At 40.7% G+C, this 288,358-nt stretch overlaps 5 protein-coding genes, 1 long non-coding RNA gene and 1 pseudogene across 14 annotated transcripts; 4 read left to right on the forward strand and 3 right to left on the reverse strand.

The window, feature by feature from the left end:
• The first annotated feature begins 15,661 nt into the window (after positions 1-15,661).
• On the forward strand, positions 15,662-16,606 carry LOC105870538 (olfactory receptor 13D1). Its single transcript, XM_076008427.1, has 2 exons — positions 15,662-16,196; positions 16,389-16,606. The coding sequence occupies exons 1-2, from the start codon at positions 15,662-15,664 to the stop codon at positions 16,604-16,606; spliced, it is 753 nt and encodes a 250-aa protein (XP_075864542.1).
• Positions 16,607-25,272: 8,666 nt separating this feature from the next.
• Positions 25,273-26,217, forward strand: LOC105870537 (olfactory receptor 13D1-like). Its single transcript, XM_076009228.1, has one exon. The coding sequence runs from the start codon at positions 25,273-25,275 to the stop codon at positions 26,215-26,217; it is 945 nt and encodes a 314-aa protein (XP_075865343.1).
• A 16,911-nt stretch (positions 26,218-43,128) lies between these two features.
• Positions 43,129-54,899, forward strand: LOC105855727 (protein NipSnap homolog 3A-like). Of its 4 annotated transcripts, none has more exons than XM_076008892.1 (7): positions 43,130-43,304; positions 47,051-47,653; positions 47,854-48,064; positions 50,060-50,218; positions 51,459-51,608; positions 54,406-54,492; positions 54,583-54,899. In XM_076008892.1, exons 3-7 carry the CDS (start codon positions 47,938-47,940, stop codon positions 54,657-54,659), a joined length of 600 nt encoding a protein of 199 aa, XP_075865007.1. In that variant the 5' UTR covers positions 43,130-43,304; positions 47,051-47,653; positions 47,854-47,937; the 3' UTR covers positions 54,660-54,899. The 4 variants fall into 4 exon arrangements, with proteins under 4 accessions (XP_012592280.1, XP_075865007.1, XP_012592282.1 ...); XM_012736828.3 differs by lacking the exon at positions 47,051-47,653 and adding an exon at positions 44,204-44,318 and having other exon boundaries at positions 43,218-43,304; XM_076008893.1 differs by lacking the exons at positions 43,130-43,304; positions 47,051-47,653 and adding exons at positions 44,250-44,318; positions 45,057-45,109.
• On the reverse strand, positions 54,734-65,716 carry LOC105855728 (uncharacterized). Of its 3 annotated transcripts, XR_001146757.3 has the most exons (7): positions 65,093-65,213; positions 59,097-63,529; positions 58,950-59,009; positions 58,292-58,516; positions 56,590-56,720; positions 55,315-55,417; positions 54,734-54,870 (listed from the first exon to the last, which is right to left on the reverse strand). It is a non-coding gene; the product is annotated as an uncharacterized LOC105855728 (long non-coding RNA). The 3 variants fall into 3 exon arrangements; XR_012922120.1 differs by lacking the exon at positions 65,093-65,213 and adding an exon at positions 65,393-65,716 and having other exon boundaries at positions 58,950-63,529; XR_012922119.1 differs by having other exon boundaries at positions 58,950-63,529.
• Positions 65,062-80,205, forward strand: LOC105855726 (protein NipSnap homolog 3A). The gene is made up of 6 exons (XM_012736825.3): positions 65,062-65,245; positions 70,335-70,545; positions 72,702-72,860; positions 75,175-75,324; positions 79,192-79,278; positions 79,369-80,205. The coding sequence occupies exons 1-6, from the start codon at positions 65,186-65,188 to the stop codon at positions 79,443-79,445; spliced, it is 744 nt and encodes a 247-aa protein (XP_012592279.1). The 5' UTR covers positions 65,062-65,185; the 3' UTR covers positions 79,446-80,205.
• Positions 80,206-86,764: 6,559 nt separating this feature from the next.
• Positions 86,765-213,298, reverse strand: ABCA1 (ATP binding cassette subfamily A member 1). 4 transcript variants are annotated; one of them, XM_012736820.3, is made up of 50 exons: positions 213,078-213,298; positions 193,220-193,377; positions 180,630-180,723; positions 176,437-176,578; positions 175,017-175,135; positions 158,215-158,336; positions 155,660-155,836; positions 146,871-146,963; positions 141,574-141,814; positions 139,220-139,359; positions 138,759-138,875; positions 135,058-135,255; positions 134,102-134,307; positions 133,323-133,499; positions 131,320-131,542; positions 129,344-129,565; positions 128,073-128,277; positions 126,876-126,989; positions 125,555-125,726; positions 124,414-124,545; positions 123,325-123,467; positions 122,986-123,123; positions 121,582-121,802; positions 120,167-120,245; positions 119,116-119,318; positions 117,947-117,995; positions 117,444-117,557; positions 116,242-116,390; positions 114,517-114,641; positions 113,165-113,263; positions 110,432-110,621; positions 109,476-109,570; positions 108,342-108,374; positions 107,093-107,198; positions 106,170-106,244; positions 105,494-105,663; positions 104,069-104,246; positions 101,628-101,743; positions 101,383-101,527; positions 99,753-99,876; positions 98,390-98,519; positions 98,005-98,125; positions 97,146-97,208; positions 96,398-96,504; positions 94,023-94,164; positions 93,505-93,639; positions 92,422-92,525; positions 91,740-91,832; positions 90,847-91,090; positions 86,765-90,202 (listed from the first exon to the last, which is right to left on the reverse strand). In XM_012736820.3, exons 2-50 carry the CDS (start codon positions 193,283-193,285, stop codon positions 90,062-90,064), a joined length of 6,792 nt encoding a protein of 2,263 aa, XP_012592274.2. In that variant the 5' UTR covers positions 193,286-193,377; positions 213,078-213,298; the 3' UTR covers positions 86,765-90,061. The 4 variants fall into 4 exon arrangements, with proteins under 4 accessions (XP_012592274.2, XP_012592277.2, XP_012592275.2 ...); XM_012736823.3 differs by lacking the exon at positions 120,167-120,245 and adding an exon at positions 120,273-120,345 and having other exon boundaries at positions 213,078-213,297; XM_012736821.3 differs by lacking the exon at positions 213,078-213,298 and adding an exon at positions 195,646-195,824.
• A 25,699-nt stretch (positions 213,299-238,997) lies between these two features.
• On the reverse strand, positions 238,998-239,905 carry LOC105855652 (small ribosomal subunit protein uS2-like; annotated as a pseudogene).
• Between the last annotated feature and the right edge of the window lie 48,453 nt (positions 239,906-288,358).

Genomic DNA, 288,358 nt, shown 5'->3' on the forward strand with positions numbered 1-288,358 from the left:
TTAATCAATATTAAATAAACAATAACCATATTTATAAAAAGGCAAAATATGTTGATAAAAATAGTACTAATAATGAACTATGGAGTTTGGCCTAAAAAGAGCATTTAATATAGTTTTTTTTTAAAGGAACCATGATCTTTCTATAATAAATGATACTGGATTTCATTTGCAATATGCATCAATGAATAAAATAGCAATGCCATCAACAAAGTAGAAGTCAGAAGATAATAGAATAGTATCTTCAAGCTGCTGAAGTGAAATAACTGCAAACTGTAAACCAGCTAAATTAATCTTTCAAGATTTAAGACAAATAATTTTTCATACAAAGAATAAGAAAGTTTACCACTCATAGAGCCTATTGAATGCACTATTAAAGAATGTATCTAAGGAAGAAAAAAATTCAACCTAGACTGAATTTAAAAAAAGTGGAATTAAAAAAAAGAAAAAAAAATAGTTAACAAAGAATTAATAAGTACATGAATAAATCTATAAAATTATTGCTTTGATTTTTAAAAAGCAATAAATTTGGGGACTTAAAAGTAGAGTTGTAGGCCGGGTGTGGTGGCTCACGCCTCTAATCCTAGCACTCTGGGATGCCGAGGCGGGCGGATTGCTCGAGGTCAGGAGTTCAAAACCAGCCTGAGCAAGAGCGAGGCCCTGTCTCTACTATAAATAGAAAGAAATTAATTGGCCAACTAATGCATACAGAAAAAATTAGCCAGGCATGGTGGCGCATGCCTGTAGTCCCAGCTACTCAGGAGGCTGAGGCAGGAGGATCGCTTGAGCCCAGAAGTTTGAGGTTGCTGTGAGCTAGGCTGATGCCATGGCACTCACTCTAGCCTGGGCAATAAAGCAAGACTCTGTCTCAAAAAAAAAAAAAAAAAAAAGTAGAGTTGTAAAATAAAATTCTAGAAGTAAATACATAAAAGATGTTTAGAGAAGTTGTTAATCAGAGGTAACTGTTATACCAATTGAAGATCCTTATGTTGATCAGGAAGCCTGCGGCGATATTAGTCAGGTTTAGGCTGTTTTATGCTAACAGTTAGGGTCTAGAAGACTTTGCTATTTGAACAAGCATCTTTAAAAATTAAGGGTTAGTACAAAAACAATAAGAATAAGATATCTAATTTTCAAACAAGTCAAGATAATAAAGAAAACTTCATCAATCTGCTATAAATCAGAAGAATTGAAAGAAAAGAAGCAAATAAAAAGACCATGGTAGATAGAAACAACTAATAAGAAAAATAAAACATATTCAAGCATAGTATTCATCATAATAGAAGTAATCAAGTTACACATACCAGTTAGAAGACAAGGATTCTCAGATTGACTTTTCTTTAATTGAGCCATATTCTTTTTACAAGAAAAACACCTAAAACTTGACAACGAGAGAGTGAAAATAATGGGGTAGAAAAAGACACACTAAACACCAACCAGAAGAAAGTTATTGCTTAGAATAGACAAAATAGGCCTTGAAGCAAAAATCATTATAGCCTAAAGATCAGAAAGAAAGAACAATCTTCAACTTATTTGTACAAAACACAACTTCAAAATAAAGAAAAAAATCTTTATAACTGCAAGACACAAATCTAAAATAAAAGTGGGTGATTTTAATACACACCTCTCTCAAACTGATAGGTAAAGCAAAATGAAAATAAAGGATTTGTATTCTACAATTAATAAAATTAATGTTAAAATATATACTATAACATAAAATATATAATATGCACTATCTATATAACTTTATATTCAAACACAGGAGAATACATATTTGTAAAACTGACTACTATTTGGGCCAGAAAGCAAGATGTAATACATATTGAACAATATCATTCAACCATATTTTCTTGCAATACAATTAGAAATAATAACAAAAATGTAACTCAAAATATATTTTACATTTATAAACTTTGAAACATGCTTCAAGAAATTCATTGGTTAGGGAAAAATCATGATGAAGTTATAAAGCATTTGGAACTAAATTATAATAAAATTACCATCAAAACTAGTTGATTCCGTTTAACTTTACTTCAGAAAGAAATTTATAGGCTTAATATACAATATTTAAATATTTATATATGAAAATAAGAAAATTTAAAATTAATTCACTAAGTATCCAATTCAAACACTAAAAAAAAAAATAAGGAACAGAAAAAAAAAAAAAAAAACCAAAGACAGGAAGTATTGAATCAGTTGCTTAAAAAATTGCCAGGCCAAAACAGTTTTCCTAGAAAATTCTAATACATTTTCAATAGCATAAAAATCTCTACTATCCTATCCAATGTGGTTCAGAAAATAGAAGAAGAGATCTTCTGGAACTAATATTTTGAAGCTGGTATAAAGCGAAACAACAACTGATAATGAACAATAAAAAGGGGGGGACATTATCCATTCTACTAGAAACATAAATACAAAAAAAATGTTAAATATAATATTAGCAAACATAATCCAGCAATATACAAAATAATAATTCCTAATGTCCAAGTAAAATGTATATCAGGGACACATGGAAATTTTAACATTAGAAAATAGGTTAATTTAATTTATAACAATATCAATTAAAGGAGAAAAGTCATGCCCATTTTAATAAATGAAAAAAAAGGATTTGATAAAATTCAATATGCATTTATAGTTTTTTAACAATATTAGCAAACTGGAACATAAAAGAACTTCTTTAACCTGATAAATGGTACCTATCAAAAACCCACAGCAAATCTTATAGTTGATGAAATATTAAACGTACTCCTTCTAATGTTCAAAGTGAGAAAAAAATGTCTGGCTGTGTCTGTTCTATGAACATTGGACTAGAGTTCAGTTTTAAAAAGAATAAGAAATAATATCTGTGAGGATTACAAAGGAAGAAATAAAATTATCATTATTTCAGACTTGTCTGTATAGAAAATGAAGGAAAGCTATAAACAAATTATCTATGAGAATAGTGGTTGTTGAACCAAAGATCCATATTAAAAAATCAATAGTTTATCTTAGATCAATCACCACTGGTATAAAATGTATTTTAAAAAATTCAATTCACAAAGCAACATATTAATATATGTCAAGTACCTATGAATAAATGTAATAAAAGGAGCAAAAGTACCTTATGAGGAAAGTTATAAATATTTATTAAAGAATAGAAAAGCAATCAAAGTAAACAAGGAGCAATATTTTGTACACAGGAAATTCAAAAATAAATAAATTAATTATCCTTAACATCCTCTCTAAATTAAATGCAATTCCAACAAAAGTCTAACAGTGAGACTTTTTCCCCATCTTTGGATATTGTCAAGTTGATACTAAAATTCGCATTGATAACAATAGATTTCTGTCTTATACTCTGTTACATATAAAACTGAGAAAAGTTCAATAGCCAAATTTATAAAGCAAAATTCTAAAATTTCTATAGAAAACTGTGGAAGAATATCTATGACATACAAGCGGGAAAAATGTTTATTAAGCCAAAAAACAAAAAGTAAGAGTAAAGAATAACAAACTCAGATGTCTTAAAATTAAAACTTCTGCATGATAAATGATACCATTTAGAAAGTTTAAATATTAGACATAATGGGAGAATTTATCTCTCATTTACACAGATACAGAAAAGGATTACAGTCTAGAATTGTTTTTAATTTTTTATTGCAGGATGTTTTTAAAGATACAATCCAACAAAAAAGAGGCAAATTGTGCAATGAAAAGGAACCCCAATATCAATAATATAAAAGATGATCACATCACAAGTAATCAGAGAAATAAAAAATTTTTGAAAGAAATTTTAAATAAGGCATTTCATACCTCCCAAAATAGTTAAATAGTCAAATATTAAAGTATGACATCACAAGTATTGACAAGAATATGGTGAAATGAAATGTAATTAATTGCCAATAGGAGTATGAGTTAATATTTTGGGGAACAAATAAGCAAAGCCGGTAAAGTCGATCTCACAATTTCACTTACAGGTATGTTCGCAAAGGAGGTGTTAGGTAGACAGGTATGATCTCCGGCTCTTCTCCGGACAGGGGTTCCCTGCTTTGGTGCTGTATCCAGCAATTGTTCCACCTGGGAAGAAGGATAAGGCTGGGCGCTCCATTTTGGTGTTTCTCCTCCCTTCATTTTATCTGGAGCAACTGCTGCACCCAGAGGAAGGAGGGAATGCTTTAACAATCTGGGAATTCCCCAGCCCAGGCGTGACAGGATTTAGAAAAGTGACCTTGAGTAACCTAAGGGTAATTATTTTCCCATTAGCTTGAATCTGCATTGTGGTTCACTTGCCACTGTCCCCAGCTTCCGGAGAGGGATCTCCTATATGCAGGTGGCATTTTGAGGGCACCTGTGGATCATTCGCTAACATCCCACACCTCCGGAGGGCCCTCTCCCTCCCCACACTGGGCAAATATAAGGAAACAATCTGAGAATTCAGAGAGAGGGAGGTCAAGCAGGCGAGTGAGCGAGCCAGTGAGTCAACCAGCCAGTCTCTCCCCACTCATGGAGACAGCAGACCCCGTTTTATTCTATCATAAAAAGCTGCTCCTGTGAAACTGCTTCCTGCCTGAAGCTATTCCGTGGCGTTGGCCCTGCTAGTGATTTTTCCAAGCAAGGAGTCAGAGGACCAGGATAATAGTCTAGACTTAACACTTTGGTGTGTCTGGTCATTCTTCAGCCAAGAGCACACCAAGAACCGAGGGCAGACTGCCACCCTGACAAAAGGACGAAGAAAAAGCTAGTCTATGCCACCATCTAGTGGCCTTCGAATATACTGGAAAATATGATTCCTTCAGCCGTGTTTACAAAGGACTCCTGAAAGTACCTGCAAAGGGATGCACCAACAATTTAAAACCATGTAGAGTTTATATGCAGTTACTGCCCTCACTGTACTGTGGGCTCACATCGGCTCCACCCATCCTGCTTCTTTCTGCATATTTGTATGAACTTAATCTCGCCAAAACCAACTAGAAATATCTCAGGCAGAGCGTTTCCTACGTTCACGCCATATAATTTCCACCACCCTTCAAACGATACAAAATGTCTTGAGAGGATTACAGAATGCTTCTCCAACCTGACCAGACAAGATCAGTAAAAATTTAAAAATTGGTCAGGATTAAGTACTGGCAAGAATGTGGTGAAATGGAAATGCATTGCATTATGCATCTCCATTTAACGTACAAATTTGGGGAATTAGTAAAGATAAATATATACCCCCAAATCAACAAATGAACAAAAATACTTTTATAATAAATGAAAAAGAAAAAAGTATAAAAATGGATGAATATATGTACAACATCTGACTTAGCAATTCCTTTCCTAAGTATATTCTCCAGAGCAGTGGTTCTTAACCCCAACGGATATCTATGAATAGAATTCAAGAGTCATAGTAACTTGGATGAGAAAAAATACACCTGGATTTTCATTAACCTCTATTGAAATTCAGCAGTTCTCAGAGCCAGATGGTTTTACATATGAGTTTACCAAACTGTCAAGGAACAGACAGTCCTCATGTTAGTTAGGGGGTTTTTTTGCAAAAAAAAAAAAAAAAAAAATAGGGAGAAATCTGCCCAATCTACTTATTTGTATTTCCTAGCCAGATAAAAACAATATAAGAAAACAAAGCGTTTGGCTTATTTCACTTATAACAAAGATGTGGAAATAAAATTTGGACCAACCCTCCTGCATATAACAAGATGAAGAGTTGCTCTTCAACACATATAAAGTTTCTGTTACAAAAGATGAATAAATTCTAGATATCTGTTGTACAACATAGTGCATAGTGTTAACCATGGTTTAACGATACTGAATTGTACACTTGGGAGTAGATCTCATATTACCATGTTAAATGCTTTTACCACAATAAATAAAAATTTATATACATACATACATGCATACATATATACATACACCTTCCTGAAGTGACCAAAAGTGGCCAAAGCATCCAGAAACTGGATGGGGGAAGTCAATATTTTCAAGAAGGAATGTCACTGGATGAGTTTTGTTTTTTGCGGTTTTAAGATAAGGGAAGGACTCAGTCAGCAACAGTAGAGGGTAACTAAAATTCAGGTAGACAATTTCAATCTTACTTACTTGAAGCAACAGAGGACAGAGTTTAGAAATTCAGAAGAGAAAACCAGAGAATGGGAGCCTCAAATTTCTGTGTAAACTCTGCCCAAATACTAGCTAGCTGAACTCTAAATTACACGTAAGTGGAGTTAAGGCTAAAGGATTTAAACAGAGATTTCAGTTGCTGCCCACCTCAAAGAAGACAAGGTTGAAATCTGAGTCCTGCTGAATTACAACCTGCTAAAACAAACATCAGTACTTGAGGCAAATTCCACTTTCCAAAAGTAACTTCGGAAATATTTTTACTGCAACATGCTCTTTTGGAACATTGCCAGTGCCTGAATCATCAAGAGTTAGAGCCTTTTTTTAGTGTTAGGAATAATGTGAAGAAAGAACCTTTGTATACACTGTTGGTGGGAGTGTAAAATGGTATAGTCACATTGGAAAAACAATCTGACAGTTTCACAAAAAGTTTAACATAGGTTAACCATTTGACCCAGCAATTCTACTCCTAGGTATATACCCAAGAGACATGAAAGCATAATGTCCACTCAAGGATTTGTACACAAATGTTCATAGCAGCATCATTCATAATAGCTCCAAAGGTCTATTAACTGATGAATGGATAAACAAAATGTGGTATATTCATGCAATTGAATATTACTTGGCCATATAAAGGAATGAAATACTGATACATGCTACAACATAGATAAATCTTGAAAGCATTATGCTGAGTGAAAGAAGACAGTCACAAAAGACTACACATTATATGATGCCATTTGTAGGAAATGCCCAGAATAGACAAATATATAGAAACAGAGAGAAAGCAAATGATTAGTTACTTAAACCTGGTAGGGGAAATGGGTAATGAGAATATTGGGGAGTGATAGCTAAGGGGTGGGGAGTTCCTTTTTGAGTGATGAAAATGTTTGAAAATTGTGGTGACATTTGCACAATTCTGAATCTATATAATAAAGCATTGGATTGCACACCTTAAATGAGTGAATTGTACAGTATATAAATTATATCTCATTAAAGTTATCTATATCTACATCAATTAAAAAATAATTAGAGTCTTTTTTTGTTTTTGTATAGCCCTACTACACTAAGTGGACATCAAATTTATTTGGTAGTATCAAAATTTAGCAAATGGCCTGGTACATATGTGGATCTTAAAAATGTGAAAAGAATTATGAATATTCTCCTAACTAAGGCCTACACAATTTCAGAGGTGCTAGAAGAATATAAGTGGATGGAATTAAAATATAAAACCTGGCAGTGGCATGACAGACTCAAAAGCCAGCAAGTACAGAAGGTAGGTGGAGTCAGAGGAGCCAGCTAGAAGCCATGGCAGGAGTGAGTGGTCCATTCCCCTGAGGCTGTGTATCCACAGCTTTGGTTACTATGCCCCTATGTCTACTGTATCCTCTAAGAAAACAGGTACATTATACTCATTTTACACTTTATAAAAAGGCATTATAAGAATTTCTGATAATGGATATTGGCCTTTACTCTTAGAGAAGATAAAGTGAAGAGAATCTCTGATCCCAGTCCTCCAATATTGTCATTACCCTCGAAAAGGCAAAGAAAAGTGAAAAATTTCTGAGAATCCAGCAGAAAACTATCTTGACTTGTTACATGTAAGTATTTGTCCTATTTTCCATTTAGAAATATTATGACATCCTATATAAATGCCTTAAAAAGAACATGGGAAAATACATACAACCCAAGGGGACTTCAAAAAGTTCATGGAAAAATGGAATTAAAAGATAAAAACAAAAAATAACACAAGCTCCATCAAGTTCAAAACACTTTTGTAAGTGATGATACTAGCCAATTAGTTCATCCCTAAACAACTGAGGGTCCTGAGAAATTAACCACGTCGATGCAGTCATTTTTACATTGTTAACTGAAGAAAAATGGGTGCCCTATACAGATTTTTTAAGATTAGGAAACAAAAAGAAGTCAGAAGGAGCCAAATCAGAACTGTAAGGTGAATGTCTAATGCTTTTCTTTTGAAACTCTTTACAAAATTGCCCTTGTTTAATGAGAGGAATAAGCAGGAGCATTGTCAAGGTGGAGAACGACTCTCTATTGAAGCTTTCCTGGGTGTTTTTCTGCAAAAGCTTTGGCTAAATTTTTCAAAACACTCTCATAATAAGCAGATGTTATTGTTATTTGGTCCTCCAGAAAGTCAACAAGCAAAATGCTTTGAGCATCCCCCCAAAAAACTGTTGCCATGACCTTTGCTTGACTGATCTGCCTTTGCTTTAAATGGACCAATTCCACCTCTTGGGAGCCACTGCTTCTGTTGTGTTTAGTCCTCAGGATTGTACTGGGAAAGCCATGGTCCATCTCCTGTTACAATTCTTCAAAGAAATGCTTCAGGATCTTGATCCCACTTATTGAAAATTTCCATTGAAAGCTCTGCTCTTATCTGCAGCTGATCTGGACAGCCAAAACCATCTGGACAACGGTTTTGGAACCCATTAAGTGGAAAGTTTGCTCAACTTTAATTTTTCAGTCAGAATTGTGTAAGCTGGACCAATTGAGATGTCTATGATGTCAGCTATTATTTCTTCTGTTATTCATTGGTCCTCTTCAATTAGGGCACAAACAAAATTAAGTTTTTCTTAGCAAACTGATATGATTGGCCTGCCACTGCAGGCTTTATCTTCAATATCTTCTTATCCCTCCTTGAAATGACTTATATATTTGTAAATTGCTGATTTCCTTGGGGAATAAACTCTTCATAAGCATCAATGATTTCACCAATTTTCCACCCAAGCTTTACCAACACTTCAATGTTTGTTCTGGCTTCAATTTTAGCAAAATCCATGTTATTCTGATAAGGGCTCTTTTCAAATTGCCTTATCCTTCTTCATGCTTCACATTAGATCCTGTTCAGATGTTATAACAAGTTAGTACAAGTTTATTTTGGAGCATAAAAATTTTGAAGTCCATGCATAGTTTTTTCATAATACATATTTTTCATGAACTTTTTGAAGGCCCCTCATATATTGTTAATTATAAAAAGTAGGTAATGAATCAAGAAATACACTGTGCTCTCAAGCATGTAAATGTAGCTTATGCATAAAAACATAAAATATTATTTATAAATGACTTTCATTTTCTCTTTTGGATTTTTCTGAATTTCTTGAATTTTCTATATTAAATATGTATTTTTATATAATCAGGGAATTAATAATTTGAAGAAGAAAGAAAATTACTGTTTAATAAGTTAGGTATAATCAGGTCTTTGAGACATGATTTTGAATGTATTTAAAAGTTACTACCTTCTACATTACTTAAGGATTCAACTTTAAATCACTTCTGGGATTACAGAGTCTCTTAAAAGAAAATAAAGGAGGATTTAAATTGGCTGCCAGAGCAACTGGCAGATCCTCTGGAAATATTAGGGCTCAGAGGAAGGAAAGTACTTATGCAACTCATTGATCTACTATTGGATACAAACGTATGGCATGACTTTCTGTTGAGACTGAAGGTTTTGTTGTTTATCTCTTCCATGACACCATTACACTAACAGTTGCTTGTAATGGTGGGGTTTTGGGCTGTGGGTTCTAGAATATGACTATAGCTTAAAGAAAGCTAAGAAGTCAACTGACTGAGGGGCAGCAGCTACAGAGACTTCAGTGTATGAACACAAGAAGTTAGTGAAACACTGATGAAAAAGAAGAAAGAATGCTTTCTTATTTCGAAAACTGAAGTCCTACTAAGTCATGGTATTTTATTGTAACCGGAGACGATGAGGATCCTATACAGATGCTTGAAAAGGGAGCATTAGGGCAAACTTGGAAAGAGGTATTTCCAGAAACAAAATGGTAAATGGGAACAGGGAATTATGGACAATTTATTTTATTTTAAGGTGCTGAATAAGACCATGAACAATATAAAGAATAAGTGGGTGAAGAAATACCATGGAGGTATATTATACATTTATATATTGAGCTGGACTCAACTGGTCCAGCTTACACAATTCTGACTGAATACACACACACACGCACACACAAACACACATATAGTCACTTCTTATCAGGGGAAATGAAGGCATATCAGCATAGGGAGTCAGCTTAAACTAACATATTTTGTGCACTCAGTCAGAGCCAAAAGTTTCAGATATGTTATGTTAATCCTCACAATCCTATAAATATGTACTGTTACTCCATTCTACAAGATGTATCATGCTTGGAAACACCAAGTGTTTTGTTCAAAGTTTGTATAGCTAATATGCCAAAGAGCCAAGAATGAAATCTATACTCTCCAGCTAAACACAATACTTCTCTTTACTTTATCAAAAGTCAAAAGGAACAAACAAGTACATGGATTGGGGCGCAGTAGGCTGCCAGAGACTCAGAGCTATATTGCATTCTGGCATAGCCCTATGGACTCAGAGCTATATTGCATTCTGGCATAGAGATGGTCGGAGCATGAAGACAATTGGGTGAATCAATCCCAGCAGTGAGCCCAGGGCTCACTGAAACTTCCAACAACAAAGAAACGTTCTTGGTTACTAAACAGAAATGTGAGTGAGAAAACCTAGAATAATTCTCAAAATCATGTGGGAAGAAGAGAAGATGCCTTACTCTAAACAGAGAACTATTGCTCATTATTAGTTCTGTTGGGGCTCGTGGTGTTATTTATTTGGACAAGCACTGGAGATCTAGCACCAGGAACATTGGATATTATAAAAAAAGTTGTTTTATAAACAGTAAGGGAAACTCAATGAAGCAGGAGATAGGATGCAATACTTAGTGCATTTAATTTCCTTCTGAGGAGAGTGAGGCATAGCCTGTGTCAAGAGTTTCTTTGGGTTAAAATCAGAAAATCTGTGTAAGTATATATGCTTTACCATTAAATTACTACTCTTTGCTATTGGTAAACATGGGAAGAAAGGTGAATATTTCATGATCCATAGTCCTCAAGCAGAGTGTGCTTTTCTTCTATAGGTGATACCCAACAATGAGCATCAATCTAAACACTTTGGAGAGATACAGACAAAAAACAGAGCACCAAGAAACTAAAACGTTACCTTTTTTGGAAGAAATAAAGAAGCTGAGGTAATAGTATTACCATTACTCCCATTCCCCATCCCCACCATGGGCATCCCCTCTGCCTTATCTTTTACTGTCGATACAGTTGGGTGCCTCGTAGTCCCATCTACGTGCCCACCTTGCCCACATTCTAAGTGGTGAGCTCCAGAATCCTACTGCAAGACTTGGGACTGTGTCAGTGTGTCTGCTCAGGATGGATATATTTGTGAAGCTGATTTCTTAAAGTCAGAACTTTAAATGGCATTAAATCAGTCTATGTCATAAATCAACAGAAAGCCCCTCTCCAATTTCCCTTTACAATAACTATTCCCACTCATGCTTGTGTTTTAGTGAAAACTGGGGCTAAAATTCTGAATTCTGCAAATTCTTGCTATTGTTTCTTTCAAAAGAAAATTTAAAATATTATTTATTTTTATAATTAGAAAATTAATATACATTCTTTAAAGATAATGAGGAAAAGCAAAGGAAACTAATGACCCCCCAAAATTCTACATTCCAGAGAAAACTAGTTAATATTTTGGTGAGGCTTCTTTCAGTCACATATATACAAAATTGTGATCATTTATATTGTTATAAGCATACTTTTTTAACATAACATTGCATCATGGGCACTTTTTTCATTTATTCTTCTCCAAGAGTACAATTTTTATTGGTTGTATAACATGTTAAGTTATTTCTTCTCATGTGTATATTATAACCCACCACCACAAACCAGAATTCCAGCAACCTGGAGGAAAAAATTGCAGCAACTATTTACATCGTGATTAAATTTTAAACATGACAGGACATGCATGCAATGCATTCATTTCCTTTATTCTATTCTATTGGTTGGATCATACTGGGAGAAAAAATGTTAACCAGTAATAGTACTAACACAAGCTTTGCCAACTTTAAGGGAAAAACTTCCAAAGTTTCACCATTTTGAATTATGCTGCAGAATGAATTGAGAGAGATGATATTTATCACCTCAATTATGTATCCTCCTATAGCTACATTACTCAGAGGTTTTACCAAGAGTGAATGATGTCATTTTCCCAAATGATCTTTGGCATCTTGTTAGATGACCATATGTTTTATTTTGGTTTTTGCCTATTTCTTTAGTATATTAATAATATGCTGATAGATTTTTAAATATTAACATGGAATTGTATCAATTCTTGAAATAAATTATGCCACTTCAGTAGACAGTTTAGATATACTTTATTATTTTTGCATATACCTTCATAAATAAGTGTGGAATAACAAAGCTATTTTTTTGCTAAAATCTTTTTATAAAATGTTCTGTAACTTTTTAATATTGAAATTTATTACACAGCACAAGAATTGTTTCTTGAAAGTATAAAATAACTATCATAAGCATTCTGCTTCCAGTGCCCATTTTGAAAGTCAAGATCTCAATTAGGATCCCTATTACCTAACATAGTATATGTGACATAGTTTGTGCTGAATAAATGAAAATTTCTATGAGAGAGGTAAGCACAGAGTGCTCCTGTGACAGCACATAGAAAGGGCATCCTCCTCACAATAGTAGGTGAAAAAGCTTTCCTAGAAAATGCAGTAGCTAAGTTAGGAGCAGCCCTTTTCAGCTTGAGAGACACCATGTACAAATGCATAAAGATGAAGGAGTGCAGTGTTAAGGGGAGACAGAAAGAAACTCAGCATGGTCATTGCAGAGCATGTGGGGTGTCAGTGGTGGCTCCAGGATTAGAAGGACCCAGGGGTGACAATGTGATTGCAGGGTGAGCTAGAGGACTTTACTTGAAGCGACATAGCAGCCCCATTTTATTTTTCCATAAATTGTATTCTTCTATTAGGATGTCTTCTGTGGGGAGGCTGAGGGAGATCATGGGAAAACAAAACCTCCCTAATAACTCCTCTCTTAACACCACAATGGGTGGAGAGATGGTATAAATAGGAGAAAGGTAACTGAAAAGGTTAAGATAGGCCCATATAATGGGTTGAGTGTTTTTGGTGAAGTTACTGTTTTCATTTCTCTTGTTTTGATCTAAATTCTGAAATATATCCTTCTTTACCTGGGATCTTTTCTGAACAGAAAGAAAGGTAGCCATTCTTCCTTCATCTTTTTCTCCTCAACATTCCCACCTCCCAGGATACAAGTGCTAACTTTAATGCTCTTTCTATAGCAGTTTGAATGTGTTTCTTCTCCACCTCTTCACTCCTTCCTCCTGTTTTTTACTTCAGAACAGCTGTGCTGGATCGAATTAAAATGGCTACCTTAGCTGACTCCTTTGTGGAAACAAGTCCACATGCCAATGTAAATAGAGGCAAGAAAAGAGGGTACAGGACAAAGGGAATATTTTCCAATATATTAACAATTTGTGTCATCATCTCTTTTTTAACCTCCCCCCCCCCCAAATCACTGTTTAGTACTCTCTGAGGAGAGGACAAAGGATATGGAAAGAAATGGAGAGGAAAGAACTTGCCTCTTCCTCTCCCTACTAGAGTGCTAAGAGGGCTGCCATCTGTGACTAGCCAAAGAGTAAGATTTCATCTTGTCTTCAAGGTTTCTGGATAGGAAAAGACCAAAGCAAAAGTGTGGTTGTGGGGTCAGAATAAGCTCAGTAAGAAATATTGTCCTTCTAAATGAGAGCCCAGTAAATACAGTTACTACAGCAATAGTATAAAAATGTATGAGACACAGCCCTTTATATAAGACATCTTGACACAATACGTAGCTATCTGAACACAATGCTTAGATGTATTAATACAATGAACATGAAACAAATGGAGCATAGTGAGTTTTCAATGATGTGGTGCTAATGGTACAAGTTTCTCAATTGGAACAATCAATTGGGCTAGAAAAGGCAGTTAATGCAAGAAGGATCATTAAAGACTCTAAACTATATGTAGATTTGCAAAATGAAGAGGGGGCTAGGGATTCTAAATATGTGATTGATAAAGGAAAAGGTGATTGTAAGGACTTTCGTATCATTATTCTTGATCATGCTACTTTGTATAATTGTGAAACCATCTTCTACACATAGGAAACTGAGCAGACAACATTCCAAAGGCTAAAGGAAAAAATAAATGATCCAGTCTTTAGAGTTCCACATCACATTGCATATGATTAGGATCACAAATAAGTGATGTTTGCTATCACAGTGTAACACAGCAGAAAATTCGTTTTTATAATCTCCTCTTGCTTATAATCTGTGTAGTAATGTATGACAGAGTACAGTGGTTAAGAGGGCTGGGTTTTGTATTTATTTCTCTGTATGACCTTGAGAAAGTTACTCAAACTTCTGTCTCTGTTTTCTACTTTGTAAAATGGGAATAGTACTACACTTGAGAAGGGAGAATCCCAGGCCCTAGAAAAAAGCTATATATGGTGAGGCCTAGACTCCTTAATCCCTGGAAGCTTCTAGAACAATCCTCCAGTGGTTCTCAGACTCATAACAGGTTTTTGAAAGAGAAGCAGTTAGATGATCCACTGGGACCAAAAATGTTCAGTCTGTCAATTGTGGTTTCAAATTTTAAACCCCTTACCTTTAGAAAGCAAAATCTTTTTTTCTCCTTTTGATACAGGTAAATCTAAACATTATACTATATAACTCAAAATGTATGTATATATAAATATATATTTAACATCACTATATATATAAAGTAAATATAGCCGGGCGCGGTGGCTCACGCCTGTAATCCTAGCACTCTGGGAGGCCGAGGCGGGCGGATTGCTCGAGGTTGGGAGTTCGAAACCATCCTGAGCGAGACCCCATCTCTACTAAAAATAGAAAGAAATTAATTGACCAACTAAAAATATATATACAAAAAATTAGCCGGGCATGGTGGCGCATGCCTGTAGTCCCAGCTACTCGGGAGGCTGAGGCAGCAGGATTACTTGAGCCCAGGAGTTTGAGGTTGCTGTGAGCTAGGCTGACACCACGGCACCACTCTAGCCTGGGCAACAAAAGTGAGACTCTGTCTCAAAAAAAAAAAAAAAAATTAAAAAAATTAAAAAAAAAAAAAAAAGTAAATATATATTAATATCATATATATGCCATGTTGGAAACATCTATTCTGGGCACATAACATTTTATCTAATTTAAATCTAATTATACCATAACAAACAGTTCTTGCTCCTTCCACATTTACTATGAACTATGTGAGACTCAGGCAAAGTTAAGCAACTTAACAAAGTTATATCCAGTTTAAGGGATATGGTGCTTGGTTTATATAATCTCTTAAATAGAAGACAGCTTAATTAAAAAAAAAACAGCTCTAATTTCAAAATATTTATCTAGATTTGAAAGTTATCTGTTTCTAAATTTTAACACTTCCCAGAACAATACCTGTAGTACTGGTAGCTTTGACTGTGCTGCTGTGTATTCCAAAAATGGAGGATTTCTCAATGCCTTTCTTAATCATCAATAAAATTAGCATAGCATCCCTGCCCTTTGGATTACAAGGAGTAACATGAGAATCAAACACAACATTGGAAGTAAAGCTGTAATGGAAATCTACATCAAATATTTAAATTTTACTGAATCATGTCCTTTCCTAAACCACACAGGTAACATGGACACATGGAGACAGGAAATTACTCTGAAGTGACTGAATTCTTTCTGGTGGGGCTTTCCCAATACCCAGAACTCCAGCTTTTTCTGTTTGTGCTCTGTCTCATCATGTATCTGATAATCCTCCTGGGAAATAGCCTCCTCATTATCATCATCATCTTGGATTCCCGTCTTCACACCCCCATGTACTTCTTCCTTGGAAACCTCTCATTCTTGGATATCTGTTACACATCATCATCCATTCCTCCAATGCTTCTTATGTTTATGTCTGAGAGAAAATCCATCTCTTTCATTGGTTGTGCTCTGCAAATGGCTGCTTCCCTTGGCTTGGGCTCCACGGAGTGTGTCCTCCTGGCTGTGATGGCCTATGACCGGTATGTGGCCATCTGCAACCCACTGAGGTATCCCATCATCATGAACAGGGTGTTATATGTGCAAATGGCTGCATGGTCTTGGATCATAGGCTGTCTGAATTCTCTAGTTCAAACAGTCCTGACAATGGTGTTGCCTTTCTGTGGAAATAACATCATCGATCATCTGACCTGTGAGATCCTGGCTCTTCTTAAACTCATATGTTCAGATATCTCCATGAATGTGTTCGTCATGACAGTGGCAAGTATTGTTTTACTGGTGATTCCTCTACTGTTAATTTTTGTCTCCTATGTGTTCATCCTCTCTTCCATCCTGAGAATTAATTCTGCTGAGGGAAGAAAGAAAGCCTTTTCTACCTGTTCAGCCCACCTGACTGTGGTCATCTTATTCTATGGTTCAGCTCTTTTTATGTACATGAAGCCCAAGTCAAAGTACACAAAAACATCTGATGAGATCATTGGGTTGTCTTATGGAGTGGTAACTCCAATGTTGAACCCCATCATCTACAGCCTGAGAAATAAGGAAGTAAAAGAATCTGTGAAGAAAATCCTCAGCAGACACTTTCATTTATTAAAACCATGAAAGAGCATAAGCCTGAGATATCCTCAAATAGGGGAAAAGATCTTATCTTTTGTATTTGGGTATTGCAGAACCTGTCATGAGAGCTTACCTGTTTGTAAAACCAAATATGAGATTCTCCTTCTTTTCAACATAGGGTATTTATGCCATGTAAACCTTAAATAGCATCTTATCTACTGGGTTTCCAGCTGTAAGGAAATATGCTAATTTGCCCACAAAATGTTATGATGCTTTTCATCAAGATGAATCCCTCTACCCCATAACCCCTCACATATTTCCTTCACTCTCACCTCTTTTCTCTATTTTATTCTGATTTCTTGCCCTCTCTATATATTCTTTTGTCAGTCCCAACCATCTGGATATAGGGGTAAGTATGGAACAAGCTTTGCAAATAAAAAAGGAGGGATGTCTATTCCTGTAGTCATAGTGATTGGTATAATGTAGCAAATGATCTGGGCCATGCCAATCAGACTCAATCCCAAGACTTAGTGTCAGAAAGAGACTCTCTTTCTGAAAGGGTCTCCTTATTGGTAGAATGTGGACTCAGGGCTTCCCATGAGCATCTTTGCCAATATGTGGGGAAGGCATGAGAATGAAAAGAGAGCTGAGATAGTGTGCCTGATGATGTCCCTTCAACTCCTGAATCCAACTATGGTTAAAGACGGATTTACCATTGTACATTTCATTAATGAGTCAAATTAGCATTTTATGACAAAACACAATCTGAGTTGGATGTTACCACTTCCAAGCAAATAAATCATAACAGATATATTTCCTTGCCTCACCTCCCCCTCCATACACTTGTATTTTTAAGGCAAATAAAATTATAAGGCATAAAATGTTGAGTAATTCCAAATTCACCAGGGTTTAAGAGTTCTCTTTACTTATAATAACTAAATTATAATAATCTAACCTCTGTTCTCCATTATTTTAGGCACCCCAGTCTTCTCTGCAATTATTTCTGAGGAGCATGTACATATTCCTAATTTTTTATTCTTGTATTTTTCATCAAAGTTATGTTATGGACTTTTTGCCATTTTTCTCTGTGTTTCAATGAATATGTTCATACTTTGGATCATTGCATTTTGCTTTTTTACATAACTTTTTTAGTATTTAATAGACATTGTAATTTGAAAGTTTATGGCTATTATGACTGTGTTACATATTAATACACATAACTAGTAATAAGCTTATTTAAGAAGAATTTCCTTAAAAGGTGTTGCATATCCAATTTTTTTCATTCTAAGCACCAGAACCATAATTGTAATAGACCAAGCAGGGTCCACTTAATTAAGTTACACAGAAAAATAATTCCTAGACTGTACTGAACTCAAACTTTGACAAAAAAATTAAAATAAATAATCTATTAATCTATAGTACAAAATAAAAAACAAACACCTTACCACGGTCTAAAGGTCGACCTATGTCTTCAACCTCATTACTGCCTTACCATGTCCATTAGACTCTAGTTCCACTGTCTTTTTGCTGTTTCTCAAAAATGCCAAAGCCTTTACACTTGCTATTCCTCTACCTGGGATACTCCTTCCCTAGATCTTGCTTCTGTCATTTCAAACAGGTCTTTGCACACATGTCTAATGTCTTTTCTTTAGAAAAGCCTTAACCTGCTTTTTTTTTCCCCCACAGCACTTCACTCCCTTAAACTGCTTTATATTTTATCTTTTGATGGTTTTATTGTCTATTTTGTCCACCAAAAGCTCATGAAGGCAGGGACTTTTCTTTGTTCATTGCTATATATCGCTGGTACATAGATCTACACTAGACAAATAATAATTAATAAATAGGGATTCGATGTAGAATAAATATATAAGACATTATATAAGGCATTATACATTTTACCCTGGAATATATCCATATATAAATTTCTTCCCTTTTCTGACTACATAACTGGTAGAAACCCTAAGCCAGTAATTAAAGGACTATATTCTATACATTCCCAAGCTACTCTCTTTTCTTTCCAGGTTCTCCTGAATCTTTTATGTGTTAACATGAGCTTTTTGTTCCATACTGTCTGTGCTGAAACAGGTCACTACTTCTTACAGGAATCTGATTTATCTTGAGAAAGTATAAATTAAACTATATGCATATAAATTGGAAAAACTGGAATAAAGGAATAAATTCCTAGACACATACAACCTACCAACATAGAACAGGAAGAAATGCAAAACCTGAATAAATCAATAACAAGTAACGAGTCAGACGCAGTAGTAAAGTCTCCCATCCAAGAAAAGTCCAGGACAAGATGCTTCACAGCTGCTGAATGCCAACAAGCATTCAAAGAAGAACTAATACCAATCTTTCATAAAATATTCCAAAAATAGGGAGAAGAGAATACTGCCAAACTCATTCTAAGAGGCCTGAAACACACTGATAACAAAACCAAACAGAGACACAACAAAAAAAGAAACCTATAGGCCAATATCTCTTTGCATAGATACAAAAATCCACAACGAAATACTAACAAACAAAATTCAACAGCACACTAAAAAGAGTTTTCATCATGATCAAGTGGGAGTCATCCCAGGGATGCAAGGATGGTTCAATATATGCAAATCAGTCATTGTGATGCATCACATCAACAGAATAAAATAAAAAAATAAATTGATTGTTTCAAGGGATGCTGAAAAAGTATTCAATAAAATTCAACATACCTACAAGATAAAAAAAATCTCAAAAAACTGGGTATAGAAAGAACTTACCTAAACATGATAAAAGCCATATGTGACAGACCCATAGCTAGTATCATACTGAATGGGGAAAAGCAGAAGCCCTTCCCTCTAAGACCTCAAACTAGACAAGGATGCCCACTTTCACCACTATTCTTCAACAGAGTACTGTAAGTACTAGCTAGACCAATCAGACAAGAGAATAAAGGGCATTGAATTGGAAAAGGCAGAAGTCAAATTCGTCTTGTAGTCAATATGATGGTATAGGTAGAGAAACCAAAAGTCTGCGTTAAAAAAACTATCAGAACTGGTAATCAAATTCAGTAAAGTTGCAGGATACAAAATCAACATACAAAAATCAGTAGCATTTCTATATGCCAACAGTAAACAATCTGAAAAATCAACCAAGAAAGTGATCCTATTTACAATGGATATCAATAAATACCTAGGAATAAACTTAAGCAAAGAAGTGAAAGATCTCTATAATGAAAACTGTAAAACATCAATGAAAGAAATTGAAGAGGACACACCAAAAAACAGAAAGATATTCCATGATCGTGGATTGGAAAAATAAATATATTTAAAATATCCAGGCTGGGCATGGTGGCTCAGGCCTGTAATTCTAGCAATCTGGGAGGCCCAGGAGGGCAGATTGCTCAAGGTCAGGAGTTCAAAACCAGCCTGAGCAAGAACCCGTCTCTACTAAAAATAGAAATAAATTAATTGACCAACTGAAAATATATATACAAAAAAACATTAGCTGGGCATGGTGGTGCATGCCTGTACTCCCAGCTACTCAGGAGGCTGAGGCAGAAGGATCATTTGAGCCCAGGAGTTCGAGGTTGCTGTGAGCTAGGCTGATGCCATGGCACTCACTCTAGCCTGGGCAACAAAGTGAGACTCTGTCTCAAAAAAACCAAATCCATACTATCCAAAGCAATCTACAGTTTCAGTGCAACCCCATCAAAAACCAATGTCATTCTTCACAGAAATAGAAAGAACGAATCAAGAATTTATATGGAACTTTAAAAGTTCCACAATAACCAAAGCCACCCTGAGCAAAAAGAACAAATCTAGAGAATTTCTGACAATGTGAATTGACTTTTACTCATAGGGAATAAGAGTAAAGATAATCTCTGATTCCAGTCCTCCAGTATTGACATTACTTTCAAAGGGCCAAAGAAAAGTAGAAAGTAACAAGAGTCCAGTGTGATATTATTTCACTTCCACCTGTTACTTGTGCTTTCTCGCTCTCTGTTTTCCATTTTAAAATATTATGACTTTCATTAAAATTGCCAAATAAAATAACATGAGAAAATACACACAACATATTATTAACAGTGGGTTATAAAACAGAAAATGCAGTGAGCTCTCGAGTTTTTACTATATGTAGTAAATACATAAAAATATGTCAAAATGTCAATGTTACTTATAATTTCAGTTATATCCAAAATCAAAAGTAATTTTTATTTCCTCCTTTTGGCTTTTCTGAATGTCCCAGATTTTCTACAATGAATATATATTATTTCTATAAGCAAGGAAAAATGAATTCCAAAAATAAAGAAAAATTGCTGTTTAGTAAGGTACAATTAAGTCTTAGAGACATTATCTTTTGTATATCTAAAAGTTACCATCTTCGTCAAAACCTAATGATTCAACTCTAAATCACCTGTGGGATTACAGAGTCTCTTGGAGGAAAACAAAAAGGATTTAAATTGGCTACCAGAGTCACTGGCTAGTCCTCTGAAAATGCTTAGCGCCCAGAGGTTAGAGAGTACTTGGGTGGCAGATTGATATACTACTGATTTAAACTTATGACATAGATCTATATTGGGGATGAAAACTTTATTGGTCTGTTCACCTCTCCACTACTAGCAGTCATCTGGAACTATGTGATATTTGCCTACAGGTTCAGCAGCATGACTATAGCTCAAAGAGAAAATAGCTAAGATTCAAACAAATCTACGGAGGAACAACCACACTGACCTTGGTACATAGGCAGAAAAAGATAGTGACACACTAGAGAATGGGAATACTGAGCAGAGATACCTGTGTTTCTGTCTAAAATGGCTTTCTTGTTTTGAAGACTGCAAGTCCAATAAGGACATGTTATCTATCGTATGTGGAAAGTTTGAAGATTCTACACTGCTACGGAAATGAGGTAGATTAGAGCAGTGTTGGGAAGACTTATTTTCAGAAAGGAGAGGGAATGTGGGAACTAGAAATTCTGAATGCTTTATTTGTAAAGTTTTGAATCAAGCAGTGAAAAAAATCATAGAAAATAAGAATTATTAGGTTGAAAGTATTTCCTTGGATACTTACGAACATCACTTTAAATTAGTTGTTTCTCCTTGCCATGGAAAATGAAATAAGAGCAGCCTACGAATTTATATTAAACTAACATATATATTATGCAATTGCACTGTGCCAAGATCTTTCAGATATGTATGTTAATTCTTATAACAACCCTACATAGTAGATATTATTGTCCCATTTTACATTATGCTCATATTAAATATCATGCTCAAGGTTTGTACAGCTAATAACCCACAGAGCCATGACTGAACTTGAAGTCCTTTGACTCTAAGACAACTGCTATTTCCATTAAAATATAGTACTTCTCCATAAAGATACCTTATTAGCAATAAAAATGAAGGGATAAGAGGACAGGATCACAGTAGATATCTGTGGCACACAGCTCTAAAAGTGATTAGAACATAGAGGATAGAATGGTCTAATCAATCAGAGAAATGGGCTATTGCCCAAATACAGGCTCCTAATAAATAAGAGCTTAAAACTTCAGCTGTGTTCCCAGCCACAAAGAATTTTACTTGGTGCCACACAGCAATGTTAGTGAAACACAGAATAAGTCTTAAGACTGTGTTTAAAAAAGGAGAAGATAACTGAATTCTAACTCACCCAATATTGCTTCTTATTAATACCAACTTTTTAGGGATCCTTGGGGGTCATTTATTTAAACAAGCATTGGGGATATGCTGTCAGATCTCTCATATTGTGAAACACAAAGGTGTTTTAAGAAGAGTAGGAAAAAATCTGGATGAAGCAGGTTATAGAATGAATATTTAGAGTTGAAAATTTCCTCCTGAAGAAACCTTCCGTGGTGAGTGTGCTATATCCTGTTTGAAAAGATTCCTTAAGTAAAATCAGGGAGTCTGGGTGAGCACTTAGGCTTTACAAACAAACTGCTACTCTCTCCCATTGGTAAGCATGGGGGGAAGAAGGGCAAATGCTTCATGAACATCCATAGTCCTCAAGTGGAGTTTGCTTTCTTTCCATATAATGCCCAGGGATGTGGACCAATCTATGACCAAGCCTTTGGGAAGAGATGAATAAAACCTGGAGAACAAAGAAACTGAAATTTTACATTTTTATGACAGAAAGGTAAAAACAGAGGTAACAGAAGCCATCGTTGTCTCTCTGTGCTCCCTCCTGCCCACCAGGCATCTCCTCTGTCTTTCTTTTCTTGTGTAGTACTGTTGGATGCTTTATAATGCATCCTATCTGCACTGCTAAGTTCAATCACATTCTAAATGGTGGGTTCTAGAATCCTTGTACAATAATTGAAGCTGTGTCAGTATGTCTGCTGCTGATGAATATATGTGTGAGATTGAGTGGTTGAAATAAGAATACCAAATGGCATTAAATTAGTCTATGTAATGTAAAACAACATAAAACCCTTCTCCAATTTTCTGTCCACTGACTATATTCTACGTAGCCAATGTTCTAGATGTCCTTTCCACTATTACCTTGCAAGGCAAATATTTAAATATCATTTATGATATTTACAATAAAATACAGGTTAAGAATTATTTTTAAAATATGGAGAAGATAACATTATTACTTCCCAAGTCCCATGTTTCAAAGAAAACCACAGTTAACCTTTGGTGTAGTTCCTTCAGGCACCTGTATACAAAATTGCAATCATTTATATTATTAAGAAACATTTTTGTGTCTAATAATATAACATGAGCATTGTTTCTTGTCTTTAACTCTTCTCTATGACTAAAATTTGCACTGGTGATATTACATGTGACATTGTATCTTCTCACTTTTATAGCATGAACATCACATACCAGAATGTCGGCACCCTAGAAGACAAAATTATAGCAACTCTTAAAGCATGATTGAATTTGAAATATGATAGTACATGTAATGTCATTTATTTCTATTTTTTATTCTATTGTTGGATCTTTCAAGGAAAATGTTAAATAATAATGCATTTTAAAATGACTTTCAGGAAAATACTTTCAGCATCTCACCATTTGGAGTTATGTTGACCACTAATTTTAGAAAAATTATATTTATCTTTTTAATGATTTATCCTCCCATGTCTAGATTACTAAGATTTCTATAAAGAAGAAACATGGATTCTATCAAATGCTTTTAGATTACAATGTATTTTATTTTTGGTACCTATTTGTTTCATGTATTGATAGATTTCCAAGCAATAACTTGGAATTCCATGTACTAATTAAAATAAATGACAACATTTTAGTATACATTTTCAATGCATTTGAATTCTTTGCATATGTATTCATAAATTGGATTGGTCATAGATTTATCCTCTCTTTGATAATTTTGGGTGAAAAGGCTATTTTAGTTTGATAAAATAATTTACAAAATGTTCTATAACATCTTTCCCATGGGAACACACTATATAACATATCAATTATTTGTTTCTTCCAAGCATAGAAATACTGTCAATAGTATTCTGGATCCAGTGTCCATTGTTAAAGACTGGTATTCACAATGGATCCCTACTATGCTTCACAGCATATATGGCAGAGTATGTGTTGAATAAATGAATAAATGAAGAATGCTATGAGAACAGAAAGCACACAGTAGGGGCATCCTACTCACACCTGGAGGTACGAATGTTTTCTTAGAAAGGATGATATGTAAGTTGGGAGAAGCTCTTCAGCTTAAGACAATAGCATGTACAAATGGATGAAAAAGGAAGAGTAGCACTGAGGGGTGGCTAAAAGAAACTCAGCATGGTCATTGCAGAGAATTGAGACTATCAGTAGTGGTTTCAGAATTTCTACATTACAGGGACCACACTCCCCCTTACAGTGTGCCCTGTTTCCATTACCTGTGGGTTTACTCCCCCACCCCATCTACCCTAACTCTCCCACCCCTGACCAGACGGGCAGCCAGTGAGTATTACTACCACATGAACACCTTAGTGTTGATCAATTAGTACCAGTTTGATGGTGCATACATCAATTATGGGCCCAAATGTCAATTCCCTTGCCCTAAAATTTAAGAAAAAAAAAAAACCAAATCAATTTTTTTCTGAGATAGTCAAGTAGACTTTAAAATTATAATGTGTAATATTTATGAATACATAAAATATCCTTAATATCATTACATTTGATATTGTATACCCCAATATATAATTTTACATGACATATTGGACCACCTACTATGCCTGCCACCTAATAAATGTTATCTAATTTAGTTCTCAAAATAAACTACCAAAGAGTTATAGCTTTTGCCCAGTTTTCTAGCTGATGCTAGTATCTTAGCTAGCTGAGACTCCAAAAAGTTAAGTAGCTTAAAATACTCATATTATACATAAGTGGATGGTGCCGAAACTATTTGATACTTTAAATTAGATCCAGTTTTATTAGAGTGAAGTTTTATTTTGAAATGTTCATTCATAGAGACATTCTTATGAATCTACAATTGAAAGTAATTTATCCCTAGATTTTATGTAATTGGAGGCCTGACACTTCCCAGCACAACTCCCAGCCATTGCTGTCTTGTAATACTAAGAAGTATTGACCTTTCATTACATTTTTCATCATTAGTAAAATTAATACAATATCCCTGATGTTGCTGATTTCAGGGGCTGTTCTAAGAATAAAACAAAATCACAAAAAGTTACTTAATAAATTCACATCAAAAATTCAAATCTCACTGACTATGTCCTTTTATAAACCCTGCAGGTGACATGAACACATGGAGACCGGAAATTACTCTGAAGTGACAGAATTCTTTCTGGTGGGGCTTTCCCAATACCCAGAGCTCCAGCTTCTTCTGTCTGTCCTCTGTCTCATCATGTACCTGATAATCCTCCTGGGAAATAGCCTCCTCATTATCATCATCAGCCTGGATTCTCGTCTTCACACCCCCATGTACTTCTTCCTTGGAAACCTCTCATTCTTGGATATCTGTTATACATCATCAACCGTTCCTCAAATGCTTGTTATGTTTATGTCTGGGAGAAAATCCATCTCCTTCATTGGCTGTGCTCTGCAAATGGTTATCTCTCTTGGCTTGGGCTGTACTGAGTGTGTCCTCCTGGCTGTGATGGCCTATGACCGGTATGTGGCCATCTGCAACCCACTGAGGTATCCCATCATCATGAACAGGGTGTTATATGTGCAAATGGCTGCATGGTCTTGGATCATAGGCTATCTGATCTCCTTAGTGCAAACAGTCTTGACAATGATATTGCCTTTCTGTGGCAATAATGTCATTGATCATCTGACCTGTGAGATCCTGGCTCTTCTTAAACTCATATGCTCAGATATTTCCATGAATGTGCTTATCATGGCAGTGGGAAGTATTGTTATATTGGTGATTCCTCTGTTGTTAATTTTTGTCTCCTATGTGTTCATCCTCTCTTCTATCCTGAGAATTAATTCTGCTGAAGGGAGGAAGAAAGCCTTTTCTACCTGTTCAGCCCACCTGACTGTGGTCATCTTATTCTATGGTTCAGCTCTTTTTATGTACACGAAGCCTAAGACAAAGTACACAAAAGTATCCGATGAAATCATTGCACTGTCTTACGGAGTAGTAACCCCAATGTTGAATCCCATCATCTACAGCCTAAGGAATAAGGAGGTAAAAGAAGCTATGAAGAAAGTCCTGAGCAGACAGTGGCATCTGTGGAAAATATGAAAGGCCTTGAAGCATGTTATATGCTCAACATGAGATCAGATCAGGTGTTTTGTATCACAGGTAAAAATCACAGAACCCAGTGTCAAGACAGTGTGCCTGCTAGTAATGCCAAATACAGGACTTCCATTCCTTTCAACATAGATTTCTCATGTAAACCTTCTAAGTAGTGTCTTATCTGCAGAGTTTCTAGCTCTGCTAATTGATCCCATATAAGGCATATGGCTTTTCATCAAAATAAATCTCCTCTCTCCTCTTTCCTCTCTTCTCTCTGCTATCTCCTTTCTCTTTTCTCTCTCTCTTTCTTCCATGTTTTTCTCTTCCTCTTCTCTCTTCCATTTCCTCCCCTGTCTTGTCAATTGCCCTCCTCCCTTCATCTACTTCCTTTCTCTTCCTTCCTTCTGACTTCTCATTCTCGATTATCAGTCATTTGAAGCTAACATTTATTGTTTTGTTGTCCAGCATCCCCCTCTTCTGGTAAAATAATACATCTTTTTCTTTCAACAGTTCAACAGCCCAGCCCTCTGAGTCCATGTGGTGCTGGGTAGGGCTAACCCAACTTTTGGGAAATAGTGGTGAGCACTAAACAAAGGCCTAGCCAATCAAAAAAGCAAACCCCTTTAGCCACAGTGATTCATTCAGTGTAGCAAGTCAGCTAAGTCAAGGTAATCAAACTCAATCTCACAATGCTGTCCCAGTTGAGGAAAGAGGCATCCTTTCTGCTAGGGTTGCTAAACTGATAGGATATAAGCCTGGAGCCAATATTTGCCAGTAAGCAGAGAAAGCCTAACCAAGAGGCAAAAGAGGAGTTTTGAGGAAAAGGGAGTGGATGTCTGATGCTGTCGTTTTAACTCTGATTCAGCTGTGTCTAAAGTCAGTTTCACAATTATTCTTTTTAATTATATGAGTCAATGAATTACCTTTTTATAAAAAACTAATTTCGAGTTGGATTTTCATCACAATCATAGTTCTAACTAAAGTATTCCTTTGCTGCCCCACTCATATTTTTGAGACAAAATCTTATGAGGATATATTATCTAAGTGGTCCCAGGTTCTCCAGACTTCAAGGGTTCTTCTTTCCTTTAATAACTAAATTATAAGAATCAAATTTCTATTCTGCATGCCTGCATGCATTTATGTTCCCAATAATTTCTGAGGAGTGTTTACATTTTTCTAGACTCTGGTTTTCATTTCGGCTCCAGACTATTGTTCTAAACTTCTCCACCACTCCCTTCTGATAATTTTGTGTGCTTCTGTATTATCGAAACTCTCAACAGTACATTTTTCCTACAGAGAACAAACATAAGTCTTCTAAACATACACATTCAAAAGTCCACAATATTTAACACCTTTACTTAGGCTTGAAAACAAGACAAAAGAACTATGATGCAGCAAGAAAAAGAAATAAACATTCAATTACTGCTGTTTGGGGTATTTACTAGCCATTCCCCTAAGTATGGGCCCTTTTAATTCCATTTTCCTCTTGAATCTCTATCCTGCTGCCAGGCTGATGATGTCTATTGTCAACGGTCTTCTTCCATAAGAATCAGGATTATTTCAATGGCCAGCAAACATTTGGAAAATGCTCAACATCACTAATCATGAGGAAAATGCCAATTAAAATTACAGTGAGATACTGTCTTACCCCTATTATAAAGGCATTATTAAAAAGTCAAAAAAGGATAGATGCTGGCGTGGATGCCGAGAGAAAGGAACACTTATACGCTGTTGGTGGGACTGCAGACTAGCACAACTTCTATGGAAAACAGTATGGAGATTCCTCAAAGAAATAAATGAGACCTACCATTCAATCCAGCAATCTCACTGCTGGGTATGTACCCAAAGGAAATGAAGTTATCTTATCAAAAAGACACCTGCACTCAAATGTTTATAGCAACACTGTTCACAATTGCAAGGGTGTGGCATCAACCTTAGTATCCTTCACTTCATGAGTGGATAAAAAAGTATGAGATACACACACACACACACACACACACACACATACATACTGTGGAGTACTACTCAGCCATAAAAAGGAATAAAATAATGTCATTTGCAGCAATGTGGAGGGAACTGGATACCAGTATCCTAAATAAAGTATCTCAGAAATGGAAAACCAAATATGTTATCACTAACATATGTTATCACTAATAAGTGGAATCTAACAGATGGGAACACAGACACAAAGCAATATAAAAGACATGAGAAACCAAAGAGTGGGGAGAATGAAAGGGTGTGTGTGGAATAAAAATTTACCTACTTGGTACAATGAAAACTATTCTGGCGATGGGCACACCAAAAGCCCTGACTTCGGCATTGTACAATATATCCATGTAATAAAAATACTATACCCCCTTAAAAAAACTATAATGTCTAAGATAAAAGAGTTAATGAAAAGCAAAGTAATTCAGCATATGTGAAAATGTAAAAGACTATGAATAAATGAAATAAAATAATATCTATATGGATTAAAAATGAAATAGAATTAAAATTCAGGATAATGACATGTAAATATGGAAGTGATTAATAGAGTAAATATGTTTTAAACACAATGTAAATGTGTTTAAGGTGCTTATTTAATAAAGTGTATATTATTAAATTAAAAAAAATACATTCCAGCCTTCAGAAATAAAATAACAATAGCTTTAACAAGGTATAAGAGGTTGTATAAACTTATCATGCTTGAAGTTAATGTGAAAAATGTGGAGAAAAATATAACAAGGGAACATTTGAAATTTGGACAGTGACGTTTAACCAAAATGACATGTGCATCTCTGAATGTAAATGCACAGCTGATTAATGCCTTGCCGGCTGCTGGCCATCCTGAGGTTTCATCACTTCACCATGCAGTGATGTGGTATTTCTTTGCCTTTGTAGTTTTTCTACTTGTAAATGCCAATAATGATTATTTGTAATTTCAGACACAAAGATGCTCAAAATCAATCAATAAATAACTATATCACATTAATGAGGCTTGACTCACTGGCACTGTACTAAGCCATTAGTACATTTTATGGGAGATTTTTTTTCTACTCTTAGAATTACAGAAAAGGAATTCATAAAATAATAGTGCACCAGCAATGATTCAGAAATACTAAAGTCCAATCCATAAGCACCTTGAGTGATATATTCTGTTTGTGAAAATATATCAAGAAGTACACTTAGAATTTGTTCATTTTCAATAAAAAGCCAAATGAAAAAAGAAAGAACACAATCCATTGCCTGCGTTTCATTATGAATATTAGAATTATCACTACAACCCTTATAAAAACTAGGATCCATGTGGTTTGTTCTTTTTTTTTAATTTTTATCTTTTGTGACTTTGAGACAGAGTCTCACTGTGTTGCCCCGGCTATAGTATCATGGCGTCAGCCTAGCTCACAGCAACCTCAAACTCCTGGCTCAGGCGATCCTCCTGCCTCAGCCTCTCAAGTAGCTGGGACTACAGGCATATGCCACCAGGCCCAGCTAATTTTTTCTATTTTTTAGTAGAGTCAGGGTCTCGCTCTTGCTCAGGCTGGTCTCGAACTCCTGAGCTCAAACGATCCACCCACCTCGGCCTCCCAAAGTGCTAGATTACAGGCGTGAGCCACTGTGCCCAGCTGATTTGGTTTGTTCTTAACAAAGAAAGAGTCCTGAAATCAAAAGTAAGTTTAACATCTATATTTGAATTTCTTAAAAACTCCAATACCACAGCAATGCTTAACTGAAAATTTCATTACATTACAGCTCACAGCTGCTCTGGAGCACGTCTTTCCACCGTTTCCTAATGTCCAGTCTTCCTACTGTTTCCACACTCTCCTTTTTCCCATCTTATCCTTCCTTGATTATAACAGCCTTTTTCAAAGAAAAAAATAGAGTCTGTGCTACTAGAGAAAGGAATTTGGAGAAAGATGGGTTTTGGAGGAATTGAGGAATCAGGCACCAAGTTAGGGAGAAAAGTTGTTACTTCTCCCAAGTTAAGAATTTTTGTTCTATTACATTATTTGTCAATAGCTTTTGTTTTCATCACATTTCACAAATGTCACCTTTTTATCATTTTATCAGCAGCTCCATAAAGAATTTGTTTCTTCCTCTTCTGTACATTTTATAATGTGGCTTTATTAAACTTCCTGTTATATTGTATTTTATTTATTTAATGTGGCATGGTTTAAAAAAATAAGGGCTCAGAAATCAGGGGAAAATGGGTATAGACTCTAACTCTATTGTTTACTAGGATTATGAACTTTAACCTATCAGAGTTTCCATTTCCTCTGACATAAAATGTGGAGTTTAGTCTCTAGCTCAGGGGATTTTTATGAGGACTGAATATAAAAAATGCAAAATGCCTTATTCAATACTTGTCTAATGGCATGCAAAAAAAAATATACACATTCCCTTCACCTTTCTCCATATATGTCTGTCTCTTCTAATAGACTGTGGGTTACCTGAGGGTAAGATATGAAAGTAATATTTATTTAAGCTTCCTTGGTACACAGAATAGGCATTTATTATAGATGTGTGTTGAATGAATGAATGATGTGTGATTGTTTTTCTTATGCTGAAGGTAAACAGCTTATTTGCCATTGCCTGAATAATCCTTGCAATTGCTCCCTCTGCATCTTTGCTGAAGCCATTCCCTCCATCTAAAATTGCCCTCCCTATAACCTATCTACAAAAATTTGAGGTGCCTCTCAAAAAAGTGTCCTTCGACTTAACATACAACAGCCTTCCTTATCATCCTGGCAACACTCTGCCTCTTCTTCCTGTAAGTTAAATTCCGATAGCAGCCAGGCGTGGTGGCTCATGCCTATAATCCTAGCACTGTGGGAGGCCAAGGCAGGAAGATCACTTTAGGTCAGGAGTTTAACAACAGCCTAAGCAAGAGCGAAACCCCATTTCTACTAAAAATAAAAAAAATTAGCCGGGCATGCGGTGCCCGACCTACCCCGCTACTAAAGAGGCTGAGGCAGGAGGATCGCTGGAGCCCAGGAGTTTGGGGTTACTGTGAGCTCTGCTGACACCACGGCACTCTAGCACTGTAGCCCCAGGCAACAGAGTGAGATTCTGTCAAAAAATAAATAAATAAATTCCTATAGCAAGCTATTTAGGCTTTGGGGTATTTATTATGGGAAGATTTATATACTCTGATTATGTACACAAAATATCTGTTGTTTTATTAAAAGATCACTAGGGACAGAGTCTGTGAGTAATTTGTCTTTGTTTTAATATCACAAATATTAACCGAGTCAATAGAGCTTCAATCAATAGATTCCTTGTATAATAGCATATTGCTTTTTTTGTATAGTCTATTTGTTTTTAAAGATAATTTTATTTTCATAGACTATGGGCAGCATCACTATGTTATATGTATTAAGTCATATATACAACTAAGACTAATCCTGGCTAAAATAATATTCCCTCTGTTGTATGTATGCTTTTGCTCATTCTGGGTATCAGAAGTTTAACTTTAATAGATTGGCAGAATTCACCTAACCCAATTATACATGGATATAATCCCTAAACTAGTTTTTAAACTTATAACTTGACAATGACCAAAATAAAATATTAATTTAGAGAATGATATATGTGTGTATGCATATATATCTCCAGCCCTGAGATCTCGTTTAATAAGCATTTTAAATATAACACGTCCAAAATAAAAACCTTGAATTTCCCATCCCCAAACTACTTCTCCAGTTTTCCCCATCTCAGGAAGTGGCAGCACCATACACCCACATCCAACCCACCAGTGAATTCATCAACTCTGCATTCAAAATTTACTCCAAGTCCATTGCTACTGCCTTAGTCCAAGCCACCATCATCTCATTTAGGTTACTTCAGTGGCTTTCCAAATCACATCCCTGATCCCACTTTTGTTCTCCTACCATCCTTTCTCTGCATAGCACCCACAATCTTGGTTTTAGAAGAGTACATACCGAAGTTATATAACAGTTGAAAACTAATCTATAGTATTTAAAAAATCAGAACAGTGGCTGCCTATGGGGAGGTGTAAAGCAGGTATCAACTGGGACAGGGATGAGGGAACTTTTCTGAGATTATGTCAATGTTCTATATCTTGTAGGTATTTGAGTGACACAGGTATGTATTCAACAAAACTCTATAGCACATTAATATCTGTGAATTTAATGTATGTAAATTTGAAGAAAAACTATAAGCAAATACTAAACTCTAGTTAATGATAAACATGCTGAAGTATTTAGGGGAAAGTATTATGTCTAGAATTTATTTTTTAATTTATTGTAATAGTTTATTTAATACAATATATCCAAAATATTATTGTTTTTATATTTGATATAAAATTATTAATGAAGTTTTTTTTTGGTACTACATCTTTGAAACTTACTCTATATTTTGAGTTTCAGCACATCTCAATTCAGACCAGCCATATTCCAGGTGTTCACTAGCCTCACGTGGCCAGTGGTTACCACATACAATTTACTTTAAAATGCATCCAAAAATGACATGGATTTAATGGATTGATTGATAGAGGAATAGATACATAGATATGAGATAAGCAAATCTACTAAAAGTAAAATGTTAATGGTAGACTCTCATTAGTGAGTATATAATGTTCAATGTCAAATTCTTTCAGTTTTGCTTTATTGTCGCGCCCGCCTCGCCAGCAAGGAAGACGCGGCAACCGGAGTTCTTCTGACAGTGCTTTAATGGGGTTCCCTTTAGACTTACATGATGCGGAAGACCCTGAGCGCAAGCTCTCACACACTTATATACTCTAAGGAAGGGGGGAAGTGATGGGGATAGGTTAAAAGCGCTCGAGGGTTATTACTGATAGGCCAAGCTAAGATCCTTCATATGCATACTTATAGAACGGGCCAGGACTTACTCTGCGCATGCGCTGAACTTGTTTACTACAGGCGGGCCACCGGAAATCGGCGCCATCTTGTAATGGTGTTGTCACCGCGCCCCACACTTTATGTTTGAAATTTTCCTACTACAGTGTTGAAAAAAACTATATAAAACCTGTCAGGAATACAGCTCTTGAATGAATGTTGTATCAGTGAATGAGGCAAGGGTAGAAATTGAATTAAAGATGGTACCATTATAAATTCTTTTGAACTTAATTTAGGAAAAAAGTTCTACTACTTTAAAAAGGCAAAACTTTTTAATAGGTTATTTACAACTCTTACAAGAGAGAAATAAAAAATAAATTTTAATAGTCCCTGTGAAACTTAATTTCCTATCCTGAACTCTTGTCAGGGTTTTAGCTGCTATTCCTGGGGGATGGGTGCAAGGGGAGGAGAAGGAAAGGAAAGAAAATAAATATGTCAGATTTACCAGAATCAGGTTCTAAGGTAATAAGAAAAAAGAAGATAGCAAGTTTCATTAGCAGGATGTGTTGTTTGTGATATCCCTTCGTGTGTTTTTGGCTATTTCTGAGGGAACTACTGATTCCCCAGGCATGTTAGATTGTTCAAACCTGAGAAAAAGAAATCTGGTTCCTCCTACAGTATTTATTCTGCAATTAATTTCACCTTTCTGATACAACTAAGGCTGTGAAGTTTTTTGATAATGTCATTCCTATATATCCAAATGATAATCTCTTATATATCTTGTAACATTTCTATTCTTAACACAACCAAATTGCTCATAATCACTCAGATTCCCCAAGGCCTGTTCTGATCTAGAAACTTAATAAAAATTAAGAAGTTAAAGTCATATTCAAACAATTAATCTGTAAGTTGGCTGGACTGTTTCTTTCCTATGCTATCTCACAGAAGATGTGGGGCAAAAAAATTATTATGAATGTGAAGCACTGTTGGTTAAGGACAACATAAGTGCACAGTGGTCACATTATAATAATGATTCAGGTTATTACCGAATACAAGTGTTAATAATCATGCTGTAATGCATAAGATTATTTAAAAATGGGGAATATATATTGTTCAATATACTGAATAATACTAGTAGTGGTGATGAAAGAACTACTGAGAATAAGTTGTATGCTTCTGAGCAAAAGGTTTAAATTTCAAACCATTTTCAAAGCCAGCAAAAATGCATATAACTCAGTGACAGAGTAACAAATGAAAGAAATTAATGAAGCAGATCAATCAGGACAATTAGATGTCAAAGACTATGTATCATATTGACCTTGGTTCAGAAGGAAATAATGTCTTCATTAGAAATACACACAAATCTAGAAATCTCTGTGTTTTAATGTCCTAAATCTTCTCATATGATAGATTAAAACTCAGCAACATAAGCCAAAAAACAAAACAAAACAAAATACTCCTGGGAACAGAAAAAGAAACAAATACCAAAATAATTTTAGATAAAAATCACAAGGTAAAACAGATTTTAAGAGAGTCCTTGTGCTGTGTGTTTCAGTTTTAAGCTAGGTTAGAAAATTTTACCACATTTTAAAACTAGTCATCTTACTGTATCAGTAAAATCATTAGAAGTTCTAAGAATGATTAAGCAGAAGTATATAGTGCGTACAAAACTGCATTATGCTTCACTAGGTAATGTGTAATGTCATATTATGACATTAGTATTTGCCTTAAATCTATTCTCTAAGAATAGATTTAAGGCAAATTGTGAAATACAGAATTTACTTGTTATTTTTACAATGTAAAGAGAAAAATGATAATCCCTAGACTAAGGTCCTCTACACAGATACTCCAGAAGATAACTTCCGTTTTTGTTCTTTTGCGTATGTGTCATTCAATCTAGATTTTGCAGCATGATTTTGCAGGCACACCTAAATTTCAAAATCTAAAACTTATAAAAAGTAGTTTTGAATGAATATTTCTAAATATGTAATAATATTTACAATGAGGTGAATTACTTTTAAAAGTTGATATAGAAGTATATAAGCATGTTTGTAAATAAGCAAACTATAATGGTAAATCAGTACCTAAAAGGAAACATGGAGTTGGCTTCCCACATAGAATATGTATTATACTTTTTTAAAAAAATGAAGCATAATCTTCTCTTAATAATGAATTATCTTATTATATTTTAATATATAATAGCATATTATATTTATTTTTCTCAAATGCTTCAAAATAAAAAATAGAGTTAAAATGTCATCCATTAGAATAGAGGCCCAAAGTCAATGGAATAGTATCTTCCAATTGTTCAAGCAAAATCACTGAAAATCTAGAATTCTATATCAAACTAAACCATCTTTCAGGAGAGAAGGCAAAATAAAACCATTTTTAGAAAGAATAAAAGAGCTTTGTTCCACTCAGACAAACCTAGAAAGAAAGAAATTTTCCCTAAATGAAAGGAATGGAATGGAAAAAAAAACTTTTCATAAAAAAACAATAAAATTGGTAAATATATGTGGGTAATTACAAACTGTCACAGGCTTTGTTAGAAAGAGGGAGAAAGGACCAGGGTGGGAAAGAGAGAGAAAGTGAGAGAGGGATTTGGAGACTTAAAATTAAGGTAAAAGTGAAATCTTAGATACAAATAAGATGGAAGATGTTGAGAGGGTTTAGAAATCAGAAATAAACATTTTAAGGTCCTTGTACTATTCAGGAGGATTACAGAGATGTTAAATAGAGATAGTGTTAAGTTAAATGCCCATCTTAAAAAATTGCAACGATACTGTGTGTGTATGTGTATGTGTGTGTATGTGTGTATAACTTTGTGCACAAATGTTTTTAAATCCAATGAAATGTTTATAAAACATTTGAGGATCCATTAGGAAAGGAAGCAAGTCTCAATGAATGTCAAAGCATCAATATCATTCAAATGACAATATATGGCCATTACGTAACACATTAGAAATTAATATTGAAAAGAGAAAACTCAAAAATGCTTTTAAATGTGGAAATTTTAAAACATACTTTTAAATAATTCACAGGTTAAAATGATCATGATAAAGATTCAAAATATTTGTAACTTAATGATAATACAATTACCATCAAAATTTATGAGATAAAGAAAGCTTACAGTTAAACACATACATCGAAAAATAAGAAAGACTGAAAATTAATGCACTAAAAATCCCAATCCAAAAATTAGAAAAAGAGGAAATGAAGAAATCCAAAGGCAGGTAAAAGACTAATCAGCAGTTTATCAGACTACCACAACAAAAACACAAATAATTCAATTTAAAAATGGGCAAAAGACTTAAATAGACATTTCTCTCCAAAGAAGATACACAAATGGCCAATAGGCACACCAAATGATGCTAAATCTACTAATCATTAGAGAAATACAATCAAGACCACAATGAAATACCACCTCATACTCATTAAAATGATTGCTATTAAAATAAAAGGATGTGGAGAAATTGAAACCCATGTCCACTGTTAGTGGGAATGTAAAATGGGATCGCCAATAGGGAAAAACAGTATAGCAGTTCCTCAAAACACTTAAAATAGAATTACCATGTGATATAGCAATTCTACTTGTGAGTATCTACCCAAAAGAACTGAAAGTAGGGTCTCGAGGAGACGTTTATACACCTATGTCCATAGCAGTGTTATTCACAATAGCTGAAACATGGAAGTGTCCACTGATGAATGAATAGACACATACAATGCAGTGTATATATACACAATGGAATATTATTCAGTTTTAAAAAGGAAGGGAATTCTGACATATGCTACAACATGGATGTTATGGGTATCTCAACTTAAACCCAAGGGGGAAAAAACAGCCATATTTAATAAGTAAAATCTAAAATAGCAAAAGGTTGAGAAATTCTTTTCCCATAAAATTTCTCCCCAATTCCAATTGCAAGGCACAGAGTTTATTCAAAGCAATAGACTTGCAAAGCCTATTATAGGAAGCAATTGTAATTATTGATGACAGGTTTTAAAATGTCATTGGCATTAAAATTCACTTTCCAGTGTAAAATATAAATAAAGCCAATTAATTTTTATACATAAAAATGATGCAATAGATATATATTAAATTCATATGTTTATGTTTTACTAATAACACTTTGTTTCATTATAGGAAAAAATTAAATAAATTTGTACTATATTTAAATATTGGTCTATTAACAAATCTTTACTTCTACTTCTTCTAATGTGGCTAGCAGCAAAGAGACTGATACAGAAATACCAAGACATGTTGACAACCTCAAGGAGAGATGCAGTGGGTTTTTTTTCTTTTTTCCTCCCTAAAGCATTTAATTCAATATTCAACACACACAGGTGATTAACAAATATTTATTGATAGGCATAGGTCTCTTTTTAAGGAAATTTGAATGAAAATTGATTTTTATTACCAATTACTTTTTTACTATTAATAATAAGGCAACCCGCAAACATTATGATAGTAACCTATCTTTACTAAAATTTTTTTCTCAATACATAATCCAGTATCTCTCTCTATCCTCCTTCCCTCTCTCTCTCTCTCTCTCTCTCTCACTCACTCACATACACACACGCACACACACAAACCCTGTAAGTTAACTCTACTCTAAATACCTATAGTTTGTTTTACAGGAACTCAAAAATAACAACAAAAATAGATATATGCACAAACTGACACCTAATAAAGGAAAAGGTAGTCTATACCACCCTCTAGTGGTCTCAGAACATAGCACTAAAAAAACCGAAAGTACTTAACCTAGGAATGTAGTACCAGAATATTAGCATCTAGAGCAGGTGTCCTCAAACTACGGCCTGCAGGCCACATGCAGGTGTTTTTGCCCATTTGTTTTTTTACTTCAAAATAAAATATGTGCAGGGTGCATAGGAATTTTTTCATAGTTTTTTTAAACTATAGTCCGGCCCTCCAATGGTCTGAGGGACAGTGAACTGGCCCCCTGTTTAAAAAGTTTGAAGACCCCTGATAGAGTTTACATGCATAGCTGCTGCCCTACTACTCACTTGGGCCAGCATAGGTTCTACCTCTCCTGCTTCCTTCTGCACATCTGCATGAGCCAGACCTTTGAAAAAACCAAGCAGGAACACCATTAAGTGGATTGTTTCCTCTGCCCGTTTCATATAATTCCCACCGCCCTTCATCTGATACCTATTTGTTAATATGAGGTATAAAAATGCATCTTCACACTCCTCATACCAATGGGCAATCATATAAAATTGATTATAAAAACCTTAGTCTAAAAGAGTATAAATTTATAGAACAGTTTGGCACTACTTAGTAAAGATGAATATGTACATATCTTATAACTCAGCAAGTCTATTCCTGAGTACATGCTAAGTACTTTTTGTAACCTGTAGTACACAGAGCCCAAAGAAGTCTGTTGAAAAAATTTAAAGGGTCTGGTAACTTGGATGTAAAAGAATTATATCTTTATTGTCATCAACTTCAGAGATTAAACATTTTCTTTTATTGTAAAGGTAGGCAACAAACCACAATATTATTAGCAGAACCTATGACTCCGTAGCATAGAAACTGTCATATTCTATTTACAGGTGTTGCAAATACATCAAAATTTCTTCTACATTTATTACTACTTCAAAATTATATCTCTTACATCCACCATTATATATTATTTAGTGCCCTAATAAAGAAGCAAATTCATTTCTTTTTGAAAATGTTGCCTTTATTTTTATTATTCTAGTTCAATTTTTTCATTTTAATGATTCTAGTTAAATTTTTTTCCTTTTATTTGTTTCTTTGTAATTTGTTTGCTTTGACATTATGCATGTGTTACACATTTTAAAACATTTGGGGTTCTACGGGCACACAGATTTCCAAAGGATTTTATAACACAAAAAGTGCTCAGAAAGCCTAACCTAGAGAAATTCTCCCAGAGGAAACCAGGAGATATCTACAAAGAAATTCAAATATCTTTTTCCATAATAGTCAAATGGACACATAAAAAACAATTAAGGTATATTCATATAACAGAGAGGTGAATTAATTACTGCAACTCATTAATGTGGGTGATTTTCAAAATCCTAAAGTTAAAGCTAAGAACCACATAACTAATAAAAAGCAGTCTGATTCCATTTAAAAATCAATCTAAAAGGTAAAACAAAGCAACATATTGTTTTAAACTTATATACAAATATAGTTAAAGTTTAAAGAAAATCAATGTAATAATTAAACACAAAATTCAGGATCATGATTAGTTGAGGGAGATGAGAGAGATAGTTCTACACTTCATATGAAACCAGAGAAGACCTCCTATAGCCAAAACAAACTTAAGCAAAAACAACAAATTGGAGGCATCAATTTACCAGACTTCAAGCTATACTACGAGGCTATAGTAACCAAAACAACAAACAGCACCTTAGTGGCACAAGAAAAGAGACATAGACCAATGGATCAGAACAGAGAACCTATATACAAAACCATCCTCATATTGCCATCTAGTCTTTGACAAAGCAGACGAAAATACACTGGGGAAAAAATTCCTATTCAATAAATGGAGCTGGGAAAATTGGATAGCCACATGTAGAAGACTGAAAAAAGATCAGCACCTCTCACCACTTAGAAAAAGCAACTTATGATGGATAACAAACTTAAACCTAAGGCATAAAACTATAAGGATTCTAGAAGAAATGGAAAAACTCTTATAGACATTGGCCTAGGGAAAGAATTTATAAAGAAGACCCAAAAGGCAATCACAGCAACAACAAGAATAAATAAATGGGACCTACTCAAATTAAAAAGCTTCTGCACAGCCAAGGACATAATCATTAGAGCAAATAGACAACCTACAGAAAGGGAGAAAATATTTGAATATTATATATCTGATAAAAGGCTAATAACTACAATATATAAAGAACTCAAGCAAAACAACAAGAAAAAAGCAAACAACCCTATTGAAAAGTGGGCAGAAGACATGAACAGAAACTTTTCAAAAGAAGAAAGACTAATGGCCAATAAACATATGAAAAAATGTTCAACATCTCTAATCATCAGGGAAATGCATATCAAAACCACAATGAGATTTCCCTTAACCAACTCCAGTGAGAATGGCTTTATCAAAAAGTTCCAAAACAACAAATGCTGGCATGGATGCAGAAAGATAGGGATACTCATACACTGTTGGTGGGACTGCAAACTAGTATAACCTCTGTGGAAAGTAATATGGCGATAACTCAAAGAACTAAAAGTAGAACTACCATTTGATCCAGCAATCCCACTACTGTGTATTTACTCAGAGAAAAAAACGACATTCCACAAAAAAGACATCTGTACTCAAATATTTATAGTAGCATAATTCACAATTGCAAAAATGTGGAAACAACCCAAGTGCCCATCAACACATGAGTGGATTAATAAAATGTGGTATGCGTATACCATGGAGTACTACTCAGCCATTAAAAAAACTGGTGAAGTAATACCTCTTCTATTAACCTCGATGAAACTGGAGACCATTCTTCTAAGTGAAGTATCACAAGAATGGAAAAACAAACACCATATATACCCACCACTAAATTAGAACCAATCAATCAACACTTATGTGAACATACCAAAATAAGATTCATTAAAAATCAAGCAGGTGTCAGGGGAGGGAATGAATAAATTGTAATGGCTACAGTGCACACTATTTGGATGATGGGCACACTTATAACTTTGACTCAAATGGTACAAAAGCAATTTATGTAACCAAAACATTTGTGCCCCCATAATATTCTGAAATAAAAAATAATAAATTTTTAAAAATAAAAATAAATGGTAAATTGGATGAGTTTTACAATCTGGCTTTGAACCCCAATTGTGCCACTTTTCAGCAATAAACCTAAGAAAAAATTCTATCCCTCTGAACTTCACCTTTCTCATTTATGAAATGGAGGGAAAGCTTAACTTACAGAATTTTGAGGATAATTAAAACCTGTGAGAAAGTGAATAGGAGAACATCTTAGGCACATACCACTTAATAATGTTTATCCATCCCTAAGTTTTAGCCATGAATTTTGCTCCTCACTGTATTTTCCTCTTAAAGATTCTCTTGGAAGTTCCATCCTTCTGCTGGATGCATGCAGGCAATAATGAGACTCTAAAGTATGCCAAAGCCACAGGGTAATAGAAGATTGGGTCCTTTATTCACCATATATAGAAGAGCTGCATGCCAAGTAGAAAAACCCACTTTGGATGCTTATAAAAAAATAAAATCCTACAGCGTCTGAGTCATAATACATTCTAATTTTGTTTTGCAAGAGCAATTTAGTCTATCCTGATTATTGAAACATACTACCAAATACTGAGTCCTGTAGCCTCCTTCCCTACTCAGGGATTTACCATGCATTTACCACACAGACAGGATACTGGAAATTTCCTCTCAGGGGAAACTGACTAGAGAAAGAGAAATAACTTGCAGATAATAACAGTTGGTGGGGGAGGGAGGGGTCTCAATGAAATAGCCAGGTCGGATCACCCTAGAGTGAGGCTCACTACTTGACAAGACCCAACCCATGCTCATAGAGCTTTTAACACTTTTTTATCTCACTCCAAAATATACTATTTTTAATGTAAACATTATTAGACATAGGAAGGGAACTGTATATGGGGGGAGTGGTGTGAACAGCCCAAAATCCTCATCTTACAAGTCAATAGACAGCAATCTATGTTACCTCCCTCCAGCACTTTCTATTCTCTGTATCCTACTATATTTTTCTTCAAACTATTTATTAATGCCTTCATACCATTTATTAATTTTCTATTAATTTTTTTACTAGTTTCCTTCAGCCTGTACTTTCCAAGAGGACAAAAACTTTGTCTTTTGCTTAATTCTGTACCCCAGTTTCTGGAAAAGTGCCTGGTGTACAGAAAAAAATTAGTAAATATTGGAAGAATGAGGAAATTAATTGTGAATTTCAGAGTAAAAAAAGTCTAAGAAAATAAATATAACCACATAGATCCAGCCCTGACACAAATGATTTGTTTAGTCCTGCATGGTTACAAATGGATGGGTCTCTTCTACAAAATCTGATGTACCTCGCCTGGAATTATAATTTTAAAAATCCTCTCTTCCTCTGAATGGATGACTCAAAAGCCCCTGCACAAGGCACAACCAATACAACAACAGGTGATAGTCCTGTAATAATCCCCTAGTCCTAATAATGTAAGCAATAGTACAATAATGTGTGCAATAATGTAGTTATGAGCAAGAATAATGTAAACAATATAATGTAGGTTAATGTAAATAAATAATGTAACCAATTAACTAGTTTTAATGCAAGGATTATTAAATGTTGGAAGGAAAAAGAATTTGGGGGAGTGGTATAAAAGACACATAAATCTTCATCTTCCATAGAAGGAATCCATAGATACTATCCATAACTGAAAAATCAAGAAATAGCAGAAAAGGCTGTCTCAAAATAATGAAACGGCCATTGGAAGAACGAGCTTGATGACACCTGTAAGGCGGATCGTTTGAGGTCTGGAGTTGGAGACCAGCCTGAGCAAGAGCGAGACCCCATCTCTACTAAAAATGGAAAGAAATTAGGAGGACAACTTAAAAAAAAAATGTTTAAAAATGATTAGCCGGGCATGGTGGCGCATGCCTGTAGTCCCAGCTACTCGGGAGGCTGAGGCAGAAGGATTGCTTGAGCCCAGGAGTTTGAGGTTGCTGTGTGCTGGGCTGACGCCACGGCACTCTAGCCCTAGCGACAAAGCGAGACCCTGTCTCAAAAAAGAAAAAAGAAAAAAAGAAACAGCTTGAAATGGTGGAGGTGGTTATTATTCTGAGGACCAATACTGAGGATTGGGAGAACTAGATCAGAGGGCTGCTGTTTTGCTTTTGAGGTTTAGAGGAACATGCAGAGTCCCCGCACTTTCACGAATTCTACCCAGCTGGACATTGCAGCGGGTGAGCTGGTGGGCGCGGAAAGGTGTAGCAGGACCGATCTCGGCACGCAGCTCATTCTATCGTCACCTGACACTGGGGCAAGAACGTTTGAGGAAACACAGGCGGACCGAGCGCCAGCGCCAAACACACAGACACCAGGCTGACTGGCCCCGCGCGAGGCGACGCGCCTCCCGGCCAGGGGTGGAGCCCACCCCGCCGACCCCGCCCCGGCCCGCTCCACAGTCGCCGCTCGCTTCCGAACGGGAAGCCCTGAGAGGAGAGTCTCAGAAAGGAAGCGGCTGGCGTCTTCCTCAGCGTTGCAAGCCGCGCCATGCTCGCCCTCCGGAGCGGCCTGGCTCGGGCGCTGGCGGCGCGGATGCTCGCGCCCCAGGTACGGGCCACGGGGGCGCACCCGCCCACTACCCGGGGCAGGGGCAGGGGCAGGGGCAGGGGCAGGGGCAGGGGCAGGGGCAGGGCGGGTGTCCGCAGGAAGCGCCGCGAGCCCAGACCTGAAGCATCCGCGGGGCCGCCCGGTTCTCGAGGGAGCCTCAGAGTCCTGAGGCGGGGACCCCGGGACGCGCGTGAGAAGGGCACTGTCAAGGCAAGGGTGCCCTGCCGAGGTCGCCTCCTGACCGCTCGCGGGCAGCCGCGGACAGAGGGCTTTTCTGGCCTGGATGCCGGGCGGCCCCGAGGCCACCCCTGAAGCGGTTTTGCAGCCCTGCGCCGTCGCGGCTGCCGCTCACCGAGCGCTGGCCACGTTGCCGCCTGGCGCAGTCCCGGCTCCTGTTGATTTGTGGCGTTACAGGCCACCGCCTCCTCCAGATTTCAGGTTCAACAGGGGAAAGGCCAACCTGCCGCTTGTAGCAGAACCGGCCTTCTCGCTTTGAAACGAAATACACAACTTGCCAGCTTTTTCTGGAGAAACTTGAGGCGGCGGCCCAGGGTCCCGGACCCTGCCCAGTCACCCTGCCCAGTCACCGAGCCTTGTCCGTCCGGTTGGTCCCCAAGCCAGGCAGGGTCCCGAGCCCTGGAGCCAACATGATAAACTCTCTTAACCTTCGATGATAAATGTACAAAACAGCTTACGATTCAGCCTTACCTGTCGCACATTGGCCTATTGATTTCTTTTCTTTGCGGTGTTTTGGCCTTTACTCCTTTCTCAAGGGAAAGGATGGGAAGGGGGTTAACCCATTCCAGAGGCAGACTTTCTGGTGAACACTAAAGAAGACAGTAATGTCCATTCACCCTGGATTAACAATGCAGTCTTTATCCTTCTGATTCTCTCTCCAGTGGGGCAGGGTCAAGCATTATCTCCTTACAGCGTTATTCTGAACTTTTAAATGTCTACCAGTTGTTCTAAGTGAATTGGAAGTCGTTGCTGGTAAGAATGAGACCTAAGTTGGAGGTAAGGGCGCCATGTGAAGCACTCATGATTTCTGTCCCAGCCCAGTTGCAGTCTTTCTGGGACAAAAATCTTTACCGCCCCCCACCCAGCCAGCCACTTGTCCCTTACTGCTGGTTCCTTACTGTATATTATTCCTAATAATACTGTATATTATTATTATATATTATAATATATAATAAAAATGTGTGCCTTTGGCCAAATAATTTGTCCTCCAAATACAAATTAATCGTATCAACCTGAAATGTAATTGTTACAAATGCCCCTTAGGCCCATTTTCTGATTTATGATATTTCTTAAACTATGGATACTAGGCAGTTTATTCTAATTGCATTCTGTTATTAGAGTTTGGTTTAAAAGCACAGAAAGAATGTCCGCTAACAACAGGGGCAGCTGCATTTGATTTTGGTGGTAAACATAGTTATTTAGGCAATAAGAATGTAACTCAGATGTGAATGGAATTAACTCAAGATAGATGATTATCATTAAGCCTTATTATGCACAGTTAAGTAAAATACATATACTGTTGTATTTTGTAAACAAAAATATATCAGAGAAAAGCCCACTGCTCTCTTTAGACATTACCAGGTAGTCAGTGTAAGCCCTAATTCGTCCATAGCTTTGTAGGGACCAAAGCTGCTTTTTAAAAAAATTTCATCATATTATGGGGGTACAGATATTGTTAAAGTTACATATATTGCCCTTGCCATCCCCCACACCCACCCCCACCCACCCCCTCAGGTCAGAAGTTCAAGCATGTCCATCCTCCAGGTGGTGCGCATCGCACTCATTATGTAAGTACACCCCCACTCCCTCGTCCCCCCTCCCACCTGCCTGACACCCGATAAAAGTTGGAGGTTTTTTTTGACATTTTGGTTACATTTTATATCTTTGCCTCTCCCTAGGAAGGGTTAGAGGTATGCCCTTCCCCTCCACAATGCTCACCACATCCCTAAGATGTGGGTCTACCTCCCCCCAGTCCCTGGTGAACACTACCACCATTTGAGCATTGTAGTTTTAGTCAGTACCAATTTGATGGCAAGTACATGTGGTGCCCATTTTCCTGATCTTGTGTGGCCTCACTTTGGATAATGGGCTTAAGCTTAATCCTGGATAGTATAAGTGGTGCTAGCTCCCTGTCATTTCTTAGAATTGAGTAATATTCCATTGTGAACATATACCAAATTTTAATTATCCACTCATGAACTGACAGGCACTTGGGTTGTTTCCATGTCCTTACAATAGTGAATTGTGCTGCCATAAACACTCAGGTGCAGATGTCTTTATAATAGAATGTCTTATGCTCTTTTGGGTAGATGCCTAACAATGCTGTTGCTGGGTTGAATGGTATTTCTATTTCTAGCTGCCAAAACTGCTTTAATAAATTATTCTGGTGTCAGCTTTAGAAAATGGACACATGCTAACTAAACTTACTTAAGATGGATTTGTACATGAGAATGCCAGTTAAGTTCAATCAGAAGATGAATTAGAAATTTATAGTGAATGTATGGCTATTTCAAAAGGAACTAATGATTCTTAAGGAATATTTCCATAAACTTGGTGTAACTGGAAGCATCAAATGCCCTTCTTTATAGTGCTTAATTAGAAACTAATTATGATTCATAAAATTCTGATTCTGAATTTTTTCCTTTTTCAGCTTTCATATAATCTATCACCATATTACAATGCAACTGGATAGGTCATAGCTTCTTATTATATTAGTTACATTCCATTCTTATTTTTGACCAGCAGTTTACTTCATTGAATTTAGGAAATGCTTTGACTTGAATAGCAATTTTCATTTTTTTAAGAACCTAATAGAGTGCTCTGCTAGTAAACATGGTTTTATTGTGCCTGCCAAAAGATGAGAACATTTTGCGAAGTTCTTTTTATATGTATAACTCTAACACATACACTGTTGACTGAAGATGGAATATTGGCAAAATAAGGGAAAACTGTTTATATTAGGTCATTAAATATGAAATGTCCAATTTCGAATCAAAAGTGTATTATATCTCAAACAAGAAGCAGTACAGTTAATCAAAGTATGAGCCTAAATTATCAACACAGTTTTGCCATCTAAACAGTAACTGTTTATGCCAGTAGCAAAGAAGCCTGGAGAGCAAGTGACGATGACCCAGCAAAAGGCATTTTCCACAGTTTGTTGAGAATTCAATCTTTTTCCTTGCAAGAAGTGTTCCAAAGCCGAGAAGAAATGGTAGTCATTGTGAGGTCTAGTGAATATGATGGATGACAGTTTCCAAGTCCAGCCTCTGTAGTATGAGCAGTGTTGTTTGTGTGACATGTGGTGGAGCATTGTCCTGCGAGAGAATTGGCCTACTTCTATTAACCAATCTCAGCTGCTTAATCACATCCCCATCATTTTGTACAGTTGGTTGCAGTAGATATCCACTGTAATCGATTGACCAGGTTTCATGAAGCTGTAGTGGATAATACCAGCACTCCACCAACAGACACCATTAGATTTTTTTGATGAATGTTTGGTTTTGGACTGTGTTTCAGAACTTCATCTTTATCCAACCATTGTGCTGATCGCTTGCAATTGTCAAAAAGAATCTATCTTTCATCACACATAACAGGGTGTAGAAATAGTTCACCTTTATGTTGTGACAGGAAAGAAAGGCAAGCTTGGAGACAATTTCTCTTCTGACGCTCATTTAATTTATGCATAACCCATCTATCCAGCTTCTTTACTTTACTTTGATTTGTTTCAGATGGTCCAATATTGTTGGAATAGTAACATCAAACCTCGCTGCTAATTCACACATAGGTTGAGAAATGGATTCGCTTCCACTACAGCTTTCAGCTCACCATTATCCACGTTGGTGTCAGGTCACCCATGTGGCTCATTTTCAAGATTAAAATCCCAGAATGGAACTTCTCAAACCATGATGTACTGTGTGCTCATTAGCCACAACCTTCCCCAAACATTCAATTGATATTCTGAGCTGTCTGCGCTGCATTCACTCCATGACAGAACTCATATTTGAAAATAACAGGAATTTTTGACTTATCCGTGATTTTACAAAAACTGCTCTAAAAAAAAACTTTGAAAGATAATCATAAGCCAAACCATGCCTTTGAAAGACTAAGGATGTACTTTCACAATAAAAACAAGAAGTGTCAAAGTGAAATGTCAGAGATATCAACTGTCAAACTTAATACTTAAGGAAATCGGACATTTCATACTTAATAACCTAATAAATTTATAAGAATCTTAATTGTAGTTCTTGGGTAAAGGAATATAATGAAGACTCCAGTGGCTTCTTATGAACAATTTTTCAAGAAAAAGTGACTACAGCCCTTGCTAGGAAACTGTAAGTATATATTCAGCATATTGAAGAGTCGTTATCTTTATTGACATCTCTATGTAAACAAATGTAGATGGAGAGTTGGTGAGAGAAGAACAAACACGGATGAGTCTACTGAGTGTACCTTGTATGCAACTCAGATTTGGTTGTAACATAATAAATCCTACCTTCCTCAAAATATTTAAATTTGCCTTATCTTTCTTCAGGTGTGCTCATCTTTTGCTACAGGCCCCAGACAAAATGATGGAATATTCTATGAATTTCGTACCTATTATTTTAAACCCTCAAAGATGAATGAGTTCCTGGAAAATTTTAAGAAAAATGTTCATCTTCGGACAGCTCACTCTGAATTGGTTGGATATTGGAGTGTAGAATTTGGAGGCAGAATGAATAAAGTGTTTCAGATTTGGAAGTATGGTATGAGTCATCCAGCTTAAGTGTTCAGTAAAGATTTTTCATTCTGTTAGATATTACGTGAGACTTAGTTCTTGGATCTATATTTCTGTGGATACATACAAGTCATTAATGAGTAAAACTTTTAGAAAGCAATACCTAAAAAGTAAATTCAATGATTACTTTTCCCAGTGGTACACCTCTAATAACTTCTTGCTTAAATTCTTGACATTTTTATAAATTGGAGAGTGTGGAGTCTCACATATAAAATCATAAAATTGTGAACTAGACTTTCATTCTCAGAAAAATTTTAGAATGGTTATATAGCTTATGAAAAATGTAAAAGCAGTGATTGTAAAGTCCAGGTTGGTTAAGATCGCAAATGGAAAAGAGAAATATCTTTTATTATTATTAAAGCTACTGCTGGATATCAGGGATTTTTGTTTTGTTTTCTTGAGACAGAGTCTTGCTCTGTCACCCAGGCTGTCACTCAGTGCAGTGGCATCATCATAGTTCACTGCAACCTCAAACTCCTGGACTCAAGTGATCTTGCTGCCTCATCCTCCCAAGTAGCTGGGACTACAGGCACATGCCCCCACACCCAGCTAATTTGTCTATTTTTACTCGAGATGGGTCTAACTCTTGCTCAGGCTGGTCTCCAACTCCTGGCCTCAAGCAGTCCTCCCACCTCGGCCTCCCAGAATGCTGGGATTACAGGTGTGAGCCACCATGCCCAGCCTGGGATATCAGTATGTTAATAGGAAAAATTAAACATTTAGGAGCTTTAGGAAAATGGAGGTTCATAGGGGATAATGGTTAACTTTTAAGCCTCACCTAACTCAGATTTAATAATTGTTATGTTTAGACACCACTTTTGTGTCATTTTTATACCCCACAGTTTCAAGGAATTCATTATCATATTGCTCTAGGTAGGCAAAGGAAAATGAATCAGAGCGCGTTCTTCCCATTTTGAAGCTGACCTATTCCTAGGTTTAGAAGAGGAAGGAGGACAAGTTACAAGAATCTCCAGAATGTTTGTAACTCCTGTGTCCACATAAGGACTTGATGATATCCAAAGAACTCTTAATAATTTCATTTAATGTTTGCTTTAGAGTTTTGCCCTATTGTAATAGAACAAGCCCCATTAAAACACAATTCATGTTTTAAATGTGGTACAAGTTGAATCATAGCCTATTATAAAACTAATAAAGTCCTGATATACCTCACTTAAATTGTACAATAAGTGTCATTCCTTGTCCCCAACAGAAACCATATAAAATTCTTTTACCATTAGTCTTGTGAGGTCCTAACAGTAAAAAAAGCACTGGGCCCATACATTGGTAAATGTATTAATATATACCTGTTTGGGTAAATTAGAAGAGAAATAAGTTGTAAAGAAAATGAATGAGTGACAGTAAGTAAGAGAATCAGTACTATTTCTTGGAAAGCTATTTGTTTAAAGAAGACGCTTTAAAAGTACATTTTAATTTCACTTGTATTAAATTTGATTCAAGGTGTGCCTTGACCTGTACCACCAGTACCACCACCTCCAAAGAAAAATAGTCTTTCTCTACACTAGCACTATAAATTAAATGCCTCAATTACATTAATAAGAATAGTCCATATATACTAAGTACTAACTAGATGCCAAACACTATTCTAAGCTCTTTCCATGTATTAATTCATTTAATCCTCATAACAACCCTGGAGGTAGATGTATTATCTCCATTCCACAGAAACTGAGGCACAGAACGATTCAATAACGTACTTTCTCACACAACTGCCTAAATAGTAGAGCCTAGAAAGCCTAGTATATTATGATTATTTGTCTGCATTTCTATTTCCCTTTTAGATCATCAGCACCTTGAGGGCAGACGTTACTTCTATTTATGTTGGTGTCTCCAAAGGCATAACAGTGTTCCCATATGGCACTAGTGAACATTTACTGATTTGAATGAAATCCAAATAGTATGGGTGATTTTAAGTTTAAAATTTTTATTTTTCTTACTTCTCCCATAGATAATTTTGCTCATCGAACTAAAGTTCGGCAAGCCTTGGCCAAAGATAAGAAATGGCAAGAACAATTCCTTATTCCAAATTTGGCTCTCATTGATAAACAAGAGAGTGAGATTACTTATCTGGTACCATGGAGCAAATTAGAAAAGCCTTCAAAACAAGGTAAGTCCTTCCTTTTTAGTCACTTTGAGTTTTAATGAATAAAATACTAAAGAGCTTAAGCAATAAAAACTAATAAAGTTCCACTAGAAAAAAATAAGGTTTATTCTTTGTTTTATATAGGAATATAGAATGATTATTGAAATAAAAATAAATTGGAGCTCTTAGCTAATCCTTAAAGAAATGAGCATTAGATAATTATTTTTCCAAATTGAGGTCTTACATATTCATAAAGCTTAGCTGTGTTACCAAAAACGTTGACACAGGAGAGGTTGAGAAGTTGTACATTGGGAATAGGGAACATGTGTGGGTTAAGTAAGGGATAATGTATGAAATTTTATCATAATTTTAAACTTTTAAATATAAAAGCATTTTCCACAAATTATAAATAATCTTAAATCATTAAGTACATCTTTGATTATAAAATTGAGGGAAACAGTTATTTCTCAGTTTAAAAATAAGATTTATCTTCTTGCTATTTTCACTTCTTGCTGACTTAAGCTATTATCTGAAACCAGTTTTAAACAAAAGTCAGATTAGAAAAACATAAGCTAATTTAAATTTTATTTCTCCCATTATTCCCAACTTTATAGTGTGTTTTAGATTATAAGAAATTTGAAAATTCTTATTTGGATCCTTATCCATTTAGATCTCCCCTTAGCACTGTCTAAATAAATTATAGTTTGCTTCTTGGACAGTGTCAAATCTTGGTTCTCTTCCTCTGTGTTGTTCATGATTTCCGGGTAACTTTTGCATGGTTTTCCTTTACTTCTCAAATCTACTTGTCCCCTAGTTTTTTTGTGTGTGTTTTTTTTTCTCTCCACTGGCCCTATAGTTCTGTCCAGAGGGTAAAATACTTTTCAAGCATTGACCTGGATATTTAGGAAAAATAAAACCATCTCTTTACATTTATTTTTTTTTTCCACTAAAATTCAGAAATATTACTCGAGGTCCATTGTTTGCTTTGTTGTTCCTGTTAGAAATGGAAATTTATAGGAGTAAATTATATAAAGAAAAAATTGAAAAAAAGAATGAAAATGTAGGAGATTGGAACCTTAAACATGGGTAAGGACTTTCTTTGCCCAAAAGCAAAGAAAAAGAATGCAAATAAATATGTCTGCACAACATGTATACATGTATGATCCTCCAAATCTGTATATATAGATAAGCCTTCTATTGACAAATATGATTAGAAATGGCTTGAATGCCTTCTGTAAAATAATTCTTTTTCTTCCTATTCTAGGAGTCTATGAACTGGCTACTTTTCATATGAAACCTGGTGGGCCAGCTCTGTGGGGTGAAGCATTTAAAAGGGCTGTTCACACTCATGTTAATCTAGGCTACATAAAACTAGTTGGTGTTTTCCACACAGAATATGGAGAACTTAATAGAGGTATAGTTTTTCCATTTCTTTTATGAAATTGTGATGTATATTGGTGACTTAATAAGTTCCTTGGGTGAGTTTGTCTTTCTCATTTAGAATATGTTTTATTAATTGCCAAATATTTAGTTTTATTTATAATTTTGAGGGTTGAGAAAACCCGTTATATATCTTATTTAGAATTTTAACACCTTATGCAGCCTTTTTTAAATGCTAAATTACTGTTTTCCCTAATATATCAAAATGATTAAATTTTAAAAACTAAAGGAACCTCAAGAAACAATCTATTCCTTTCATCATCTTTTTTTTCCCACTAAGTGTACTTTCATTGATTTTTTTAAATAGCATTACTTGGGGTAGGGAGATTATTTGACTAAAACAAATAATATATATTTTTTATAAATATTAAAGACCCCCTCATAAAAATTTACCCATGTTCTATTACTTAGAAAGATATATAGTATATATATGTATATATACTATGGTAAATTTACATATATAAATTTAATAAAATATATTTGGAGTATTTAATTTTATTTATTTTGTGAAGGGTATTTAACTTTTAAAGTTGTAAGATATTATGATCAGAATTAAGGTGTTTTTGTGAAAAATTCTGAAAAACACTGTGAAGTTTATCTGAAAGAATAAGTGACTAAGACTAGCTAATAAATACTTGGAAGACTCATAATATCCAGTTGCCCTCTTATCGTCTCCACTTCATATCCAACAGACATCTCAAACCTAATATACCCAAGGTTAAGCCCCTGATCTTTATGCAGAAATTCAGCTTCTAGTAATATATAAGAAAATAGGATATACAAATGTATGTTTAAATGGGAAAATGCATGGAGGAAAAACATTATGAAAATTACTAGATGCCTATCTCATACCCTATGCTAAATAAAATAAAATCAAGATGGATTGTAGATTTCAGTGAAAACAATTTAATTCATAGAATTGCTAAAACAAAAGCTTAATCTATTTAGTAATATGAATTGGAACTAGATTTCTAAGCCAAAAAGCAAATGAAGAAACTATGAAGGGGGAGGAATCAACTGATGATTTTATTATACAACGGCTCAAACTTTCTGCATGCCCTAAATCACCATAAATGAAATACAAAAGCAAAAAGAAAGATTTAAAAGTAGATACAGGCTGGGTGCGATGGCTCACGCCTTAATCCTAGCACTCTGGGAGGCCGAGGTGGGCAGATCGTTTGAGTTCAGGAGTTCAAAACCAACTTGAGCAAGAGCGAGACCCTGTCTCTACTATAAATAGAAATAAATTAATTGGCCAACTAATATATATAGAAAAAATTAGCCGGGCATGGTGGCACATGCCTGTAGTCCCAGCTACTTAGGAGGCTGAGGCAGGAGGATTGCTTGAGCCTAGGAGTTTGAGATTGCTATGAGCTAGGCTGATGCCATAGCACTCACTCTAGCCTGGGCAACAAAGTGAGACCCCCCCCCAAAAAAAAACACCAAAAAAAAAAAAAAAAACACATTAAAAGTAGATACAGATGGCTAAACACAGAAGATGCAGATTAAAAACGAAATGCCATTTTGTAACCTAATAAAGAACTCATATGGATATAGGATTATTAATAGATGTCAGGAAAAAATAAGTACTCATATACTGTGTAAGGTTCATATTAGCCTAATCTTTCCCCCCAAAATTTAGCAATATAAATAAAAAGCCTTAATTATTTTAATTGTCTTTGCCAGTATTATTTCTAGAAAATATGCATAGGTATATATGTGTGTAGGTATGTTTAGTTATACAGGAACAGAATTTAAAAGGATATAAAATATATAGTCATATTTGTATGAAGAGATTAATGGTTTTTTAAGTCTCTACATTTTTCTGTACTGAACATACATAACTTTTATAAGAAAAAACTACTTAAAATGTGTATACACACACTTTTGAATCTTAAATTCATTCTCAGTATGCTAGGAGAATTGGGAATATGCCAGCTATAAATCACTACATCATTTCTCTAGGACAATGTATAATACATGCACTATATATCTGTGTATACACATATACACACTTATGTATATATATGATATGCTGTTTGGTTCTCTCAATTTAAATAATTAGGAGTTGATATAAGGAAATAATCTGATATAGATTGCCTAGATTTGAATCCCAGTTCCACTACTTACTTTTTGATCATAGGTTAAGTGAACCTCACTCTGCCTTAGTTTCTTCATCCACTAAATGATGATAGTCATAACCTACCACCTAGATTATTATGAGGAATAAATGAGTTAATACATGAAAAATGCTTAAAACCAGGTCTGATACATAGTAATCACCCAATAAATGTTAGTAGTAGTTGTCATTGACATTGTTATTATAGATACACATGTAGGTGTGCTCAAATGAAATTTACGTCAACATTGTTTACATTAAGGAAATGTTTGAAACAATGTGGTTTGAACTTTTTTATGTAATACACATGTAATACAGAAATAGATATACATGTATATTATATATCATATATTAATAAGCATAAACATAAACATACATCAGAATACATACATATATATACAAATATGGCAAGAGATACACAAAATATAAGAATAGTTATTTCTGGGTGGTATAGGAATGATTCCTATTTTCTTTTTGTTTATCTGCATTTTCCTATATATTTAACACCTATTACATTGTAATTATTAAAAATTTATAAACAGTTATGTACAAAAACATTCTAGTATTTTAAATCTTTTTGATTCATTTTCCTATTATTTCTTATTCATTAATGCCGTATTTTTTGGAGTCTATTTGTGGTTTATTTCTGCAGTTCACGTTCTTTGGTGGAGCGAGAGTGCGGACAGTCGAGCAGCTGGGAGACATCTGTCCCATGAGGATCCCAGAGTTGTGGCAGCTGGTAAGCTATTTCACTAGGCATAGATTATTTTCAGAACAAATTTGATTCAGTTAATAACTCTGTATGCCTTCTTATGAACCTTTTTTCCAGTTCGGGAAAGTGTTAACTTCCTAGAATCTCAGCAGAATATGCTTCTGATTCCTACATCATTTTCACCATTGAAATAGTTTTCTACTGAAATACGAAACATTTCATTAACTGCTATCAGATGTGTTCTACTAATGGTGCTTAAATTCTCCCAAGAAGGTCTCATTTTTATTTGAAGGAAGTGGTATGTTGATATACTATGTCCCTTGCATTTTTGAAAGCTGTATGTGTCCTTTGTCACCTCCACTTCAGGAAATAGTTCTGTTCACTTTCCCCATGGCATTTTCATATCTGTCATACATTAAAAATATTTGTCACTACTTCAAGATCTTGACTCATTTATTTCAGAATATTTCTTCTCTTTTGACAACCCTTTGCTTCATAGCATTTTCTTGTATTCAAATAATGTTAAATTTTCATGCTTGTGATAATATTTTTAAATTATTAATATGTATTATCAACCTTTCAATATATCTGTTTTATTAAGATTTTGTACAGTAAAATTTATTTTGTAATACCAAATGAGATTCATGAAAATATTAAATATTTCTTTGCTATGGAAAAGTACATTATCATTTGTGTCATCTATATTAACTGTGGTTTTCACATTAGTTATTAGTCACTTATTTGGAAAATAATGGTATGTACTGGTATTAAAACCTCTGAAGACTCGTTTGCTTATGTGCTGAAATGTCAGCCAGCCATAGAGGGTCTCATGGCTAAAGTAGCACTCACCAGATTGGTTTTCCCTCCATATATTGGGTCCTGAAGCCAGGAAGGTGTCTTTGGTGAGGGTGTTGGAAAGTTCCTGGTGCCAATGTCCTTAGAAGCATCATCACTGGGGGTATATGAGAATCAGCAAGCTCAGTAATATATTCAAACCAGGAATTGGGAGGTTGAAAATTTTTTCTAAATAAAACACTTTATTAAAACACTTCCTGTATGTGCCGGGCTCTCAAAACCAAAATGAGTGGAACACAGAAACTACCCACAAGGCACTCAGACTCTGGCCATATATTTGGCATCAAGCTTCCTTTAACTTTTATATCACTGACATGCTTCCCCTATATATAACTCCATAAATCCTACAGGACTAAAGAAAACTCTTGCCTAACAAGATCCCGAAATCCCTGTGTCCCTATGTTTAAAGAACTGGATTGTTACAGAGTAGGAGTTACTTTAATCTAAAAAATAAAGACTAGCTAATATCCACAACTCAACAGATATAATTATAAGAATTATACTCTGTAGAAAATAAGAACATGAAGGTTCTATGCTTTGACAATGTATGGGAGCCCTGTGACTGAATTATAAAACTAGGCCAGGCGCGGTGGCTCACGCCTATAATCCTAGCACTCTGGGATGCTGAGGCAGGTGGATCCTTTGACCTCGGGAGGTCAAGACTAGCCTGAGCAAGAGCAAGACCCCATCTCTACTAAAAAAATAGAAATTAGCTGGACAACTAAAAATATATAGAAAAAATTAGCCGGGCATGGTGGTGCATGCTTGTAGTCCCAGCTACTCAGGAGACTGAGATTGGAGGATGGCTTAAGCCCAGGAGTTTGAGCTTGCTGTGAGCTAGGCTAATACCACAGCACTCATTCTAACCAGGGCAACAGAGTTAGACTGTCTCAAAAAATTAAAATAAAATAAAATGATAAATAAAAATAAAAACATAGCTCTAAAAATCCAAATATTTTATAACTTAATCATATAATTTAGCAAGGGCAGATCATTTTACCTAAAACACATATGGCTGTCCCTCACAACAACAGTATAAAGAGGAAAGGAGCTGAAATGCACAACAGAGGACTGGCCTAGTTCAGGATTAGTTCACCGATGTTCTCTGCATGCAGTATTAGTTTGCATAAGGACCTTAGCCACAGCTGATAAAATCTATTCCACTGTACAATTCTTGAGTTCTCAGGAATCATTGGCTCTCAGCATAGTAAACACCCTTGGTATGCTTCAACCCTCCTCTCTCCTAGGGCATGGAAGACAAGCACATACCTGAAAATATATACTGCTGGTTGTTACAGAGTAAAATCCACAGCTGAAGTTCCAAGCTTGGGTACTTGCCAAAGGGTGGCACAATCAGACTGAATACCAGGGCAATGCAGACAAACAAATGGCAGGACAGTCTATAACCAGGCAGTGATAGGAGAAAGAGATAGTAGAAATATAGCAAGTGTTAGAAAGAAAGCCAAGGGGCACATCCCAGTGAATTCCGCCAACCTCCCAGACCACCCAGCACAGGAATGAGAAATACAGGGCCCATAGCCGAGCTCTACCAATGCATTCTTGGCAGCTGGGAATTAATGGAGCCTGAGAACTAAACCTCTTCCATGACAGCATGATGGCAGAGGCTATGGCCACCTGGCAGAGGCACTAAGCTGGGCATTTCACAGAGTAAACAGTGATCACTTGTCAGGGTGACACAGAACGTTGGTTCCTGCTTCTTCCTCCTGAAGACTGAGACAATGACCCCCCCAGCTTGGCTCAGAGGAAGGCTGAGAGAATAAGGCCTGGACTATGAGCTAGAAAATCCCATTCCTGGTTCTGACTCTACTACCCTTGTGAAGTCACTTCCCCCTCTGGCCTGTTTTCTCATTTGTAATATGTTGACTGAGAATAGATAACCCACTCAGATCCCATACTCTGATAAAACCAACTCCACAGCAATGGCTCCAATCAGAGGCAACTGCAGCTGTTTTTTCCCATGACCACCTCAAAAAGTATAATTATCTTTCCTGAACTTCCTCAAACTTTCTTTCTCCCCATACCTACTCTGAAATAATGACTTGTGCATACTTTATAAGTAAACCCCAAATTCCTTCCTTCCATTTATTACTGAGAAATTATATTTTAAGAATTTAAAGATTCAAATGATATCCCTGGTTCTAAGTATTCTGCAGATTCAATGCAGAAAATTATCATTGAATGAATAATTCTATGAGATAATACTATAATGAAAATTATCTCTTTTTTACCATTCGTACTCTAAGTGGTAATATCATTTTTAGCCATCAACAAAGGTGACTGATGATCAGAGACACTAAATGACTTGCCCAATGTCACATAGTTAATAAGTATCAGAACTAGAATTTAAATCCAGGTCTATACACTCCAAACTCAGGCATTTTGCATATGCCACACAGTCTAAGACCCTTTTTCTATACTTCTTAATTTTATAGAGTGAAATATTTTTATCCCTCCTAACCAAGCAAGTTAGCATGCAAACACTAACTTGCAGGCAATAGTGTAATGAGTTTTCTTTGTCAGCCAATTATATTCTGATCTCCCTGGCTACCTTTTCTATCAGTTTACAAATAAACATCAGTTTAGAGAAAAATCGGTTTTCCAATAAGTTCATATGTTACGTACATCTGTCATAACCCCTCTCATGTTATGAAAGTTAAAAATAAAGCAAGTATTAATGTTAGTCCCCATGCTAAGCACTTACTCATTCTTATTGTCATGATAACCCTATGACATAGGTAGTATTGCTATTCTCATTTTGAAGTAAGGAGATTGAGGCACACAGAAGCAACCTGCCAGCAAATACATGAATGGCAAGAAGCAGAACTGGAATTGAATACATATAATCTGGCTCCAGCATCCGTATCATGACCACAATGTTATCTTCACTGGTCAGAAAGCCTGAAGGTCACCCATGAGGGTAGAGTCCCTGGCCTGGAACAGCACATCTCACCTGAGCAAAAAAATCCTTCCTAACTCCTTCTGGCACTCAGCAACCTCTTCCACAAAAGGGCTGCACACCTGTGTGTGAGTTCAGCCTTTCACATGATAGGAGCTGTTTATCCTGCTGGGCACGTCTGTCTCTATGGATTCTGTGAGAAGCCAACACTGAGGGTCACCTGTCATCTTAGGTATTTTTGACATCAACATGTTCCTCCCTCCAGCATCTTCATCACACCTTCCAATTAATAAGAAAAAAAATGAATACAATCAAAAATTGGGCAAAGACAGTAAACCAGGAGCTTAAAAAATGAAAATGATATGGCTTATAAAATTATAAAAAAAATGTTCCCTTTACAAAAAGTCAGAGAAATGTAATTTAAATCAAGATATTTCTCACCTATAAGGAAATAATAAAGTTTTACAGTATAAAAATTGACAAGAGTATGGAGAAAGGAAATTCCATTCACTGCTGGTAGATCTAGTGAAGTTGACTCAGTAATTCCACTTACAGGTGTGTGCAAGCAGATATGTACAAAGTTACTCACTGAAGCATTATTTATAAAATAAACATATAGAAACACTTAAATATCAATGGAGAAGGAACAAACAATTTATGACATACTCTTTTTTTACAGAGTAAGTAAAATGAATGAACCACTTCTACCTACTTTGTTACTTCTGGCAAGTACGTAGCCTCTTTGAATGTTGTTTCCTGTTTTTGTTTTAATCTGTAAAATGGAAATATCAGCTTCACAAAGTGAAATGAGAGTAAAAAAAGGATAAAATAAAAAGTATAATATACATATAGCACATACCTGATAAAAGACATATTGGAATGTGATAATTTCTTGTCTGTGAAACAGGTATCACATTGTCTTAGAGAAAGATATAGGAATGGGATATATGATTTGAGAATAACAGATGTTTATTTAAACTGTTAAAAATGATAGGGACAGCTAAGTAGAAAGAGGAAAGAAATAAATAAGGGTCTGAGTAAAGCTCTCATTTGTAAAGTAATCCTAAAACAAAGACACTAATAACTTGGATTGACCAACAGGCCCCATTCCAAGAAACGTAGTGACTCAGAAGCAACTGTTTTTCAATGAAAAACTATTATGAAATAGGAATTGTACTGAAGCAGCCTCTAAAGTTATGATTTTCACTAACTTTCATTTCAGTTTTTATTTTAAGTGGGAGGATCTACAAATGATTTCAGAGGAGAAGGAAAACCAGGTACTGTATTTTTTAATATATGATTTTTTACAAAAGTATGAGGAAAATAACTTTTAAAATGAAGCCTATTTCTAAGTAACACTAATAAGCTATATTGAAAAGTTAACTTACAATGTTTTTCAGAGGGAATTTTAATCTGTATAGTTCTGTGTACCCATAAACTATGTCTATCAACCTTCATAAAAGAGTGACATTTGAATTAATAAAGTATATTTGGGAAAATCCTAGGCAGTACCCTAAAGGACCTAATAAGGGGCAAAGGAGATAACAGGCCCCTCTTTTTTTAGACACAGGCTACATGTCCCTTGCATTAATGCTCCAAGCCCTGAATATACTATTGAGAATAAATGAAAGATAACAAATTATAAAGATTCTGTAAAAGCAATCAATGAGGGCCAAGTAAAGCTAAAACAGGTTAAGAAGTTAATTCCTCAGCTAACAGGGACAACTTATGGAGGTGAAGAGAAATACACATGAGAGCATTGGATAATGGGTGTTCATTTGAAAGAGAACCTCATGAAAAAAAGGTCACAAAGTACATAAATGCATAAAGCTATAAGGTGTCTCAGTTTATACCAAGGAGAGAAACCAGCCATATTTAATAAAGAAAATCTAAAATAAATAGCAAAAAGTCCAGAAATACTTTCCCCATAACATTTCTCTCCCAAATGGGAAGCACAGGGATTATTCAAAGACATAGACTTTCAAAGCTCATTTCAGGAAGTAACTGCATTTATTAATGACATGTTTTTAAATGTCATTGGCACTAAAATTCACTTTTTAATTCAAAACCTAAAGTAAGCCAATTCATTTATTATATCTAAAAAGGATGTAATGGATATATAATAAACTTTCATGTTTGTGTTTTAGTAATAATAGTTTCTTTTATTAATAAAAATAACAGTAAATAAAGTTGTGCCATATTTAAATATTGAGCTATTCATAAATCTTTGCTACTATTGATTCTAACAAGGATAGCAACATAAACATACACAGAAATTCAAGGCAAGTTTAAGAAGAGGGATGCAGTGGTTGTTTCTTTCCCTAAAGCATTTAATTCAATGTTCAATGCACACCAGGTGCTTAACACATACTCAGTAATATAAGAAGTTCTCTTTTTAAGAAAAACTGAAAGCTGATTTTGATTTTTATTACCAGTTACTTAATATAACCATAATAGAGCAACCCACAAACATTATAGTAGTAACTCGCCTTTACTGAACTTTTTTCTCCAATACATAGTCCATTATCACAAAACAAACCCAAAACTGTAAGTGAAGTTAACACCACTCTAAATACCTATTGCTTAAATTACAAGAACTCAAATAATAAAAAGACATATGCAGATGCCCCATGAAGGAAAAGCTAGTCTATGCCACCATCTAGTGGCCACAGAATGTAGCACTAGAAAAAGAAAGTGCTTAGCCAGGGATGTAATACCAGAATACAAACATCTAGAGTTTGCATGTACAGCAGCTGCCCTTCTTCTCATAGGCCAGCATAGGATCCACTTCTCCTCTTCCTTCTGCACTATTGCTTGAACTGACCTTTGGACAAAACCGAGCAGGAACACCATCAAGTAGATGATTCCCTTCTTCACTCATCAGATCAGACAAACAATAATGAAAAATTAGTAAAGAAAACCTCATACACTGCTATTAAGAGTATAAATTTCTGTAGAACAGTTTGGCACTATTTAATGAAAGTGAGTATATATATGTATGCATATATATATATACACTCATTTATATACTCATATATATACTAATATAATACTCATATATATACACATATATACATATATATATATATAATTTATGACCCAACAATTCCATTCCTGGGTATATACTCTAAAGTACTGGTTTGATCTTGAGGGACTCTATGGTTAGAATTCAGAAGGTCTGGTAACTTGGATGAGTAAAATTTATATCATTATTAGCACCAACTTCTAACTGAAATTAAGCATTTCCTTTGTTTATGAAGGTAGGTAACAAACCACAATATTATTAAGCAGGACCTGTGATTTTTTAGCAAATAAAAATCATAGATATTGTCAAATTTCATTTTTAGTTGTTAAAAATACATCAAAATTTCTTTTACCTTGATAACTACTTCAAAATTATTATACTCTTACACCTACCATTAGATTGTTATTTAATACCTTGTAAAGAAGTATGTCTATTTCTCTGCCAAGAATTTGCTTTTAGTAATCCTGAGCAAAAATAACAAAGCTGAAGGCATCATGCTAGACTTCAAAATACACTATAAAGCTATAGTAACCAAAGCAACATAGTACTGGCATAAAAACAGAAACAAACCAATGGAACATAACAGAAAACCCAGAAATTAATTGCTGTATCTACAGCCAACTGATTTTTGACAAAGGCACAAGAACATACAGAGAGGGTCAGTCTCTTCAATAAATGATGCTGGGAAAACTGGATATCCACATGCAGAAAAATGAAAATAGACCCTGTAACCTTATACAAAAATCAATTCAAAATGGATCTAAGACCTAATTGTAATACCTGACACTATAAAACAACTATAAGAAAACATAAGGGAAACACCTCAGGACATTGGTCTGGGGAAAGTTTTTATGAATAAGGCCTCAAAAAGCACAGGCAATAAAAGCAAAAATAAACAAATGGAATTATATAAACTAAAATCTTCTGCACAACAAAGGAAACAATCAACAGAGGGAAGACAACCTACAGAAAGGGAGAAGATATTTACAAACTATTCATCCTACAGGGATTAATATCCAGAATATACAAGAAATTCAAACATCTTAACAGCAAAAAAAAAAAAAAAAAAAAAAAAGATTAAAAAATGGGAAAATGGGCTGGGCATGGTGGCTCACACCTGTAACCCTCGCACTCTGGGAGGCTGAGAAAGGTGGATCATTTGAGCTCAGGAGTTGGAGACCAGTATGAGCAAGAACGAGACCCGTCTCTACTAAAAAATAGAAAGAAATTAGCTGGGCATGGTGATACATGCCTATAGTCCCAGCTACTCCAGAGGCTGAGACAGAAGGATCACTTGAGCCCAGGAGTTTGAGGTTGCTGTGAGGTAGGCTGACACCATGGCACTCTAGCCCGGGCAACAGAGTGAGACTCTGTCTTAAAAAAAAAAAAAAAGCCAATGATCTGAACATACAATTCTCAAAAGAAGACATACAGATAACCAACAAACATTAATATATGAAAAATATTCAGCAACACTGATCATCAGAGAAATGCAAATCAAGACCACAATGAGGTATCATCTCATTCTAGTTAGAATGGCTATTATCAAAAATATCAAAAAAAAAATATAACAAATACTGGCAAGGATGCAGAAAAGGGAGCTCTTATACACTGCTAGTGGGAATGTAAACTATTAAAGCCACTATGGAGAACAGAACAGTATGGAGGTTCCTCAGAAAACTACAGATAGAACTACCAAATGATCCAGCACTCCCATTACTAGGTATTTATCCAAAGGAAAGGAAATCACTATATTTAGAGACATCAACATCCCCATATTTATTGAAAGATTATTCACAAGAACCAAGGTATGGAATCCACCTAGGTGTCCGACAACAAATGAATGCATAAAGAAAATGTGGTATATGTACTCAAGCCATTACATCCATATTTCAGCAAGCAGAAATGAGGAAGGAAAAAAGGGAACAATCCCTCCTCTACCCATTTGAGATCAATTATAGGTCATTAAGGCACTGACACTTCCCACTTGCCAAGACTTAATTCAAGGCCACACCAAGCTACAAGAATTTTATTACTAATTTTTAAAAATGGAGGAGGTTGAGGTAGGCAAGAATAATGAGAAAAAGCTAGCAGTTTGCACAATATAGAATACATAGTATATATTCTACTATATTTTACTTCATAGTATTTATTAATTCCTGATACATTTTTTCTTTGTGTGTTCCCTCAGCCCGTATGTTCCAGAGGACAGGAACTCTGTCTTTTGTTCAATCCTGTATCCTGTACACCCGTCTCTGGAAAAGTGCCTGTAGCATAGAAAGAATTTAGTAAATATTAGTTCAATGAGTGAATAAATTATTAATTCCAGGGGAATCAAATAGTCTAAGAAAATATAGATCCAGTCCTGACCCAGTCTTACCTGGTTACAAATAGATATCCCTCAACTGGAAAAATTAAGTCATCTCTCTGGAATTATTAATTTTAAAAAGCCTTCCTTCCTCTGAATAGATGATTCAAAAGCCCTTCCACAAGTCACAACCAATACAACCACAGGTGATAGCCCTGTAATAATCCCCTAGTCCTAATTATGTAACCAATATTAATTAATGTGTGCAATGTAATTATTAGCAAAAATAAACATTAATATGATGTAGACTAATGTAAGTTAATGATGCAATCAATTATTTTTAATACAAACATTATTAGATTCTGGAAGAATTCTGAGGCATGGTATAAAAGAGACATAAATCCTCATCTTCTATAGAGGGAAGTCCATAGGTGCGTTCCATAACTGAAAAGTCTAGAAATAAAAAATGCTATTTAAAAATACTGAGCCGGGCGCGGTGGCTCACGCCTGTAATCCTAGCACTCTGGGAGGCCGAGGCAGGCAGATTGCTCGAGGTCAGGAGTTCGAAACCAGCCTGAGCAAGAGCGAGACCCCGTCTCTACTATAAATAGAAAGAAATTAATTGGCCAACTAATATATATAGAAAAAATTAGCCGGGCATGGTGGCGCATGCCTGTAGTCCCAGCCACTTGGGAGGCTGAGGCAGAAGGATTGCTTGAGCCCAGGAGTTTGAGGTTGCTGTGAGCTAGGCTGATGCCAAGGCACTCATTCTAGCCTAGGCAACAAAGCGAGACTCTGTCTCAAAAAAAAAATAAAAAATACTGAAACAGGCATTAGAAGAAACAGCTTGAAATGCTGAAGGTAGTTACTCTGGGGACCAATACTCCGGGATTGGGAGGACTAGATCAGAAGTCTGCTTTTTTGCTTTTAAAGTTTACACAACTATCTAGTTTCAAATTTTGTATGTTTAATTTTGACTTTTGCATATCAGGCTCGGTGCTGTCATTCCTCTGAGCTCGTAGACAATTTCATCTAAATCTTGATTAGGAACCTTCGGAGGTCACGCTGGGATGGTAATGGGGACAGAAAATACACTCAATGCAGAAAAGAGAAGGCTCATTGGTCTACAGATAAATGTCCATCACATTGTAAAGCCTAACCCTGGCAAAACCCTCCACGATTTTAAATGCAAAGCATTACACAAGCACGCCTCCAGGCTCCATCCTTCCTTCCTAATGGAGAACCACAAGCACAATCCCTACACTTTTACTAATTCTGCACAACTGGGCATTGGAGCGTATGAGGTGGTGAGCCCAGAATGGGGTAGCTGGCCCCACTTCAGCATTCAGCTCATTCTAATGTCACCTCTGACACTGGGGCAAGAACGTTCGAGGAAACACAGAGGGACCCAGGTTCAGCGGCAAAGGCAGACACCAGGCTGGCTGACCCCACGCGACGCGCCTCCCGGTCAGGGGCGGAGTCCACCCCGCCGACCCCGCCCCAGCCTGAGTCAACCAGTTACCCAGTCGCCACTCGCTTCCAGTTGGGAAGCCTTAAAAGGAGAGTTTCAGGAGGGACGCGGCTGGCTGCCTTTCTTAGAGCTCGAAGCCGCGCCATGCTCGCCCTCAGGAGCGGCCTGACTAGGACGCTGGCCGCGCGGACGCTCGCGCCCCAGGTACGAGCCGCCGGGTCACACTCGACCCCTAGCCCCTGGGGAGGGGCGGGGCGCCTGCAGGCGACTCGAAAGTCCTGCGCATGCGTGTTCTCCCCCCACCCCCGCGCGCTCGCCCTGCGCATGCGCCCCGGCGTCGTACGCCCAGACCTGGGGCTCTGCGCGGCTTCGGGTTCCAGTGCGAATCCCTGAGGCCTGTTCCGGGCATGCTGGGACGCGCGTGAGGAGAAAAGCGCTGCCTACGCAAGGGTGTCCTGCCGAGGTCGCCTCCTGACCCACTCGCAGGCAGCCGCGGACAGAGGGATTTTCTGGCCTGGAAGCCAGACGGCCCCAAGGACACCCCGGAAGCGGTTTTGTAGCCCGGCGCCGTCGCGGCTGCCGCTCACGGGGCGCTAAGTTGCCGCCTGGCGACGTCAGGGCTCCTGTTGACTTGTGGCTTTACAGGCCACCGCCCCTTCCAGATTTTAGGTTCTAGTGGGGAGAGGCCAACCAGCCACTTGCAGTAGAACCAGCCTCCCCCTTTGAAACGAAATACAAAACTTGCCAGCATTTTCTGGAGAAACTTGAGGCGGCGGCCCAGGGTCCCGGTGGGTCTGGACCCCACCCGCTCACCAAAGGCTCCTGGCGGTCTGTCCCCAAACCAGGCAGGGTCCGTACCCCTGGAGCCAACATAAGCTCTTAACCTTTGATGAGAAATGTACAAAACGGAGTTTGATTCAGCCTTACCTGTCGCACGTTGGCCTATTCTGTGAATCAACCCCAAAGATTTCTTTTCCTTGCAGTGTTTAGGCCTTTACTCCTTTCTCAAGAGACAACATAGGAAGGGGTTAACCTATTCCAGAGGCAGACATTCTGGTGAACACTAAAGAAAAGCCATTAGTGTCTGTTCACTCTAGATTAACAATGTAGTCTTTATACTTCTGAGTCTCAGGGAAGGAGCAAGGATTATTTCCGTACATTGTTATTATGAACTTTGAGATTTTTAAAAACGTCTACCAATTGTTCTCTTACAAGTTGAATTGGAAGTCGTTGCTGGTGAGAATGAGCCCCAACTTGGAGACAAGGGAGCCTGAAGCACTCATGATTTCTGTCCCAGCAGTTAATTTGTTGTGCAACAAAAATCTCAGCGCCCCCACCCAGCCACTCCTCTCTGCAGTTAACCTTTTCCTGAACTTCCTTATATTTCTTGAAAGATAATTAAAAATGTGTGCATTTGGCCACCTATTTGTGCTCTGAATGTTGTACATACCAGGATGAAATCACTTTGTCACACTCAGACAAAAATGGGGCTGGGAAGGAGGCTCAGGCTTACATGTCTAAGAAGTTTCTAAGGACTTTCTAAAAACCCAAGAAACCCTTTCACATCCTGCATGCGTCTCCTGCTTTCTTGAAGTTTATCACTAGACATTCTTTAGGACTGCAGTAGTTTGGATAAGATGCTCTTGAAAGAAGGCTTGCTCAATAATGACATCTCCACTAATGAACTGACAAGTCTGGTGTAGTGGCTGCTTTTCGCTCCTGAGCTCCATAGTGAAGGAATAAATAATCACTCAAAATACACAGTATTTAGAGAAGGGAAGAGGCCAAACTCTGAAGGAGAAAATTGCCTCCTCAGCTAAGTTCCTTCCTGTATTTATTTCCAAGGACACAGTGCAAGAGGTCAGGGTTGTTTGCTAATTTATCATCATACAAGTCAGCTGTTTTCAGCTGATCTTCGCACTCAGCAAACAAGCTGCTTTGGGCAGGTGTTTTCACCTGACCCTTCATTCACTCTGCTCACGTTCTTTCCATCTGGCCAGCCTTTCTTCTAGGCCCAGCCCCCACATATCCCCTTTTTTATTTAAAATTAGAGGAGTATGAGTAGGAGAAAGATGTAAGCTTCAGCCAGTGTCTTTTATGTAATAGCATTGGGAGGTAATCAATTGGTGGATTCATCCTAGAAAGTAAAAAACAAAGTGACAAGACCAAGCATGACCAGTTAATAGGTATTTCTGGGTGGTCATGGGAATGCACCATATTGTATTGTGTAAGTTGGTAACACACAGAGGAGGATTAGCGTTATGATAAGCTACTGACTCTGATATTAAGCTAGTCTGTTCCATATCCCTGCCAGGACCACGGCAGCAACCATACTCTTCCAGTCCATGTGGGGTCGTTGGTAGACAGAGGGATCTCTGAGTCCCACCATGTTAGGGGCTTAAACACAGTCATCCTCATGGTGTTACATGTTTGTCATGATGGGATCCCGTTGGCAGCGGCTGGAGGGAAAGACGTTTCATTTGTGGAACCTGGCTCATGATGTAGGCGAACTCGTCCTGAAGGGAATCACTCGGAACCTATACAAGTTTGAATATATCCTCTTCCCCATGTTAACTAAATTGCAATCAAAGGCCAACCTCTTAGAATTAACAACAGCTGGGGAAGGCCAGGTTGTTGCGGTCCCATCAGTATCACAATAGCATTAAGAGCTCTTAGGTCCTGTAGTAAACACCACTTATTGTTCTTTTAGGTATGACAAATACAGGAATTTTCCATGGGCTCAGGGAAGGTTCTGTGTGTCCCGCTTTAAGTTGGTCTTGGACAAGAGATTTAAAGTGTTTTAATTTATCCTGCTTAATGGGCCACTACTCTATCCAGATAGGTGAATTAGTAGTCCATTGTAAAGGTACAGGATGTACCTGAGCAGTGGCCCCTAATGAAAAAACTGAGTAGTTAGAAGATTCCATTGTTCTAGCAAATCTCATTCCCATAAAGATTGGCCCTCTCCTAGGCAATGAAGAAAAGCAGATGGTTTACCAGGGGAGGAAATAGAGACCCCTCTTTGAGAGGGGGAGGAGAAGGAGATAGCCTCTTCTGACGATCGGCAGAAGGCGATGGTGGAGAGAATGGCTCAGGATTCAGGAATTTTATGGCAGGGGACGCCAGCTCTTCCAGCAGAGTAGACAGTGGAGGAGGAGCGGGTTCTACTGGATTAGAACCCATAGGAACATGTAAGGGAGCTTGCGCTGTTCACACCAGGCTCCGTGTAGTTAACACTGCAAGGGGCACCAGAACCCCCTGCTTAAGATCCTTCTTAAAAATCTCCCCTACTTGCTCCCAGAGTTCTAAATCTAATGTGCCTTCATCTGGGAACCAGGGGGCAATGCTGTCTTACCGCACATGAGAGGCTTTTGGTTCAAGAGAACACTGGGCTGTCTTTAAGAGTGTTGCAAAGTGCGCAGATAAATTCGCTGATCTTTTGTCAGGTGCTGGCCCATATTAGAAATCCCCTTCTAAATTACAGGCGTTGGTCCCCTTCCCAAAGTAGCAGGCGGTACTATCCCTTACCAGGATGACTCCCCTTGTAGTCCAGATGACGAAAACACTCACTGGACACGCGGATTCGTGGCTCATGTTGGGGTCGCCACTTGTCGTGGCCACTTTTCACTCCTGAGCTTGGTAGCAAAGGAATGAATACTTACTCTAAACACATAGTGCTTAGAGAGAGAAGTAGAGAGGCCAACATCTGAAAGAGAAAATGGCCTCCTCAATTAACTTTCTTCCTGTGTTTATTTCCAAAGACGTGCAAAAGGTCAGGGTGGTTTGTTAATTTCTTTAACAACACCCATACAGGTCAGCTGTTCTCAGCTGACCTTGCACACAGCAAACAAGCAACTTCAGGCAGGCATTTTCGCCTGACCCTTCATTCACCTAGCTCACGTTCTTTCCATCTATCCATCCATCCTTTCTTCTTGGCCCAGCCCCTACACACTGGCTTTGAGCCTCTGGAACCAAGAATTGTTTCTAAGCAGCTTACAGGAACCTCTCACTTTTTGTTAATTAAAGCTTCCATTTACCCATCCCTCACCAGATGCACTGGTGGTTTTCTGGTCTGTTTGTGTTATAATCCTCATTCTCGAGTAAACTCAATGCATTTGAAGATAATTTTCTCTAATGTCTTTTTTTTAGTTTGACAATTTCAAATACAAATCCCTGAAAGTCAGCTTAAAAAACAATTGTTACAAATACCTCATTGGCTCATTTTCTGATGATATATTTGTTTTATTTGTAACATTTTTAAACTATAGATACTAAGCAGGGTTTTTTTTTAATTTTTCATATCATTCTGTTATTAGAGTTTGGTTAAATTGACCCAAAAAATAATGTCTGTCAAAAGAACAGGTGGCTGCAGTTACTTTTGGTGGGAAGAACTGATTTCCAATTAAACTTAGTAGTAGGACAATAGGAACATAAGTCATAGTGGACACAAATGGAATGAACTCAATTATAATTAAGATATTTTACACATAAATAAAATATGCAGACATTTATTTATATGTTGTAATCAAAAATATATCAGTGAAAGAAACCTATTAAAACTGTCCTAATAGATAATTCTGGTTAGTCAGCTTCAGGAAGTGACAACTAAACAAACCTACTTTAAGATGGATTTGCAACTGGAATGCCACGGGAGTGTGTGTGTATACATGTGTGTTAATACATTTATATTTGTATATACTTATATGTATACATGCACACAGACACACAAACTGAGAGGATAATTTCTGACAGGGCATCTTGCTACTGAAAGTTCAGTTCACTCAAGCTCAGAGAACCAAATTAGGACAGCAATTTACATTGTGAGAATACGACTATTACAAAGGGAACTCAAAGGATAAAGGGTTCTTAAAGGATATTTCCATCAATCTGCTATAATTGGGTGTAATAAATGTAATTAGAAACAGTGATTCAGACAATTCTGACTTGTTGATCTCGCCCTTTTTGAACATTCAGTCTCCCCCCATAATACAATGTGATTGGATAGGTCGTAGCTTCTTTTTAAATTAGTTACATTCCAGTCCTATTTTTGACCAGTGGTCTTCATCATTGGATTTAGGAAATACTTTGACCGGAATAGCCATTCCCATTCTTTTAGAAACTTGAAAAAGAAAAGTAGTTAATCTTTATTGACATCTATATATAAACAAATGTATGTAGAGGATTAGTAATAGAAGTACAAACTCAATAGAAGTACCAGACTCAGATTTGGTTGCTACATAATGTAATGAATTCTACCTTCCCAAAATATTTAAATTTGCTTTATTTTTTTCAGGTGTGCTCATCTTTTGCTACAGGCCCCAGACAATATGATGGAACATTCTATGAATTTCGTACTTATTACCTTAAACCTTCGAAAATGAATGAGTTCTTGGAAAATATTAAGAAAAACATTCACCTTCGGACAGCTCACTCTGAATTAGTTGGATTCTGGAATGTTGAATTTGGAGGCAGAATGAATAAATTGTTTCATATTTGGAAGTATGGTATGAGTCATCCAGCTTAAGTGTTCAGTACAGATTTTCATCCTGTTAGATATTACATGAGACTTCATTCTTGGATCTATATTACTATAGATACATATAGGTTAAGTAATATTTTTAAAAAACAATACCAAAAAAAATAAATTTAGTGATTATTCCTCCAATGGTATATCTCTAACAACCCCTTGCTTGAACTCTTATATTATTATACATGGGAAATGTGAAGTCTCATATATCAAATCATAAAATTGTGAACTAGACTTTAATTCTCAGAAAAATTTTAGCATGGTTTGTTATAAAGATGGTTTATGAAAAATTTATAACAGTGATTGCAAAAGTCCAAGTGGGTTAGGATTACAAATGGAAAGGAGAAGTATCTTTTCTTATTATTAAACCTATGGCCAGATATCAATATTTTAGCAGAAATAATTCAAACATTTAGGGGCTTTACGAAAATGGAGGTTTATAGGGGATGATGGTTAACTTTTAAGCTTTACCTAACTCTGAGTTTGGTAATTCTGTTATGTTTGAGACCACTTTTGTTTCATTTCTGTACCCCAAAGCTTCAAGGAATTCACTGTCATACTACTCTAGGAAGGCAAAGAAAAAGGAATCAGAAAGAGTTCTTCCCATGTTAAAGCTAACCTACCCCTCATATAGTAGAGGAAGCAAAACAAGCTATAAGAATTGCCAGAATGTTTGTTACACTAGTGTCTATTCTCAACCATCCACGTCAGGACTCAATAATATCTAAAGAACTTTTTTAATAATTTTAATAATTTTTTTAATAATTTCATTTAGTGTTTAGTGATAAGTGTCCAAAGTTAATAGTCATAAGTAACTTAATATGAAAACTGTTCATTGCATACTTAACGTGGCCTTTCTTTAGGTTTTCCCCTGTTCTAATAAAGCAAGCCCCATTAAAACATAATTTATGTTCTAGATATACCACAAGCTGAATCATGTCCCATTTAAAAAACTGCTAATAAAGCCCTATAACTCACTTCAGTTATTAGATAGGTGTTATTCCCTATTCCCAACATAAATCATATAAAACCCTTTTACCATTACTCTTATGTTAGTCTTAGGAGGCCCTAATAGTAAATATAGTGTAGTTGTGCCTGTGTATTCATAGGGGATTGGTTATAGGACCTCATCCTACTCCCACCCCCTCATTCCTCCACCCCACTACCTTGTGAATACCAAAATCAGCACAAGTCCTTTATATAAAATGGTGTAGTATTTGCATAGAGCCTACACACATCCTCCCATATACTTTATATCATCTCTACATTATTTATAATAACTAATGCAATGTATATGCTATGAAAATAGTTGTTATACTCTATTGTTTTTATTTTATTGTGTATTTTTTTAAATATTTTTAGCCCGATTAGGTAAATCTAGAGATGTACAACTCACAGATACAGAGAGCTGACTGTACTAGTCCCTTACGTTGGTAAATGCATGTATCTGTTTGGGTAACTTAGAGAAGAAATAAGTGGTAGGGAAAAAGAATGATTGACAATAAGGAAAAGAATCAGCATTATTTCTCTGGAAGCTGTTTGTTCAAAAGAGAACAAGATTACAAAATACATCTTAATTTCATTTATGTTAAATTTGATAAAAAGTGTATCTTGACCTGATCACCCACCACCACCACCAAGGAAAAATAGTCTTTCTCTAAGCTAGGAGTAAACATCAAATGCCTAAATTAATTAATAAGAATAGTTAACATATACTGAGTAGTGACTAATGTACTAAACACTGTTCTAAGGTCTTTTCATGTATTAATTCATTTAATCCTCACAACATCCTTGAAGGTAGGTATTATATTATCATCTCCATTTCACAGAATAAGAAATTCAGATATGGAAAGTTTCAGTAACTGACCTAATTTACACAACTGCCTCCTAAAGTGGTAAAGCCTGTAAAGCCATTATACGATATTAGAATTAGTTCTTTACATTTCTACTGCCCTTTTAGACCATGAGTAACTTATAGGCAGTTGCCACATCTATTTATGTTGGTATCTCCAGTGACAGAACACAGGGTTTTTATATGGCCTTGATGAATGTTTGTTGAATGGAATCCAAAGAAAATTATAGGTGATTTTAAATTGAAAATTTTTATTTTTCTTGATTCATTTCTTCCCACAGATAATTTTGCTCATCGAACTGAAGTTCGGAAAGCCATAGCCAAAGATAAGGAATGGCAGGAACAATTTATTATTCCAAATTGGCCTCTGATTGATGAACAAGAGTTTGAGATTACTTATCTGGTACCATGGTGCAAATTAGAAAAGCCTCCAAAAGAAGGTAAGTGCTTCTTCCTTCTTAGACTTTGAGTTTTAATGAGTAAAATACTAAAGATCCAATGCTATACAGACTAAAGTTCCACAGAAGAAAAATAAAATTCTTTGTTTTATGTATGACTGTATGGTGAATGTGGAAATAAAAATGAATTTGAGCTCTTTGCTTATCCTTAAAACAATGAACATCAAATAATGAAGTACTTTTCCAAATTGGAATCTGACTGACTCTTAAAGGTTAGCTGTGTTATTTAAAAAGTCAACATCGTCAGTAAAAGTGGAGAAGTAGGAATTAGGAACAAGGAAAACAGGTGTAGATAGATAAAGGGAAGTTTATGAAATTTTGTCATAGTTTTAAAATGTTATAAATTTTTAAATATACAAGTATTTTTTTCCACAATTTTTTCCAATTCAGCTGATCTTGAATCATTAAGTACATTTTTGCTTGTAAGACTGACTGTTTTGAGGAATAAATTAACTTAAACTCTTAAGCTATATTATTGTAGTTTAACTTATATACCTTCTTCTTTCTCATTTCTCGGCTTGAAAGTAATTCCTTAAGATTTGTCTTCTTGCTGATTTTACTTCTTGCTCACTTAAGGAAATAATTACCTCAAACCAGTTTTAAACACAGGTCAGATTAGAAAAGCATAGACTAATTTAAATTTTATTTTATTTCTCCCATAAACTCAATATTGTATTTTATTTTAAATTACTAGAGATTTGAAAAGCTTTATTTGGATCCTAATACACTTAAAATTCCCCTTAGCTTTCAGCACTATCTAAATAAAATAGTTGGCTTCTGAACAGTGTCAGATCTTAGTTCTCTTCCTCTATGTTGTTCATAATTCTTTACTAACTATACTTTTTCCTTTTTCTTACTCAAGAAATCTAATCTAATCTGATCTTGTCCCCTAGTTTCTTTCTCTCCCCCTACCCCATACTTCTGACCAGAAGTTATCAATAAAATGCTTTTCAAGCTTTTACCTGGATATTTAGGAACAATAAGACCACCTCCTTCAGGGTTTTCTTTTTTCCTCAAAGGCTCGGACATGACTTCAGGTCAACTGTTTGTTTGCTGTTCTAGTTAGAAATGAAATCCTCTAAGGGGAAATTATACAAAGAAAAAAGTATTCTCTCTAAAAATTGAAAAGAAGAGGGAAATGTAGGAGACCAGATAATACTGCTATTATTCATTTCTTTTTTAAAAGTGTAGACTTGGCATTCTACTAAGTGAAGTATCCCCAAAATGGGAAAACAAGCACCACATGTACTCACCATCAAATTGGTTTTAACTGATCAACACCTACTGTGTTTCCCCAAAAATAAGACCTACCCATAAAATAAACCCTAGCAGGATTTCTAAGCATTTGCGCAATATAAGCCCTACCCCGAAAATAAGACCTAAGGATGGGCGTGGCTACGCAGCGTATCTGCACAACCCATGCATTATGTCCTGGAGTGTTTAAAGAAGACAGCAGCCCTTCTCATCTGCCTCATGAAAGCTCTATTGCTCGACATGAGAGATTGGGGCCAATGGTTCTAAAGGAAATAGTCACAAGAAATTCAGGATGGAATTCGGGGTTTGGAGAGTTATGATGATGTTCCGGAAGAAGATGACTTAACTATATTTGAATAAATGTAGATTGTTGTACCATACTTAAAAAAAATAATACATCCCCTGAAAATAAGCCCTGGGGTGTCTTCTTGAGGAAAAATAAATATAAGACCCTGTCATGTTTTCAGGGAAACATGGTAAGTGAGCATATAGTAATAACATTCATCGGGTGTTGGGATGTGGGAGGGGGAGGAGGCGATAGGTATATTCACACCTAATGGGTGCAGTGTGCACCATCTGGGGGATGGACACACTTGAAGCTCTGACTCGGGTGGGGTAAGGGCAATATACGTAACCTAAACATTTGTACCCCCTGTAATATGCTGAAATAAAATTAAAAAAAAAAAAGTATAGACTTGGGCAGCTCAAAAATCATATTTCATTATAAAGTGTCAATATCTGTTTGATTAACAAATTTTACAGATTAAAAACATTTCAGAGGGTAGTTTATACATAGCTTCCAGTCCTTTTTCCTTCTTTTCTTTGTGATTAAGCTTAACAACTGACCCTTAAACATGGACAAGGACTTTTTAACCATCAAAGCAAGGAAAAAGAATGCAGAGAATTAATAAATATGACTACATAAATATGTATACGTGGGTTACCCTACAAATATGGTCAGCCTTCTGCTGGAAACAAACAAACCTGATTAAAAATTTCTTGATTATCTTTTGTAAAATAATTCTTTTTCTCTCTATTCTAGGAGTCTATGAACTGGCTATTTTTCAGATGAAACCTGGTGGGCCAGCTCTGTGGGGTGATGCATTTAAAAGGTCAATTAATGCCCATGTCAATCTAGGCTACACAAAACTAGTTGGTGTATTCCACACAGAATATGGAGAACTCAACAGAGGTATAGTTGCCCATTCCTTCTATCAACTTGAAGCGTGTATTGGTGATCTGTTACATTTCTTGGGTCAGTTTATCTCTCTTTTTCATTATGGTCCATTTTAATTTTTATTTCCAAACTTTTAGTTTTTTATAATTTTAAGGGTTGTAAAAACTGGTTTACATATTATTTTTTTAGAATATTAATACTTTATGGAGCCTTTTTCAAATGCTAAACTGCTTCTTTCTATCGATACATCAAAATTATAAAATTTTAAAACTAGAGGGATCCTGGAGAAATATTCTTTTTTCCTCTAAATATATTTTTATTGATTTTTAAAAAATAAGATTACTCAGGGTAGAGAGATTGTTTCCAAATTGAAATGTACTATATATTTTTTACAAATGCTAAAAACGTGGACAAGCCCAAAGAAAAAAAATAAACTCATTTTCCATTACTTCAATATAATACTGCTATCATTTTTGTCTTTGTTATATAATGACATAGGAATACAAAGAACAAAATGTTATTAGATATAAACAGGCTAGAAACAGTGCATATTCATGGTTGATAATGACTTCATAACACTCTAGCAAGTTAGATAGCATGTTAGATAGATGGAAACATAGCATAATATGTAGCATGATAGATTGGCTGAGTTTATTTAATAAAACACTGATTTGGGGCACTTAATTTTTTTTTTTTTTTTTTTTGAGACAGAGTCTCGCTTTGTTGCCCAGGCTAGAGTGAGTGCCGTGGCGTCAGCCTAGCTCACAGCAACCTCAAACTCCTGGGCTTGAGTGATCCTTCTGCCTCAGCCTCCCGGGTAGCTGGGACTACAGGCATGCGCCACCATGCCCGGCTAATTTTTTATATATATATATCAGTTGGCCAAATAATTTCTTTCTATTTATAGTAGAGACGGGGTCTCGCTCTTGCTCAGGCTGGTTTTGAACTCCTGACGTTGAGCAATCCGCCCGCCTCGGCCTCCCAAGAGCTAGGATTACAGGCGTGAGCCACAGCGCCCGGCCTAATTTTTAAATTTGAAATTAATTGCAGCGAGAATTTCAGAGGGTTTTTGGTGCAAATCTTAAAAAATGTCTTTAAAGTTCATCTGGAAGAATAAATGACTAAGAATACCTAATAAAATATTTGAAAGACTGTATATCCAATTGCCTCCTCAATTTCCCTATTTGAATGCTCAGTGGATATCTCAAACCTAACATATTCAAAGCTGAGTTCCTGATCTTTACCCAGATATTCAATCTCTAGTAATATATCTAAAGGAAATAATCAGAATATACAAAAAAGTATTTTCAAGTTGAAAATATATGATGAGAAAACTTATGAAAATTATTACATGTCTGTCTTATACCATATGCTTAATAAAATTTAAATGGATTATAGATTCAGTATAAAAATGAAATTGTAGAATTATTAAATGGATGAATTATTAGATGAATTAATAGATGAGTAATTCATTCATATAGATGAATTTATTTAATAATATGGATGGGAACTATATTTCTAAACTAAGAGTTATGAAGAAACTATGAAGAGAAAATAATTAATTGATAATTTTATTATGCAAAAGCTCAAATTTTCTACATACCCTAAATCCCCATAAATGAAATCCAAAAGAAAAAAAGAAAAAATGAAAACTTCCCCTAAGGTAGACTACAGATGGCTGCCAAATATATTTTTTTAAAAATCCAAATTAAAACAATAATGAGATAGGATTTTTTACCTTGCAAAGATATATAGTTAGGTAAGGGAAAAATTAAGTACTCATACACTGTGTATAGTTCATGTTGGTATAATTTTTCCTTCCAAAAATTTGGCAATATAAATAAAAACCTTAATTTTTTTGTCTTTGCCAATACTGCTTCTAGGAAATATGCATGGATGTATAAATATATATTAATACATATATCTAGTGATATAGTAAGGACATTTGAAAGGACATAAAATATATAGTAGTCATGTATGAATGATAAGATTAAAGGTTCTTTTAAAGTCTCTATTTTAATTTTCTATACTGGACATGTATAACTTTTATAAGAAAAAACTACTGAAAATGGTGTACACACACTTTTTAATCTTAAATTCATTCTCAGCATAGTAGAAGAGTGATAATCTGCTGAGTATAAATTGATACATCATTTCCGGGGCATAGTATCTATGTCTTTTTGTTTTATCAATTTAAATTTTAGGAGTTTATATTAAGGAAATAATCAGATCCAGACTGCCTGGGTTCAAATCCTGGCTTCATCACTTACTAACTTTGTAACCTTGAGTAAATTGCTTAGTCTTACTGCACCTTAGTTCCTCATTTAGAAATTTCTCTAACCTACCACATGGATTATTATGAAGACTAAGTGAGTGAATACTTGAAACATGCTTAAAACCAGGTCTGGCACATAGTAAGCACCCAACAGATGTTCGTAGTAGTCATCAGCATTGTTATTATTGTAGGTGTACATTTAGGTGCTGCTCTCATGAAGCTTAGGTCAACATTGTTTACAATAAGGAAACACTGGAAACAATGTGGTATGACCTTAGTTATATAACAAATGTACTTATAATACACAAGTATACATACATATACAAAATTATATCAATGTATCTTATATAAGCATAAATATATATGCTATGTGTATATCATAAATATATAAACATATATAAAAATATGTATATATAAATGTGGAAAAGATACACCCAAATAGACAAGTAGTTTTTTTCAGGGTGGTAAGATTAAAAATTTTTCTCCTTTTATTTATCTGCATTTTCTAAAATCTATATAGCTAACATGTAGTTAATTTTAATTAAAGAAAGCTTATAATTATGTATAAAATATTTATTTCAGTATCTTGTGGAATACTGCAATATTGCAAATAATCTAAATAACAATAAGGGGTTGATATAAAAAGTTGTTATGTTACATAGATAAGGAGGAATTCATATAGCCATTAAAATAAGTATCATTGACATAGAAAATTCTTATATTGTTGATTTTTTAAAAATCTGTTTCTGAGCATAATATATTGAAAGACCTTAATTTGGTTTATTCATTTTTTTAAAAAAAAAACCCACACCATATATATATATATATATATATTTTTTTTTTTTTTTTTTTTTTTTTTTTTTTTTGAGACAGAGTCTCACTTTGTTGCCCAGGCTAGAGTGCCATGGCATCAGCCTAGCTCACAGCAACCTCAAACTCCTGGGCTCAAGCGATCCTACTGCCTCAATCTCCCGAGTAGCTGGGACTACAGGCATGCACCACCATGCCCGGCTAATTTTTTGTATATATATTTTAAGTTAGTCAATTAATATCTTTCTATTTTTTTTTTTTTTTAGTAGAGACAGGGTCTTGCTTAGGCTGGTTTAGAACTCCTGACCTGGAGCAATCTGCCCGCCTTGGCCTCCCAGAGTGCTAGGATTACAGGCGTGCACCACTATGCCCGGTGCCATATATTATTAATAATGGAGGTTTTTCTAGGAAATTAAGATGATACTAATTTTAATGTTTTCTTTCTTTGTATCATCTAAATTTTCTACAGTTTACCCAATTTTTTATAATCTGCTTTTTAAAAAATAAAATAAAATAGGAAGTGATAGAACCTGGAACTAGTCATAATTGTGCCTTTAACTATGTTCCTTTATGTATCCTCTTCAGCCTTCTGTTTCCAGTTTGATTAATTAATTTATAAATTTCTCTCCCAAATCTCTGACCCCTCTGAAATCTTATCACTAACATATTTAGCTTTACCTTTTTGATGTCACTATTTTGATTTAAAGAAAAAGACAACATTTCTGATTTATTTTTCAGTATTTCTTATTTATTAATGCCGTATTTTTTTAGAAACTATTTTTGGTTTATTTCCGCAGTTTATGTTCTTTGGTGGAACGAGAGTGCGGACAGTCGAGCAGCTGGGCGACATCGGTCTCATGAGGATCCCAGAGTTGTGGCGGCTGGTAAGCTGTTTCACTAGGCACAGATTATTTTTAGAACAAATTTGATTCAGTCAATAACTCTATATGCCTTCTTATGAAATGTTTTTCCAGTTCGAGAAAGTGTGAACTACCTAGTGTCTCAGCAGAATATGCTTCTGATTCCTGTGTCATTTTCACCATTGAAATAGTTTTCTACTGAAATACCAAGCATTTCATTAACTGGCATGAGATGTGCTAATAGTGCCTAAATTCTCCCAAGAAGTTCTCACTTATATTTGAAGGAGGTGGTAAGTTCATTTGCTGTATTTCTTGCATTTTTGAAAGCTAAATCTGTCCTTTGTCACCACCACTTCAGGAAATAGTTCTGCTCATTTTCCCTGGGGCATTTCAGTATCTACTGTACATTAGAAATACTTGTCACTGTTTCATGATCTTGAATCTCTCTTCTGTATTTTGACAACCTTTTGCTTCATATTATAGTATTTTCTTATATTCAAATAATGGTTTTACATTTCCTTGCCTGACAATATTTTTAAATTATCTATATACAATATCTATCTGTTTATCATGTCTGTTTCTTCCTAGATTTAAAAGAAATTTTTGCGCATTAAAGTTTATTTTGTTATATCCAATGGGATTTATAGAAATATTAGATCAAGTATATTTCTTTACTTTTGAAAAGTACAATATCATATGTGTCATCTGTATTAATTATGGTTTTCACATTAATTATTAGTCACTCTAACTTAGAAAATAATGTAAGTAGGTCACAGCATTAAAAATCTACAGAAGAGTCATTGGTTTATATGCTGAAATGTGTTTATTTATAATTAATTTTACTAATTTTTACTTCATTTTGGATCACTAACAAAGATCTTGGGACATTTGTTTGAAAGAGATCTTTATGTTTATGGAAATGCTTGTCCTAATAAAAGCCTACATATCTATTCTGATTTTTTAATTTGCATTTTATATTTATATCCTCTTCTCCGGAGCTCTTATTGTGTTGCTTTAGGATAGTGACACAGTAATAATTTACCAACTTTATTGTGACCATTCAGTTACATCAAGAAAACAGCATGCTAGTAACCCCAGAAAGGAAGGTTTCTTTAGTACTGCCACAGATACTCTAGGGTTTTCCTTTAAACATCTTTCATTTCCATTTTACTTGATGCCTTTACATTCTAAAACTAGGTTTGGTATTCTAAGATCTCCTGGTAGTCTATATTTATAGCTATATTGTTTTTTATTTCTAAAACTTACCTATAAAATAGTAAATTATGAATTAGCTTTCCAAGGGAAATTTGGAAAACAGAAAGTACAGTTCTCGCTCATTTATCAGATCCCAAGGGATTGGTAGTTTATCTAGACTATTATATACTGTAAGATATTATACTTGTAAGAAAGGCAAGCAGTGGCAGAGGCATAAGCAAACCTATGCCTCCTCAGTAGTCTTTTCCATGCAGAGTACAAGGAATCCTAAGACATCTCACATGTATATGAAACAGTTGAGGACTCAGTATGTGCTTTACATACACATAAATTACCAATTTAAAAATGAAAACTGAACTAAATTAAAATCTAAAGGTTAAAAAATACTACGGAAGATAATTTAATATTTTGTTTCAGAATGTGATAGTATCTTAGGGTTATGAGCATCAGTTATCTGTGACATTAAAGGCTAAGGCGAGGGCTGGCATTTTGATCTCTTTGATAGATTTACTCAGAGTTATCTTACAGGCTTCCCTGGCTTGGGCCAAAAATAGGATTTCTTGGTTTAAATCATGTACCTTATTCTTCATACTTAGCTCCAAATGGATTTTGCCTTTTTCCAAAACTTAAGATGACAGGGATTTGCTTTCCAAGAGGTCTCATTTGAAGAGGAAAGTAATTTACATGTACAGGTTCCTATCATAGCATCCTATTTTTCTCTACTTTGTTCATCCTTCCATTCTCTTAAATGACTCTCAACACCTCCCCCCGTCTTCATTTCACTGATGACTTTTCCTTTTACATCACTGAGAAAATGAAAACATCACAAGAGGCTTGCCACAAGTTCCCACCCTTTATCCACCCACTTTTCTGCAGCCAAGCATATGTGCCGTACCCTCTCTCCTCTTACTGTGCATGAATGGTCCAGGTCCATGTGCCAAGCAAAGACACACCCCTCCACCTGGACACTCGCTGCCGAAGGTTGTGGCTCCAGCCCTTCTTCTCTCTGTCTCCTGAAGACACAGGTTTCCCTCTCAACGGGATCCTTCTCCTCAACATATAAATATGCTATTATTTTCCCCACCATCTTTTAAAAAAAGAATTTAAAAAACTTCTTACTTCATTTTTTTCCTTTACAATATGACTCAAAAGAGTAGTAGTCCATACTTCCTATCTCTGTTTTCTCATTATCTCATAAACATTCTCTAATCATCACACCAGCCAAACTGCTCTTGTCAAACTCACTTCCGGTCCTCATTTCACTTGACCTGTTAGCAATTGACCTCTCCTTTCTTCTGGAAACACATTCTTCATTTCTCAAAACAAGCTTTCTTTCCTCATTAACTCCCTAGTCTTTATCTCCTTGACCTCTGATGTTGGATGTCCCAGGGCTGATGCCTTGGACCTCTTCTTCTCTTTTCTATTTACACTCACTCCCTACATCATTTCCTCCAGGCTTGTGGCTTCAAATGCTATCCGTGTGCTGATAGCTCCCCCAGTCCACCCCTTGCCTCTGAATTCCAGGCTCATCGTATCCAACTGCATTCTCAGCATCTTCACCTGCATGTCTGTGAGAAATCTCACACCTCACATGTCCAAAACCGAGCTCTTGATCTTTACCCAGGAACTATCTCAAGTCATGGCAAGTCAGCTTTCTATTTGTTCAAGCGACAAACCTCAGAGTAATTCTTGCTGCCTCCTTTTCCTCTCACATCTCATTATGTATCTGTCATCAAATCCCAAATATCCAGAATTTGATCATGTCACATCCCTACAGCAACCATCCTGGCTCAAGTCAGTCAGTCATCTGGATTTGGGGGAAGGGTGGTTAATTCATCTCCTGCCCTTGCCTTCCTGACCCCATCCCAGTCTACTTTCAACACAGTAGCCAGAATAGTCTAAAACATATGACAGATCATATCACTCCTCTGCTCAACCCTCCCCCCATACCTTCCTACCCCATTCAGAGTAATTATCCAAGCCCTCACCTATGACAAGTCATTACATGATCTGCCCTCCTGTTATCTTTCGCCACATTTAGTCTTCTCCCTCAGCTCCAGACCTGTCCTAAGAGTCTTTTCTTTGAACTGCTAAACATGCTCTTACCTCTGGAGCTATTCCCCCTGCACTGAATGCTCTTCCCTAGATACACATGGGCCTGGATCATTTCCATACCTCCATGAGGTCTTTACCCACATGAGGCTTTCCAGGACAGCCCTATTTAAAATTGCAAGCCTCTCTCATAGTAGGCCCTATCTGCCATGGACTGAATGTTTTTGTTTCCTCAAAATTCATATGTTGAAGCCTTAATCTCCAATGTGATGGTACTTGGAGGCGGGCCCTTTGGGAGGTGATTAGGTTTAGATGAGGTCATGGCCATGAAGTCCCCATGATAGAATTGGTGACCTTATTGAAATGAAGAGTCCTACGTGCTCCACTCACATGCTCTCTTTTTCTCCTTCCCCTTTTCTGCACTACATTAGGAAACCAAAAAGAGAGCCCTCACTAGCAGCTTGATCTCAGACTTCTCAGTCTCTAGAACTACAGGAGAAATAAATGCTTGTTGTTCAAGCTACCCAGTCTATGATATTCTTGTTATAGCAACCTGAACTAAGATACCATCCCTCTTCCCTGCCTTAATTTTCTTTATGGCACTTACCACTATAATTAATGTTTTACTTATATATGGTTTGTTATTGTATGTCTCCTCCCACTAGAACTAAATTCCATGATAGCAATGGTTTTTGTTTTAATTATTGTAGTATCACCAGTGCCTGGCATATGGTAAGCCCTCACTAAGTATTTATTGATTGAATTAACATATGAGAAGTCTGAGTTTTAAGGGAAAAAAAGCCCTTCATTCCTCCACACCTCATATTGAGCCAACATTAGCAGTAGATTCATGATTACTATTGGAGGTGCCGCACTAACCCATTTGGAAAATATCCCTGGAAGACACAGTGAGTGACTCAGTACAAGTTCTGGCTGTGGGTGCCATCAAGAATAACACTTTTGCTATCATGGACTATGAAGGTATTTGAATTTTGTCTCCAGGAAGAGAAAACAGACATGCACCCTATCATGTCTGGTTCCACCCCTGCCACAAAACTCCCAAAGGATAAGCAAATGCCACTTGTAGACATTAGCTCTGGGCTTCATTCTCAGCATCAGCTCTTAACATACTGAGCAAAGCCTTGGAAGCTGACTAATGTGGCAGCTGAATTGGAGCACTTTCAGTTAGCAAAAGGGTGTGAACCTATAGTATGATGGAAGAATTGTTACACACTCATAACTTCTTTTACATAGGATGCTTTCTCTCTAAGCATCTTCTTTAAAGAAGTGCATTCCCCTAGGAGGAGAAAATGGTTTGTTTTCTTTAGTGACAGCTAGTTGGGTGAGGACCCTGAGATAAAGGGAGTTTGGGCATTTGACAGAATCAGCTTTTTGATGGCTGATTGAGGGAAATGGAAAATTTTGTATCATAGACTTATGCCTTGAAAAGGCAAGTGAGTGGTGGTCTTGAACCAGCCAGAATATTGTAAGGCTCCTGACAGAAGAGAGGCCCACAGAATTAAAGACAAAACAAAAAATGATCAGAAAGGAAAGGCAAAATCATGCCCAAGTGTAGGGCATGAATAATAACAGACAAGAATACAAATAAAAGTTTTGTAATCTAGCTATTGTCCTATTTTCTGCTTCCCTTCATATCAAAACTCCCATGAAGATTTGTGTATATCCGCCGTCTCCTTTTCTTTACCTCATTGTTCCCTAAATCCATTCCAGTTAGGTCTGCATCTTTGTCGGTCTGCTAAAATGACTATTATGAAGGTCATCGAGGACCTCTGTCTTAGCAGATTCGATGGCCATTCCTGCATTTGCCTTACTCATCCTCTCAGCAGTGTTGGACCTCATTGACAACTTCTGCCTTCCCGAAGCTCTTAATTCTCTGAGCTTCAACGTATGGCATCATACTCTTCAGATTTGCCTCTTCCTCAACTGGCCATCTCTCTGTTTTTCCTGTTGGCTTCTATTCCAAATGTCATAGGATCTCAGGCTCAAGAATGTTCTCTATCTTCACTCATCCTCAGTAAGCTTATTCAGTCCCATGGCTTAAATACCATACATATGTACACAGATGATTTACACATTTTTATCTTCTTTCCTATCATTGCCACTGAGCAACAGAGTGAAATACCAACTGCCTTTATAACATGACCATCTACCTAGTTCAGGTCACAAACTAGAAGTCACCTTGATTGCTCTTTTCCCCTCATGTACATGCAGCCTGCAGCAAGTCCTGCCGGCTCTATCTCCAGAGTAGATACTGAATGCTACTGTTCCTCCCTATCTGTTGCTACCACCCTAGTCCAAACCGCCATCAGCTCTTACTTAGCCTGCCTACTGTCCTTTCTTCCCAGTAGCCAGCATTCTTTCTGAAACACATTAGGCCACACCACGACCCTGTTTAAAAACTCTCCAGTGGTTTTTCATTGCGCTAACAATGAAATCCCAATACCACAAGGCTGGCAAGAACCTGGGGGATTTGGTCCCTGCCATCTCTCTAATTCTACCCCTACCATGCTTCCCCCTGCCCACTCTGCTCCAGGGACACTGTGGCAGACATTCCGTTTTACCCCTCAACTTGCCAACAGTTTTCCCCCTTGGGGCCTTTGCAATAGGTGCTCTTTCTCCCTGGAATATTCTTCCCACCCACCTTCGAATGTTGTTCCTGCTCATTTTATTTGGATCTGAGCATAACTATCATTCCTCAACTCCTCAGACAGGCCATCTCTGACTCCTCTCCAAGTTAACCCATTGCCATGTTTTATTTTCTTCTTAGCACTTATTGCTATCTTAATGCATTAGGTTGGTTTGTCCATACATCCACACATCTGTTGTTCTCCACTGAAATATAAATAAATTCATTAGAGCAGGAATTCTGTTTTCTTGAACATTGTGTCAAAGTGGCATACAATAAAGTTCAAAAAATGTTAATCTAATGTATGACGACACCAACGTGATTTTAACTGATACCTAACTTCAAAAAAAGAACCCTCTGCCACTTAGCTATCCCTGTACTTTGCACACGTTCCTCATCCCCTGAGCTACAATTTACCCATAGGTAAAATGGTACTGTTTTCCTTCTAGAGCAAGTATTAAGGATTACACAGTAAACACTTGAAAAGGATAGCTAATTTTCTCTTATACTTTTTCATACTTAATGTATACTTTAGCATTACAAAGGGTCCAGATTTTTTTGAATCTGGAAAAGTTCATATGCGCTTTTCCCTAGTAGAATAATGTTTTAGTCAAGACTCAAGAGTAACATACTTTCATCTAAATTACCTGCCTTTTCAGTTTTCAGTAAAGTTTTTTCTTCTCCCTTGATTGCCACTTTTCACAAAGAAACACAGTTTCTATCATTTAAATCACTATAATGTGAACTTCAAGTTAGGAGGATGAAGTTGTGATGCTGATGCTGAGTGGCCTCGTTCAAAGCTGGTATCCTCTGCACACCAAGTCCAGATCTGTGCCACCCAGAAATGGCTGCTCACTACACGTTGTCACGGCCATTCCCAAGAGGTCACAAATAGAGCCAGACTCATGTACTGCCTAAAAAGGACTGACAGGGGTTCTTCAAGTACCAAGATAAGCAGACATCTTTTTTGAGACTTTGACTTTTAATGAGCCATGAAAAATACATCCATATTGTCTCACCATAGCACTACTAAAATGTTGTCTGCACAGCACTTATTACAGGGCAAAGGGAGGACATCTCTGATATTAGTCTCAGTATCGCTTCTCTCCCCACATTTTCTACTTTTCCTGCATGTTCACCCTTTCCCCCACCCCCAGCACCTGGCCAGTATACTTGCCACACTGCGTCCTTATATTCTTGGTTGAATAAACAAAAGAGCAGCAAAGGATGCCTTTGTAGCCTCCCGCATATCAAGTGAACTTTTTTACTAAATAAGCTCAGGTACAGCGTATTGTCAGAGATCTCCATGCAGCTTCATAATCATTAAGCAGAATAAGTTTATCTAAAAACCTCTTACACTTAATAGCAGTTAGTGTCATAACTGACATGACATGAAAGTACAAAACACTTTTTTTTTTTTAAAGTAATCTCCATTCTCTTTTATGATTAACAGGACATTTGAGTCTTTTCTAAAATTTTTACTTTTGATCCAAATTTCCCCTCTGGAAACATTTCTTACTTTTGCAATGGCTTTATAACACTTTAACAGTAGATGGTGCCACAAATGCACGAAAGTAAATTGGTACAGACCAGGCCAACAGAACTGTCACAGCTTTATTTTGTGACTCAATACAACATAGAAATATGCCTTTTTAATACTTCATATAAAGTTATTGACAATACAAATTTTTTTTCTTTTTTCCTTTTAATGAAAATGATTTAACTTAGAAATCTATTGTGAAACTTTTGTCTGTTTTTGCAATTCTCAGATATTCCAGTGCAAAAATAGATCCCATTACAGACAGCATAAAGTGCTTGGAATGAAGGGCCAATGATAAAGAAAAAGCACAAAAACAGCTTCATCCTAGGGTATAAGGAAGGATAATAGCATACCTAATCCTATGGAAATATAAACATTCTATAAAAAGGGATGCAACAATTTTGGAAAGAATTAGAGCAATATTACTATGGTATTACATTATTACTAGTAAATAGTAACAAGAGAGTACAAATTAATATCTCAATATCAAAGTGGTTCAGTATGACACATGGCTCTTTGGAAAAAAATTTACCTGATATATACAACCATAAGAAAAAAACATAGAGAAATCCCTTTAGTCAATGATTACTATACAGTGAATGAATGATGTGCAACATTTAATAGTCACAAAGCATATGCTTTCAGTAAAGATAATGAAATACAGTAGTTTGAGGTTTGGTTGTTTTTAACAATGAATTGTGCTGGGTATTTATATCTAGAGAGCTTGTTAATTTCATTGTATTTTTCATATTCACAGTTGCTAATAAGTTTTCCAAGGTGTCCAAAAGCAGAAATCTTTGGACACTTCTACTGAGAATTTCTGAAACTTACATAGTTACATTTCCACAGGGAATATACAGAAATTTTACTTGATTGAGCATAGAGTTGGTAAAAATTTCCACCATAATTAGGTTTACACAGGAAAGCTTAAAAGATTACTAGTTGGATCGTCTAAAAAGGTAACACAATAATAATGAAGTTGATGTATACCTGTAGATTATTTCTAGCTTCAGAAGAGATCCTTTTAAATCTATAATGAAATGTATTTTTTTTTCAAAACAGTTAACAGTGCCTTTTGATTTTTTAAAATATGGCCTTGAAGTCAGAATAATTAAAGGAAGGAGTTGCTCGTGATTTAATATAATGAAAAATTAGAACAGTGAAATGGGAAAACCAACAAAAGTTTGATTTTGAAAAATATTAGACAAGGATAAACTATTCTATGAATTGTATATCTTTGAAGACAACATAAAATATAATGATCTCATTTCATTAGTCATTGTAAATGTGCCTTCATTACTTACCATTTTAGAAAATAATACTGACATTAATCTCTAAAACAGTCATTTTTTTCTTTTCAAGCAATAAGTTAATATAACATTTTGTAAATTTAGAACATATATAGATAGATTAACTTGAAATAGATCTGAAGTCTTATACCTTTAGAACTAGTATTTAAATTTTAGGAAAAGTGGAAATAATTAGCAATAATATTGAAAGATCACTTGAACTTGGCCAAACGGTAGTTCCTGTCATATTTTTGTTCGATCATAAGACTGATGCCATTATGTGTCAGTAAAATAATATTTTTAAAAAATGTTTATTAATTAAAAAATTATGACTGGGTTAGAAAGCCTGAAAAAATACTCCATGTAGAAACATTTGTTGTTTTTGCTTTTTTCATAAGTTAGTGATTGAAAAGATGAAAAATTTGAGATTGTCAGAGATTTAATGGGTGTCTAACATCTGCAAAGCCAGTTATTTGAATGTATGAAATGCCATAAAACACAAGTTGTCTTGTTCAGCAAGTTTCCAAGCTAGCTGTTTTCTCTGTGAAAGAATTCATTGTTTAGCCTTGTAAACCTTATACTTTCTTAGCTTTTTGCATTGCTGCTACTAGGAAAAAAAAAAGGCCACCCAATATTCTTTCAGTGGGCATCCATAATCAACAACAACAACAAAAATCCCACAATATTTGTAAAACCAGTTAGTGGAAACACATGGCACAGGAAATCTACTGAGACTTAATTTCTACCCCCCCATACATACATACATAGATACTCTTTCACCTACAGCACACACTTGAAAAATACTTGATTGATGAACTGAGATTAAGAGTACCCTAAATGATATTAAAGAAACTCAAATATAATGTCATGAGATTTTGACCATCCCATTGTTTTCTAGGCACTAGTCAGATGATCAAGCTACAATCTTATACAAGACAATAAAGCTAGTGAGGCAGTATAGCCATACTCTAGACCACAGGGTTCTAAAAAGAGGCCACTCTAATGATTTAGAAGTCACTGATAGAACTTAAAACTCCAAATAACATTGAAAGTACAAAGATTTTTGTCAAAATACAACTTCATCTTTTCATTTTCTAGATTAATTCAAAAAGCCAGAAATAATACTACACTTGTGTCAGATAACAAAGATCTCGAGATGCAGTGTACCGTGTTAGGACAGATGGACACAGGCTTCCCCAGGATTGAATGCGCCGTCCCTTTAATCCCATGCCCTGGCCTCAGCAGCTGGCAGCCCCAGCAGTCTGGCTGCTGCTTCTTGGCTTCTTACCAGGATCTAAGTATATTTAAAGAGTCTCAGACAAATGACCCTGTAGACCTAAAGCTCCAAGCAGGAGACAACATGACAGAGGAACCAGGTTTCCTGTTTCTAGAGACACCCATATTTTCCATGTTACCACCACCAGAGCAGCCCAAAGAAGGGATCAAAGCAGGACTAGCCACACATGGCACCGTTTTGTCACCTGATATTTAATGACATCGACAGACTCTGAGAAGAGCAGCGTTCACAAAAGTGTGTGTGACACACCACGGTATTCAGACTTTCTGAGCAACTTGGCACTAGGAATTCTGGCACACTCATTGCCAGCAATGGATGTGTCACCGGGAAACCAATCCCCTAGCATGGCATGGCTTAATGAATGAGGATGTGCATGCCTTTTGATTTTGATAATCACTGGCCATGATTATGTGATGAATTATTGTTGCAACCACAGTGAGAGTACACAGGAACAAAAAAGTACGATTTCAAACCCATATGTCCACTGGGTTCCATACTAGAGTTTCACATAGGTATAAGGTAATAAACTAAATTCAAGTCTTTTTCACTCGAGAGCCATATAAGACATAGGCTACAAAGGCACTGCCCCTGTAATGGAATTTTGTTTTCATTGCATTGAATTGCATTGCATTGAATAGTATCAGTACAGTATCCAGTTTACGTCTTCCCACAAGAACTTTCTGGCTCTTTCCTCTGGAACACTTCACTGGTGCAAAGGAAGGTCTAGTTCCTCCTTACTTTCAGCCACCTTGTATGAACCGGATTCTTCATACATAACTTTCTTTCACTTTCTCATCCTGCAGAAAAGATGTGAGAACTGCAACATCCACTACTGTCTGGTTTTTGTGTAATGACAGGTCCTTTAAGTGGTCATCATCACTTTGGTCCTTGGCAAAGTTCACAAATACCTGTTAAAAGAAAGATGGACCTTTATGAATAACTCTTGACCTGGTCTTTTATTATTCTACTTTCATTTTTCCTTCATTGAAATTAGGTCAAATAGGAGAATACAGAACTATATAAGTATTTTAACTAGAAAACTGTGTGTGAGGGAGGGAGGAATACTTGAAAATGCACAAATCATTTTAAAAATGACTTTTCATATTCCCCCACACATCACTGATTGCTCAGTCATCTACTTACTCTGGCACATATAGGCTTAATTAAAGGAAAGAGAGAAGACAACATTTACTAAATATCTATTAAGTGCCAAGATCTGTTTGGTAGTTTTTGTTTTTTGATTTAAATGGGATAAGGCACCTGGCAAAATGGTGTCCCATGACAGGTCCTCATGGGACAGTGGTAGTTATTATGGTGGTAGTTATTATGATTATTATTACCATAAATTCTCACAATAACCCAACAACATAGACAGCATCACCTCCCTTCTCAAGTTCAGAGAGGTCTGGTAAAAAGCACAGCTAGTAATATTAATAGTATATCAGGAGTTCAAGCATAGATAGTCTAAACTGCTCCTGGGCCCATGGCAGGGCTGGGTAGGCAGGAATCCTCACGCTGACAAGTAAATCTGTTTTTGGCACTCAAAGCTTACTTGGTCAAGTGTTGTCTGAGAAACAGAGTAGTCTTCTATGTGGAGTCGCTTTTTGCTCTGGGAGAGGATGCTGAATATCCTGGCCAGAGAAGATAATGAAGAGGGAAGCTGGTACTGCAGCATGTTCCGGTGTTTCTCTTTGAGGACACTTCCTGGAAAGGCAAGTCCGAAGAACTCCTGGACAGGCTTCAGGTCAGGGTTGGACCCTGCTATTCGTACAACTATTGTATAACCATCTCCAAACCTGAAAGCAGGGAAAAACAGCCAAATGAAAGATCCCCAGGAAATTTCTCAAAAGAATATTTAACCTTCAGAACCCAACTTATGCCATGAAAAAGGGAGGTCCCTGACAGACCCAGAAATCAGTTTTTGAGAGAAGGAATCAATTACCATCTACTGAAAACCTATTCTACATGAAGTGCCATGCCACATGCTATAATACGTGATCTTTAATCCTCACTTGGACCCATGAAGTCTGACAGATGTCACAGAGAAACCTGGGCCCAGAGAATTAGTCACTTGTATATGGCTTAAAGCTTGTTAGTGGTAGGGCCAGGATATGAACTCATTTGTGTTTGACACCAAAGCTTGTACTCTTACCCATACATTTTTTTCCATTTCATCTATATAACAAAGCCAGGAGGTAGAGATTCCTGGGAAACTGACTCTAACAGAGATTAAATAACTTTCCCAGGAGTCACACAACCAGTAGATGGTAAAGACCGAATTTGAATGCAGCTGCTGTTTGACTTCAAAGCCCTCATTCTTTCCACTAGATCATTTTGCTCAGTTTTATTTCCCTTTATTTTAGAGCCAGCTTTTATATACTCACAAAAGAATAAATATTAAGCTTTTTCACTAGGCACTATCCCCCAAAAAATTATCTCTGTTACCTATTTTTCAGATGTTGGACACTGCCAAGACACCTGAACCTTCCATTGACCATAATTGCCATCCTAGTGCAAAGAGCTTCACATTCTTCCATACTGTGGGAAAACAGAACAAGGTTTTAGAGAGATGCTCCTATAACCACTAGAACATTACCGTGACATTTCAGAGACACAGATTCCCAGCTTCCTAGGGAATCATGTCCTGTTACAAATACATATAGATACATGGGTGATGCTGTTTACTGCAGTGCTATTTACAATTGTGAACAATTTGGATGCAATTCAAATGTCTACAAAAAGGAGAACAGTTAAATAAATTAGGGTATATTCTAATGGAATACTATCTCTATATGAGAAATGATATAGAAATGATGACACATAAACTATAAGAAATGATGACACATAAAAATGTACTGACTGGGAATAAGGTTCACAATATATTGTTAAGTGAGAAAGGCAGTATTTTAAGCCTGCATTTTTGTTTGTAAAAGTACACACACATATATAAATTTGCTTAGGAAAACTCTACAAACATATATAGCCCAATGATAATAGTTCTCTTCAAGTGGTAAGAATTGTTTTAATCTTTGCTTTTCTGTATTATCTAATTTTTATAAAATGATCATGCATACTACTTGGAAAACTTAAAAATTCATGGTATAGAAGCCAAGGCTTTCCTACAGACCTATGAGATGTAAGCACTACTGATCTTCCCTCCTTGACAATACTTAGGGCACAGTTCCACAAGAATCGCCGGGCTTTGGGATCCATGCCTGTGGTGGGTTCATCCTGTGGTTAAAGTAAAATAAAATATTATTATTTGCTGGAGAAAAAAAAAGACATCTTTGTTTTTAAATGCAGAAGTGCTTTAGGAATAGCCTAAATTTTAACTCACCATACTAGTTATTTCTTGATGGACCAAAGAACCAGAGTAAGTTTCAAACTCCTTTGTAACAAGATCACTTTTATAAATGTCTCGTCAAAGTAGGAAACTCAAATATTCTGAGCACTTTTTAAATAAAATTACAAATTTCTCCAAATAACAGGAAAAGGAAAAAGCCATTTAGTTTCAATCACCTTTTCATGCCTGATAAGTATATATTTAAAAAACCTTTTTATCTGAAACCTCTGTTGAAGTCAGTATAAGGTTTGGGTAAAATTCCTTTTCTTTTTTATTCTAGCTGACTCCAGCCCACCACCATGTTATATTTATTGCACTTGCTAGTCTTACAGAAACAAATTCCAGATCCATATGGTCCAGATAACATCAAAACCTCAATCCAAGGCATCTTCCTGTAATAATACCAATGTTCTTCTCCGCTCCAGAAGAAAATGGGTCAAGGGCTACTGCACAGTCTGACCTTTCTTTCATCCATTTGTGTGTAAGAAACTATGATCTAGTTGCTACCATGGGGATTTTGAAGCTGTGTCTACTCTCTCTGTCTTCAGGGGATAAACACAGAGATAGAATGAATGTTCCAGAGAAAGATCAAATCCCACATCCAGCCTCAGTCACACTTTTGTTGGGGTTGTCTAAGCCAAAGAACCAGGTGCCTGAGATAGCTCTATCTGGGAGCACCCGAGGGCGTGGCAGAGCCACATCAGTGTATGCCAAGGGAGAAGCTTCCTTCTGCTTCTCCACGGCTGCTCCGTTGTGCCTGGTGAGGGACAAGCCTGTCGTCATGCCACAGCCCTGGAGATCCATACAGCACTTTGAAGCACTCATGTCTGCTATTCAGGCCAGAGCAACGGTTTTCCATCCACTCACCAGAAACACCACGGGAGGCCCACCGATCAAAGCCATGGCTGTTGAGAGCTTGCGCTTATTGCCTCCACTGTAGTTACCGGCGTATTTTTCTCCATACTTCACCAGGCCCAGTTTCCGAATTGCCCACTCACCCACCTAGAACAATAAAATGCACCTCGAATTTTGTCCGGTTCGGTAATTTTAGCACACTTCCTTACACTTAGATATGAAAGTTCTTTCAGGACTTCTATAACCATGACCTGGCAACTGGTGAGGTGCCAAAGGCAGGGAGAAGGGCCTCATGTGGCGGAGCAGCACCCTGTCTCTGCCCCCCAGCACATGCCTGCCCAGTCCTGCCCCCCACCCTCCACCACTGTGGGCTCCCACCCTGAAAGTAGGTGCAAGGAGCCAGCACTTCATACTGCTGCACTGATGAGGAAAAACGGCCCAAAGTCCATGTCATGTGTGGAAAAGTCATAAGGTATGTGTATTGTCAGGATGCCAAAGGGGGCGGGCTAGCTTTCCGGTGCCCACTGTACCTTGCCAACTTCTTTCTCTGGGACTCCTCTCAAAAGAGCAAAGAACTCCACGTGCTCTCTCCCCGTCAGCAGCTCTGTGATGGCATCAAACTGAGGGCAGTAGCCCATGTTCTGATGGACTTCGTGGATGTTTGATAAGATACTGCAAAGGACAATGAAACTAGTCAGATTTTAAGCATTTAGAGATACTGTGGTCAGACAACCTGGCCTACTGTGCCTACAAAGTATGCTTGCGCATAACATAGATACCAGTGTACCTGCTGCTACTTGAAGGAACAGTCTTTCCGTCCCCAGACTGCCAGCTCTTCCTGGCAGTCAGGGGTCCTGCCTGCCCAGTCCTTGCACCTGGCTCTGCCAACACTTCAGTCTGCAGGTTCAGTCCCATTTCTGAATTCCTGAGTCTGTGCTAACTGCAGCATATTCTTTACCATTCACCTGAGTCACACTGTCCTGGAGCTTTAATGCTAAGTCTCCAGCCTAGGCTTGACCCTGTGATGCAGTCATAAGTACCATGTGCCTTGTTGCTCCAAAGTCTCCTTCATGGCCATTTGAGCCCAGAGAAGAACCAGAAATCTTGGATGTGAGTTCTTTCTGCTGCCCATACATTGACTCAGTCATAGTGTGCATATTCCAGATCTCATGGTGCCACTGAACATCCAGTCTCGGCAGCCTTCTAGCTCTTAAGGGTTTTTTTCATCACAGACCCTCTGAGAATTTGGTGACAGAAAAAAATACACCTACAGAAACAATTTTATGTATGTTGGTGGGAATGGCTTTTAGGTTCTATGAAGCCAATCAAGTTAGGAATCTAGGATGTCAGAATTCAGTGTCCACATCCCAGTCAGATACTTCAGCCATGAACTTGGTCTTTTAGCAGCATTCATTCCTCTCTGCATATCTAATTAGTACCCCAGGGTCAGCCTATTCCAGAAATATAATCGAAGCACCCCTGGACAGTATGGTTGGCCCTCAGATATACTGCCCAATGCAGTTCTTACAACCAGTCCCTGCAACAACCCTTAGTTTGGGCCTATTGCTGCCATAGCTATACAGCCCAGTAGCTTTCTGCTAGTAACAAGCCTAGGGAAGCAGCTGTGCAGCCTGAGGCCTGCTGCTTCCAGAAATGTCTAGGGCTCCCTTATGTTGCTACTGAAAAAACTAATAAAAGACAAGGGAGGATATCAATGACTACATTAAGTTTTTTGCTCTTTTTAATTTTTGCTGCTATCCCGTATCCAGTATTTTCAAATTATGAGTCATCACTCCTTAGTGAGTTATGAAATAAATTTAGTGGGTCACAACCAGCACTTTTTTAATGACTCTGCCTAGAGTAGAATATGAAATATTAGAGTATACTACAAGTAGTAACAGTAGGTATTATTAATATTTTATGAAACTTTTATGTGTGTTTATGTGTCTGTGTGTATGCAGTGGATTGAGATTCCTACATGGGTCCTGGTCAGAAAAGTTTAAAAGCCACTGCCCTGTACCATCTCTCCATGTAAAAAGCTTAGACTCTGATTCAGGTGGGACAAAGGCAATACATGTAACCTAAACACTTGTACCCCCATAATATGCTGAAATTTTTTCAAAAGCCCAAAGAAGCCCCACATGTTTAGAGTATTGCTATACCCCCTAAAGACCAAATTGCTTAGTGACCTGTGCAATCTGAGAAATGGGCTAATGGCATCAATTGTATGCCCTTTAGAGAGGGCAATTTGACATGTATATATCCTTTTTCTTTATAGAAATTTTTCCTGAGGAAATAGTAAAAGATATATATAAGGACATATTTACATAGTAAAAAATGAAAACTAATAAATGTTCAATATTTACAAGAAATTAAATTATATGTACATGTACATAGGGGAATTTTATGTAACAATGTGAGTGAAATTCTGCATCTTAGAATATGTAACCCATTGGGAAATATTCATAATATACTCATTAATAGTAAAAACTAATCTTAAAATCTATATATAGTATAATCTCAATTTTATGGCATATTTATATAAGATAGATTTGGGGCGATGGAAAAGTTCTAAAACTGGATTGTGGTTATGGTTGCACAACTCTGTGAATTTACTAAAAAATTACTGAATTGTACTCTTAAAACAAGTAAATTATAGGGTATGTAAATTATACCTGAATAAAACTGTTGAAAGTATACAGTGAGACTGAAAGAAAATGTAAGTTTTGGTTATCTCTAGGTAGTGAAATTAGGGATGATTTTTATTATAAATGTTCTTCTTTATACTTTAAATTTTTATTAACTCTAAGTAGTACCATTGTAATCAGAAAAATAATAGTGTATTTGTTTAAATAATTGAAAAACAAAGTCTTTGCAGCAAAATACAGGCCACTTCTTTTCTCACCTATTTTTGTTAAGGAAAGCATCTCCTCTGGTAACAGTGGTATCTCCAGTTAACATCTTGAAGGTTGATGATTTCCCAGCCCCATTAACTCCCAGGAGTCCAAAGCACTGAAAAAATAAGATTGGGTAAGTTGTATAAGCAAACTACTAAAATCTGAATATGAATGACTCCTATAAGATAGCTACCTCAGCTTTGTTTTTATAATATGACCCTAAAACATCATTCTTAAATATCAGGGAAGAATCAAATATTTTCTTGGTTTTAAGACATCATAGATATATTTAAGTATATATCTTGCAATGGGACCATTTTATGTGTGGGCGTATTTGTAAATATTATTTAAGTTGTCAGGTTGAGGCCACAGTAATATGTGAAAAACCATTAAAGAAAGCCAACTAGTCAAATGACACTACCTACTCTGGCTAAAGAGCAAAAGAACAAAAACACAGGAATGAGAAAGGGGAGAATCTATTTTTTAAAATCTATTTGAATTTCATCATCATCCCGAATGGATCACAGAAGCACATTTTGAATGTGTATGCCTTTTCTTAAACTGCCTGGGATTATCCACAATCATTCTGTTTTAACGTATGGGTTCCCCATGCTCTCGATGACTGATTGCTCCACACAGGCATAAGTAGAGAAGCCTTTAAAAGCCACTTTCACCTTTTACAGACATTGTTGTTAGATTGGGTAGAGAGAGTATGAATTAATATGAACAAACACAACGTAGACAACATGTCTTTACCTCACCAGGAGGAATGCCAACGCAAATCCTGTCAACAGCAGGCTTCCTCTTCCTTCTATATATCTGCAACAAACAAAATGCAAAAATTCATGGGCCTCAGTGACTCACAGCTCTCCCAAGCAATGGTGGAAGAGGGGATTATAACCCATACACACCACAAAATAAGATTCATCAAAAAGACTAAGTCACATGTTTGATGTGCCAAGAGTCTTAGTCTACATCTGTGGCAACTGGCTTCTGACTGACTGAAGCTCAAAATAAAAGTGAATTTATTTTTTAATCTGTCTTTTAAAAAATGTATTGGTCATTAATAGCTATATAATTTTTCATTTACTTACATATAAACACATTATAGATATTTTAAAAATTAAATTGCACAGGGTAGAAATTTGCAATCAAAATATTGCAAATATTGTTCAGATTATAAAAAAAGTGAAATTTGGGGATCCCAGCATCTAAAGAAGGATGAAACAGACCCTCCTCCTGAATAATGGAGATATATCAGCTTTTTGGATTATGAAACTCAAAATCAACCATTTATTCTCCCTGTATCAGTTCTGACTAGATATATATAATTCGTATGTTTTAATAACTAACACATAAATGTAAGTGCACAAAACAAATATATTCAAGAATGGGAATTCACATTACACAAGTATTCCCTATAGAGTTTCTTTAATTAGGTTTCCATGGTGGGTTTTTTTTTTTTAATAAAATTAAACTGACAGAAGGTTGGTATAGATGCACATTTTAGGAAGCATGCTCTTTTCATTAAGCAAGCCAGCAAAATGCTAGTTTCCAGTATATAAAGCTGAGAAAACTGAAAACAAGCCTCTGTAACCTGTATTCACTGTCTCACCTTCGTCAACTCCTTGATTTCCAAAATGTCATTCTGGCCTCCACCGTCAAGAATTCTCTGTCTTTCCCGCCTCACATCTTCATCCTCATCATTCAGAGGAGGAAGCTTTGCATTTACTGGTCTTAGGGAGAACAAATTAAGAAGAATGAACTTTTCAAACTATTTTTGAGGGCAAAGATCCAGTCTCTAAAGCAGTCTTACAAACCTACTCGCCAGTTTCCTGGATGGGTGGGGCGGGGGCTTGGGGCAGGCCCTCATTAGGAAAATCAGTGTGATTATCTATTTTGAGTTCAGTTCAATCCAACCACCATTGGCAAGTGCTTCCCAGTGTACCTGTTCTGTAACCCCTAACCAGGTGCTCCATGAGTTCTGAGACAAAGCTTACCTGGGCCTGATGAAGAACCTGTACTGGATCAGAACAGTAATGAGGAAGAACACCACCCCTTCCACAGCCATGGCGAAGAGGTTTCGTCCCACCAAGTCCCAAGATAGTGGTGACACGAAGCGATTCTCCCCTGGTAGACACAATACAGAGATACAGTCAGAATAGAAGCATCAAAAACCATGTTCCTTCCTCATATTTGGGTCTGTCTTCCTAGAAATTCACCTGTCTCCCTATAAACACCAATGGCTACTACTCAGGACAAGAAGAAAAAAAATAACAAAGGAGTGATCACTTTCCAAGTGTGATTTAAGGAAACATACTATAACCCAGTATCAATCAGAATTTCAGAGCCAACAAACATTAGATTTGTAACTTCACTGAAGACAGCTAATATTTCTTTTTGAAAGAGACATACCAAAAATCCTTTTAAAAAAGGCAAACAATCCAGGGCAATTTTTAGGGTTAGTTTTTAATAAATTCTAAGCTTCCATAACAGGAAATATTAGAAAGCACTTTAAAAAGGTACCCCTGTTAACCAGGCATGCTGGTATGCAACTGTAGTCCTAGCTACTTGGGGGACTGAGGTGGGAGGATTGCTTGAGCCTAGGAGCTTGCGGTTACAGTAAGCTATGATCATGCTACTGCACTCCAGCCTAGATAACAGAGCAAGACCCTGTCTCTTAAAAAGAAAAAATCTCTTTCAGTAGCCATATAATGATATAATGTAACCTGGTGACTCAATTAAATCACCTGGTTTTATGTAGATATTCCTTAAATTCCTGATACATCTCCTTTGTACCCCAAAGTTGAAAAACTAACATGGCTGATCTGGCTATATTAGCCAGTGGATGAATGATGGCCATATGGCCACTGGAGAAATATTTCTAACTACTCTAAAGGTAGAAAGAGCTGCAATAAATTATCTTTTTATAAACTGTGTAAAAGACAATAATATGAGCTCAACTGCAGGGCCATGATTTGCCTAATAGGGTTTAAAAGTTTGCATCTTTCCTTCTGATTCTGTCTTCTAATTCCCAATGCTGTGGTTTGACTTTTCCAATGACTCTGGCAAACCCAACCAGTGGCATGAACCAGTGAGTCCAAGAAAATGCCAGCATTGTCCTTACCTCCAAAATTGCCCTCTCACTTATTTCAATGCTATAAGACGCACAGACAAACGTCTATGTCACAAGGCCCATGTCACAACCAGCTGTGTTGACATGAGCCCTATCAATGGGTAGGGAGAGCAAGGGACACCCTGTGCCTAGTCACCGGCCTCTTTCCAAAAACAAAGGCCAGGGTACGAAGCCCTATGCAAACTGTCATCTCCATTAAAGCACCCTGCAGCCACTGTGTCACTCACCAAACCTTTCCAGGGCATCAGCCATTGCCTGATTTTTCACCATGTCAATGAGCCCTCGTCCCAGGCAAAAATGTGGGAAAATCAAGAATACTGATTTCAGGATATCATTGATGTTATTCAGCTTCTAAAAAAAAAAATGGGAGGGAGACTAGATGTCATTCATGGTTTATATTAAGGATTTATCAAAGTCTAAAATATGAGAGAGAAGGAAAAATTTGATTCCCTCAGGACAAACTGAACCTTTGAATTCAGATGCAAATAAACAGCAGCATGCATAGCTGATGATATATAACATAATAAAATTCTATTCTTCAAAAAATTTGGAGTTATACTATGAATAGAGAGAAATAAAGGACAGAGTTTAGAAACAGGGCTATGTTTAATCAGAAGCAAATCCATAACCAAATATTTGCTTAGCATTTTAAAAGCAAATTGCTCGTGTCTGGGGCAATATTTGAGTTTCAGGATTTTGTTAGAATTTTTAAAATTCTTCTCAAATACATCAGAACTTATGATGATCCCAAAAGGCAGCAGTGGCCAAATACCCAGCAAATGAGCAAATGAGCAAGGTGCTATGTGCTGGATGCACTGTCCTAGGGCATGGGAAAGGCAAAAGTTAGCAAGAAACTCCACTCTGAGGAAGAGACGCATGTAAACAGGAAATTACTATATAACTGGGGGTGTGCTGTCCTCGAGGCATGAACTGGGGGCTCTGACAGCACAGGGAAAAGAGAAAGCACCTACCCTAAGTCAGGTATGAAAAGCTTCATACTTGAGCTAAATCTTGAAAGGTAAAGGAGATACTTCCAGACCCTGCGATAGAAGAAGGGCATTGCAAGCCAGGCCTACAGGACTATGGTGGGTATAAGGGACAAGTCAGCTGAACCATACAGGGCACTGGGAAAGGGTGTGGTGGGAACTGGCCAGAAAGGGCTGTGTACCTGTGAGGCCTTGTGTGCTACCATAAGGTGTCTGGACACAGGCAATGACAGCAGGAATGGAGAGGGAGCCTGTTTCAGACATCTCTTAAGAACTGCCCATGCGACATGTTGAATGTGGGAAATAAGCAATAGCAAAGCTAGGACGACTCTAAGAGAGCCAGCGTGGGCGACTGAGCGAATGCTAATGCCACTGAGTGTGACACAGACGGCAGGAGAAATACCAGGTTCTAAGGGGAAAGAGGATCAGGACACGTGCAATTTGGGGTAGGAAGACTGGAGTTCAAGGGAGCATTCAAGGCTAAAGGCACAGATCTGAAAGAGAACAATAAAAGACACAGAGAGAGGTGGCAGAAAAAGCCTCGGGATTGAACAGCATCGCCCAGAAGAGGTGTCTAAAGTGGAAAAGAAAGGTAACAGACAACTGAGGCTCGGGAAAAGCAACACTGAAACAAACAGAAAAAAGATAAAAGAACATGTCAGAAGGAACTGAAAAGCTTGACCAGAGAAATACAAGGCTCGGCAGGAGACAAAGGTGCTGCGCCTTCCCGGGAAGACAGAATCTGAAAAAGGACAGAGCGGTCAGCAGTGTCACCGCCACAGACAGATGAAATAAGATCACTATTAAACACTGTCCTCCGGCTCCCAGAGATGCTCATCCCAGCAGGGGGGGTCCTTTCTGCAGAACTCACATTGTTGGTGAAGAGCTCCAGCACAAAGGTGGCCACGCTGCCATTGATGCCAATGAAAAGGTTCACGCTGGTGAGCACCACGTAGGCTGTGCTGGGGATCTTGAACACGAAGGAGGCTGGGTACATAAGTGGCGTGATCGACCACCTGGTGAGGCACAAAGATAAATGTCCACAGGGAGTCCTTTGCCCTCCCTCTGACATTGTGCCTTACCCGCTGTGAGATTTCCCACTCGGGGGTGTCTTACCCGTACAGTAAAAGCAGAAGGGCTAGCACAGGCAGGTTGGTGGAGGACACATAGGACTTCTGCTGGAAGCAGATGAAGATGATAATGACCAGTGTGGCAGGGACCACATAATTGCACTAAAAGGGAAAACAAGGAAATAAAGTTCACCCCTAAGTCAAATACACAACACATCCCAAGTCCTCGACATCATTGGACAAGGAAGGGCAGATAAACATACTGGAGAGTAATTTTGAATTAATGAAGCCATATAAGCTATTAATCAAAATACTGGACAATCCATTTTGACAAGCATTTTACCCTCGGCTGATTTTATAAACTGCATGCCCTTTCTGTCTTTCCCAGCAGCTAAGCCAAGGTGTCACGCTCAGTAAACTTACTGAACGATGGACTCCTAGTCAGAGTAATTTCAATTTCACAGGCGGCAAATAAGCTTCCACTCTTCCTCTCGAAGATGATTGTGTCTGTTTCATCATTAATGTTATATTATGGTCTGACCGAGTTCAATCTCACATGTAATCTATTTATGAGGTAAGCGCTCATAAAATGAATGTCAGAATTGTTTCATCACACCGAGAATAACTTTAAAGTCTGTCCTGACAGTGCATCACGCAGTAAAATGCAGAAATAAAGACTTGACCATAGGATAATTATGAGAATTCATGGCTGGCAGAACAGAGCGCAGGCAGGGAGGTGACAGTGACTCTGTGAGCTGTTAGAAGAATTGCAGCTTCAGACCACAGGGCTCCGCCTCAGTCCCTCCTCTTTGATGTGTTTATCAACAACTTAGATGAAGATGGGCTAACCGCAAATTTCAGAGGCTCTAAAGCAGGGAGGGACAGATAATGCATAGGAAGATAAGCGAGGTCTCTGAGTTCAGGCCATGATCTTTCATCTCTGAATCCTCCTGGCATGGTCAGATAGTGAGCACTCATTCTGTGTTTACTGACTTGAATAATTATAGAATCAAGATAAAACAAAAACAAAACAAATGGACAGTAACAAGATGTAGTTTAACAGGGATACAAGCAAAGTTTAGGTTCAAGAAAAGTCAATTGCATTAGTAATAGAATGAAAGAGACCTGATTTAACAATCATTTGTGTGAAATGGTGGTTTTGTTCACCACGAGGTTGCCAGTAAGACAGTGTTACATTCCAAATGCAAACCCCTTGTGCTGCAGTAATAGGAGTATGGAATAAAGATCAACTCCCTCTAGACTCCGTAACTATTCAGACCACAGCCTGAACACAAGGTTAATTCTGGGCTTTCGCTTTTCAAAAGGGACATAAATATGAAGCATGGCCATAGGAGGACAATCAGATCAGAACAGTGACACGTCTAATCAGCACAGTCACTAATTGGTATAATCAGCACATACATCATCATCATCATCATCATCATCATCTCCACCATCTTCATTCACATTTGTACAGTGTTTTAGAGATCACAAAGCATGTTCTCATATGTCATCTAGTCTGGGGAAGACTTCAGTTAAACGAGAGCTTGAGAGTTCGCTTTAAATATCCGGGGGCCGCGCTGGGCCTGATGGCTCACACTTGTAACCCCAGCACTCTGGGAGGCTGAGGCGGGAGGATCACTTGAGGTCAGGATTTCGAGACCAGCCTGAGCAAGAGCAAGACCCTGTCTCTACTAAAAATAGGAAACAATTAGCCAGGTGTGGTGGTGCATGCCTGTAGGTCCCTAGCCATGCTTTACTAGGCAGGCTGAGGCAGGAGGATCGGTTGAGCCCAGGAATTTGAAGTTGCTGTGAGTTAGGCTGATGCTACGGCATTCTAACCCAGGCAACAGAGCTAGACTCTGTCTCAAAAAAATAAAATAAAATTTTATGTATATATATATCTGGGGGCTATCCAGTGGGAGAAGAATTAGATTTGCTCTGTGTGACTTATAATTAATGGAAGTTATAGGAAGATATATTTCAACTGCACTTTACAATACTTAGAACTTCAGAATTCTTTGAAGTCCTCCACATTGGTCCAAACAGAAGCATTATATTAGAGCTGGCACAAAAAAACATATTTGCAATGGATAGATATGTATAGAGTTTTCAAATGACAGATGGCTTTCCTAGAAAGGCGAAGAACATCCTGACTCTGGAGGTTAAAACCCACTGGAAAAGTTAGAGGCACTGACTTGGTGTTTGACTAAGGTCCTTCTGGCTCTCTGACTTTTCACTCAGGGGGAAGTGGTGCTGATTTAGTCAGTGTATACAAATTTTCCCTCTGTGCAACATTAGCTCTAGTACCCAATGCCGTGTCTGATGTCATGAAAGGGATCAACTGCCTCTTCCTTTTCCTTTTTCGTACGTCTTTAGGCGAGCTGTAACATTTCCTGGTGATAGCCGGGGATCTTTCTTCCCTGTCCATTCCAATCCATGGTCCTGATGGACATTTATAAGGAAACAGCAGGCCTATGTCCTTACCATGTCCCAGACAAAATTGGAGAGCCAATAGATGACAGGCTTCACTCCACAGATGAACTGCAGGTGCTTCGCTTTGCTGACCCGCTCCTGAATCAGGAACACGACAAAGCTGGCTGGGACGAAGGACATTGCAAAGATGACACAGATGGACACAAGGACGTCCACTGATGTGGTCATCCTGGAAAGAAAAAAGCAATGAGAATCTGAGGGGTCTCTGATGCAGCTGGGGCTCAATCAATGAGGACATGGAGACACACACACACACTCACACACCCGAAACACGACCCAGGGTTAAAACTTCTGTTCACCAGATACATTTCGTTCATGGTTGAGATGATAATTTTTAAGTAAGAAAAAGAAATTGACAATTCAAATGCAAAACTGATTTTACTGAGATCAAAGAGAGTCCACTGCCATAATAAAACTAATGAAGGAAGCCTGAGAGTGGCCTAATGGTATCACTTTGGTCCATTGTTATTGACCTTGTAAGAGCAATAAATTGTAAATTTTCATACACGAAAGACAAGTATGGCTAGAAAACTACATAAAAGCAGAAACACTAGTGTACAACTACTCAAATAAGTTAATTTTTTCTGGCTATAAACTTGAAAATAACTCCAGGTGGCATAGCAATCTAACATATACAAATATTCTATCAGATCCTTATAAGAAGAATGGTCTTAGAGGCCCATTACAAAGGGCCTTGATATCAAGATCCCAGTGTTCTATGTTGACATTCTATAGGAGTTAAGCAGAAACAATATCTGCCATGCTCCATGTACAGGAAAGGGATCTAACGTGTGTTGAATATCAACTCTGTTGGGTGCTAGGCTTGGCAATTTACATGAATTGCCTCATTTATCATCATATATATATATAAAAAGGATAGAGACCAGATTCAAACCCAGATCTCTATGATTCCAAATGATGCACACTTTAAACTAGCTCATAATTGGCTTTAAACCTCTCTCTCTCTCTCTCTCTCACATACACACAGCTTAATTCAGGAATTAAACACACAGGCTAATAAAAGCATATTGCACCAAGTTTAAAACACTGGTTTTAAAACAAATGAAACTAATTTTTTATTAAACATTTGTATTAATAGCAAGATAAAGTATTTTAGGATTTTATTAGCAATTTTTTAACTTACTTTATATGGATTCACTAAATGTAATGATTTTATAGGAATTCACTAAATGTAATGATTTTTATATATCAGTGCCATTTCTCTTTGCAGTTCAAGAAGCCCTGCCAGCCAATTGGTAAACTTATCTTTTCTGCCCAGAGTTTGGATCAACCCAGATGTACCATAACGTAACTGTCTCTGCAGCTGTTATGCCACAACCAGCGTCCTATTTCCTTCCCCTGCTCCAACCCCCTCTCCTCTCCCCACCCCAACCATTAAGACACAGCTACACTTACAGAGCCACCTCTGAGAGCTGCTGCTTGGTGAGGTTGAGGGGGTGATTGAAAGCAGTAATCCCATATCGGCTAGGATTCTCTCCCTTCTGCAGGCTGGCCCGGAGAATAGCATTGTTGATGACATTCAGGAAAGAGCTGATGGCATGCCAGCCCTTGTTATTGAACCACACCTGAAATAAAACATATCAGATACGAGGTAACGCCCTCAAACCCTGCTCACAAAGGTAGGTACACATGCACAAAACATTAACGTAAGCTTAAGAAATTCCAGCCACATACCAAGACAAAACAGAACATGGCAAAGTAATGACAGCACTCAGGGTACACTGACTGCTGACCGTGTGGCCAGGCACTGTGGTGAGGACCTTACATATCTTTAACTCACTTAGTTCTCACAATGGTTTAGAGATAGCCATGATTTACTGTCTCCATTTTATAGATGAGGGAACTGAGGCTCAGGTGAAGTAACTAAGTCAAGGGCACAGTGATTCACCTGGTATGATAGCAAAGCAAATTCTCTTAATTACTCTACCACACTGCCTTGCTGGCAGAGTTACAAGTTTGCTCTTTTCTGTTATGAATGCCCCTCTCAACTTTACCATGAGCTGAAAGTACTTCAGGGAACATAAGGATTACTGTCCACCAAGAAACTACTAGAACTCAGATGGTGGTTTACCTTGACATTATTTTTGGTGTCCAGTCCTGTCATAAACCTTCCCAAGTTGCTGAGAAATCGATCTGCAGAACTGTCCTGTGAACAACAGAAATATGGCTCAGTTGTGATTGTTCACACAGGTGAAGAGCAATAGTAAGTCTGGACAACAGGGCCACCCTGTGAAGAGCAATACCCCTACTACCTCGTCCACTGAAATTAAATCTGAAATTAATTAAGGAGCCTTACATAAAGGGTTCCTTAGAACCAAGTGACCAGAAATCTACAGCACTGATGCTGCCATGAGGCCACAAGTCTAGAAGGAGTCATGAAGAAATGATGTGACTCCAAGTCCCAAGAATCTAATGTCTGGCTATCACCACGTGGTGGGGCTTTGAAGGAGTATTTCCCTGACATCATCCTAGGAGCCACGACCACACTCCAGGTGCAAATGAGTCAGACGCACGGGCCTGCACCTCAAAACCAGAGCTGCAGTCTCTAGGACTCAGAGTCCACGTCATCCAACCCCCTGATTCTCACTTAAAAATGAGAAACTTGGGATACAGAGATTTGAAGTGAGCACTCATCAGGGCCTAAAGACCAGCCTGCTGGCTTATAAAGGAAAATGATTCATTTCCTGCTTAGCCAATGATTATTTCAGTAAAGTATATTTGAAGCCCAGTTTATTTACCCACTGGCTATATTTGTAAACTTAGTTGTTCTGAGAGCTTTTAAATCTCCGAATTTGTTTTTGATCTATACTTTCAAATATACACTGAGTAGTTCAGACTGGTCCAGCTCAGATCACTAAATGCCGATGACAGCTTTGCATTCAAACATGTGCAGAATAACGACCTGCTACGTGACCAGATTTACCTGCCAAATACTCCCATGTCCCAACAGCTCTGAGCACATTTTTCTGACACGTCTTATGACCGATACTGTACCTTGGCCAGTCTCAAGTGTTTCTTCACTTGTCTGATGGCATCATTAACTTCTTGACTTGGAGGAAGTCCTTGAGAATTACTGACACCCAGGGAAAACCCGCCATACCTAAAAAAAAAACAACAAAAGTCTGACATCAAAACCCAAACAGTGTGGTGTACAGTATGACTCCTCGGCAGCAGACACTGTGGAAGTGTGCATGAGCTTCATTGAGGCAAATTCCCATTCAATGTAGGGCCCAAGTTTGACTCTTTGACTTGGGGAAGTTACACATTGGCCTTTTCTATTGGATTCTGGCATTCTCTTAAATCCTGTGGTTCCTGCTCAGCAGGGAGGACTGGACCTGATGACACACATAGTTTGATGTCTGAACATTGAGGAAGAAATGGTCATTCCTCTCACAGATGCTCCTACTACCCTGGTGGTTCAGGCCTGAACTTGGATCTAGAGGCAAGCAGATGGGGGGTCAGTGCAGCTGTGAGGGACACTGCCCAGCAGAGGCCAGGTAGGACTTATAGGCAGGCCTTGGCTCTTTCCCAGCATGAGGGCCACTAGAGGGGCCTGCATCTGGTCTGCCCAGAGTTCCAGGGGTCCTGGGCCTTGGCAAAAAGGCAAGACGGAAAAATTGGGAATCAGTAACAGAGAATGTTTGGGGTCCCCTGTGGCAACCACATGAGCTATCTCAGTTTCCATGATACATAAATTGGCATCAAGGATTCTTCCCCAGTCCTACCTGTTCCTTCAAAACTCAGAAGGACAAATGGTTTGAAATACAGTGAAAATAGATGATGTTGATGCCTCTTATTTCCTCTAAGACCTTCTTAGTCCCATGATAAATGCCTAAAAAATTGTCTTTGAGTTGCTAAGAACCCTGGGGAATCTGGCTGAGGGAAGAGTGTAACTAGGATAGGTATTCCCCTCATAACATTGTACTTACTTGAAATCCCTAGAGAACCATAAGAGCTTTCTCAGTCTCCTCAAGGAAATCAGTCTGCCAAATATCTCAGAGGCCTCTGCAGTGGCCACTAGACACGGAGCAGAGATGTTCTAGGCAAAGCTACAAAGCAAGTCTAACCCAAATCTCTCTGTGCTTCTGCAGGGCCTTTGTCCGTTCCCCCCCCCACCCCCCGCTAGTGAGGCAGCACCCAAGACTGTGTGAATGACAAACAATGCCCAAACCAATGACTCAAAGCCATTCTCTTGAGCTAGAGGTCCAGGGAAAACTGAAAGCACAGGCGGAGATCAACTTACCTAAACTCATTCACCCACATCTTATTCTTTAAGCTGCAGAGTGTAAGACAAAGAAACCAAAAGTCAGTTCAAAGAAAGCATTGACCCTACTCCTGATGATGCAAAAGGAGTAAATATGTACCTGAGGGTAAAAGAAAGGGACAGAAATAACCCTATGATCACGCTGGTGTTACCGTGCTGTGCCAATGGGAAGGGCCCATGCATGTCTTTTCTTCTCTCCTTCCTAAAAACCCTTTTACTTATATGAGAGTCATACCCCAGATTTTAAAGCCACCATTTAGACCAAGATGTGACTGAACTAGAAGCTTTTTCAACTCAAAGTAATACTTCAGTTGTAGATGACATGTAGAAAGGTTATGCCTCTTTCTTGGAAACTTGTGGTCATTATCATTCCAGCACATCCTTGTCATTGAAAGTCACCAAGAACCCCTAACACAAAAAGCCAACTGAACGAACTGATGAGAAGGAAACCATCCTTCAATATCACGCTTTCAGCTAAGCATTTAATATCATGCTTCCATGCACAGGAAGCTGCAAGGCTATTCCAAGGTCATAGCCAAGGCAGGCTGCTAAGTCTTCCCACGACTCTCTACATGACCCCACATATACCATGGAGTCTACCCATGGGAGAATACCTAAGACAATTTACATATACGGATTCATTTAATCCTAACAAACTTACATGGGCAACATTAATATCACATCTTATTTTATTTATTTGTTTATTTTTTAGAGAGGGCCCAGGCTGGCCTGGAACTCCTGGCCTCAGCATCCCAAAGTACTGGATTACAGGTATAACCCACCACACCCGGCCTAATACCACATTTTATACACACTATGGCTTTAGAAGGATAACTGGTTGCCCTCATCAAGCAGCTAGTAAATGGCAGGATTTGAAATTGAATCCAGAGTTATTTTTATTCTAGACGAGGCTGCCTCAGCCTTTGAGATGACAACTAAATACTCACAATCCCTCTCATCATATCCTAGTTTGGGATAATATCCTAAGCTCCCCTTAGACACCATCAGGCCATAATCTGGCATTTCCTCCACTGCTCCAGTCTAGTGTGTATAAGACTTTAATTTCTCTAATCAGTAATGATAAAGCAGGGGCCAAATTTAGTAAATGATCACCTTTTCGCTATGATCTGCACATATGTCTTCACCAGATAATCCGAAATGTTTCTTCCTGTCAGGTTCTGAAGGGTGTCTTCAGTGTTCTGTTTTCTCTGTCATCACAAAAAAGCCAAGCACGTGAGTGTTTATAGACAAGAATTGGGGCAGAAAACAAATCAAGGCCAACAGTGACCATGCCCCTCTGGCATGTCCCACACTGGGACCAGAACCCTGACCACAGGGCCCAGGCACCGCCCTTCAGCCACCCAGCACCAACATCCAGCTCATCCTGCCCTTGGCACTTATGCCAAGCCAAGGCCTTCCCCAGGAATTTATTCTGAACATCTAAACAATAAACATTGAGATGTGGCTCTTCATAGTCCCAAGAGATTTTTAGTGAACAGCATCATTAACTATACCTAGTGAATTCTTTTGTTCATTGGAGTTATACTGGTGACTAGACTAGCTGTTAGTTTAAAGAGTAGTAACCAGGACTTCTCTTAGCTCTCACCCATTTAAAATAGCTTGCGCTCACCCTGCAACCTGATGGAGTAGCAGAGAGCCACCACGAGCAAGCCTCCTCCTGGAACTGCTCTCAGAAGAAAATGGCCCAGGACTCCTTCCCAAACTCACAATCTCAGAGAATGTCACAGCTGACCAGACCCACAGAAGGTTTCTTGTCCACCCTCCCAAATTCAGGGGTGAAGAAACGGGCCCAGGGAGTTAAAGTGGTCTGAAGAAGGCCACCAGCTTATTTGTAACAGAGCCAAGGCCGGAAGCCAGGCCTGTGACATCATCACTGTGGGACAGGCATAGGCACAACATGGAACATGCTTTTCCCCATGGCAAGAAGTAAGGCCTAGCCTGAAACAGACCTTCCTCACATGACATCTCATTCAGTCCCGCTCCCCAGCAGAAGCTCCCAGCCCACCCTGCATCCCCATCTGCTCAGTTCTACCCTGAGAGTGACTCACTTGAGGAGGAGGCAGCCCCCCTGCCCCTGCGGGACACACGGGCAGCATCTTCTTGATCTTGTCACTGCTGCACTGGCAGGTGGGTGAGGGGTTCTCCATCGTCCAGTTCCCATTTTGGAAGAGGTCCGTGATGGTCTGGGGAACTGAGGCAGTGGTCCACTCCTCCTCCCCTGCCAAGCAGGGCTTGTCTCTGCAAAAGGAAGACATCAAAAGGAGGGTCACCAGGGAGGGCCTGGCCTTTCCTGTTACCTCTCAAGCATAGGATTATTCTGTAACAGCTGCAAACACGTGTCTATTCCCTCATCATTTAGGAAGGATGACCTCATTTGACTGTCTGATCCCACAGCAGCTTTATATTATTTAATTTATATATTGTATTATAGATAAGGAAAACAGAATGCAAAGAGGCCCTAAATGCTCATATACTGAATTCCATTCAATCCAATCAACCAATATTTGTTCACACAACAAATATTCATTGAGCAACTACCATGTGGCAGACACCATTGTGCAGATTTGAAGGTCTAGTGTGAACAGGACAAAGTACTTGCCTTCATGGAGTTTGCACATCCACAGAGGAGTTAAACCAATAAACAGTTAAGCCATATAATCTTAGATGGCCCAAAATAAAGCAAAATAAAGGGAGGGTGACTGGGGAGAATGGACCTCCTGAAAAGATAATATTTCAGCCAAAACATAAACAATGACAGAGAACAAGCTAGGCAAAGATTTGGTGAGAAGAACATTCCAAGCAGAAGCAATGGAAAGTGCAGGTACAAAGAAGGGCCCTAGGAAGAAATGAGTTTGTATGTTTGAGGAACAGCAGAAAGACAGGGGAGGCTCCCCAGGTGTGATAAGCTAAGAGGAAGAGGGATGATAAATGAGGGGGAGGGGGAGGGAGAGGCCAGATGACGCAGGACTGGGAAGGAATCTGGGTCTTATGCTGAAAATCGAGTGGAGAGTAGCAGGATCCAATTTATGTGCTCAAGTGAGTAGAGAATTGGGAGGTGAATAGCGTGAGTGTGCTTGATACGTTAAGAGCTAGGTTGTCTGTAAACATCCCAGGGGACAAAACACAAGACCTTTATCCCAGACTTGAGCTCGGAATTACTGTGAGAACATCAGCAAGTCCCTTGCCCTCTCAGGGCTTATTTTTTCCCACTGACAAAATAAAAGTATAAATTCTAATAACCTACTTTCAAAATTCCAAAATTTAAAGTAGAGCCAGTCTTTATATTAATATTTATGTATTAAAAACTCAAACGAACAGTTTTTCAGACTGATCTCTGGTTCTCTCTTTAAAGCACCTTAAGTAAATGGAAAAGTCAAACCAAGACATGGTGGCTTTCCTAAAGCTTACACTCTAAAACCTTCAAAAGAGTATTGGCTGAGAAAAACCAAAATACTATGGAGAAGTTCCCCATCAAATGCCTTCATTTCTAGCCCCTTTTGCAAAACCCAAAATTTGAATTTCAGTAAGAGCTGCCAGGATGGAGCCTCTTCCTTCAGACTGTCTCCAACAGACGGCCAGTGGTGCTCAGACTCAAAGCTTCAACCCCTGATGGGAGGGGCCATGGCCCTTCTGTCTCTGCGGGCTGGCTCTCAGCCCAGTCCTGGATCCTGCAGATCTCCCTACAGTGGCATCCATACAGTTGAGCTGACCAGCAGTGAATCCAGGTAACTATAACATCATCCCATCTCATTCTTCTATCTTCCCTGTACAACCTTCATGTGGAAAACCAAAGGTCTTGTGAAATCTGGGCTGGCTGTATCTATGTCCTTATCCACCTTCGTCATCTGGTTATTTGGGAACCAATAGTGGCTGCCGGGATTAATCACCCATTAAGTACTAACTACTAAGTACTAACAAAGATTTAGTAACTACCCAATACTAATTAAGAACTAACAAGTACATAGTAACTATCCATTTAGAAATCTGCTCTAGAACCCTGTACAAAGAGGTGTCATGCTGACCACTGTCATTTGCAGAGTCAGCCATCTTCCCATTAAAACTGGGAATTCAAGTTTGCCTTTCTGCGATTCTCCAGCACCTTCCCAACTCTCCATAATTCCTCAGGGATCCCAGTGGCAAATTCTGCCTAAGCCTGGAAACGTGAACCCATCTCTGCCAGCCGCCAGCTCCCTCATGAGTGCCCCACTTCCCCACTGCCTTTTCTCACAACTATATGTTGACTTACCTTCCCCTACACACACCTAACAGTCATACAAGTATCTTACTAAATTTATTTATACACTACCTACTTTTTAAAAAAGGGTTTTCAAGGAAAGGATAATAAAAATATGAAACTCAAAAAGAAGGCAGTGTTCATTTTTATAAAAATATGTCATCTTTTCAGGCTGTGAAAGTAAAGAAGCTGATAAACAAACCTGCAAATTATGAGGCACTTAGGCACAGGAGTTGCGGGAAAGGAGAGATGGGAAAAGCATTTGATCAGCAAGTGTAAAGCACTATTTAAATTAAATATTAATGTTCTAAAGCGGTAAATAAACATCTGTAACGATTTGCTTTGCAGGATGTTAGAAGACTCTCCAAATATTTGTTCCTAGATGGTTTGATTAGGTTACTATATAGGCTTTTTTAATTAAAAAAAAAAGGTTCAAAGGGCAAATGATGATGGTCACAGTGTAGCATGCGGTTGATAAATGCAGTATATTAGACATCAAATCAGGCGATGAGCACAAGAAACCGTCTATGGTTAACATGGCACTCACGGGATTGGGTTTCCTTCCATACAGCGGGTCCCGAAGCCAGGGTCTTTGGTGAGGGCGTTCAAGAGTTCCTGGGTTCCCCTGTCCTCAGGTGCATCATTACTATGGGTACATGAGAGGCAATCAGCTCAGTAACTCATTAAAGCCAGAAATCAGGCAATAGAAAGGTTTTTCTAAATTAAGCATTTTATGAAGCACTTCCTATGCAATAGGCTCTTAGGAAAGAATAAAAACAAACAAACAAGAAAACCCCAGAAACCACCCACAAGGAGCGCAGACTCTGGCCATATATTTGGCATCAGGGTAATATAGAGCATTCCAAAGTGGAGCCTGCATAAATAGGTTGTATGTTTGTAGGTATGCGTAAGTGTGTGCACATATACATACACACATTTTACATATGCATCTTAATTTGAAGAAAAGAGACTCATTAAGTGTCAGCATTTCAAAAGCACCTTCACGGTTGTCCATTTGGCACAGACAAGCAGGATTTTCCACGAGAGGGTAGGCAGGTTTTACTGACTGAGTGTTTGCATGGACAACCGGAAAACACAAAAATAAGGAGCACAGGTCACAAACACATGCTGTGTTCTACAGCTGTGGGCAATAACAGGGTTGGCAGCTGGGAAAGGAAAGGATAAAGAAAACCTGAACTATGTAAGAAGAAAATATGGGGTTGGAGAAAAAGAGACTGATTCGCATTTATATATTTTCTTTCTTTTTTTTTTTAATGCTCCCCTTTTATATCACTGATACATCTCCCCCATCTACAAGTCTGCAAATCTTTCAGGACTGAAGAAAACTCCTGCCAAATAAGATCCAGAAATGCCTCTGTCCTTTTCTTTAAAGCACTGGATTGTTATGGAACAGAGGGTATTTATGTCTAAAGAACAAACACTAGCTAATATCCCAAACTTAAAAGAATAGAAAATAATTACATGAATTGTCCTTTGCAGAAAACAAGAACCTGGAGGTTCCATGCTTTGACAGTGTATGGAAGCCCTGTGCCTCAATTACAAAATTAAAACACAGCTCTTAAAAATCTAAATATTTAATCATAGATTTTAGCAAGATTAGGTTATTTTAACTAAAATGCATATGGCTGTTCCTGACCATAGAAATACAAAGAGGAGAGGGGCTGAAATGTACAATAGAGGACTAGCCTATTATTTCAGGGTTAGTTCACTGATGTTCTTTGCATGCAGTATTAGTTTGTGCAGGGGCCTTAGCCACAGCTGATAAAATCTGTTCCATTGTGTAATTCTTGAGTCCATTCCCTTGGCCCTCAGCATAGTAAACGCCCTTGGTCTGCTTGAATCCTCCTCTCTCCTAGGGCACAGAAGACAAGCACATACCTGACAAATGTGTACTGTTCGTTGTACATCCAGGGCTGAAGTTCCAGACTGGGGTACTTGCCAAAGGGTGGCACAATCAGGCTGAACACCAGGGCAATGCAGACAAACACAGCTGGCAGGACAATCTATAACCAAGCAGTGGAGGGGGAAAGAGGTGACAAGAAAATGGTGAGTGTTAGAAAGAAGGCCAAGGGGCAAGTCGCTCGGAGTCCAGCCAGCCTCCCAGACCAACAAGCACAGGAACGAGGAGTACAGGGCCCAAGGCTGCACTTCCCCAAGGCATTCTTGGCAGCTGGGAAGCAACTGAGCCTGAGAACTAAACCTCCCTGGCAGCACAAGGCCAGAGGCTATAGCCACCTGGCAGAGGCACTAAGCTGGAAACTTCACAGAATAAACAGGGATAACATGTCAGGGTGACACAGAACTTTGGTTCCTGCCTCCTCTTTCCCCTGAAGACTGAGAAAGACCACACTGTACCATGGACTGGACAGAAGTCCTGAATCCTGTCTCTACTACAAGTGTACCCATGTGAAGTCACTTTCCCCTCTGGCCTCCGTTTTCTCATTTTAGTCTGAGGCTGCGGACAGACGGCCCATTCAAATCCCATGCTCTGATAAAACCAACTCTACAGCCCTGCCTCCAATCAGAGGCAATCGCACCCACTGTCTCCTGTGATTGCCTAGGAAAGCATAATTATCCAAATCCTTCTTGAACCGCCTCAAACTTTCTACCATAACTTCTCTGAAAACAATGACTTGCACATACTGTATAAGTAAACCCAAAACTTCTTCCATTTATTGCAGAGAAATGTATCCTTAATAAACGTAAAGATTCATATGATGCCCTCGTTCTAATGTTCTGGGGTTTCAATGCAGAAAATGATCATTGAGTGAATAATTCTGTGGGCAAGTACTATAATGAGGATTATCTCTATTTTGTCATTATTTACATTGGTATTATCACTATTACCATCAACAAACAAGGTAACTGAGGATCAGAGAGACTAAGTAACTTGCCCAAGGTCACACAGCCAATAAGAAGCACAGTCAGAATGCAAATCCATGTCTGGGTGCTCCAAACTCCTGCTTTTAGCATTACCCACACAGTCTGTATGGAAGACACTCTGCAGACCCTCTCTCTGTATTTCTTGAATTTATAGAGTGAAATAATTTTAACCTTTCTAACCAAGCAATTTAGCATGCACACACTGACATGCAGGCAACAGGGTAACGAGTCTTCTCTGTTGGCCAATTATATTCTGATATCTCTATCTTTTCCATCACTTTGAGTTAAACATCAACTTAGAGAGAAATCATGTTCCCAATAAGCTCATAGATCCAGTGCATCTGGGCATAATATCTCTCATCTCAACAGCTGAAGATGCCCAACCAGTTTTGCTAAACTTTACCCTTTTTACACCCTCCTCTAAAATAAAAGTAATATACATACACCCGAAACTAGGTACTTACTAATGCCAGGCCCCATTCTAAGTACTTATTCATTTTTGTTCTCATAACAACCTATGTATTAGGTACTATTATTCTTCTCATTTTACAGATGAGGAGATTGAGGCACAGAGAAGTAACTTGCCAATAGATACGCAAGTAGCAAGAAGCAGAACTGGGATTCATATCTTGACCCCAATACTATCCTGCCCTCACTGGACAGAGAGCCCGCAGCCCACCCGCGAAGCCAGAGTCCCTGGCCAGAAACAGCACATCTCACCTGAGCAAAAAATCCTTTCCGACTCCGTCTGGCAATCAGTAGTCTCTTCCACAAAAGGGCCACAAACTGCTGCTGTGTGAGTTTCCAGCCCTTCACCTGGTAGGAGCCTTTGCTGTCCATCCCACTGAGAAAGTCCGTCTCTCTAGATTCTGTAAGAAGCCAACACCTGTTATCTTAGGTGTCTCTGACACCACCATGCTCTTTCCCCTGTTATCTTCAGCAACCATCTTGGAGGCTTGTGTTTTAAGCTAAAAGTATCTCAGAAGTAAAGGGCTTGCATGGCAAATCTATGTTTAAGGAAAAATTATGACTCAAAATGTCCAAAAGTAACACTTTATGCATTTTAGTTCTTGTCTGATAAGGACAGAAAAGGTGCCTTGATATGACTGAAGAGATGTTTTTATATATAACTGGGTGTTACAGCAAGACATTCTGATGAATCCAGTCATCAATTTCTTAATATTCTATGAAATAAGGCCATGTATGTAGGCTTTCATACTTGAGAACACACGATGGCAATTAGTTTCCCATCTATTAAATTTTTGGTAAAAAGTGGACACATTTCAATGTACAAAGTCAGGAAGAACATAAGAGCTACAGACTCACGCAATCAAGGAATGGGAGAACCAGAAAATTTTCTGTTCCTAAAAATGTTACAGAAATCCTTGCCTTAAACTAACAATTCCTCACTGAGATGCTCTGACACTTGACTAGTGTTTTCTTTCTGACCTCCCCTCTCCATTTCAGTCAAATGCACAAGGACACACTCATCCAAAATATCTAAGTGTTAGGGGATATAATTAACTCTGAAAGCAAATTCCCCTCTTGGATTCTTTCAAAATCATTCATCCATTCAATGAGTATTTATTCAACAATTAAATACCTGATATATACAAGAAACTGGGACCCTAAAAAAAATGTAATAAATAAATGGTTTCAGAGGATTGAGGTGCCATCTTTCTACATGTATGTTAAGAGGAAGATCTCAGCTAAGTAAGGGAAGTGATGAGAATGGGCTCTTTTCGGTTTGACCATATGCATAACACTGGAAATGGAAAAGTCACTTTTCTCATTTTCTCACTCTTCCCTTTGGAACCTGTAGGGATCTATCATCTTGGCTAAAGGCCATCAAAAGAGCTGAGAAGAACATAAGAGAGAAATTCATGTTCAAACAATGGAACACAGATCTTGTCCAAACAGACCTGGGTCTATGTCAGAATCATTTGGATCAATGGCATCATCTTCAGTGAATGGGCGGAGACAGCTCTGCCTGTCTCCGAAGGTCCGTCTGTTTCGTCTTGCTGGCAAGGTACCATCTGAAGGCAAAAGGAAGGAATCCCAATTTTATTTTATTTTTTTTTCCAGCATATTGCAGGGGTACAAATGTTTAGGTTACATATATTGCCTTTGCCCCACCTGAGTCAGAGCTTCAAGCATGTCCATCCTCTAGTGCGCACCGCACAAATTAGGGATGAATATACCCATCCACTCCTCCTTTCTCCCACCTGCCCAACACCCAATGAATGTTACTACTATTTTATTTTATTTGTAACAAAACAAACCTTTCCCATCTGAAATAATGTCTATACACAAAAAATGAGAATGCAACAGAACAATTCAAAGGGAAAGGTACCACACTGGTGAACTAAGACAGCCTGCAGGTGGCCCTATGCAAAGAGTGGGTAACCACCCTCAAGAGGATTACCTGAGGTCTCAGCATCCACCCCACTCTCTTCAGCCACTTTAAGGAATATCTGAAATACAAGAGCAGGAGAAAACATAAGCACCGACATTATGAGAGCAGCCATCACTGCCATGATTATTACATTATTGAATGGCATGTTAGCCCCTTAAGACAGAGAAAGTAGAAGCCACATTTATTAATAACACTTTGTCAGAGTCACTTGGGAAAGTTTTTGCCGTTTTTGCCAGAGAACATTTCCTCAATGGTGAGAGCTATCAATCCATACAATCACTTTCAAATTAAAGCTACAGCATTAGGACACTGCAAATGGAAGAAATTTGTTCTGAACCTACAGGGAATGAGTCAAGTGTCTTCTTTCAGATCTGTGGCCCCAAATCTTCAAGTAGTCTAGAACTGTGATAAGTTATCCAAGATAGAATGATCAGAAGGAAATGGATTCCCCATCACTAGAAATACTATGGCAGAGATTCAAACATCAGAGGAGAATCTGAGATCAATGATTTCCAAGCTCTGGTCTACAGACCACTTTGTAGGAAGCATGCAATAAAAGTATAGACTTCAAAGCCTTACCCCCAGAAATTCTGATTCAAAGGCCCTAAAGCCAAGCTTTAGAATTTTTATTGTCAGTAGTATCTCTATATGATTCTGCTGCACAGACATGCTTGGGACCACTGGGCCAGACAACTTTTATATCCCTTCCAGCTCTCAAGGTCTGTGCTGTATCTCTAAAAGGAGGCATTACCTGGGTAAAGAAAGTATGGCCTTTGAAGCCCCAAACCCCTGATTCTAAATCCTAGCTTAGCATCCCTGAGTGTCAATTTTTCCATTTTGTTGTGAAGATTAAATGAGGTTACAATGATGTTTTTTTAAAAAAGTACCAAGTTCAGTACCCAGCACAAGTAGATTATCCATAAATGTTGCCACTTCCTATGCATAAAAGCCCAGTTGACACATGGCCATGACACAGTCACACCAGGAAGCAATCCTAATACTACTTTCCTACTATCTCCCACTGTGATTTTCAGTGGTTAACTGGGGCCATTACTCATATTGTCAATGACCTAAAAACTCGATCAACTCCATGGTAAACCTGTTCCCAATATAGACTGCCTATCAGGCTTGAGGATTGCTGGCCCTGCTATATTCCAACAGTCAGCCACTTAACTTACTTCTTCCAGGGTAGTCTCTGAAATGCCGTAACTAGAGATGCCCAGGTCTGAGAGGCGGTCATCAATCTCATGGAAGAGTTCCACAAAGGCCCCCTCTTTAGCAGCTTCATACGGCAGCACGTAGGTCAGTTCATGCCCAATGTCTTCCACCAGCCGGGCTTCGGACACATGCTTCCTGATGAGGTTGGAGATAGCGGAGACATCTGCAGGGACCAGAGTGCGAAGATGGCTCAGTCAGCTCAGAGGCTCCACAGTAAGGGCTGGCCATCCCCCACTGTCTCCCTTTGCCTGCTGCTCTGAAGCCTGCTGCTCATACACTGCACACACTAAAGCCTATCCCAGATGCTTTAGTCACTCTACATGTCCATCTGTGGCCTGAGAGTCCCGGGGGGGGGGTGGGGGGAGGACTGTGTCTTATTCACTTTTGTACCAGCAAAGCCAGCACACTTTGGTAGTCAATGCAGCATGGATGGATGGATGGATGGATGGATGGATGGATGGATGGATGACTTTCTGAGGTTGAAAGCCTGGTGTCTATTGCCTAAACTGCAGGATTCTTCCATGGAAAACTTGATTCAAGGAATCTTAAAAGATTCTTCACCCTTCCATAAACTTTTAAACAAGGGTCCCCCTATTGATGTCAATAGAGAGTTAATCAAACAGTTCATGGAAGCATAAGTCTTCCTGGGAAACATCAGCTGTTAGGACTGGGCAGAGATGTCCAGGGTCAAGGCTTCTGTTCCATATATGCTGCTGGTGACACCAGCTTCCTATACACACCACCTGAAGAAAACCCAAGGCTCTCACCCTCCTTATATACTGAGCTCAAATCCCTCCCCACTGACTTGCCCTCAGCTCCTCATCCCTGGTGTACAATGTCCAGCCAGATCCACTCCCCTAAGGGATTTCCTGACCCAAATCATCTCAGCATCTGGGACACTGCCCTGCCAGCTCCCAACCCAAGCCCCAGGCTCCCAAGCAAGCATCAGGCCAACCCGCCACCAAGCTGCACCCGCTCCCACAGCCACCCAGCCCCAGCCCAGCAGCAAACCTTGAGTCAGCGCCACCAGCCTCTGCACCTCTCCTCCTCTGCCTCCACTCTGCCCAGCTGGGGGGAGCTCAGGCACCACCTGAATAAGAAACCCCAGAGTCCTTACCGATGGTCAGCGTGTCACTTTCATGGTCGCTGCCCAGGCCAGCATCAGAACTGCTCTGAGAAACACTGTCCTCCTGATGGCAAAGAAGGAGGTGAGAATGGGTCAGGGACCGAGCAAGGTACAGCCACCACCACCTTCGCCAGGGAGGGCTTCCAAGAAGCTCTACTGTGTGATAACTGAAGCAGAAAGCTTTTCCTGGGATGCACGCAACTGGAAGCCATGGCTTCAGAGGCCACTGTCTGACAGTGCATGCCGTGTGAACACCTGGCTTCCTGGGGCTGAGAGTTCAGGAAGCAGAGCTGTCACCAGAACTGAGGCCTGCCAATAAATGCTGCAACCAGGCATTTGCTAACCATCTCAGGCATGGGCTTTACCTGGCTACTTGTCTAGTTCAATGCTTCTCAAGCTCGAATGTGTGTTCGACCACCCAGGGACCTTGCTAAAATGCAGATTTTGATTCGGCAGGTCTGCGTTGGGCCCAGGTTGCTGCATTTCTAACAAGTTCCCAAGTGATGCTGCTGGAACTCAGAGCACACTTTAGTGAGGAGGCTCTAGTTAAAAGATAAATAAGCAGATAGGAGTGCAAGGTTGGGATGCAAGTGCCTTAGGCGCCCCTGGCTTCAACACACAAATAAGCCTCAGGCAGGTACTGCGGTACAGAGGAAATGTACCTGGTTGTTGGGCCTGGTCCCACCTCTAGTATTTACCTGCTGGTGACTGTGAATAAGCTACCAAATCCCTATGGCTCCTATCCCTACTGGGATAATAATTATAACACCTTCACCCCAGCGTTTCTCTGCACTTTAATTGAGATGACAGATGTAAAAAAAAAAAAAAAAAGTTTGTAAGTGGTAACAATGCTATAAAAAATTAACTATTACCATTATTTTCTTTTATGCCCAGAGTCTGTCTGGCATGGAATCAGTGCTTAATAAATATTTGCCGTTTTGTAGTTTAAAAGTTAAGGTCAGTAAGATTTAAAGGTAATGACCAGGAACGGCAGGTCATTTTGTAGCCAAGGCTCGCACCTCTTGACAAGTCTCTTTTCTTTGACATAATAAAGTCCTCTAAGGACCTTCTCCATCACTCACTGTGCCCCATTGAAAAAGGAAACGGGATTCAACAGAACTAGCACAAGTCTCCTGAGCTGTACGCGGTGAGGGATGATGTGACTGCAAAGGGGATCACGGACCAGGGAGATGGTGGCCTCCACGTGGCACAATGGGGTGGATGTGGACAAGCCATGCACAGCCAGCAAGTCCGGGCTGCCCCAACCCAGCACCAGCCCAGCACCGAGACTGCAGCTCACCTTTTTCAGGTATGACACTGTGCTGCTGCTATTTCTGCAGGAACTGAGGGAGGATTCCACATCTTTCTTGACCAGGGTCAGGTAGTAGCCTGTTCCCAGCTGGTTCTTCAGAAACAGGGAGGAGCCCACACAGCACAGCTTCCCATGGGAGATGATGGCAATCCTGTCCCCCAAGATGTCTGCTTCATCCATGTGGTGTGTGGAGAGGATGATGGTGCGGCCTGCCAGGCACAAACACAAGGACATGCGACAGGTGAGGCCTGTCACTTCTCACTGACCGCAGTGGCAGGGACTACAGAGCTATTAGCAGGGATGAACATGGGAGAGAGATCTGGAAAGACCTTCAACCATATGTGGCTGTGACCCCTAGAATGGGAAAGCTCTGGGGACAGCTACTGGATCCCCAGAGAAATCAGAACAGCAGCGTTTACTTGGGAACTTGCTATGTGCCAGGCATTAGGCTAGGTGGTTGATGTGCATTCTCATTTGACTTAATCCTCTGTGAGTTAGGCACCACTGTTATTATGGGCAAGGACACTGAGAAAGCAAAGTGGCTTTCCCAAGGTCTCAGGGCCAGCCAGACCTGGCGCCCAAGCCTGTGCTCCTCATCCTGCACAACACACCTCTAAGCACACTGCCCATCATGTTCCCGCGCCGCTCCCATTCCATTCATTTATTCATCCACACTTTCAACAAGCAAATTCAGTGCAACATGTTGGGGATGAAAAGATGGAGAAAGACACAGCCTCTGCTCTCAGGACTCTCAGTGTGTGAGTCTATGCCAGAGGGGGCACTGGGGGCAGTGGGGCACAGAAGAGGTGCTCTTTATCCCACTTATTTTCTTCCGCAGGCCCCTAAGTAATGAAGCAAAAGCTTCAGGCGTCTTGTAAGCCAGCTTCCCACCTCCATACCACGGGCGAGCACTGAGCTTTTTTTTTTGAGACAGAGTCTCACTCTGTTGCCTGGGCTAGAGTGCCATGGTGTCAGCCTAGCTCACAGCAACCTCCAACTCCTAGGCTCAAGTGCCTCAGCCTCCCGAGTAGCTGGGACTACAGGCATGTGCCACCATGCCTGGCTAATTTTTTTTTTTATATATTTTTAGCTTTCCAAGTAATTTCTTTCTATTTTTGGTAGAGACGGGGTCTCACTCTTGCTCAGGCTGGTTGCGAACTCCTGAGCTCAAACGATCCACTCGCCTCGGCCTCCCTGAGTGCTAGTGTTACAGGCGTGAGCCACTGCACCCGGCCAAGCACTGAGCTTTAAGGAAAGAAGTTCCTCATGTTCCTTGAGAAGCAGTCCTGTTGCCCTAATAAAAACAGCCAGGGGATACAGCCATGCTTCTTGAGAGCCCCTCTCTCTCCCCAAGTCCACGACCCACAGTAAGCCCTATATGCCAGGTGGTACCTTGTCGGTATTTCAGCAGCAGCTCCCAGATTCCCCTGCGGGAGTAGGGGTCCACACCAGCCGTGGGCTCATCCAGAATGACAACCTTGGATCCACCCACGAAGGCCAAGGCCACAGATAGCTTTCGCTGCATTCCACCTACAAGAAACAAAGAGACGGACTCTAGGACCAGCCCAAGACAGTGAGTGAAGGCAGAAGAGCTGGGGACACAGCCAAGGACAAGCTTCTGCGACCCACCCACCCAGCCCAGGACCCTGGGGCAGCTGCTGTTTTTCCTCTGTGTAGGTGTATTTGGAGGAGGAAGGGCAAGGGGACTGGCAAGGTAGCTCCAGGCCACACCTGACAGCTGGCTTGCTTTGCTTTTCAGCTTGCTGGGTGGCAAACCAACATCCAGAGCCATCTGTTCCATCTCTGCCTTCACGTGCTTCTCTGAGAGTCCCTTTAGGCGGGCATAGAACCAGATGTGCTCTTCAACAGTCAGCCTGGGGACAGAGGGGTAGGTCAGCTCTGGGCCCTGCAGGAAGCACCTACATAGTGTCTCCTGATCCAGAACATAAGATAATGGAACATTTTTCTTTTTCCTTTTTTTTTTAATGTTATCAATTTCTGAAAAATAATCTTCAGGATTCAAGGTAGAATAACAGTAAGCAACCACATGAGCTGCTCAGGAAATCAAAGCTGAAACGTGACATATCACTTCCGACCCATTCCCAGCAGGCCTGGCCACCATGCACCAGGCAGGTGCAACTGTAAATCTCAGGCCCCCAGGATGTGATCCTCAAAGGGCCCTCCCCACAGCCCCATCAACCAAGAAGTCCGCTCAGCATCAGACTGGAGCAGCCCCCCTGAACCTTAAAGGTCCTCAGACTCCGAGAGCAGGGAGGCATCTGGGGAGCATAAGAGCTCAAGCTGCTCATTTTAGATAAGAGTACTTGGGGTCCATAAATGAAGGGGAAAGGCCTTGCTCAAGGTTACGGAGCTCAGGTCTTTCTCTGTTCTAGCACAGGGGTTCCCTGGGGGCCCCATTGCTGATGAGACAACCTGAGTGGAGCAAATGTCTTGAGCAGGAAACACAAGGCCATCATGCCAGGGACCTGAGACACTAGCAGGTCTGGAAAGTCTATACCAGGCCTCAAGGAGGAAGGCGGTGGAGCAGAGGATGGGTTGAAAGGCCTTCCAGAATGACAGTAATGGAGAGCCCTGTCTCCCAAGCCCCCATCCACTGGCTGGACTGATGTAACATCTCCTACCCAACAATTCACCCCCTGCTTCTTCTAAAATTGAAGGACAACTGGGTTTCAATGTGTCCAGGAAAGCAAGCCTGACACCCGGAAAGGAAGTAAAATGCAACAGTCCCACTCCACACATGACTCCACAACACACGCATCAGAAAGGGACTGTTCTTCTCAATGTGCTGCTGGTACTCACATGTCAAACAGCACATTATGCTGGGGACAGACCCCCAGGTTCTGCCGGATGGTACTCATCTCAGAGCGAATGTCTTTCCCCAGGATGTAGGCAGTGCCCGAGGTGGGAGGGAACAACCCAGTCAGAATTGACCTGAGGACAAAAATTAAAAAGCACAGGAGTCAGGGCTGACACACCCTTAACTCTACATCGTTCATTCCAGGCTGCAGAGAGAACAGAGGGCACAAACCCACCCGCCTCCCATTCCTTTCTAATGGACCCTAATGGACCCCCACAAAGAAAAGAAGTCTTCGCTTTAGTAAATAACTAGGATTGGGCCTATGTGTTAGAAATGACAATTTTAGTATGAGTATTTTTAAAATGAAGTTTCCAATTTGCAATGGAAAGTGTACTTTAAAACATAAATCTTGTATGCCTAACATCATGTTCATGAAAAATGGACAAACCAAAACATACTATTCAAAGATAAAAATAACTTTTGTGTTAGGTGGTAGGATTTGAGTGATGTTCGAAAATTTTCTGCAATGCTCATAATATGCTGATTTTACATTTAAAAGAAAAGATAAAAACAAGAAAAGAGGACGCCCTCCAAAGACAGGCCCTTTGGAATGGCTGGAGAACCACACTGAAAGCCACTGAGGCTAGCTCTGGGGTTGTCTGGCCCTTGCTCCCTTCTGACACTACCTCTTGTAAGGTGCTGGAGGTCCCAGGGAAGGCCATCAAGCTGCCTGCCCAGCTGCTTCTCCCATGTGCATGGAGATATGTTTCTAAAACTCCCTCCAACCTATCTAATCTTTCTTTCCAGATTCTCATTTTCCAGTTTTGACCAAATGAGCTCCAAAGGAGACCCTTTCTCAGAGTTGCCATGGCCTCAGATTCTAAGATCACCACAGAACTCGTAGAAAATGCATGGGAAAGGTCATCAAAAGGCCCCAGTCTGTTTTTAAGCTAAAGAAATTATGTCTAGGACACTAGTACATAGAAAGCATTCCCATGATTAGATGATATCTGTACTCATCAACTTCTCACGTGCTCCTGCACTTGCTCCAGAGACCAGCACGGCTTCCTTAGGTGTGAATTTCTAACTACACTGCAGAACCTCCCTGCGGCTGACTCTGTGAGAGCCACACCCCATTCTTACATGGTGGTCGTCTTCCCTGCTCCGTTGTGGCCCAGGAAGGAGGTGATCTGGCCCTCATAAAAATTCAGTGCCAGGCCATCCACAGCCACCTTCATGCCATCCCGGTAAACTTTTACCAGGTTCTGAATGGACACGCCCAGCTTCAGGTGGGTAGGTTCCTCCTCCATGCAGACTGTGAGAAGAGAGAAGAGAGAAATGAGCACACAGGAAGTACTTACGAGTGGAGCGTGGAGGCACAGGGTGCTGTGCTTGTACTCTCAGAACTGTCTTCTCTCCATGGCCACCCTGGTTTCACACGCAGGCATGAGGCTATAAATATTTATTTAGGGCCTATTTGGGCTCTGGCATTGGTGATGGGAATGCAGTGATGACGGAGCATTCACAGTCCCTTGCGGGAGAAAGACTTGACAAGAAATCATAGGATGCTAAAAGCTGTTTTAAAAATACGTCTAAAAATGCCACGGAAATAGGAATTCTGCTGAGTGAAAAAAAAGTTTTCCTATTGTATGTTTCCATGTACATAACATTCCATAAATAACAGAACTGTAGAAATGGGGAACAGATCAGAGGTTGACAGGTGTCAGGAACTAAGGAAGAAGGGCGGTAGCCGTGGCTATTAAGGGGGAGCATGAGGGAGCTTTGTAGTGATGGGACAGTTCTGCAGCTTGACTGAGCTAGTGATTATGTGAATCTACATGTGTGATAAAACTGCACAGAGCTAAATACACACACAGATGAAGAGATCAGCAGAAGAGGGACCTATTATCGCCTTAGGAAGGAAGCCATACTGAGCACAAGGAACCTGAACAAAGATTCCAAAAGGAAGAGCCTTTGCTGAACTGGGGGCATCTCTACCAGCACTCAGGAGCCAAAGGAAGATTGGGGCTCTGGGTAATGAGGGGTGAGATCATTAAGAGGCACAGGCCAAGCTCCATGGTAGCCACTTGGTGTCAGCCTACACAGGCTCGTATGTGTAGAGGCAGCAAGGCTCTCCACAATCATGACTGCCTTTACCTCTTAGCTTGTTAGGATGGCCTGAAAAGTATGCATGGGGAAGGGCAGTAAAGGTGTAGAGAGCATGAGTCGCTTTTCTGGAAGCCGAGAAAACAAAGGAAATGTCCCTCAGGGGCCCAGATAATGACTCCCAATAAGTCAACAGCACTGGACAAAAATGGCATGAGAGAATCTAGAAAGGGGCAATGCATGTGCTTTCTCGGCCCCTGGAGTGGTTTAGAGTCTTACAAAGGGCAGGAGCCATCACTTGTCCCCAGTAGCGTGGGCAGCAATAATAGGTTAGGGAAGACAGGTCAGCAGCACTTACTTTCTGATACTCCCTTCTGGCTGGAGCCGGCGTGGCTCTTCTCCTCACTTTCCTCACCAAACCAGTAAGACTTAGTGCAGGGAAAGTACCAGGGCCTGGGAATTCCATACTGGCCTGAAAGCAAAGCACAAGTGTGAGCCAAGCTTTGCCCCATCCAAGTATTCGCCACACTTCCCAGCCAGATCCGTCCCCTCCTTGACACACACTTTGGAGAACAGATTGAAATGGAGGTGGGGAAAGAGGGAGCTCACACTGGCTGAAACCTACTATGTACAACGTACATTCTGCACCTCTCCAAGTCTTCCCTACAAGCCCAAGAGGCAGGTGCCATCCCCATTTTAGAGACAAGGAAACTGAGGGTTAAGTAGCCTACCCAAGATCACTCAGCCAGTAAGTTATGGACTCAGAACTTGAATCCAGACTCCATATGATGCAAAACTGCATATTCAATGAAGTCCAGGTAGGGGTAATAACTATTTCATGTAAACCTCCTTAGAGGAGATCAGAAGGTGAACCAAATAGACTTAAACCTTGCTTTCTCAGAATTTGATCTTATATGAAAGTATATCCCAAGGCCAGTTCATCTTGGACTTGGTCGAGAAGATTTATTAAGGAAAGCATCAAAATGAATTTGTACTGAATGCTAATTTAATCATATCACAGGCAGGCCTTATAACTAATATATTTTATTATTAACAACCTGTACTCAGGAGACAGACGCTCTCCCAGAGGCATCCCCTCTGGGGACACAGAAATACCAATGTTCCTGGGCCCACTGAGCTAGTGTGACCTAGCTGCATTCACCTCCAAGCCCCACCACTTACCAGCTCTGTGACCACAGGCACATAACTTCACTTCTTTGAGTCACAGTTCTCTCATTTGACAACTCCTGGTTATTACAGTAACTACCTCAGAGTAACCTTGTGAGGATCAAATGAATTGAAGCATATAAAACACTTTTCAGGGTGCCCTGGACACAGTTTTCAAGAAATGAGTGATATACAAATAGTGACAACTGTATTTTCACTATCGGCTGCCTCTCCTTGGACTGTTTATTTGCCGTGGATCTAAAGCCCCAGCTGCTTCCCAGGGAGCCCCACACCCTGCAGACATTCCAGCACAAATAAAGGAAATCTCGGCAGCTAGAAATCATACTTCTCTAGCAGGTGGCCAAAGCAGTGTGGAAGCTCAGTGTACCTGGAAAGACAGCCTCGATGTACCACGTCATCACCCCATAGAGGAAGCTGTCGAACAGCATCATGGAGACCGAAGTGGTGAGATTGAAGCCATCTTCCTCCACAGGGCTCTCAAACAGGTTGTCCCACTGCACCCCAATGCCCTGCTCCTCGAAAAGGGCAAAGTACTCACTGCCAAACCCGAAAGCCACAGGAGACAGCAGGCTCTGCAAGAAAGAGGCAGAAGTCATTTATCCATTTCTTTGTCTCTCTCATTTTTCATTTATCACTTCTAATGTAAATTATACCTGGAGAAATTCGAATTTGCAAAATGCATCAATTATACGATACGGAAGTAGTATTCACCTACAGAGTCCCTTTAGGGGAGTGGGCTCCCTTGGAGCATATTAAATGATTCCATTTGCAACCACTCATTATGCACACACATTTCAGAAAGGCGTGTAGGATGGAGTGTAAAAGTTTTAGAATTTTATGCTTCCAAAGATGCCCCAAGGCTCAGCAATCCTGCCCCACACACACACAAGTACACACATTCATCAAGGTTTTCTCAGGCTCCCTGCTCAGCGGAGGAAGGCTCAAGGTCAGAGGGGCCTGCCCGGAGCCGCCGGTGCGATGGGGCCCAGAATGAGCACCTGGAGGGTCCTGTGAGGGACTGTTAGCTTTCCTTATACATGCCCCAGGGGACAGCTGGCAGCTTGCTTTTACAGGGGGCTCACACACCCCTCAAGGCTTCTCCTACTCTGTACAAGGGAAGGAAGTGTCTGAGTCAGGGATCTGTGGGAAGATGGGGTACCTATCCTCAGTCTTGCTAAGTTCAAAAAATGTTACTCAAGCAAAACGCCATGCTAGACAAAAGGCAGATGGGTCCAGGAGTCACCTCTGACCCCCGAGGGCTTTCAGCTCTATCTGCGGCCTTGACTTTGCGGAGAGTTTGATAGGAGCTGGGAGATACAGGGCGGAGACGGCATCTATTGCCCAAAGCTGTTCCCCAATGCCAGTCAGGTTCAAGATTCAGCCTGACTCTCTGGAAAATTCCACTCAATTCAATTCAACCAGCGTCCACAGAGAAGACTAAAGGTAAACAGTTTCATACAACATCATCCCTGCCTCCCCACAGAGCTCAGAATCTAGAACTGAGGTTCAAGTCCCACTGGCAAGAGACTCTCATCTTCTGTTCCCTACTTGCTGCTTCTATTCGGGGACTCCAGAGGGCAGGTCTGATGCCTGGGATGGCTGTGGCCGCAGCTGCTGCAGAGGGGCAGAGGTACTCACTGCGAAGATCTTGAGTGTGAAGCCCACATAGTCCTGCCACGCCACGCACAGGACGTAGGGCAGGTACAGCGTGAAGTAGATGATGCCGCCACAGGCTGCTGCCAGGTTGGCTCTGGAGAACAGGGTGCTGATCAGGAAGCACTGCAGGATGGTCACCACGGCGAACACGGACAGGAAGATAAACACCACGCTGGGGTCGCTGTAGGGCAGCAGGTTTCCTAACTGGGAAGGAAGAGACCCATTAAACGTGCTGCCCCGACAAGCCTAAGCACTCAACTTGCACGATCTATGGGGAAGAGTCAGGGTTTTTTATACTTATCTTAGAGATAATGCACAGGAATAATGTTGCTCACTTTTCTGATGAGGAAACTGAGGCCTAGAGAAGAGAAACGACTTACCCAAGACTACACAGAAAAATCAGGGCCGAGCTAGGAGCAGAGTCCAGGGCTTTCTAGTCTGTATCAATGGACAGTTTTGCTCTTTTTTTCTCTGATCGGTGATACTAAATGGTTTCTCCTTTTATAAGGACTATGATTGTTGGCCCCAAGAAAGAGCTGTGGGATGATAATGTCCCACACAACTTTTCTTTCTACAAGCCAAGGAAAATGGCTCAGCAACCTTAATTTACGCCTTGATAACCGTGGCTTCTGCGTTCCTACGATCATCCGAACTCTTGTGGATGTGCTGAGCTTATCTCTGGTCATCAGGTATGTGTCCGCAGGACCCAATGGTATGCAATTGTCCCAAAGCAGCTGTCACCCACCAGCCACAGGTCCACACCCCTGCTACAGAGCTCGGCCCCTTGAGCATAGATATCAACTAGATATCCGAGCATGAGGGTGGAGTCTGCTTTTAGCAAGAACCACACTCAAATCCTGGCTCAGCCATCCTGCTGTGTAACCTCAGGGAAGTCCTGGGCCCTCCTTCACCTCATATCCTTGCATGGGAAATGGGCCATTTAGTGAGGATATAATAAGCAGCCCACGCGAGGTGCTTAAACAGTACTTGGCAATCAGTGAGTGCTCCTTGGCAACAGACGGTAGCTAGTATTAAACGTTAGTTGCTATCTCTTTGCACTCCCCTTTGCTTCAAAGACATTTGTTTTTACGTTATACATCCTTACACGAAATGCTTGTGGAGAAAGAAGATTGAGATATAAATACATTAATATGTGGGGCGGACACAGAACTGCACTGCCCAGAGTCTTCTGTAAGGGAGACCTTGTTTCCCGGCTGTCAGCACCTCTGGAATTGTCACAGCTGCAGAGAGCCGCCTGGCCCTGGGGTACACCCTTCCCAGGGGAGCCCACATTCATTCAGTGATTACTCAGGGTGCCTGGCGTAGGGGCTTGTCAGGGAGGGAGACCTTGGGGAAGCACAAAGGGCCAGACATTTCAGTTCCAACAACAACTCTGACAAACTGTATATTCCGAGTCCCCAAAGGGGTTGGCGCAGAGTCACAGCTCAACTCCCCGCTCTGCCAACCCTGCGTCCACCACGTCCCTTCTACAGGTGTTGATTCCTAACAAATGCCCACGCGTCAGACTCTGTTTCAGCCTCTGCTTCCGGACAATCTAACCTGTGACAATATATTAATGCATCCTTCTGATTACCACTTTTAGGAACTCAGGAAGCATCGCCACCCAATACATCTAAAAAAACGAACAGCTCTCAGATGCTGCCACGGACCAGTGCCAAGTAGACAGCATGGCGTGGCTGAGTGTGCTTACCTGAAAAGCGTGAGCCCTGGGTTCTAGTCCTGCTTAGCCGCTAAGCAGCTGGGTTGACCCTGGGCAAGTCGCCAACCCTCTCTGGGCCTCACTTTCCCCAACCAACTATAAAATTGAGGAAACTGCAGGAAATGCCACATATGACCCCTTCCTCCCAGAGTTTTGGCGTTTCCTCTCCTGCTCCCATAGCCCGTGTGGGGCTGTTTAGGGGTTCCCTGGCAGGAAAGAGCGAGGGAGGCCGCCTCACCTTCAGGATGACCACCAGCAGGCCAGCGCTCACGAGCAGAGGGATGAGGCTACTGATGAACCAGCTAAACCAGAGGATGCCGTTGTCCAGGCCCATGATGCGCATGGTCTCCTTCAGCCGCGCCTCCTTCTCGTACACGATGCCCTTGACGATCACCGCCACAGAGTAAATCCAGGCCAGCGTCATGAACAGGGGCATTGACCGGCTCATCACCCGCAGGAAGCTGGAGGTCCCGAGGAAGACAAGGGGAGAATGAAAGATGCGTGTGAGCAATGGTCACGGACCAAGGCCTCTTAGCCTGCATGCCAGAGGAAGCACCGCTTTTGGGCCCTTGGACCCTAAAATATAAGGGTCGCCAAATGGTCCATGAGCAGTGTGATGTAGTGATAAAACCTAGGCTAACGAGTCTTGCCAAGCGCCTTCCTGTGGGGGCTTGTTTTAGTAACTAGGTAACTGTGAGATGTAATTAAGTTAAAAGTGGCTTATTTTATTTTATTTATTTATTTAGAGACTGAGTCTCACTCTGTTGCCCAGCCTAGAGTGCCATGGCATCCGCCTAGCTCACAGCAACCTCAAACTCCTGGGCTCAAGCAATCCTCTTGCCTCAGCCTCCCAAGTAGCTGGGACTACAGGCATGCGCCACCATGCCCAGTGAATTTTTTCTATATATTTTTAGCTGTCTAAGTAATTTCTTTCTATTTTTTTAGTAGAGTCGGGGTCTTGCTCTTGCTCAGGCTGGTCTCGAACTCCTGACCTCAAACGATCCACCTGCTTTGGCCTCCCAGAGTGCTAGGATTACAGGCGTGAGCCACTGTGCCCGGCCAAGATGTTTTATTTTAAAGTACTAAAAACCAAAACAAGAAAACCAACTCTTTCTCTCACAAAACCTCAAGGACATCTCACTATTGACTTGCTTGGTTCAACTCTTATCACGGTGCAGAAATATGCTTCAGGCAGCTCTTGACACTACTATTTCAGATTCCAACTAGAATGGGAAATGCAGAGCTGCAAAGTAAAAGGGACATAGATTCTGGACCCTGAAACTTGAAGTCCAAGTCCCAGCTTTCCCACTTATGCACTTGCTACATGACAATAGGCAAAGGTTCTTAATGTCTCTGAACTCCCATGCCCTCATCTTAAGACATCCTTTCCAGAGTAAATCTTGGCTTAAGGGTCTTTGGAAAAGTCTTGGTTTGGAAAATTCTGGCTAATCATTTTGAGGGTGAAAAACACGATAATTCTGGTAACCTGGAAAAGCTAGAGATGTCCATTCGAGGAAATATGCTGTTCAGTGCAAAATGGAGAGCTAATACAAGCAGAGAAGTCATGTTCCTTCTATACTGTGATCCCTACATACACACACACACTCACACACCCTACCACCACCACTAACAACAGAGAATAAAAGAATTTCCAGAATTTGGAAGAGACATTGCATATTTCAGATGTCTGCAATAACTACACCTCTGCCCATTCTCTCTTATGAGACATTATTACATTCGAAGGCATAGTTCCCGCAATGAGAACTTGGCAGCTTAGTGACTAAGCACTAAAAGATTATCGAAAAAGTCTAAGATAATGAAGCTTTGTTCAGTTTTATTTGGATTGTTTCAAAATGTGGCTTACCGTTTAGGGAGAGGAAGCAGGCAAATTTACACAAAATCTACTTTGACAAGTCTAGACTGCTGTTTCTGCGTCTGGGGGTATGTGTGTCTACTCGCCTGCATGTGTTTGTCAGGACACATTTTTTAAATTGCAGATTGGGCAAAGTTTGACCAAAAGGTTAGGACGTAAAAAATAAAAGTGGTGCCAACTACGGACGAGAAAGGAGAAGGATCACTACTAGTATGTGTAGTGCATGTCTGTGACATGGCTGAAGGTGTTGACCCCTACATCGGGCACCTTGTTTCCAGATCATTCATACACACAAGCCTGCACATACACACTCCACCTGGCACAGTGTTAACTGATTAAACAAAGAGGGTGGCTCGCGAATAACTCACATGTCATCGACGTAGCAGGGGTAGGGCATCTGCTGCACATAGACACCAGTTTTCTTCTCGGCACCCGTCAGCACCCTGATGATTGCCTGCTCCACCACGTCCTGCAAGTAGGCGAAGCCCCCCCAGACGTACCGCATGTCTTCAAAGGGGTCAGCCCGAGGACCAGGGTCCCAGTACCTAAAACCAAGCCACCGGTGATCAGACATTCAGAACCAAACAGTAAAAGCATCCAATCACCCACCATCCCACTTCCTTTACCTACCACTATTTTTATTTTTGTATCTTGTTTTCTGGTCTCATTAGACATGTACACATATTTTTAAACAAATATAATCAGAATGAGCATACTACTTATTGGTTTGGTTTTTTACCCTCCATTGGCTACCTAACACTGCATTAAGTGGACGTACCAAAATTCACTTAATGATTCCTTTTTCATTGGTTGTTTGCCCTCTTTCATAAAAATGAGTAACACTAGCACAGAGAACCTGAAGTCTTTTTTTTTTTCTTTCTCTTTCTTTTTTCTATTGACTTAATTCCTTGGGATTAATTCCCTAGAGTGGAGATGCTGAGTGAAAAGATAGTGATTATCTTATGACCTTTGAAATCATGCCTTCCAGCAATGACTGTGCCAATCTCACCAAACTCATGCCACCAATTTAAGTTATTTTTTATTGAAATTTCTACCAAGTTACTAGTTAAAATGAAGTATCTCTCTAGTCATCATAGCTGTTCCTGACTTCCCCAGGACCAGGCTAGAGTGATGAGATGGGGCTTACCCGTCCTTGATTTTATTTGTCCTCTCCACATTGTCGATGTCCATTCGGATCTTGTACTTCACATGATGCGGCAGCTCCATGCTGCCTGGGGTAATTCCAGTGAACACGATCCCAGCCCAGAACTTCCTCTCATCCAGGAGCTCCATGGACTTGTTGATGAGCCGAACTTCTGTGGCTATGGGTTCGAGCTTGTTCAGATTGACACACTGGTGAGAGAACCGCCTTGGTGAGAACACAGGTGGCCAGGATAACAAGCAGTGACTTACACAGGTCCTACCCTAGGGGGCAAGTCCTGACTGCAGGATTGTCTATCCCTACTCTCGAATCCTCTCTAAAGCAGCTTTCCAATCTTCAACCAAGAATGGATCATTTTGGTTTTTAACTGAAATTTAAGAGAAATGCTGAAAGTATTTAGAGACAAGTTACCTGTGCTGATTTTTGTGGAGGGAAAGAGGTTGAAACAATGATTATATCTTATTTTCCTCTTTGTTTTCTCAGCAATTTTGAGTCATAGCAATGAACCCACCAACCTACCAGACCAAAAAACCTTTTATTCATCCCTATTATGTGATAAATTTTTAAGACTAAATTTTAATCTGTCCTGAATTAAATTTTAAATAAGTTTTATACATAATGCCTTTTAAAAGGAATGCTTTGGTGCAATTAGGCATTGGGATATCGTAACACAGGAAAACCTATAAGACAATGAATAGAAACACTCTTAGGTCAGTACAGAATAATGCTAGAGTTAGGTTTGTTTATATACTCATTTAACCATTCAACTAACATTTATTGAGCACCTTTTGTACACTAAGCCCCGTGTTAAGCTTGACAATACTGCTGTGAAGGAGACTGCACATTATTTCTAAACTTTCCTCCTGCCTGAAGCTTACTGGAACATCTCAGAGAAAGAAGCCACAAGCCTCTTCTAAATGACCCAGGTGGCAGGTCCTCACCTCCATGAAGCGGGATATAGTCTGGATGGCCTGGTTGGTCTCATTGAAAGCTTCTCTCCAGGTGTACACGGAGCCATTAGCAGACTGCACATCCTCTGGGTACTTGGCCAAAAATGCCACAATGTCTTGGACTGTCCAATCTAAGCCGTCCAACTGCTGTTCCCAAAAGCGGTCGTTGCCTCTGCTCTCCAACAGCGTCTGCCATTCCAACAAGCAAGGACAAGCAGTGAATATCAACCACACCTTGACAAGAACCATATAAAGCACAAAATCCTTTCACATATACTGCGTCTTGTTTTAATCTTCACAGAGAATTGTGAGGCAGATAAATGTCCCATTTTACAGGTGAGAAGACTGAGGTTGGAATAAAGAAAAAAGAATGTGATTTTAACCAAGGCTGAGTCATAATGCTAATAGGTGTGGAGCTATAGAGCTGAGACTCAAAGTCAGACCAGTCTACGTGCAGAATCCATGTGCTTTCCACTACACCAGACAGCTCGCTTAATACATTTAGTAACAAGAATAATCCTTACTCTGTATAGTTACTATGTTGAATAATTTATATGGCTTACCTCACACAACTCCATGAAGAGGGTACCTCTCATATGTCCCATTTTACAGGTGGGAAAACTGAGGTTCAGAGAATTAAGTCTCTAATACAAGGTCACGCAGCTAATAAGTAGCAAAGCCATGATACAAAGCATAGGCCCTCTGATTCCAGTGCACCTCCCCACTGCATTATACCGCCTTACTCTTTTAGTCCCAGTCTGAAGATCCCACATAAAAACCCTATCTCTAGACTTAACCTACTTTTTATGCTTAGTTTAGGAAAATAATGCTACTGGTTAACCAAGTAAAGTACAATCTTTTCCAGTTGCAGGATGTACGGGCCAGGATGCAAAGGTGGTCTATCTTCCGATTCTTGTGCCCTCATTGGTTGGTTCCTCACGTGGGCCAACATGAAAGAGAAGGATGAACTGATCTGCTGCTCCACTACCAGATCCAAAGGCCAGCACAGATGTTTCACCAGAAAAATGGCAGCTGCGAACTCAGCAGAAAGGAGAAGCAACTGCAACTCCTGCCACAGCTTCAAGAGAGAAGATGAAGCCCTGACTCTACCAAACTGGAGTCTCCGAGAGTCTGAAAACTGCTACTTTTTAAAATCAGTCTTATTTTCACTAACATTATAAAGCCTTTTCCCCCTTGTGGTTTCATTTAATTATTTTCATGGAAGCATCATGACTTTATAACTATAATTTCATTAATAATTCCTGTACTACTGAGCATTTAGTCTATTTCTAATTTCTCACAGTAACAATTAATACAGCAATAACACTATCTCTCATATGGTGACTTCTTTAAAATTATTTCCGTGGGATGCATCCCTGGGGGTGTGCAGAATGGAGGTACACAGGATAGCACATTTTTTATGGTTCTTGAAATTTTCATTCTAAATTGCTTTCTTGTAGGGAACAACAATTTATACTGTCATCAGTAAGATGTATCTATATTTTTGTTAATGTAACAGACATAAAAATCATACCTCACAAAAGTTCACAGAGGCAAGGGTTAGCAATACTGAAACCACTTTATTTGGACACTTGAACTGAACAAAGAAGATTAAGAGCAGAGGGAAGACGTGAGGCCTGCCCTACCTGGTGTGGATTCTGAGCAATACAGCCAGCAAGACCAGAGCAATGTGCCCAGTGAGATCGCTGACCACGTGGCCACACCAGGGTACCTGAGAGGACCAGGAGACCTAAGACTGCCCCTGGGAATACCAAGAGGAGCTCAGAAAAGAGAGCGAACTGGTATCAGAGGGTTGCATGACTCAACAGAGAGAGATGCCTCTGGATCCGTGGGGTGAAGCAATGGGTAAAGACAGAGTCAGAGACACGAGAAAGGTAAGAGCCACCCCAGCAGAAGCAGAAGTCTCAGCATCACCTCGTGTACCAGATGCCAGGCTGCAGGGGGTAAGCAGCCCATGCCATGCATATGGAGTTAAATAAGCAATCCTTAAGAAAGGGAAGAAAGCAGTTGGAGGAGGCTCCCTTTCTTCCACCCACAGGCTGACAACTCCCAGGTCTGCGTCTCCAGCCTGACCACCCTCCTGCACCGCAGACCCCAATAGCCATCGGGCTACTGGACATCCCCACCACCCACTCAGCTAGCCATCAAGAATCATCCTGGTGCCTCCTTCTCTTTCACTGCCCCACAACCAAGCAGGCACCAGGCCTCACCTCTTGCATTATGCCCTGGCCACCTGGAGAGCCTCCTCCCTGGTCTCTGCCTTCAGCCAACCCTCTTCCATCTTCAATTCATCTGTCCTATCAGAATAATGTATCTACATGTCCTCTTGCTAAAAACCCTTTCAGGGCCTCCACTCCCTATCATGCACCCTGGGTTCTCCCAGCTAGATTCATAATGAATACCACTAGCATGTTTGCAAGGGCCTTGTCCCCTAAGAACTGTAAGTAGTCAAAGCACCCAAGGCAAACTCTCAAGTCAAGAGTAGCGAAGCATCTATTTGCCCACAAATCAAAACTCACCGAGCCCCTTCAACAAGGCCCCTTATCATACTCTGAGACCCAGACAAAGAGAAAAAGTGCAACTAGTAGAAATGTAGATTCCAAGGAGAAGACCAGGAGGAAGGCCTGAGACCACACTTAGGTCTATGATGCTATCTGTGGCTAGATCACACAAACCCCTGATGGAAGAGGGACTGGAGCCCAACAGAGACCCACACTTGAAGGGCAGGAGCTGTCACTATTAGTCAGTGTAAATCCATACAAATTACTGTTCATGCTTTTCTCACCAAAGTCCCTTGTTTTTAAAGGCCCCAATTAGAGAATTCTGCATATGTATAACAGAACTAGTGCAGCAAAGGAAACTGGCTTCTCTATCACCAGAGTCTTCCTCCTCGGCAACCTGCCTCCCATGAGGTAAGGGGACAGTCCTAAAGTTCAGAAGAGTTCTCTCCAAGTAGGTGCAGCCTCTAAAACCCAGCCACCCATAGGATCAGTGAGGTTCAAGATGAGAAACCTGGCAAAATTCTCTCTTGCTTCTTCATGGCAGCAGAGACAAAAGGAAGAGGCCTCCCTTACGACAGAAATAGGAATTAGTTTAATGATTCTCTGACTCAGCCTGAAGCATGGAAGATGTGATTAAAATGCACTCAGGCTCAGGCAGAGGGGACATTCTGTTCTTGCTCAGACTGCTCCAAATTTGCATCCAACAGTCTTCAGAGTATTTATCCCTTTCAAGTGGCTCAGAAGCACGGCAGGCAGCTCGGCCCTCAGGCAGCACCTTGGGAACGGGGATCTCAGACCCGTCTACCTGTCAGATGCCACATTTGCTCCCACACCTCCTTCCAAGACCTCCTAAGACACAGGGAGGCTAAAGAAGATGCTGTGGCTAGCTCAGGGGCTGGAGCCAGAAATGAAAAAATAGGGTCCTGCAATCACCTAACTCTACTTCCAAACACCAGCCCTCACTAAGTTTGTAGAAAACTGACACGTGACTATGAGAGGCATTGATGCTCATATGCACAGTGTAATCTATGCACCATGCCCTGTACTTCCGGACAGGTGGCAGCCGTGGGGAAGCTTAAAGAATTCTCATCTCAGTCACTTCTGGGAAAGTGACCAGAAACTCACCCCTCCAGTGTCAAGCAGGCACATGGTAATCAGAGGGACACTCACCCGGACAAGATCCATTTCTTGACTCTTCTCCATGAAGGTCCAGATCTTGGGGCTGAGTTCTTCCCACATGCCTTCCAGATCATGGAACACAGACAGTTCCTGGAAGGTCTTATTCACCTGGAGTCAGGTGGGGATCCGGGGCCACAGGAAATGGGAGAGAGGCAGAGACAATGAGCAATTTAGCTGCACCCTGAAAATACCCCATTGCAGCTGCCCTGTGCCAGTCCCCCGCCCCCATCCCTAAGAAATGCCTATATGTAGCTATGATTCAAATACCCAGGGATGGGGTGCTGGCTCTAACTGTTAGTTCTGGTCTGGATCACACTTGAGGTTTTCACTGTTTGGGAGTCCCAGAAGAGCCATGGATACACTCAGCATACTTCAACTGAAGCCACCTTTATTTTTTTGCCTCTAAGTCTGAGAAGACTCTGGAGAGGGCGTCTTGGGCCGGGACAGCTTACCTCAGCCATAACCTGTCTTGTGACTGGAGTGTCAGGTGTATACAGGATCTTCCCAAGAAGCAGAGGCTTGAGAGCTTTCCAAATAATGCGGGAAAGAGGACTAGACTCCAAGTTCTTCATCAAATCATTGCAGTAAGGAGCTATAAAGGAGATGACAGACAAATATTCATATGCATGGTCATATACCAGTGGAAACTGACCAGGGCTTTGGAGCAGACAGACAGTCCTGGGTTCAAATCCCAGATACACCACTGAATAGCCATGTACTTGTCTGAGTCTCAGTTTGCTCCTCTGTAAAAGTAAAGTTCATAACATCTCTTTGGCAGACATGTGGAGAGGATTAACTGAGATATTATCTATAAAACCTCCAGAATAGATGCTTGATAAATAATCAGCTTATAATAACACTGATGATGGATTACTCACAACTGAGCTGATATAGAAAAATGTTTTTGCTATGCACATGCCTTCATAATTCCAGATTCACTCTCATGCCGGCCTCTCCACTCTGTTTTCACTGAAAACAAACATGACTTTTGGGGGGCAACCAGAGGGCTGAATTCAGACTTCAGTTTTCAACCAAAAACAAAAATTTTCTCTTTGATTGATTAGATCTCATCACTAGTATATTTACATTTAATGAAAACCCAAATCCAAAGTTATAACAGACAAATGTGCTTGATTATCAAGAAGGAAAGATCCCTGATTTTTTTGAATTTCATGTAGGACTCTTCAGGCTTTTTTAGGTACCAAGTATTCCCTATGTGCTGCAAAGATAATAGAATTTTTTTTAAGAGAGAAAGATTTGTTCACAATTATATCTGTTGTGCAAATGAAGGCGCCTTTGGGTCGACTTATAAGCTATTGGAGAGGAGGAGAAGATGGCATTTCATAAAGCTGCCTGCAATGCCACCCTCTTCAGGCTTATAAAGCAACTTGGAAATGTCTGGAGTGCTTCACTTCAGAGAAGAATAAAAGGTTCTTGTGTTACAGTAATGCACAAAAAGCTTCCTCACTCCGTGTCTGAAAGACACACCCGAAGCTGGAAACAGAGAAAGGTTCACCTGCATCGTGTTTTCAAGGAAAAGGATGCCATTGTCTAAAACTGTAACACTGGATCCCTGCTGCCACCAGGCACAGTACACACATCCCCACAAACTGCTTAAGTGAGGGGAGTGGATCTAGAGTTACGAGTTTCTGTAACACTGCCTTACAGCTAAGAATGGGAAACAAACAGCAGATCAAATGCCCTGGTGTGATGGAGTGTGATGGTACACACGCGCCACCATTAACAGGTACTTTAGACGCAGTGTGGTTCACCAGACCGAAAACGCCAGACAGATTTGGGCTTGCACCCTAGCGCTTGTGGATTAACTATGAGGTAGCTTTGACAAGCCACTTAACCTCCCTGAGCCTATGAAATGTGGGGTTATAGAACCTTCCTTGCAGGATTATCATGAGGGCAAAATGAGATAACTTAAAACAGAATGCACAGTATATAGGAAATTTTACCTAAATGTCAGCTGCTGTTGTTATCACTGTTACGTAGGTTTTTATTATAAAGCTTACTTCAATGGTAATAATAATAATAATAAAAAGATCAGCAAATCAACCTTTTTAAAAAAATCTTTTTCTAACTCTACTGAGTTATAATTGAGAAATAAAAACTGTATATATTTAAGGTATACAATCTGATATCTTGATATATTTATATATTATAAAATGATTACTACAACCAAGCTATTAATATATCTATCACCTCATAGTTACCTCTTTTTTTTTTTTACAGTGAGAGCACTTAAGATTCACTTAGCATATTTTAAGTATACTATACAGTATTACCAACTACAGTCACCACACTGTACATTAGCTCTCCAGAATTTATTCATCACGTATAACTGACACTTTAGACCTTTTGACCAACATCTCCCATTTCCCCTACCCCACAACCTTTGGCAGGCAAGCCCTATTCTACACTCTGCTTTTATGAGCTCAATTGTTTTTAGCTTCCACGTATAAGTGAGATCATGCAGGATTTGTCCTTCAGCCAGTGTCTCATCCTTAATTACTCTGGGAGCCACCTTCCCACCTCCCCCAGAAAACCAGGAGAGGAGCTTTCAATCATACGTTCAGTTCATAAACACTAGTGTGCACCGGAGACTGGCCAGGCTGCATTCAAAGAACCAGGGACAGCCAGCAGATTGCAAAAAGCCTCTCTGCTCCAGGAAGAGCTTGGTCGGGTGGGCAAACAGGCAAGGAGACGTCTAACACTGCTACCAAGGGAGGAGGTGACACAGGCAGAGTCCAGAACTAAGGCAGGGTTGGGACGGGGCTGGGCCAGCACAGACACTCACTAGTAGAGTTGTCATAGAAGGTGTCAGCATCTTCCTCAGTGCCGTTGCCTCCAAAGAGGGCCTTGTAGTTGTTGTCCTCATACCAGTTGAGGGACTTGATCTTCAGCCCCCCACCCTCGGGATGGCCACAGACGATGCGAGACACAGCCTGGTATATCTGGGTGGAGGAACTGGAGCTGTTCACGTTGGTCAGAAACATCACCTCCTGCCGCATGTCACTCCAGCTCCGCATGCTGAACAGCTGGCGTCGGGACGGGAGGAGAAGGCAAGGGAAGGGAGAAAAGGGCAGAGCAAGGGTTGGGGGCAAAAAAGAGAAAGAAACATCTTATTTCCTTGACCTCTCAAAAGCCACGTCCCAGAACTTATTTTGTCTGATGTCATCTCCAAGTCCTGCGACGACGGGCTTGCCAGAACCCAGCTATCCGGTTGGTGCTACAGGGACAAGCAGCATCAGCATGACCTGAGAGATTGCTCGAAATGCAGATTCTGAGGCCCCTCTGCAGACCTGTGCCCATTAAATGTTGGAGAAGCTCAGCCTCGAAGTCAGGAGAGCCCCCCGCGTGGGCTTTGTTCCACTGGGATTCTCTTCTGCCTTGTAGAAGAGAATGCTTTCTCTGAACAGTGACATCTGATTGTTCCCTTCCTTCCTCGCAGACTCACTTCTAAAATAATTCAAACTTCAGTGAGGAAATTGAGCAGCCCTCTCTCTCCCTTGGGAGCAAAGAGGTACTGTGTGTGACATCCTGGTCTCAGGAAAGTGTCAGGCAATGGAAAAAGTGTAAGGTGAGAGACCCGAGTCTCAGTCCCAGCTATGTCCCTCCCTCATGAGCTTACAGCCTTAAGTCACGTCACATCTCTGAGGGCCCAACTTCCCATCGAGATGATGAAGCTGAAACAGTGCGTGGTGAGGAGTAAATCGCAAGCTGCATGTGAGGGTGCCCTGCACATGACAGCCCCAGCAGGTGACTGTGAAGCCCCAGGCAGCCAGGGCTGCATCTGTGACTTACACTCAACAAGCGTCAACGATACGGACAGTGTTTTGTCTCGCATACAAATGTACTCCAGCGCCTTGTGGAGTTCTTGGCCCAATCACTATTATCAAATATTTATAGAGCACTTTGTATTTACACACATTTCACAATAAATCATTAATAAATCCCTGCATTCCTTGAATACCACTGTATGTTCTTACCACCTGGGACGACCGAGCCACGGACAGCCACGGGAACGGGTGGCGGGGCCTGCTCCCACCCTGGAAAACTCCATGTGCCCGTGTTCCTGGTTTTCTCCCACACAGCCTGCTGGTCCCTGTGAGTAACACGGTCCTGGACACTCTAGGTCCCAACCTGCCTTCTGCCTCCAGACGGAAACCAGGCTCTCCAGGGGAGGGTCAGATGTCACAAAGAGTTTTCTCTCCAGAGAGGGAGCATCTAGCACACACCACAAGAACACAACTCCACAAGAACACAACTGTGTGGACAGCTTTTCCTTAGTTAATCTTTTCATAATCTGTAAGGGGTATACAGACAGGTAGCCAGACCACCTTCTCTTTTGCTGGTTAATGCAACAGCCCTAGAGATTTTTAAACCATAGAGAGTAAAAGCCACTGACTTCTTTTTCCACAGGCTGCCTGTCCACCATCCTACCACACCCCAATCACAAAAACAAACTCCTACCCACGTAAAGCCAGCCCACTTTTGGACAGAAGCTCCATAAATCACTGAGTTACACTAGTGGTTCTTCCCAGCACCCGTCTTAGGGGCAAACTCCTACTCATTCTCCTACCCCTCAGCTCACGCTCCGGACTTCATCTGTGGCGAGCTCTCTGACTTCCGGGGAGGGGCGGCCCTTCGTCTTCCGGCCCACGAATGCGGGTGGTGACTGACAGCCATATGCTGAGTGAACGAAGCGGTAACTGGCTTGGTGCTTTCTCAATCCACTGCAATGGTCTTAGTCCTCCCGTGCTCCCCCTCCAGTCTCACCTCAATGCAACAACCAGAGTGTGAACAGTCCATGAACTCTAGGTCACATCATGCCCACCTCCGCTCCAAACCCTCCCCTGCTTCCCATCTCACCCAGAGCAAATCCAAAATCTGACGGGCCCTGCACGGTACTCATCTCCTTCTCTGAGCTCACCTCTGGCCCCACCTCGCACTTGCCCACTTTCTTCCGGTCACACCGACCTCCTCTCTAGTCTTTAAACACACTCCTTATGCGCACCCTAGTGTCAATGTCTTTGTACATGCTGCTCCCCCTGCTTGGAGTGCCCTCCCTCTCCACGGGCACGCTGTCACCTCTGTCAGGAACAACTGTTGCCTGAACAGAGAGGGCTTCCTGCTTCCCTAATCACTCCCTTTAAAACAGCACCCTATCACGCTCTATCTCCCTTACCCAGCTTTTTCTTCTTGCACATATCCCTGCTGTCACAGTATACATTGACCTGTTTATTTCTGTCCCTCATCCCACACGAGCCCCACAGGAACAGCGACATTAGCGTGTTCAGTGCCAAGTCCCCAACATCTAGCAATGCCAGGCACCTGGGCGGTGCTGGGCAGATATCTGATAAGCTGCCTGCCTGTCCTTCCTTCCCAATTGTCAGGGACACCTCCAGTCCCCATTTCCACCCAATTCCCAGGCCCTGCTAATACATTTTTTTTTCTCTTTCAAGGGTCTCTTTTCCATTCCAGTTACTATAAGCGTTCGTCACAAAGCACCAAGAACACGGGCTCTGGAGTCCAACAGTCCTGGGTTCAAATCCCATTTTTGGCAATTAACTCACTGAGTGTGGGAAAGTTGTCTAACTTTACTGACCCTCAGAGCCGTGTGTAAAATGGGCACAATAAGACCCAGTAACTGGCTTGGTGCTTTCTCAATCCACTGCAATGGTCTTAGTCCTCCCGTGCTCTTAAGACCCACCTCAGGTTTTGTCCTGTGGATTACACAGGGAAATGGGGTGAAGCTACCTGTACCAAATTGGGGGCTCCCTTTTACTTTTCCTTTCAAGGGTTGTGCTTTAATCAAAACAACCAACTTTCTCTCCAATACTGACCAAACAAGCAAGTGCATTTATTTGTCTTCTCCCATTTGTCTCACAGAAATGGCAAGTTAGACAATGAGTGACCCGTGATCAAAGTGACTTGAAGGTGTTCTATGGAGAGAAGTGGGTAGTCCTTGCTTGTCCTGGACCACGAGCAGGCAGGACACAAGAAGCAGCTGCCAAGAAAAATGTATATTGTTCAGCTGGAGAGTTTCTACCACATCAGCAACGGGGACATCATATGCTTTCAATTATTGTTTTACCCCAGACAAAAGGCAGGGCCAGTGATGTAAGAGAAAACAGCTGTAACCAAACCCTGAGTGCAGAGGCACTCAGGTTACAGTCTCTGCTTTACTTTCTCTAAGGTTGAAAATGCACAAGGGGGAGGAGGTCAGGGAGGGAATGTGCCAGGGCAGGGCACAGTAATGTCAGCTATCAGGGCCCTGGAGAAATAGCTCCACACAGTTTCTCTTTCTCTTTCTCTTCCTGGAAGAACTTCGGTTGGTCTAGCGTTTCCAAGTAGTAAAAGGCCACCAGCCTTCATAACCAGAGTAACAAATGACACGCTGGAGGACAGCTTCTCCTCCTGTAAAGGGACATGGAAGTCAAGTCTGCCTCTTCAGTCAGAGACTCACAAGCAGAATTAAAAGAAAGAAAACAGGACAGACAGAAAGAAATACCATAAAGTGCCAACTGTGTTTCATCTTGGTGTTTCCTGTATTTTCCAAATGTTTTGTACTTTCCACAGTGTACATGCAATACTTTTACTGTCAGAAAACAAAGTCAATTTCGATATTGAAAAGATGATGTCAGCACGAAAAAATGGTTAGATAGAACTCTAAAAATGAGTTAGATAGAAAACACCAAAAAATGAGTTAGAGGAGCGGCTAAAAATAAAGTTGGATCAAGTCTGAGAAAATTTCCCCGCAAATTATTATTTTCCCATGTCCTATACATTAAGGCATGCATTGCTGGTGACAACTGCCCCCTACCTCAGCTCCTTAAGCACGGGGGGCTCCAGCCAGTTCCTCCTTTCCAAGACTAATCTGAAACGAGGCTGGGAGACTGAGAGGCAGAGCACACTCTGGTTGGGACTCAGAGGAAAGGTTAACTGCTTTTGCAAGCACCTACAGACCCTCTGATCCCTTAAAGGACAAAGATTACACTGATACATTTGTCAAAATGTGGACCTAAAAAGTAAACTCAACTGAATATTCAATAAGAGACCATATTCCCCAAGTTGAACCTCAGAGACCAGATATTTACACAGGGAAGAGTTAGATTAGGGTCACCATGTTATTCCCTTCAGTTGGCAACTGTGTGTTTTGGGAAAATGATTGGCAACTATGTGTTTTGGGAAAATGATTGGCCTTGCTACTGAAGACACAATATGGATAAATTGCTGGTCAGACAAAAGTAGTGCATTAGGGGTGAGAGAAAGAATTCTCTCCTCTTTACAAATATGTGATTACCTAGGGCAAAGAGAAACAGTGGAGAAACTTCTAGAGTAGATACTGGGCCTTTAGCCATTAACTAAGTAGCTCTGAGACATCTATAAGTCTTGGTTTCTTCATCTCTAAAGTAAGGAGTGTTTTTACAATAAATGTACATAGATTAGGGTACATGCAATAATGTAATGCCTTCATACAATTTGTAAAGATTAATGTACTTGGGATATCCATCATCTTAAATAGTTGTCTTTTCTTTATGCTAGAACCATTCGAACTCTTCTGTTCTAACTATTTTGAAATATACAAGGGAGTATTGTGAACTATAGTCACCCTACTGATCTATCTAACACTAGGTCTTATTTTACCTATCGAGCAGTATATTTGTACCCATTAATTTCTCTTCCTCTTCTCCTCCTTATTTCCTTCTCAGCCTCTGGTAACCACCAATCCACTCTCTACCTTCATAAGATCCACTTTTTTAACTCCTTCATATAAGAGAACATGTGATACTTGTCTTTCTGTGCTTGGCTTATTTCACTTAACGTAATGAATGACCTCCAGTTCTATCCACGCTGCTGCAAATGACGGATTTCATTCTTTTTATGGCTGAATAATATTCCATTGTATATATATATCACATTATCCATTCATCCATTAATGGGATATCAAAACAGATCACTTATGCTTATAAAACTGATATTACATCTCATATGATATTCAAATCAAAAGGATTCTCTTGGCAAACTCAGAATTTAAAAAAATAATACAGTGGATGGTCCATTTTCTGCTGCTAGAAGGACACAACTTACCTCCTGGGCCAGAGCCCCGAGACTGTCCAGCAAAGTTTTTGTGGCTTCACTCAGCTCCCTGCTCAGGAAGGGCGATGTAGAGTTTAGTCCTATCTGGAAGAGAAAAAAGACTTTGTTCATGAGTTCAAATGTAAACGTGAACTCTCTACCGAAAATGAACAAGTTAATTAAAACTGTTCACAATCTTGAGTTTAAACAAGAAACCAGCTCCTAACCAAATTAAAAGACACAACAATTCTTCCAACTGTAAGTTTGCATTTTTTGTTTCCTCTAGACAAGAATTACTAATTCTTTGATGAATGGTTTAGGAATACATATTACTTAAAACTAATATGCAATCAATAAAAAATATCTTGGGGGGAGGGAGGGGAGTGTGTATGTGTCCAACACAACTCTGACCACAAATTCCCAAATCTGTCTATGATGATTCTGCAAAACAGGTAATAAGGGAATGGCCTTAAGGAAAAAGTTTGTGATGGCTCCTAAGAAAATGTAAAGTTTAAAGCTGTCAAATGCAGTTAAAAGAGGAATTCTTTCACTCTGTTCAAGTCAGCACTGTTTCCAACACTGGAAATTTAATGTAGAATACTTCTTTTTATGTCTAGATTTAATCCAGTTGTTGTTATATGCCCCCTAATTGCATAGCAAATATAAAAAAATAATTAGGCCCAGAAAAAAGATAAATGAGGGTGAAAAGCCTAAGCTAGAGAAGCTAACGAAGAAAAAAAACAAGGATACACAGTCTCTGAGGCCGAATTGCTATAGCTGAGGAGCAAATTTGGTCTAAGGTTTTATGCTTCCAAAGAGAAAAAGATATAGTGTCGATTTCATCATTCCTATTTGTCAAATAGAAAAAAAAATAACAAGGTCTTTAGGGAAAATCTGCCTTTCCTTCTTGTTTCTAGGGGCATTGTTTTATTCGATGTCCTATCAAACATCTCTGAAGTGTAGAGAAGTTTGGGCTATTTTGACATTTGTCATATCAGAGATTGCTGTGAAATTATAAGGTAGACTACACAGAAAATGTCTGGAAGGGGATGGGACTCACTGTCTCTGAGAAATAGCAGCCTGGGATATTTTCTTTTAAAAAAGAAATACTCCAAATGCAGAAGATTGAGAATCATCATGATCATCATAACATGCGAGCATAATCCTGAATGTGCATTTCTGAGGAAATCTGCCCGAAGGTTCTACGAAAGAACTCGTCCAGCCTGATTCATCAGCTCTCCCTGAATGGCTTTTATCCATCGGAGTCCCAGTATTCTCACACCAGCAGTCCTCGAAAGGACCTACGTGGTCTCCCTTAAATGCTGAACTCGAGTTAACAACCGTTCTTTCCATCGAGAGTAATTCATAAGCAAAAACAGTTGGAGTGTTTTGTTTTTATTTTCTCTCTTTGGCTTCACTTTATTAAATGTATTTTTTAATAGAGATAGAGTTTCTCATTGTCACCCAGGCTAGAGTACAGTGGCTTACCATCATAGCTTACAGCAGCCTGGAACTCCTGGGCTCAAGTGATCCCTCTGGCTCAGCCTCCCCAGTAGCTGGGACTACAGGCGTGTGCCACCACACCTGGCTAATTTTTCTTATTTTTGGTAGAGACAGAGGTCTCGCTATGTTGCCCAGGCTGGTCTCAAACTCCTGGCCTCAAGCAGTCCTCCTACCTCGGCATCCCAAAGTGCTAAGATTATGGGCATGAGCCACCCTGCCCAGCCTGGGTTCACTATAACTAACAGTTACTACGCTAGCAGTTGAACCTACAGAGAACCTGCAGTAAAGAAAACTATTACAAACTGAGAAGTCTTAATTGAAAGCTACAGGAGGTAAAGTGTTTTTGTGTTTTCCATGAGGCCTACAATATGACAGATATTCAGGATCATATACCCAAAACAAAGCAAGCCAGACAAAACAAAAATTGACAAATAATATACATTTAAAAATTTTTTTAATGTAATTAATTCCTTTCTTTTATAAAATTTGAATGGAAATAAGATTCTTATATTTCTACCATTCACCCTCCCCCACCAATCCTCTGGTCATAGGGATCTGGGATGGGACCTGCTGCCCCAGGCAGATGACTCAAATTCCCCATGCCTCCATGCTCTCAGTAGACAGCAGAGTTTAAAAGGCTGTGCACAGATCACAGAGTTTTCATGAACATCAAATTAGAGGACATGTACAAAGCCCCTTGCACGGTGCTTGGCACATAGTAAGTCCCCACAATTATCAACGATTTCAGCCCCTGCCTTTTTATTTCCTTCCCTGAAAGTTTACTGCCAAAACTGGAAGGCTTTTGTCTACAAACAGGACTTTCCAGTTCTTAAAAAGACAAACTTCCTCTGTTTCTTGGTGAGCTCTGGAACTTTACCTCCTGTGGGGATGTCCTCCTTCTGCTAGGCAGACAGCTAGAGCTATCAGCCCACAGCACTTCAGCCACATTCCACTGTGCCATTTCTAAAATTAAAAATACTCCTCACTACAGGGTTAATACACCCTCATCTTAATTCCTGAAGGCTTGGGATAAAACGCCTTGACTCCCCTATAACTCATTTCTTTTTCTCAGGATAATGCTAAGTGGATATATATTATGCATACTATATGTATAATATATTATGAATATATATGTATAATATAGTATATATGTCCATATACTATGTGTATGCATAGATGTATAAATTATATATACATATATATCTTACACACATTAAGTTGCCCCAAAGTTGACATTTAAATTGAAAAACCTGAAGAAAAACTCATTATCTCTATGTATGTATGTGTGTGTGTGTATATGTGTGTGTGTATATATATATACACACACACACGTATATACATGTTTTTATCTTAGTGTATATCCATGTGTACCTTCTATTTCCAGCAAGTTATGTTGATTTTACTTTTACAGCAGTGATATCATTTCTTTCCTAATTAAATTTATTTATCCAAAAGAAGTGAGCTTATCAAAAGAAAATACTAACTAAAATGGTACCTGGTGCACTTGAATACAACCAAAATCATGGCAGAAAGTCGTGAATGATCAGGTTTCACTCACAGGTGTGGTTTGGGGAGCTCCTGCATCACAACCACCTGTGGTGCTTGTTAAATATGCAGGTTCCCAGCCACCTGACACCTACTGAATCAGAAGCTAAGAGAGTGATCCAGGAACCCTCAAGGGATTCTCTTGCACACTGAACAAGAGAGCAACCAAGACACGGCACTGGGACAATGTTCGCAAAGCCTCTCTTCACGGTGCACTTTGCACACAGTGCTTGTGCATTCCATGTCTGGTCCCCACACGACCATCTGCTTCAGATGGGGGAGCAGTGAAGGGAGCCAGCCAGTTCGCCTGGCCCTGGCTAGGCTCCAAGATGGTGTTATATCAAGTAGGTACACTAGTTGCCAAGTGCAAAAGATGTTTCTAAAAACCCCAGACCCAAACACTGGTCCGTTGTCACCATTCCCAGTCATCTGTCCCCTGAAGGGTACAAATCAGTGAGCAGTTCTTCTTGTTCTTAGAATATGTCTTCTCCATCTGAATAAACTGGCATCTTCATAGGTAATAATTTTTCCTTCAGGTTTTTCAACTTAAATGACTTAACTCTGCAGCAAGCTTATTCTTCTTGTTTTAAAAGCTCCATAGTTCAGCAAAACTCCATGCGCAGAGCAGGCCAACTGCATGGCTATTTAACCCATGAATGTAGTTGAACCATGACATAAACGTAAGCACCTCGTTAAATCTGCTGTGGGTATCAGACCTTTACATAAACAGACACCAACTCTATACCATATTTTATGCCATGACTTTGTTGTCAGTAGTCTGTGTTTGGGGTTTATTTGCTTGTTTAACTGACTGATTTTGGTTTTGGTCTCTAACAGAAACATTGGCTGAACCTATCTATAAGTAATAAGGTAGAACACTAAATGCCATTATTAGGATCCTCTGTAAACTAGCCCTTTATTTGAGATTAAATACTCAGTATTCTTTAACAGTATTGGCAACCCATAGTCAATACAAACAAATTTCCATTTTTAAGGAAGTGCTGGTTAGAGTTGCACAAACAGGCAGGGATTGATACCACACAGGATTAAAAAGCACACCTAATTAAATTTAGCATCTAATTTAAGGTTTAGATAATCCAGATGTTTTGCTCAAGATTTCACTTTACTTTTCTGTGCTTGGGCATTATAAAACACAGAGAAGAGATGGATGCAAATCAGTAGGGAAAGGATGGGCCTCCCCAATAACTATTGCTGGGATAGCTGGCTATTCACATAAGAAAAAATAAATTTTCCATTTCACACCACTGAACAAAAATAAATTCTTGGTAGTTTATAAGCTAAAAGTAAAAATCAAAGTTTAAAACATATAGGAGAAAATATACTTAAGAATTTGAGGTAGGAAAGGATTTCTTAAGCAAAACAAAAAAACTCAAACCAAAATGGGAAAAAATAAATAAATCCAACTTTTAAAAGTAAAAACTGTACCTCAAAAGATACTATAAACAACCTGAAAAAAAAAAAAAAGCCAAAGACTAAAAGGATACATTTTTAAAACTTTAGTATCAAAATGGGATACTATGCAGCAGTTAAAATTAACCATTGCTCTGACAAAGGGCTATGGGGGAAAAAATTAACCACATGTTACATGTATCAACTTTGATAAACTTCAAAAATATAATGTTGAATGAAAAAGGAAAGTGGCAGGTCAATACATACATGTATGCAATGTGAACCCATGCAAGCCAATACTATCTATTGTTATTGACAGAATGTAGATATATGTACATAAAGCATAAAAACACATAACTCTGGATAGAAGTTGTCTCTGAGGAAAGAGCCAAGCATACACTGGTGACATCAGCTATACCTGCCATGTTTTATTCCTTGAATAGAATCTGAGGTTAGCATGGTAGAAGGATGGATGATGGTTCAAGAGTTTTCTCCATGTTACTCTCTGTACCTCTCTGTATGTTTGAATTATCTCATAATTCTCTTTTTAATTCAATGAAAGGTAACAGAGGAAGGACAGCTGGGCAGGAACAAAGGAAGGGTAAGGAATCTGTCTTGGCTTGAGTACATATCAGATCCAAAAGACAGATAACTTCCCTGAATAAAATTAAGCCCAGGAAATAATTCAGGCCTTGAAACTAGACCACAAAATATAGTCTGAGAATCACGTGTGTGCACCTACTATTAACTATGGTCTCCTGCTCATACTTACTTGACAAAGGCAGACAAAGCTTGTCAAATCATATTTCCAAAGAGCAATTCATGGCTTGGAGTTCCTACTATTATTTTTCCTAGACAAAAACATTATCTTGGCTATGAGCTCATACAGGTTTCCACTACACACAAAAGGCAATGATTTTCTTGCATGAAGGAAAGGGGGGAAAAGAGGGAAAATAAAAGCTTTAGTGAGGGACTGTACTTTCTGTGTTAAGCTAACAGGAATTCATGTATTATTCATATTTTTAGATCATAACTAATACCATGTCATTTGAGGAAGAACAGACAAACGCACACTGTATTACTCAAAAGCTCCCACCCACTTCTGCAAAATGTGTTAATCACAACCTAGCGACATTTCCTAAAAGCATGACATTCTAGGGCACTGGCCCAGAATGAAAAAGACCATGGTGCCCCATTCATCCTGGGGTCTAGCAAACGACTTCATTATATTCCTTCTATCCTCACTAGCTTAATAGTTAGGTCATGAACAACTGAAAAATAAAAAGGGCAGTAACCTGGCAAAGTCAATTTAACTTTAATTCTTATTCCAATTCAGTGTCTAGTACAGTTCTGTTTACATAACAACTAGGCACCCAGTAAATGTTTGTAGAAGAAAAACTAAAAGGGAGATGCACATGAGTGGGGCGAGAGACATGGACTGGGGTGGGTCTTGCTCCAAAGGCCATTCGAATTCACAGAAATACTCCGTGTTTTGTAATCACCTCATGAAGCCACTCAGCCCCTGCAGCCTTTCCATAGCTCCCCTTGCTCTAGGATGAGGTCCAATGTCCTCACACGGCTGGCAAAGGTTTGCCCCAGCCTCAGCTGACCTCTGCCCACCTCTGCAGCATCAGAGCTCACTATCTTGCCAGCAATTGTTTTCAACATATAATTTCTATTACTTGTGTCAATTAAACTATCAAATCCTATTTATGGAGCACCTGATGTATGCCAGACCCCATGGGAGGCTTTCCATATATATGACTAATAATCACAATAAAGGACTAACTATATTATCTGTGTAAAAGAGGAAAGTGAGGCTTACAGAGGCTAAATATCCAAGGTCAATGTGTAACATGCTGAGGCAATATTTGAACCCACATCCAGCTCACACATCCAGCCTGCCACACTTTCCCCACATTGTCAAAACACAATTAGCCAGAGGTCATCCCAGGAAAAAAGAGTCACAATACCCTTGGCTGAAAAACAAGGAAATACCCACACCAAAAAAAAAAAAAAAGAGGGAAAACATCTCAAAATATGTCTCTCCTGAAGATCCACATTTGGTAGAGAAATATATATTGACAGAGCTGTTTCTCTCCCCATGTTGTTGGGCCTGACATCTGGTTGCTGCTCCTGTTGCAGTTCTTGGCACAATTAACTACCCATATGCAATGTCATCACATGTCACATCCACCTACCATCACAAATGTGGAAACTGCAACCAAGTGGCTGGAGAAAAAAAATCTGCTTAATGCAAATCAAATATCAGTCCCAGTACTCCAATTAAGGCTCTGCTTAATTCGATAAATAAGAGTCACATTTCAAAATGTTTGGAAGTCATTTCATCCCAAAGGCATCCTCCAAAATCTTTACACAGAACAATCCCAGGCACTCACTATATTCTAATCCAAGAGCCTCATTTTCTGACTTCAGGGGCAGAACCTGAGATGCTCCACAAACCCAAGAGATGTGTAGGAAGCATGGGGTAGGCACCTCAGTCAACACCTGGGTGTGAACCAGCTGATCCACAAGGCACAGCCACAACACAACAGGATGAGATGTGATGTGGGTGACAGTTCTGAAGGTGCACTGCCATGCACTCCTCGTGGTGCTAGTCCTCCCAAACAGAGAGATATTTTCAGGATGAAACCTGAGCTGTTAATTGTCAGATGACGAGGGCTACACTGTCCTTCTACTCTGAGTGTAATTCAGACATCATGTGAGTGGAGGGATTTTAATGAGTTATGCACACAACAGGTATCTAATGAGTAAACAGAAGTGAAAAAGAATGAGTGTGTACCAGAATACATTACTGTGTCTTCTAAACACACCCATCTTTCCAAAATTTGAGTTGTTCTGATTGAGAAGGTGAGCATTTGTGTCTTGTAGTAAAGTAAAGCAACCCAAAACAGTCCAAAGAAATGGTTCTGTAATAACCTTTTGTACCATTTATAATAACCTTGACTTTCTATGTCTCACAATGCAAAAAGTACCAACAGGCAGCAAGTATCTGCACAAGTGAGCTTATCTAACTTTACAGGCCAGTTACTTAGGGTTACAAACATCCCCATGCATAAATATATTAATATCTTACTTGAAATTATAACACAGAAACATTAACCAAAAGAATCCCAGACTGCTGAACAGAGCACTTAGGATTTAAAAAAAAAAAAAAAAACCTGAAACAGAATTACTGAAACTTCTAGACTAAATCAAAAGCAGATCTTAAGCATTATGCCTAAGCCCTTCACACTAACCAACTTCGGTGCCCAGCACAGAGGCACCACACACAGTTCTCTATCAGCTTCATCTCAAGCAGCAGCTGCAGTATCACAGAGTCACACAGCACATAAGAACTTTATGGTCAGTCAAAAGTATAAACCCTAAGATGTGTTTTTAAAGTCACATGATACAAAATCTAGGCACGGGGTCCAGAAACCAAACATTCTCAGTAAGCCCTGTAAGAACCCAACTCACTCTAAAGAAATCATGCTGCACAAAGTCCAAAAGGATTACAATTTCATTGTATCATGATGAAGAATGTCTTTTTCCAGGTACATCCTTCCTCTAGGGCTCTTTCCCTGGTTTTAAGAGACCCTGACAAATCAGAGTGCTATGTGGGCAACAGAAGACCAGAATGCTGGGTGTTAAATGACACTGCTGGAGGGAACTTTCACTACAGCGCTCAGAAAACTCAGAGACATATTTGTTTTGGAACTTTATACAATACTCTGATCATCAAAATCCTCAGGCTCGCCTACATTCTTTGGTTAATAATGAATGGGTAGTCTCATGGAGTGCTTCTGTGAACTACTAACTCCTAGGCTGATCAAACTTTGTGGGATTATTTTTTTCTTTGAATGCAATTTTGTCATTAATGAAGCTAGTTACTGGGTGTGGTCCCAACCAATTCCAGGGTTTTCCGACTATGAAAGCCCACAATGTCTCCTTTCTGATGGGCTTTTAAACATGAGTAGATATCTATCTTCCCATCAATGGTTTCAAGGGCGTTTCTTTTGAAATCTTGGGAACGCTTCCTTCAGATGAACTCTTAAGAATTATAAAAAACATGAAAAAGTAGGTCTTTTCTGATTGAAACAGGCACAAGTGACTTTGGGCTTGAACTTGGCTACACTCAGTTCATTCTTCCCCCATTTACCCCTTGGGAGATGGCCCAAAAGTTTGAAAGAACACTTAGAATACCACTGAGCTAAATTTTATCACAAACTCTCATCCAGCCCTATTTTTCTACAAAAACAAAGCCATGTTGTCCAAGAAAAAAATCTCACATTCCAAAAGCATTAGAGCTTGACGTTTCTCCACAGAGCAAGTCTACTCACCACGACTGGCTTCAGGATGTCCACGTTGGAACGAAGCACGTGGTCTGCTGCATCCAGTTTCTCCCTTGGTAGACCACAAAGCTCGGAAACTTCTTGGTCACCAAGCTGAATCACTTCTCCTAATTTTGATCCACTGCACAGATTGGTCAAATGTAACTGGTAGCCTTGCACAACTACCTGGAAGCATTTCATGGAAAGAGAGAAACAAGCAAAACAGGATTACAAAGATGGGAAGCTGGGTCCTTGAAGCCTTTTGGGGAGCTTCACATCAATATAGCTTTGAAGATCTTAAAACAGGCAGCATTGCAGCAGTCCAATACATTGTTTCTCCTTGATACATTTCAAAGTGTATCAAGGCACAAAAGGCATAACCACAGGACCTTTCAAACCTGCATGTTGTGTTTGACAAGATACCTCTCACACTCTTGTTCCTCTTGCAAAAGGAAACCCTGAGTCCAGCTCTTTTTCTCAATAGTGGTACACATGATTCAGCAAATAGGAATCCAGAGTCTGAACTCCTGAAACCACTTTTATTAGAGGAAAAGCATCCTCATTATATTGAAATTTATATCTTAAACTGTGATTGGGCTGAATTCTGAAAAAGGTCTTTATGTTATTTATCTGTTGGTACAGATATTTTAACTGATGCACAGAACTATGCTAGTCTTTGAGCTCACTGATTCTTTCTTCTGCTTGATCAATTTTGTCATTGGGGCTCTCTATTACATTTTTTTTCTTGTATTGTATTTTTCAGATCCAAGATTTCTGTTTGATTCTTTTATTACTTTTCCAATCTTTGTTAAATTTCTCTGACACATTTCTGAATTATTTCTCTATATTTTTCTTTTTTGGAGTTTGCTGTGTTTCCTTAAAACAGCTGTTTTTGAATTCTTGGTCTGAGAGCTCATACATCTCTGTCTCTTTAGAGTCAGTCACTCACATCTTATTTTGTCCACTTGCAATTCGAAGTTCTTGCCCCAGAGCAGAGGGCTAGAAAGCCAGGCCTCTTGTCATCCCATCGATAGGCCAATGCTACATCATTCTCATCTATTCCCTTAGAGAACCCACTAGAGAGCCTCTCATTGGTCATCTTTCCTTTACTCAATTGCCTTTTAGGGCCTAAATAAACTGTGCTTCTTCATATATGGTCCTTACCAACAGACAGCAAGCTATGTAAGGAGAGAAGGCCTTGTTTATTCTGCTCATTTTGTATCCACAGTGCTGGAATATTTTATATAGACAGTAACTAGTTGTTGAATTAATGAATGAATGATGCAGACTCTTTATTATATCACTACTACTCCCCTGTTAAATTGATACAGCCTGACCTGCTTGCAGAACAACTTAATATGAGTAATGGACCAAAACCCTCTCAAAACCCATGCAGCTTTCTAAACACTACAGAGCATATGGCCTACCACGGCTTTCATTAAATTTTCACGTACTGCCAGATACTCAAGCACACTTCAGTTTTACTCCTTTCTTTAACTAGCCCTTGCTGCCAGACTGTCAGCCTACCTTTAGTATCTGTGTTTAAAAACACTGCCAACACAGAAACTCTAATTACCATGCAAGGACCCCCCCCCCCTCCATGCTTAGGATGCCCCTTATTTTAAACTGATCAGATGTGACAGATATGAAATTGGCAGGGGGCAATGGAAATTATGCTAAATGCAACTATTTTCAAAAAGCCTGCTGCCTTTGGCCCATTTCCCAACCACACAATTGGTAAACACAAGGCATATTTTCCTAGTTTCGGAAGGGTAAGCAGTAGGCACATTTTTCTAATTTTAAAAATTCTAGATCATGTGAAGCAAAAACCTTATTTGCAAGTATAAACATTTCCACTACTTCTGCTTATTGTAAAGACAAGCGAGTCTGTAGACATGAGACGAGGGAGAAAGCAGTTCCCCTTTCCGCCAGAGAATAAACTTGAGAAGCACCTCTGAAAAGTCAATAACCATGCAATCTGGGTCTGCTGCCCACCGCACAGGAGCTGTAGGATAAGTTCCTTAGCTCATTAGCCATGCCAGGGGAAGTCTTTTAAGACTCTAAGGCTAAAATTCTATATAAACACTAATATTACTTCCTGATTTTATACATTTTTAAAAAATTTTCCTTATATAGCTTCGTCTATCTTTAAAAAGAAGCAGTAAGTTTTTAAAATCTCCTGTCTTTAAACTTTATAGAGAGCACTGCTCCAAAGTAATAATCCTTACCCCTGGTTATTATCTCATAACTGGGAAATTCATTTCAGAAAAGTTTAACTCAAGTTAAAATGGAACCCTTTTAGGAGGAAGTCATCCCAAATGCCAATGGACAGGCAGGAAATCAATTTTATTTCAGCCAGCTGGCCCATGACGCCAGGTTGCACATTCCACTCTCCAGATGGATTGGTTACTCCAGCCTGAGCAGGGACATGAAATTTAGGTGGAGCTGAGCTAACTACCTCCTTCACCGCCATTACAAGGAGAGGGGGTTAGTCTTTTCTTTCCAGGTCCTTGAACAATGTCATTGCTATCAGCCCTGCTGAGAAAGCTGAAGGTGGCACTTACCTTGCGGAGACTGACACCAGCCTTCAGCATTTTGTCCACAGTAGTCCTTGGGAGAGAGAGGTTGTGATACAGGAACCCGGAGAAGGTTTCATTGTCCACCAGGAAATCCTGAAGCTTCAAGCCTATCAAGAAACAGTGTTTTATTTTTATTTAATAAGTAACTCCAAAAAAAAAAGAAAAAAAGCACAATGAGGCAGGTGGAGAAAAGTAGTATAATATTGAAGAGCACAAGGCATCAGCTTAATAAGCACATAAAGAAATGAGATGGGGGAGCATCACTTTTATCAGGAGAGGCATGAAAAGACTGCTTTCTGATACTAATAACATGTGGAGCCACACTCAGCGTGTGCTCCTAAACCCACACAGTGTGCCAGTGCTGTTATACACACACAGCCTTTCCCTGCTCTTCAAGCAAAGAGCCAAACCTTTGAAACAATTTTGCCCATCCCACCTGAGGCTTGTGACATTAATCCCACCACTCCTGTCTCCCCAGTGCCATCTCACACAGCTAAGACCGGAGAGACTGAAAGCCTTATTCCCACAAGCCACAGGGGCTGATCTGTTCATGCAGAGCCAGCAATGGTTCTCAAGCTCGAGTGTGCAACAGAATCACCTGATGGGCTTGTAAAAACACGGACTGCAGGACACCACCCCCAGAGTTTCTGATTCAGTGGGCCTGGCATGGGCCTGGCAACTCTGCATTTGTAACAAGCTCCAGGGAATGCTGATGCTACTCATCTTGGGATCACACCTTGAGAACCACTTTATAGTGCACTATGCATCTCCAAGTGCTTTCACAGACAGGGTCTCATTTAATTCCAAACATAAAATTGGAATTAAATATGTTTAATTCCAAACATAAAACATGTGATATGAAGCTCTAAAACTCAGGTCTGCCATGCTTTAGGGGAATACAAAAGCATACGTTTAAAAATCAGCCCTACTAAATGATTTGATTGCTAAAGAATTTCATATAGAATCTTTTTAAATGACAAGCCCTCTAGGTACAGTTAGAAAAGGCTTCAATCAGTGTAGTGAAACAGAAAAAGCACTTCTCAGAAATCCAGAATTTTAGTCCCTGGAGTTGGAGGCTGCGTCTGGTGTTATCACTTGGGTATTTCATATCACCTTTCTGAACTTCAGTTTCTTCATCTCCAAAATGAGAGGTTTCTGAGCCCAGATGCTTGCTAGGAGCCCTCCGACTCCAAAATACCATAGCTTTCCCGGACTTATTTCCTTTGATTGTCTACTTCTTCTCCTTCCACCCACCCTCCTAATAAACTAACTTCTTTCTTGCACTAAAGATAAAACCAGCTCATCATGACCACCAGGCCAGGCAGTCCCCATTCACAGAGCTGCGGCCCATGGGCCGGCCACTAACCAACCTCTAGGGGGCAAACTTTGCAAACCCAAGTCATTTACCTTAAGAGAAATAGAAGGCTGATTTGAGGCTGGGGCTCCAGCGAGAGGACCCTAATGGAATTAACCCAGGGAGCTAAGCAGGTCATGCGCAGAGATAAATTAACAGGAGGGGCCCTACAGCCCAACCAGATTCCCATCAATGCTGCATGATCCAGATGTATTCTGTGGTAAGCAAACTTCAGTCATATAGAGTTACAGAAAGAATAAATTAAGCAAGATTCATTCACATCTCTAGAGAAAGGATTCTCCACTACACCCATGTGGCTAGCTCCTTAGGCCTCATGAACCTACAAGCTGCTCCTAGACCCAGTGCCTGTCTGTTCTCAGGATCCGTGCTCCTGCAAACTGCCACCTGCCTGGCATGTCCCATCACATATGACATTACACTGTTACCATCAGGCTCATTTCCATAGTTGTCAAACCTCAGAGCACCTAAGATTCACGTAGGGAGCATGCTGAAATGCAGTTTCCTGGGCCTAATCCCCAGAGATTCTGAAATAGTGACTCTAGAACAAGGACCCATGGATCTACATTTTTAATAAGCATCCGTTGTACTACTAATGCAGGGGGCCTGGGGGCCATATTTGAAAGAACGTTGTTTTACTTGCATATTATTATCTCCATTAGACTATGCACATAGGATACGCAATGTATGTTTTATCATAATATCACCATTGCCCAGATCAGAGCCTGGCACAGAATTACGGTTCAGTGAATGAAAGCACAACCCTAAATACTAGGAGATAGATTGGGGCTGAGAAGATTCCAGAAGTATCTGAGCAGTAGCCCAGGAAATTTCCTTTCCTTCAACTAAGCAGGTCCAGGAAGAGCCCAGGGATATGAGGACCATCCCCGGGCCATACCCCAGGAGTAAACAGGACCTGTAAACAATAGAATTGTCTTCCTAGGGACAGAAAGTGGCATCCAGGGCGTCCCAGTACCCCTATGGTAGGTGTAAACAGGAGAGAAGGAAGGTAAGCTGGTGGCTTCAGTTGAGGCTGGTGGGAAAAGGCAGACACCAACTATTGTACAACAAGGAAAAAGCACCACAATGGGAGTCAGAAGCCTGACTCAGATATAGAAGGTATCAATGGGTAGAAACAGGTTCTATATCCATTTATTTGCCAGGTCATTTTGCCTAGTTGTGCCTCCACTGTCTTGCCTATAAAAGGAAGAGTCAAACAAGCCTCTGTGAACCCTTGACAGAAACAAGATATATATATATATATATATACCAGCCCTCACTGACGAGGGGAGCCACAAGTCCCTCCTGAGCAGAGCCAGTGCAGTACACAACACTGCACTAGGGAACTTCGAAACAGGCCCCTCATTCCCACGCAGGGCAGCGCGGGGAAGTGTGGAAGGCCAACGCAGGCTGCACTTGCAACAGGCTGAGGTCACCCAGCAACACCAGTGAGTGTGCTCCATGTGTTTATAAGGCTCTTCAGTATGTCAACAGGATTGGAGGATGAGAACAGCTGGATGTGATCAAACTCCAACCGCCTATCAGTGAATCCCCTGGATGAGACACAAGAATCAAACTGATTCAACATCAACAAGCCTTGGCAGCACACTTGCATGGCGTGGTAGGATTGCTGGGTGGGGAGGCAGGAGGGAGGACCAAAGAGCGCTGGCTACAAAGAACTTGCAGTCTGATCACATGGACATGCACACGTGTGGGCTTAGATCAGACAGCACCACCCATGTGGATGTAGTAAGGCAATCTGGTGCAGTACACGGGTTCTCCACCATGGCTGCCTATTAGACTCAGCCGCGAGCTTTACAAAACTCCCAAAGCCCAGGCCACGCCCTGGAACAATGAATCTGAACTGTTAGGGGTAAGACACAGGCATCAGAATTTTTTAAAACTGTCCCAGCAATTCTAGCCAAGTTTGAGAAACAATGGTGTGAGGAAAAGATCATGATTTGGGACCAGAAAAACCTAAATTTGATGCTGTACTCTGCTGTCAATTAGCTGTGTGACTGCGAGAAAGTCACTCTGCCTTGCTGAGCACAGTCTTCTTACCTATGAAGCGAAGATGACAGTAACCCCCTTCCCAAGACATGAGGACTAGAGTTACTCATCTTGATAGTTACTCAATAAAGGGAGACAATTTTTTTTTTTACTGAAAAGATTTTTTCACTCAACTTCACCAGTGTAGGACAATGCAGTATACACAAAGATGAGGACACAGTTGCTGTCAGCAAGGAACTTTCAGGGATGAGAAGGGAGATGAAGAGGAAAATCAATTCAAGAACACAGAAAGAGGAGTAAGAAAGCAAAAAAAGTCAGTGCATGAAAGCATTTGCCCAAGAAGAGGTTTATCTGCAAGTGCTTTGGGGAGAGATGAGGCTAGAGCTAAGTTCTAAAAAAGAATAGAAAGCCTAAAATCCCCAAAAGCCATGGGCTGGTGGGGAGAGGGTAAGACCTTCAATGGGGGCAATGACCAGGACATCCTACAGTCATAACACCATGCACATATTAGGATGTCAACAAACGTTTGTGAATGAATAAATAAGTGAACAAGCACATTAATAGAGAGGAGACTCCTCAAAACCTAAGATTTTGGTAGTAGGAAAGGAAAGGGTGGGTGGTTGTGAGGACAGAGTAGGATGGCTTTGTACCTGCTGGCAGGAAGATGGGTGGAGAAGCCAAGAATATTGAGAAAGCCAGATGTGTGAAACAGCCCTTCTCCCTCCTCTTACCCGATCTTTACTACTTAGCCCAGCAGTGACCTCCTCCAGGAAGCCTGCCTTGACCTTCCCACCCCCAAGCTGTGTTAGGTAGCCCTCTTCTGTGCCCAGACCACATACTATTTTTCCCTCGAGTACTACACAGATCAAGTTGCAGTTGTCTGTGTACACATCCTTCCCCCAGAACAGAAATGCCTCTGGGGCCAGGATTTGTACCTACAGAGACAGCAGTGCCTGGCACGGAGGAGGTACTCAGTAAATGCTGGAGGCAGGAATGAGTGAATGAACACAAATGAGTAAACAAAGTAATGACATGATGTGATCTGGGAAATTGCCAGTTGTGGAGAAGTAAATTCACCTTGCAGTGGGTTAGGGAAAAGATGGAGCAGGACGTGAATGTGAAACAAACCAGGTGGCGATGACACAAGAGTTCCCCTAAGCCCACTTGCTGCATCAGCCCAGGTCAAGAGCAGATGCAGGTAAGTGATGGCCAGGAGCACAGTAGAGAGGCTGAGTCAATTAAATGATGAAATGGAGATGACAGTGGCATCTACCTCACTGGGCTGAGCTAGGAGTTAAATGAGAAAATATCTCTGCAGATCCAGTATCATGCCTGGTAAGATGCTCATTGTTAGGAATGGCTGGTCTCATTAGCTTCACTGCTAATTTAACCCTAACGTATATTCAGAAGCAATAAGAACACAGGAGTGACTCTGCCAACTATGTGGAGATGTTGAGATCTAAGGGGTGCACATGTGTGTACGTGTGTGCATATGTACATGGCAATTACGTATTTGCCTGACTGAGTTCCTGAGTCAGAATCACTGAGTTCTTTCTGCTGATACTGTCTATAAGGTGAAGGAAAGGCTGAAGCTGACTGTCTATTCAAAACTTTATAAAAGAATAAATGAACCTGGCATTTTACAGAGAATCAACAGGTATAATGACATTTGTCAGTCACTGCAAGGGTAGGTGTAGGTAGAAGATGACCTGTAAGACCAGTCATTCCAGATATGGCAGGGAACACTTAGTGGACAGGACAGTCACTTAGTCATCTAACTTCGGCCAAATGAGTTAACATGGACCTGGATTTTACAATCTGTAAAATGTCTGGGTTGGAGAAGATGATCTCTGAGGTCTTCTTACTCATGATATTGAAAGGAATTAAGAGGTAAAACAAAATCACTGGATGTAGCATCAGAAGACCTAAATTCAAGTCCTGCTCTGCTGTTTTCCTGACCGTATATCCACAAACCTTACTTTTCGCCTTTTCTTAGTCTCTCTGGCCTCAGTTTCCTTGGATACTAAAGGAAGGCTTGGATACTAAAGTGAGGCTAATAATATTCACAGGTTGCTGAGCAAACCAAAGCTCAAGCATGTGAAAGTGCTCTTCCAGGGCAAGGAGCTGACTAGTTTCAATTATTCGCTCGGGTTATGGAGAAGGTATAACCACTGTCACAGGACATGGAGCTAGCTGCTTACTCAGTTCAACCTGGGTCCCTGCTGCCAGCAAGGAAAACTGAAAGTCACCACCCACCAGAAGCCCAAGAGAGCTTTCCTCCCACAATCTCACCAACACAGACCAAAAACCTTGACCTACTGAGCTCAGCGGCCTTGGTTTTGCCTGGAGGAGCATACTGGAGTGGCTCACCAATTTCCCAAGAGCTTTGCCGTGGGCACAGTAAGGCAGGACAAAAGAAAAAGAGAAAAAAATTCAAGAGCTTGGAATCCAAAAAGAAGGAAACAGGAGAAATGGCTGAAGAAGAGGGAGAGGAAATCCTTCCTTATGTCTTGCCACAGGTAGGCTTGGCCCCTAAGACCAAGCTGAGGAAAACACTCCCACAGGCAGGTAGGGGTGCGGCAGGGAGCGGCCTGCCCCAGGGGGTACTTTCCTGGCCACTTAGCAGCCTCCCTGCGCCTCCCTCCAGCCAGCAGGGGCTGTCGGCCAGAGCACCGGCCCATCCAAGTAGGGAGCAGAGGATGAGGGAGGCGGGAGGCAGGGGAAGGGAAGAAGGAGAAAGGAGGGGGGGGGCAGGAGGGAGCAGGGAACAGGGAGAGGAAAGGGGGAGGGAGGAAGGAGGGTGGCCAAGGAAGGCGGAGGAGGGAAGCCCTCCACATGAGCTGGCTGGGGTTACTCCCGGTCAGTGCCCTCCAGTCCCCAGCTCGGGTTTCAAGATCTCTACCGTCTCTTTTGCTCTACAAGAAAAGGACCCACAGCAATCAGCTGCTTTAGAAGTGGGTGGAGGAGGCAAAGGAAGAAAAAGGAGAAGTAGAGAAGAGATCACGTCAACAGCCTGGGACCACAGACTTTTAAACCGACCCCAGGATTAGCCAAGCTGTAGGGGAGGGAGAAAAAGGGGACAAACTCTAACTGGTGGATTTACTCAGCCTGAACTGAGCATCCAGACTTATAGCAGACCTTGAAATATTTCTCTGCTATAAAAGGGCTGATAACAAACACAGTCCCCTGTGTCCCAGGGCATTGTTATTGTTTGGCTTTGTTTTCCTGATGCTGGGGCTCCACTTTCCTCTTAAAGCACAGCTCCTGACTGTTCTCCCAGACAGCTGAGCCCTCTTTGGGAAAGCCTGTCGTTCAGTGCTTGGGAAGGGAGGGTAAGGCTGGTGACTCCTTAGAGCCGCTGACAGCAGATGGGGGTGTGGGGTGCACACAGCCTCAGGACCTCCTGCTGTTCACGTCCCACACCTGGGCTTCCCACCCCAGAAGTTTCCTTCTCTACCGTGAAGGCTTGGCTGAGGGACATACACGAAAGAGCTCAGGTTTTGGAATTAACCAGGCTCAAATCTCAGTTCCAGAATTTTCCAGTTATGTGGCCTTGGAAAAGTCACTTAGACTCTCTGAACCTCCATTTTTCCATAAATGGAGGTCTACCTTCCTAGGAGTGTGGGTTAAATAAGCACTAATGGGACACTAAGTGTGCATTAAGTACCCAGAATACTGATTTACACATAATCCAAGATAAAATACAAGTTGAACATGAAACATGTCCAAAGTAAATGTTGATAAAGTCATGGATGACAATCAGTGAAAAGTTCCCAAGAGAAATCAGAATATTTAAAGTTATGCCCCCTGAGCCCCAACAAACTTTTCTTCTTTTTTAGTGAGACACTCTCACTCTGTCACCTAGGATAGAGTGCAGTTGCATCATCGCAGTTCACCTCAACTTCAAACTCCTGGGCTCAGGTAATCCTCCTGCCTCAGCCTCCCAAGTAGCTGGGACTACAGACATGCGCCACCACATCGGGCTAACTTTTATGTTTTTGGTAGAGACAGGGGTCTCACTCTTGCTCAGGCTGGTCTCAAGCCCTCCTGCCTCGGCCTCCCAGACTGCTAGGATTGCAGGCGTGAGCCACCGTGCCCGGCCAATTCAACAAACTTTTAAATAGTTACTGTACCCAAAACACCAGTGCTGTCGTTCAAAAAGGTAATACTTTTCTTAGTGCACGTTGAAGGCAGGAGCCGGTAACAGAAGAGGTGCAGTGGTGCAGTGTGAAGACACACTCCCTGCCCCAGCCTTCCAAAAGGAGAAGGCCAGAGAGCTGGGTGGGCAGAGTGGTGAACTCCAACCCTCTGCCTCTCCAGAATCAGACATCAGTGAAATCAGGGGTAGAAAGAGACATCAATCCTCCTTCCCCAGATTCATCTCCTAAGGCAATAGTATACCTGCCATGATTTGAATGTTTGGGACCCCTCTCTAAATTTATGTATTGAAACTTAATCACAAATGTGATGGTATTAAGAGGTGAGGTGGGGCCTTTATGATTAAGTCATGAGGGCAGAGCTCTCATTGGTGTGATTAGGGCCCTTATAAGATGCTTGAGAGAGTGGAATTGTCCCCTCCCCTCCCTTCCACCAAGTGAGGACATGGCATTTGTCCCCTCCAGAGGATGTGGCAACAAGGTGCCACCTTGGAAACAGAGAGCATCCCTCAGCAGACACCAAACCTGCCAGACTTTGATCTTGGATTTCCTACCCTCCATAACAGTGAGAAATAAATTTCTATTGTGTATAAATTACCCAGTCTCAGCTATTTTGTTATAGCAGCACAAACAGAATAGAATAATACTCATGTCTTACCGAGAAGAGAGAGTGTGGGAGAGGTTGCTGGAATCCTCTGGAATAAGGACTGAGGTCAGCTGATAAGAACCTGAATGGTAACCAGACCCCAAAAGAGCCAGTGGTGTCGGAATAAGACAACATGGCATCAGAGTATGGCAGAAAAACACTGAGCCTTGGAGTCAGATAGACCTGGATTCAATTTACAGCTTTGCTCTGTGACCTTGGGCAATGAACATCACCCTTTCGAGCCTCAGTTTCCTCCTCCATGAAATGGAGATAATAATACCAACTTGCTAGTGCTGTTTGAAGCCTTGAATATAATACTATATTAAAAATGCAAAATGGCATGCTTACCTGGTGCAACTTAGTCTGTTGGACAGTGTCACTCTAAAATTGCCTTTTTGTGTCTCAATGCAACAGCTATAAGAGGGCCAAAAATTGGAAGCTTTCAATGAGAAACAAACTGGACTCTAAAAGTGCTCTTTGCCACCCACAGGGTAAATAAAACTTATACTGGAAAAGCAGCTGCCATGCAATGCTGTTCTTGATGTTAACAATTCAAAACTTTTTAAAGGCAGTCTGATATTTGTGGAGTACATGCTGTTCTGCAATTGAATGCAATTGTGTTTTTTTTATTCTTGTCTGGGTAAAGCTGACCTTTGATTTGATTTAGTTCAAGCAATATTTCAACACTGCAGTAAAGCATTGCACCCTCCTGATTACAGCCCCGCTGGGGCCAGGCCCCTGCCCTGGATGGAAACCAACAGCCGAGGCTCTGAGATCCAGCCTGGCTTTGACAGGTCTGGGAAAACTCATGGTAGGTAGAAAGGTTTCAAAATATGAAACTGCAAGGCCCCAAATCAAAACTTCTGACAAGTGCGCACAGCACGTGAATTGTAATCACCCAAAGATTTCAAAGAACTTCCACTTAGATGACATAAAGTTGACACATATGTCATCAGGTCTCCAAACAAGATGACACTAGGAGCCCACAAGAACAGAAAAACAGAAAACAAACCTTGGGGCTGCAACCTCCACTCCAGTGGCTGCCCAGAAGGGATGAGAGGGTTCAGAGAGGAAAGGAGAATTGGCAATGAGTCACAGGATGTTCTTTCTAGAGCCTTGGGAAACATTTCACCTGTGCCTTAAGCCAGGAAGTGGAGGAAGTCCGGCATTTCTCTCAGGAGCCCTCTTGTCTCCTTTCTCATCCCAGCCCATCCATGCCCAGTGCCCTGTGACCTGTGACCTCAGGGAAGTTTCTGGCTACCCACGGCTGCTCTCTTTAGGATTTAACAGCAGCAGAGCATAAAAAACTGGAGTTCTAGTTCTATTACTGCCCCTTGCTGACTGTGCTTTCTTAGGCAAGTTACTTAGCCTCTCTGAACTTCAGCTCCTTGATGTGCATAAAAAAAGGATAAAATCCCCTACATTATATGATGGCTGTAAAAATGCAGTGAACTAAGGGACAAGCCTGGTGCTTATTATGTGCCACACACTATACTAAATGCTTTGCCCTTATTAGTTCCTTTGCACAACAGTCTTGAAGGAGGTGATATTGTTAGCCCATTTTGAGGAGACTGAGGCACAGAGATATGATGGAATTATCCAAAGTCACACAGCTGGTAAGCAGGAGAGCTGGGATTTGAACCCAGATAGTCTGGCTGCCGAATCTGCTCTCTTGACACTAAATTGTACTGCCCTGGGAATATTTACAAGATGTGAATTTTACACCTCCTTCCCTCAACTCCCTGCCACAGCCAACTATTTTGCTAGGTCACCAAAGCCACCCTGTCCCTGGAGCTCATGTCATTTTGATTTTCAAAGATCAAAGCAGAATCAAAGGTCCATACAGTAAGTTCTCAGTATTACCAGTAATTCTGACAGCCAGAGATGCGTGACCCTTTTCCCTAAGCAAAGTCCAGCATAACCCCTCAGGCCTCATTTCCCAAAAGTCTTGGTCAGAGTCCACATCAGAAAGTCCAAACAAACCAGATTCGTACTATGAATGTGTAAGAAACAGTGGCCGAGCCACTGACCCCACACACAAGTCCCGCTGAGGGGAGACAGAAGCTCATGCCCAGAGTCAGGCTGGCGGGTCCCCACGGCTCTGCCCTAGTCTCTCCCCATCCTGTCCTGCTCAGACTCTTGATCTCAACAGTGTGGGAAAACCTCCAAAGTCACAGCTCCGGCCAGTGACAAAATGCCCAAAGTTCCTCCTTGTTCTTTCCTGGCAATGTCCTCCTAAGTTCGGAGGGCTCTACGTCCTGCAGAGAAGGCACTGCAAAAGCCCCTGACCCTGAGGCTGTGGAGACCAGCTGCAGGCCTAGTCCTCACTGGAGGAGGCTGAGACAAGGTACCCCAGGCTGTGGCAATGACTGTGCACTACCCAACTTGAAAGAGCTCCATTCTCATGGGGATGCCATTCACATGGACCACGGTGTACACGCACCCCAGAAATGTGACACTTGCCAGCCCTAGGTTCAGCCTGACAGCCATCCCTCAGCTGTCTCACTCACCTGTCCTGGCCAAATATAGCAGGTCCAGAAAATGATCTCCTGCAGGCCCACAGAGCACCCACTGGGCTTCTGTAGTTAATAGGCGTTGGTGTGGCTATAACTTGGGACAGCCCCAAATACCTGGAGAGCTCGGATCTTGGCTGAGGACCCATGCACATGGGAGACTGGCTATCTGGCTTCCAGCCACACCACAGAATCCACAGCCCTGTCCACACCACTTGGGTCATAGCACGGCTAAAAAAGATGGACAACTTCCACAGGACACCCCACACGCCTAGGAATTGCCCCCAGACCAGCATAAGCAATGGCAAGGCCGAGAGAGCAGCCATAGGGGATGTAGCAGTGGACAAGGGCCTAGCTAACTATGGAAATGGGGGGCAGAGGGGCATTGGGGGACTCCTTAGAGGGGATTAGGGATGGTCTACCCCAGGAAGGCAAGAGGCATCAGCCCCTGCAGATGCAATTCCCAACTGCCAGCCCAGTGGGAAGCCCTGACCACCACACAGAGGCACATGCTCAGGGTGGCCTCTATCCATGGTGCCACCCGGAGCTGAAGGAGAGTCTGTAGTCAAGAGTCCAGGACTTGGAAGAGGAGTAGGCATCGGGACAAGACAGATGTCTGAGTGGAAATGTTCAGCAAGAAGCCGTTAGGTATCACTAAGCAATGCATTTTAAGTCACTGAAAAGGAAATAAATGGTAAAGGCAAAGAAGACAGCAAAGGGGCACCTTATCCAGCCCAGCCCTGATTCTGAGCAGCACCAACCCCAACAGGGAGGCCTTAGCTGAGGCCAACTGTAGTCGTCCCACCTACAATGCCAGATTCACCAAATGGGCACTGGGGTGGCTTGGAGTGGGGAGTGAAGCAGGGGCTGAGGAAGGAAGTAGACTTCCTGTCCCCCTGTGCCCTGGCAAGAGCATGTGTAGCTTCATGAGACCTGCAGCTGACAGAATTGGGTCAGGGATAGGGGGATTTAAGAAAAAGAATTTTTTTTGAGAGAGATAGGATCTCATTCTGTTGCCTCAGCCAGAGTGCAGCAGCAACATAGCTCTCTGCAACCTAAAACACCTGGGCTTAAGCGATTCTCCTGCCTCAGCCTCCTGAGTAGCTGGGACTATAGGTGTGTGCCACCATGCCTAGCTAATTTTTCTATTTTTTTGTAGAGATGAGGTCTCAAACTCCTGGCCTCAAGTGATCCTCCCACCTTGGCCTCCCAGAGTGCCAGGATTACATCCAGCTGAAAAATAATATTCTTTTAAAATCCTACTTTTGCAAACTTTACAGATATATATCACTGTGTAAACACATTGCTAAGACTCCTCAGGGGGCTATGAAAGTGAAATGATTTTAGGATCCCAGGAAATAAACTTTAGGCCTCTGGGTTCATGGCTGTTCTTCCAGTGAAATTCTGGAAGGCAAACTATATGGAAGAAAGCCAAGACTGTGTTAAGTACTTTTGTCATTATTATTCATTTTTATCTCTGTTGACCTGGGCTCACACAAGGGAATCAACTCTATAATTGCATGTACTCACTTTTATTTTCTCTCACCTTCATTCCGCAAAGATCCACCAATGGCTTACCTAGTGCCCGTTACCATGCTGACGCTTGCTTAGGACAGAACCACGAACAAGGCCCCGTCCTGCCCTCATGGGGCTACAGACCAGTTAGTCTCAGGTAACCCCAATCCAAGGACTGACCAAGTTTCCAAGGTGGAGCATTTTTAGGTTGTTTTCCAAAGTCCCAATTTCAAAGCATGGAAACTTGAGGTGCAGAGAGGTTGAACAAATGGCCAAGACCAGCCCAGCAAGAACAGAAGGGGAAGCAAAGCAACTCAGATGCGTTCTGCCCCAACTGTGCGCCATGAGCTCCATATAGTTACCCAGAGGCATCCTTGGATTGAATGCTCAACGACCCACAGGGCAGCCAATCTCCACATTTCAGGTAAACTGAGACCCAGAAAGAATCAACCCTTGCCCCCGGTTCACACTACGTAAGGAACAAAGCCTGAATTTGTTCCCAAAATGAATCTTAATACAAAGCCCAAAACTCTTATTCTTATACCATGTTTTCCAATCTTCAGTCATTTATACACAGTTTCACAAGTTTTCTCATATTCACATAAAATGTTTCCTTTAAATTAACTTTTATTTTTTTTCCTCTGGAACATCCTCCTAAGAAATATCTATGAAACTGCAATTTTATATGGGTTAAAATTAAAGTTGTCATTCATGTACTGCCTGGAATCATCTGAGATAACACACAAACATCACTCAGAACACAGACGTCATTCTAGGGTTTCTGAGGATTTATCCAACTTTTACATTTCCTTTGAGTTGCAGTCATGATAGGGATTTAAGAAGAAGGAATGCTCCTCACAATGACTTCTGAGTATTAATGTAGCTACCACTCAACCTGTATACTCACACTCTGGCTTAAGAAAAACATAAAATGTTCAAAAAAATGCCAAGGATGAGAAAACTGGGTGAGGCAGCTCTGTAAGGCTTCCTTCTTGGATTTCTCATCAGGATGACTTCAAGGATAATTAGAAGATTTTGGGCATGACTTAATTCCTACAACCAGAGGTCTCTCCAGTTGGAAGACTATTAAAACAGCACAAGTGAGCACCGTAGAAAGAAAATGTTGTGAGCAGGAATTGAGCTGTGTTGTATTCCCAGAATACCCCTCCCATGGTTGTTGAAACAGTCACTTCCCCCTTCTGGATCGATTCTTCTCTAGAGTAGAAGTTCCATATGGACAGGGGTCATATTTGTTTTGTACACCTGTGTGTCTCAGCAGCTTAGAACCGTGGTTGGCACATGTGAGGTGTTCAATAAACACTGGTCCAATGACTAAAGCAATCAACCCATTTATCTAGGAATGGACTAAATGGTCTGTAATATCTCTTCCAGTGAGTGGAAATAAAATAATGTTCTAGCCCCACAAACCGTGAGACTAGAAGAGAGTCTTTAAGTAGAAAACCCCATATCCACAAAACATCTGTGGATAGTCCACAGGACTTAGCAGATGCAAGTTGAAAGAAAGAACAAGATAAACCCTCCAACAGCATTGCAGAAGCAGGAGCCCAGTGGCCCAGCACTGATAACCACAGAGGCTGGGAGATCTCTAAGAGCCTGAAGGGTGGTGTCCACAGGGGTCATTAATCTCTATTGGACTGGACAGATCTGAGCCTCCAGCCTCGGTCCCACGGTTATCAATGACTTGGATGAGAACAAAGAGAGTTATTTATCAAATTCCTAGAAGAAAGAATCAGCAGATATAATACACAGCGAAATCAGAATCTAAAATGGTTTGGGTAGGATGAGATGGTCTAGGGCGTCTAAAAATGTAAAATAAAAAAGAGACATTTCCACTTTAGTTAAAAAAGCCAATAGCACTATTAAGAAATGGAGAACAAGTAACTTTTAATTCTGTATATTTAAAAGAATCTGTGATGTTGGTTCACTGCACGTGGCATATGAGTCAAGAGGGTGACGTGAATGCCAAAAAGCCTAATGCAATCTGAGATTGCATTAACAGAAATATAGCGCTACAGAGCAAGGGAGGCAAAAGTCCCTTTCTCCTCTGTGCTAGAATACTTTTGTAATTTCCGGGAAATTTCAAGACGCACATAGACGCACTGAGACCCAATCAGAGAAGAGGCAGAAATTGAGAGGAAAAACATTCCCTAAGAGGAACAGGGGACATTTAGCCTAGAAAAATCACAGACTTCAGGAAAAGAGGTGAAAAACCATGAGAACTGTCTTCAAATATTTCAAAAGCAATAGAATTAGACTCATTCTCTGGAAAGTATAGCATGGTAACAAATATTTTCTGACAATTAGAGCTGTCAACACCCAGAATGAGCTACCTTATAAGAGGTTAGGTCCCTGCCCAGGGAGGTAAGTGTGTCAGTGCAGATAAACTTAAGTCAGTAAGTAGGATCTAAGATGATATACCCCAGCCTCAGATTCTCTCTGAAATTGACAGAGTGCTAATCAATATCAGCAAAAGGTTACAGATTTCCTGCAGGAAGAAGCAGCATTTCTATGTATTTCCTTCTAAACTGAAGCCTGGCTTTGTGTTGCAAAACAAGAAGGAATTTAAGAAATAGTTGCAAGGCAGAAAAGGGAGTATACTAGGTGAAGAAAGAGATGTGAAACAAGCACTGACTTGACACAGTCAAAATCAGAGGGACCTTTTCTCCTCAGAGCTGTGCACACAGGTGTGTGGTTTTTGGACACAGGTTTGACTTTTCTTCCCCACCTTAATGCATGTCTCCAGCTGGTCAAAGAAAATAGTGCTGTTTCTAAGGCAGCCTCCAGGAAGATCTGAAACTCTACCTGATAACTCTCTGCCATGAGCCAGTCTATTTCAATAGCCACACGCGTGAGAGGCAGATGAACAAGACAGGACACTCATAAAAGCTTCGCTGTCATAGATGAATAACGGCCCCTATGTACAGAGCATCTACTGTATGTACACTGCACTGGGTTTTTTACATTGCAAGTTAGCTAATATTTTGTAGCTGAGGATATGAAGGCTCAGAGAGGTTAAATGGCTTTGCTGAGATGTCACCACCCAAAATAATCCCAGTTCACATGCACTAAGTCCTTCCTATATGCCAAATACTGGTTAAGCAATGAAATGCTTTATCTCATTTATTCCTCATAATAATCTAGATAGGTTCTCCTATTATCCCCATTTCATAGATAAGAAAAGGAGGTTCAAAGGCTACTGACCAATCATTCACAAAGTCTCGCAACTACAAAGCAATATAGGCTGGCACTCTTTTCACTGCACCACACTGTGTCTCGGTGACAGAGGGTATACCCTGGGCTCTGTCCCTGGTCAACCAGGCAGGGGTTCTCCAGGAGATCAGGAAGGACTGAGGCTTTGATCAGTGGCTGCTACCTCTCTGTGTCCCTTACTGGAACAGACACTCGAGTGCAGGGCAACCAGATGGCCTGGACATGCAGCCAGGAGTGGCCCAACTGGGAGCTCCAGGCACGGTCACACCTCTCTCTGCTGTGCAGAGACACCTCCTCTGTGCCCCCCCTCCCAACACATCTGCACTTCCCTTTGTCATCAGACCCCACGTTGCTCATTGCCTCTTTTCCTGCCTGAGGAAAGAAAGCACAGTTCTGTCTGCCCAAGAAAAAGCTCCAATCTGAGTCTGGTTCAAACTCTAGCATTTTATACCATTCCTTCTTTTGCCAAATGGAGTAGCCTTTCAGCAAAGACCAGCCCACTCCATCCCTCACCAAACTGAACAAAAAGTACTTCCCTGGAGCAGTGGCTGTAGCTGGCCCATGACAAGGAGGAGTAATTTATTACTGACATTGTTTAGAACCACTGGTGCATGGTGATAATAAGAAGCACAACAACTTTTAGTCGGCCGCGTTACTTTTTCAAATTCTTTACAGACCATTTGCGCCATTATTGACTGCACCAGTGGACTGCTCACACCAGCCTCTGTCCCCTTGGCAGGCCACTGCCTGGGAGGTTGCTCAGCGACTTCGGCAGCCAATGTCTCAGTCAGCAAACCACCTCTCCTCAGACGCTTCCTCTATGGCATGCAATAAATTGCCTGGGTACTTACCACGTCACAGGTAAAGATTTCACTTTTAAAGATCAGAGTTCAAATGCCCATCAGACTAAATCAAATGACTAGGGCAAGATGAATCTTCTTTTTAGAAATAAATGCTTAACTTTCACTTATCCATATCAAGTTGCAACTTTAATTGCTTTTATAAGCACAGAAGTATCCCCTGTCTATAAATTTGTCCATTCACTGCAACCATATGGCCAACTCCAAAAAAATGCAGTTGTACCCTAAGGCCAAGCCTGTGCTGTGCCTCTCTGGGGATTTTTCCTCTGCCTCCCCAGAAGAGACTAGTACATCACTGTGGCAACCATTTCCCCTAGTTTTTTCTGCAACAGCTCCTTCAGAGGGGCCCCACAGCCCTGCCACAGAGGAGGAAAACCCCATAGGGAGGAACTAAAGGGAACACCTGGCCACCTGGGCCGCCCTCTCTCCCTGGTGCAGGTCCATTGTCAATTACAAACAAATGCACAGAAGGCTTTTGCTTACTTGAGGTGGAATTCTCAATCTGCTGCAATGTTCTCAGAACTTTGTGTATGTCCTTCATGCTGGTGTCTTTCTGGCTATATAAAAGAAGCCTCCGGGCATCTGAGAACAGGCGAGACACGCTGTAAAGGGTGCACAAAAAGCAGAAAAGCTCTAGTTAGGCCAGCTGCCTCTCCCACTTGAAGAAAATGACTGCCAGGTGCACATGCCCCAGCCTGGCTTCCAGGCGCCCCAGTTGCAGGCCCTGGCCCACGGCTCCCCACAACCCATGTCATGAATAACCTATGCTCCTAGCCAGCCACCCATTATCCCTGCTCCAAATGCCCTTCCCCATGCGTCTACACACCCAAATCTTACCACCCTTCAAGGCCTGGCCCATCAAACACACACACTTACATACACACACACACACACAATACATGCCCCGAGGACCGACTTAGCCACGGGGCAGAGTAGGCTCAGGGCCTGGGGCCCAGGATACTCCCAGGGGCACACAAAAATATTATAATTTCTTTTAAAATCAGAACCAAAAATTAATACAACAAAATGCATACATAAGGAATTTTGCCTAGATTATATTCATCTTTATACCAACATAGTCATAAAATGTAATTTTATCATTTTTTTATGGAAGAAGAGAACCAGGAAGGCTACAAAGTCTATGGTGCACAAAAATTATGTGGCCCGGCCTGCCCCAGCTGCAGCTCCCTCGGAATTGTGGAGACATATCCCACTATCCTTAGTCTATTCTAACTCACGTCATGGTCCTGTGCATTTGAAGAATCTTCAATGTCTCATTTGGCAGACATTTATTAAGCCTATACTTATGTGGGGTATTGAAGACAGCAGCCAAGAATAAAACACAATGAAAGCAGCATCCTGCCCTGCTCAAGGAGCTCACACCCAGGGAACAGAAAGACCTGCAGACGCTGTGGTCTGGAAGGGCAGCAACAGAGGTGGCCTGATGGAAAGAGGATAGCATTCTCCCAACCTTGGCTGTGTGCTCCTTGAGGGCAGGAGCCCTTCCAGCATGCATCTTTATACCCGCCTCTGCCCCTTGGCTCCTAGCACCAGCTGATTCAGACACGAAGGAAATGTCTGCTGCATGAGTAGACTGATTAACAGATGAGCCAATGTGCTGTGTCCCTCTCTCCCCTGCTTCCAGCCAGTGTTTGGAGGAACATCCCCAACCACACAGCTGTTGGCTACATACCACTGTTACTCCTAAAACCCACCAAAGTAAGGTTCCACTGTCTTGAATCCTGGTGGCAATTCTCCCTTCCTTCATTCTGCAGGCTTTATCACACAGCTTTTACAAAAGCAACTTCACTCAAATCCAGCCATTCGAAAATCCTCCAGAGAAGAAAGGAAGGAAAAATATTGGCTGACAAGTTTGGAGAAGAAAACCTGATCTGGTACTTACATGGATTTGTTAAAGTTGCCAACGACCCCAGGGGCCTCACCAGGAGTTGGGTAACGGAAACAGGGGTTGTTAGCATTGCAGATGATCCCCTGAACCCAGGGAAGGGTTCCTGCAGAGGGCATGGCTTTATTTGGAAAGTGGCCTGTTAAAATCAAGAATAAGAAAAAAACAGGGAGAAACATTAGTGTTTTAAAGTGATTCGGAGACTCTACCCGTACAATGCTTCATCCCAAATCTGTCCCATTCCACACATCCCAGATTCCTGCCTCCTCTGGACTCATTCAACCCAGAGTTGAAAACTTGGCATCAGATAGCAATTCTTAATGTACTTGACATCATCTGGAGAACAGAGTTCATGACACTAACCTTGGAGAAGTGACGAGAGGGGTCTAGACTGGACCATGCACAGAAACCTGGCTTGTAGCATGTGCTTGGTCACCATCAGTTCATCTGCCACCACCAGCCTCACCTCTAGAGACACAGGGAGTGCTAAAACAATTCCTTCACTCTCCAAGGAGGTAACTACAGTTCAGTGGCCGATAAAGGGCACTCAGGGACTCAGCAGGCAGGACTGGAAGTGAAACCCACATCTTCAGGATCCAATCCAAGCCCCTTCCTCACACCTGCAGCCTCCTTTCTAATCCAGCTCTTCTCAGTGCCCCTTGCTACTCTCCTTTCATTGGTTTTCCAAACGTCTGTTAGTTTCACCTCTTCTGTTAGCTCAAAAGATTCTCAAAGGCACCTAAACACATCTGGTATCAGATTTTATCTGTGAACCTTCATGTGTTTTGCTATTGTTCTGCCATTATTCAAAACAATGAGGCCCCGGCTGGGTGCGTGGCTCACATTTGTAATCCTAGCACTCTGGGAGGCTGAGGTGGGAGGATCGCTTGAGGTCAGGAGTTCAAGACCAGCCTGAGCAAGAGCGAGACCCTATCTCTACTCTACTAAAAACAGAAAAAATGAATTGGGCAACTAAAAATAGAAACAAAAAACTAGCCGGGCAGGGTGGTGCATGCCTATAGTCCGAGTTATTCGGGAGGCTGAGGCAGAAGGATCACTTGAGCCCAGGAGTTTGAGGTTGCTGTGAGCTAGGCTGACACCATGGCACTCTAGCCCAAGTGACAGAGTGAGACGCTGTCTCAAAAAATAAAGGAAAACGTACACAAAGAGGCCCCATCCACTAGGGCGTCTCCTTGCTCTCCTCTTCTTTCTTTATTATGAGCTTCTTCCAAACAGGATGACTGGGTATATTTGGGCTGGGTCCTAGGATTCAGTCTGGCACCATTTGGTCTGTGGCAGTCATTCGTGGGTGCTGTTTATGAGGATCGAGATAAGTGTGCCCCGGGCCAGGGGCTCTTAACCCACGGGCCTGTTCATGTTTGGACAGAAAGGCCATAGCCTTTCCTCGTATTCTCAGGGCTGCCTGTGACCCCAAAAGAGTTAACAGCCATGAAGAACCACAGCTCTCGGTGGTGAAGAGCAAGCAGCTCCCACAGCTTTGGGGTCAAGCCCATTGGGATTCCTGTCCAGTCCCTGCAACCTGCTACACGGCCAACTCACTGACCCCCTAACTCTCAGTGTTCTCATCCATAAAATGGTGATAAAAATATAGTCAACTGCACAGGGCTGTGGTGAGGACAACATGAGCTCTTACAGGCAAAGCACTTTTGCAGAGTGCCTGGCACAGGACAAAGGCTCATTGAATGGCCCTATATTTCAGGCACAAGGGTGGTAAGGCTACAGTAGTTCTCACTCTATTGTTGTCCAGCCAGAATATTCCTTCCATCCCACAGCTACCACCTTCCTCCAAAGTAGGGACCTTGTTTTACTCATCTTTCTATTTTCATGCAAATGTGCAGGCAGAGTCTTCCCCAGAAGTTAACCCAAAGCCATGTCTTGCTGCACTTTGCATTTCAGTATTGGGGCCCTTCTATCTTTTTCTTCTATCCATACCCCAACCAGAGGGGCAACATCCAAAGCAAGGATGTGACAAGATCTGATCTGCAGGGACTCTGGCTTATTGAACATTTACTCAGTTAATCTCCTTATCTCCCTGTTAATAGTTCAAGGAAAACCAAACAAGGCCTCTTGCCTAAGTCAGCTGTTCCTCATTCAGGGGATATTTATGTAACCCAACCAAATACTTGAAGGACCAAAAGATTCTCCCATTTCAATGCCAGGAGATGCTGGCACTGTGGACAGGGTGGTGTAGGTCAAAGGCAGCACAGAGCAGTGATGGTGAAGGTATTTTAGGCTATTCCTTGGTGGCAGAAGCAAAGGCTCTTCCTTGTATGTTGTGCCCATCTTATTTGCAAACAAAAGCAGGATGGGGAATAGCGCTGGGTACAGAGGATGACAATCAAATATCATAATAGACTCCCGTGACCCAGGAAGGTTATTACAACCTTGATCACTCTAATCTGAACTGGAAAGGATTTATGGGGAAGAATCTTATATCAGTCCTTTGTCCCCAGAGACAAGACACCTCTGCCAGCTCCACCTTAGCTTTCTACTCTGCCCTTCCAACTAAGTCCCTGGATGGTAATGAGAACAGAAGGTCAGGTTGCAAAAAGTGCCCAGATATACAGGAAAAAGGTCTTATCTGCCTCCTACACACACAGGAATTTCACAACATACCTGAAAATCCATGGTATGGAGTTACAGAAATCTAGATCAAAACCCAACAACTTGCCCAAGATCACAAACTCAGTGAGGGGGCAGAAGTAAGATTCAAACAAACCCCAATTTGTCTGAAGCCAAAGTCTAAGCTTTTTCCACTACACAATCTCGCCTGCTTGTGATCATTCCAGAAGGAAAATAGTCTACTGGATGAAAAAGCTGAGTCTGCTCTAAAACATGTACTCCAGTGGGGCTTGGAGTAATGTTTAAATAAAATCAAATATGCATTTGTTCATCAATCAACAAAATCTCCTTCGGGTTCCAAAAAAGAAAACAGAATTCCCTCACAGGTATATAAACTGAGTATAGATTTCATTTTATGCACCTTTCCTTTTTTGTGAAATCAGAAAATCACATCTAGGGGAGTGTTCTTGAGGTTGTGTATGTGTGCATGTTTAACTTGAAATGTATGATGGGTATTAGCAAATTAGCATGTGAATAACCGCTGCTACGTGCTGTAAGAAAGCCGCAACCCAACCAAGAAACACAATTAATGGGTGGCCCAGCCCATCGCTTTCCTGGAAAAACAGTATCCTGTAAGCCTATGAGTCTGGTGGCAGGGGTGGGCAGAGCTGCTTAGTGGCAGGAAAAATCACCAGGGCAGTGAATCTGGGGTCCCACCTAAACCTCCTCATAAATGTTGATCCCTTCAATTTGGACATTTCTTTAGTAGACAATCCATCCAATTGAGCCCAGTCATAAGAGAAAGACTGACGAGGATATTAACAGCAACAATAATTATATGAGGTAGGTTTACTATTCCCTTTTTGAAAAGAAGCCAAAGTCACTTGTCCAAGGTAATATGCCTAGTGAATGCCAAAGCCAGGATTTGAACCTGGATAACGCAACATCTAGAGCTTGTGTTCCTAGCCACTACTGTACTTTCTCTGCTCACTGTAAAGATCATCATCAAAACATGTGATTGAGAGTCAGCAACCTGAGTTTTATTTCATCTCTGTCACTCACTAGATGCGTGACCTTGGACAAGGCCCTGCACCTCTCTGAGCCCCAATTTACTTATCAAGAAAGGAAGCAAATGATAATAATAATAAAGTCTACTAGTCAATGTTTCTGTGAGAATCAAATAAAATCATATCAGTCAAACTGAGAAGTTCTACACAAATGCTGCTTAAAATTACGTGTTCCATAATTCACAATTGTGCAATGAGACATAATGCATATGGAAAAGACTGGGTGTTGAGCCATTGCCTTAAGGGTGCTTTTTAATCACTACTTTCTGAACTATCAGTAAGGTTATTTTATCTTCATCATTTAAAATGTGTGAAACAGATGTTGGCTATCGTTATAATTACTATTATCATCATTCATTAGCACTGAAAATAGTCTCCCGAGTTCACGCCTTCTCAGAAAACCAGAAACCTAGATTTTCTGTTCCAAATCATTTGTGGCATTTCCTAAAGAGACAATCTTTGGAATAGCCAAATTTAGCCCACGTTCATTGCCTAGATTTCCCCTGCGGATGGTCTCAGGAGGCATCCACGGTTACTCACATTCATGTTGTTCGTAGGGTGGGTAGCTCAGCCGAACAGAGATCAGGATCAGGAAGATAAATAGGGGCCAGGCCACTTCCAGCAGCAGCTGACACTGAGTAGAAATTAAAACAATACCATGAATTTAAAAAATAACATGGATGCTTAATGCCACTGGACTTCGGGAAATCCAAAGAAAACGTCCTTTCACAATTGATCAAACTTCTCTAGTCTCTCCCATCACCCTCTAGTCTTTAATAGCAATGACTTGTTTGCATTCTCGCCCTGTAACACACTGTTCCTTCCCCCTGTGCCTTCCTTAAGGGAAGCTGCTTCCCACCCTGCTTCCTCTGGCTCACTTGTACTCATTCTTCAAGACTCCATCAGGCATAATTTCCTTTAACCTCAGCCTGAGCTGAAAGCCCTTCTGCTGTGCTCCCACAGCAACCCATGCTCCTCCCCGTGGCATTTTCCTCAAGCCCTGAGACCATCTGTTTCTACCCCTGGCTTCCTCACCGCACTAAGCAGCGAAGGTAGGCACCTTTGCATTCCCAGCCTTAGCCCAGTGCCAGGTGTGTAATGACTGTTGTTGAAGGGAGAGGACCCAGGTAACATGCCGTGCTAAATACACACCACCCCACTCCTTAGACCGCACACAAAGTTGCTCCCTGTGGGGCTGAGGAGAAGATTTCAGAGGACAGTGGAAATTCACACGCAGTTCCACATTGACCTGTGGGCACCCAGGACCGGAAAGAGCTAGAAAAAGAGTGCGAAGTCCTTCCCCAGCCATCCAGGACTGGCTGCCATCTTCTCCAGTGAGTTAGAAGACCAAGCATGATCCTCTGCTTAAAACAATGAGCTTTCTCTCAAGGAGCACCCTGCCTTAATGAATTACCAGGTGCTACATCAGCAGAGGAACAAGATGGAAATCACTAGACATAATTTAATGGAACCAGTGGTGTTCGGACAACTAGTCACACTGCCTGAAGTCTCTTACTTCTCCCACTCCTTTCATTTCTAGATTCCAACATTCTAATTAGGAGGAACACCAACGAGCCTATAAAGAGTCATGGGGCCTTGTCTTTAAGAGCAAATTGTAACTGTGGCCTCAGAGTCACAAAGCCAAAGAACACAGTGGTATCAAATCTCTTTTTTTTTTCTAAAGCAGAAAGTTTTCTTGATCTTCAAGTCCATGTATTTTTATTGTGAAAAATTTGAAAATTAAAAAAATGCAGAAATATCTTTTAAAAAAGGTAAATATAAATCACTCTTAATCCTATCTCTCAAAGATAATTCCCAGTAAATCGAATTAACAATGGTTCTCTGGTAATATCCTTTGTCTTTTTTTATGCATACATAAGTAATATTTTTCTCTACAAAACTGAGATTATGGCCAGGTGTGGTGGCTCACTCCTGTAATCCTAGCTCTCTGGGAGGCCAAGGCGGGCAGATCGTTTGAGCTCAGGAGTTTGAAACCAACCTGAGCAAGAGCAAGACCTTGTCTCTACTATAAATAGAAAGAAATTAATTGGCCAACTAATATATATAGAAAAAATTAGCTGGGCATGGTGGTACGTGCCTGTAGTCCCAGCTACTCAGGAGGCTGAGGCAGAAGGACTGCTTGAGCCCAGGAGTTTGAGGTTGCTGTGAGCTAGGCTGATGCCACAGCACTCATTCTAGCCTGGGCAACAAAGCGAGACTCTGTCTCAAAAAAAAAAAAAAAACTGAGATTACACAGCATATATAATATTATATCCTGCTTTCTCATTTAACATCATACTGGGAGCACTTTCCCGGACATAAAATATTCTATTAAAATATGACTTTTAATGGGCACTGGATGTTTTACTCTATGACTGATCATAATTTAACCTTTCTGCTATTGCTGATGTTTCAGATTATTGGGGGATTTTTTTGTTTATTTGCTCTTTGATTTCTGATACTTTAAATAACCAGTTCTAATTTCCAAAGACTTTTAATATCATTCTACCTTAAACTCTTTTAAAGATCCTTTGGAAGGCAATATGTCAAGATAATAACAGGGGATGTACTAGGATGATAAGAACATAGGTAATGTTTTTAATATTTTCCTGTGTTTTCTAAATTTTCCATAATGAGCAAGTATTACTTCTCTCATGGAACAAAACATACACTGTTACCATAAAACTGTGAAGAATAATTTGTGTAGACAGAGCATGAGGAAGTAAAGAAAAAGGCAAATGGATCCCTCTCTGGAAGAAAGCATGCCTACAATGAGGTCCTCAAGAAAAAAGATGGGGCTGGCTGGGCTGGCTAATATTTCTGTAAATAATCCCAAAGAGTCAACATACACTGAAATCTCCAAGCTTGCAAATGACACTCAGCCTTTTCCTTCTTGTTTTTTTTTTTTTTTTAATTGAGAACATCTTTTGGTTCTGTAACATTTTTAAGTTGACATGTATGTATTTCAAAATATCATGTCGTACACCTTAAATATATATAATTTTTATTTTTCAATTATACCTCAATAAAAGTGGATGGGGTGGAGGGGAGAAATGCAATTTCCTTTCTGCCAAAGAACACAACCATGACTCTATGAAAACAAACTTCTCTACCAGCAGAGCTGGGACTCCCTCCTCTGAGCTCCCCAGGTTCTCTATGTCTTTATCAGCACTTGGCACAGCAGGGGCCCTATTTATCTATGCTTCTTCCCTAGGGTCACTCTCTTCTCACTGAGCCTGCCACATGATAAGCGCTTAAAAATGTTTGTTGAGTAAGGGAATAAAATAATGAACATGGAAACAGGAATCAGTTGAGCCCTTTGGGAAAGCAATTTGGCAATATGTATTCAAAAGTCATGTTTATCCCCTTTGCTCAAGTAATCTTCCCGGGAATTCGTCCTAGGGAACTAAATTTAAAATATCAAAAAGCAATATGCATGAAGTTATTCACTCATTGAAACATTATAATTGCCAAATATCGGAAACAACTTAATTGCTCAGCAATAGGGAAATGATTAAATTATGGTACATTGACTCGCCAATATATTATGCAGTCATTACAACAATGTTTATGAGACACAGACACTGTTAACCATATAACATTAAGTGAAAAAAGTAGAATGCAAAATCGTGTGCGTTCCAAGCTTGCAACTAAATAAAATCACTTACAAATATTAACAGAGACAGGAATAAAACTTTTTACAAATGGCACAACTGTAAATGAATTCAGAAAAGAATAATGAACTCAGGGAAAAAAACACAAAATAAAATGAAGAGTATGAGTAAGAAAAATAGTCATCAGCCGGGCGCGGTGGCTCACGCCTGTAATCCTAGCACTCTGGGAGGCTGAGGCGGGCGGATTGCTCGAGGTCAGGAGTTCGAAACCAGCCTGAGCAAGAGCGAGACCCCGTCTCTACTATAAATAGAAATAAATTAATTGGCCAACTAATATATATATAAAATTAGCCGGGCATGGTGGCGCATGCCTGTAGTCCCAGCTACTTGGGAGGCTGAGGCAGCAGGATTGCTTGAGCCAGGAGTTTGAGGTTGCTGTGAGCTAGGCTGACGCCACGGCACTCACTCTAGCCTGGGCAACAAGCGAGACTCTGTCTCAAAAAAAAAAAAAAAAAAAAAAAAAAAGAAAAATAGTCATCAACCTTCAAGCTCTGAAACTATCATTTGCATTTATTATTTCAGGAAAAATGGTAGCTACCATTTATTTAGAGCCCAATGTGTACTAGGCTCATTTTGTAAGAATTACTTCATTTAATCCTCAGAACAACCTGGTGATGTAGGAACCCTTATTGTATCCATTTTATATGCGGCAAGGGTAAGGCTCCAGGAAGGGTAAATCACACAGCTAGTCAGTGGCAGGGTTGAAATTAGCAGCCAGCTCTGTCCAATTCAGAGGGCCACATGAAATTCCATTTGACACAGCTGGTAGCTCAGGTAGGAAACGGCCCCTGTAAGGTGGCATGGTCTAAAAATATCAACAGTTTCCATGGAGGTAAGATGAACTCATAGCCTTTAGATTTATAATAGTTGCAGCCAATGCTAAGCACCTACTGTGTACTCAGGGAGTTTTGTATATCTCATCTCCAATATCTAATTCATAATAACCCCGAGAGGTAGGTTGTATCATTACCATTTTAGAAGCAAAGAAACTGAGGTTTGGAAAACTTATGAGCCATAAAAGACTGCACCAACATTTGAACCTAGAACTGCTGACCCCTAAATTTGTTCCTTTGTACCCGTGATGCTGCCTCTCACAAAGCTATGTTTGGGACATATATCTTTTAAGATATGCCACTTAAGTGAAACCTAACATTGGCCAGCCCTGTTGAGCACTGATCTGACCCAATGAATCAAGGCCTATGTTTAGATGTCTCTGCAGCCCCCACATCTAGGAGCCAGTAGGGCAGCAGATGTTGAGAAAATGTTGGTGGGCTGAAAAAAATGAAATGATCGTCCCCAAGACACTGACAGCAAAGGACATAAAGAAAATCTTAGAAACTACTTAGACAGCTGAAGCCAGTGGGTGCAAGCAGATCAGGGAAAGAGGTAAGAAAAAGAGTGCTAATAATAATAATGTCTAATACTTAAAAAGGTCTTACTTTGTCCCAGTGTTCTAAGTGCTTTATAAACATTAACTCATTTAATCTTCAAACCCTAATTAGTACTATTACTATACACATTTTACAGATCAGGAAACGGAGACTCAAAGAGTTAATAAATTGCCCAAAGACACAAGACTGGTAACTGGGTTCAAACCCAGTCTGACCCAAGGGCCCTTGCTCTTAGCCATTAAGCACCCAACCTCCTAATGCCCTCTGCACTCACTGACCAGAGAATGTAGACTCTTGATCTTTCAAAGTCCTTGCTGAGTGAGACACTAACATGAATGAATGACTGAATGAATGAAGAGATTACCTCCAAAGTTTACAATGCCCAAACCAGACAACTCATGAAAGAGAAAATTTAATTTATACCCTGGATCTCTAAAATTATTTCCATCATTGAACGAAGAACTCATGTTCCATACTCAGAGAATGTCCTAGGTGTTTCTTTTCTTAATAACCTCCCTCTAGAAACCTAACTTGACTTCTTCCAGGAATGCCATTCTGGCTACACTCAAGAACAAAACCAGATTTCTCCTCCCTCTCTAAGCTCAGCACATTTCCTAAACTTAGGCTGTCATCAATAGCTTGGAAATAAGGTTGATCCTTTACTATTATCAACTCCTATAGAAAATGCTTCTAAATCTTGCTTTGGTCCCTACATACTCCACTCCACACCACCTCCACCCCCACCATGAGGTAGTAGGAAGATAGAGAGGAACACCATTTTCAAAAGGTGTTTCTCAACAAAATCAAAGCTGCTCTGGAGAGCACCAAAGCATCACTATGCACTTCCCATGTTATTATTCCTCAGCTATAACACAGGGATAATATAAGCAAGCACCTCTAGGGCAAGTCTTCTCAATAGCAGCACTATCGACATTTCAAGCCAGATAATTGTTGTGGGGCCTCTCCTCGGAACTGCAGGATGTTTAGCAGCATCTCTGGCCTCTGCCTCTAGCTACCAGCAATACACACACCTCCAGGATGGTAAAAACTAAAAATGTCTCCAGACATGACCAAATGCCCCTGGAGTGTAGTAGGGAAAGAATTCCCCCTAGTTAAGAACCATTGTTCTAGAGTTTTATGAGGCTTAAATGTCATTTCATATAAAAGGCTTAACACAGAGTGCAACCCACCTTAAGGTGGCATTATCATCATCATCATCATCATCATGTTATCCAGTATGCATCAAACCATTTTTAAATAATCATTCAGAGCCGTGCCAAACTCACATACCACATATGTTCACTGTCCACTTCAGTATTCATCCCTGACTTTCGATGCTGGCTGCAGAAGTTCATATACCACAATGCGGTCTACAAATGCATTCAGCTACTTAGCCTGAGGATACAGTCATTGCGCTCTTAGGTGGGGGCAAGGCAAGGACCATGTTCAAAAAACACAGAAAACCAACAGAATAAAATCTGGCTATGGGCAAGAGTCTTCTGAATAATGATAGCCAAAATAATTCAGTTCATGCCAAAAAAAAAAAAAAAAAAGTCATCATTTCTTAGGATTCAGTTGAAAATAGTTGAGATTACAATGGAGCATGAAGAAAGAAACAAGAATAATAAATACCAGAAAGGAAGAGATGAAAATATTCTTTCTGTTCACAGCATGGTCAAAAATCTAAGAGAACCCACAAAATTAACTAGAAAGCAGCAAATGATTTGAAAATATGGGTGAATTAATCAGACCCAAGGTAAATTCTCCTAAATAATAGAGCTGCTATATGCTTGTGAAAGCCAGTTAAATTAATATAATGTGGGGAGGATAGAATAATACTACTTATAGCGAGAACAGACACATGAGCAAACAAAACAACTTAAGTATTAACTTAATGTCCAATATGTGCTTCTTATATAAAAGAAAACCGCAGAACTTTAGTAAGATAAATAAAGGAAGATGCCAATGGAACATTTAATATTCAAATTTCCCAAGCTAACTTCTATAAATTTAACACAATTTCACTTAAAATAGTGATGGAATACTTTTTAGAGCTCGGTAAGGTGGTAAGATTCAATGGAGAAAAGATATAGATGAAAACATTAAAGGATATTCTGAGAGGCAAAAAGAGAGTGGGAGACATTGAGCTCCCCCAGATACCAGAATGTTTCTCAAAGTAAGAGCACACTCTGGGCTCTATGAGCACCAAAATAAAAAATACTTATCAAACGACCAAATGAATAACTACAAAACAGCCCTTTACCCAGATAAGATCTTAACAAATGTCCCAAAAATAACTAGAAAAGGAATCACTATTAATAGAAGTTGCTGGAATGACATGATATGAATGTGAAGAAAAATTAATTTTAAACCTATGCCTGGCACCACACCCCTCAATTAGACCTGGGAAAACTATAAGTGAACTCTTAAAGATCAAATCAGAGAAAATGCTAGGAGAAGGGGAAACAATTTTTAAAAACCAAGTCTGTCCTCTCTGAACTATAAAGCCTTCTGCATCATGGTGGCTCTTTAAGTTGGTTGGATCCTTTGGAAGGACATCTGGTCATACACTTCAAGGGCCATTTCCTGTTGACCTTGTAATCCTACTCCTGAGATTTTTGGCCTAAGGAAATAATATAAAAGTACAAAAATACTGTATGTATGAAATCTTTATAGTAATTCATTCGTAACAGCAAACAGCAAACATTGGTAACAATCTCAATGTTGGCAATAGGGTTTGACCTTATGAAAAGTGTTGATGGATTAGAGCAAAGCCATCAGGAATGGCAATGGTATCATCCCATGGTAGATTTGAAGCCAAAAAATCTAGGATCTCCTCTTATTAACTTACTAACAATACTGTCTTCACCTGTGAAGCAGAAATTGTAATACAGACCTCTCAGAATTGCTGTGGGAAATGAACATAAAAATACTACTTCCAAAACTACAGAACACAGCCTACACATCAGGGATCATTATTATAAATAGTAAGATTACTTAGAAATATGGAAACATACACACCAAATGGAAGAAAAAAAAGAGTCTAAAATGGTATGTATATATGTAATGATTATAGTTAGTTCCCTGGACTGTCGTCATTCAAGTTCCCTCAGTGCCAAGAACCACAAGACTGATGCTCATGCCTGTGGCCCACCTACTTCAGCAACTCCTTCTGAACGTTAAATAAAATTCCACTGCCCTTCCCTAGCTGCAAGGCCTCATGTGATCTGGTCCTGTCTACTCTTAACTCCTCCCCAGGCAGCTGTCATCCACTCCATCAGTGCCACTGGCTTCTAGAAGTTCCTCAACCCAGGAACATGCACCCCAGTTTCTGGCTGGAATGGATGGCCCCAACTCTGAGCCTCTGATCTTCCCCGAGCTCACTGCTGCTTGAACTTAGGGCTCTCAGCTTAAACGTCATGACCTGCCACTCTAAATGAAGTCCGGATCCACATTTGCTAGGATTTAACACAGTACTATGGTATGTCTGGTTTCTTCTCCATAATCCTTATCACAGTTTATGATGATATTTTTACCTATGTGGTGATGTGTTTCCTATCTGCTTCCCGCGCTGAACTGCAAGCTCTCTGAGGGCAGGGATCGTGCCAGACTGGTTCACTACTATATACCCAGCACACTGTCCCACAAGTAACAGATGTTCAGTAAATCTTTACCCACATGTAATAATAAATGGCTATTTGTTTTCACTTTCTTCATTTTTATAGAAGGGAAAACTAAAGCTCAGGAGGAAAGGGTTTTCCTAAGCCACTGAGGTACACGGTGGCCAAGCCAGGATTAGAATCATGACTATTGCAGCTGGCCCAGGACTTAGGAAAGGAAAGAAATGTGTCAGGTCAAACTAGAAGTGGGGAAAGGATGCAAAGAAGGTTCCATCCACGCTGCAAAAACAAAAAAAAAAAAAAAAAAAAAAAAAAAAACGCTAATAAATGAGGAGTTTTAATTTTTTTCATAGCTTATTTCTCATCCTTAAAGAATATTCAAATAGTGGCACTCTAATTTATGCAAAAATTACAATTAGCTATTTTCCCAGCCACATGGCTAGGCAGATCTATTTGAGAAAATGAATAGCAAAGGCAAAAGAAAAGAAGCCATATGGCCACCCTCTCTTTGTCCCATCTGTTCCACAGGGACCTTGGCCTCTGGCTCAGCCTAAAACCAGAGGAGAATCCCGAAAACTCTGAAGTCCCTCCCCATTCCTGTCCCCAGCCCTGTTTGTGCTGAATGCCTACCACCCACACAAGTTAACTGTTACTTTGGACCCAAACTGAGCTTTGCACCCAACTTTCGCAACTCAATTCAATGTATTTTTTGCCCAACAGAAACAGTGGAAAACTAACTCACAGGGGCTGATGGGCCCCCATGAGTCTGCACAAAGGGGGCCCAGGAGAGGGATCCCTCAGAGTCACCAGCAGACAAGGACATAGGGTGAAAGGTCAATGCTCTCTTTCAACACAGTTGCTCTGGGGTATATTGCTCAGCCCTGGGCTTTTACATAGTCTTCCTCACTTCCCTGGCAGCAGCATACAGGCTTTTACATATTCTTTCTATTCTTCCTACAGCAGGGGAGCCTCCTCAAGACCTGCAAACTAATGGACCATTAACACATTTACAACTCATCCAGCACATTATTAAGCATTTCCCAAGTGCCAGGCTCTGTGCTGGGCTCCGAGGCCAAGTAGAATCTCAGGAGAAGGGACACAAGCAATGAATTTCCATGCACCATGGGCAAGAGCTATCTTGCAAGTCTGCTGACTCCTTCTCCTACCTAATGGGTAGGGCTGGTGCTGACTGTGTGAGCTAACAACATGGCACCAAAACCCCTAACAGGTTCCAATCCCTAAACGATACAATTTAGAAATGTAAGCCAGGTGAACTGGGAAGTAGCTACCAGTCAGAACTTAAGTATCAATGACATAAAACCTTCCATGCAGTTAAAGCAAAGCCTTCTAAAAAGGGCCAGCACCTGGAGATCAAGTCTAATGCTATTTTCATGAATGACCCACTCTGGACCCCTGTGCCCCTCTGAACCCCACTTCTGTCAACTGTACAAGGGGCAGGCCAGATCTTTCCCACTCTGATAATCAAAGCATCAGTGACCTGAAATAAACCACCTTTCTTTCTGATTCAGCAAAGTACACTTCCGTTAGAAATCAGGAAGGGCGGTAACTAAAACAGACTAGTAGCCTCGGTGTAGATGCTTTTAGCATCTAAAGCAGCACTTCTGTGTCAGGGTGTCCCTACTTCCGTGTGTCCCTACTTCCGTCTTCAACTCTGCTCCAAGGATCCAAGTTGTCCTTGACTAAGCTCACCTATCTCTCTAATCCTAACACTTTTAAACACATAAGCAAGATTGAGCAAGAAGCAAGAAGCTCAAGACTAGTGGAGACTGGCCCAGTCTGAATGACCCAACCCCACGCCCTGTGCCAGAACCCTGTGCTCCTGATTCCTTCCCTGGGTAAGCACAGAAAAGCTCTTCCCTGCCATTTCCTCCACCTCCAAGCTGGGCACTGTCGTGCAGCAGCAAAGAATTTGGGAGAAGGAAGAAAAGTCACTACGATGGGATGGAACAAGGCCTGACCTAAGTCTCCAAGATCTCAGCCTCTTGTCCCAGCTCACTTGCTGCTCACTTGCTCTCTTGCTGGTTGGATGATGTAGGAGAAATGCCTTCCCTGATTTTTGCCTCTCCTTTCTCATCTGCAAAATACAAGGTTTGAACTGGACCACCCCTGAGCCCCCTCTCACTGTCAAGATGGTACGATTCTTTCCACTACTCACTACTGGACACACAGCATGGCCAAACCATGGCAAAGACACTTTCCCACCAAGTGGGCCACTGCTCCCAAGCTGAGAAGGGGCAGGGGACCTGGACCACACAGTAGATAGGAAATGAGGATAAGGATGACCACAGAAGACAGGGCAACACCAGGACTTGGGAACAACCATGGGAGGCAGGGGAAAGGGAAGGAAGAAGTCAGAAACTTCAAGATTTGAGATGGACGATAGGAAAAACAATGCAAGGCAATTTGACATAGTAATTTAGAGTATTGACTCTGGATTGTGTAGATTTGAGCCCTTCCTATGCTCCTTACTAGCAGTGTGGACCTCAGACAAATTATGTAGCCTCTCTGTGCATCAAGTTCCCCAGGTATAACATGAGGAAACAGCAATATGTCATGTCACAAGGGCCTTAAAAAGAATAATCCAGTTAATAATCCTGAATAACTTAGTGCCTAGCACATAGAAGCTAGAATGAGCAAACACTCATTCCAAGTGTTTGCTTTTATTATATCACTATAACATCATATATTATATTTTACCATCATATATTATATTTTACTTTAGTAATAATAAATTACTAAAACAAATAGGATCCATCAATTCTAATCCCTGCTCTCTCACTCATAACCTTAGGATGTAGGTTCCTCATTTATAACATGAGAGGCTGAACAAAATCAGTGTTTGTCAAACTAGAATCTTTAACATGCTGTTGAGGGGTTATATCTGAGTTCTCTATGAGGATTTTAAACATTCTGTGTTTTCATTAGTATGGAAATCTAAACAAATTCTAATTAGCATATCTGGATTTTCTGAATGCTTACTTTAGAACCAAGTTCTGGCACAAGATTTCAAAGCCCAAGTTTCTATTTGTGTTTGTGATTGTGTTGGCACCAGTATAATTGTAGCAGGCTAATGAGGACAGAGCAGATGCAGATTTGATTTATGAATGATGAGACTGGACCAAATGAAAGCCAAACAGCATCAAATGAAGGTAGTTTAAGTAGAAAAATGGATAGAGAATTGAATCATCAACACATATTAATATAGACTGGCTAAACTGAAAAGGCTCAGCCTATAGCATTCACTACCATCGTCACCTTGCGATGTATAATTTGGTTTCAGCTAACCAACATCAGCTGTCTCACCACATTTACGGTGTTAATTGGAATTGTATTGATTTTGCAATTCTGTTTGCATTGAATTTGCAAGTATGTATGGGTCATATAGCTGTATAATAGCCTACACAGGGTTTATATCTACTTTTACATATGTGTATATTTAAGTAACATTATAATAAAAAGAAATTTAGTGAACACAAGGGTAACTTTGCCATTTTTGTTCTCTTAAATAAAGTCCAAGCATTATTCTAGTTTGAGGAAAACCGAATTAAATTCTCTCTAAGGTCCCTATCAGTTTGAGTTTCAGAAAAATAATCATTTAGGTTACAGACATGTTGAGCTTCATTAAGACAGCCAAGTGAGGACGCTGGCTTAGAATTCAGGAAAAAAGGCAGGATAGGAAAAGCATTTAGAAATGAACTACAGAGAGGAGCAGTTAAACCCAGAGATGGTATCTCTAAGGAAATGTGCAGCATGTTCAGAGAGAGAAAAGCAAACAGCTGATATCTGAGCTTCAGGGAGTTCACCCTGCTTCCCTTATATCCTTCTGTGGAAAAACACCATTCCCCTTTGCATTAAAGATGATCTTCTCTGGATTACCCAAAGCATTATTGGCCCATCTGGGAAGTATATGGCTTAGAACCTTCCACAGAAATAAAACAAGCCTCAGTTATTATATTCCTCCAGACCCGGAGTCAAAGCTGTAAGGAGCAAGTCCAGACAGACACCGAGAGATCCAGGCCTTGATCTCTAAGAGCCAGGCCATCATCTCACTTCACCCACAACTCCCAGAAACACAGGAGTCCATGAGGTGCTTCTGCAGAGCCATGTGGCTCCCAGGGCTGCAGCAAAAGGAAAAAGGAGGGTGGTCAGGGTAATTCTGTGCCGGGTTCCAGAAATCAGAACTCATATCCAGCACTAGCACAAACCAAAGCTAACCTTTCCTTCTGGTTGTAAATTCGCCCTCTATGATAAGCCACTGGGCCCTAACAGGACCACACAGTCCCGTGTCCACAAGAACCAGATGCATTCAATCCTTGTGTGAAAACCAAGAGAGCCCCCTTCCTGCCCTCCTCCAACCCCCAACTCAAAACCATGGAGAAAAGCATGGGAGAACCCACCACCACCCCTGAGAAACCCAGGCTTACTGTTTGTCTTCTTCTGAAAGTGAGGTTCTTCCACAGCAGCAACCTTAGCTGGGGCCAACAAGCCATGTCACCTCAGCCGGCACCCACAGCGTGTGGCTCAGGAGCCCTGGAAGGCAGTGGCCAGAGCTCACAGCAGGGATACTGTGGCTGGTCATTAACTGAAAGATAAAGCAGGAGGGAGATAGCTGTGAGTTATTACTGCAAAGCCATACGTCAATGAGGGCTGTCGCTCCAGCCTCTCGCCTGAGCCCTCCAACACCCAGGTCTGCGTCACGACTGCTCCCTCAATGGCTCGTGAGTTCCCGAATTCCAGCCTCTGGGTGCACCAGCAAACAGTGCTTCCAGAGGTTTTCTGGCAGTAGCCTGGGAGCTAATCATTAGGGTCTTGATCATTTTAGCTCCATGAGTGTGATCATTTGGGAATGAAAATGCACTTACGAAAACAGAGCAAGCACTCTTAGGTAGCCAAACCACAGAGAAGGGAAATGACACATTAGAATCCCAGAGACCTGCCTCCCTCCTCTAAGAAAGTGCCTCCCCTTACATAAAATGTCAGCAGCATTTGTAAATTTTGCCTCAAACCTAGAATGACGTCTGCTATTCCCTGAAATGCACTGCAGACTAACTTTTCATCAAGTTACAAAAGTGGGGTCCTTCAGATGATAAATGGCACCGTAGGTAAAGCAGTTTCCCCATCTGGAGAGCCACGGCATGCCTTAGATGGCTGTGAGCAAACACCAAGGAAACGCCACGGGCACCTGGCTCTCAGGTGATGAGGACAACCCTAGTGCTGTGTCTCTGTGGGAGGAAAACAACATCCCAGGGAGAAACAAGTCTGCTAAGGCTGGCTCAGCACGGCGTCTGCGAAACAGACGCGCTCCCACGGTAGGGACATATGCGCACTCTGGCTGTGCTCTGCCTGCACCTGAACACACGACCCACTGCTCCTTGCCGGGTGCCACATGTGCCTCCTTGGAGGACTTTTTGCTCTGCTGGAGCAAGAAGGGGTTCGCATGAACAGGGATACAACATTTCACGTTTCCCAGCTGCCCACCCAAGAGCTGTACTTATTTAATGCTGGAATAGCCCCAAGTAGTTATACTAAAATTAAAGCTGGGGCAGGAGGTAGAAAATGGAAAGTGGATGAAGGGAGGATACACAGGTGAAAGTTAGGCTCTGTTGGCACCTGACAGTCATGAACCCTCTGCAGAAACCAGAAACTTGCTTTACTTATAAAATGGCTCAGTTAATCACCACGGCCTCCAGTGGAATAGGCATAGGTGAGACACTAGGCATGAGAAACAAACAGCAGAAGGAGCTAAGAAGGTATTATAGTAACCACTGATGGATACAAAACCAAGTTCTGAACTAAAAAACTGTGAGTTCAAATGAGATCTTACTGCAAAGGTCTACCTACTAGAGTAGGATAGTACCATTTTGTCCCACCCCCACCCCCCATGAAGACTTGGATTTAAAAATTATAGAAAAGAAAAGAGATTGGAGAGAATTTGCAGTGTCTGACAAGAAGGACGACCTACCATTATGTATTCTAATTCATTCATTGACAATTCAATAAATCAGAAATTCCTCGGAGATATGCAAGCCTTAGGACCCATTTCTTTTCTTTATCATTGGCTCAGCAAACCTCTTGAAGGACACAGACCCCCAAGGTTTCTCACTCCGAAAAGAGGGAGAGTTAAACTGGCACCGTATCAGTTCGTCAAAAGGTGACAACTGGCATCGCAGCACTGACAGCTAGAACAGTGTTGTGAAACACATGCTTGTAATCCTAAATTGTGTTGTCAGTGGCTTAGAATAGGGCTTGCATTCCAGAAACACTGAAATAAATAATTAGCTAGATTTTTCACATACAAAAGCTGCTCTCCAGGGATCACTTAGTTGATTTAGAAGCTACATGAATGCTTTTCAGATCCCCAAGGTAACACTGAGGCTGAAATTATTAATTAAAAAAAGAAATTAGCAGAAAGAGCTCAGGCGTGAATTAGCCCCAGATCCCCAACCACGTGCCCTTGGCCAAGACTTTATGCTCTCTGAGCACCAATTTCCTCATTATAGAATGAGGATGACAATGCTTACTTTGTGTGATGTTTTAAGGATTAAATGATACAATACAAATAAGTCCCCAACACAATGCATGGCATGATGTAAGTATGAGTTCCCTTTTTCCCACATAGCTTTCTTCATTCCATCAGTACCCTCTAGCAAAGAAACGGTTATATCCTGGCCAAACAGGACATTCCATCATTTCTAGAAAATCCATTGTGGGTTTCTGGAACGGTGGGAGGGGAAAGCAGGAAGGATGAAATGTGAATAGCCTAGTGTTGGAATGCCCAGGGCCAGACCCAAGTCCAGAATTGCCTCCCCTAATCCCTGAGTGGAGAAGCTCATAGGAAGAGAAGACATACCTCCAAACAACATTCATGAGAAGAGAAGGGAAAGGCCAGGAGTTTTCTTGGAGAATATCTTCCTAAAAGCTGAATTTCTGGGTCTCCAAAAATGGGCTTTGAGCCAGGGACCCTCCAGAAAACACAGAGAGAATGTGAGCAAGAAGTAGCACAGAGCAGTTGCAGAAAGTTCTACTTTGGCTTTGCTGGGTGCAAACAGGCAACCTGCCTACCCCAATTCCTCCCACCCACCTTGGCATCGCCCTGGCCTCCTGCACAATCCGCTCCCCCCACCTCAGAACACAACGATCAATGCCGAGAGCACTCCGTCCCAAAGAGGAGGGTTTGGCAATGCCTGAGCCCTTCTGCTCAGGTAACTGAAGCCAAAGGGACATTTCCACATCAGTTTTCCAAGGAAGTGAACAAACAAACCAAATCCAAAAAAAGAAAAAAAAAAGGCAGTACTGTGTACTAGATTTCTCAATGTTTCAAAACGTAGCACACTCACTTCTGCCCTCATACATATTTCCAGTTACTGGCTGCAAAGGATCTCATTTCCCAATCATCGCCAGTCAATAGGCCACTCTCCTCCTGCTCTTGGATGACCACGACAGCCTCTTCTGAGGCCTCCATGCCTCCAAACTTGTCCCTCTCCCTTCTACTTGCTACAGAGCACCCAAAAGTATTCGATTAAACCAAATACCTGATGATGCCACTCCCCCACTTAAAACCTTCTGCCAGCTCCCCACCGCCGTGGAGATAGAGTCCAGTCCTCACCAAAGTTTACCTGGCCTCCCCGTTGGGACTCCAGTCTACTCTCTTGCCACTCCCCACCTGCCTAAGCAATGCCCTGGAGGAGAACTCACAGGCTCTGAATGTGCTGCACTTGTCTCCTACCACTGGGACTTCACTGCCGTGTTCCCTTGTCCTAAAACACTCCTCCACCTTAGGTCTCCACTTAGCTGTCAGGTCCTCCAGAGTCCTTTCCTGATCACCTCCCCTGCACTGACACGTGGGTTAGGAGCTCTGCCTAAGTGCTCCCAGGGGAGACCCTGCTTTCCCTTGTAGGGTTTCTCCCAGCTTCTGCATCAGGGCAGGGACCATTCCTGTTTCCAAAACTGTGCTGGCTTATGATAAGCACTCAGGGGACATTTCTTAATTAACTAGAGATAGACATGAGAAATAGGGTGTCAGAATGCAAGGGTGGTGGCACTCCTGGGCCTGTGGTAACTGATTCCTCAAGCCTGATTAATTGATTTAGGCAAAATGTCCCCAGAGAGGGCTCTGTGTTCAGCAGGCATCCGCCACACACTCCGGAGGGTCACAAAGGACTGCTGAGCTTCCTAGGTGACTCCTGGGGCATCCAGGAAAATGTGATTGAATCTAAGTCCACTTCCCATGGATAGCAGGGTCAGCTAAGAACTGAGCAGCCCTCCCAGGGCCAGCGGGCCACGAAATCAGCTTTCTGCCAATCCTCACGCTTGAGTCCTGGGGCATTCTCCCTGGGTCTCGTCATATCTCACCCTGGTGAATCGCCCCTTGCCAAAATTCAGTAATCTCCACATCCCAACCTTGTTTGTACTTGTATAGTAGGAGCCTGGTGGAAATAACTGTTCAAATCTCTGACCAATTTTCCTTAGAAATTTCCACTTCAAATGCCACTGATATTTTAAAGTTGTTAATATCTATAGAATACAACAGACTGCTAACACATAACCTTCCCAAATAAGCAAAAATGCTCCACACCCCTAGTTGAAGAAAATTGCAAATTAAAACAACAACTAATACAAACATCTTGGTTACATGAAATAAAAAATAAATAAATAAAACAACTAGATATCACTATATATCCACTAAATTAAAAAAAATTACAAAGTTCTGGTAAGTATATGAGGTCACTGGAACTCAATACACTGATTGTGGGAATGTACAATGTAAGAGCCAGTTTAGAAAACAGTTTGGCAATTTCTGGTAAAGTTATACATACACTTATGATATGGCCTAGCCATCTTCTCCGAGGTATTTACCCAAAAGAAACGAGAGCATATATCTACACAAAGACCTGTATGTGATTGGTCACAGAAGCCTCAGACAGAAAAGCCAAAAACTGGAAACAACCCAAATGCACATCACCTGGTGAATAAATTCAAATGAAATATGACTTAGCAATAGAAAGGAACCAACTACTGATACATGCAACAACACGGATGAATCTCGAAAGCCTTACACTATGAAAAATAAGCAGGACACAAAAGACTACATACTGTATGATTCCATTTATGTGACATTCTGGGAAAGATGACACAGAAGGGACATAAGTCAGTGCAGTGCCTGCCAGTGGTCATGGGTGGGGGAGAGGACAGACTACAGAGCAACATGGAAATAGTCTGTATCAGGGTAGTTACACACGTGTATACATTTGTCAAAACTCATCAAACTGTACATGTTTTGAAAGGGTAAATTTTACTATATGTAAATTATACATCGATAAATCTGACACATACAAAAAAATCTGCCTTCTATTATAATAATCAACATATACCACAAGTCAAACTATTACCTGAAAGACCCAAGAACTGCACAGTATAAAGCCTGATCATAGTGTGAACCCCTCAGAAGGGGAATAGTGAGTAGACAGTCATCATCACCTATTAATTCCACAAACAAGTGCAGCCTTAATTCTGCAGGGGTCCCATGAGCCACAACAGATATTTATTAAGGTCCTATGATGTACCAGGTGCTGTTTCAGACCCTGGAGATTCAGCAGTGAACAAGAGGCAAAGTTCCTGGGTTGCTGGGCATCTATTCTAGCAGAGGTGGAAAACAGACAAATAGCAGTGGGTTGCTAAAGTGGTGGGTGGTAGGAGTAAGGAAGAATAAGGCAGATTAAGGGGACAGAGAGGAAGAGGGAAGGAAGTCACTCCTTTCTGATGAAACATCTTTAGGATAGTAAAGTGAGAGAATGGACCCTATGCTACCCACAAATGGCTCGCTTAAGTGACAGCTGGGATTATAAATTCTTTTCACTTTTCCCTAAAACCAAAACCTGGAAATCCAGGCAGACTCCGCAGTGCTGACAAAAGAAAAAAAATATATATATATATGCATTCATAGGAAGGTAGGTGGAAAGGGGAAAATAATGACCCTAGTCAGCACCTAGCACCTGCTCCTCACCCCTTGCTCTTCAAAACATTGTGCCCCTTTGAACTTGACATGTACTTATCAAAGAGAGATGATAGAACAGAACTATAAAGAAGAGAGGAAGACACACCAAAAAGACAAGATAGAAGGATTTTTTTTCCCATTTGGCGCAGCCAAAAGAAAAACAGGAACATCTTTCCATGATAGCCCTCTACTCTTCTACAGTTTTAAATCTGTTTACAGAAACGTAGTGAGGGAAAAAGTGCACACATTTGCACAACTACTAGAAACTGTTTGCCTGTGCAGTAATGAAAGGGTGGGCTGGTCTTTCTCCTTCCTGCAAGAACACTGTCAGCAAGTGAGCTTTAGGGCTGGGCTCCCAGCTAAGGGCTAGAGTCAGCCCACAGGCATGTTCCAGAAGCAGGGACCACACCAGACTTCTCACTGGGACAGAGAAGTTGGTCCCTCTGGGCAAGAAAGGCCAGTCTTTCACAAGGCCATGCTCCATCTGATTGTTGTATTAGTAGATAAGAGTCCCATGGGAGAGCCACTTCCACCACACCCATGCTACAATCTTAGAGAAGCCGAGGCCCCAAAAAGCAAGTGACTTGCCTAGACTTAGAGCTGGCCCCTAGGTTTCTCAAGAAATAACTTTTTCAACAGCAGTTCTATGGTCCTTCCCACTAACCTATTTCTCCTACAAGTTTGTTTGTTCTTCTGAACACATTTCTCTTAAGAGTTCTACCCAATGACTTCACATACCCAGAATGTGCAGTCAGCAACTAATTTTCATCTTTCAAAAACAGTGGTTATAAGACAGCTATTTCTCCAAACTTAAAATAAATAAACTTCTTTCTTACATTAAAAAAAAAAATGAAAGAGGTCTGTGCGTGTGTGTGTGCACGTGTGTGTGTGTGTGTGTGTATGTGTGTGTTTTCTGCTTGGCTAGATAAATTTCCACAGTTACCAGAAGTGAGATGGAAGCTGAAATTTCTGATAACAGCGATCAGTATCTCTCTTGATGAAATTGCTTCTAGATGTCTTTTTCTTAATTGAGGCATAATGGGCACATAAAAATTATATATATATTCACAGTATCCTAGATGTCTTATATCACTAAACAGCTAGGCAGTAAACTGCAAGGCAAGAGGCAGACTTAACTATACCAGAAACGAACTGAAAATGTTTTGGTGCTAAGGCTCAACTGATTGCCTATTCATGAGATGTTGATGCAAATGCAAGAATCACAGATGTGACTCATGTGCCTCATCTCCAGAGAGATGTGCAGGGTCCTATAATGTTAGGATATGAAACTTACAAGCCCAACAGAGCATTCTTGCATTGGAAAGGGTCTGTTCTCTGATTGCCTCTCTGAGCGTATGTTACTGGATCCGTAGCAACAAGGAAGGAAAAGCCTAAAGAGGTCACCAAAGGCCAGAAAGACCTGGCTGCACCCGTGACTGAAGACAGCACGTGGCTGCTGTGGGAGTGCGAAGGGATTTTGAGTCATCCTATGATTTCTCCCAGGCTGACCCATCAGCTTTATGAAGCCCAAAGCTAATCTGACTGCCTGCGTTGAACTTTTCTGGCCTCCAGATGCTACTGGGCTCTCTATCCTTAAACGTATCCTTGCTAGTATCCCCTAAATTGCACCCCCTCACGCTCCCCAGCCATCCTGTAGACTACAACCCCAGTGAAGCTGCCCTGAGTTGGAAAGGCCCGCAAACGGCTCACAGGCTGCTACTCAGCCACCCCTGAAACTGTGTTCCTGCTTAACATTTTAATATTCAAATTTGAGAAGACAAAAGGGTGTAAAAAATCCTCTGAGGTAAAAGTCAAGGATGAAATGAAGTCATTCTATCATGCCTGAACAATTCTGGCATTCTAAAAGACAGCTCTGCCATCACACTGCTTATTTAAAAATATATAGATCCATTAAATTTTATCAGTTCGAACCATCTGTAACTTGGGGTGAGTTTTTTAAAAGTGCCAAATGTTTACTGGGCATTTGGACACTAAAAAAAAAAAAAAAAAAAAAAAAAAAAAATAAAAGTGCCAAATGCATCATCCATACTTGATTATTAGTAACAATAAGATTACAGACAACTGCACATCCCTCTTTCACCTTGGAATACATATCTACTTTCCTAGATAAAATTATTTGCTAATAGCTAATTTTCAAAATGAGAGCTATGAAATGAATACATAGAAAAAAATGAAAAGTCTGTGAATTCTATATAAATCTGTACCAAGTCTTTGAGAAGCATTATTTCCTCATGTTATCAACAATTCTATTTTAAAGGAGATCCTAAAGGTTTAAATCTATTTCTATCATGTCACTGATACTTAGACAACCAAAGATCCTAATTAACACCTTTAACATTCCAGTTGTCACTAGCTAAATGATCTCAGGACTTCTGAAACTCTCAACAGCCAGGATTTCTAAAAGCAGACCTGTCCTGTACCCAAGTCTTTGTTTCATCCCTGTAGAAATATGGAGAAATCCTAACAAAATGTTAGAGATGGCCTCCCTTTCCCTGCTGATGTCTGCTAAGCAAACATAGAACAACCTTCAAAAGAAGACTTCAGCAAACAATAGGACTATTTGTCTTTTCCCTGGTTGGGGGTATATAGCACATAGGAAAAAGAACCTTTCCCCTTGAAAAGATATCAGCCTGTCAACAATATTTATCATAGAAAAATAAATCACATTTTTTTCAACCACAATCATAATGCCAGAATAAAGGAAGCTGAAAGGAAGAGACTATTGAATTTATAAACACCCTGAGCTATAGAAACACAAGCAAGCAAGACTCCAACAGCCATATTTTATTTGTAGAAAAACTTGATTGTTTAACGTTCCTTGTTGTTATAGAAGGATTTTCCAAAAGAATTTTAGGAAAAATGGTTTAGTGACTGCATCAGAATTTTTTTTTTTTTTTTTTTTTTTTTGCTTACACCTCTGAAGGCTCAACATCTTCAGATGTTCAACTTTCTCCCAACTAAAAGGTTTATATCTATAAAAGTGCTCAAAGGATTTGGGGGACAAACCAAACTGTTTTTCCTTTCCTTTGGGCCTATTCTACTATTCAACAAACTTCCCAAATCCTTAACTCCTTTGTTTTCTTGAATTAACTGGTCCAGTAGGAAGAAGGGAGACTTTGGAGTCGGAGAAAGCCAGGTTTGAATTCTAACACTGCTACTCACCAGCTCTGGGACCCTAGGGACTCTTAGCCCCTCTATCCTCTCCATAAAATAGAGCTGATAACATATGTAAAACATTTATCCAGTTCCTGGAACAAAGTAAGTACACAGTAGCCATTATAATGATTATTGCTGCCAACTTCACAGAGTAAAGCTTTCATCTAGGGTGGGGCACAGAGTGGGTAGTTTATTAAAGCAATCTCTCTGCTCTCTTTGTCCACAGACAATACTATTTCCCTCAAGGGCCTTTCCAGGGCAAAGTGGAGCTCTCTCCAGTGCCCAGCTCATTGGGAGAATTGAAAAAGAGTTACCCTAGTATCCTAGTGCTACTTCTGACCATTGTTGTACTATAACAGCCCATTTTTGGAATCCCCACCAATCACTTAACTATTCTCTCCACAGCCCCATGCAAGTCAGCTCCTATTTCCACACTGCCACCTTCCTACAAGTCTTCAGTCCCTGTCTCAGTTTTCCTCTCCGTTTCCATTTCCTCCAGCCTCCATGTCAATTACACATTGGAAATCTGGACCTTATAATTCCTCCACCTTTTCAGCTCTACCTACAATCTTCCCTATGTACCACCAATTGATCAGGTAGTCCCTGCTAAACTGTAAGCTATGCACCACAAGCTACTATATCCCAACATTTACTTATTCTCCACCACTAAGCCCAGGATGACCTGGTGATCCATAAATATTTGCAGAATGAAGGTCTATGAAGTAAAACCTCCACCATAGTTAAAGTTAGTTAACGCAGATTCACTAAAGTAACAAATCAGCAATTTCACTGAAAGTAAAGGTTCGAGTAGCCCAAAACCATGACAAAATTTCCAGCTGTGTTCACAGAAACACAAGTTCAAATGCGAGTGCGTCTAATTTGATTTTCCTAAAAGCCTCTCTAAGACATTCAAATTCATTAACTTCATGTGACCAAGAGAGATTCTGCAACTGAGGCTCAGAACCCCTATAAACATGCCAGCTAACAAGGACACTTTCCCTAGGTGCTCAACCCAGAATACAACACTGTCAGCGTTAATCGGGAGCTTTGAACTCTAAACCCACAGGCTCAAGTCACGAACTCGCCCAATGAAGCCTATCAACAACCCCTGGATACAATTTTTCCACCTTAACACTTTATTCCCTTTACTTTTGCCAAACCAAGCTATCCAATCTCCAGGCTCTTGTCCAGTTTCAGTTTGGAGAGTATGTGACTGACACCTGCAGAACATCCTTTCACCAGCCAGCTCTGGAGGCAATCGTATGTCATGTGTCCGAGACACCTCTGTTTCTGCAGCCCAGGGAAGGCCAGCTAACTAAGCAAGTGAGAACTTAATCAGGGTTCCAGGGAAGGCACAGAATTTAAGTCTTGCCATGCAAATCATATAACTGAAATCCTTCTCTAGAATAACCAAAACAAACCACTTTGCTGGCTGCCTCACTAAATTAAGAGAAGAAAGAGGAATAAGATCACAAGTTTAAATCCATATACTTGTGACTCTGCAAAACAAAATCTTAAGGGTGTTAGGCTTTTTAGAAAAATACTGGCAAACTGAACTCTATTATTTGAGGTCTGGGAGGATCTTACCAAAGGAAACAGACCTGTTATTATTCCAATATTATCAAGAGGCTGAGTATTCCTTATAGAAAGTGCTACTGTCATTAAGATTTTCACTAATCAAATATTCTGCGTGCCAAAGAAAAAGGTGCTTAAGGAAAAATGGGACTAAATTATTGGGTGGCATTTCCGCTAGACTCCTTTTTTCAACTTAAAAAATTCACACAATCCAATCACCCCAAGCAGTGCTGTGCTAAGTGTCTGTAACAGGTGAGAGCCACCGGCCCCAAATGGAGCTACATGTGGGGACAGAGTGCCCTGATCCTCTCTGCAGGCTCCAGGGACACATCCACTACCCCTAATGGAAGCCACTGGAGCCAAGTGTCAGACAACCCTCCATCTGCTCCACAGAGGGGAAAGCCACGCTGTGATCACGTGAAATGTGACTGGAGTTGCAAACTGGAAAATGGCACTAGTTCCACTAAATTTGCAAATCCTGCAACAGGACTGAGAACTGAATAAACAATACTTGACCAAAGGCTTTATCCTGAACTCAAGGTCCTTACTACAATTAACATAATCCGTTAAAATAAAAGTTAAAAAACAAAACAACCCTGCCTTGAATCAAAATCAATTCTAACCAGCCAAAATTAGCATCAAGGTTTTATACTTCTGCATAAAGAAACAGTCTATAGGAAATTCTCAACGTTCAGTATTTCTGTAGAGATTTCTTTCTGATTCAAATTTACAACCAAAGAGCAATTTTTATTAATGAGAAAAAAAAATTACAATCGAAAAACCCTTTAAGATTCAAATTGGATCAATGGGATAAATAAATGAGACCAGTACAATATTTAAGGATTCAGTGTCCATTTCAAGCTGAAAAGGATAGACTTTTATAGACACAATTTCTTTTTTCTCTCCTCTAAAAGATACTGTAAAGATTACCCTAACTTCTGGTACAGTAGAAAAAAGCCTGAATTAAAGAAGTGATAAAGATATAGATTTCTGAGTCTAAGAAAACTGCCTGGGGCTTGGGTATCAGGTAGCCATGGAAAATACATCCAAAAGAGCATGAGAAACCATAAGCAAACCCCAACATCAAAACTATGTTGCTCTTCCTCACACAGTGCTGGCAGGGGTGCAAACTGGTACACTTTGCCCACTAAGATGAAAGTGCCATGCGACAGGAGGACAGACAGACACATTCCTTAAAGGTTGTGGGGAAAGTAGCACAAGAGAAACTCAGCCAGGTGAAAAAAGCCCAAACTCTGGGTCAGAAAGACTCGGATTTGAATCCCTAGTTCTGCCATTAGCCAAATATGGGAACCACAAACAAGTTATTTAACTTGTCTCTGTGTCGGGTGCATCGTCTGAAAAATGGGACCAATAATAGTCAACCTCAACACTTCCTTAAATATGGGAGAGTTAGATAAGATGAATTTAAGTGGCATTCAAAGGATTTTGGACAAGCACAGTATTAAACACTGAATCACATAATGGGAAGATTCTGTTCTTTTCTGTACTTTTTTAGCCTTTATACAATTTTTATTACATTAAGGAGAAAGTCATTGTTTAGTCTTCTCTTCGACATCTCCTGAAACACTTGCTCATTTCCCTTTTTAACAAAGTGAGAACAAGTTTTGGAGACAGGCAGAGAGGGCCTTTGGGAAGCAAGAGTTAAAGACAGACTGTAACAAAAGTAATTTGTTTTCATTCTATTACTTTTAAAATTACCTTCTGTTTATGATAGCCGATATTGGTTTTCAACTTATAGGACTAATATAAAGTTAAATTTTAAAAATATACTGATGATTACAAATATGTAAGTCAATTTAAATAACCTGAGCTAGCTGAACTGCTGCCTGTCTATAGGGTTACGGGGAAAACTAAATGACATGATGCATGGGGAGCCCGAGGCCACACTGTGCTCCATTACTCGAGGTCTGCCTGATGGGTACAATTTCAGCAGGTGAGGAATATAAGTAGAAGTACATTGTAAACAAAGGCAAATGTGAAAGAGGATGTAAGATTCCAGAACAATGAGGAGGCAAATAATAGCAGGAAGGAGTTCTTAGAGTAGAAGTCAGAGAAAGGACAGAAACCTATAGAGGGAGATTCATTTAACAGCTACTGAGCCATACTGTGTGCCAATCACTCTGATGAGAAAACCAGGTATACCTCTTACAATCCACGACAAAGCTGTCAAAATACATCAGAGTCTCATTTCAAAGAGCCCTGAATGACAAGCAAAAGAGACCATCATGGCAGAACCTTAAAGTCTTTTGACATTTGTTCGGCACCTAGTATTTTACATGGCACATGGTGTTTATTTGCTGAACAAATGATTTCAATTTAATAGCAGTGTTTGCATATTAGCAGATTTAATTTTGAAATATATATTTTGTTGTTGTTGTTAATATTGTATCTTCCTCTACCTTCCCTCTCACAATACCAGAGATCAGCCTCAGCTCAGCTAAGGTAAACCGTGCCATCTCCAAGGCCCTGTATCTGGGAGTGGAGAAGGGTCTGCAGGTCAGTCTCTGCTCCATTAGTCTGGGCCTTTCCAAGGAACGCTTCTGCTTGCATCAGCGTTGCCTTTATGTCAATCTTGGATCATCTAAATACCAGATCCAATCGATTTCAAACTGCCATCCCCCAAGGACTTGTTTCTTCAAGAAAATAAGCTTGGTTTGATTCCTGGCAAAAACAATTATTCTAAACCTGGCATCCTATAATATTTTGCAAAGCAAGAGTGAACAGGGATATGACACCCAAACATCTTCTCAGCAGCTCCTCCCGGTTCCCCACTCCTGACCAGAAACCTATTCCTCCTTTTTGTCCTTTCTTTTTCCTTCCAGTCCTTATCTCTTATGGTCTCTGAAACAGCAAATTCAGGACAATGCTTTAGAAAGCTTTATGTTTACCCCCAATGAGGGTCTTCCGAGATATTTTAAAATATCCTTATGAATTCAATTTTCTTCCAAGGATGGGCACTGGTGTTCTTTTCTTGGGAGATGAATGAGTCCTAGGAGTTGATGAGCTTTTCTTTTGATCACATATGGACTCAATAGGACTCCACTCTGAGAATCAAAATGTATATCCAAAATGGAGATGTCCAGGATGGAGAGTTCAAATGAACATTTTATTTCAGAGAGATTTTTCAAATGGTGAGTCAGAGGCGAGAACAGTACCTCACTTAATCATGTTTGCTCTATTTGAAACTTACTGAATTGAACCAACTCCTCCTTCCTTTGCATTTCAAATGAAAATCCCTTTCTGGTTCTATGATTCACATCTTCAACCACCCAAGACAGATAAATAGGAAATTCCAACAGCTTTCTCTCCTCTACCTTCCTCTCCCTCCCATCATCTTCCTTTCTTCCATCATTACTCTGATCAGGAATGCCTGATATACTCTCTGGATGTTTCTCCCCTGCCTCTCAAAATCCACATGGTAGGTCATACTGTGCCCAGCACGTCCCTCAGACCATATCTCTGGGTGGCTCTAATCAAAGGGTTCCCCTTTCTCCTAAACACAGACTGAGAGTTAGAGGACATAAAAGTTTGAAAAGCTCTTTAAAAGTCACATATTATGGACCAACAACCTAAATCTCAGAAAAGTAAAATGACTTTTCCAAGGTCACATGGCTCCTATGGGTTTGTGGGCATTCGTGAACACCCTGTAATTACACATAAAATTTGGAGTATATGTTTGCCAACTCCTAGGTTAGAAAAAAAAAAAAAAAAATTTGGAGTATATGAACCCATGTGTATTTTTTCTGAAGAGAGAGTCTCACTTTGTTGCCCAGGCTAGAGTGAGTGCTGTGGCATCAGCCTAGCTCACAGCAACCTCAAACTCCTGGGCTCAAGCAATCCTACTGCCTCAGCCTCCCAAGTAGCTGGGGCTACAGGCATGCTCCACCATGCCCAGCTAATTTTTTCTATATATATTAGTTGGCCAATTAATTTCTTTCTATTTATAGTAGAGACAAGGTCTCACTCTTGCTCAGGCTGGTTTCGAACTCCCAACTTCGAGCAATCCGCCCGCCTCGGCCTCCCAGAGTGCTAGGATTACAGGCGTGAGCCACCACCGAGCCCGGCCTATATTATATGTTTTACATTATACATAACACGAATCCCTCTTTTACAGATGAGGAAACTGAGGGAAAGAGAAATTTGGCAACTTGCCTAATATCAAATATCCATTGACAGGACCGGTGACAGTGGTCAGGACAACAGCAGTGGCAGAACCAGAATTCCAATATATGTTAATTGGACTCTGATATTCATGTTCTTTTTCACTAATATTTGCACCTACACTTCAAGATGTCCTAATACTAAAATGTTCTATTTACTTATTTAGGAAAAACTAAATAAATACTCTAAAGGTAGCCTCAAAGCAATCTTTTATAAATGGAGGAACTACTAGAAAATTATCCCTAAATACCAGTTATCAGAAAACATCTTGACTTCAGGACTAGCCAGATAAAATGCTTTAACTTCCAACTGCTTCTTGGAAGTTGGATTTGGCATAAAAAACACTGCAGAGTTTCAAACAAACAAACACACACACACACACACACAAAAGAATAGATTCAATGCATATAAGGTTATTTTGGGTTTTTTTAAAAGTACTTAAATTTATAAATTATTAGTTATCTCATTCTTACTAATAAAAATAAATTAATTACAAGTCAAAGTCTCCTTGAATGTGAAATGTCACAGACTACAGCATTTTTCTCAAAGCACAGCTGCCTAAAAAGCGGAAATGAAACTGGAAGAAACAGAATTGTTTGTTCTACAAAATGTGATCTAGCCTAAATAATGTAAGTATGCACTAAAAATTCTCAATCTATCATAAACCTAGCCTTAACTACAGTTATTTCTCATAAAATTTTATTTCTAATGTTTTTCCATGATTATCCTATTATCTTAAATAAAGTAGTCTTTTAGAATACAGGAAGCAAACATGAAGTTCCCATTCTCTTTGTGGGATTTGTTCAAGTCAGCATTTATTAAACTCCTTCTATATTAAAGGGGATCGATTAAGGCCTGGGGAGAATGAATCAAAGACCTCCCTCTAGAGAAGCATAGGCTCAAGAGGAAGACAAATAAATGTTAATTAGAATAAAAAACAACATTAAATACATGGCATGAAGAGTGCTGTAATCCAAGTCTTATGGGAGTGAAAGAGATAATTATTTTTAACTCAGTGTTGGGAGGGAGGAGTAGATGCAGGAGAGCTTCATGAGGATGGTAGCATTTAAATCATGTCTTAAAGTAGGTTTGCAAAAGCTAGAGAGTTTGTAACCAAAGTTTTGGTTTTTTTCCCAAAATAGAAAAAGACAGGATTTCAAACTTTGTTTTAGGAACCAAATCTGATGCCCTTTCATTGTCAGAATAAATGCTCTTTGCTTTAACACAGTTTATGGTCTTAACAGAATGCAGAGTAACTGAAGGCCCTATCTGAAAACAATTTAGCTAAGACTTTCATTCTCTGGCTTCACGTATTTCTAAAATGCGCCTCTCCATGTAAGAGGTACAGTCTTACAATGTACCATCTATGCAGACTACTTATTCAAGGAACTATTTTCAGGTGAATATACTCAATGAAATGAGAGAAACACCTTTTGCCTTTTGCTAGTACTTCAATGGTCAAAACTTTGATATTTTGACAAAGTATATATCCTGAGGTTGGTAAACTCAGGGAAGCCAAACTTCCTGGGATACAACTTCAGCTATTTACAAACTCCATAACCATTCACTTGTCTATACCTCAGTTTCCTCATCTATAAAGGCAGTAACAGTACCCATTTCAGGTGATTTTTGTGGGGATGAACTGAGTTTTTACATGTAAAATGCTTAAAACTATGTCCAGCATGTGGTAAGTCAACGGCAAATGTAATTATTTTTACCAAAAGGTGTTTTCTAAGGGTTTCTTTCTAATTTGCTACACCACTTAATAAGAAAAGCAGTTTCTCATCCTACTTCAGTTTTATAAAGCAGTCTCTGAAACTGTATTTATTTTTATCGAAATATACCTAAAGAAAAGGCTAAATTTGATCTCTAGACACTAATAGCATTAACAGAGAAAAAGCTTATTTCAAAAGGTCCGTAACACAATTACGGATAGGACAAGCAAGAATCATATCATATTATAACCAATAACAAATTTCACTCAAGTTGGGATTTACAGTTAAACAGTTTCCTTCCCTTTTTCTTTTGCTCCTATATTTTCACAGCCAAATACTTCCATTCCATTTTCTACAGATCACACAGGAAAACATCTTGAAATCACAAATCTACTCACAAATATTTGACTGAAGCAAGAGTATAGTTTTCATTTTAAACCAAGGGGAAAAAATTAGAGTTGAGTAAATTTTATTGTCTGTTCTTTCCATGATGTTGCAATCTCTATGCAACCAAGGTCTCAACAAGCTAAAGAGAATTTGGCTGGCCTACTCAAACCAACAAGGGAAATACGATACTGGCTGTAGATTCTGATAAGCACTATAGCAGATAAATATACGAATACAGTGCATCCTTGGAAAGCTCCCTGTCCGCAGCAGCTGAAATATACCAGCTCATTGCTTAGTGAGAGAGTTGAAGAGCTCTGGAGCTTACTCGCTGGGTTCAAATCTCAGGTATGTGGCCAGGGACAAATTAGTTAGCCTTTCAGTTCCTTAATTTGTAAAATATGGATAATAAATGAGTTTTCTGTGAAGATTAAATTAGTATTTGAAAAGGATTTCGAACAATACTTGGCACATAGTGCTATATAAGTGTTTATTAAACATTGTAATAATTTTGGCCACTCATGGTTATTTCCACACCCAGATGTGAAGATGGTCTCAGTTTTTAAAGTAGGCTCTTTCCCACAACAGTTAAATGAAACAAGCATTCAGAATGATCTTTCAACATTTGATGCTGGAGTAAATAACCTTAAGGAGCATTATAATTGTATAGTAAATAAAAATGTATTTGTGGCCAGGCACCATGGCTCACACCTGTAATCCTAGCACTCTCAGAGGCTGAGGCTGGAGGATTGCCTGAGCTCAGGAGTTTGAGACCAGCCTGAGCAAGAGTGAGACCCCCCCATCTCCACTAAAAATAGAAAAATTAGCCAGGTGTCATGGTAGGCACCTATAGTCCCAGCTACTCAGGAGACTGAGGCCAGAAGATCACTTGAGCTCAGGAGTTTGAGGTTGCAGTGAGCTATAATGATGCCACTGCACTCTACCTGGGGTGACAGAGTGAGACTCTGTCTCAAACAAAAAAAGGAAACTGAACCCCCCTCCTCACTTCCCCTTCATTTAAAAAATATATATACAGAAAAAATCAAAATGTATTTGGATTTAAGGATATTACAGAAATGCAAAACCACATGTATTTTGGTATTTCCTAGATATCCAAAAGGTTGATAGTTTAACCCTAAGGCAATGTCCATTTAACTATTTTAGCAAAGATCTTAATTTGCAGTCACTAAGAATATAGCCTGAGCATCCTTGATTTATGAGAGAGAAGATTTCCTTGGCCCCCCCAAAAAAATTTAAATGGAAAAATATTCCAACTTCTCTCAATATACACCAAGTACTACATAAGATAAGAAAAAGCTGAGTTGCTGAGTTTCATTCAGTGTCATTCATTTTTAGTAATGCCTGCACTGGGACTTCCTTGAGCAGAGTTTGAAAACAACCAAGCCCTGAACACTCTTTTCCAATCCTAGATTCATGCATTGTTTCACAGGAACTATAAATATTATCTCAGCCAAAATATGTCCAGGGTTCATTAAAGGCCTGTATTTAGATATCAAGAGAAATACTTATAAGGGTTGAGATTCCAAATGCTCATCTGCAGAGCAGACATGTCACAGGTGTCCACATCACCGTCAGATATGTCATTCTGGAACACCATGCCGGTGTTTTCAGAGGGACTCAGGAATTACTCTGACGACAGCAGCAATTCTTGTCCCTTTAAATGAACTGTCACCATCATGAAAGCGGGAGACCCTCTTCCCTGGTCCCTCTGATTCTACCGCTTGCTCTCAAGTAGATACTGATTAGCTCTGTGTATCCAATGTCTTCCCAAAAATCCCTATCATGAATTACTTTACTGGTTCATGGGAGCACTTAAGAAACAGGCCGACAGTGGAAACTTTGCACTTGAAAATTATTACACTATCTGTAGAGGTTGTACCCAGGAATATTCTCCATGCTTCCACACTTTATTTGATTTGGGAGAAGTTTCCCAAGAAAATGAAAGAACAGAAAGCCTCCATTATTTTTGTGTAGATAGGAGAAAAACAGGCTGAAATAGAAGGGGAGATGGGAAATTAAGTACTTTTTTAGTTTAAGTTTTGTTTGAAAAGATCAGCACCGGCCAACGCCCTGAGAACCTTTTGTAATTTAGCAATGGCCTGGGAAGTCGGGACAGGCTAACAAAAAAACAGCCAGACAGGCTTTAGCCTGAACTCCCAGGGTTTCTCCCCAGTCTGCAACCACCAGGTCTTCACCGGATTCACAGTCGGAGCCCGCCGCGACGACGCCTGGTAGAGCCCGGCCCCAGTCCCGCCACCAGGCCGATTCCTAGGTCACCCGGCCAGGAGGCGCTGCGGGCCAGTCTCCGGGGCCACCCACCGCCCGCGCCCGGCTCCCCGCCCCCACGGCGGAGCCCGGCCCCGCCGCGGAGCTGCGAGTTCTGCACCGCCCGCCGGGGTTACTCTCGGTCAAGCTGCTGCACCACCTTGCCCCAGCTTCCCCATCCGTGCTCGGCCCGCAGCTGCCCCAAGAGACGAGCAGCAAAGGGCAGGAGGATGGGAGGTGGAATGGGCACCCCAGCTCCGGGTCCCTGCACGCTCTCCTAAGTCTTCCGTTTCTAAAAGAACCAAAACCTCGTCCCCCCGGCTGCGCCAGGGTCACCAGCTCCAGAGAGCGGACGCAAACCGTAGGCAGGACCCCCAGGTCAAACAAAGCCCAAGGCCTCTAGCAAGCAATTGCACAACAGACCCGGTCTGGGACACCTCCTACTTGAGTTTTGGGGGAACAAGGATGCGCCGCTCCAGTCCCGGGGCGCCCGGAGCCGGTCCCCAGATCAGAGCCCATCTCAGACCAGCTCAAGACGGAGTGGGGACTCAGGGCTGGCATTTGTTCCAGTTGGGGCTGGCCGGCCCGCCACCACCAGAGGGGTTTCCAGCCGGCTCAAGCGCTTCGGAACAAAGGGAAGCGCTTCACGCCGGACCTGCCTCCCTCTCCACCCGGCAGCAGCGCCCTCGGCACGCCCGGGAACCCGCGACCTCACTGCGCCCGAGGTCTGCGCCTGGGTCTCCACGCCCAGAGATGCTCCCCGGCCTCCGCGCCGGGCGAACCCCGCGACCCCGGGCCGCCAGGGCCCTCCTCTCCAGGCCCTCCTCTCCCCACTGACGCCCCCCGCCCCACTGGCGCTGCGGGAGGTGGGGATGTGGGGGTCCCGACCAACGTGCCCGAAACAAGGCTTCCCCAATCCCCCTCGACCCCGAAACGAAACAATAACCCAGTCACTGGAGAGTCTCTTACCTGCTTTCCACTTTTGTGTTTGCGTCTCTTCCCCTCACCTCTTGACAAGCCCTTCCCGAGAAGGGGAGGGGGGAAAAAGTGAGAGAAAAAAACAGGGAGCGGAGCGCCCCGAGAACTGGCCCTGCGGCGCCCCCTCGCCCTGCCCACCCGCGCCCGGAGACAGCGGTGTCCACCCGGCCCGGCGGGTCCCGGCCCCTCTCAGTCTCTCTCGGAATTACCGGGTTTTTGCCGAGACTAGTTCCTTTTATAGATTCGGCTGCACTGAGCGCAGGGGTTACTATCGGTCAGAGCCTGCTCTCTGCCTCCTCCCCGCCCCCTTCCCGGCCTCTGTTTATGTAGTTCAGTCACTCAGCAGAAAGCACGTGGAGCCGCGGCCCGCCCCTTAAACGGGCGACGTCCGGCCGCTCCCCGCGGGGCTGGGGGCTGGGGGCTGGGGCTGGACGAGGCGCCCCCTGCCCCGCCGCCGCCTGCCAGCCGGCCGAGCGGGAAACGCCGGCTTGGGGCTGCGCCCGACTCCCCAGCCCGCCTTCCAGGCAGCCAAAGGCACTACTGCAAATCACTTTATCTAAACTCGCGCCTTATGGAATTTTTTTTTTTTTTTTTACTGTTAGTTTACTCAGTGGGAGGGATGCGGGGGAGAGTTTTCAAGGCTGAAACCCCTCAGGACGCCAACCCTTTTGTCTTTCTTTCCTTTCAAAGACCTAGGGTCGGGGGAAGGCGAACAGTGCTCTCAAGAACCTGCCGTTTTTGTTCCCCACTGCTAACCTAGAGATTCCCAGCCTGGACTCCCAGGTCCCTCCGAGGACAGGTGAAGAACATCTTGCTCCTTCGCTTCATAAATTGGGAGGAGAGAGACAGCAAACAAACAACAACAAACAGAACAATGTGAACTAGCCCCCCTTTTGTTTTCATTATATTGGTCAGCATCCCTGTGATAAATGCGCAGGGCTTGTATTTTAGTTTGTATAGATTTGCAAAGCGCAGCTAGAGAATCCCAGTGGTGTAAAATTATAAACCCATTCTGATTCTCCAGCTTCTCCCCTTGGCTTTTGCTTAGGCAGTCAGGACCAAGACCTCCCAAAACATTTGAGGGGCAGAGGCAAGAGTACAAATGGAAGCCCACAAACCAGATGTCTAAATATTTAGGTCTTAAATCAAGCCAATGTAAAATAAATGTTTCCCACCTTGACAAAGATACAGGTTCACAGCTGGACCTGGGTTTTGGCAAGAATGTGGAGTGAGAGAGCTGCCCCCAGCCCCCTTCTCTTCAGACCTCCAGCTCCATCCTATTCCAGACCTTCCACTGCCTGCATGTGGGCCCCAGCTGCACGAGCCCCCTCTACACTACAGTCAATAGGCCACCTCTGGGCCACACGCAAGCCCAGGTACACACACCAGTGGTCTTGTCGACACTCAGGAGGGATCCAGAGAAGAGGCCCAAGTAGACCCTGAAAGTGCATTTGAGGGCCTTAGGCAAGGAATTCTGGAGTGCCAGGTACTCAGAGCTCTGGGTGGCATGGCCACCCATGGAATGCTTGCCCTTGGGAAGGTATGAGGTTTGAGCAGGGCCAGAGCCAAGCCCAGGAAGGGAACCCTTTTGCCTCAAAGAACAACTCTGGTCAAGAGATTGTGTTCTGGGGTCAAACTTGACCCAACCACATACTGAGCAATTTAGGTAAAGTCCTTCTGCCTCTGTTTCTTTATCTTTAAAATGGAGAGAATATGTATGTTCTCCCTGCCTCACAGGGATTTTCTGAAAGTGAATTCTCTTGAAAACTTTGAGCTCCTTGGAAGACCGACACTATAAACAGAAAGAGTATTATTAGCTGACTATTAATGTCACTTTTGGGTGCCACTTATAGCCTCTAAAGTCTTTCCCATGCCAAACTTTTAAAACTCCAGGACTTGGAAAGAGATAAAAACAATCGCTCTCTCTGTGTGTAAACAAAGGCTCCTGGGAGGTGTTACCATTCCTAGTAATCTTAGGTGGTGATTAGGTCTCCCTGACCTTCCATCTCTTCCTTCCTCCTTACTCTGCCTATTACAGTGTTTAAAATCCCACCACCAAAATTCTTTTTGGAATTTTAAAGGATATGGTTCCGAAGAGCACCCTTATTAAGATAATCCCTTAGGTTGTTCTAATGGGGAATGGGCAACAGCAAGTTCCTCTACAAATAAGACAGCAATAGGTGCTGCAGAAGGTGGTGAGCCCAAGAAGTAAATGAAAGTCCTAGAGAGAGAACAGCCATTGATTCTAAACATATAAGTCTACGACCCCAAAACCAAACTTGATCATGTTTAAAACTAAACTGCAGTGTCAAGAATCCGCTGATCTCCACATTGAATACAGGAACACTCTGTCATGTTTGAAATAGGTTTGCTAGTCTTGTTAATTTCTACTGCTAGGAGAGCCCAAACCCCCAGAGGCTAAGTGATTAGGCCAGGGACATAAGACTGCCGACACCAAGACCACACTTAGCAAGTGTGACAGCTTCATGTGACAAAAATACTAAATTTCAAAAGTTAGACCCTAAGAGCTGTGCCCCCTTGAGAAAGAAGCTTGCGATATGAATTCTTTCCCCTCCAGCCCTTGAATATCACAGGTTGATTTGTTCCTGAGTATGCTTCGGTGAGCTGTTTCCCAGGTCTTTTGATGCCTGCTAACAACGACACCAAAACCCCAACCGTCTCCCCTAGGTGACCCCTCTCAAATAAGTAGGAATGCCCTTCTTTGTCGCTGTGGCTCTGGAGAAGCTGATGCCATAAATGTGGCCTGGCTTGAGGTGCTATTCTGAGATGACCCTGGCATCTTCCAGTTACAGAATCAACCTTCAGGCAGCTGTGGCCTTGGAGACCCTGCTGGAGGTCATGGAACTACAGAGAAGCTCAACTTTATCATTCCCTTGAGGCTTTTAAATTAAGGATTATCTGAAAAGCATTGCTTGGAGGTTGCTTTGCTATATATCTGTTAACTAGACAAATATGCATATACACATTGTCTAAAATATAAATGGTTTTTACCACACGTGAGTTTTTGGTTGGCATCACCACTGTTTGGTTCCTAGAAACTCTGAAAAAGTAGAGCATTGCAGAAAATCTATGAAAAATAAAAAAGAAAGTATTCTAAAATAATTTTTCAAGATCAGTTTATTTTGATCAGAAAGATATAATACCTGTAATCTTGGAGAATTTGTAAAGTATATAAGAAAGATGCCTCAAAAGATTTTAAAAAAGAAAATAGGTAAACCATCTTCCAAATAAGGAGAAACAAAAGGACCTGCAGTTCAAATTTGAGTCAGCTTAATTCCAATACATAGTTAGACACAGAAACAAATTATCAAGCAATCAGTGGCCAAATAAAAAAGTACAGGGGGCCGGGCGTGGTGGCTCATGCCTGTAATCCTAGCACTCTGGAAGGCTGAGGTGGGCAGATCGCTCAAGGTCAGGAGTTCAAAACCAGCCTGAGCGAGAGCAAGACCTCATCTCTACTATAAATAGAAAGAAATTAATTGGCCAACTAATATATATATAAAAAATTAGCCAGGCAGGGTGGCTCATGCCTGTAGTCCCAGCTACTCGGGAGGCTGAGGCAGGAGGATCGCTTGACCCCAGGAGTTTGAGGTTGCTGTGAGCTAGGCTGACACCACGGCACTCACTCTAGCCTGGGCAACAAAGTGAGACTCTGTCTCAAAAAAAAAATTACAAGAAACCACCGTTGTTTGTGGAATAGACTGTGTATTGCATAGGCTTTCTGTCAATTCAATTTAATTGGACCAATGTGATCTTCTCCTATATTAATGTGACTCCTGTTGACAGACCAGTGAGATTCAAAACCTTTATTGCTTCTGGACTTGACTAAGATGTTGGTTCTGCTTGTCATTGAGATCAGAGGTTAGCCTGGATTACAGATACTGTATATTCCCCTGATTGTCTAGTTGATTAGTGAGTTATAACTCTTTTTAAAAGCTACCCTTGCAAACTTCCTTCTTCCTACAAGCTATCCTTCCCTTAATGGCCAAACTACTGGAAAGATTTCATCTCTATCCTCTCCCTTGCATTAGCTTGTCAGCCCACTACAGTCAAATTTTCATTCTGACAGCTCTGAGTTTGTTCTGTCCAAATTCATTAAAAGACTGCCTTGGCCGGCGCGGAGGCTCACGCCTGTAATCCTAGCACTCTTGGGAGGCCGGGGTGGGTGGATCTTTTGAGCTCAGGAGTTCTAGACCAGCCTGCGCAAGAGGGAGGCCCCATCTCTACTAAAAAAAATTTGAAAGAAATTAGCTGGTCAACTAAAAATATATAGAAAAAATTAGCCAGGCATGGTGTCACATGTCCCAGCTACTCGGAAGGCTGAGGCAGGAGGATCACTTGAGCCCAGGAGTTTGAGGTTGCTGTGAGCTAGGCTGACGCCACAGCACTCTAGCCTGGGCAACAGAGTAGTAAGACTCTGTCTCAAAAAAAAAAAAAAAAAAAAAAAAAACTGCCTTAAAGGCGGGGGAGGAGGAGAGATGTGATTAATTTTTTTTATATAAAATATTTTTAATGTAGAAAAATACAGAGAAAAATAAATCAAGCTCAGAAAGATCGCTTAATTGGTAGTGCTGATGACCTCTTTTAAGTCCTTAGGCTATTTGATCTCTGGTATCTGACACTATTGACTGCACCTTCCTTCCTGAAACTAGTTCTTCTCTTGTATTTCATGAATCTGGTTCTTTTCTGGTTCTTCTGCCTCTAATCACTCTTTTTCTGACTTCTGTTTCTTTATAAATCTCCTAATACTGGCTTTCTCTTTTTATTTCAACAGGCTCCCTCACCAATGTTGTTCACCCATCTTGGATTCATTTACGCCCTGTATGGCCAGCACTCACCTCCTTGCCAAGCTATGGGACTATGCTCCCTAATGCGTAGTAAAATATCCAGCAGTGCCAGTGACCTGCTGGAGCCAGATCACATCAGCTCACACGACCTGATTGTGCATATTTCTTCCCACCTCCTCAGTTAGTGACTTCTACAAGCTAGCTTAAAATCAGCCAATGGTGTGAATATTTACACCGCTGGAAATCCCCAACATAAATCAAGGTTTCATTTGGTTTGATTTTTGTTTGGAAAGCCACTTGTTAACATTTACCAGCACAAAATTTAGCAGGACATTCTTCAAGTAAATCCAAAAGAAAAAAAAAAAATTCTTTATCTTCCCTTTAAATCTCCTTACTTCCATTTGCCTTTTTAGAACATTTCATTTAATGACCTCATCATCATCCAGACACTGACTATGGGAAATCATAGTCATCCTTGCTTATTTTTTTCATCTCTGTGTCTCTCTTTTTCTTCTCATTTCAAAAAGCCCTAAGGTCAAGTCAGTTATACCTCCCAATTATCTTGTAAGTCTATCCCTTCCTTCCCATCCCCACAGCCAGAGTCCAAGCCAAACATCTGGGCTTCTGTATTTGCAGCAATCTCCAATATTCCTGTCTCTAGTTTCTTCCCTTCCTATTTATCTTCCCCTACTACAATTGAATGGTTTTTCACTTGGAAAAAAACAAAACAAAACAAAAACTAAGCAAACCAACACAAAAACAAAACAATCTAATCATATCTTTTCCTCCTTAAAACTTTCTGTGCTGCTTCTCCTTTGCACACAAAGAAAAAATACCCTCAAAGTACCTGTAAAGCCTTTGAAAACATGCCTTTGAAAGGTCTTTGAGACCCCATTGTATGCTCTGCTTCCTCCTCCACCCTCTTCCAACCCCACTTCACTCCCACCCACCCCTGGGCCATGAACTTACCATGTCTCTCCTCAACTGCTTTCCCACTGCTTGGAAACCCTTCCTCTTAATTTCTCTCTGTCCTCCCTTGTGCTATTGTTCTAGAAGCTGGAGGCAAAAAGGATGGAAAAGAGAAGAGATACAGAGATCACCTCCCTCATTAGATGTAAAGTTGTGGGATAGAGAGCAGCCGAAGAAAAGAGAGAAAAAGAGATTTTTAAGTGTCCAAATTAATAGGCAGATGTAACCCCTAACACAGACCCATCAGCAAGTGTAACAACAGATTCACAAAGGGCAGTGACTACCCTTAAGTTTAGGAAGAAAATAATTGCACTCAAGGGATTAAAAGAAATCAAATGTTTTTTATAACAGAAGTAATGTATCTGCATTTCTTTCCTTATTCAGAGTACTTTTTGGACACTTAAGAATCCATATTCCTGGCTGTGATTTCTGGGATGAGGGACTGTTTTATTTCTTAGCCAGGAGCTTTCCTTCTCTCTGACATATTAACAAGAAAGTAAGTCATTAAAAAACAAAGAGACCTTAGGAAACGTTCCAGATTTCCTTTTCTATTGGGCCTCTATGGAGACAAGCCTCTTTTTCTCCTTCAGCATTTTGGGAACCAGTTTTTTAGGAGCGCATGATTTTCCCCTTGCTGTCCTCCTCAGTGGTCCCCCATTGTTTAAACTCATCCTTGCCCTGAACCCTTCACGGCTTCTGAAATCGTATGAACAGGACAAATATTTTTGCCTTCTCAAAGAGTACGTGTCCCATGTGTTTCCATGCTTCTGGTGACTCATGTCGTCCAGTGAAATCTGAGCAATTTCTTAGCTGGCACACTTGTCCCAGTATGTAAATGAGTGGGGAGTTGGCTCCATTTGGAGAGGCCTGGGCTTGCCACAGAGTTGACCCTAACGCTGGTTTCCTCTTGACAGGCTCTGGATTGGCTCTGTCACCCAGCAGAGTCCAGCAGGAAGCCCCCAGCGCCTTCTCTCCGCTGGGATTGCCAGCCCTGGATACGCGCCTCAATGAGAAGAGGAAGCTACACTAAGGGTGCAGTCCTAAGGCATATAAGGGAAATACAGTAGGAAGTTAAAGAGAGAAAAAGATGTAACAAGGCTCGTAAAAACTGAGGGAGCTAGAAGGTGCCAAGTGGCCCACCCTCTCACAGTCTGTCTAGCACCACATGTCGAGAGCCTTTGACTCATTAATTTTACTTGGAGGAATTTATCCTAGGGAAATATCCAAAAATATGGTCAAAAACTTATGTTCAAGAATTTTGTCACTGTATTATCTGTGAGTGAACATTTAAAAATTATTTAATCAACTAATAGCATGAACATTCTAAAATAAACTCTAGTAAATTCATATGATAGAATGTTATGCAGCCGTGAAAAATGGAAATAATGTTTTCAAAGAGCAGTGATACAGGAAACTGCTCGTGATAAATGTTAATCGGGGAAAAAAAGCAAAAGTTATAGTTACATGTGTATATAACTCATGTTTAGTAAAAAATAATTGTTAATAGATGGATAGTCCTTTTTCATAGAATATATATGCCCAGAAAAGACTAGAAAGAATCCCATCTAGGTGTTAACAGCAATTATCTGTGGATGGTGGGATTATGAGTCATTTTTTCCATATATGTCTTATATTTTTAAAAATTTCTAGGATAAACATATTCTACTTTTTAACTAAGTAAAATGATATGTAAAACAGAGTGTAGATAAGTAGTAGGAGGAAATATTTTACAAGTGCAAAAAAGCAAACCATAAACTACCAGATGGAAATAGCAAATCCTAACATATTTTAAAAGCATGTGTACATAGTAACAAAGGACAGAAGAGAATTTGGAGAGATAAAAATGCTAAGACAGCAAGTACTCTTGGGTTAGTAGGTTTATAAACTATAAAAGAAAATAGGCCGGGCACGGTGGCTCACGCCTGTAATCCCAGCCCTCTGGGAGGCCGAGGCGGGCAGATCGCTCAAGGTCAGGAGTTCAAAGCCAGCCCGAGCAAGAGCAAGACCCTGTCTCTACTATAAAAAAATAGAAAGAAATTAATTGGCCAGCTAAAACATATATAAAAAATTAGCCGGGCATGGTGGCACATGCCTGTAGCCCCAGCTACTCGGGAAGCTGAGGCAGGAGGATAGCTTGAGCCCAGGAGTTTGAGGTTGCTGTGAGCTAGGTTGATGCCATGGCACTCACTCTAGCCTGGGCAACAAAGCAAGACTCTGTCTCAAAAAAAAAAAAAGTAGAATTTTAAACCAATCCTAAGGGTTCACTACTAAGGGAAAGTGCTGTATGTTTAAACCTTCCTTCTCATCTGATTTGATTGATCCTTCCTGGCTGTGGAACATTGTGTGTCCTCTGGCATGCTGCTTCAGATTTCTGTGCCTCACCTTATTCGTCCGTCTGTCAAATGAAAGCAACATAGAAGCTACCTTATACAGGTATTAGATAAGTTAGTACATGTGAACTGCTTGGTACTGCACCTGACATGTAGTACATGCTCAATAAATGATAGCTGTTATTGTTAGTGCTCCTTATTATCATTACTCTTATTATTATCCCAAGCAATAATATAATCGTTCCTCAATGTCCAACAATAACCTAATAAATGTGACTCCTTTCCAAAACTCCAATTTATGGATTTTTAACTTGATATTTCCAATTAAATTAACCAGGATGAATTATTCACCAGCCTAGAGCTCAAATACGGTCATATCTCTTTTTAATTTTCTATTTAATCACCCAAATACCCACCTATCTATTAACAGGAAGTCCAGTATTTCTTTCATGAGATATCCCTCTTTCTCTTTCCCTCCTCCAGAAGTGCCTAAAAAACCCTGGGGTTCTAGAGAGATAAAGAGGCCAATCTGTTCACCATCAGGCTCCATATTTTTAGTGCCCAATTATGCTATCACGAGCACACAGCAGCACTGCTAAAGATTGGTCCCACCAAGTCCCATGTACTCTTGACCACTGCTGGAATTATGCCCAGGCTGGTCCCGATACAGGCACAGCCTTCATCAGTACCTGCCCTCAGTCTCCCAAAGTTCATGCGCTTAGTTAGTTTCTATCAGAGGTTGCACACCAGGGGCTACATCCAGCTCTCTGAAACGTGGTTTGGGCTGAAGAGTGTTGGTATTTTATTTGAAATAGTCAACAAGATTGGAAATGTTACTCAAAAATCTTTGTTTCTCACGTCTATTGAAAGGTGGCAAATCTGACCACAAAAGGTCTAGTCCCATATAGCAACAATTGGAGGGTACTGAAAAGGGGCTCTTTCTAGATGGAGCATGCTCTCTCCAGTTTGCCAAAGTCCTCACTAATCCCTCTTTTTCTTAGACAGTCTGCCTCACTCATTTGCACTATATGACTTAAACCTATAAGCTTCTGAGCTTGTATGCTCTTGGCCTACAAGGTATTTTTTTGGGGGGGTGCAGATGGAGTGAGAGGGGAGGCTGGCACTTGTGCATCCTGCACCCTGAAAATGTGTTGGAGAAGTGGCTGAGAATGCGAGTGTAGTAGGCAGTGACTTGCCTAAATCCAGAGGTCCTCAAACTTTTTAAACAGGGGGCCAGTTCACTGTCCCTCAGACCATTGGAAGGCCGGACTATAGTTTAAAAAAAACTATGAACAAATTCCTATGCACACTGCACATATCTTATTTTGAAGTAAAAAAACAAACGGGTAAAAACACCCGCATGTGGCCAACGGGCAGTAGTTTGAGGACGCCTGGTAAACCTTGGTGAGGTTAAATCTAGCTGAGAGCCCTTTTACAATACTGTACAACTAAATTCTCATTTCTGTGTCCATAGTAAGAATTGTGTGTTTCCTCGAAGATCGTAACCCTGAGTTTCTACTTTTGCCGGTCTGAGTTTGATTTTTTTTGTTGTTTACACGTTTATGATTATAACTGAGCACAACTTGAGTCGCGAAGCAATAAAAGGCATTACTACCTCTAATAAAAGCAACAGAAATCTCACCCTTCCCCAGTATCAAAGGCACAGTAAAATCAGCAGGAGAAGAGTCAAAGAGGTCAGAAGCAACACTCTCTTTGGGGAACTAAAAATGAGACCAAAGAACACATCCAAACCCATAAGAGCCCAAAGTTTGATCCAAGCCACTTTGTTTATTGAACTGAACCCTGGAGATAAACAAAGAAAGCAAGATGAAAAACAGTCAGCACTCCCCTGGGGGTATACAATAAGGCACACTTGGAGAAGAGATAGATCAGAGAAACATGTGGGCAGCTGAGGAAAATAAAGGTTTCCCAAATGAAGTGGGAGAGAAGAATTTTGAATGACCCAAGGTTCACTGAGATAATGGCAATTATTTCTTCTGCAGACAATTTGTCACCTTATATTTCTATGAAATGACCAGTATGTCATATAAAATGCAGTACAATGAAAACTAAATTTGAAGTTTCACACTTCGCTATCTTAAAACCATGCAAAGGCAAATAGAAATGTGATACTATGAGATTTCAAGGAAACTGTAGAGTCATAGTAATTTGATTCTAAAAACAGATGCTTGACAAGAAGTTATATTTAAATCAACCATCAATCTATCCAGACATAATTTCTAAATCTAATAATAAATAACCTTTCCATTTCATCCTTCCAATGACCATATGCATAGAATTATGCTTTACACTAAACAAGGTGCATTATTTGATTTTTAACCATATAAACACCTGGAGGTTATTTTCCTTCAGCCTGATAATTTACATTTTAAATATCAAAGAAAATGCCTCAAAAATGTGCAAGACTGTTTGTAACCCACACGTATTGAAGGGTGAAAAGTTAAGCAGTGGAAATAATATTGTTGGTCTCAGCAGTCTCAGAAATATGCAGCTTAAAAGCTCTCTTTTGTAGTATATTTTGGCAGGAAACTTTTGGGGGATACATGATATTTGAATAGATCTGTTTTGATTTGGGAAAATGTTAATGTGGTTTAAAATGCAAACTGTCGAACTTCACATGCATTTTTGTAAAAATGAAAATAAATTTTAAAAATATGAAAATAATACCTGCTCATAATCAAATGTCCAGACTATAACAAAAGTATAAAGTTAAAAGACTATGAAAAAGGTACAAAGAAGAAAGTGAGAATCATTATAAGTCTACTGCCCAGAGATGAGTTCTCTCTGGTATACCTTCTTCCAGAAATTATTTCTAAACAAGTACATGTCATATATGCTATTTGTAATCCATTATTCTCACTACTAATATATTATGAACACTTTTTCCATGTGAACAAATACAGATTTTTATCATATTTTAAATGAATATGTAATATTTACTGTACTTCTGTAATATAACTTAAACACAAATTCCTACATATAGACATTTTGTTTTTTTTGGATACATGGTCTCACTATGTTGCCCAGGCTAGGCTCAAACCATCCTCCTACCTCAGCCTCCTGTGGCTGGGACTACAGGTGCACACCACCACAGCCAGCTGACTGGCTGGTTTTATTTCCTTTTTTTGTAGTCATAAAAAAGTGCCACCATTATCATCTTTGCACACCTGCCCAACAATATAACAACTTTTTGCAAAAGTGAGATTGCTAAATAGTAGAGTAGATAAACTGTATATATTGATGCATGTAGCTAAATTGCCCTCCATAAAACTTGGCACCAATGTGTGCTTTCAGGAGCAGGGTATGAGAATGCCCAGGTTTGTTTGTTTGTTTTTAAATTATCATAGAGTAAAATGTCCTTGTTTTCTTTCGGTATACAGTTCCATGAATCCTAACGCATGTATAGATTTATGTTACTATGACCATAATCAGGATACAGATCAGTTTCATCTCCCAAAAACTCCCTTGCACTATCCCTTTGTAGTCACACCCTTCCTACACACTTAAACCTTTGGCAACAACTGATCTAGTCTCTGTCCCCATGATTTTGTCTTTTCAAGAAAATTCTTTATTTATTTATTTTTGAGACAGAGTCTTGCTTCGTTGCCCAGGTTAGAGTGAGTGCCATGGCGTCAGCCTAGCTCACAGCAACCTCAAACTCCTGGGCTCAAGCAATCCTACTGCCTCAGTCTCCCGAGTGGCTGGGACTACAGGCATGCACCACCATGCCTGGCTAATTTTTACTATATATATTAGTTGGCCAATTAATTTCTTTCTATTTATAGTAGAGACGGGGTCTCACTCTTGCTCAGGCTGGTTTTGAGCAATCCGCCTGCCTCGGCCTCCCAGAGTGCTAGGATTACAAGAATGTTATGTAAATGGAATCATATAGTCTGAAAACTTTAGAACTGGCTTGTTTCATTCTGCATAAAGCTTTTGAGATTCATCCACACTCTTGTATGCATCAATACTTCTGGTTGGTTCTTTTTATTATTATTGCTAAGTAGTATTCCATTCTATGAATGTCCTGCAGTTTATCCATTCACCCATTAAAGGACATTTTCCCCTAGTTGTTGGCAGTTATGAACAGAGCTTCTATAGACATTCACATACAAGGTTTTTTGTGTGTGAATATAAGTTTTCATTTCTCTAGCATAAATACCCAGAAGTGGGATTGCTGAGTCATATGGTAAGAGCATGTTTAACTTTACAAGAACCTGCCAAATTGTTCTCCAGGGGGGTTGTGCCATTTCGTATTCTCATTAGCAATATCTGAGAGTTCCAATTGCTCCTCATCCTTTTCAGCACTGGTATTTTCAGGATTTTTAAAATTTCAGCCATTATAATAAATATATATTGGTATGAATATGCCTAATCCTACATCCCTTTATCACATTCTTATCAGTCTTTAAATTATGTCCAATCTAACTTATCATTGTTTTTGATTTATATTTTGTTTGATTACTAGTAAGATTGAACATCTTTTCATGTTTACTGACTTTTTAAATCCAATGTTTATTCTTTTCTTATGTATTTGTTAAAGCTTTTGTTAAAGCAAATGTTTTAACTCCCTGACTTGTTACATATGTTGCAAACATTTTTCCCAGATTACCATCTTTTTGTTTTAATCTATGAATCTTTTCCTACAGAGCTTCTGGCTTTGATGTTTACAGATTCCTTCTCCATTTCAAGATAATGGAAATAGTCAACCGATTTTTTAAGCACTTGAATAAATTATTAAACATTCAACTTTATTAGTACCAGTCGCTGCCTTCGGCCCAGTTGGAAGAGAAGAGGCTCAGAAATGGATTAAGGGTCAGGGCAGTCAGCTGTACTCAATTGTTTGATAATGAAAACTTTTTTCAAAAAGTGTTTGCCGATCAGCAGGGATCATTTTATACAACCACATCAAAACGTTATGTAAAACATTCTGCTGAGATTTAAAGTAAAAACACAGAGATATCTCACGTAGGGAGATTGTTCTGATTCTTTGCTGGAAGGGAGGGGTTGGGGTGGGGAGAGACTCCTCCTGGTGAGACTTTGCTAAGAATTCCATCTCTTTGTCCCAAAGAGCAGAAAATGGCCTTTCTAAAAAGCCAGAGTTAATTACTAGAGGTCCTGATTTGGGCTCCATGCACTTCAAAGAACAGTTTTAGTGGGTGGATAACATCAATGCTGAACTAAGCAGAGGCTGCCATAAGTGTGATCTGCAGGATAAAGGTGGAGGCAGAGGGTTCCATGACTGAGATCAGTGTTAGGGAGAACCAGGGAAATGAACTACAGAAGAGAAGAGAAAAAAAATTAATATGCAAGAGAGTAAACAGCACAAGGGAAAAGAACCCTGCAAAGAAATACTGTGAGTGTAAGAAGGAGAAAAGATCAAAGAAGTTGAGGGCCCTGAGGCACTGACCCAGGTACCTTTGACTAGGTCAGCAACTGTTTAGGGAGAGATTAGAGCTATTTATGTCATAGGAAAGGCAAGATTTGTAATTAGTTGTAATTATAACTCTTGAGTACAATCAACTAATGGTTTCTCTATATGTTACAAATAAATTGTTCTCAATCTCCTCCCATGTTTAAAGACTCTGTTGAAAAACCTCAGATGTTCATTAGTTATGTCAAAAATCCCAAACTCCTGTCATATCCAGGATAGGGACAACAAGCAGAGCCTTTTTCAGGTTTTGTTGGCACACCTGCCTACCTCATAGAATGCAAAGGGAAGATTCCATGACTGGCCCTGAAAATAAGGGTGTTACCTGTGTGTATGCTATATCTTTAGAGTGGCTCCTTACTTCACATTTTTGTATCATCATCATCATCAAGTAATGAAATAGTCATAAAATGTCCATAATTTATGCAAACAAGCCAAAATAAGTGAAAGGATTGAGAAAATTATCAGAATAACCGGAGCCAAAAAGAAAGTTCTTTTCATGAGTTTGAAGACAGAATCTCTGACTCCCCATAATTATCTATCTGATGATGATAACAATTGCTTTAGGCATTTTTTTCAGTAAACATTCATGGGACACTGGCTAGGTGCCATATAGCATGCTAGACTTTACTGGTGCTTTCTGGTGATGCTGGTATAAACAAACCTACTGCACCGCCCATTGTATAAAAGTATAGCGCATACAGGTATGTATGGTTCAGAATACTTAATGATAATAAACGACTATACTACTGGTTTATGTATTTACTATACCATACTTTTTGTTGTTATTTTAGAGTGTATTCCCTCTACTTGTTTTTAAAAAGTTAACTGTAAAACAGTCTTGGGCAAGTCCTTCAGGAAGTAGTCCAGAAGAAGGCATTGTTGTCATAGGAGGTAACAGCTTAGAGGAGAAAGAGGACAAGAACTACAGCATTATATGAAGCAAGTTATGATGAAGGTATAAGCCAGGCATTGAAGAAGCACAAATGAGTGACTACTCAGCCTGAAAAATCTGAGAAAGTTTCAAAGAGGAGTTGACAGTTGAGCTGAGTCTCAAAAGCTGAGGATTTCTGCAAACTTAGAAGAGCTTTCCAGGGTGGATGTGTAAAGGCATAACAGCACAGGGAGTTGGGCAAAACAAGGAGTATTCAGGCAGTTGCTTTCTGTGGCTGGAGCCCATGAAAGTCACTCAGTGGGGAGTGGAGACATTGGAGCAGCAAGGCTGTCCAAGGCCAGCTCAAGAAGGGTGAGGAGCCAGGACACAGGGCTGGAATCACTGCAGCCCTTCCAATTTCATTTTAGCTTGAAATCTGCTTATAATCAAAGAGGTTCCTGCCTTCATTTGTCACATAAATGGAAACATCCTTGTTCTTGAGGCAGTAGAGTAGGTAAGTATAAACCCTCTGAAACCAAATGATCTGGTTTCAAATCCCAGCCTTTACCCTTGTGTAGCTGAGTGACTCTGGACAAGTTGTTTACCAGCTCTGTGCCCCAGTTTTCTCATTTATAAAGTGAGGATAATAATAGTACCTGCCCATAGTTTTATGGTAAGATTGATGAGTCCATAGTGTCAGGCATGGCAATTCCGTTGTGCAAACTCATAGATTGTACTGACACACACCTGGATGGTACAGCCTATTCCTCCTACACTACAAACCTATAGGGCATGTGACTGTACTGAATACTGTAGGCAATTGGAACACAGTGGTAAGCATTTGTGTATCTAAACATATCTAAACATTGAAAAGGTACAGGAGAAATATGGTATAAACGATCAAAAATGGTAACCTATATAAGGCACTTACTATGAATGGAGCTTGCAGGACTAGAAGTTACTCGGGTGAGTCAGTGAATGAGTGGTAAGTGAATGTGAAGCCATAGGACATTACTGTACATTACTATAGACTATTTTATAAACACTCTACACTTAGGCTACACTAAATTTATTAAAAATATTTTTCTAGGCCAGGCGGCACGGCTCACGCTTGTAATCCTAGCACTCTGGGAGGCCAAGGTGGGTGTATTGTTTGAGCTCAGGAGTTTGAGACCAGCCTGAGCAAGAGCGAGACCCTATCTCTACCAAAAATAGAAAAAAATATATTTTTATTTCTTTGATAATAAATTAACCTTAGCTGACTGTAACATTTTTACTTTATAAACTTTTTATTATAATTTTTTAAACTTTTTGTATCTCTTGTGATAACACTTAGCTTAAAGCAAACACAGTGTAAAACTATACAAAAATATTTTCCTTTCACTGTCCTTGATGCTAAAAAAAAGACAAAAATATTTTCTTTCTTTATATTCTTATGCTATAAGCCTTTTTCTATTTTAAATTTTTTTAATTTTTTAGTAATTTTTAAACTTTTTTGTTAAAAGCTAAGACACAAATACACACATTAGCCTAGGCCTACAGAGGGTCAGGGCCATCAATATCACTGTCTTCCACCTCTACATTTGGTCCCACTGGAAGGTCTTCAGGGGCAGTAACACACATGGAGTTATCACTTCTTATGTTAAGAATGCCTCCTTCTGGAATGCCCGCTGAAGGACCTGCCCAAGACTGTTTTACAGTGAACTTTTTTTTAATAAGTAGAAGGAATATACTCTAGAATAACAATAAAAAGTATGGTATAGTAAATACATAAACCGGTGACATGGTTGGTTATTTATTTATTTATTTTGAGACAGCGTCTCACTCTGTTGCCCGGGTTAGAGTGCCGTGCCATCAGCCTAGCTCACAGCAACCTCAAACTTCTGGGCTCAAGCAATCCTCCTCCCTCAGCCTCCCGAGTAGTTGGGACTACAGGCATGCGCCACCATGCCTAGCTAATTTTTCTATAAATTTTTAGTTGGCCAATTAATTTGTTTCTATTTTTAGTAGAGACGGGGTCTTGCTCTTGCCCGGGCTGGTTTCAAACTCCTGACCTTAAGCGATCTCCCACTCCCCCCACCCCCCACCCCATCCCCCACCTCATCCTCCCAGAGTGTTAGGATTAGAGGCATGAGCCACCGCGCCTGGCAGACATAGTTGTTTATCAAGCATTCTGAACCATACATACTTGTATGCATTATACTTTCATACAATGGGCAGTGCAGTAGGTTTGTTTATGCCAGCATCACCACAAACAGGTGAGTAATGTGTCCCGCTATGATGTTACAACACCTACGACATCACTAGGTGATAGGAATTTTTCAGCTCCATTACAGTGTTATGGGGCCACCGTTGTATTAATATATTCAGTTGTTCATTATGTGGCATGTGACCATGTATGTAGAAGTCCACAGCTGATAGCTATGTTCCAAGTCATAGCGGTCAACCAATAATAGATCTTATTGTTATCAGGTGGTATTAGCATATTCAGAAATTTAAAAATATGCTTTCAAGAGTTTCTTTCTCATCCTGTGATTTCCCACTGACCACTTTCCAATTAGGCCACAAGTGATATTTGTTTTCTTTTTACAGCCCTGGCCAACCCCTCGCGGACAACATCCTTCCTGAAAAATCACTTCTGAAGCAGAGCAAGCGCATTGCTATGGCCAGGCTGGTCTTCTGTGATTCCCGTCCAGCCGGCTGTGAACAGAAATGAATGTGTAGTTCACAGTCCGTTCGGCTATGCCACCCAGAGCACAGCCTGGGCAGGAACAGTCTCAGCCTGGGGCTCCTGAGTGGTCACACTGCTGAGGTGGACTTTCCATTCTAGAAAGCAGGACACCCCACTGGACGCACTCCATTTAACGTCCTGAAACAGCAATCTGCCAACTCTGTGGGGAGTAGAAATAATAAAAAGGTGTCAGTTATACAGCATGGGAGAGAAATCAGAGCCCAGGCAGGGAATAAGTAGACAGCTGCAAGGGACACTTTCAAGTTCCAGACTAACCACAGACAGGTGCGTTAGTTGCCAGTTTGGCAAACGGTGTTTTATGGTCAAATGTATGATCTAGAATGAATTCAACAAGGGTACAGTGGTTCCAGGGCAATAAAAATACCAGTTTAGGAGTTGTCTCTTGCACATTTAAGATAAAGTCCCAACATGGACAGTCATGCAAACGCTGTGACTAACGCTCCTCCTACAATGCCAGTGTCCGGCCATAACTAGCATTTCATGGTGATCCTGGGCCCACAGGCCACTTCGGGACTCAAAGGACAGGAGTCAAATAATGGGACTTTTTTAGGCCTTGGTGTCCAGTAGCACTTTTTGGTGAAAAAACTCTGGAAGTTACCTTAGTATTAAAAATAACCTTAGTTTTCATATTGCCCAATGAACACATATAAAAGATGAGGGAAACTGAGGCACTGAGAAGTCAAGTGTCTTGCCCAAGGTTACTGTCAGTGACAGAGGTAGAGCCAGGGATATTTGACTCCCAGGCTGTCTACAGGACAGGGCAATTAAGGTGTACAGATGCCGGCAAGTTGATAGCAAACACTGCATAGCTGAATAGCCCGGTTTCACCTGCCTGTGAATACATATCAGGTCACATTATTGAAATCTCCTAAACTTTGTCAGCTTTGTAGCCCCTACCTGCTCTTTCAGGAATTTATCCCCCTCCCAAAGGCATCCCTACCTGTGGTCTTCTGCTTTGTCTTGCTCAGTGACAGCCCCTTACAGAGGTGCAGACTCTCCGTTAGCCCAGCTGCCATGCCCTGCAGGTAGTGCAGCTCCTCTGGGTCTTGGGTGTCACTCCCTGGGGTGTCACTAAGTTCTGCATATTCTGCTGACCACTCTCTGAGCCAGATGAGCTCTGTGGTCTGGGGACCAGGGCTGGGGCTGAGGTGCAAAGGAGGGCACAGGGCATGCATCATGCACATGCCTTTGGCCACCGTGGCCCTGAAGCAGGGCTGTGTGTACTACAAGCCCCCCCAGTCTTTCAGGAACTCAGCTCCTCTGTTGTTTGTCCTGGTGCCATTCTCACAAGGACTCACAACCAGGACCTCAGCCATGAGACCTAAGTGAGGGAAAAGTTTGCAGTGACCGTCTAAACAATCCCTGCCTTGTTATCCTTCATAGTCTTTATCTCCCCTCATACCTCCTGAAACACCTCTGCACACACACACACACACACACACACACACACACACACACACATGCACAAAACAGCAGGAGCAACTACATCCAACACCTCCTTCCTCAGTCACCAAAAAACAAAAAGTGCACCCATGTGTGCTTGAACTTGCACAAGGAGGCCTTTGGAAGAAAGTAGTTGCCCAACCTTGAGCACCAGAAGTGTCTGAGTCCCAGCTCTGTCTCAGAGAAGATAATAAGCCTTACAGCTATTGGAATCATATCACAAACTGATGAGAAGCTTAAATAAATCACTGGTGTGCGTGTTGGGGCTGGGCGGGGCATCATTCCTAAGCAGTGCCTGACTTAGTTTGGGTCCCCTAGAAGCAGGGGCTGAAAAGGAATTGGGTGTAGGTGCTATATTTGAAAGGCCATCCCAGGATACACCAGCGAGGAAGTAGGAAGTGAGATAAGAAAAAAAGACACACCAATAAAGGATATTGCTATGGTCTGAATGTGTTCCCCCAATTTCACCTGTTGGTACCATAATCCCCATTGCAACAGTGTTGGGAGGTGGGGCCTTTTGGGAGATGTTTCGGTCATGAGGACTCCACCCTCATAAATGGAGCCCTTGTTCCTTCTGCCACGTGAGGACACAGTGTTCCTCCCCTCCGGAGGCTGCCGTCTTGGAAGCAGGGAGCAGCCCTCACCAGGCAACCGAAACTGCCAGCACCTTGGTCTTTAGCCTCCCAGTCTCCAGAACGCTGAAGAGTAAATGTCTGTTCTTTATAAATTACCTAGTCTCAGGTATCTTGCCATGGCACCCTGAATGGACTAAGACAGGTGTTAATAAGTAGGTTATTAACTGTGGGCTTCTTTGGCTCAGTCTTGCTGAGGACTCTCCCAGAAACTATGGGGAACTTGCCTAAGAACCAGAGCCAGGGCCAGGATGGAGTGAATGGGGCACCTAGGGAGCAAAATTTAAGGGGACATTCACTTTCAGGTTCAGCCAAGTTCAAGTCGTACAAAAGCGGAGTTAGCCCTGCTCATCTCCCACAGGAGGATGGGAAGGATGGAGCATTTATCTATGACTTCTGTCTCCCATGAGTTGAGAATTGTCCCTGCCCTGGGGGTGCTAATGCCCTTACACCTCTGCGTTGAGCCTGTTTGAGACCCTGCAACCTCCTCATGGTGCCAGAAAAACCCATAGGTAGAGAAAAACAGAGACGGGGTGCTTATAGTGGGAAGCTATCCATGCTCTGAAAACTGTTCATGACAGCTGCCAGTGAGTAGGGGTGGGAAGAAGTGAGAGAAACAGAAAGAGCACCAGCTGAATCTTCTGCCACCCTACAAGTGCCAAGTGTCTTGAATACTCATCAAAATTATGAAACTCATGTGCAGACCCCAGTATTGCTAAGTACTTGGGCCTCCTATAACTCAGTGTCTGAAAACTCAAAGCAGGTTGAAGCCAGAGACATGCTGAACTTGGAAGTGCAGAGTAAAAATGATAAGGCTATGATTTCATAAATATGAATCTTAGAGAATTAATAAGTCTTGATAATTTCCTTGGAAGAAAGAGAGGCCATATTTTATTCTAATTCCTACTTTTAAGGACTTTGGTACATGCAGTGGGTCTCACAGTGCACATACCTACCTTATGCAAAATTCTAAGAGGAAGAAATCCCTCTACCTACACTCTCTCTGTTCCTCTTTCAAATCAGACCTTGACCTCCACCATTTCAGGGAAAGAAAGGCTTAACAAAAATGCAAACAAAAAAAGCTAAGTTTTTTCTTTGAGCTTCTGAAAGCCTAGATGTAAGGGTGATTTAAATAGTTTTTCAATGGCAGTTTGATCATAACTATTTTTTCCCCATAGTTTTTCTTCAAATTCAACTGTAATACAGTGGGCTCTCAGTGAGTGAGTAAATTAAAAAAATTAATGAAGGAAATCATTGGAGCAGGGTGTTATAGTAGTGGATTAGTGTTAGAAAGAGATTTAGACATAAGGAAGAGTTGTGCAAGGTTAGAGTCTCAAATTTACAGCATTGAAACTAGACAAGAGGGAGCACTGGGAAAGAATTGGTGGTAGCAGAGGGGGGCTGTGATGTGCCTTATGTGTGAATTGATTATTGGAGTCTCTAAGTACAGAGTCATGTCTCTCTTGTGTTGGGTCATTCCGTGTTTCCCCAAAAACAACCTCCCTCTTTCTTGGTTTATTCTCTCTTTTCAATGGAGTAAATGCTTCAGTAGCTTCTCGAGAAAGATTACATTGGAAATAAATTTTTAAAGATCTTATACATCTTTATTCCACTCCAGTATTTTATTGGCAGTTTGAGTATAGCATTTAAGGTTGGAAAGCATTTTTCCTAAGAATTTCAAAAATATTACTTCACGGTTTTCTAACCTCTAGTGTTACTGTTGGGATGTTAGATGGTACTCCAGTTCTTAATGTTTTGTATGTGATTTGTTTCTTGGTCTTTCTCCTCTCAGTGAAAGATTTTAAGATCTTCTCTGTGGTCCAGTGTTTTGAAATTTCACAGCAGTGTGCCTGGGTTTGGGTCATTCTTCATTCATTGTGTTGGACATTCAGTGAGCCCTTTCACTCTGGAAACATGGACTTCAATTCCGGAATTCCGGACTTTTTCTTCTACTGTTTAATAATATCCTTTTTTATCTCCTTCTCCTTTTTCTTCCTCCTCTTCTTCCTCTCTCTTTTTTTTTTTTTGTTCAGTTCTTTTTTTTTGAATTTTCTTTTGTTCAGATTTGGACTTCTTGGATTGATCTTCCCATTTTCTTGCTTATTTTCTTTTCAGTTGATTTGTTTTTATCTCTTTTTGTTTGTTTCTTTTGGAGCTTCAATGAATAGACTGGTGGATTTCACTATCTGGTATTGGAGCTGGCCCTAGGGATTGCGTTTGGGGGGCACCAAATAAAGGTATCTATAGTTATTTTGGGGGGATAGACCAGTTTTTCTGAAAAAGAATTCTTTAATCTCCCATTTGGGGAGATATAAGCCTGGCAATTAACATTCTGAGAGCCTCTAATAAGAAGAGGGCTGCCAGTTGCTAGGGTGGGGTCAGAGTCATTCTCATCAGTTTATAGACTTGCAGTTAATCCCTCTCTCCTTATTCTGGGTGTTCTCAAGATTGGCACCTCTAGCCTCCTTGCAGGGTAGTGGGAGAGGTACTTCACCTGGGTTTTTATAATGAAGGGAGAATCTAATCATCTACAGTTCTTCATGCAGACTTTTCAACCAATCTTCCTCATATTTTCAGCCCCCCACCAATGCTTCATGTCTCTAATTCTTTTAGAGATTCTGCTACTCAAATCAGCTTCCTTCTTTTTCTTTTCTTTTTTTTTTTTTTTTTTTTTTTTGAGACAAAGTCTCACTTTGCTGCCCAGGCTAGGGTGAGTGCCGTGGCATCAGCCTAGCTCACAGCAACCTCAAACTCCTGGACTCAAGCAATCCTGCTGCCTCAGCCTCCCAAGTAGCTGGGACTACAGGCATGCGCCACCATGCCCAACTAAATTTTTTTCTCTATATATTAGTTGGCCAATTAATTTCTTTCTATTTATAGTAGAGACGGGGTCTCGATCTTGCTCAGGCTGGTTTTGAACTCCTGACCTCGAGCAATCCGCCCTCCTCAGCCTCCCAGAGAAGCTTCCTTCTTATTGGCTAGCCCCTCTATCAGCACCAGCCTTCACCTTTCTCTTCTGTAAGTCTGTTAGCTTTCATCCACCTATTTTCCATCTTCCAGAATTTCATTGACATCTTTCCCCTGCTGTCATCTTTTTCCCTGTGAATTTCTGCCTTTTTTATTTCACAGGTGTGTTAGCTTGGGCCCTTTAAGATGCCACGTGGCAGATGCCACGATTGGATTAGACACACAAGAGACTTATGTGGGGGGAGGGAGAGCAGGAAAGCCTTCTGACTGCAATGCAGTTTGGATGTCTATAGAAGAGGGAAGGGAGGAATGAGGATTGGGTAGGAAAGACTACATTGTGGCTCCAAGGAGAGTTGACCAAGCTAATGGGAAGCCTTCAAACCAAGGTTGCTAACTGGAGAAATCAATCCTGTGTTTCGCAGTAAGGGGCTTGCATTAGTATCCCCACCGTGCACCAGCAGAAACAGCCCACAAGAAGTTTGGCCCTGGAATAAATGCAGTGATGGATCTAGGCGGGTAGCAACTAAAGCCATTGGTGAGTCACGCTCCCTAGAGCAGGAGATCTGAAGAGCAGAATTCCACAACTGTCATTTTTGTGAGGTTCAGAAAGAGAATGGAGATAAATGTGTATGTTTAATCCAACTTGGGTAACAAGAACTCTGGTTTATTCTCAACAAGTATAACCTGCCCTCCACCCCTACAGTGACACTAAAATTGCTTGGGGCTTAGTTAGTGATGAATCTCTAGGTTACTAAACACAACTGCTACTGTTAATAAATAAAAGTTTTAATTATTAATAGCCACTCAGAGCAAAGTGCAAAGGGGAGAGAGGAAAAAATAAGAAAAGAGATAAGAAATTGGGAGGTAGTGGTATTGAAGAAGCAGGAAAGAGTTATATGCAAAGAGAAGAGAGAGAAGGAGAGAAAGGAAAGGAAATTTTGGAGAAAGAACAGAGATGGGTAAAAAAGGACTTTTCATCACGTTTTTCTAGGATGCAATTACCCCTCACCTTGTCACAAAACCTTAGGTAAAATTCCACATTATTAATTGATGACATTGGAGTTGATTTTGATAGTTATTTGGGACACCCATCACCCTGAGATTAACCTCAGAGAGGAGTGTCAGGGGAGAATAGAGGATGTCGAGGGTCCAGTTGTCTTAGTTACCCAAGAGCCACTTCACCCTTCTCTTCCTGAAACAATCTTTCCCTGGCTTCTATGATGCCACATTTCCTGGTTTTCTGGAGACTTTATTTTACCATCCATTTGGTGAGGTTCTCTCCTTCTTCCTCCTTTTTTAAATATTGGTGAAACTCAGGGGTTCTTCTTGGCTTTCAGTTCACTGTGTTCATCCAGATCTTCTACTGCCATCCACAAATTCAACATGCTGACAACTTTAAAATCCTTTTTCAAAGCTCATGCTTCCTATATGCGTTCTAAACACTTATATCCAACAGCCTATTGGACAGCTCCACTTGAATGTCCCCCAAACACTGCAAACTCAAAATAGGATCCATCCAGAATGCACAAATATGAGTCTGAGAACCAATTTATAAAATAAATTTATTTATTCTAGATAAAAGGAGCAGACTTAAAGACTGTATAAAATTTAAGAGCTGTGGATTACTAATCACGATCCCTAACCTCTTCCATAGCTTTTTAGTGCCTTTCTGTGCTTTCTTCAGTTAACATAAGCCATTGCGTTTTATCTCCCTTCCAAGAACATCACCTTCTGTAGTCTATACATAAAATCTTGGCTTCCATTCTTTTTTTTTTTTTTTTTTTTTTTTTGAGACAGGGTGTTGCTCTGTCGCCCTGGGTAGAGTACAGTGGAGTCATCATCATAGCTCACTGCAACCTCAAACTCCTGGGCTCATTGGCTTCCATTCTTTATTAAAGATGATTTCCCGTGAGTATATCAGTGGTTATTTTTGCATGTGCACTGGGAGAAGCTTTACAGATTAACACCACTTGTAAAGCTAGAAAAGCACCCTTTCTGTGCACTATTGACTCATGTTATCTTTATGTCACATCCAAAAGGCACCTTCTCTGGGGAGAACCACAATGTCCAGGTTTCATTCTGGCTGAGCCCCAGCCAGACAGTCATGGATCAGTTGGTTATTGAGTGCCTCTGTGGATGTCTGCGTGCTTCCTGACCACACCTATACACAGCTATAGAAATCCTGCAGATTTTAGATTTGTCTGAAAGCCTGACCAGAAAGAACAAGAAGTGTTGCTAATTGGAATTCACAAGGGTAGCTATTTAATGAATCAGTGCATCTCAGGAAAGGGAGTTACATATCCCTCCTCTGAAAAATATCTTTGGCAGAATTCAATCATTATTTATGACTCAGATTTAAGGATTCACTAAGAAGGGTTGGGATGGTTGTTTGCAGATGGAAGAAATAACACCGCTTCAGAGCCAAATGTTTAGCTCTTTTCCAACACCAATCAATATATAATTTGACTGCTATAGTTAGTGCTAATGCTTGTTCTTTGACAAGCTAGGGGAGGGTCCTACTTGAAAAAAGAAAAAAACATACATATACACACACTTATTCAGCTTATTAAGTTAATGAGATTCTTTTGTTTTCCATAATCAATCAGAAGCTCTGTTCTGGGTCCAATTAGTACATTATTTTAATTCCTTTCTCCATATTCAGCAAACATTTGGCGAGCCTGATTATGTCAGGCATTGTGTTAGATGCTTGAGAAACAAAAGTGAGTAGGACGAAGTTTTGCCCTCTAGGAGTTCGAAAAAACTCAACATCTGAGGGAAAATCTTAGGATGATTGCATCTTTCCTTACGTGGCATTTCAATAAACCACTGAATGAATAGATTTCACAGTCTTCGTAGACACATAATAGGTACATAACAAAAATATTTATTTAATTACACCAGGCAAATCACAGTATCTTTCGGCCACTATTTACTGTTCTCCTGTGTGAGCGTGGGGTGAGGCTGAATGCTTAGCAGAAGCAGTGCCCTTCCTTCAAGTCACTTCATATAAGGATAATGGACAAATAGGACAGAAGTGCAGCCGCTCTGCTTGAAGTGTGGAGTAGAGAATGACTCCAGACACCTTCACCTTCTGATTCAATCTCTCCTCTCACACACAGAAATCCCAAAGGAAGCTTTACAAATGCCCTGGGTTTCCATAGGCACTGTTGGAAAACGACTTGCTAAACAGATATCCAAAATTCCCTCCAGCTCTGAAAGTCTATGTAGATGATGTTTTATTTGTTTCCCTGATAAGTGAGTAACTCTAGGTTCATAATGCCTCAGTTTCTCAGTATGCCAACCTGCGGGCACAATGCCCCTCTAGACTGCGAGCTCCTTTTCTGTACAGACTGGGTTTATTCCACCTTGTATCTCCCATCCTAACTGCAAGGCCAGGCATGAAGTAAATGGCAAGAGTGAACATGGAATGATGAACAAATGTGCCTGAGAACAAGTAGGATCCCCCTGGGGGAAGCCACCCTGAGAGCTGTGGGAACAGGAATGTACACTCTGATCACCTCCTAGTTGCCTACTTTCCTAGACATGTACACACGTGCATACACATGCACACACATGAGCACATTCCTTATTCTGGGCAAGAGAATGAGATGTAGTGCAGAATATCCTGCCTCAGTCCCTATTCTTTTTGTTTGTTTGTTTGTTTTGTTTTTTAGAAACTCATGTTTATTTTCCGTCAACCTTATTTCCATCTTGTTTAAGAATTTGCGACCACTCAGTGGTTGTTCCTACCCACTCAGTGGCCTGAGCAGTGGCAGCTGCAGACCAGGCTTCCGTGGCAGGCTGAGCCAGTCTTGGCAGGCTCCGGTCTTCAGTGGGGACCTGCTGAATAGGCCCAGAGGCACCTACACTCCTGCAGCCCAGTCTGCAACCTCGGGGTGAGTAGCAGTGACCTCAGGAGCTGGAACTGTCCATTCACCCTGAAACTCCTCCTTGGTCACAGCTTTCTCAGCAGCCTGCTCTTCCTTTTCAATCTCTTCAGGATCTCTGTAGAAGTAGTGAGCAGGTGTGACCTCCCACAGCATTCACAGGAGATGATGCCACGCCTGTGGAGGACTTCCCGGGCCAGCACCCACCACACCAGACCCACTGAGTCAGCTCCCTTATCGTTGCATGGGACGGCGATGTCCACGCAACGCAGCGGAGAACCTGTGTTTCTTAGAGCAATGCTGGCCAGGTTAACATAAGACACCTGTGTGAGAGGCCGGTGGTCAGCCCTGGGGTCAGCAACCACCAGAAGGCGCGGCTCCCGGAACGCTGCCTGGATCTGGTTAGTGAAGGTTCCGGGAGTGACGCGGCTCCAGTGGCAATAGGAATGGCTCCAGTGGCAGCAGCAAACTTCAGCACAGCTCGCTGGCCATATTCCTGGAATATGACACTGACATCAGCAGGGTTGTCAATGGCAGCAATGGCACGAGCTGCAACAGAAGCTTCTCCCAGGTCCTCTTCAGCTTTATGATGTAGATGCCATCACTTTTCCTTTTGTAGATGTACTGTTCCATTTGGAAGTCAAGGTGGGTGCCACCTAAGTGGGTTCCTGCTGCAAGGAACTGGAGGACATCCTCCCCCTTCATTTGCAGGACATCAAGGGCTCCAGATGTTGTGAAAGTTTCCCTTTAAGTTACCGTCAGGAATCCAGAACACCGCCGTATGGGCCCTTCTCTGGGTAGCGTGGAAAGCCTGAGTCCCTATTCTTGCTAACTGTGTTCTGAGGCTCCTTCCTACAACATTGACTTAAGAAGCTGACCTATTCTTATCCCATCCTCCCTTTTTTCTCCAGCCTTTCCTCTTTCTCCCTCAGCTCAAAGTAGACACTCAGTGCATGTGGGTACCATTCCCTGTTCCTCACGTGGTGAGATCTGTAGACCATATCCACTCCGTCAGACTCCCCTGGTTCTGCTCCAACTGGTTAATATGTCTCCTAAAGTTGGACACGTGGTTCTAGAAAAAGTACTGATGGGGATGGCCAGTAAAAGTACAGTGGGCTGGGCATTTCCACCTGATGAAGATGCTATTCTTCTATCATTCAGCAATTGTTTCATACAACTAACTCACATTATATAGGAAATCCACTAAAGTGTCATCATCTTCTTTTCATGAACTAACAAGAAGCCAATTCTCCTCCCTCTTATACATTTGCGTTTTTTTTTTTAAATAACAGGCTTAAGATTTTACATTTGTCATCACTAAAAATCATTTGTTACCTTTGGATGTTGTTCTAGCCTGCTATTTTGTTTCTTTCTTTAAAAAAATTTGATTTTGATATTCATTATATTCAGTATCTCTCAAAATGTTGTGTAAAGGCATGTACAAATTTCACTCAAGGTACTGAAAAAACTGTGGAACAATTAAGAATCTTCTGATATGCTATTTTATACCTCCCTTGAGGTTGCACTTGGCCCATTAACCACTTTAACTAGCAACAGATCTATCTCTTTAACTTGCAGTTGAAGTTTTCTCCAACTTACCCTCAAGGAAACATTTTATCCTGACCGAAATTAAAATGCACTGATTTTTAAAAAATTTCTCTTTTCTGTCAGTGTCAACTCTATCATAAAAGGAAACAAGGTTAGTTCAGCATGGCTTGCTCTTAGTAAACCCATGCTGTTTCCTCTGCTATGTGTTTACAAACCATCTGTTCACCATCTGATGCCAGGGATTGAACATTAAACTCACCGGTTTTGAGAATTTACTTTTTCCTATCTTAAAAGTCAGAATTTATTGCATGAAGAACCCGAATTTGGTTTTGTTTTTATTAATAAAGCAAAAACAGATTTGGGCAAGACTTTGAGTATGACACATTTCACAAATAAAAATATACACTTAAGGCTTGTCAGGGCCCTGATTCTACCACAACTTGAGAGTTGAGTAAAGGTGGGGAGCTCACCCATATGTTGTCCCCCGGGTCACTGTGCTACCATATCTATCAACGTGTTTACGTGGTGTTTCTCTTGGTGCCCTTCACTGTTCCTATGTCTCATACTGGTGACAAGCACAAAGGAAGAGCCCAAACCAGCAGGTTTACACAGAGGTTTGATGCAAATGATTTAAAAATTGGTAAGAAAAGCAAGGTGATATACTGCAAAGAAAGCAACTTCACCAAGATAACACCAGCCAAACAGCAGCTATTCTAGTCCCGCATGGATGGACAATGAACACGACCTATGAAGATGGGCAGGCTGAAGCAGCCTATATTTTATTCCATCCTTATCCCAGAATGTGATGTTGGCAACTCCATAGTTCATGGGATGGAACAAAATATGCCCACATTCCCAAATATTTTGAAAAATGATAATCATAATAATAACCAAGGGAGATCCAAGGTAAAATCCAGCTCTTGTACCATTCATTTCCATATTTAATATGCTCCAGATCATGAAGACAAGAGCAGAAAGGATGATGGACAGTAAGGCAACTAACTCATACTGTAGCTAGAGCTGGCCTGTCTGCCTCACTAAGCAGGCAGTTGAAATTGTGTGTGCATCCAAACAAATCCACAAAAATTGGTTTTCCTTTGCATGCCCTGCAGTTTTATGTTTCAGGAATTTTATGTTCCCTCAGGTAGGAAACTGACCTTCACAAATGAGGAGCCTTAGAGTTTTTCTTCTAATTTTTATGCACCTAACTGAACTTCATCCTACATCCTTTTTGTCTGTTCTCATTCAGTAAAATTCTAATTGAACTCCATGAAATGAGTTTTCCTCTTTAGTTCAGATTATATTTATAAAATTGCTAGGAAAACACAGCATTGCCTCTCTCCCAGATGGAATATTACAAAGCAAATCTCCTCTGTACAGCCAAATTCACTGTTGTGCTCACACAGGAAACAACTGCAAAATGACCACCCCCAAAAGGTCTAAGCAATACAGAGCAGGGACAAAGAGAAAGAAAAACAAAAGTTGCTTTGATCAAGAAAAATATTTTGAGGAGCATCGGGAAGATTCGAGGTGTCTAGCATAGTAAATTTTACTTAATGAGAATACTCAGGGAATGGGGCTCTATTTTTTGCTGTTTTGTTTTTGTTTGTTTGCTTGCTTTCTTTTGTTTAAAATTCCCTAATTAAAAAGTTGTGCTGTTACTATATACTTTCATTTTCATGTTATTCTGGAAAAGGCAAAGCTAAAGGGATGGAGAATAGAACGGGGTTCTTTCAGGGGTTAAGGGTGAGAGGAAGGGTTGACAGCAAAGGGGCAGCACAAGGATAATTTTGGGGGTGATAAGAACTGTTTTGCATCTTAATTTTGAAGGCGGTTACATGACTATATGTATTTTCCAAAACCCGTGGAAGTTTACACTAAAAAGAGAGAATTTTTCTATAGCAAAGTTAAAGATAAATAAACAAATAAAATGAAAATTTAAGTTGCTGTGTGATATAGGAGGAAGACTACTAGACTAGTATTCAGGTGAGTGAAGGTGATTCCAGCCAGCTTGCCCTGCTTCCTAGCACCATATACAAAAGTTACTTTTGCTTTTATTCTTATTACTAGAAATCTTGCTAAAATTACTCTAGGATGTGTAACTGCCTTAGGAAGTAGAACATACGGGGGCGGGAGGGGGGAATGTCAACTGCCTTTCAAAGTCTTCATGACCTCTGTGTCACATTCTGGGACATAGAAGGCAACTACCAGTGTGGCACCACGGCCCTCCCCAGCTGAATGCTCTCTCTTCCCGGCCCTCCCCTGGCACTTTGCACCTCCACAAGCCATCATATTTTCATAGATTTTACCAAAGCCTAAATGCATTTATGTATTCATACATTTCATTATAAGTAAAATTAACAATCATGTTCTTAGATGCACTTAACGAGTTCGATAATCAAGGTCTTGAGAGAGCAACATATGGTTCTGTGATTGGATTCAGCAACATAAAGACATCTATACTGAGTTGTCCTCTTGTACATGTCCTCCGCAGTGCTTCGTCCGCACCTGTCCCCTGTAAACAGTTCTTGTGATAAAGCAGGTGTCACCAACAGTAAGTCAAGAGAAATTCTCTCTTTTTTTTTTTTGAGACAGAGTCTCGCTTTGTTGCCCAGACTAGAGTGAGTGCCATGGCGTCAGCCTAGCTCACAGCGACCTCAAACTCCTGGGCTCAAGCGATCCTCCTGCCTCAGCCTCCTGAGTAGCTGGGACTACAGGCATGCGCCACCATGCCTGGTTAATTTTTTCTATATGTATTAGTTAGCCAATTAATTTCTTTCTATTTATAGTAGAGATGGGGTCTCGCTCTTGCTCAGAGCTGGTTTTGAACTCCTGACCTTGAGCGATCCACCCGCCTCTCCCTCCCAGAGTGCTAGGATTATAGGCATGAGCCACCGCGCTCCACCAAGAGAAATTCTCTATTAAGAGTCATGCATTGTTGGGCTGGGTGCGGGGGCTCAGGCATGTAATCCTAGCACTCTGGGAGGCTGAAGTGGGAGGATTGCTCGAGGTCAGGAGTTTGAAACCAGCTCTGAGCAAGAGCGAGACCCTGTCTCTACTAAAAATAGAAAGAAATTAATTGGCTAACTAAAAACATATAGAAAAAATTAGCCGGGAATGGTGGTACATTCCTGTAGTTCCAGTTACTTGGTAGGCTGAGGCAGCAGGATTGCTTGAGTCCAGGAGTTTGAGGTCTCTGTGAGCTAGGCTGATGCGATGGCACTCACTCTAGCCCAGGCAACAGAGTGAGACTCTGTCTCAAAAAAGAAAAAAAAAAAAAAAAAAAAGATTGTCAATTATGATGCATTGAAGTGCTATTTTTTGTTTAAAAAATATTTCTTGTATGCTTTTCCAGGCTTAATGATTTATCCTTTGCATTTCTATATGATTAGTCACAGGGTATTTTTTTGCGTATCTCATTTCCAGTTCCTTTTCCCTTTCACCAGTGTTCTCTTATCTTTTGAGTTGGTCTCCTGGACTGATTGTTCTGTTTCATTAGCTTGTCTTATATGATGTTTTTTTTTAGGATTCAGTTAAACTTAAGCCATTTAAGCTTCTTATAAGTTTTGATTATGTAAACTAGTACACAATCACTGGATGGTAGCATATTGACTGACTACAGTTATCAAGCGGAAACTTAGCCCAGCAGACCCTTGGTGCAGTATGTCTATGCATTTTAAAGGTAGGTACGTAGGTAGGTAGATGGATAGATAGATAGCAGTATTTATTGCATTTCATTTGTTTCAGGTGATACCCAGGTTACAGAGTTTCTAGCAGAGACTGTGGACCTACACAAGATGGGAAAAAAGGCTTTGAGTCGTGAGTTATCCATGGTGCCTCCTTCTCCATCATCCTTCACTTCTTACTGGTTGTCATCTCTTTTCCCTTCCCTCACTTCTCTGCCCTACTCTGTCCCTGCCCCTTGAGTTGCTTCCACCCTCTCTGTTCCTGGACCATAGACACTGGTCTAAGAAACTTAACCATAGAAAGTACTGAGTAAATACTGGATGGATGGATGAATTAAAAGGAAGAAGGGAGGGAAGGAAGGAGGGGAGAGGAAAAATAGAAATAAGGGAAGAAGAAAAGGGAAGAAGGGAATAGTTCTTTTCGATGTCATGTGGACAGAGTATCTGGAAATCAGAAATGACCAGGCTGTGAAGCATTTAACTTCCCAGGTTATCTGGTTGGGAGAGTAGGCCAAAGGAATAAATTCTCCCCTCCCCAAAGGTTCCACTACCCATGTGGACAGTCAGCATTTGGTGACTGACAACACTTCACATCCCACCAACAAAAGATAGGGAAACAAAACTGATTTCTCACATGACCCTCTGGGAAGGTGGTGAGGCAGCAGCTGCCTTTTACTGACGGACTCCACCCCGATACACAGCTCCCTATATAGCACTCACACATATGGCTGCATATGTCATCTCGACCTTTAGTGACAATTGCCTGATTACCTGTTCTTTCAAATTAGAAAGCTCCACCACATCGCTTCTCTGAGAAACCTAAGTCATCCTCACCTGCCTGGGGGTCTGAAACCCCTAGAAAGCCATGCTGGCCAAAAGAGAGGCAGCCTGGGCTGTAAATTGATAAACTAAAGTAACAAGCTTTAAGACAGAAACACAGTCTTCAAACCATCACTCTCTTTTTTGGTAGAAATGGAACTCCTCACATTAAAACTGTTTTGATCATAGTTCTGTGAACTAAGAATTTGTTTTCCAAACTGCTGCTATTTATTCCAGTGGTATGATACTAGAACTTGATCATGTTTATACAGGTGAGTGTTTTTGGCCTTACTTCATATGGGAGTAAGCCCCATAAAATGAATTCAAGTGTGTGTGGGTGGGTGTTATTAGCTGCTGATACTGTCTTGGCGACTTTCTGGTTGCTGGAGCTCTACACTGTGGTCTAAACATGGACAATGTTTTCCTTCCCTGGGTGCAACACAATTGAAATAGGCTGTATCTGGCTTTTTGCATCACAGAAAGCCTTGTTTTTAAACCAGTTGAGAAGGTAAAAAGCCATTTGCCCATGGCCAAAAATTTAGTGTACTTTCTCTGAAGACAGAGAAACTCTTTCTTAACCCCTTAGCCAAAGCATGTAGTGAATGTCCCCTGCATGGGGGGCTACAGTCCTGCGCTCAAACAGTTCTGACAATCTGGAGGTTATAAAAGAGTGGCCAAAGAGATAGGGTGGCCAAAGAGAAGAATGAAAAGCCCATACAACTGGAATGGTGGGCTCTATCAAGCAAGGATAGTGTCTTTTGAAAACATATTTATTAAGCGCTCAGTAGAGTACTATGCAAATGTGGGTGCCTAATTAATAAGCGTTGCTGATACATGGAAAAATCCTTCCAAGTCATACACATTACTTGAGAATCCAGGAGGACCTGTGATTCAAGGTATAAAGTTGAAGGTGGTAACAAGTCAACAAGTTCTATATGCTCTTATTATATATATATATATAAAAACAGGTACATTTTTCAATAGTCAATTATGATAGTGACAGTGTGCTTCCAAAATAATAAGAAAACAAGGGTTAAAACTTTTCAACAGAATTGGATTTCATCATTAAATATCTTTAATAAAGCAAAATATAATATGTTCTTTACATATAGATCTCTTGCTATTTCAATCCTTTAAAAGTGACATTAAAAAACACCTTTCAAAAACTGAAAACTAATTCAGGGGGAGAAGAGACCCACATGTAAGAATTTGGATCAATTATGAAAATGAGCTGCTATCTAGAACTCCAATAGATTAACCTGCCCATTTTGATTGGAAGATGCCCACAGAGAGATGAGGCGTTTACTGCTTAAAATGTCATCTTCTATCTGCATCCACCATAGACCAGTAGAGAGTCATGCTCTCAGCCTGCACCTGTCCCACTCCTGGGGTAAGGGATCTTGGTCCAATTTAGGCTTCTTAGTGTCAGCTAACCATGCTGTCTCCATTCGTCCCTCTGTGTTGCAGGACTGTAGAGACAGAAAGCTGGGCAGATGGCCATCAGCAGGACCTTTACATGCCTTAGTCTTCTGTGCCAAAGAGACCCTGTAGAGAGTGATGGCTCTCATTGGATTGAATTATAAGGGAAAACTCAGAAAGTTATATGAAAATGTAAGGATACCTGTAGTTCTCCAAACAGATCTGTCAGTCTTTTTTCTTTTCTTTCTTTTTTTTTAATGAACAATTTCAAGAAATAAATAAATAAAATTTTATAGACACATTTGAAGTTCCCCCAAATTTTATTTCCTTCCTTTCTCCTGAATTTGATACTTATTAATCCCTTATGTCTTATACTTTCTCTACATATGAAATTGTCCATAGTCAATAATTCATATTGTTTTGTATGTTCTAAACTTTATATAAGTGGTATCACCCTTAAATTGTACACATCATTCTGTAACTTGCTCTTCTTGCACAAATTATACATGTTGATAATGCAGTTCTCATTCTTTCATTTTCACTGCTTTATAGTGTTCCATTGGATGAATTGGTCCGGCGGTCCCCAATCTTTTTAGCATCGAGGACCAATTTCATGGAAGACAATTTTTCCATGACCTGGGTGGCGGCTGGGGGATGGTTTGGGGACGATTAAAGCACATTACGTTTATTGTGCAGTCAAACCTCTCTGCTAATAATAATCTGAATTTGCAGCCACTCCCTGGTGCTACCATCATGGCCTCAGCTCCACCTCAAATCATCAGGTATTAAATTCTCATAAGGAGCGCTCAACCTAGATTCCTCACATGTGCAGGGTTCATGGTCCTATGATAATCTAATGCTACTGTTGATCTGACGGGAGGCAGAGCTAATGCAGTGATGGAAGCAATGGGGAGCAGTTGTAAATACAGATGAAGGTTTGCTTGCTTATCTCCTGTTGTGCTCCTGGTTCCTGACAGGCCACAGATCAGTACCCATCTGTGGCCTGAGGATTGAGGACCACAGAATTAGTCAACTACCCACTCTTCTCCTGAAGGACATTTTTATTGTTTTCCATTTTTGGCTATCATCACCATGGCTGCTATGAAAAAATTTCTGACATATCCCTTTACGCATATGTAGAAGAGCTTCTGTAGAGTATATGCCCAGAGTGAACTTGCTTTGTAATCTTGACTTTCATTTACACTGCCAAACTGAACCAATTATGCTAACATCAACAGCAGCTGAGAGATTCTGTTGCTCAACATCTTTGACAATACAGTATTATTGGTCTTTTTAATTTTTCCAATCAGATAAGTGTGAAACAACATCTTGTTGTTTTAATTAGTATTTTCCCTGATTACCAGTGAGGTTGAGTATCTTCTCACTATCTATCAACCATTCGATTTTCCTCTTCTGGAAACTGCCAAGTTATATCTTGGTTCATTTTATATTGTATCATCACAATGTATCATTTGTCTTTATTTGATTGATTTGTAGTGTTAAAATTCCTGAATACTAATCCTTTGTCTCTCTTTGAGTTGTAAATGTCCTTCCAGTCTGTGCCTTGTTTTTTCACTTGAGTTTTTCTTTTTTTTGTTTTTGAGACAGAGTCTTACTCTGTTGCCCAGGCTAGAGTGCCATGGTGTCAGCCTAGCTCACAGCAACCTCAAACTCCTGGGCTCAAGCAATCCTGCTGCCTCAGCCTCAGAGACTACAGGCATGCACCACCATGCCCGGCTAATTGTTTCTATATATTTTAGTTGGCCAATGGGGTCTTGCTCTCTTGCTTAGGCTGGTTTCAAACTCCTGACCTTGAGCAATCCTCCAGCCTCGGCTTTCCAGAGTGCTAGGATTACAGGCGTGAGCCACTGTGCCTGGCCAAGTTTTTATTTTCTAATGTACAGAAGTTTTGTTTGTTTGCATGCTTGTTTGTTTTTAATGTAGTCAGATTCACCTATCTTTTCCTTTATACTTTGAACTTTATATGTCTGGTTTAAGAAATTCTTCCCTAGACCAAGGTCATAAAGGTCTATCTATAGGAGAACATCTAAAAGTTTTAAAGTTTTGCTTTTCACATTTAAGTCTCTAATTCTACTAGAGATAAATATCAATTTTCTTTCATGTGTTTAACCAATTATTCCAAATACCATTTATTGCACAGTCAGTTCATCTTCTCCCAATGATCTAATACATTCTTTTTTTTTTTTTTTTTTTTTTTGAGACAGGGTCTCGCTTTGTTGCCCAGGCTAGAGTGAGTGCTGTGGCGTCAGCCTAGCTCAGCAACCTCAAACTCCTGGGCTCAAACAATCCTGCTGCCTCAGTCTCCTGAATAGCTGGGACTACAGGCATGCACCACCATGCCTGGCTAATTTTTTCTATATATATTAGTTGGCCAATTAATTTCTTTCTATTTATAGTAGAGACGGGGTCTTGCTCTTGCTCAGGCTGGTTTTGAACTCCTGACCTGGAGCAATCCACCCGCCTCGGCCTCCCAGAGTGCTAGGATTACAGGCGTGAGCCACCGCGCCCGGCCCTAATAAGTTCTGATATATGCACAGGTTCTGTTCTGTTCTCTATTTGCTTGTCCCAGGAATAACACCACATTGTCTTATTACTACAGTGTTACAAGATAGCTTGATATTTAATAGGGCAAACCCTTGTTACCTAGTAGGACACTCATTTTATTCTTTAAAAAAATGTCATTCATGAACCATTGATCTTCCATATAAGTTTGAGAATAAACTTGTCAAGATACAAACATACACAACAGTTTTGACAATTTGATTTCTGTTGGATTAAATGTATAGATTTGAGGGGAATTGATAACTTTATAAAGTAGAGTCCTCGCATCCATGAACATGACATATCCTTTTATTTATTTAAATGTTTTCTTAATGATTGTCATTAAGTTTTATACTTTCCTCCAAAAAGCTCTTGCACATCTTTTTTTTTTTACTCCTGTAAGTGGTTTCTCTTTTTGAATTAATAATGTTTGTCCTTTGTTGGTGGTGATAGAAATAAAATTGATTATTGTATAATTGTACTTTTTTCCATCTGTCCTCTCCTAAAAATGTCAATAATTTGTCTAAGTTCTCCTGAAATTTTCTTGTATACAATACTATTATCTTGTATCTTATGCTTTCTTGTCTTACTGAGCTATTTAGGACTTGATAAATTAAATGTTTGATAGAACAGTTAGTAGCCAGAAAACTTGTTCTGTTTGTGACTGTAAAGCGAACATTTGAGTATTTTAGAAAAATCTAAAAATTAACAAATATCATGACTATTGCTTTCTCTCCTATTTAATATTTCAGAATGTATGGGGGGTTTGTTCAGAGCACAATAGCAGCCCTAATCATCTCTAAAATCACTATACATCAACTACTATTTTCATTTTTCAGTATGCCTGTTACTGTGCTGTTCCACACAAAGAACAAAATAAAAATTATACATCTTGTTAATTTTTAGCAAAGTTGGCCAATTTCTTTTGATTCACAAATGCCACACTAAATAGAGTGAATGAATACATAGGCATAAAACTCAGCAGGCTGAAGCCAAGAAGTACAAAAAAAATTTTAAAAACCCAACTCTAAAAGATTCTGCATTCAAGCTCTGAATTGACTCCCTTTCAGGCTCTTAAAATTTATTTATTTGCAAAAAAACAAAAGTAGTTCATTGTTAGCATGAGGAGGTTGTTAATAGTGAATGTAAGAAATCACAGTAACCACTCAGTTCAAGAAACCCACTATAGTCTTGGGGACCAATGGCACTTTCTAGAAGGTGGCTATCCCTCATACTATCTAAGAACTGCCATTTTTTTTTTACTCTAAGCAAGAGGCAAAGAGTAGAGGTTTTAAATCTCACCCCTCTGTGTCCCAGTCAAAGATTAGGTTACAATTTAAAAAAATTTTTTTTTTTTTTTGAGACAGAGTCTCACTCTCTTGCCCAGGCTGGAGTGCCGTGGCATCAGCTTAGCTCACAGCAACCTCAAACTCCTGGGCTTAAGGGATCCTCCTCCCTTAGCCTCCTGAATAGCTGGGACTACAGGCATGCACCACCACACAGGGCTAATTTTTTCTATTTTTAGTAGGAACAGCCTCTCACTCTTGCCCAGGCTGGTCTCGAACTCCTGACCTCAAGTGATCCTCCCGCCTAGGACTCCCAAGGTGCTAGAATTACAGACGTGAGCCACTGGGCCCGGCCTAAAACATAGTTTTAAACCTGCACGTTAAAAACAAGTCTCAAGTGTGCTACATTTTCAAGGCACTTCCTTACAACATTCAGAAGTTGGAAAAGTAAAGTACAAAATTTATCAAATCAACAGTTTTTTGCTTTTTCAGGATGATTCACTGCAGGATTTCTTGAAACAGATTCCCTTCTTATTTATTATGTTGAGTCTTTAGAGAAAATAAATGATACTCAACATCAGCCACTGACACCTGCAAGCTAGAAAAAAAATGTAAAGTTGCTTTGACATGGTAGGGAAAATAATTCATTTTACAGAAATTTAACATACAGCTTATTTTTCAGGTTCTCACTTGCTAAATCAAGAATTCAGTGAAGTAGAAGCAACAAGCTGCTGAACCTGAGAGAAGCCTCTAAACGTGCTCAGAAATTGTGCTGTGCTGTTGCTAGTTCAGGTACAACAGGCAGGGACAGAAAGGACACCACAGTCCCCACGCTTCCCCTGCAGACCACAACTGGCTCAGGCTCGCGCACAGTGGGCCAAGGCCAAGCAGCTCTCGCCGCTTTAAGCCGTGGCGGCTTTTGGGCCCCGCCCACAAGAAGGCGGAGCCAGCGCGGTGACTACTGGGAGTTGTAGTCTTAGGCCAGGCCCAAGCTCTTCTGGACTTGTTTCCTTCTGTCCCAACCATTGCCCGGCAGCCTAAGGACTCAGAGGCTGCTGTGGATTGAGCACCAGGCGCTGCCAGAGATGGAAAGAGAGATGTCTCCTTTAATCCGAGGATCCGAGTGCCGCCGATGGGTGTTGGCGGCAGAGCAAGCTGTGCGCATGCGCGGGCGGGGGGCTGGGGGCCTGTCCACATCAACTCTCCCCGCAGGGGCTGGGGGCTTAGGCTGGGCGGGCCGTGCGGGTTTGTGACACCACGGCTTGCAGGCTGCGGCTGTTAGCGCAGGGATTTAAGAGGGGTGGGGGAGGGCGTGTCAATAATCAGGAGTTTTTCTCGCTGCCCCATCCTGCTTTTCGGGACCCTTGCACCACTTACTTTTTCCCAACGTGCAGAATCGCAGCTTTCCCCACCCCCACCCCCGTCCCTCTGTGCGAAGCCTTTCCCTGCTGTGTTGTGAAATCCGTTAGAGCTTCTCAGCCAAGGCCTTTTAGCCCGCCTGGAATTCAAGCTGCCACCTCCTTGCCAAATCCAGGTCATGCGAAGCAGCAAAAGGCTTGAGGCACGGGCCCTACAAAGCAGTACCCTTGCCAGTGCTCCTAAATTTGTGTTACCCTGCCTTCCTCTTTCCCTGCAAAGCTGGGACCAGCTAGGAGGTAGTTTAGGTAGATAGATAGATCCATTGATTATACGTTCTTAAGTCTGCAAAGGGCTTTCATGGCTTCCTTTGGCATCGTTATACAAAAGGACAAGTGAGAGCACATGAATGTAGCCAGTGGCAGAGCCCCAGGACAGAAACCTACAGGAGTTGTTAAGGCTACTGCTTTTCCCATTGCGCAGATGTCTCAGAAAGAGCTGGAGGAGGTGACCACCTGCACCTGATGTTAGCTGTCTTTCCAAACAGTTGGGCCCTGGCTCACTACAGCCACTCCTAAATTAGTGAGCAGTTGCCCTTCAGTGAGGGGCGCTTCAACAAGCCCAGAGGATTTTGCCTAGGGCAATGTGGTTTAAGATCAAGCACATATTATGGGCTGGGCTCGGGCAAGATGTACATCAGATCTTATCGTAAAAGGCGCCCCTCCCCCCCTCAAAAGACCAGACTGTACTGTAAAGCACTCTGTATTTCCCTTCCCAGAGGAAATTAGTCACACTGTTGTGTGATTGCTTGTTTGTCTGCCTTTCTGGAGAGAATGCAGCACTGTTTTGTTCACCATTGTATTTTCAGTGCTAACATGTGGTCGCCTCTTAATAAATGTCAAATGGACAAATAATGAAACGCCTGAATCCAGTCTCTGCCCTTGAGCTCTGTGCCCAACATCTGTTGGGAGAAGTAGAGATGAAAACAGAGGTACAGGTTTATACAAAGCTTGGGAACAGGAAGGAAGAAGCACACAACTGGCTGGAGAGGTCTCAGGAGCCTGCACGGAGAAGGCAGTCTCTGCTAACAAGGAGTCTCTGCTAAGCTTTGGAATTGTCCCTCTTGTATCAGCAGATAAGAAGTAACCACACCAAAGCCTCCACATGAGCTTTGCCTGGAAGGGAATGGGGCTGTGATTATTTAAGAGCCGACCAGAGCAGGGACACAGATGCTGCCTGCTCTAGGTGGTCATCTGGAGAAGCTGCACTTTCCAGGGACCCTGGCTTTCTTCAAATATCTTTGGAATGCTCTTGGTGGAAATGCCTTTTGAGCCTACACCACATTCTTTTGGACCTCCTCAGCCCTGGAACATCTCGTTCCTTTGGGGATTTGATAGTTGGGAACAGCCAGGAATCATCTGGATGCAGGTCTGGAGGACAAGGACAATGATCATGCTGCTTAACAGTTGCTGTTGAAATTTGGGAGAAGGTGTTTGCATGTCAACATAGGGCAGCAGTTCTCAACCTGGAGTGTGGAAGTTTTGAGTGTCTATGTTCTTTCCTGAGGGATCATGTCCTTAGCTTTTATCAGATTCCCCAAGGGCTTCGTGATTCAAAAAGGATTAACAACCACTGCTATAGCCTTGGGAGATCATTTCTTCTATTGCTTGTAAACTGGCTCTGAAGAAAAATCATTTGTTAGGAGAGCAGAGGACAGGTTTCAGCTTTGTCTATAATTTGATATGTGGTCTCAGTGAGCTCCAAAGCTCCCAGAGCCTCATTGTCCCCACATACAAAGTGGAAGGTAGAGGTGGGTGGGTGGTATCTATGATCCTGTCTTGCTCTGACTGTGGCTCCATGTAATTCTGACAGAGGAATTTCAGAACTGTTCTTTAAAAATAGTGGAATCCCTGGACAAGGCATGTAATGCAAACTTCCCAGGTAATGCAAATGACAGCCCTCATTTGGATATATCTCAGCGTGCTTGTTAGAAGTCAGCCTTCTGTTGTCAGAACCAGGAATCTGGTGACATTCAACAGGCCAGATCAGAGAGGAAAGGCAGAGGCTCAGAAACCAGCAAGATTTGCTTAGAGTAGTGCAAATGCATGGGGAAGGTCTTGACAAGCAGAGGGAGCCCAGGAAGTGGGAAGAGTGTGCTAGAGTGTCATACTGCTGGGGGCAGGAACCAGCCGGACAGGCAGTAGAGGATGCCAGAAACAAGGATTCTGCCTTACAAGTGAAGGTTCTGGTAGAGGACTCAATCTCCAGAAAGGCCAATTGGAGCAAACAGAATTCAAGCAAGAGAACCATTTGGCTGGGAGTACATCCCAAGCCAGGAGCCCCATTCTAGGAACTGGGGTACTGGGTGACCGAGACTAGGTCAGAAGCCATGGTCCTCAGGATTGGTTCCAGAGCCTGCAGCTAAAGACTCTGACTCCAGCTGTGGGCATTGGAGACCCTGCAGGCCATCTAGAGTCAGGGAAAAGCTGAGGAGCTCATCATTGAGTCACTGAGAGTCACTACCAGCTGTAGGTTCATTCTTCCTTCCCTCCCTCCCTTCCCCCTTCCCTACTTCCCTTCATTTTTCCCTCCCGTCTTCCCTTTCTTCCTTTCTGTTTTTTCTTCCTTCCTGCCTTCATGTTCCACAGGGGGAAGAGAATTTCTACATCTCTGTCCCAAAAGGCAGAAGTATGAAGGAACTTCTGCACCTGGAGGGAAGTCAAGACTGGCCCGACTGGTGACTTTGCCCTTCCTCTTCACTCTTGTGTCCTGTAAGGGGCCAGCCTGTCCACAGGTCACTTGCATGCTGTTCTGCCCTGTGGTGAGCATGGCTAAGCAGGTTTTGCCATGCACGGGGAAAAGCCAGTGTTTTTTTTTTAGGGTAAGCAAAGATCAGGAAGGGCATTTCAGAAAACCCATTTGGCTACAAGTCAAGCCACACTGTCCAGATCAGCTTTGCCAATAAATAAAGCTGATATTTTGATCTCTCTTGATCTGCTTCCTGGTCTCATTTCTCAGTTGGTTCCAAAGTCAGGAATATTCCGTTTTGGTTTCCCCAGCCCCCAGCACAGGGCAGAAGGCCTTGGTGTGGTTCAGGCTAGTAGGAGGAACTGGGCCTGGTGGTCACATCTGCACTGGAACCTGGGGCTCTTTGTGTCACAGGACCCTCAAGTCATCTAGCAGCCACTATTGACCTGGAGGCCTTAAAAACAAGTTTGTACTTGTAACTTCATAATGCTCTGAATACCCCCGAAGACTCACCCTTGAAGTAGAGAAAGAGATGGATGAAAGATACCCCGCTATAGTGGGCAGAGTTAGGGCTGGACACATAGCCTTCACTGAGATTAGATACCTAAGAAAAGCTGCTTCCATAAACTCTCACTACTCCCTGATTCGTGGGCTTTTTGCCTCTTTGTTTGACTCAAGCAGTTTATTCTTTGTGAAATTCCCTCCCTTCGTTATTTTCACCTACAAAATCCAAGAAGAACCATCTCCCTGACGAATGCTGTTTCTACTTAATTGAATGTTTTTATCTTCTTGTCTCCTAACAATCTTAAGACTCTGAGCCACCTGCTCCATTGTGAACCCTTCCCTGATGTTCCCTCCACACCCCCTGCGCTCAGTCATTCACCCAGTCACCACTGCTCCACATTCCATTCTTACAGCTGCAGGGCTTAACAGCTCTCCACCAACTGGCCTCTATCTCCAACGCATCTCTAATCTTGCTGCTTCTTCCAGCCACGTTAGACAACCTACCTTAGATACTATATATCAAAAGTTTTTCTTTATACACCTATCTCCTGAACTAGACTATAGGTTTTGGTTTTGTTTTTATTTTAATCACAGGGATCTTTTATTCTTTTCACCCTTTAACTTGGGACTTAATAGACATCCGGTCAATGTTGAATACATTAATGAATTAATGAATCATACAGTTTGTTTACATGTGTGTCCCTCCCACATGTCCCTCCCAATAAATGCTTTATTATTAAGTGTTTGAGGTTGGGAATATCAGCTCATTTATATCTGATTCCAAATAGCTAGCTTAGTGCCTGGTATATAGCAGGCACCCAATAAATATTTTTCTTTGGATGAATACCTGCATGAGTGAATAAAGCCTTTTGTAATATCTCCAACCTGATATATCCTTTTCCTCCTTTGAAACCTCAAGCACCTTCCTTGTGTTTGTCCTGTGGCATTTTCTTTAGCTTGTACTTATCTCATTATCTAAACCCTATACTCAATGGTCGGCTCCTCAAGGCAGGAAGTTGGGCCTTACTTCCCTTGGTGTCCCCTGAGGGTCTGCCACAGTGCTGGGCATATATCAGGTGCTCAAAGTTGAATTTTTCAGAGAAAGATGAAGGTATCCTTCATTCAGAGCCCCTGTCCCAGCAATGAGATGCCCACGTACATGAGCTACACATACTGAATCTCTTAGCACACCACTTTGCCTCATGCAAAGGTTGCCAACTCCTGGGGGGTGGGAAAGCAGGTTGAAAGCATCACATTATTTCATATTTGTGTGAGCTGTAGTGTTTTGCACTGGTCGATGCCCAGTCAATATAATTTTCAAATAGATAGAGGATATGAAGCCCATCAAGAATGGATGAGCTCAGATAACAAAAGTACAGCAGGAAGATGAAAATCCCATCAGCCCATAAGAAGAAATGGAAAGGCAACTCAGTACTTTCCCCTTCAGGGTAATAGCTTAAAAATAACTCAAAAACTTGTTTCTCTCCACAAAAGACTGAGTGCAAACGTGTGCTTTTCAACTTAAAAATGTTAAGGTCCCTCTAATTTGGCCATAGCTATCCGTAAATTGAGAAGAACAGTTAGAATCTCTTAACAGTTGTGGGGGTTTTTCATCCGTTTGCTTTCTGCCTGGGCAAGCATTCACTCCACTTCCCTCCTCTCTTTCTTTTTCTGTTTCCTTTCCTTTATTTTTCTTTCCTTCCTTTAGCACATCTTTACTGACCTAGGTACTCAATCCTCTAAGTGCTTTGTACTCACAATTTCTCTTAACCTCATGACAACTCTGTGATGTAGGTATTAGTGTCTTCACTTAAGACGTGACAACACCAGGCCTCAGATTCAAGAAGCTGTCTAAGGCCCACAGCCAGTAAGTGCTGGGATTGCATTTGAACTAGGTTCACAAACTTCAAAGCTTGTGCATTGTTGATTAATTCCTGCATCATGATGCCGCACTGTACAGATCAGTAGCTCTTCTCTCAGGTGATATACAGGTAGGAAGACAGATGGTGGGTCAGAGTTCAGCAAAGGATAGCCCTGGGGCACAGAGAAGGTCGTCTATGTGGGAGGGGGGGTGTAGGATAGGCAATGGCTTCCCAGGAAAAGGGTCACTCAGATTGAGATCTGAAGGGTAGTAAATGGATCAAGATGAGAACGTCTTGGGGACAGAGGGACAGCAAGCGCAAAGGCCTGGGGGGTGGGAAGTAGCCCAACACATTCAGGGAACTGTGAGTATTTCTTTGGGTAAAAATCGTAGTCATTCTGTTTTCAGATTTTTTTTTTCTAGAGCTCACAATAACTAATTGTCTTCATTTTTGTCCAAAACTGCTGACGTGGATGAGTGAGGGGTCATTGAAATGAATTAGGGTTTTCATGTTGCTTTCAAATGCTCCTGAGGGGACCAGTGCACTCTGACGTCCAAATAACAAAGTGAAGGGGCCAGTGCCACATGCCCTGTGCCCTGCTGTTCTACTGAACTCAGGATCCTTTAGGGACCCAAAGAGTCCAAAATGTGACGGCTCATGTTATGCTTTTTAAAAATGGAATTATCGGCCGGGCGCGGTGGCTCACGCCTGTAATCCTAGCTCTCTGGGAGGCCGAGGCGGGCGGATTGCTCGAGGTCGGGAGTTCAAAACCAGCCTGAGCAAGAGCGAGACCCCGTCTCTACTATAAATAGAAAGAAACTAATTGGCCAACTAATATATATAGAAAAAATTAGCCGGGCATGGTGGTGCATGCCTGTAGTCCCAGCTACTTGGGAGGCTGAGACAGAAGGATCGCTTGAGCCCAGGAGTCTGAGGTTGCTGTGAGCTAGGCTGACGCCACGGCACTCACTCTAGCCTAGGCAACAAAGTGAGACTCTGTCTCAAAAAAAAAAAAAAAAAAAAAAAAAAAAAAAAAAAAAAAAAATGGAATTATCATTTATCACTTCCACAGGATAAATAAGTATAAATCATTTTATGATATCAGTTCATGAAATCTGAAGTCAATTTAAAAAAAAAGATTTCACCAGTCAACCCTAAACACCCAAACTATATTAAGATCTAAGGAAGGTGGTTGGTCCGGGGAATCCATTATACTATCCTCTCTAATTTTGCATAAGTATGAACAATTCCATAATAGTTTCTTTTTAATTTTTTTTTTTTTTTTTTTTTTTGAGGCAGCGTCTCACTTTGTTGCCCAGGCTAGAGTGAGTACCGTGGCGTCAGCCTAGCTCACAGCAACCTCAATCTCCTGGGCTCAGCTATCCTACTGCCTCAGCTTCCTGAGTAGCTGGGACTACAGGCATGCGCCACCATGCCCGGCTAATTTTTTGTATATATATATATGTTTTTAGTTGGTCAATTAATTTCTTTCTATTTTTGGTAGAGACGAGGTCTCGCTCAGGCTGGTTTCGAACTCCTGACCTTGAGCAATCCGCCCGCCTCCGCCTCCCAAAGTGCTAGGATTACAGGCGTGAGCAACCACGCCCGGCTCTTTTTAATTTTTAATAGACTTTTTTTAGGGCAGTTTTAGGTGTACCAAAATTAAACAGAAAGTACAGAGAGTTCTCGTGTGCCCCCTGCCCCACTGTCGGCATCCGGGACTGTAAAGAGTTGTGTTTTTCTTCAAACATAGGTTTTCAATCAGATATAAATTACAGACGCTTTGCTTATCTAACAGATATATAGTGAGAATTTCACCATTTGTCTGGAATTTGGGGGCCATAGAATGAGCAAAACAGACATGGTCCCTGGCCTTTTGTTATTTATAGTCTAGGGGAAAGATATCCATTAAAGAAACAATTCCTGGAAAACCAGTTACAAACTGTAATGAGGGAAAGCAGAAGGTGCTACGAGTGTGTACGCTAGGATTGCTCCTGAGTGTAGGTGGTCAGGAAAGGCTTTCCCAAAGAAAATCAACAGGTAAACTGAGATCTGAAGGATAAGTAGGAATCAACCAGGCAAGCACGGCAGGGGAAAGTGTTTTAGGCAAACGAAATAGCACGTGCAAAGAGTTGAGGTAAGAAGGAGTCTAGCATATTTGGGGAGCTCGAAGTTGATAGGCAAGGCCAGAGAGGTGAGGCTGGAGGGTCAGGTGGAGGCCAGAGCACATGGATGCTGCAGGCCACATTCAAGTGTTGTCTTTGTCCTTACCCAGCGTGATGGGCAACTGTGGGTGGGTTTCACATAGGAGGTGACATGATTGGATTTTGTTTTATTTTTTTATTTATTTTATTTTTTTTTTGAGACAGAGTCTCACTTTGTTGCCCAGGCTAGAGTGAGTGCCATGGCGTCAGCCTAGCTCACAGCAACCTCAAACTCCTGGGCTCAAGTGATCCTTCTGCTTCAGCCTTCTGAGTAGCTGGGACTACAGGCATGAGCCACCATGCCTGGCTAATTTTTTCTATATATATTAGTTGGCCAATTAATTTCTTTCTATTTATAGTAGAGACCGGGTCTCGCTCTTGCTCAGAGCTGGATTTGAACTCCTGACCTTGAGCAATCCTCCTGCCTCGACCTCCCAGAGTGCTGGGATTACAGGCATGAGCCACCGCGCCCGGCCTGGATTGTGTTTTAAAACAATGGCCCTGACTGCATGGTGAGGACTGGAAAGGAACAGAATAAGAGTAGAACAGCGAGACTCATTGGAAAACTATGGGAATAAGCCCCAGAAATGACAGTAGTGTAAAGAAGTGGTCACAGGAGAAAGGCAGAGAAACGGGGTGAGTACCAAAATAATTTATGAGGTGCAATCAACAAAACTTGGTGTTTGCTTTAAAAAAAATAGAAGAGCACTGGGTTTCTAGCCTTTCAGAATTGAATATATCATGGTGCATTTGCTGAGATAGGAGTAGGGGTGATGGGAAGATCTGGAATTTACAAGGGCTTTGTAGCTGCTGTTGATTTTCAAATAACTCCCCTGTGCTGGGCACCATCCCAGGTAATTCACAATCAGTACCACAGAAGCCCTCTTTCTTATCTGATCCAATAGGGACTGGCATAGTCCTGGTCCCCATGCTACCGTAGCTCAAAGAAAAATTTTATTTACTGTCCTCTGTTATGATTTCAAGTGCACATTGTTTATTACCTAGGTACAACCTATTGACACATGGATATCTGAAGCTCTAAGTGTTGTTTCCAACTTCCCTCCCAATTATTTTTTCATGTGATTCACTGGGCAACTCCCACACCATTTTTTTTCTCTCTCTCTGCACTGTACCTACACTATGGTAACAGGTTTAACAGGTTTATCTGGGCATCTATCCCTTCCCCATCCATGGTCAGTTTAAAGTCCTCATCCTCCTGATTAGGTCAGGTGGCCACTGGACAAGCATGTTCTCAAACCATACATGGTGGAATGCATCTTCTTTGAGCCATTATCCCAAGTCCTCCATTCCATTGAGCATTATGGCTGTATTCCTTCCTGGCCTCGCTTTCCTACCTAAGGCACTGCAGTAATTTGCCTGGCTCAGTCCCCAAATTCTCACTTTACACTTCAAAGCCCTTATCAGAGTAGATTATGGCATCATTTCCATCTTTATTCTCTATTTCTCGGAGGCCCTCCTGTTATTGGTTCTCTTTAGTAGCAACCAAGTGTGTATAGGGTGTTGTCCCATTTAATCCCCACAACACCTCTCCCGCGTTCCTTTCCCCATGCCTGGCAGATAATACTCATCTAAATATTTGTTGAATTAAGTAATGAACTGTGCTGCCGGGGGAAAGCAAATAATGCCTTATTTAGAGAGAGATCAGACCTTGATTTCTGATTTTTAAAGATGAATTTTTTTTAAAAAAAGTTTCAAAGTATTACAGGGGTACATGTGTTTTGGGTTACAAGGATTGCTTTTGTAATGCTTGAGTCAGGGTTATAAGTATGCCTGTCACCCAGATAGTGTTCATTGTACCCGTTATGTAGGTTTTCACCCATCCCCTCCTCCCCACTCCCCCTGCTTGATTTCCATTGAGTTTTACTTCCTTCTATGCACATGTGTGCTCATCAGCTAGTTCCAAGTTAATAGTGAGTACATATGGTGTTTGTTTTTCTATTCCTTAGATACTTCACTTAGGATAATGGTCTCCAGTTCCATCCAAATTGTTGCAAAAGGCATTAAGTCATCTTTCTTCATAGCCGAGTAGTATTCTATGGCATACATATACCACATTTTGTTAATCCACTCATGAATTTATGGGCATTTGGGTTGATTCCACATCTTTGCTATTGTCAGTTGTGCTGCAATAAACATTTGAGTGCAGGTGTCTTTTTGATAAAGTGACTTCTTTTTCTTTGGTTAAAGATGAACTTTAATAGTTTTCAAGATTTTTTTCATAAGTAACAGCCCATCTATAAACTTTTGATACTAATTTGTAAGTATTACTTTATTTATAATATGATAGTTGATTCTGTATGAATAACTATATACTCTTAAGTATGAACCTGATACTCTCAAGTGAATTATTATTTAGAGGGAAAATTATATCAAAATACTATAAAATGGTAACAATTAAAAATGAAAAATTAAAATTATTTATTATCTAATGGTGTCTCCAAAACACAAATCCAGATTTTTAGCTTTCATTGCACATTGAATATAGCTAGATGACTATTTTTATAATACTTTAATGCCTCTTCTAGAGCTGCATAGGACAGCATATTTTAGTCTAAATGGTGCCATATTATTGTTTTGTACATTTTGGTAGTACTTTATCTTTACAAAATGCATGACAATCATATTCATTAGTATTTTTGCAAAGCCCTCCTGTGAGGTAGCTCAGCAATACTGAAGCCAAGCATAAAAATAAGTATGCACTTATCAGGAAAATGCTGATAGAATCCAAATGAAATGTCAATGAACAATAATGCACACATTCAAAATAGTAGTTTCTTTAGATACATTTCAGCAGACCTCTCAAAACCTCTTTCTGTATCATTTGTATTTTCAGACTTAGAAATGAACCCTAATTTCAAGGAAATAAGTGATTATTATATTAGATCTTACATTCAATGTTAGGGCTTATGTTATTATTTAAAACTCAGGCAGGCCAGGCGTGGTGGCTCACACCTGTAATCCTATCACTTTGAGAGGCTGAGGTGACAGAGGATTGCTTGAGACCAGGAGTTGGAGACAAGCCTCAGCAAAGACCCCGTCTCTATGAAAAATAGAAATATTAGCCAGGCATGGTGGCACATGCCTGTAGTCCCAGTTACTCTGGAGGCTGAGGAAGGAGGATCATTTGAGCCCAGGAGTTCAAGGTTGCAGTGAGCTATGATGATGCTACTGCATCTAGCCAGGGCAACAAAGCAAGACGCTGTCTGAAAAAAACAAAACACAACAAAAGACTTTAGTACACAAAGTCAAAGTTTATGAAGACAAATATTTAAATCAGTATTTCTCATATGATAAATCACTTGCATTTGTCACCACAGAAACGTTTTGAAAGTCAGATTAGAGGAGAAATTAGATTTTCTTGTGGCAGAGAATCAGAATCATTCAACTAAATGGATTTGGGATGGCCTCAAATTGCCTAGAATTACCATGTTAAAGACCGAATTTTAGATAATTAATTGGCCCAAACCACTTACCTATCATTACTTATATGCAAACCAGCACAGTCCAAGAACCTGTTCCAATGAAAGAGAATGCCCCAGTCCATAAAGGACTCAAAGAAAGATAGAGGCAAACATAGACAGATAAATGAAGTGAATTCTTTGTATCAGTTAAGAATTGTATTTGGCTGCACTGAAGAAAAAGCTGATCACAAAGGCTTAAGGGGACACAAGCTTCTTTCTTTCATGTGACCAGAGCCTTGGAGGTGGGCTGGTCTGGAGGCTTCGGTGACGCCATCAAGTACTCAGGTTCTCCCTGTGTTGTGGGCTGAATTGTGTCGGCCTCTTCCAAAGTCATATGTCGAAGTCCCAGGACTTCAGAATGTGACTGTATCTAGAGATAGAGCCTTTAAAGTGGTAATTAAGTTATTAATAAAATGAAGCTGTCAGGGTGGGTCCTAATCCAATCAGACTGGCGTCCCTATAAGAAGAGGAGACTTGGACACAGAGAGAGACACCAAGGGACAGTTTGCAAAAAGGAAAGATCGTGTGGGGACACTGTGAAGAGGTGGCCATGTGCAAGGAACCACATCTGACCACATGTCAATCTGGGACTTCCAGCCTTCAGAACTGTAAGTCATTTAAGCCATCCAGTACTTTATTAAAGCAGCCCTAACAAACGAATACATCTTGTCTTTTTGCTTCAACAGACTTCACACGTGGCCTCAGTTTCATGATTCAATGTGGGGGCTCTACCTCTAGCCTTCCATCTTTGCTTCAGACAAAAAGAAGAAAAATGCTAAGAAGGAAAGGGATGGCTCAGATATCAGGAAAGCAAGACTTTTTGCAGACTTCCACAGAGCTTCAGTGGCAGAGCTGAATTACAGGCTCCTCCACTCCATGCCCACCCCTGCCCAGCAGTGTGGGAGATGTGGAGCAATGTGTGTTTCTTTAACAAAACACAACAGAACAGAACAAAAAGCTAGGCGTATTGTCATCCTGAACAAAACTAAATCTCTGGCAAAAATGAAAAGAGGACAAAGGAATACTAGGTAGGCAACCAGCAATATCTACCATACTGGTTATAGAGACACATGAATGAATGTATAGTGCAAGAAAGAACATGTGATTTGTGACTAGACCAATTAAAGGAAGAAGAGCTGTGGCTAGGAGCAAAGGACCCAGACCCCATAATACTGGCTTCAGATTCTGCTTCTTCTATTTTCTTGCTGGTTGACTTTGAGCAATCCATTTTATGTTTTTTAGCCTCTATTTACTTTCCTGGAAAATAGGGACAATAAGGCTTTCCCTGCGTCTGTGTCCTCTCTCAAGATTGTTATAAGATTTCAAAGTGGAATCATATATTTAAATGCCTTGTATAATTGTGATGAAGGTGGCAAACTTCATGTAGAGTATATTTAAATTTCTCCCAACTGTGCACAGGAACTACACTCTAGAAAATTCATTCCAGCATTCTTTGTAATAGCCAAAATTTGGGAAAAAACTAAATATCCATCAATAGAAGAATAAAGTTGGGATTATTCATAGTGTGCACTACCTTACAACAGTTAAAATAAGTAAAATTTGACAAAACTAGGTGGTAGATACTAAGGTATTTGTTATGCTACTCATTTTGTTTTTCAATATGATTGAAAGTTCATAATTTTATAAATTAGCAAAAACCAAAAAGCTACGGGCGGTGGTTCTCAATATTTGGTCCACAAGCCACCTGTATCAGAATCACTCAAGATCAATGTTAAAATGCAAATTCCTGGGCCCCTGTCCCGGTCCTAGGACCAGAGAGACTCTAGTCTGAATTTCAAACCAGGCTACCAGGTGAGTCCTAGAGGACCATTGAGGGTTTGGAGAAAAGAGTTTAGTGGAAAACAGAAAATGATAAAACCTCTAGGCTGGGGAAATGACCCACGCACAGCCTGGGGGAGAGCTGGAACCATCATACCCCCCAGAGGTGAGGGTGGAACATTCGAGCTGCCTCCACTCAACACAGAATCAGAGGAGAGTCCATTAGTGAGCAGCATCTATTAGTATTAAACTGTGAGAAATGGAGGGCCCCAAACATCAGTGGTTTCAGTGAGAAAGCTTCATATTTCCCTCACATGCGAAAGAAGTCGGGAACTAGTCAGGTCTGCTCTTCATGGTTGCTCTGCGTGTCACACCCACCTCTCAGCCTAAAGTGACTGTTGAGCTTCAGCCACCAGAACCACATCGCAGCCAAGGGGAAGGAGGAAAGGGAGAAAAAGGGGCCTATCCCCTCCCCTTAAGGAAACTTCTCTAAGGTCTCACAAACCACTCTTTCTGTCCAGAATGCCGTCTCATGGCCATTCCTGGCTGGAAGGAAGACCAGGACATTTTGTGTTTATTTCAGGTGTCCAGGTGCTCTGCTAAAACTAGGGGGAGTGGGAGCTCTATCACCATTGAGAAAGAGGCAGGCAATAGCTTCTGTCATGCAGGGGCCAGGAAGTTAGGAGTCTATGAAAGCCCTACTGAAGAAACCTGGGGAATTGCTGTGAAGACTACAAGATCAGAGCAATGCTGGCCAGGTGATTTCTGGGTCAGCACCTAGGCTGGATTCTGACTTCGCAAAGTGTGATCCATGAGCCAGCAGCATTCACATCACCTGGGAGCTGGTTAGAAATGCAAAATCAGGCCCAACCCAGCCCTGCTAAATCAGAAGCTGGATTTTAACAAGATCCCCAGCATGGGGCTAAAAGATCTCAGAAAGGTTAGAAACTGGGAAGTCGGAAGCACAGACTAGAGGTGTGGGAGTGTTCTAGGTAAAGGAATGGCTGGGCTTCTGTGTGCCGGGGAGCTCCACAAGGAAGTGGATGCAGGGGCAGGCTGGAGAGCTGAGTGCTCAGACTTGCTCCACGGAGGAGCGTGGAAGAAATTGCTAACAAAGGACAACAAGGAACAGGAGGAGAAAGAGAGGCACTTGGAAAGAATGTGGTCTTGAAAACAAATGTTAAAAGGGTATCAGTGAAATACAGATCCCACTACCCCATACCAGGCAGCTCTTAATCCTCACAACATCCTTGAGCGGTAGGAACTATGACTCCCACTTCAGGCGTTGACACTGAGCTTCAGAGATGATGACTTGCCAGGATCACACACTAAACACTGACATCGCTCACAGTGATAGCTTGTAGAGAGATCTAGCCAGTTTCCAAAGCACTGTTATATTCATTGTCTAATTTAATCTTCATAATTACTCTGTGAAGTAAACAGAAAATGGCTATTTTAATTTTGCAAGTAAGGAATTCCAGTATTTTTGACTCTCAGTTAATGTTGTTTTACCCCCCTACCCCCATGTTTTCCTGATTTCCTGATACATAATAATGAAGAAGGGATATGAGAGTGGGATTCCTCAGACCTGAACTTAATTGTGTTTGTGAGGGTCCAGCCCAGGGACAGGCATATAGGAGACCCTCCAGTGGTAACTGACATTGTTGTTATTATAATCACAACTATTGGTTTTATCCAAAAAAGCAGTATTTATGAAAGTGATTTATTAGAGCAAGGAGTACAGAAACCAAACATGGAGGGGAAATTTGAGTGTTGCTAAAGTGTCAGCAACATGGGAAGGAACTCTAAATGATGCTTCAGAGCACGAACTTTGGAGTCAGGCAAGTTGAGTTCACGTCACATGCCTGCTACTTATGAGAATGGTAATTTTGAGCAAAGAGGCTAACAGCCTCTCGCCTCCACTTCCTCATCTTCAAGACTGATATTTCCCCAATATTATGAAGGTTAAAAGACGTGAGATGCTAGCCCAATGCTCAGAGCAAAAGGAGTGTTCAATAATGATCAGGCCGGGCGCTGTGGCTCACGCCTGTAATCCTAGCTCTTGAGAGGCCGAGGCGGGCGGATTGCTCAAGGTCAGGAGTTCAAAAACCAGCCTGAGCAAGAGCGAGACCCCGTCTCTACTATAAATAGAAAGAAATTAATTGGCCAACTGATATATATATATAAAAAATTAGCCAGGCATGGTGGCGCATGCCTGTAGTCCCAGCTACCCGGGAGGCTGAGGCAGAAGGATCACTCGAGCCCAGGAGTTTGAGGTTGCTGTGAGCTAGGCTGACGCCACGGCACTCACTCTAGCCTGGACAACAAAGCGAGACTCTGTCTCAAAAAAAAAAAAAAAAAAATTAGCCGGGCATGGTGGCGTATGCCTGTAGTCCCAGCTACTTGGGAGGCTGAGACAGAAGGATCGCTTGAGCCCAGGAGTTTGAGGTTGCTGTGAGCGAGGCTGACGCCACGGCACTCACTCTAGCCTGGACAACAAAGCGAGACTCTGTCTCAAAAAAAAAAAAAAAAAAAAATGATCGCTATTATTAAATCTGGTTATGGATAGAAGAATGGAGTTGGCAGAAGTCAAAGCAGGCAGCAGGTTCAAAAATAAAATAACCTACCTTAACTGTTTTGGGTGTTTATCAGTTTATCGACTTTATTTCTGTCAACTTTAAATGTTAAAAGGGTAATCTCTCTTCCGCAGGCCCATGGTCTTAGCACACTGATTACAATTGACTTGCCTTTTGGTGCTGCTGCACTCACGGCTGATGTTTCCTAGTTGTAGATTTTAACATTCCTTTATTTCTCATAAATGGATTTGGTAACTCAGAATCTAGCCAGTGAGTACAAAACAAATAGTCATAGCTGTCTACCTTTAGTGTTTATGAAGTGAAAGAGATCAAAGGGGAAACGCCAATGAACTCTCACTGTCTCGTTTATGAGAAGCTTTGGCACAATTTATGAAGGTGACGGATGTTCTGCTTCCTAGAACCATTTTGTTCCACCCTGAAAATCTATATTTTCCTTTAGTATATTGATTTCTTGTTATAGAGCGGGAATGGCTATTAAACATCTTTATTTGGGAGCGTGGGGAAATGCCAGAATGCAAGAGAAAAAATGCATCAGTACTTAAAAAAAGAGTTGATGGGGTGAGTGGAAAAGGGCCCAAGAGAAGGTAATCTGAGTCTGGGAAATTATTTACAGTGTGACAGCAGGACAGAGAGACGTGCCAGAGGAAGGAAAGAGGGAGCAAATGGGAAAAGCATCCAATCAAAGGTGAACCCTTTGATGGATGAGGAAGATACTTTAAAAGATGAGAAAGCACTTTCCCCAGCAGCCAGCTGGCTCTTCTCATCGCTGTATGTGGCTTGTAGCACTGTGGAAAGATCCAGTGTCACAAATTATGGATATGTGACAGTGAAGAAGCTGATATAAACTCATGACAAATTAAAGTGTTCTTCTTTTCTGTTTTGATGAGAGGATGCTGATTTCTCTTTTGGGGTGGGGTTGGATTTTTATTAATACTACCAAAATGTGGCTGGAAACTGAGTTGACTGATTAGGAACAATGTTCCAAACGCCATTTTTCTCAGCAATGCAAATAACATTTCTGCGGTGCATTTTTAGTTTCAAAGCATCCTCACCTGCATGATCTTAGTTTGCCTTATAAATAACCCTGTGAGGTAAGTGTCATTATCTTCATGTTACACTTGACAAAAGCGAGGCTTAGAAAAATTAGTTAACAACAGTGGCCAAGCTTGGATATGGTAGTATGTTTTACCACACTACCTTTCTTTGGGTCTTCCAATAAATGTCAATCTATGGCCACAGTTCTCACAAAGGGATTTTGGGAGGGCCCCTGTCTGCCAAGCATCCCCTGGGTTTCAATAATGTTTTCACCTGCAAGCCAATTCTGTGGCCCTTCACATCTCTCAAAGGCCTGAGGAGTCCACCTGAGGTCATTTGGGGGGGACCTGGAATGAGGGTGGGTGGCTGTGAGTGGGGAAGAGTATCACAGTCCTACCAGCAACTAAGCTAATGCTTCACTTCGCTTCAGGGGACCCTGTGTCCTTGGTGACGTCACTGTCCCCCTGCAGCCCTCCTCTCCTGAAGTATCCCCTCATGGGTCCCCTTAAAGTCCCTAGGTTGCCCTACAGCTATGCTAAGTACCCATCCCTCAAAAATCTGTTTACTTCTATCCCCCTCAGAACATCTTAGCCAGGAAAGCAATCACTCTTTGCACCTTACCATCCCTTTGAGAGAATTTCTAGCATGGGGAACAAATAGCCAGGGGAGAGAGGGGTCTTCCTTGGTCACCAGACATACCCCTTGATCTGTGAGCAGAAAACCTCCAGAGTAGAATCTACTTTTTCCACTTCTCTACCCTCATAACTTCCTGGTCTGGGGGAAACTCTTCCAATACCCAGGGTCAATAAACTTAAAATTGTGCTTATACCCGGAGGAGAAGGAGCAGTCTTGCTTCAGTTTGGCAGTGCAAAGTCATGTCAATTACAGTCACCGAGACCAGAATTGGGACTATTAATAGTTAGAATGTAGATTTCCTGGTGTTTGAATTCTGGTTTCACCACTTGCTAGCTGTGGCACCTTCTCTGTGACTTAGTGTGTGCATCTTTCAAATAGAGTAATAACAGTACATAAAGAGTTATAATGAGTATTAAAAATGCTATATATGTAAAGTGCTTAGAACAGTTCCCGGCACATAGAAAAGCTATAAAAAGAGTAAATAAATTGAATTTTTTAAATTACTGCTTTTCAAAGTACCTGCTTTATGCTAGGTTCTTTATATTCAAAATTCAGATGTCAGCTGGAATTATCCTGACCCCTCAGATGGAGATAATAAATGGTTTAGATCTCCTTTTCCATGGATTATAGTAAACCTAATAATCTCCCCGTGAGTTCTTTGAATTCTGAAGGGTGCCTTATATTTCTTGATTAGCTCAAGCACCCAACACCAGCTTTTTCTGAAGTATTCTATTAGGGGATTGTTTTGCTGTTCTCCATAATGTGTCTCACAGAGGTCTAATTCAAATTAATATCCACATTAAACTTACCAAGGCATTCATGCGTGTAGCAACATTTACTAAACCTTTGGTAAAAGGAAGGGTTTATACTACAAGAACCCAATCAATTTCAAATGCAATATCAGTCATCCCTATTCTTTATAAGGCCCATGACCAGGTCCACAGCTTAGGATCTGGCTTCCTGCTGAATTCCTTAATCTTCCCCTCTCTTCCTTTTCCCCACTGTCTCAGTCTATTCAGGGCTGCTATAATGAAATAAGCTGAGTAATTTATAAATAATAGAAATTTATCGCTCAGAGTTCTAGAGGCTGGAAAGTCCAAGATTAAGGAACTAGCAAGTAAATGGTCAGAGCTCTCTGCTTCATAGAGGGCACCTTCTTTGTGGCCTCACATGACAGAAGATATAAATGAGCTCCCTTAGACCTCTTTGTAAGGCCACTAATCCCATTCATGAGGAGTCTGCCTTCATGACCCAATCACATCCAAAAGGCCCCACCTTTTAATACTATTGCATTGGAAATTAAGTCACGACATATGAGTTTGGGGTCGGGGGGACACACACATTCAGACCATAGCACTTCTCTCCTCCTTGAGCCTTCACTCCCAGATTGCCTGAGGTTCCAAATTCTTTTCGTTGCATAAGGTAGACAAATCCATTAAGCTCTCTCCAGCCCACTACTTTTTAAAAACCCTTCAAGACTACCACTTCGGCCACACAAAGACCCTGGTAAAGATTTTGGAATTATTCTTTTTAAGGACTTCATTAGATTATTAGCTAAAGATTAAACTCAATCTCACTCTGTGGTTGTATGTGAATAGGAAACAAGTGGGTGGTTATTAAACATACATTATTGCATTTAGTTCTCACAGCAATGCTGCAAGGTAGGTCTGATTCTCCCCATTTTAGAACTGGGAAAACTGAGCATCAGAGAAGTTAAGGAATATACCCAAGGTCAGTATTTGGGAAAGGATGAACAGAGTCAAGACCATGAAACCATGCCAGCTGGACTCCAAATCCCTCACCATTTTCAGTACATCATGCTACCTCAAATATTGTGCTTGGCCTTAGGACTCTGAAGTGTCCCAGGGTAGTAACAGAGATGAGAGGGGCCAAGTGCAACTCCCTGCTGAATCCTTCCTCTTGGACAATCCATAGCTGTGCTCCTGGCTGCCATCTTAGGATAAGTGTCCATGTCCCTATAGGTGGTGCCCACGCCTGAACCTGAGCCCAGCCTTCCGGGTGTGATCTGACCAGCACACAGGAGATCAGGGCCACCGGCTTTATTCTCTACTCTGGATTCCAGTCATGTAGTCTGAGGTCCCTTTGGCTCCTCGAACCCAAATTTCATTGCTGATTCATCCTGGGTTTTCAGTCAATGGAAACCCCTAAAACAAAGGTCCTCCTTGAGCTCTGGAGTCAGTCTCAGGGGAGTCCCTGCTTCACCACTTCCTGTGAAATAAGACAGCTCACTTCTCTTTTTTAAGCCCCAGTGTCCGTGGTTGCACTGAAAGAGACAATATTATTTACTTCATGAAGTTATTAGAAAAATTAAATGAATCAATGCATGCAAGATGCTAAAATCTCAATAATATTAACTGTACGAAGAAAAATTATAAATGCCCATCCTCTCCCCCACATCCTGAAAGATCTGATCTCTCTACATTCCCATCTTCCCACCTTTCTCTCTCTCTCTCTCTCTCTCTCTCTCTCTCTCTCTCTCTCACACACACACACACACACACACACACACACACACAGACACACAGACACACACACAAACCCATTATTGGAAAGCTCTCTCCTTAAGCAGAAAGTCTGGTCTTAGAAACCCTGGATTTGGTTCTATCACATTCTAGCTGTGTGACCTTGGGCAACAGCTTAACCTCTCTTAGCTGCAATTTCTTCCTCTGTGAAATGGAAACCATAATTTTGTTATTCGCTTAACTCACAGAATTATCATAAGGATTACATAAAGTAGAAATGTAAAGAAGTTGCATATTTATCAGTACCTTATTTCAATTCCCCTCATAAAGGCATTAATAGATTTTTTTAAAGTACAGGTCTTTATACTAATCTCTCTTAAAATGTATAGACTCATTTAGGATTTAAAAGATTATACATTGCTCTAAATTGCTTCTCTATGTTCAGCCTTCCCATTTTTTTTTTCCTCATGGGATACATTTGTCTACTCATGTGTTTTAAAAAACTGTTCATGTTAAAATAAAAGCAAAGGATCTCCACCCCTGCTAGTCACAAGTGTTCTTTTATTCATTAAGAATAAATCCACACCAACTGGCTTCATTATACACTGTACTGGTGGCAATAGCAGAGTCGAAGAAACAGGATTTGGGGTGTGCTCCCTCAAGTCTGTTAGCTCTTTGGGGAAATGACCTACATACCTAACCTTAAATGTTAATGTCTTGAAACAGTTATGCAACCGTTCAAAGAAACCTAGAAAACCTCAAAATGTCCAAATCACGGAACAAACTTATAACTTTGATGGTAATTTTCCTTAACAGCATTTCCTGTAGGCCCTGTCTGAAATGGAGGAGCCATCACATTATGGAATTGAAAAATGTAAGGATTTGTCACCTAACTTTAATGCTTAAGGGCTTGGAGATCACTCCGACTAACGCCACATTTTACAGTTGACGTTGTCAATCTTGGAGAAGGAAAAGGATTCATCCCAAGTCACACAGCCTGGACAAACCAAAGTCTCCTGCTTACACTCATGTGGGGCTGTTGCTGGACCGCAGGGACCAGTGGTAGGAAGAGAGAGGGGCAGGGCGCCGGAAGAGAAGGTATTTTGCAGGAACCTGGTTTTTCCTGCTCCCAAATTGGTGGGGATGTCAGGAGACGGAAGATCCGTGGAGCAGAGGAGCCAACAAGGACTCCCGAAAACCATCACTGAGGGTGCTGTGGCTGGGAACTCAAAACCTCACCAGATGGTGAAAAGCGTTTCTGCAAACGTGGTTTCTCCGGGCGAGGAAGCCCTTGGCTGGCCCAGCGCCCGCCCGCCCCGCCCGCCGGGTGCCCGACAGTAACCCCGAGGCGTGCAGCAGCCCGGGCTATCTTCAACGTAGCCGTTTGGGGAGAGAAAAAACAGAAATGTGCGCCTTCCCACGTGGAACCTGCTCGTTGGGTCCGGGCCCTCCCTGGCAGGCACGAGCCCAGTGGCTCCTCCGCGGGCGCGACCCCTTCGGGAGCTCCGGGCTCCTTCTCAAGCCCGCCTCCCGCCTTTCCAGTCTGCCTTCTGGGGAGCGGGTCCGTGAGGAGAAGCCGCAGCTGAATCGGGGCCAGCGTGGGAGAAGGAAGGGAAGAGTGGGACACGGACGGGGGAAGGGAGGAATGAGAAGTGCTGGCGTGTCTGGGGCAGAGTGACGGCTGAGAGTGCCCCGGTCGCCCCGCCGGGGCCTGCGATTGTGCCCACCCCGCCAGACCCAGAAATTAGGGCACGTCCGCAAAGCCCACACCCTTCATTTCAGAGCGGAACCGAAACCACCAAAAAAAATAAACGCTCCGGACGTCCCCAGGCGGCGGGCGCCCGGCAGTGCGCAGGCGCGCAGGGCTCCGAGTCTGACCTCGAGTTACCCCGCGAGCGAGCCGCGGCGAACTAGGTGAAAGGTAACTAGCAGGCACTGCTCCGGCGGCGGGCGAGGCGCGCGTGCGCGGCGCTGGGCGCTGGTTCCGTCCGCTCCAAGCTTCTCCGAGTCTACGGAGCTGTGGGTGTGGCAGAGGCCAGCGCATGAGGTGATGGGGTAAGGGGCATCGATCAGATTTGGAAAATTTCTTGCCACCCAGTTCTCGATGGGGAAATGAGGTCCAGACATGGTGCAGGGGAGAGAACCACTTATTGTACGCGATGTGTGTGCCTGGCAGGCACGGTGCTGGGCACAGCCCTTTTAATTCTCACAAGCCTTGGGAAGACCTCAGTATGACCTCTCACAGAAGAGGAAATGAGGCTCAATGAGTTTAACTTGCCCAAGGTCATCCAGGCAGTTTCCTTGAGTGGTCCCTGATTCAAGGTGTGATTTTTGCCCTAGTGCAAACAAATGACAGGTGTAGAGCATTTCCCAATGCCTCATGGGGCATTACTCACTCCCTCCTTCCCTGAAACTTGAGAAATAGGTGATGTTACTGTTTTCTTTTTGCAGATGGGGAAACTGAGACTCGAGTAAGTTGTTCTGGGATCACACAGAGACTACCAGAGATGAGATTTTGTGTCCTGTTTTAGAGGGGTGAAAAGCTCAAAGCTCAAGGTTGGGTTCTCCCACCCACATCCAGAACATTCTGTGGGATGAGTAGCCCAGGCCATGCAGAAGACAAAGAAGTTCTCATTATTGGAGGTGTCCTTTGGTTGCAGGTTTCCATTACAGAATGTCAAAGTGACTGTCCCTTGTAGGAGGTAGTTGGGTTGTTAGCTTATTGAGGGCATGGCCAGAATGCACTGCATACAGTTGTTGAACTTGGTGTTTGTTGGATGAGTTTATAACTGAATGAACATATTTTCAACTCCAAATTACCCCAGGGGGAAGCTGCAATTGTGTCAGGCAAAGGGTGAAATAACTGCTTGTTTGTAACTTTTCCCAGAGGAGGGCTCTTGTATTCACTTAACAAACACAGTTAGCACCCACTCTCTGATGTGCACATACCTAGAGAACAGATGGGAACTTTGAATAGCAGGAATGCCTTGCTTCTCTTTTGAAAATTCTGCTCTGACACCTTGTCCTAGCCTACTCCGGCTGCTATATAACAAACTGCCATAGATTGGGTGCTGAAACAACACGTTTATTTCCCACAGTTCAAGAGACTGGAAGACCAAGGTAATGGTGCTAGCTGATTTGGTTCCTGGCGAGGGCCCACTTTCTGGCTTGTAAACAGCCATCTTCTCACTGTATGCTCACATGGCAGAGAGACATCTCTCTCTAGTGTCTTTTTTTATAAGGGCACTAATCCCATCATAGGGGCTCCCCTCTCATGACCTCCTCTAAGCCTAATTACCTCCCAACGGACCCACCTCCTAATATCATCCCATTGGGGATTAGGATTTCAACATATGAATTTGGGGTGGACACAGCATCCATTCATACCAGTCCTAGACATCTGGGGCTTTGCCCATCCGAGTCAGACCTCAAGTTACCCTGTGAGCGAGCCGTGGCAAACTAAGTGAAAGGTAACTAGCAGGCACTGTTCTGGGCGATGGGTGACAGCCAAGCCATTTGCTTCCCACTCCGCCATCAGGGATTCCTTTGAGGCAAGAAGTGTCACCCAGGGAGGGGCACAGGGACCCGATCACTCTCCTCCCACCAGAATCACAAAAGCCAGAAAACAGAAGCAGTTCTCCTCTCCTGGGGCGGCCTTAGAAACAGAGACAACTACCAAAAAGGAAATGCAAGGAAAGCAGAAAAAGCTGCAGAGAAGCGGGGCAGCCCCCAGCCACCCTCTTTCCAAGAATCCCCTCCCTTGAGTGTCCCGTCAGGGAATTGGAATGTCACCGCCTTGTGCCCCAAGACTGTGTTGCTGGTCAGGCTGATAAAGACAAAGGCTGCAATTGGACTGTCTTTGTCCTAATGTAACCCTGCCGTGAAGCCTCCCTAAGGTGACCAGGGGAGATCATGTGCTGCCCAGTGCTGTTGAGATGCCTCTGTGAGCTGCCTGCCTGGTGGTATTGGCAAGAAGAAGGCTGCTTGGGGACTTACATCATCACCCTGTTGGGAATCTTGTGTGCTGAGAGCTTTGGCTGCACTTTCTGTGAATTCCCATATGATCCCCCACAGCCTGCAGTACGTGGTGTGATCTCCATTTTGCAGAGGCTGAAACTGAGGCTCTGAGGAGGTGAGTGATTTCCCCACCTCACTCAAGCAGTAAAAGACATGGCTGAGACCCACCCTCCCTTGGCTGTGCCGTGCATGTAACAACACCCCAATGGGTCTCATTCTTGGAGCTGGCTGGGAAAACTGTCCCTAGGTTTCTCCCTTTCTTCCCTAATTATCCCAGAGAAATTTCAATGAAAACGTAGAACAAGTGAAATCTCATGCCTTGTTACACACAGTTAAATAATGAGTGACTTTAGAGGAATGAAGGCAGGGAATAAGAATGGATAAAGTGCCTAGAATTGTGCCTAACACATGGTAGACAATAAATATATCCCAAGTGATTTAATAATAAAGGAAGAAGAGTATCAAAGTGTAAGGAAAGGAAGAATTTCAATGTGAGGTGTAAGTATTTAGCATTAAGTTCACAAAGTTTAGAGTTATTTTAGAATTGGAAATTCTTATTTTTGAATTATTGGTGAAAGGTTTGCTGGTCCTGGCTGGTTTTCAGTAAAGAAAGTGAATGCAGCAAAGCCCTGATCCACCTGCCCTCCCTGTTAAACTGCTTCTTGGGGTGTTTCTTGCATGTGATTTTGCACTCCTGTCTTCCATCGTTAAGAAAGGCCTTTCATCCATTCCATAAAGAGCTACTACTCTTTAAGAAGCACTAAGTACATTAGTGCATAAGATATGTTTCTTGCTCTCAGGTGGGGAAAACATGAGATTTGGAGTCAGAGGTCCTACATTTGAGTCCTTGCTTTCGCTAGGATGTATATCTCAGCACATTATTTAACCTCATCAATCCTCAGTTTCCTCACATATAAAATGGATGCCAAATTACTTCCTGGAGTAATTTTAAGGATTGCAAGGGAATTTAATAATATGTAATAAAAGGGGGGATGATAAGTAGCCAATGCTATTAATTTAATTTAATTCAAAGACAATATAGGGAGTGTTGCCCAGGCACCAAGCCCTGTCCTTTCCAGGAAAAAGAAATAGAGAACTGTACACTCGAGACCTAAGAAGGATTGTGGGCTGGAGGATTTCCAGAGAGCTCAGAGGATGGGAGAGCAGAAAGTTTTCCTGCCTGGGAATAGGGTAGGAGCTCACTCAGCAAGAATCTCTCGAGCATTGCACCTGGGTTTGGGCCTTCCTCTCCCCTACTGTGTCCCTTGACTCTGGTGGCTGCAGGAGGAAGGATTCCCAGAGCAGCCGAATCCAGTGAGAACTCTGCTGTCTCTCTGTGCCTATGTCTCTCTCAGGTCAGTCTGAATTCCCAGCAGCCAGCATTTATTGAGCCTTTGTTGGATACCAGGCCCTAAAAATTCAAGAGTGGGCCTGATACCAATATAGAATTTGTAAACATGGAATGATGTGAAGGTTTAAGGGTGGAAGAACTTCGAAAAACTAGAGAATGAAAAACTCCCCCAAAAGGTGGCCTTTGGCTGGTGTGCCAATCATAGAGCCGATTTTGCCCGGGACAGGAAAGCAAACGTGGGGTTTACACCTTTTGGCAATGACAACAAAAAAGTAGGTAGAATCCTGCTTTGGCCACACCAAATACTTTCTTCGTTTTACCCAGAGACTTAGACAGCTGGAAAGAGAAAAACACTCCTGGTCTTTTTGGAAGGAAAGTGAGCAGCCAAGGCCTTACCACCCAGGGTTTGACTTGTTTATGAGCCTTGGCTAGTCACCTCCCTCTATGCCTGTTTCTTGGTCTGTAAAATAAGAACTCTGATATGGTTTGGATGTTTGGTGCCTCCAAATTTCTGGCACCATGTCCTCCCTCTCTTGTTTTTTCTCTTCATGTGACACACCTGTTCCCCCTTCACCTTCCACCTTCATTGGAAGCTACCTGAAGCCTTCACAGGAGCAGATGCTGGGGCGATGCTTCTTGTACAGCCTGCAGAATCATGAGCCAAATAAATCTCTTTTTTAAAATAAATTACCCAGCCTCAGGCATTTCTGTCTATGTAGCAAGGCAAAACAAAGAAATACAGACTCTCATGCCTTATAACATTGTTGTCAGGATTGGATAAGACGATGGAGGTAAAGTAGCCATCAAGATGCCAGGGACATGATAGATTCTAGAGAAATGGCAGCTGCTTTCTCCTTTCCCATACTTGAGTAAATGCCAGATTGGAGGTCAGAGCTGAACAAGGCTGAGCTCTTTCATGGTTTAGATACACAGCCTCTTTTAAAATTATAGGCTCAAAAAAGGCTTCAAAGCCTCCTGCCAGCCTCAGTAACGTCTGCTTTCTTCCTTCTTATCCGCAGAAAAACTGGTACAAGTGTTGGCTCCTTGGGGAAAAAAAAAAACAGCTCTATTAATTAAGCATAACCCCATTCTGTCTGAAGACGGTAATTACCCTTCCGTGTAGATGTCTTGGCTTGAGACTTCCCCTGCTCCCAGGGGGACGTGTCAGAGCCTGGCCTCCTTAGGGTGGAGATGCAAAAAGGCTGGGGTCTTAAAACCTGTCCACAGAGGACGGACTCTAGTCCCCCCCCCCCCGGAAATCTATTGAAAAATAATTAGTGCAAGCCCCATTTTTCCTTGAGTCTTGTGACAACTGCAAGAACACCACCACAGGGGAAAGCCGATCCCCTAAGGCATTTCCCCAATACTCCAAAATGCCCAAGTGTCAAGGAAGCACCCAACCATAACCCATTCTGCTCTTTGTCCCTTTTCACACTCGAATCACTGTAGACAATTTTAATTCCCAAAGGGTTCTTCTTTTTTGCAGAGTTCATTGTCACTAGAGCAAAACAAAAACATAAAAACCCACACACATTAAGTTTAACTCCAAATTCATCTCAAGGGTTTAATGTTCCTTTGAGGGAATCAGAAGGCACATGTGGTGAGAGCTTAGAAGGGGAGGCAAGATGCTAGGGCCACAGCATTGTTTCTACCTCTAACAGAATGTGCAGCCTTTGCTAAAATATTTCCCTTCTACGAGCTGCAGTTTTCGCACCTATCAATTTATAGGTTGCATTAGTCAGTCCTTACATTTCCTTCTAATTGTCCATCACCTCTGGTGTGGATTTGTAGTTGTGCTACCTGCCTCCAAAGGAAGGGGTGTTTTGAAACTGGAAGCCAATATTTTAGAAACTTCAAACAAGACCTACAAAACACTGACCTATATCGAAGTTCAAGCACAAACACCCACAAACATTGATTGTAATCCAATAGCAAAGTCTAATTCAGGAAAATATGTACTTAAGAACAATGAAAGTATTATTTAGTTCTTTGCCAACAGTTAAACTAAATCTAGTTAAATTTGACCTTTTTTGGCTAAGTTTATTTTATTTATTCTGTTATGTGTTCAGTATATTTTTAAAAGGAAGAGTGCACATTTGATTCAAATATAATATTGGGCCAACTTTTATTAATTAGGGGAAACAACAAATTTGTGTACTTTTTTGCACATGTCTGTATTTAGATAAGTAATGAGGACTTTTAAAGTCAACAGCTAGGGAAAACTGAGTACATTTATGAATGAACTTTTTTTTACACGAATAAAACTAGGAAATGGCTCGTTTGGTGTAATGGACACTGGGGTGCCCTGCCCAGGGTTCCTGTAGGCTGGGCACATGTCTGACCCCAGACACTTTGAGTGCCCACTGCTGATAGCTCACAATGGCTCACTTTTCCAGAAACTGTCCTCTGTAGGATGGGAGTTGACTCCTCCACGTAGTTATGTTCCTCAGGCCTCTGCCTGCAGCCCAAACTGACTGACACTGGGTTAAAATGTCTGGCATCTCACCTTGGGGTGGAACTAATTCTGCAGTGTGATTTATGCTCCAGAGTGCCCCTTGGGTCAGGTCACTGTCCAGACTTTACTTGACTCCTGGACCTTCCCTATCCTGCTTCCCTCAGTCCCCTACAGGTCTCTTGGTGAACACCCACCAACAACCACATCCAAATCCCTGTCTCAGGCTCCGCCTCTGGAAAACTTGACCTAAGACAGGAAAACCTATTATTATGAGTGACCAGTAATGAAAACGACATTTGAATTTCATTCATTCATTCACTTACTCAATCAATATTGATTGAATTGCCTGCTAAGAATTTCAATACAATAAGTACTAAAGTACCGTTTTAGAGACTTGGAAATACTTGCAATTCCTGTGCGATAAACAACAATAAATGGTTATTTTATAGTAGGGAGACAAATAATGATCAATAAAACAAATATAATAATATTAAATAAAAAATGAAGAAGACTTTAAGATTATTATATTTAGGATTTTTTTTAAAAAAACTGTGTTTCTGAGGCCGGGCGCGGTGGCTCACGCCTGTAATCCTAGCTCTCTGGGAGGCCGAGGCGGGCGGATTGCTCAAGGTCAGGAGTTCAAAACCAGCCTGAGCAAGAGCGAGACCCCGTCTCTACTATAAATAGAAATAAATTAATTGGCCAACTGATAGGTATATAAAAAAAATTAGCCGGGCATGGTGGCGCATGCCTGTAGTCCCAGCTACTCGGGAGGCTGAGGCAGAAGGATCGCTCTAGCCCAGGAGTGTGAGGTTGCTGTGAGCTAGGCTGACGCCACGGCACTCACTCTAGCCTGGGCAACAAAGCGAGACTCTGTCTCAAAAAAAAAAAAAAAAAAAAAAACTGTGTTTCTGGATCACGTGCTATAATCATTAAACAAATTTTTAAAATTCAAGTATATATTTTTTCTACTGTATCAGCCTTTGACCCAATGATTCTATATCAAGGAATTTACTGTATAGATGTGCCATACGTGTGCATAAAGACATGTATACAAGGCTATTTATCGTAGCATTGTTTATAATAGGAAATAAGTTTCCATCCATAGAGAACTGATTAAACAAATTATATTCTTTCCATACTAGAGAATATTGTGCAGAATTAAAAATAATGAGGTAGCTATATATTTGCTACTGTAAAATGATCTCCAAGATGGATTGCTAAGTGAAAAAAAAGTGAAGTACAAGATAGTGTTTGTAATATTCTTCCATTTGTAAAGGAATGAATGTGAGCACATATACACACACAAATTCTACACCATGGAATGTCTGGGAGTATACACAAGAAACTATCAATAGAGTTTTGTCTGTGAAGAGGTGCTAAGTGGATTTCTGTTCATTCCATACTTAATTTTGTACACATGCACATATATTTAATAAGACTAGTTAATTTAAAAAAATCTTATATACTTAGTATAGAAACCATACAACATACCAAAAAAAATCATAATCTCACCTCCAAAATGTACCATTGTTTATATTTTAGTGTATTTCTTTTCTGCCTTTCTTCTACTTGAAGACACAAAATTTTTCTTACAAGTGAGTTCATAATGTGCATATTTGGATTTGTATTCTGATTTGTTGACTTGGTATTAGATTCTAAGCATTTTCTCACATCAATGAACTTTTTCCTAAAATATCTTTTGTGCTAGCTCTTTAGTTTTCTACTGTTTAAACATGCAATAATTTTTAAATCAGTTTCCTATTGATGGCCATTGAGATTGTTTCCTATATTTTGCTCTTATATTTAATATAATGGTGCTAGACAGCTGTGAATATCTCTTTGTGTGTCTCTAATTATTCCCTTAAAATAGATTTCTAGATGTGGATTTACTGGTCAAAGGAAATGAATATTTTAAAAACTAATAATAATATAATATTCATTGCCCTCCCCACCATTGGTATCAATTTAGAGTCCCGTCAGCAATATAATTACATATTAATGAGCCCTCACCAGTGCTGAATACAATAGACATTCTAGGACTTGTCATTCCCAAATTTCCCACTCCCCAGGAACTTCCCAGAAGGTTCCTGACATGTAATCATTGGCAATTGGTTGAGATAGGACTGGGAAACCATCAAGATTGGTCTGAGGAGGTCACTTGGCACCCAGCAAATATAGCTGAGGGCCCAGTCTGAAGTCAGCATAGGAGCTCTGGGAGGGCCTGCTGACTTCATCCTCCAGGTAGCCACTTCTCAGCACTGGCTCCGTCAGTGCGTTGCTGGGCACCCTTAATCATCACTGAATTTTTGCACATTCAGGTAAGCTCATGATTTGCTTTATTTCAGTAATGATGTCATAATATAATGTCAAGTTTATTTCTGTGGCAGAATTTATTTTAAAATCCATATAAATTACTTTCATCTAATATTTATAGACTTATTAAGGGTCTTACAAGGTTACTTCAGTTTCTCAGTTATTGTCTAATGCATTTTCTGGAGGAAGTTATATGCTACAGTGATATTTGGCAATTTGGAATTTCCAAATTGTGGGGACTTATGCCTTCTGTTATTCCAAATGAAATGGGATTTCAATATTTGATTGCTTTCAGTGGGCATGGAGTCCATGACAATGAGTAAGTGCTTCTAATGTCCCCGTTCTATGTCTGTTTCATACCCCATGGTCCAGGTATATTTGTGACCTTTATGGACAGACTTCTAATTAACCTGATAAATGCACAATGCTACAATTTGGAAGTTCCAGGCTCTAGTGGTGGATGTCTTCAAGTAACTCACTTCTATGTGTTTCAAGTTCCTCATCTTTAAAAGAGAAGTTTATTTTCAAATAGCAATTCCCAGCTTGTGATCCTAGAATGTCACTGCAGTCTTGAGGGTAGTAATGAGTATTCACAAGCTAAAGTATTTCTAATGTGTTAGAAACCCTAATGGAAATGTACATTTACCTGATACTAGATTTGACAGAATAATAAAGGGGTCCCTTTCTTGGTTTGAGCTGCGGTCATCCTGACCAACTCTATGAGGTATGTACTATTGGTAACTAACTTACAGACAAGAAAACTGAGGCACAGAGAGTTAAGGAATTTGCTCAAGGTTGTACAGCTTTTTAGTGGTGGAGGGAAGATTTAAACTCAAGTACTCTGATCCCAAAATCAATACCCATACTGCCTACCATTAATTCTAATAACCCTATGCTAATTGGAAGCTCTGATTGGTAGTGATATACTATTAATAAAATAAGAAAATGAAATATTAGTAATTAATAATTAAATACAGTTGGTTTGGTAGAGAAAAGTCTTCTAGAACCTCTAGTTTATAGAAAAGAAACACTTTCAAATGTTTTGAAAAGAATGAAATTTTGACCAGCACTGGGTTAGATGATACCCAAATTCCCTCCTAGTTCTAATGTTCTTTAAGATTGAGGAAGAAATATGGATATGAAAGAAAAATGATTCCATGAAACATCGCGCAGAGCAGTGCATGTATATTCCAAGAGTACATAATCAAGCACTATTTCTTTGTTAAATGGTGCAAACAAGTTTAATTTTAAAAACTGATAATCAAATGAAATTCAGTGGACTTGACTATTAAGAAATTTTAAAGTCAAAAGCAAGAGGGCCTTAGAAATGCAATTTCATGGTTGATTTTTAATGCATTAATGTTGTCCTGGAAAATAATTACAGAGTTCTTAGATAGTACCTATCCAAACATCTGAGGCCGGGCATAGTGGTTCATACCTCTAATCCTAGCCCTCTAGGAGGAGGCAGGATTGCTTGAGCTCAGGAGTTTGAGACCAGCCTGGGCAACAGCAAAACCTCCATCTCTACTGAAAATAGAAAAATTAGCCAGGCATTATGGCATGCATCTGTGGTCCCAGCTACTTGGGGGGCTGAGGCAAGAGGATTGCTTGAGCCCAGGAGTTTGAGGTTGCTGTGAGCTATGGTGACACCACTGCACTCTACCCAGGGCAACAGAGTGAGAGACTCGGTCTCAAAAAAAAAAAAAATCTGAACTACTTTACAAACATTCTTTTTATTCCTTATGGCAATCTGCAAGTTTCCTGACCAGGATAAATACAGAACAATGTGGATTATTTAATAACAAGAAAGAAAAAGATAAGGGCCAGGGCAAGGTCTGTCTTATTTAGCTCTATATCAGCCCTTGCTAGCATATCCCTGGCACATGGTAGAAGCTTGGTAAACATTTGTTGAATGGACAAAAAATTCACCAAGGTGCTACTGGACCCTGGCAAAATATTCAGCTTCCCATATCCATAATTTAAGTTTAATGTACTGCCACCCAAAGCAATTAATCTTAAACAGCCACGAGTACAATTTAATCGCTGCCAAGCCGAGACAACTTTTTAAAAACTCTGTATCCATAGAAACTGTAATCCTATCACTGCATTCCAATTTTACTTTATCTTTTCATCAGCTCTAATAATCCTTGTCTCGCTCAGAGTTTGTATTAGATTTTGCACATAGATGCAATGATTCCAATTCTTATCCTGACATTCTCAGTAAAATAAAAAGGCCTGGATTTGAATTTGTGCCATGAATTAATGTTTTTCTTTTTAATTTCAGCATATTATGAGGGTATAAAGTTTAAGGTTTCAAATAATGCCCTTCCCCCCTGTCCCTCCACAAGTCTGAGCTTCAAGCGTGTCCATCCCCAAGACAGTACACATCTCACTCATTATGTATGTATATACCGGTCCCCTCCTCCCCCTCCCACCCATCCAATACCCAATTAATGTAGTTCCTATGTGTCCACTTAGGTGCTGATCAGTTAATACCAATTTGCTGGTGAGTATATGTGGTGCTTGTTTAGTCATTCTTGGGATACTTCACTTAGTAGTATGGGTTCCAGCTCTATCCAGGAAAATATAAGATGTACTATATCACCATTGTTTCTTAGAGCTGAATAGTACTCCATGGTATACATATACCACATTTTATTAATTCACTCATGAATTGATGGGCACTTGGGTTGTTTCCACATCTTTGCCATTGTGAATTATGCTGCTATAAACATTCAAATTCAGGTGTCTTTTTTGTAGAGTGTCATTTGATCTTTTGGGTAGATGCCCAGTAATGGGATTGCTGGATCAAATGGTAGATCTACTTGTATCACTTTAAGGTATCTCCATATTGCTTTCCATGGAGGTTGGACTAGTTTGCAGACCCACCAGCAGTGTAGGAGTGTTCCTCTCTCTCCGCATCCACGCCAACATCTATTGTTTTGGGACTTTTTGATAAAGGCCATTCTTACTGGAAATAAGTGATATCTCATTGTAGTTTTGATTTGTATTTCCCTGATGATTAGAGATGTTGAACATTTTTTCATGTTAGTTAGCCATTATTCTGTCTTCTTTAGAAAAGTTTCTGTTCGTGTCCTTTGCCCACTTTTTGAATTAATGTTTTTTAACTGTCTTTTATCCAGAGGTCCTGACTGACTTTTGAGAACAGCCTTACCCTCCAATTCATTGTCAATGGGGAAGTGGTTTGCTGAGCAGGCCTACACAAAAAAGGCAAGAACTGTATTGTACGCTATATGTGTGACTCATATCCCTTGTTCCTTGCTCAAGAAGAATTACGTCTCAAACAATGATTGAATGCCTGGGCCAGACACTGCTGGGGCTTCTAAGATGAATAAGAAGCAGTTCCAGCAATCACATGACTAGAGGGCCTTGGGAGGCGGAGGGGGGTGGGGGAGGGTAAATGAAAAAGAAAAGAGAAAAAAAAATGGTGACCAATAACTATGATTCAAGGCAGAATGCGGTCAGAGCACCCTGAGTTCCCACCAGAGGGAAATATTATTTCCAGTTAGAGGATCAAGAGATTTCATGACAGAAGGGTTGTGAGGACTGGAATTCCCACTTTCTTTAAGAGTTTATTGAGTTCTGCCGCTTACCAGCCTCTGGGCTGGGCATTGGGGACTCCTAGGTGCAAGTGCTACATTTGTGCTCATGGTAGAGCTCTCAGTCTAGCTGGGGAGGAGAAACTTACAAAAAGAAAAATCTCAACCCACCTTGACAAATGCTCTTTTAGGAAAAAGGAGAAAAAGTCACATGGATGATAGAGCAGCTATCACAGTGCCTGGGGACCCCGGTCAGTAAGAGTTGCTAAGAGAACATCTGACCATCCGCAGCACAGCAGGTGCTGCGCTTGAGGCCTTGGGTCAAGGGCAGTGCTGTTTCCTTGACCCTCACAATAACCCCACAAGGCACTTACTATTTTTCCCAATTTACAGATGGGAAAACTACCACTCAGAGTTTCAGTAATTTGAAAGTTGCCTAAAGTTTATACGTAGTAAGCAAGGAAGCAATGGGAACTGAACTCCAGATTCTGTTGGCCATCTCCAATTGCCCAAAAAGGGAAGGAAGAAGGCTAGAAGCAGGGGGAATGTATGCTTATAGCTTGATCACAGCCCAGGAAGCAGGACAATCAAGCTCTGTTGGGGGATAACACAATATAGTTTTTCTAGCATGTAGATGCACACACACCTTTTTATGATGTACATATGGTATGCATACCGTTATATACCGATCTTGAGGTTAGAGGTTTATTTCCAAAGTTTTGCCATTAAAAGCAGCTAACACCACTAACACAGAAAAAAAGGGAAATGATGGAGTAGAAGAGGGGGACTGTTTGTGATATAGGGATAAATAAAGACCTCCCTCTGAAGAGGTGGATGGATATCTAGTCATTGGGTTTTATTCCAAATGTGGGAGGAAGCCAGAACATTTTAAAAATATAAATAAGAAATTTTAAAATACCCCCTAAAACTTAAATAGAGGTCTAGTCACTGATAATATTGTATTGTATTTCCTTCCGGTATTTTTCCTATGGATTTAACTAAGGTAAATAATTATAAATATATTTTTAATATTTTATTCTTAAAAAATTATGATCATACTATATGGGCTTTATATGCTATTATTATAACTTTTAATTTTAATATAGTTTCAAATGTTTTCTACAAAATAGTTGCAAGAATAGTACAAAGAAATCTCATATACCCTTTACCCAATACATTCTGCTTCATCTGGTTTATCATTCAGTCTATATATGTGTATTTATATGTATACATATTATTTTGTATGAATCATTTGAGAATAAGTTGGTGACATTAATATGTATTTCCTAAGAATAAGGACATTTTCTTACATAACCACAGTACAACTATAACTTTGATATAAATCGAAAGGAAATTTAACATTGATACAAGTCGTAAGTTGTCCCATCAATGTCCTTTATAGATTGTTTTTTCTTGGTCTAAGATCAAATCTTATGATCACCCATTGCACTTTAATTTTCACATCTTAATTGCCTTTAATTTGGAACAGATTCTTACCAGTTTTTTGTGTTTCTTGACCTTGACATTTTTGAAGAGTACAAGCCAGTTATTTTGTACAATGTCCCTTGCTTTGCATTTGTCTGATTAGATTGCAGTTGTGCCTCTTGGCAGGGATCCCACTAAAGTAATGTGGTATTCTTCTCAGTGTGTCTCATCAGGAGGAAAATGATATTGGTTTGTTAACTTTGATCACTTGGTTAGAGTGGAGTCTGCCAGTTTTCTCCATTCTAAAGTCACTATTTTCCCCTTCAAAATTAATAAGTGATGATATGAGAAGATAATTTGAGGCTGTGTAAATATTCTATTCCTCATTAAATCTTCACCTACTAGTTTTAGCATCTGTTAATGATTTTCCATCTCCATCATTCCATCTATAGTTGTCAGTTGGCATCCTACTGAAAGAACTCTCCTCCTTCCTCATTTTTTTAAATTTATTAACTTTTAAATTTAACTTTTAAATTTATTAACTTTTAAATTTATTAACTTTAAATTTATTAACTTTTTTAAATTTATTAACTTTATTAATATCATTTATTGATATTAGTATCATTAATTTTATTTAATGGGTCATAAACCATGACTCTTATTACTTATTTTGACGTACAAATTATCCCCTCTTTGGCCAGGGGGAGCTCTTCAAGTTGTCTTCTGTGTGTCTTTTTGATATGTTCCCTCTGTTCTTTAAGAAATTCCTTACTTTCTTTGACAGATGATCTAAGTTCATCTTGTGCTTCCTTGAGTCATCTCTAGAATCAGCTACTTCTCCAATGAGACTTGGTTCCTTTTTACTGGACAGCGGTATTTAGAAACCAAATTCTGGGCTCTAAGTGTGCTCATGGCTACTACTTAGTCATTTCTCCTAGGCCCTCTCAGCAGATGGAGCTAGGAAATATCTGTATCTGGTAATTATTTCTGTATTGTACTGTTCCTATATTCATATATCTATACATCATATACTATATATTAAATATATATATTTTAAAAAACATGAATTGAAACTAATACTTCCAGTTCCAATCCAACACTTGAGAGAACCCTCTAGACCTCCACTATTCACATTTGTAACTCCCTTCTTCAACAGTGAAAAAGCGGGCTTTCATCATCCACAGTTTATCTACTCATTTGTTTAAGCCTAGAATACACACAAAGTGGTTTCAGAATTTCAAACTCACACCACCACAAAAGAGCACAAATATTGACTAGGGTTCAATATTTGTTTATAGTTTTTTAGATACATTCAGTGTATGACATGCAGTGAAATGTATAAATCTTACATGTACAATGTGATGAGTTCATAACAACTTCTGTATCCTATTTTCAGCCCAATGTGAGCGATTTATCATGTCATAAAAATATAAAATTTTAGCTGGTTATTAGTCTATAGTATGGATGTATTTTAATTGATTTTGTTATTCCTTTTAATTAGAGAATTAGTTTTCAGTGTTTTCTATAAAAAGCAGTCCTGCAAATAAATATCTTATAAACATTGTTTTAAAAATAATATAATTTCACTATGTAAGCTATGGTTCTGCTGCCATTCTTTTACTAAAAGAGATATTCTGTTCAATGAATTAATAAACTTACAAGATTTTAAAATAGTCTAATTGTTATTCCTACAATTAAATTGGTTCTGGCCAAATGTATTAATTTCTTAGAACCACTATCACAAATTTCCACAAACTGGGTAGCTTAAAACGGTAGAAATTTATTCCCTCATAGTTCAGGAGTTCAGAAGTCCAAAATCAAGGTGTCAGTAAGGTTGATTCTTCCTGGAGGTTCTCTGGGAAAAACTGCTCCATGCTGCTGTCCTATCATCTGGTAGTTGCTGGCAGTCCTTGAGGTTGCCTGGCTTGTAGCTGTATCACCCCAATCTTTGACTCCATTGTCACATAGCTTTCTTCTCTGTATATTTTCACTTATAAGGACAACCCATTCGTTGTATTCACGACTCAC

The sequence above is a fragment of the Microcebus murinus genome, chromosome 12, assembly GCF_040939455.1.
Source record: "Microcebus murinus isolate Inina chromosome 12, M.murinus_Inina_mat1.0, whole genome shotgun sequence".
In the NCBI taxonomy this organism is placed as follows: Eukaryota; Metazoa; Chordata; class Mammalia; order Primates; family Cheirogaleidae; genus Microcebus; species Microcebus murinus.

What these genes read in the sequence shown, in the direction of transcription:
- LOC105870538 (XM_076008427.1), top strand. Translation starts at nt 15,662, where the DNA reads ATGGAGACAGGAAATTACTCTGAAGTGACTGAATTCTTTCTGGTGGGG. An exon ending in CATCATCGATCATCTGACCT is followed by an intron (nt 16,197 to 16,388) that starts GTGAGATCCTGG and finishes CTACCTGTTCAG; the next exon opens with CCCACCTGACTGTGGTCATC.
- LOC105870537 (XM_076009228.1), top strand. Translation starts at nt 25,273, where the DNA reads ATGGAGACCGGAAATTACTCTGAAGTGACAGAATTCTTTCTGGTGGGG.
- LOC105855727 (XM_012736826.3), top strand. Translation starts at nt 43,245, where the DNA reads ATGCTCGCCCTCCGGAGCGGCCTGGCTCGGGCGCTGGCGGCGCGGATG. An exon ending in GTTTCAGATTTGGAAGTATG is followed by an intron (nt 48,065 to 50,059) that starts GTATGAGTCATC and finishes CTTCTCCCATAG; the next exon opens with ATAATTTTGCTCATCGAACT. An exon ending in TCCCAGAGTTGTGGCAGCTG is followed by an intron (nt 54,493 to 54,582) that starts GTAAGCTATTTC and finishes CCTTTTTTCCAG; the next exon opens with TTCGGGAAAGTGTTAACTTC.
- LOC105855726 (XM_012736825.3), top strand. Translation starts at nt 65,186, where the DNA reads ATGCTCGCCCTCAGGAGCGGCCTGACTAGGACGCTGGCCGCGCGGACG. An exon ending in AGAAAAGCCTCCAAAAGAAG is followed by an intron (nt 72,861 to 75,174) that starts GTAAGTGCTTCT and finishes TCTCTATTCTAG; the next exon opens with GAGTCTATGAACTGGCTATT. An exon ending in ATATGGAGAACTCAACAGAG is followed by an intron (nt 75,325 to 79,191) that starts GTATAGTTGCCC and finishes TTATTTCCGCAG; the next exon opens with TTTATGTTCTTTGGTGGAAC.
- ABCA1 (XM_012736820.3), bottom strand. Translation starts at nt 193,285, where the DNA reads ATGGCTTGTTGGCCCCAGCTAAGGTTGCTGCTGTGGAAGAACCTCACT. An exon ending in CATAATGTGCTGTTTGACAT is followed by an intron (nt 123,468 to 124,413) that starts GTGAGTACCAGC and finishes CTCTGTCCCCAG; the next exon opens with GCTGACTGTTGAAGAGCACA. An exon ending in TGATTCTGACATAGACCCAG is followed by an intron (nt 116,391 to 117,443) that starts GTCTGTTTGGAC and finishes GGCTTCTTACAG; the next exon opens with AATCTAGAGAGACGGACTTT.